Source organism: Cataglyphis hispanica, chromosome 23 (assembly GCF_021464435.1).
Source record: "Cataglyphis hispanica isolate Lineage 1 chromosome 23, ULB_Chis1_1.0, whole genome shotgun sequence".
In the NCBI taxonomy this organism is placed as follows: Eukaryota; Metazoa; Arthropoda; class Insecta; order Hymenoptera; family Formicidae; genus Cataglyphis; species Cataglyphis hispanica.
In genome coordinates, this window is record NC_065976.1 from 800,024 (window position 1) to 1,006,932 (window position 206,909).

Here is a 206,909-nt window from a genome sequence, read left to right on the forward strand (position 1 = left end):
ATATTGATAACAGATGGAATGTCGAATCGACAGAATTCCAAAGTGAATAAATGATCAATCCAATTATATTTTCGGAAAACAACAAAATTTTTCGTGCCACTTTCGTTACAAGAAATGTCAAGCACAATTGCATCAGATATTGCATCAATAGTTAGAGATTATAATTTGGCACAGAAAATGTTTTTTTTTTTTTTTGGCAAGTAGGTATGAACGCAAATCGCTTTTATCAATATAAATAAAAAGATTAAATGAAAGTAGAAAGATAAGAAATCTTTTGATTTTGTAAAAATATTGTATTGGTGTAAAAAATTATACTTTCATTATATATATAAATTAATTATTTGTCATTCAGTCTAATTATATGGTTTCTCTAATACATGTATGTTATTGCGAGCACTGCGTTATAAACTGTTTCTTGTGTCGTTAATTTTTTTTTTATTTGGTATTTATATAGAAAATCAACAACGTATTGCCAAATTGTATAAATATATGTTACATAACATTGACTTTATATAGAAAACTAAATATCTCGAATGCTATTATTAGTTCGAAGAGATAAATGAATAAAACTCGCGTTCTCAAATTTTTATCGATATCGAGCACGATCTTATCTTACATTGCGCGTTGTTTCTGAATGTAAAACTTATCCAACGCGCGCGAAATAAACATTAAAGATTTGTATTTCAACATTAAAATAAAAATTTGTACAAATGCATGCACACACATCTGTCGAAACTTTATCACTTTGTTAAATCTAGAAAAGGAGGGGGACAGAATATTTCACTTGGATCTCGAAGCATTGTATCGCGCGCACGTTCGAAGAGAGCGTCCGGCAAGATTCCAACGCAAGATGATCATCGCGTCTCTCCTCTTACGCGCATAGGGTGATCCGCCTCTCTGCAGGTGTTAGATTCCGCGAAAGGTTGAGATCAATATACGCTCATTGATTGCACCGTGGCTGCGTCAACCTCGTCCTCCTCCTCGATGCTAATCTGTGGTGAACGCGTTGGCCCGTATTCTCGGTTTGACATTGAAAGAACCGATCCAACTGATAACTCTCTTTCTTTTTCTCGCTACTGGCTAAATGTGATTTTCCATTTCTAGGTCGTAGTAATATCTACGTAACAGGCTGATTGTAATACTGAAAGTGATAGACAGTTCAATTAATTATGACGAGCTTGTGACATTGATAAAATTGGCCCTAAGGTTCAACGTGTAATACTTGAATCTCTCAACAAAGTAATTGTTTATCGGCGACTGAACAAACTAGAGATTGCGAAACAGGATTATAATTTTTGACAAAATTACAACACGTCGCATTTTCCATTGTAACAACTATAGGATGCGCGAATTGTTTATGATGAAATTTATATACATAATTTCAAATTAAATTTCTCTATCAATTCTAATCGACATATTTTTTATAGAAAAATGTTTGTTTTTATGAAAAATGTTCTTTATAAAATGTAACAATTTATCCAGTCAGATCTGAATCAGTTTTGCATAACAAGATGTTGTTGACCAAAATCCCGGTTAACGAGCTCGATTATTACGTGATATTACGAGCTTGAATAGTTTACTAGTTCTAGAAGCTGTTATTTATATACCGAAACGAGAGGAACTTACCGTACAATGTGCTTAGGCGTGAGGAAAAAAATTAAAATCACGTGCAATCTTTCTTTTTCTCTCTGACATGATAAAAAATTCATTTAAATTAGTCAAACCTGCCGTGATTTAACAATCTCTGTTGATTAATTTGATATAATTGTATGCTATAGAGAAAATTTTTGTGTAAATTTTACATTTATATTCTACACAAATACGTTATATTATATAAATATTATATATACGTGTAAGATTGAGATAATTTTTCATACTTTTGTTTTTTGATATTTCATTTCGTGAGGAAAAATTATATTCTTTATAGTAATATACACAAAGCATTAATAATTTACTAGCCACGTTTTGAGATAAATATGGATCATGTACGTGGGTCAGAGTTCGTATGTAATATTTGTGTTCATTTATGAAATCAACTTCCTTCATATACATACATGTGCGCGTGAAAGAGATATCGAGTCTAATCATTCTTCTGGTTGACTTATGAAACAAGCAAATACATGTACATACTAATAAAGATTGCTGGCTAGTTGCGTATAGATTCGTCGTATTCGTGCGGCCAATGAAATTACGCAGCTATAAATAGAAACACTGCTATGTTTCTTTCTTTAATCTCTATCTTCCTGCGCAGTGTCAAGACCATGTGTATATCGCGTAGTTGCATACATCGCTATGCATATGTTTTCCTTTCAATTTCACCTACATTTAGAAGCATAAGATTATATAACATTAGACTAAAAAGTATAATGTGCGGGGGGATATATTTAATATTGAAGCTTTTATATTGTAAACAAATAATTAAGTATTTTTCAGATACATCAATGATAACGCCACGAAAATTGCAAATTCCATCAAAAACATTTATTGTGTAAAAAATATATACATACATACATATATATATATATATATATATATATGTATGTATGTATGTATGTATGTATGTATGTATGTATGTATGTATGTATGTATGTATGTATGTATGTATGTATGTATGTATGTATGTATGTATGTATGTATATACACATATTCATGTTATATTTTCAATACTTGATTGTTATTACGATAAAACAATCCCTTTACATTGAGCAGTGACTGCTTAATTCTAAGAATACTGTAGCTAAGTGTACAAAAGTCGAGAAATAGATGTACGATTCTAAATTACATCAGATAAATTTCTTTTCCAAGTACATTTAACATTAAAAATGCGCAATTTTACAATTCAGCTTTTTAAACACATATAGCTTTGTTCCAATGTATATAGCACATTCTCCTTATATTGAGTTAGTTGCCTATATATTGTTTATTTTAAGTTAAAAGATGCCTTTCAAAAGAAAAGAACAAAAATGAAATACTATCGATATACTAAAACAATAAATGATTATTGCTACAATATTCTGCTATATAAATTACTTTCTATCCACTATGTTAAATTCATGTTAAATTATTTGCTAAGAGATAACTCACAAGGTTTTCTCGAAATCTTATTGCTGTTAGAGAGTTAAAGATTATATTATATAAGAGAGAAAGTTCTTAGAAAATTGTTTTTAGTATAAAACTCAAAAAAATGTGTAACTAAAGAACAAAAATTTATAAAAGCAAATTATCGTTATTTTTTCATCGATGTGATAGTTTTCAAAATATGAGAAATATGCTAAATTTGGTTAAAAATGATATACTAAATATATACTAAATTAAGATAAAACAATCATATACAATTCATTTTTGAAACTATTATGAATGTAGAAGAAAGAAAAGAGGACAGTATTTATTTTAAACTTTGTGAAAAGTATAACAAGAATATTATCGCTTCTATTATTCTATGCAATTGCAAATAATTACTTAAAATTTAATTATAATTAAATTAAGATTATCAAAAATATGAAATTACGTACATACAATATATAAACAACTTATGAAATACAATTCTTTTACAATTATAATATACATAGTCGATCGCATAAATCGCGATAGAAAATTTATTTGTGCATAAACGTACGTAAAAATATTTCTATTTACATTTGTTGATTTATATATGAGATTATTTCTCTTATTGTACAAATTGCGATATATATGATATTAAAATGTTACAAGTGGATTCTATAATGGACTCTAAATATGGCGAGGGAAATAAATATTATCAATCTTAAGTTCTCGCACTCACAATTAAACTTAAAATAATAAACTCGATAGATTTATCTCAATTTCTCTGCTGCCTTATTTTTGAGAATGTTTAACATCATACACAAAATATGACGTATTTAAATTCTGACATATTTTATTATGAATAAATTTTTAACCCAAATCACACCTACTACTTACATTTATTACTATTACTACTTACCATTCGTCACGTTAGTCGCCGGCAGACTTGTGATCGAATCCGGAAGGAAACGTCTACGATTTTTTACGCACTGCGACGATGCTGTTCGTATCTCTATGTGATATACAGTGTTTGGGCTCTCGTTATTGTTATTGCCATTTTGTTTTTTCGATGGTACTATAGCTTCCAAAGGTGCGCAGTTTTTTCGCTTCTGGCTATTAGCTGCATCTTGCTTTAACGGAGCAACTGATGAACGTGTTTTGCGCGGTTGATAATCCGGCATCGCTTGCATTTTCTCCAGGGCGGTTCGCAGAGGTAGCAAGCCAACGGCAAAGGGAATCTCGGTATTGGATGGATACGCATGCAAATCTATTTCGCTTTCCCAACAGTCTAACATGTCGGACATATCGCCCCATAAGGCGCGATTTATGCATTCGCATGTATTGGATTTTATAGACGAAACAATGGAGTGTTGATCCGACGTCGTTAATTTCTCTGTATCGGCTTTAAATTTGTTATTAGTCTTCGATTTTCCTTCTTCCTTCGATCTCGATTCTTCTTTCTCCTTACTACTGGCCATTGTACATACAGGCTTGTTATTTTTTTTCACTATCAACTTCGAATTACTTTTCCTGCTGTTCTTCTTGTGAGATTGTACTGAGCTTGCAATCGTGTTGTGATCTGGCACTTTACGATCTTCCTTCCCTTTGCGTTTCGTTTTCGCACATGATTCCGTTCTATTAGGAGAATTCCCTTTTTTAAACAATTTTTCTGTTCCCGCAAAGGTTCTCAACGAGAAGTCATTGTTCATAGTTTCATCGCTCTCTTGTTGATTCAGTCGTGTGCTCCGTCTTAGAACTGGCTTTCTATAATTTGTATCACTCATTAGATTATTCAATCGCTTATCGACATCTTCCTCCGCATTTATTTCTTTAGATCCGATCACTGTATGTTGATCGCTTATAGTACCACCTACTATCGATTGTATACTCTCTGTGCTTAAGCTCAAGATATATTCGGCACTCTCCATATCTAAAGATGTTAATAGAGTAACTGGTAAATCGTTAGCGGACGGCTCATCTAGTAAATCTATGGAATCTGTAGAATGCGGTGGGGTTGGCACTAAATTGCATTGCGTATATACAAGCTTATTGCGGACCTCGTCAATGGACTTGCGTCGCTTGGGTGTATAAACCTTGACGCACTTCCCTACTATGCTAGGAACATCTGTGCTACTCCCGGAACAGTGTTCCACATCATTTTCGATTTGTGGAAGGCAAGATTGCGATAATGTAGAAATAGAAGTTTGATCACGTTCGTTTACACAGGAAAAATCACAGCATTGCTCATATAAGATAGGTTTTAAATCGTGACTATTACAGTACGTTTCGTCTCTATTGCTGCTGCTCGTGCACCTTGTTTGTACTTCGTTTACCTTACTTAATTGCATAGATACAGTGTTAATAGTATCGCTATGCATACTTATATCTACATCAGAGGTTAAGAATGAAGTATCCACATCTTCTTTACTGGCATTGATCACATCTGATTCTTCGTATAAAGTGTGGTCTACATCATGCTCAGTGATCTCAGTCATGTCGTTCTCAAAGGATTGATTCTTGGTTGAGCTTACGTCGTTATTATTATTACCAGTACAGATATTCTTATCCATATTTATTAGTTTATCACATTTAACACAGACGTAATCATTTTCCATAAGCAAACCATTTGCAACTTTTAAACTACAATCTTCTCTCTGTTGCATTAGACAATTTCCAAAACCGTTCAAAATCTTTTTTGAATCAACAATAGTATCAATCACAGATACCAATTTTTTAACCTGGAAAAAAATAGAAAGTATAAATTAGTTTTATATAATATGAAATAATATTATATGCATTATTATTAGATATATAACACCATTACCTTAAAAATTTGTGCTGCAGTATGCAAAGATGACAAATGCTGATGAGATATTGTAGTTTCTCCACAATACATGAATTCGACCATGGCCTTCAAAATTTCAAAGTCCAAGTCATGCAAAAGTATAATTGGTTCTTGCCCCAAGTCTTGTTGCAATATTTCCTATAGCATGAAACAGAATACAACATTTTAAAGAATGTTGAAATGTGAGAATTGACACAGTTGAAGAATGTATAGAAGATAGAAAAATATCTTTATATATTTTTAGATATTTCAATATTTGCTTTTATTATGCTTAAAATGCAAATTATTGAAATCGTTGAATATTATATTTTGTGTAACAATGACTTATTAAGTTGCATTCAGAAAGATAATGATATCATGCAAGCAAGATGTTGTCTATCTACCTTGTAATATTAATATGAAAATAATAACTGCACTTTTTCAAAAGACAAAGTAAAAACACCTGAATGTATACACTTTACTACCCTTAAATCATATGAATTAGTTATTTAATACCTTTCTAAGGATTGTTCTTCGAAAGTCGCATGAAAAGTATGCCCCGCAAACTTGGTTTCTTCAAATGTTAAGAACTACTGAAATTCCGATATACAAGGCTTTCTTTAGTTTATATATTTTTTATATTATCCCTGCAAAATTTTTCTGCTATAAGTACACTATATCTCCCATAATTCTGAGGTAAAAATAAAAAATAATTTTTTTCTATTGGTTTATATTATACCGAACAAAAAGATTTAGAATCTTATTTTATAAATATAGAAAGAACGATAAAAAAAATGTTTACACGTTCAGTAAAAAACGGATTAATGAGAGTTTTTGAGCTTGAAATTATTAAAAACTTCTTAAGTAGCACATAATGTACAATTGTGTAATGTATATATATATATATATATATATATATATATATATATATATATATATATATACACACACACATATTTAAATAAATTTAAATAATTAACTTAAATATTATATAAATATAATTTTTTTACATTGATATAAATAAAAAAATTTTATTTGTATTTTTTCAAGATAAGAAATAAGAAAGAAATATTTTTAAATAAGTCTAAAAAAATCTTTCATTATTTATTATTTTGAAAGAATATAAGTATAAAGAAATAATTTCAAACTAACCATTACCTTGCTTCATTGAGCAAATAAAGTGTCCTCTTTTTATTAATAAATAAATTTAGATAAATAATATTAAATAATTTGAAAAGAAGATAGGACATTCTTAAAGTTTATTTAAAAAGTTTATTTAATAAAATTTTAATAATACTGCTCAGTCATCAGTAGATCTGTAAGGAAAAGAGATGCAAATCGAAGCATTAATCAATAATATATTTTCTAATAAACTTAATATAAAATAATTTTCTGTAATGAGTGTCAGTAAATAAATTATTGTCATTGTGTTTGTCAAATATATAAAAAAAATTTCCTCTCAAACTGTCTTTACAATTATATAGCTGTTATATAGCTATATTTTTATTAACATTATATCTCTTTATCTTGTAAATATTTTTATTTAATGATAGAAGATACTTTGGTGATTCTTAAATGTGATAATATATTTAATGATGGGAAAATGATAAAAGCAGGTTAAAATACATCATTTGTAACCACACACACATACACACACACATTTGCAATTATCAAGCAAATATAAATCACAAAGTCTATAATTCCAATCTTTAATCTAGAGAGATATTAAGGGAAATATCCCGTTTTTATACAATTTTATCTAATTTAAAATATAAAATATTTAGAACGTATGAATGCTGATGTACAGTAAAACATTATTTATATTTGACAAATATAAAAAAATATGCATTATTACTAACTAGGACAGCAAATAGTAACACTTGAACACACAAATAATTGAATCAACATAAAATAGGTTTTTAGAACATATATATGACATATGTTATTAAATCAAAATAGATTAACAAAATGTTAAAGAATACTTTTAAAATGTACTTTTTATTACAATACTTTTTATGTATTTTATGTTTTCATATATTTGTGCATACATACCTCAAAGTATATACTATTCGAAGCTAAAACCAGCTTGTGAACACGTAGCTTTTGTTCATCGCAGATCAATGTGACATCGACTAGAGCCTGACGTGCCAATAAACCGCTGAATCTCTCTGTAATATATCCCGCGTGACCAGCCCACTGCAGAACACAATCCTTTGGTATCTCAACCATGGCTACTATAAATGAAATATATAACATTTATATTGTACAAAGATGAATATATATATATATATATATATATATATATATATATATATATATATATATATATTAAATTTCAATGATTTTATCTGTCAAATAGAAAAGCTGTATTTTAAAAAGTACTTTAAAAACTATTAATAATATATCATTATATATATGAGAAAAGAAAAATGAATACTAAATTTACTAAACAATATATATGCCTAAAATTAACTTTGATATAGAGGTAGACATCTTGTGTATGAGAAAGACTGGAATAAGTGGCAAACTCTGGTTTTGATGAATTCAAATATTAACGAATATTAAAATAATATATATAAAAAAATTAGGATATTTTTTTTATAAATTACTTGGAGTTTTTGAAATTCAAAATACTTTAATTTTGAAGATATTTGTTAAATTTGTGTTAATTGTAAATTATCAAAACTTTTTTTTCTTAGTTTATTCTATCTCAAATTATATTCACGAATTTTTTGATTGAATCGAGGATATAACACTTTTAAGCAAAAATAATAAGAAATATTCTAATAATAAAGATAATCGTAATTTCGATGCGAGATTCCAGATTTTCGCCAGACACGACAGTGCGCTCGTTTATATTTGACAATAGGAAGTATACGAATTATCGGCATAAAAAGTACCTTTCTCTCTCTCTGTAGCCGTTAGAATTAAATTTGTCGGTCGCGATTCCGATCTCGCGAATGTCTCGTACTCACCGGTAGCGACGTGATCGTCGTCGACGTGCGCATCTGCGATCGGGAAGCAGCAGCAGCAGCGTCCTTCCCGCGATCAGGCATAGATCGTAGAGATGGGACGCGTTCGTTGTTGTAACGTCGTTGATGCGGACGCATACGGTCGCTCGTCGTTAATCGCCGGCAGTAATGTCGCGTATTCGCACGTATCCTGTCAAGGCTCATGAAACGCCGGCGAGATCGTTGGTCAGCAAAACCGCCGGCCTTATACGACATTGGCTTCGCGATTTGACTTGTACCCCGATGATCGCGTCTGCCAAGAAAGCGCAGAATAATGAGAACGTAGACGGCCAAGTTCGCGCTTGCGCGGAATTTGGAGCGCGCATGCGCCAACCGTCGATAATGCGAACGGTGACTCCTCGATCTTGACTGTTGGTAATTCAGTAATGAAATATCAATAATTTTTGAAGACAATGTCAATGCATTCCATGCTGTTTTTCGTCAACTCACGAGAGGTCGCCTTTTGTTTCAAAACCAAATTTTCTCTTCTGCTGCATAATTGTGTAAACGAAATATGAATTTTGTGTTGTACCTTGATTTCTCTCTCTTCTGGAATACGTACACAGGAACGCGATTATAGCCTTCTAATATATATAAGGTAATCATTTATACATTCAATAAATTAATAACTAATACAATATGTATTATATATATATATATATATATATATATATATATATATATATATATATATATATATGTTAAAAAGATCTAACGTTATATTATATGAATTGTTTTATTTATCGAAATAATTTTACACACATTAAATCCTAACTAAATTACTTTTATGCGAGTGATGTTTTCCTATCATTTTTTTACCTGAGAAAAACACTTTGATCATCTGTGTCGATGAAATAAATACATCACACGATATCGAATTTCTTTAGTTTTACAAAAATAAAAATTTAATATTTATAAAATGTAATACAATATTATTTTCAAAATTTTGATATTTCTAATTTACTATATATCTATAGGGAAATCTCTGATGTTAACGCTCGCCGCGTTTTAATTACGCCACCGTGTCAGTCCTTCTCGCTCAGAAACACAATTTCCATATCATGTTTGAGTTGCATAACTCACCATCAATTCGAATAAACATTAAATATAAGAGAACAAAGTTATTGCGATATGCTATTATCTATTTATCAAGCAAACTAAAAAGGTACCGTTATAATTATTACGTTTAAAAAAAAGGAGTAAGAAACAAGTTTCAGAACAGTTGAAAAGATGTAGATTACACGGATTATTAATATCAAAATTCCGAATTTTCAAGTTCATTCATTCATCCATGCTTCGCAGGTTTCATCGCATCCAGCTGTTTAATCTGTCGTTGTCGGTACGGTGGTCGTGGAGATAGACGTCGCAGCCGCGATCGCCTCCAAGTCTTCCTTGGAGAGATTCTCCTTGAGCCAAGCATCGATCACCGGCACGTTTTCCTCGTTCCACTTAATAGACTCCTGCTTAATGATCCTGAGCGCCTTCCTGATGATGGCGTCCGCCGATTCGAATTCATTCTGATGGTTTATATAGAGCTGGCTCACCATGTCGTAGCCCTCATGCGTGTTGAACGAAGACGTGGCGGAGTTGACTATGCCGTCCCAGAGATAGGTCTTGTTCTGGAATCGATCCTTCACGGTATACCAGTGCTCCTGTAGGAAGTTAAATAGGGTCTTGTAACCGGTCGCGCTGCCGGTCAACATACTGAAGATCAGTTGGACGTCCGCGTCCGTGAAGTTCTCGTTCTGATCCAGCACGGCCACTTGAAGCAGCCTGAGATGGGATCGATCGGCATCGATATCACAGTAGATATGGAAACAAAGTGATATTTTTTTATTTATTATTATAATATATTTATTCATTTACGCGAGATGTGATAAAACTACCGTTCTTTCTTTCTTGAAAAATATTACATCTTCAAGCTGCCTTTTTAATTTTTCATTTAGAGAATCAAATTTTGTAATTATAAAACGCTTTATCTTTAAATAATTTAAGTTTGTCGGAAACGACAGAACAAAGGAGGAATAGGATATTCGAAAATTGCATTTAATTATCTTTCACGCTATTGTGAGAAATAAAGGGAGAAACGAGAGTCAAAATGGTACGTGTAATTCGTATACCGACCTTTCGATCTTATTCGCATCCTTTGGACACCCGGCAAGAGTCTTCAGCAAGTAGGTGCGCTCATTCTGTTTTCTCGCTAAGCTGGTCTTCGGGAAATTTATGACGCGTTGCAGTCCGAACTCCCATTCTTCGTTAGTGCCCCATTTAAACACCGGGCACAGAAATTTATTTGCGACCCTGTAAAATATATAACTCTCGCACAAATGTTGTTATACATCTAATGACAAAATTTAATACAAAACGTTTGATTCTAGTTATCAAAAATAAAAGTATTAAATAAATTAAAGCCGTTTAGTACACGCAATAAATTTTTTCAATAAATTAATTAAGTTCATGTTATATGATATACTAACGGATTCCCTTTGTCCGGTTCTTCATCGATCAACCATTTCTTGAACTGATCTCTTGCTTCTTTAATACAAGGTTCATATCCAGTCCGGCAAAGGAAATTCTTCATAAGACCACGCATGTGAGTTTTCCAAGAGGGCTCGTCAGGTAGCGGATTCTCACCAAGTTCTAAATAGAGAGGTTTCAGCAAGCTTCGGATGTAAGCCTGGTTAAGTATATTTTATTTAATTATTTACTTAATAAAATAAAAAAATTTAATTTATTTATTTTGAAAACATTACATATTTTACGGATAATGGATTTAATGGATAATTTTAAATCAAGATGACAAAAGAAAAGAAAGAGTAAATAAAAACGCGAAAAAAATAGTCAACATTAATAATTTACTTTTTACGTATATTTGATAATTAATATTTAATAAATTTATTATAAAATCTCAAAGTCTGGCCAGAACATTTGAGCCCATCCTTGAACCCATAAACGTTAATATATAAAATATATGACATTTAATTGGACCGGGTAATCGATATTTAATATTGACGACAAATCAAACTGCCAATATTTAATATTAATTATGTCTATCACAAATTTTGTTATTTAATGCTAATATTTGATTTTAATTAGGTCTATTTGATATTGCTATTTAATAGAATTTAATATAGATTAAACCCATCGGGTGTTTTACTCGGTTAAAGCTTACGTGCCTCGAATTTGAAATATACATCTAATCCTTCGATCCGCCGACCGACATGATGAATCATCGTGAATACCGGTTCCCAAACCACGTGGCTCTTTTCCTGTTTTAGGAAGAGAGTCATGTTCATGGCAATGCCAAAGCACAATTCGCCGGCATACGCCAAGTTCCATGCATCGTGCAGCAGTTTCGCTCTCGTTAACGGAGGTATTCTCTCGCGATTTGGTCCTTGCAGATATTGCGACAACATCTTCCAATTGCAGGAATCATAATTTACCGGAAACATTCCTGCAAGATCATTTTGTACACATTCTTACGTAGTATATGCGGTATTCGCGAGTATTAGATTTAATCTGTAATTAATTTCTTTCAAATGTGTAGCAATCTTTATATTAAATTCTGATATTTGAATAATAATTGCAAAGATTTAATAGCACATTTTGCTAAAACGCCTACAGAAATTGACTAGTTTCACATAATCACATAAAATTAGAATAAAAAAAAAATGTTTATGAAAAATTAAGAACTGAAAATTGATTTATTAAAAATAAATTTTTTTCTGAAAATAAATTTGCCTACCTATCTCTTCAGGATTAACAATGATAAAATTATCTTTGCTAGTGATATCCGTGATAGTTAAGTTCTTTGGTTCCGTCTCCTTTCTCAACCACACGGTCGGGTTAGTATTCTGGAAATTTAGATTATCCTGAGCCTGCATCACAATCGGGATGTCCCATTGATACGATACTTTCGCTGTCGATTGTGGCGGTATGTCTCTCAGATAGACTTTCTGAAAACGTCAATCAATTATATTTTATTTCATAAAAAATTTAAATTTAGAGAGTTTCACGTATTGTTATATTTTTGTTTATATATTATATACATTATTTATGTAAATGACTATTAAGATAAAAAAAAGTTTATTAGAGATAAGATAGAAATTTAGAAATGTGCAATATATCAAGAATATTTAAATTGTTAGATTTAAAGATTCTAGTATCCACAAGATAATGAAAACCTAGTATTATATATTTCATTGAATGAAACTCGTGCATATAAATTATACGCAAAATTTCTTGTAATCATCTTATTTCCATAAGAGCGAGAGACGTGCAAGTATTGCGTAACACGTGCGTGCACTAAACAGATCATCTTTGATTTTACTATTTTTTTCTTTAAAACTATATGGCTGTAATGTATGCTATTTTGGAGATTAGAAGTATTTGTTAATAGAATCAAATGAAGCGTACTATAAATAATTCTTAATGAATAAATCAATGGTTGTGTTTCTTTGTACGCGAAGAACAATATGTTTGTTTTAGGAAAAATTACGCGTTTATTAATTGATTTAATAACTGCAGTATATATATGTTTTTTTTTATTTCTAGTATAGTCTTTATACATTTTAAATTTCTTACGTGAGAGAATGTAATATATATATATATATATATATATATATATATATATATATATATATATATATATATATATTATAAAAGGTATGTGTGTGTGTATGCGCGTGTCTGACATGTCACTTTCACTTAATTTCTTAAGTAGGAGCATTTAGCGTAATATGTATTTTAAAATTAACGTTATTATTTTTTAGTTAATTTTGCGCGTTTGTATTTGCTAATTTGCGCTACCAAAGTACGTACACGTAACTTCCGCTGTCAAGAAATACCTTAATCGTAAGTAAATAGCGCACACGTGGTCATCTCCGTCATTTTATCCATGAGAAAATCATATTCGCCTTCTCTCGCACGTCGCATGTCCTTGCGGAAAATAACGCTTTTGTCTAACTTACCTGACTGAGATTAATTTTTCTAGTTTCGTAATCACGAATGACCGTGACCAACGGCACTCGGTCCCGGTTGATCCATGATGCGGCGATGCCGTTGATGGTCAGACCTGGCGGCAAACTATTCGTTTCATTCGCCAAGTCGTTCAGGTAAGTGAAGATGTCGTTAGCGAAGAAGGTTCGACGGTTCCTTAACACAAAAATGCGATTTTGCGATATGTAAAGTCTGCGATTATTATAATTATCGATAAAGCCGAGAAGCAGTGCGTATATAGATAGTTGTTATTTAAATTCTAATTGTTTGTGGCAATTTTTACTGCAATTTACAAATTTTATTTACGTAAAAATTTACTTTATTCCTGAATGTGCATGCAAGTATATTAATGACTCGCCTTTCTAATAATCGTAAAAAAAAGTATGTAAAAAAAGTTAAAGAGAGTTAAAGAATCTGCTTCCCGACTAATTAACGAAGGCAATTACTACTCTTTCGACTGTTGATGGAAGAAATTTCTCACGCTCTTCTGGAACAGTTCGTGACCAAAGGTGTAATTAAACATTCGGAAAACCAACTCGGCTGCAAAATCCGAAAGAATGAATAATTAATATCAAAGACTTATAAATTATGAACGTTCAAATTTTTAATTATACTTGAACCATTATTGAATAACGGTACGCTTGAAATTATTTGAAATTATTATACTTTTCTTTTACGCTGTTTATGCAACATTTAAAAGATTTCTTTGAGTATTAATCTTTTATAAGTAATATTAATTATAATGTATTTTATTGGCTATTTAGTATGTTATATAAAAATTCTAAATTACAGCTATTTATCGTGATTACCTTTAGTCCATGTTGCTTCGTGTCTAATCCCGGCTACTCTAGAGAAAGGTGCCGTCTGTGCAAATTCATAATACAGGGAATACAACACTGTCATTGGCCATTTTCCTTCCATTTCATCCGGATGGAGCTGTCAAGTGTGTTTAAAATATATTTTATTTTTGGAAATTCTCTAATAATCAAAATTTCATTATAAAAAATAAATGATAAATTTAATGCAATTATTCGCTAACATTCTATCTTATTTATATAATATAACAACATTTTTCTAGTAATGTTTAAATATTTCTTTAATATTTTTAATTATAACAGATTCTGTCAGGATCAAAAATAAAATGGAAGAGAAATAAATAACACAAACTCACATCAATTGTCGCCATAGATGCTAAATACGAATTAAGAGCTTTGTTAACCGGTGCATCATTCCGACGATACGGAGTGACGGATTGACCTATCCATTGATAGAGAAGTTCGTAGGCAGTGGTCCACACTAGAGGACTGCTGAGTTCACTTTCCCTGAAGGTAAATATTTATTTTATACATGCTTGTCAGAAATGTGAGAGATTCTCACTTACTTGAAGAACATGAGACCCCAATAGTCAGAAGCTTTAGAAGCACTATACATGGGAATCGCCATCAAATCCAATTTGGGTAAACCGAGAGAGCTGTTAAAATAATTTTGCAAATAATTAACGATCTTAACGACTTTGTCGGGAACCTTGGTCAGCGACTCCAGGAATTCCTTGCGGCCCCAAACCTGCACTTGCAATCTCTGTCCGTCCATCTCGTTTACTTCTTCTCTAGGGAAAATGGTTTCCAAGTCTGATATTATAAGAGCCAATTGGTTTGTCGACATTCTTGGTGTTTCTTTAAATTCTTCCTCGATGTATTTGTCGATCGTGCGTTGGGAGCTTTAGAGAAAAAAAGACATATTAAAATGCATGGTACGTGTGACTTAATGTAAAACTTAAAATTAATAATTTATCAGAATCCGATAAACATCATTAGATATCTAGAAATAATCGATTAATATAATATTCCCAATATTTAATTTTAACGTTTTTATTGTACGTACATCGATGGTGTATTTGTACGCGCCTTGAAACCTTTGGGATACGACACTTTTAATTTGAAAGTCGCTTTGTAGGGCGGTTCATTCATGCAGGGAAACATCTTCTGCGCATTATCTAATTGTAAGTAAGTGGCGACGAAGGGGCTGAAATAAAAAAAGAACGATAAATTTTATTACTATTTTGTGTGCCATTATTCTTTCTCAATTCTATAATAACTTTTTTTTTTACATCAAAATTTTAATAAATCTCTTAGTATCACACAAAGCATCTCAAAATTTTTTTAAACTTTTGTAAAATTAAAAAAAATCTGTACTAAAATATATACTGTTTCTTAGAGAAGAATTTATAGCAAATCATTATTTATTGAAAATGGTTAATTATAAAGTCTTGCTTTAAAATATAATATAGGCATTGTGTGCGATATGCTTACTGTTTTTGGCCCGTGGTATCCATATATGCGCTTTTGTAGAGGCCAATAGTCTCATTTGTCGTGAGATTTCCAGAGTATGTGATGGCCACTTCGCATGCACTTCCATTCTTCAGCATTTGCTCTAAATGAATGATGTACCAGGATTTCGTTTTTTGTCGTTCTGTCCTTGCGATGTAAACATCCATCGGTGCACCCTTCTCCCTTTATCGCAAACGACAAGACGATAAAGATTTTATTATAATTTTGAAACTTATAAGATGATAAATGATTTTGATTATAATGATTTACAGCTAGTAAAAATTATATTTATATATAATATTTTATTATATAATATTTATTAATATATTTATACTGTGAAAGATTGATTTAGTAAAAAAAAAAGTAAAGGTTTCAGTTTTATTAAGTGTTTTACTCGCTTACGCTTCATCGGGCGGTAGTTGGATCATCCTGATGCTGACCAACGAAATATCAAGATTTTGATGAACGTTTAGAGTTATTCTATCACTAGTATCTGACCAGGTGAGGTTGATCTTGATTTGACCGTTGAATTCATTTTTCTCGGTGAAGGGTATTTTCATATCCAAGTGATAACTGGTCGCTGTAACTTCGTTTGGTAATCTGTATTGACGCATTTTCGAGTAGTAGACATCGTTTAGGTCGATACTGCGCTTCGATCGGCCCTATGATAGAATGATAAATTTTTTAATATTTTGGCGATTGTATTATTGTGATTATACGATAGTTTTTAATTTGTCGATATTATACTTCAACATCGTAGACGCTTCGTGGAAGACCGGGCGGTATCGCCGATAGTAAAATGAGTCCTGTGATCAACGTTGTCCACATCATGGTAAATTACGGAATAACCTGGAGTCATAATTGATATTTAATGAAAAGTTATTAAAATATATTTTTATTAACAACAAATACGGGTATTGTATTTTAAAGTAAATTTGATATGGAATCAATTAAAAATTTTACACGCATACATAATGGAACAATAATCTAACTTGAAGTTGAAGATTTCGATAAAGTTAATCTTATATATATATATATATATATATATATATATATATATATATATATATATTGTTCAGAATATAAATTAGATTAAACTATAATAGCATTGATATATATTTGAAATAAATTGAGAATAACTAGAGAATGAATCAATTAAAAGCAACAATAGCTAAATATGAATATATTTGTTTTAGAAATTCGAGAAAATTAATCTCAAAGTTTCAAATTAATTTAAGAATTTCAGTTAACTTTAATTTTAATTAAAAAAAAAAAGAGATAGCTATCACATTTTTCACTGACAAGTAAATCTGTAATAATGTTAATAAAGTTTTAAACTGTTGATCTCACAAGTTTATTGATTCTCTATAAGAAAGCTTATTGTTTGAATCAGTCTCGAATGCTTACGATGTTATCCTCGTGACAGGCGCCTGAGGGACGTAGAGGACGATCTGCGGCGCGCGACTGCGGTTCTTGACGAACCGACTCGGATATTACCACGTCGCAGCGATATCGGTTGACCTTGATACCCTCTTCAAGAAGAGACGGTTTACCCTAGGGAGGAGGATATTCCGATACAACCGTATGATAGCGTAGCCGCGTGCAAACTGCGTCTGGCCGCGTGAGCGCTTCCTCGTAATCCAACGGTCGTCAAAAAGCGACGGAAAGATGCGGAAAAACGTATGACGTGACCACGCATCAAAGAGTCGGATTCACTTAGGGCAAATCGGCGGATCGTCATCCAATTATTCAATCTGGCGATCGCGGCCATCGTCGCTCTGAAGGGGAAACTTAATCGCGACGAGTCAATCCGGACGCGGCCAAGAGATGACGACGTCAACGGCCAATCTACGATCGACCGTTGGTGTCGATCAATGGGGGAATAAAATGCGTGTCTCATACACCCGCTTGCTCAAAGACCCCAAGGACCTTGGCGCCATTGTGCTCCCCTTTAGACTCTCCGTGCCATTGCGTCGCTATTGCCGGGAACACGTGCCGTCCATTTGCGTGCCCGGTGCTCCTGGTACCGATCCCGGACCAAGCCCAATATGCACTTGGACCATACCACCCCATATCGTTTCAATTGGATTTGATGAGGTGTTTTGTTCGCGAGTTTCTCTCGCGCAATAACTAAATCATGTCTAAGCTGCTCCGGGCAATCGAGAACGCGACTGTTATGATTTCGAAATAACGTTATCCCCCCGATATTTTATATATTTCGTAGAGAAATAAACAGAAAAATTCGAAGAACATTTAAATATCGCAAATTGAAAATCCGATAATTTAATTCCGTCATATTTATATACATTGTATATTTATATACATTTTTACAATAAAATTAATATGTTTTCTGATTTTGATTTCTTCAATCTCTCTTTCTCTCTATAACTATGATTTTAATTCGTTTTTTTTTTTATTATGATTTTAATTCGATTTTAATTCGTCAAAATTAAGGAGGAAAAATTTGTCGTATCGCTTTTGTTCTAAACGCAATGTTATTACGTGAGACTTCGTTCCACGTGTCACGACGAGGGAAAGAAAAGGCAATAAGGCGCGCAAAAAAATTCCGATAGCAGGTCTAATCACGAATTATGGCAGAAGCGCATAAGGATAAGGAGCGGAACGAACGGTCGGTCGAGAACGACACGCGGTGCTGACGAACCAACATCATAGTGGGGGTATCCACGAGTGTTTCTCGGCCAACATCCGCACCGCGAGGTAGAATAGCTAATTGCAGTTGTACCTGCGTCACCTGTATGCTGCCGCGAATTCGTTTCCGCGTCGAAAACGTGCTCGCTTTCCAAGCCGCCGTCGCTTCATCGACGTGATTTTCCTATTTCAAGAATAATTTCGCGTTACTTCTTCAAGTTTGAAAGATGCGACGGGGATCCGTCAGTAGTTGGCAGTCCTATGGACAGCGAAATTGTAAGTGATGAACAACTGTTTTTACCAGTCTGCGTTAATAACCTACGGTTATTGCGTTGAATAAAATAAAATTTAAAACATGTTCTTTTTAAATTAAAAATAAGAATGTTTTAATTCTTTACTCACATTAAAAACCTTGAACCTAAACAATATAATAATATTTTTTTTAAAAAAGAAAGAACGTCATTTTCAAAATAATTTTTAAAAAATATATAAATTAATATCCTCTTGTTTAATTGTTCTTATTGAGTACGCATGACATATTAATAGTTTCCGGCAATTATTATCATTCTACATCGTTAGTAAATACATCATTGTAGCTACAATCATTTTATCATTGCAAAATTGTTTATGTTAATCAGTTAGATATTATATATATTTAATAAAAGTATGTTTCTTGCTTTTTATCAAAGCAGATATCTTTGTTTTAGATTCGTATTCGAGAATCGCTCTTGAAAAAAACATAATTTAAATAAGCCTGCTTGAATTTCGTTTTACCGTCAATTTGTAATTGCTTATATCGACGAATGCTTATATCTACGACGAATGATTTATCAATTAATTTAAATCGCTTAAATCGTCGAGTTAGTCAATCGCCAATTACTTACAGTAGTTATAATTGTCATTCGGGAGAGGTATCCTGCCTTTTGTGCGAGAATTTAAAAGAATCCGGCTTGCGATCATCCGTTATATGAAACTTGCAAAAATTTAATTGTTTTTTGTTTATTTAGCACACTTTTATATTTTCAATTAAAATCTCTTATGGATTGAGAACCCCAGAACTGATAAATATTAACCACAGCTTTTTTTATACCACTTAAAAAGAACTTAATTTTTGTAATTTAAGCTTAGTTGTTCAATCAAATAAAAATTTTTTAATTTGGATTTATATCGTGAATTTTATATTATTTTATATTATCTTGAATTTTATATACAACAGTAAGTTATTGCCAAACAATTTAACATTAATCATACTCAGACATATACTTATAGATGCTTTGTGACTGCAAAAAAGCTATCTCAGAATAATTTTTTTTTAAATATGCGTGTGCATGTGGAAACGGTGTCACATTAATTTTGAATATGTTGGAATTCCTCCGACTAAATTATGTTGTTATTGATGTTATCTGCTTACCGAGTTACATACGCATTTGCAACTTTGAAATTACCTTAGAACATTTGTGATATTCTCGTTAATACAGATTATGTGGATTTTTGTCAATAGCTTTGCACAAAAAAAAAATTAATTACATTAAAGTTTAATTTTTTTGCATGTGTAGAGTGAAGTAACATGACAATCTAAATCTGAATGGACGATATAAATATAAAAGATGTATGTGTTATTTGATTTATTCTCATTTAATTCATTTAGTCAATCTTACATTAACGATAAATAATTAATCAAAATTTTATCAAAGAAACAACAATGGAAATTAATTTTTAAATATATGGTATATATCTAAGTTTCTCACTCTTTTAATATTATAATATTATTTTTCTTCATATATCTTTCTTTTTCAAACAAGATATTGACATCTGTTTATGTGACAGTCACGTTCGCATGGTATAACAAGAAGCATGATTTCACATGGTTATGAAAACTGTTACGACGAGGAATAGAATTACCGAGCAAACTAACCAGAATAAGAATATTATCAGATGTAATAAATCTGCGAAGAATTACAATTTTTAATGTCAGCTAGTTAAAAAAAAAAAAGCTTAACATTTTGGCATCTTCCGGCGCATTTGATTCGTTTTAAATAAAACGCAATATTTCGGGAATAAAATCTTTCCTACATTTTCAGTCTTATCTATAAATGTTATCTCAAATCAATCACATAGAAATAATGTTCATCATGATCTTTAAATTTTTTTTGTGAATTTATTTAATTCTTACTATTGCAATTTTATAACATTTGATGATTTGATATATGTAGCATTTTTTAATAATATTTTATTATTCTCGTTATAAAAATATATAAAAATATTTCTCGTTAAGCCGCTAAAATCAACGTAAAGTATCGCGACTAATGCCGATACGAGCGTTATCGGCAAGGCGACGATTATGCGAATGCTGGAGTTGATATATAGTCAGCGAATAATGCATAAGGTAGGACCTTGAAGCCGTCTCTTGCCGCATTTACGAGCGTGCTCCGCGCGGGGCTATCGCGGATTCCTGCATCACGGGGAACCAATTTTGTTGACGTCATCTGCGCGCATTCCACGCATCTAAAGCGTTGCACTACTAATGCGAAATTTGTCGCAATACGATGACAATAAATGAATTTGTGGACGATGACAATTTCTTTCAAAACCTCGTTGAATCTCATTCGAGATTTGCCGATCGTTATTTACAAACCTTCCTATAATGCTCATCTCCATAATCTTTTTTAAGATTCTATCTAATCAATTAATCATACATACAAATTACGAATATCGATTACAACAGTTTGTCAGAATTTTAATAGATGTCTATTGAAATTAAAAGGTGCTGAAAGGAATTTAATATGCAAAAAAAAATAATTTTTCACTCCTTCAAGCCAAACATTAATATTATAAATTTTCTTTTACGTACTTTTATAAATATTTTTTTATTTTTTTCTATTTCTTCAAAATTTTTTGTATCATCTTATCGCGCATCTTTTTTTTTCTATTAAATTATTTTAAAATCGTAATTTTTTTTTTTTCATGAACCAGTATAAAATTATAATTTTTTTAAACGTTTAAATTTTTTAATTTTTGATATCAAAAATTTCTTAAATAAAAGAAAATTTATATTTTTAATATTATTTAAAGAATTTTTAACATCTATTTCTTTCCTATATTCCTACACAGAAAAATAATACTGAACTGAAGTTCAATTGATTTTCTTGTAATCTTTTTAATTTGACAGTCAAAGAAAAAAAGAGAAAAAGAATCTTTATATGACAAAAAGTTTTATTATTTGGAATCTTATTATTATATGTATTGACAGCTGATATTTAGAATGTGTTAAGTGACCCGATGCATTATCGAGAATATTGACGATTAAAGTGTTTTATGATCAATAGAAAAAGAACAATTGACAATATTGAATGCGGCGATTTTTTCCAGATTGTGCATTTAATATTTTCAGCTGATTGTATGATGGAAACATATTCCGGTAATACCGCGTTGGCTTCACCTACCGAGGAAATTATCCACCAACGGAAGGGCGGTTGGTTTTTAACGTACAAGAAGCTTATCTCCTTTGTTGTCCTAATTGTAATTGTTATTATCGTCGCGGGTTTGATCGGATGGAATATCGGCACCATGCCTAAAACGAGAGTAAGTGTGATCCATTGTACTAAATAACGTAAATTATTTGTAACTATTGACAATTTAATACACAATTCACATTTGATTAAAATCTTTTATTGTATTATTTTTAAATTAAAAATTTCTCTGTGGAAAATTAATCAAAAACGTAAAATGTGCAAAACAACGCAAATTTTCTGATATTATATGACTTAAAATTAATTTCTTATTCAGCACTATAAATGAAAGAGATCATTGAATATAAGAAACTCTTATCTGTATGTACAAAAATGATAGTGTCAATAGAATCAGGTCGATGAAAATAATTTTATTATAGCGCGTTCTGTGTTAATTAGACATACGATCCATTAGCCCTTCTCGAGAATGAGACGGAGGAAGAAGGCGACGTCATTGTCGTCTCGATATCGCCTTTTGTTCATCCCTTGAGATATGACCTCGAACTGACGCCACCGAGCGACGTCAACGCGACGTCGAATCTGAAAGGACGAGTCATTATCAAATTCCGCGTCGATGGTACACCATCCTTAAGCAAATTGTCTCTCAATGCAAGGAACATCACGGCAACGCGTTATAAGCTGTCGCTCATAGAAGAGAACAATACGCGAGCGAAAAGAAGACGTAGAAGACGCGCCCAGGATGACAATAAAGGCAATGAAACCATGGAATTGAAACCGATGAACGCTGGTATTTATTTCAGAGACACGTCTTCCATTTTATTAATATCTTTTATTAAAGTCAGCTTTTTATTTCTTTGCATTATATAATAGAAATAATTATCTCTCGTATATTTTGACTAATATGTGAGAGAGAGATAAGTGATATGCTTATTAATTAATAAAAAAACGGTTGTGTTAAAAATATTTAATTAATTTTTTGATTAATATTATATTAAATGTTAGTCTTTTTCTTGTAATTTTTTTGAAAAATTTTAAGTGCATATGCAAAATTTAATTTTCGCCAAATGTCACACGTTTGTAGATCTTAATTCATGTCATATATGTGACTCGCATCTTCTTTCTTTCTGTGTCATAATCTGCACTATGAATATTATTAAGAAGTAACGGGTTAATCTACATTAATAAAGCGACAGATTTCTGATAGCGAAATATGTGCTGTGAGACGATAATTAGCTTGCAGCTGTGCCAATATCATAACATAATAGCGTGCGGATGATCAATTACATAACGTTTGTGATAAATTTTGAAATGAAAAAGGAAAAATAAATTTACATTTTTATCGTTTTAAATATTATGTAATTGATCTGGTTAAATTTAGTTTCGTCACAATTCGTAAAAAAAAAATTGTATAAAAAATTATAATACTACGTGATCTCGATTTAGATAAAAATTCGTGCGTAGACTTTTTATATTTTCCGTAAGAAAAAATTACACGCGATTGATTATCTAATCGGGCAATGATCTATTAATGTAGTCAATGTTACCACGATGACTCCTCTCGTCAATGTGACAGCTGTTCGATTGGAAAATCAGGAAACAACGCGCGGCGATGTTACTGACTATCCTTCAAGAAACGTGACCTCCTCCAACGATGACTCTTCTTTCAAGAATAAGAGCACATCCGTGACCGATGAACAATCTAGCGAATCCGCAAACATAACAACGTTTGAATCGACGACATCTCGATCAGCGACGTCATCTACGTCCACGGTAACTTCTAGTAAAGGAAGCGTAACCGAGGTGGTGATCCAGCGATATGAGGAGGATGCTAATAACGGATTACATATAATACATCCGGCCGTTGCCATAAATCCGGGAACGTACAGCTTGGAGATCGATTATGAGATTATTATGCTTGACGATAAGGCGATTTACTCGGCAAGCTTCGGCGAATCCGGTGAAGAAAGGTAAGTTTTTCCCATGATGATCATATTAGTCAATAATAGCAAAGAATCAATTAGTTTATAGTCGCCAATTGCATTAAAATATTTTAAAAAAGATATGTATAAATATTTTCTTCAATTATTATCAAACGTAATGTGTGTGTTTTTATTTTACATATATTTTTCTTTTTAAAAGCTTAAAGAAGTGTCTCCGTTCTCTTGACAAATGGAACAAGAATATATCTGTAAAATTTTAAATAATTTTATCTATACATATTTTTTAATAGATCGTTAATCGGGACGCGATTGAAACCTTTGGGAGCATCGCGTCTTTTGCCGGTTTTCGATGACGTGAATCTCAAGGCTGTTTTCTCACTGTCCGTGGCACGTCCGCACAAAGCGAGGGTCCTTTCGAACACGCCTCTCAATATCTCAAGAAACACGTGCGTAATTCATGCTGATTACAGCTGTGTCAATGTTTGTGTATTTAGAAGGCTATATCAGTTTGAAATAGTAAAATTGCTCAGTTTTTTCAATTGTGTTTTGCAAATAAAAATGTAGAATAAAAAATTTATATAAAATAAAAATTAGAGGAGTCCGCAATTATACGGTAACTTTAAAACGTGTTGCCAAATTTTTTTATAATAGTATTTCTCATTATGTATTGTTATTATTTTTTTTTGTTTTTATAAAAATGAAATGAAATGATCAATCTGCGACTTGTTCCTTTCAAGATCGGACAATCAGATGATTGACACTTTCAACGATACCCCTTTGCTGTCACCTTACAATCTGGCCTTCGCAATGGGCGAGTTTGAATCGTTGAGCGAAACAAAAGCGGGGCCTGATAATAAAACGACGGTGACTTTCTGGGGCGACCCAAAGAGACGATTACGAGGGATATACCTTTACGACAAACTTGACCAAGTCGTTACATATTTTAATGATATGTTCTCGATGCCTTATCCGCTACCGAAATTAGATATCATTGCGTTACCACCGCGGATCATTGATAACACTGGAAGTTTGGGTTTAATATCGATGAAGTAAGCGAGATTGCAATACTATTTTTTTATACAAAAATAATTAGATTATACAAAATTAATTTATCGAAAAATTAAGGTATTTTGATACAAATCAGCTCCAGAAAGATTATAAAATTTTATTTCTTGAATTAATTTTTGCATTAATTTTAAATTAAGAGATTTTTGATATCACAGAGATATTTTCAAGTTACAAAAAAATCTGATGATAAAATAAAATTTTATCTTTTTGTTTCAAAATTTGGCAGAAAATACCATTAAGATAATTTTTCTCAAGGCTAAACAATTTAACAATTTCATATTTAAAAAAATTTGATTTACATTGCAATCGATAATTATATTGTTGGATTAATTCATATTCATATTCATAAAATTGTTCTATATTTGATATCGTGCTATACATCGAACTAAATTGTTTTCAAGGCAATCGCTCTTCTACGCCGCGGATCGATCTCCCATGGTCACGAAGACAGACGCGTTAAGCGCTCTGATAAGCTTGATAGGAGAACAATGGCTGGGCGGTGTCGTGAACGTGAAGAACTGGTCGGACATTTGGCTTCTAGAAGGCTCCACGATCCATTTGCGACATGCGATGATTGAGAAGGCACATAATTGGAATAATATTTGTGACATTTATTAACTTTAAATGTACACACACCGAAATGAAATATTTGAATGTTGATTCTCATTTAAATTAATAATTTTACTATTTCACAGATTTTTTATTCTGAGATATTAAAACATCGCACATTTTTATTTTTTCTTATATGGAAAACAAACTAAACTAATTATGTGTATTTTATTCTATTGAGTTGTGTGTATTGTTAAAGTTAATGTACTAAATTTTAAATTAATTATTTATTAAAAAAAAAAAAAAATAAATAAATAAGAGATCAAACAGAAAAATAATTTACATGCTCATAAAATTGCAAAATTTTATGAAATGCAAAATTTACATATTTATAAAATGAAATCCTGGGTCTTTTTATAGAAATAATTTAACTTAAACTTTACTCGACATTTAAATGTGATCATTATTTTATATTAATTTTATGTTAATTTATTTATATTGACATTTTTATTGTATATTCAGTTTCTTATCTTTTCGAAATCATCGACTCACATCTGATTAGATGTCTAGATAAAAACATCTTTCCTTATCGGACAAAAGAAAGAGATTCTCATGAGATTCTATTTTCAGATAGACTTGTCACTGGACTCCAATCATGCCTTCCTTGCCGACATTCAATGGGATGCCATGGAAGAAGATAGTTATAGCGTTTCAAGATCATTGCAATCGAACGTCAATCCCGCTCATCTGGACTTCTCGGACGACAATGCTCGACATAAGAAAGGTAAAAATATCTATCAAATCGATCGTTTCTTCCTTGACAATGCTCATAAAACTTCCTAAATATTTTTTTGATATTGTTGTAAATATTATTAATATTAATACTTCTTTTTTAATATCATTAATTAAATTTGATTAAAGATATGCAAATACGTAAAACAGCTTGTTGAACAGTCTCATCTTTTATTTGTAAAGCAGTATTGAATATACGTTCTCGTCGACCGTTTTATAACATGATTCTGCATTCTGACTGCTTTTTATAGGTGCATGCTTGATTCGCATGTTGCATGGTGTGATAAACGATACCGCCTTTAGGAACGGCTACCGGAAATTCGTAGCGAGGTGGTGGGTATATATCACATTATCTCGTCGATTTTATCTTTTGAACGACTGTCGTCGCCCGTTCATCAATCGCGAGCGATCCGTGCATTTAAATCACTCCAACGTCCTCGTGATTTAATCGTCGAAACGATAATCGGCGCGTTTTACAGCAAATTATCCCGTTGCCTTTATGGTAATATCAGCCAGTGAATGTCACGAGCTGTCGATCATTATTTCTTATGCTTCTTTATCGAGCTCGTTACATAAGTAGATCCATCATCGATATATTTATTGGCATAAAATTGCAAAATATATAATATTGATATGCGTAATGTAATGTGTAGAGATGCATCAGATGTTTCATTTTTCACCGTAAATGCGTTATATAAACGCTTAAGACATTGAAGTTTTTATAAATTAATATTCTCTTTAGGAACTATTCGACAGCAAATGTGGATGATTTTTGGGAAGCCATGGCGGAAGAAACTATCGGTTTACCTGCAGAAATTACTTTGTCCAAAATGATGAATTCTTGGATATTGAATCATGGATATCCGATCGTTAGCGTAACGAGAGATTACGAAAAGGGCACAGCTGTTGTTAAACAGGTGCGATTTAAATAATGCATATTAAATCGTATACATTTGTCGTTTTATGTGTCTCTCGGGATAAAATATTTTTATTATCATCAACTATTGTTGCGCAGCAAAGATTTACGTACGATCAATCGTCATTCGACACTCAACCGACGTGGTACATAGCGCTTGACTATATTAACAAAACGAGGAATGATTGGTCATCTCCGATAAAGACGTGGTTACATTCCGAAGCGGAAACGGTGATGCATGATGTTGGTGCTCAAAATTCTTGGGTTGTGTTCAATGTGAATAAAACAGGTTGGTTGCATAAATATTTTCTTTTTTATAAAAGAAAATCTATAAAAAATTATAGTATGTATATCAAAATATCGTTTTATTAGAATTAATATTTGTCTTTTTCTGTTAATTACATACAAAATTTTATATTAAACTTTTTTGTAGATAACAATTTATTTAAAAAAAGATAGAATATTAATTGTAATTATAAATTTTCCCTTTTTAAATGAATTTTCTAGTAATAAGAGATAAATAAAATTAATTAATTAAACGAGTAATTTATAGACTTGCATTCTTTAATTTTGATATGCTTTAATTTATCTTTGGCACAGTTTTTTTTTTATTTGTATTCTTCTTCGATTGTTCTATATATTAAAACAGAATTTCTTTATTTTGTACATGTAAATAATTCTTTTCGCTGCCACTCATATGGAAAATAATATATTTGAGACGAATTATGTATTAACTTCAATATTATCTAAATTAATGAGAAATTGCATAACGGGACATGAGTGTCCATTCTATTGCTATTAACGTTAACTGTTTTCAAGGTTATTACCGTGTACATTATGATGAGGAAAATTGGAAACTCCTGGCGCAAGCCCTCGAGGAGGATCACGAGGTCCTTCCGCCAGAAACCAGAGCATCGCTCGTCGACGATGTGCTCGGGCTCGCTGCGGTCGGCTTGACGAAATACGCGACTGCTTTTAGCTTTATTAAATATATGCAAATGAAGGAACGACATTACGCTCCTTGGAGTGTTCTGATGCGTCATCTGTTGAAATTGAACGGTCTTCTTTATGAAACGTCAGGCTTCAGCGACTTTCAGGTAATCTAGTGTGTCCTTATGTAGTGATAGGAAAATATTCTAGAAGAATATATTTACAGTTAGTCGTTAACAAACTATTCATGATTAATAACTAAAGCTGTCAGGTTTGCAAAATATTCTATGAACATTTTGTTAAAAATATATTGCTCCACGTATATAAGGACAAAGGTACAATAAGATAATCAAAAAACTTATGATGAAATATATCCTATAAATATGATATTCGATATGACTATCATAATTTATAATGCACTTATGAAAACGTTTAAATAAAATAATACTCTATTATTATTTTCTCAAAGCGACAAAGCGATAAACATAATAATAAGTGTTTGAAATTTAAATAATTTAAGATTTATATAAAGTTCTTTTTTTTTATGAATATTAATAAGTTTGATTAAAAAAAACATTAGTGGATAGTAATATGATAACGGAATGGATTATTTGCAGGAATTTACATTAAGATTCACATCGAAATTATATTCAGACGTGGGATGGAAGACTGATGAGGGATCGGGGCTAACTTTGATCGCCTTAAAAATAGCGTGCATGTTCGAGAACGCCGAGTGTCTCGGATGGTCCAAAATTCATTTTGAAAAACTAAAGGATCATTCCGACGCGGACGAAGTGTAAGTTCGATAAAACATTTAATGTTTTGTTCAAAATCTGTTCTTCGTGCAACCGTATGGTATATCTTTCAAGCGACAGACGATAATATGTGTAATTTAATTTATAACAAATTTTATACATTTTTTTTTGTAATGTTAGGATGTTTTTTGTAATGTTAAGACAAAATAGAATTTTGATCGATACATTGCGATTGTACGCATTCTCAAACCTGACCTTCTATAACCGGATGCTGCATTTCTATTGACGTCCATGTCAAAATTGTTTCTATATGTAGTCTCGAATCAAATAAATGATTAGTTGTTTTTTTCTTTCATACAGCAGTTAAAAGTCTAAAAATAATAATTAAATTATTTATATGATCAACAATACTAAAACCGCGAATTATTATTAACAAAGTAACGATAAAAGAAAATATAAGAATCAAATGTTTATGATGACATTTTCGGAATAATTTCTATCTCTAAAGATATTGGCTAGACTTTGTGGCTTATTTTGAAGATAAAACTTTAATTGTTTCAGGGTACCGGCATACGCACGCGAAGTGTTGTATTGTACGATCGCGAGATATGGCACGCGAAACGAGTGGAATTATTTTGTTGAAAGGGCAAACTCTACAGCAGATCGAGAAGAGAAGAATCGCCTTTTATCAGCGCTTGCGTGCTTCCAGACGCCATGGATCCTATCGTAAGTGTGAATTAAAAATTAATACACAGTTAACAATATAATAATAAAATTAAGAGTAATATATAAACTCGTAAAATCAAAGTGTTTTTTTTTTTAAATAAGTTTTACGAGAAATAAATAATTTTTCTAAATTTTATATTCTTTCTTTATTTAATTTAAAGAGAAGATTTATTTTTACAGAATTGTAATGTTTATATTTAATGTTAAATTAAAAAAGACTTAAAAATAAAAAAAAATGGAATCTTCGCTAAGAAAGAATCAAAATCTCAAATTCATCAGAGAATAGGTTGAAAAAATATCTACATTTTCAAATATCCAAGAGAAATATATACAATATTTTCTAGTAAAGAATATTTGTCCCTTATCTTTATCAATTAAAAAAATTATTTTGCAACTTTGGATTACGTAACATTATTTAATTATAGAAAAACTCGAGATTGATCCCTCGAATACAACGTCTGTTTGAAAATTTATAATGCGTGTTAATGTTATTTGTTAAGGCTTCTTAGCGAGCTTCTTGAAGGGAAGATCTACAACGAGGACGAGACGCAAAGGATCTTGAGAAGTTTCCCGCAAAATCCAGTTGCCGCGCAACTCGCCTACAAGTTTGTGCGAAATAATTGGCAGACTATCGTCACAAGGTTTGCAACTTTCTTATCTCTCTCTGTCGAACTCATAAGCAGATTATATTTTGCTCTCGTATCTGTTTAGATTCTCAAAATCTCGCCCGATCTTGAAAGCTTTCGCGTTAGCGATGATGAACGGCTTGACCAGCAAAGAAGATCTGGATGACGTAAGTGTCATCTAATAGTCAAAAAGCTTTTCGAGCATTACAAATTTTGATTTTTTAGTTTCAGACTTTCAGCGAGGATAATCTCGAAAGTATAAAGACCGTAGGATACACTATGGCGATGGTCGAAGCGCACGCTAATTTCGCGATAAAGTGGTTGAAGGAATCCTTGTCGGAAGTGCAGGAGTGGTTAACGGCGAACAATGCCACTGAGATACCGACATGAATATTCTAGGTATATCCTTCCAAGGGTTGCAACAGAATGAAGGAGACTCTGTGTACGATTGTCGATTCACACTTTCGTACACGTGTGTTCGCGAAAAAAGAACCGCGGGAATTTTTCTACGACAACAAGTTTTATTTTTCCGTATGCTTTTGTCAAGCATGATTACAAAACCAAGCAACAAGAATCTCGTCCTTATATCGTTTAGCCTTAGAATGACGGTCGTTAGTATAATTAGTGTTTAGGTACATATTTAACAAACGATATAGATATATATATATATATAATAATCGTATCTCTAACGATGTGGTAATTATTATTCCAATGTTTATCGTAAACTCTTCACTCGCGCGCGTTCTCGCTCATTAATGGCGCACTATTGCTACACGGTACGCTCGTTTTATAACACGCTATGTTATCGTTACAATAATCTATCCGTACTGTTGTCTTCACTTCTCATTTAGTCTAACTCGTTAAATGCGTTAAGTACGGTATATATTCGCAAGCTATCAAACACGCACGGTTTAAGGGTGGAAGCGATGATTTATCATCGGATGGGGCTCGGGCCGTCAGAGATTAATGCGGCCGATGTTTAATCGAGATCTTAAGCGCACGCAAGGCGCGTTATGTCGGTTTTCGCTTACATCAAAATCCTTCGAGATCTCAAAATCGCGTAATTGTATAACGACGATTTTATATATACTATGGCGATGCATCCAGCCCGCATCTCACTACGCTATTTAGCGCTAAATGCGATCCTTTTCTTATTCCATATCTATCGATACGGTATATGCGACTTTACATAAATTACGTATATTTATCGCTAAATACGACCGTCTATTTTCATTCCTATTCTTTATATTAAATATTAACTTTCACGCTTAGTGATGTTTCAAAAGTAAAGTTAAACATTAGATAGTCGTGTTTAACGTTAAATACCATTGGAATGTTTTTATTTCACATTTATATTAAACAAAAGAATCTCACATTAAATGAATAAATCTCAGCGCATTTGGCGCTAAATCCGCATTCATCCGTCTGGAAATAAAAGTTTCTCGATATACACGAGAATTGTCCCAAAGCACGTTTTTATCCTGAGACAACGCGCGAAAATATGTTATTCTCCAATCTCTTATTGAAGGGGTTATTTTTTTTTTAAATGAGGCACATCTATATATCTCTAACAAAATGTGAATTGATCGCGCATGAATATTTTCTCACACTATTAATACGTCAACTATGATTCATTAAAAGCGTTCTGTATTTTTTCTTCAAAATGGATTTCCGGCACAACTCCCTTACAATAGTTTATTAGTTATCTGAAATATTTCACTTGTTATATTAATGCACATAAAGGCTATTTTCTTTATTCGATTCAAGGCATATGTTGTCTTATTTTATGAATAACCCCTTCAACCAGTTGCTTGAAAAAGTTTTCGATCGTTTATTGTCTTCATACAATTCACTCAATTTTATCAGACGCATTATTATATCAGTGTGGTATGTGAGCGCATTGTCGACATTCTAAAACGATCGTATATATACATCGACACGATGAAATATAGATTGTTAGGATATTGTGCGCGACGAACAAACGCGATTTCATCAAATTCTGCATTTTTAAAATTTCGTATTCGTTTCAAACGAGTCACGTCAAATAGATCCGTTTCTGTTCGTTATGTTTGGTCATGCTATCCTGCGTAGTGTTATTTTTTTTTTTTCGAATGCTAGTTCTACTCGATGCATTTAATGCCGATATTGTGCAGTACTTCGTACTTCGGTATCGAGACTTCGATTCCACGCTCTTCTCGTCTCGTGATCAAACGTTAATTAATGGAGGTGTTCAACATTTCGATAATCCTTTGTCGAGAGCACCAATTGTGAAAGTTGTTATCGGAAACGAGATGACTGAAAGAGATCGCGCGAAAACGTATGCTCCAAGAGCTATGCCGCTTGCAATTTTAAGCCTAAATAAAACTGTTTTTGACGAAATATTGTTGTAAAATAGTTGCCATGTTATGGCGAGAGATTAACATAAAATTGCTCTCACGTGATAAAAATTATAGAAAATAAAAATTATACCTTTGTCTGCCACACCTTTCTTCATAATTCTATCGTCAAAGAGCATCGTTTTATATTATTGGTTGTTTTTTTCGTAATGAGTTACTCTGATAAATTGCGTGAGCTTTACGTAAATAAATTGTATATGAATTATCTACAGTATATCCAAAAAACTTCTACATTTTTGTGAAAATTTTGAATTATGGTATTTACTTTGTCATTATTTTTTGATAAAAAGCAAGCTTCTCTGACAACGTTTTTATCGAATAAAAGTTAAATATAATTTTAGGATAATAATATTAATAAATATATTAATATAAAAAAAATTAAAATTTTTAAAGTGATACGCGTAATTGTTACCAAGGTATTACGATATTAAAGAGCCCCATAAAATTTTTTAAAAGAATATCTAATCATTTGAAAATTGTAAAAAAAGGCTCAACCATTATAGCCTTTACTTACTGTTACGCTTCGTTATTTACATGGTATATTTACATCTTAAAATATGCTGTTAATTGTTTATTATTTAAATCTACCACATTCGCTCTATCTTTCTTTCATTTCTTCTTGACTTGTAATCTAAAATCATTCTAACAATCGAATTTTTCGATCATATCGACGTGATTTTCGCAGTCGACGATGAATATTTTTAATAATAGTACAGCTTTATTGTATTTGTCCAAATACAAAGTTAATTTTATAGAAATTGTGATAATAAAAAAATTGCAAAAATGCTAAAAAATTTTTGCTAATAAGAATAATTTAAAAAAAAATAATTGAAATTTATTATGCAAAATTAAATTTGTTTTTAAATTTTTTAAACATACACAAACTACGCATGTATAAATTATTTAACACTTAAATATCTTACTAACATATTTTAAATTTAATTTTTTCTATATAATATATAATATATCTTTACTTTGTCAGAAAAACTGTGTAATTGTTGTCCCGACTTTTTATTATCTCAACATTTAACTATTATTATAGTTAAACTTAAGTAACGTGATTTGACATATTTTTTTAAAATTAAAAAGATTATTAAAAGTATAAAATTAAGATTATTGGAAAATTATTGAAGAAATTAAAAAAACTAAATCGAACTAAAAATGATTTTTCCATTTTTTCTGTTTATTAAAAACTAAAACACCAAAATGATTTTCATATATTCTGGTTTGCCGTAATTAGACTCATGTCGTCTTTGCAATAAAATCGCCGTCGATTCGAAAATCACCGTTCGCTGCGTTATTTCAAGTAACAAGTAAATTCATAGCTCTATTATAGAAAACGTGTGCGTTGTTTTCCTAACGACCTAGTGCGGAATAGATTTGTTTCGCTTTCTCGCTAAGAGAATCCCTCGAACCTACTATTCTAAATGTACGTCTTTTTATTTCCTTCGAATCTAATGCGTTCGCTGGACGATTTTCAATCAGGTAGCGACCACGTGTATTCTCACCCTTGCTTGATAATATCCGGCATAAATCAATCGGAGCATCGTTCAAGAAGAAACAATTATCCGAATCTAAACAAGAAATAATTATACTCTGGTTGATTTGCCCAATCGATCGGCAATCATACAAGGAACGATCGTATGCCGGAAATTGATCGACAGCGATCCAAGTAACAGCTCCTAAAAACGCTAAAGTATCGGTCTTGCGTTTTAATGGCAGTAGTAATGGGGAATCGTTATTCCTCGCCATAATTATATATATAACGTATATATATATTTACAGTTCCAAGTACTACGGCATTGTACTTAGAATGCGCAAAATTACTCTTTAATTACAACTAACAATAAGAGTTCTAAGAACGTCGGAGAATCGGAAATGCAAATTTCGATCGTTGATCGAAGGAGCAATTCGACTCCTTCATGCTTTATCTACGTATGTAAATGTCGGCATAAAATAGTCATCGATTTTTTTGTTTTAATCTATAATAACTGATTATTTTCCTTTCGATTAATCTAATGGAAACTTCAACATAATTCTACATAAATTAGTGATATGTATTTAATGTCTTTATCAATTTTAAAGTAAATTAGAAATTACAAAAAATTTTATTCAACTTTCTCGAATATACGAAAGATTGTAATTGCGATTTAGACAAGAAGATTCCAAAATTCTCCGATGTTGAATTACACTCTCGCGAGCAAAAGTCCGCACGATGCGATTCGCGATTAATGATCGTTTAACCACAATGAGTATCATACATGACGCGTAACTATAAAGGAAAATGGAATAAAAGGCAAAATTATGAATGACAATTCACAATGACAACGACCACAAACTACCGGTATTGAACAACGGCGTCAACGGTCGTTCAATTCCCTACAACTATCAGCTTTAGAATTCGTATGCTTTACTTGTTCTTACCATACTATCAGTTACTCTTTATTGTAGTATTCTCGCGTGTTTCACCTTTCTCATTACAAAATACAATATATTCTTATTCTCGGGACGAGGTAACGCGAGATGCGTCGGCGACGCGAGTCCACCCGATCAGTGCCTCCTCCACTTTTGGAGAAGAACCGCGGAGAAGTTGCAGGAAACAATGACAAATAATTGCACGCGCCTGAATAAATATATTTACATCGCTTATATAGATAGAGGGAAAAGATCGAGAACACTGGACGAAAGAATCAAGTATGTTTGGGGATACGAAGCGTAGAGACATTATTTATGGAAGTATAGTAATTGATAATATTAGAAGAGAGATTATATCATATATAGTTGATTAAATATAATATTTAGGATATTGAGAACCTCTCACGAATATATAGTTGAGGGAAAATATAATTGCTCCGCGCTACCGACGCGCCATCGGTTCGTCCATCGCTCTTAAATATATCTATATATATATAATGTGCTCGTATAAATACGGGTACGTTTTTAAAATTACTTACTGGTTATATACTTCAAGTAAGATTACACTCTAAATCTGTGTACGACTAGCTATGCGGTGATTACCTAATTAACTCGGGTAATGCGAGCGGTTTACGATCCGCATTACAATACAAAACATATGCTTGCGAAACGCGGCGTTTGCTCGAGCGAAGAATCGTTCGCGCATGTACGGATCAAATATACCGCGTACGCAGTGCGTACACTATTGCAGTTTCTTATTCCCGCTGCATGTGTCGCGAAACTCTTGCAACTCTCAAGTGTCAATAAATGTACCGCATCGCGCGGTAACAAAGTACGGAATTATTTGGAGGATATCGCGTTTGGTATAAAAAATGTTCTACGTTTAAAAAAGAGAAATGCTCGCTATATATATGTATATCGGTACTACTTCTTTGCGTAAACAGTGTGCGTAAAATGCTGCTACGACAGCCGCGACATGATCGACGTTGCGATACAATGTTACCTTAAAAGCCGGTCGTATAATTCGAGTTGAGTCCAGTTTTCAATATTGGCTGCGTCTCGCATACTAGATAATAAATCTATAACGTATAGATTAAAAAAAAAAGATATTACTCACGTTTTAATTCACGTTCGGTTCCGAGCCCTACTCGAACGATACTTGACACTTGCTCGCGCGCGTTTAGGCGAAGATTCGGTTCTCGCTCTTTTGTTCTCGAGACGTTAAAATTACTTACATCATAAAGTTCGTCTGATGTGTGTTAGGTTTACCCGATTAATTAGTGGCAGCTTTGTATTACGATTTACTTGAGCAGACTATGTAGGTGTATGTAAGTCATCTGTGTGTATGTGTGTGTGTGTGTGTGTGTGTGTGTGTGTGTTTGTGTTTATGTGACGAATCTCGCGCTCGTCAACGCCTTTATTTGGGAAATGCAGTTTTCTTAATAGATGTGAGTGCAGTTTTGTTCAAGCGACGATTCGTCATCTCGAGTCCTCCCGTTTCAAGGCTTCAATGTATATCGCCTTCCTTTTCAAGGAGCAATGATTCTCGGCCTTCTATTCACGAGACCATCTTTATAAATCGATGACTTTTTTATCTCATTCTTTCAGTTTTTTTCTTCTCTCAGAGGAACATAGAGTCCCATTCATCGTCAAACCGGTCATATACTTCCGGTTCATTCTTTGTAAGATCGGAGCCCTTTTGCCGTAATTTCATCGTTGAGGATAAGGAGCTGGAGCTTGCGGACTCTCCTAAAACTAGGACGGGGGAGGGGTCCGTGCTTCTGATCCTTAATCTTTCTCTACGGTGCAGGGCTCAGGCATGGACTACTGGGGCGGACACTTGACCACCGTCGTGGTCGCGAATTCACTAAACTTCTTGTCGATGGGCACTCGATCGTCGTACAGAGTAGGCGCCTGCAAGATGATGCCTGCGGTTCCTACCAAGACCGCGAGGGTAAAAATCCAAAGAAACAATCGATCCAGAACCATTGCTACGTACTTCCAGTCCTCTTTCACCTGCAAGGAGTATCGATCGTGCCGATTCAATCTATTGTTGTTGTCTATCAACGATAGTGAATTAGAATATTTTGAGATCATAGGCTTAATCTAGGTAATCCAAATACAATATATGTCTCTCTTTCTATTCATATGCAAATATAGATTTTATAAATTATTAAGAGAAACAAATAAATAAAAAAAAATATTAATAAATTGTTTTTATTAAAAAAGCCGATTCTTTATATCTTTTGTATTTACTTCTTTTTATTTGTTTATTTACGTTTTATTTATTTTAATGTATTTATACCTTAGTCGAATCTTCGAGCATTTTGGTGTGCTCGGCGATGAAACGCACGCAGATGCAGGATCTGTGCACTTCCGGCGGACAGCGAGAGTGCGAGAAAGCGGGCGGACTTCGGAGCACGGGACTTTTGACTTCCTCTATGCCTCCGTCTCCGGAAACCGAGAGATCCTCGCACTCGGTGTGCAACGGTAAAGGAGGACCGTGAATTAAGCAGCTACCTCCAAACCTCGCACCGTCTGTAAGACTAAAGCGAATAAAGGGCGAATAATATTGTTAATATTATTCGCGCCCATTAATGCTCATATTTCTCCAAGTATTGTGCAGTATTTTTATTCAACATATTATAAGAACCAAAATAACTTATAATTTAATCTTAGATTAAATTTATGATTAAAAAAATAATTTATAGAAAAAGTTATATTAAAACAATTCCTAAATTTAATATAATTACATAATTTTTAATTATATAATTTATTGTAATTATCTTCTCTTTTTAAATTTGCAATTATAATTCTTTACCAAAATATGTCAATGTTAATCTGGAAAGAATTTGTAGAACAATATCAAGATCAAGGGTAATTACAAAGAGATAATTACAAAGCGTTTCATATTATTATAAATACCTGGAAGGCGAGAGGTCTTCCTTTGATGGAGGACGGCTGTGGAATCTCTTGGGTGTGAGGTGCTCCTCACTGTCTTCCTGAGTCGATGGATGGTAAGGATAATAGCAGGTCTTCTCTTTTCCCCTGACGGTCCTCATTAACACTCTACCGGAAGTGTACCTGTAAACGCAGACAATCGGACGCGCAGAATTTTAATTTAACGCGCGGGTGTCGCATGTGTTCTAAAAGCGGCATGATGAATGACTGACTGATGATCATTGTCGAGACTAAAACACAAGGCACACTCGCGCACCAAATATATATAACATGTAATTTTTATGTAACAAAACTCTTGTCTATTGATTTCTGTCGCTCGTGCAAATTTAGACGCTTTAAAAGCACTGCTCCGACTTTTTTGTTCGCGTACTTTTTAATCAGGTTAAAATCGATTTATTCTTTGTAAAAATATGATATTTATTTAGATATTTGTAATTTTTAATATTAAATCTATTGATAAATAATTCTAAAATTAAAATTTTTTCGAATAACTAAGATGAACACAAAAAAAATATTTTTAATAATTTTCAATTTTAAATTCCTTAAAATAAATGAAAAGAGAAGAATACATATAAAATAATAAATTTGTTTATATCTTTAAATAATAAATATGTATTCTCTGATTATATTTGTATATGTGCGATACCTGTTCGCTTCAAATTTATATTGAGGTCTTCTCATGACTAGAAGACGCGGAAGAATGTGTATAAAAACCCTCTTCACCCAGGGTGCCATTTTGTGCGTCTGTGGCGAACGGAAGTGAACGTTGAGAACGACTACTGTAACACAAATACTGAAAAAAAAATAAAGAGAGAGATCATTCAGTTGTGTTATAATCGTATAAAAAGTGTGTTATTATATAATGTACTTTGTACATTTGAAACTGGTTATCTCAAAACCTATGGAACGTATCACAATCATTTTCATCTCACTTGAAGATAATTTAATTCTCCACAACTTTTATTTCGGTAAAAAATATTTTTTTTTGTTAAAAAACGTGTACTTTCCCTGATATTTGTAGATTTTAGGAAAACATTTTTCGACCCACGTTTATACGAAATTTTTTGTTCAGAATTAAATTTATAAAATCTCAAAGTCTGACCGCAACGTTTCGGCTCACTCTGTATATATAAAGCAATATTTTAAATAGTAGATGAAAATTATTGATTGCGTAGAGTTTTTTCTTTTTACTAACAAAACAAATTTATTGCATATATCATAATGTGAATATTACTATAATTCCAAACTCAAAATTAACATATCTTGTATCCATTTTACATAGCAACGTAATCAGAAACGGATTGCAATCTACGAATTTTAATAGACACTCTAATTAAATTTTTAATAAGCACCGCTTTATTATGATAGAGATTTTAATCCAGCAGAAAAGAAATCTTCCTACGCATGTATACAGAGTCGTATATATGGTAGATTCGTATCACTGCAATTATAATCAAATATGCTCTTTATACTCGATGGTTTTATTATATTAATAGGGAATGCTAATTTCTACTAAAAAAAATATCATAAAAACATTTTTGATGAGTAACGTATTAATTTGCATTTTATATGATGAGCTGTCATAAAAGTCCGGTATGTTTTCACTTTTAATAGACTAGATTTTTCCAAGATGTCAAAACTTGGAAAAAAATGTTCGATTCATCTGCGAGCTCATCTTGTCGAAGGAAGGCAAATTGCCATAACGTAGAATCGGCACCAGAGAGGCAGAACGAAATGTAAATCTCACGAGATCATTCATAACGCAGATCTGTTCGACGATGGGGGGAAATCTGGCTGACCGGTTGGATAAAGGACAGACCGCGATTTAAATTGGATCCATTTCCTTTGACACGACTTGGAACCATTTATAGATTCGGACTACGCTGCCGCAGCGACGTGGGTCCTCGATCTTCTCGTTCGCTTTTTATCATTCCTGGCGAGCTCGCGCATTAGTCATTCCCGGGCAAAATGCGTCATAATGTTCGCGCATTAGACGTCCTCGAAGTCATCTTCGATCTAAATGTGTAATCCCGGACGATAGATAACGTGACAAGAAATATATTTCCGGTAAAATATCAAGATAAACTTTAACATTTTAATATAAATTATTATTTGAATGCTATAATAAATATTTCTTTTATATAAAAATTATTTTTATGTAAAATATTAATTTGATTATATATTTATGTATACTCAGATTAAAATATTCTATCAATTTCAGCGCATTATATATTAAACAAATAAGAAGAAGATGAAATAATGAAATTTTTTATTGTAATGAAAAAGAGAGTTCTGCAAAGATAAATATGTAATTGTAAAAATGATGAATGCTACTCGTGGAATTTGTCGCAGTCTAGTCAGCGGAAATTTATAATGATGTCGAATCAAAGAACAAAACAATCCCTTTGAAATTTTGATAAAGAGAAGGTTTTATAACAGAATGTGGCAGAGATTGTACCTTATCGAAAAGATAAATTTTTTTTTTGTGAATTTTGGAATTCAATTTGTTTTAGAAATTTGATTAAACGTCTCTCCTTTTTTTTTTGTAATTTTTACATTTTTCATGTTATGCATTGTGATGACAAAATGAGGATTCTAAGATTCTCTGCTGTTCCAAATTGAATAATTAAAAAATATTAATTTGTTATTTATTTTCTATTCGCGCAAATTTCCTCGCGTTGGTATTATGTCGCGATATTCTTTAAGTTTTCAATCAAATCAGTAGCTTAAGACAGCTATTAGTATCTCGATATTTTTTTTTTTTTTAATTTATATTTTTCAATCCGCAAGTCCGGAATCAGGAGAGGAGCGCAACATCCGAGCGAGACGCTGTATGTTTCAAGATTCGGCTCCACGGGTGGTTGGTGCCCACCCTTGGCGAACACTGCTACTGATTAATGTGTCACACCTACTGCATCCTTGCAACGTTCAAAACTATTAGGAGGTTTCCTCACACACGTACGCCCAGATTTATACGTATACGAGAGGGCACGTGGCTTCCACTCAAACAACAACCCGCATGCTGTCGGCCGCAATTCGCCAATTTGCTGACTCCTTCGTCTTCAAGGAGACTCATCGCTTCTCTCTTCGTTGCGCAAGTAGATCATCGATTTGCTGCGTCTTAAAGCATGAGGCTACATGCTCCAGAAACATGTTCAACATCCTCTACGTCGATAAATACTCGAGACTTCCTTTCAAATTCCAAATTAATGGATTTCAAATGGTTTCGATCTTATCCTCGCTTTTCTCGTCGCGCTTTTTTTTTATGTTTATTTTTTCATATGCGTGTAAAATTTTTCATTAAAAAAGATATTTAAAACATAAGAGAATTAATTCTATAAAGTATATATAAAATAATATTAAAATATATTCTTTATTCTCTAGGATTTTGAATTCTCAGTATTTTTAATTAAGAAAAATGTTTATAATTCGTGCAAGAAAAAGTTCCATCATTGAAAAAGACTTCACCTTTATCAATGCATTTATATTGTAAAATCGGAATCTTTCTTAAAGAGAAGATCGAATATCAAATATTTTCTTGAAAATAACGGTCGTTGCGCACATTGTTACGCTTAATCGATTTTTTGTTCCTTTTCTTTCTTTGATTCTTCTTTCTCTTTCGAAGACTAAATCCGCCTCAGAGATAAGTAATCTTCATCTCGCGCTCATCGCGGCTCGACTTGGCCGCGTAATCTAGAGAAATATTGCAAATTTGAGAGCTATCGGGAAGTAAAAAGCCTTTCGCTGTTCCAAGGCACTCACGGACGTAGAATGAATCGTGAAATCACAGGACGATCCTTTACTTCCCTACCGATTTTCCAAGAAAAAGACCATTAGATCTCGGATGCGCGTAGTCTATTGCTCGCATTTGCCAGTGTATATCTAACAATAAGAAGAACAAGAAGAAATATGCTTCTCTATTCTGGTGTAACATGCGCTGAGCTTACACGCTTTTTTTTTTTTTACAAATGACATGGTTTAAAGCCAGTTATTTACATTTCGCATTTCGTTCAAAATATCCCTCTTGAGTTAAAATGAAATGTATATTGAAAAATTCTGACAATAAAGGAGCATATCTTAAAGAAGACGTACTCAACTTTTTGCTACATTACCTTTAAAAATTTAAATGGTCACCTGCTTTATGCATAAAGCTCTCCTAGCAAGAAAAATAATGACGCGTGATTTTTTGACGAAACGCAAGCACGTCGAAGAAAACGCTTTCGATTCTCGCTCTGAATTGGCTGCGTCACGCCCGAGAAACGACGTCGTACAAATTTGCTTCATCATCGTCGGCCATCAGTCACGAAGAGAAGAATGTTACGCGAGATGGTAGCGAGGGTCCGGAAAAGCTTTATAAAAAATGTAGAGAGAGGGGTGGGGATAAAGGGGGATGCGCGAGAAATGCGATGGTTTAGGAAAATGGATGCGACGGAAAAAAACGCGGGGCGGTTCAGAGCAGCAAGAGCGACGACAATAATTGCGACACATCAAAATTATTCTATCGTTATTTATAACTACCGCGTTATATGTTCCCAACAATCTGACAGGATAAAATAAAAAGCGGGCAAGTAAGAGAAATTATTCTTTCTCCGAAAAAAAAACTGCATGTTCTCAGGGAAACAACGAACGAGAATTGGTAACTGCGAAGCTATAATAGGCTCCAAAGCCAGGTCGAGCTAAACAGGATGTAACCTACATCCGGATGATGTATTATCTTGGTACATTTTCTTCGTCGCTCTCTCCTTCTCTCTTGAACTGTTCGCTCTTTCGAATCGAAATATTTCTTCCCGGACCGTCCTCGTGGGCTTGACCTACTTCGCGTATTCTACGTACCATTTTGCGACCCCGTTCATCTTCGGAGATGGCGACCGCATGAATCCTAATCACGTTCGAAAAAGTCGTTCACGTATCTCGAGCACGTAGATCGGCGAATGACCGGAAGAGAGGAACTCTATGGCGTCTCGCCTGATCGAACAGCAACCGTGAGTTTCCATTGCTCGTAATCGTGAGATGACTCTCAAGAAAGTTTCCGGAAAAAGGAAAGAAGTAGAAGAAGATAGATAAGTTGTCGCGTATACCTTGTTTTTTCCCACTCGTTAACTTTGTTATATCCCGCCAGAAGATGCGAAAGAGCGATTAAAGTTATCGCTATCGAGAGCGAGCACCTTGAGACTTGTAGTGCACTTTGTAAACTACAATATATTATTCGTTGTGTTTTAATGCAAGAAAAAGATGATCTCTTGAAACTTCTTGGAGAGCGCGAGAATTGCGGTGATAATACAGTAGAATAAATAGAATATATGTATATAATATTATAATATACATATAAAATAATTCGTATGTTTCTGAAAATAATTTCAGAGACTCAGAAAGGAACAGTAGCATTTAAGAAGCAAAATATTAATTAATGTTTAAATGACAAATATTTTTCAATTTTTATGTACGCATTAATTAATTAATATCTTTTAATTTTTTTTTTTCAATTTACAGATTTAATATTTAAAAGAAAAGAGCAATCCTTGAGACAGTAAGCTTTGTGGATATCTTGAAGATGTATATATTAGCAGTATATTTATTACATTTCTATTGTGTTTATGTTAATCCATCCAAGAGGAATTAACTTTCTAACACATGGCTGTAGCAGTTTCATTTAAATTGTACGTTTAACGTTTAAATTAAAGTAAAGTTACTAAGTGCGACTTCCCTCTCTCTCTTATTAGTGGTATAAGCGTGGTCTATACAAAAAGTTTAATTAAAGTTCCGAAACATGCACAAGAGAGAACTGTCCGTTTTTGAATCGAATGATTATTACATCGCGAACAGTGAACCGAATTCTATTTCTGAATAGAATCTCAACCAGCGATGTAAGGAGTGGCCGTGTTTGCTGATGCTCGCGTATCCGCTGTTATCCGCTGGCAAATATTGAATTCGCAAATGAAACGTAAACGTATTAATTCGGGTTAATGCATTCCGGTTGGTGTGGTCTCGAGGTCTTTAGCGGAATTATTTATCGATCGCCGCAACATCGTTGGAAATTGCAACGTGCCTTACGGAATTCGTTATATCACATATGTACAATTGAACATGCGAAAGAGAATGTAAATTTCTAGTTTCCAAGAATATTCCTCAATATTATCTAATCATACATTGATTATGAAAAATTTGTGCTATTTTATTATATATTTATTATGCACGTGTGCACACGTAATTTTTTAACGCGACGATAATTATTTTATTAAATCGTATTAAAGAATATTTTTTTTTTTTTCAATATATTTTAGACATATTTTAGAATACAATAATCTGAATATCTTAAAATAAAATATATGATTTTGAGGACTTGTTCTATTAAAAGGCAGGAAGTGGAAACCTGGACAGTGAGAATTTTCGCTGCATGTAACAAGATCGCGCGGAAGATTCGCGTTTCAAGGATCGCAAAAGTTGGGATGGTATTTCCCTCCCGCCGATTTAATGCGTCGATCGGCATCGTAATGGGCCCCGCGACCAGAGTCCGAGTTCCGAACTTGTTTAAAGTCCGCGGATACAGCCCTATCAGTAATGCGAGCACGTACAAACTTTCTCGCCCGCTTTCTTTTTGTCTCCTTTTTCCGCGTTGTCTGGCCGGGGAGACAATGTATCGGCTTCCCTTTCATCCCTTTCGCGTATGTACGGCGTTTCTTCTACCATTTTTCACATCGACGATTCGAACTGAGTCCCGAACTTGTTCGAAATATTTTTCTATGGCCGGACTCTGGATGGTCATATTGGACGCCCCGCCGGGCAATAACGTTTTTCAAGCCGGTCTCTAGCGCGGTAATAAATCCCACATATGATCATCCATTGAATATTTAATAACGTGTTCAAGCGCGTTATCGTAATATCGATAAAGATCGCATAATTCCATTTAATGACATGCAGGGTTCTCATATAAAAATATTGATGTACCATTCGATCGCAAAATTTTATACGGTATAATACAGTGTAAAAGTTAAAGGCAGAATATATCCCGATCGTGAGCAAAAAAAAAAATTATAATTTATTAATTGTTTATAGTTAATAAAAAATTCGAAAAAAATCTGTATCAATGAAAAAATACATCTGTTAACGTTAAAATATATCTTTCTTGTAAATGTGAGATTGCTAGAACTAGAGGGAAACATTGATCATAAAAATTCAGTTGCAAAGAATACAGTTTGTTAATGAACAGAGTGCTGCGCACTATAAGACCTGTATATATATATTGTTATTCATGCACATTTATCATAAATCTTCTTGTCACGAACCAGTATCGAGAAAAGTGCTTCGTCGTTTTATTCACTCAATCACTGTAGCTGGCATCTAAGAAGAACGATGGCTATTTGAAAAAGAGAGAAAGAGAAAGAGAGAGAGAGAGAGAGAGAGAGAGAGAGAGAAAGAGCATATCATCTTTTATTCTTCATCTATTTGCTCTATCAATCCGCATTCGAATTTAACTTTCTGTATCGGTTGTCTGTTAGATTGCAAAAAAATTTCCCATAAATATATGCGTTCTTCCAATTTTCATCGGCAGATATTTTTAGAATTTTTCGGTAAGAATTTTTCACGTCAAGCAGCGCTATTATTTTTTAGCATATTATGAATACTTTAATTTATCAGTTCTTCTAATGTTGATAAATATTCTCACAAATTTTTGATACATATCGATATCGTAATTGTATTTCGATATCACTATTTAATTTGGAATAAAATTTCCAAAACCAAATGTTCGGATAGTTTATATACATTTTTTTTTCATCGTCTTTAAATCATAATTACTATATATAATTGTAATACATTTTTTCGTCTTTTTTTTTTTTTTAAGACAAGACACAGACTCTTTTTATGCTTGAACGTTTTTGTCAGCGAGTGTCGCTTTTAAGATTCTCGAAAGTGAATCGACATTTGCGCCTCTTCGCCTTTCCGTATTTTGACATAAGGATGCTGTCGCACGGACGAAACTTTTAATAGAGAAGCTGACATCGCTGCCGTTTACAAGCGTGACAAGTCGAAGAGAAGAGCGGCACTCAAGGCGATGAAATTTACTTAGCAAGAGTAACGACATCACTGTCCACTCGGAAAAGGTACTCGGCGAATAGAGATGCAAGATTCAAAGCGGTGAACTGGAGCGAATCAGGTATTAGAGAATAGAACGAAGAGACGAGAGAGAGAGAGAGAGAGAGAAATTAAGATGTGCAGATCTAAACTTAAGATGTGCATTCGATTCCAATTCATAACAATTAATATTTACAAATTTTTATTCAAAATAATTAATAAAACAAAATATTTGAGATAAGTTGTAAATAATTTAGCTTAAATTTTGAAAAATGCTCGTATTTTATTGTGTAAACAAATTTAAGACTGTAAATAAATATATAATAAAAGAGAAATTCATGCGTTTTATTTTGCTCTCGTTATTTTACATTCGTTATTTGTTCAGGCAATCGAGTCGACTATTTTATGATTTTAATATCATTATATTCTACTCACTGAGTTCTAAAAGATGGATAAATATATACTTTGCATCCGTTGATATATTAAACAATAATATATCACATTATAAAATTAAGGATACTAACATACATCGTATTATAAAGTTCGTCTTCGATCCCTCTTCTAACATATATGCTTTTACCATGCGAAGGATTCATAAAATAACGACATATAATATTTATATATGAAAAGAGGGAATACTTTACAAAAGAATCCCAGAGGAAAGCTAAAATTTGCGTGTAAAAAAATTCATCAAATATGCATTTACGAGAGTTGATGGTCCGTCCTCGCTAAAGTGAGCGAGCTGTTTAACAAATTTATTACGTAAAATAAATTTTGTCAATAAATCTCACTGTTTGCTTTAATCGCGCATAAAGTTTAGAATGACGTTAATATCCTCATGCTCATAAATTTTCGTGCATATTTTAGCACTCGTTATCGCGCGCGTTAGCGAAAACAAGAAAATTTGCGCCTTCTACTTTCAGAGTATCATTAAAGCCGATTTTCAAATCAATTCGCATTAAAGTATTAAGATCGCACATGGATTCGTCAGGCGATGCTCTGTCATAATAGCGCGAACAGAAATGCAACGCTGGTGTATCGCAACGATGGGATGCATTTTCCATCATGGCTGTAAACTCCGACAAGTTACGCGATTTTATCTCGGGGCTTCCATTTACAAACGTCCATTTGCATCTCACACACGTCTATGAAGAGCGCAAGCACGTATCACATTGCCATCAATTAGGAAGTTTTATCAATGCTTTAGCATAGTATTTCGCAAGCAATATTTTGCAAATTACCCCGCGAATAAAATCGTCAAGTTAAAATATAGTTGTGTTAATCCTTTCAAAATAATTTCTTTTTATTATTCTAAATTTATAAAAGGATTACCTTTTTTGCAGAAATTAAAAGTATTAATTGTAATTTTACAATTCATGTTTTCCTCTCTCTTGATTTCATTTGTTATAAAAAATTGATAACATTTTTTTTTTCACTCCGCTTAATGTGCTTGCTGGATTGAAATTAATGCTTTGTAAATTGCGTTCAAAATGAATTTTTGTTGACAAAGAAGATAAGTCTAGCTATTCTACATAAGTGTTAATGTTTCTTAGTAAAATAAATCAAGTAGAAGAGAAGAGCGCGAGGTGACAGAATTTAATTGGCTTGCCAGATTAATGCCATTATTACCCACTTGGGCGAGTAGAAAAGCCCCACGTAAGGAGAGACAAGTGACAACTCACGCGAGTGTCATCGACCCTAAGGCGAGTCTTCGCGATATTAATATTTGCGCGAATGTCTTGACATGATGAATTAGCAAGATCCTGTCAAGCTATGCTTAGATGACACGTATGTGCACTCTGACTATTTTTAGTGTTATAATTAATTATTCTTGCATGATAATGTTATATTACGAGTATCTTAAAAAATATATGTATATTTTTTTCTATATGTTTCAATATCAATGTCTATAGTAATATTTATTATAATTTCTTATAATTTTATATAATGCATACATATATATACTCTTAACATTATTGAAAATTATGTAGAGTGCTTCAAAGTTTCAATTGTAGCAAAGTTGTCAATAATTTCATCAAAATCAATAAATTTTTATATTAGGAAATTTTTATAAGGAATTACCATAAGTCATTTTTATATTATCTTAATTTTTGCATTCAGCAAATGCCACATTTTTGCTTCAAATTGATTTATTATTAACAATATATTTAACACGTCATATGTCAAATAAAATTTGTAGAGTGTTTTACATGAATTTTATAAAATATAATTTTGCAAAATAATTATTTATTAAATGTTTAGATATCAACAAATATCTAAAGAATTATTTATTAGAATTATACATTGCGTTAGTAAATAATTTATTTTGCCCAATGAGAGATATTTACAATATTTATGTATTTATATTTTTGTATATACCATATGAAGAGGAGATTATAACAAGATAAAACAAAGTACTGAAATATTAATTAGTTTTATATTTCGAAGATCTGCTAAAAACTTTACGCATCCAGAAAGGAATGCGACGGTGAGCATTTATTTCGAGCAAACTTTCTTAAGTAATAAAATGCTTCTTCAGTTCCTTTGCGACGAAGCACTCACATAATTTTCGTCGAGTTCCGTATTAAGAAGCAGGAGAAAATTTAATGGCTCGGTGATTCAAAGGGCTTCTGCAGCTCGGGGCAAGACATTCTCTTAACTTTTGTTTATACAGTTGCAACGTTGATTTCCACTATATTAAATGCACATCATAAGTGCCCCCGATGAATAAATGCAACAAACATTTATTTCGTTTCTCATATAATTTAAAAAATCGTCTTATAAAAACATTCTTTATTGCGGAATTATATATCGCTCTCTTTTTCAGTTTTTCAGATACTTTAATCTTTTCAGCAACAGTTTGATTATTTCATTTAGATTTTTTACACAAAACTCATCAAAGATAATGTACAATTTAAATATTCTCCATCACTACGTGTACGTATTTTCGAATTTGGTATTAAAAATATGACCATCTACTTTAAAATATAATTTCCTTTTAACGCGCTCGCGTAAAGAAATTAACATTTGTACAACTTCCGCAATAAACAATTCAAATATTAAGTTTTGTTTTATATTTCTACATTTTGGTAGCGAGTCGGAGCACGTATATTGCGGAAGTACAATATCATGTACAGAGCGCATTTCGGAAAACTCGTATCTCACGTACTAACACACGCTGACGCTTCTCCAGACGCGGCAGGATGGGATCATCCCTTACGAGTTTCGCTTATCGCGAAAAGGATTGCCGTGTCCCCTTGTGCGCCACGATGAGACGCGAAGGGGTGGTACCAGTCAACCGCAATCCGAGATAAACCTCGATAGCGGGGTGCACGTAAGGATTTGTAACCACCTATATATAGCTGCACTCCGCACGGATTTTCGGCGCTATCACTCGCTTCGAGCACTAAAGAACTTACTCGATAGCGGGACGAATTGCCGGAAAGTTTCTCCGAAAAACAAATTCCGGCAGAGATCCAAGAGCTTTACTATTGTTACACGCTATGAGTAATTGAACTTTCACGATTAAGTAAAACTATATGATGATTGCGCGATAATAAAATTGAGTGATTGTTAAGTATCGGATTTAGATACAAGTTAATTATATTTTAATATTTTTTAATGATTATTGAAAAGATTACTTTATAATTAATATATAATTAATTATAATTAATATAAGAAATATTAGCTGGACATTATTGTGAGAAAAATCACAGTACATTTTTCTATATTAAATTATTTAAATTGTATAGTATAAACATACGTAATACATATATGCTACACAAAAGAATGTACAGAACATTATATTTTAGTTAGCATAAAATATATTCCCGAATATAATATATCTTCTCTTCATTTTTATTCTCTTCAATCCGTGAAATCGGCAAATATCTGCCTTATTTGGAACAGCGAGCATGAATTGAAGTAGGACATTATTTCTATGGATATGTAATAATTTCAAAAATTGCACGCGAATGAAAAGCGCTTTAAATCATAAATCTGTTATACGTTGAAAAAAAAGCATTTCCGCCACTCGTTTTTATTTTCCAACTTTTCCGCACTAAAAATTGTTCGCATGGATAGCAATTTAGATTGAAAGTAACTCGTGCTAATAACTTTTTCATACCTGACGAGGAAATAAAAATAATGTTCAGAGAGTTCAGTTTAAATTTTTTCACTAAATATGTACTTCTTGATACTTGTGATATTTCTCATCCATTCGGGCATAAAATAAATTTTTTTAAGGATATAGAATGTTTTAAAATAAAGATGTTTAAAAAGCAATCTATCTCTAGATTATATCAAATAATTCTTTTAAAGAAGATTAAAAATGTAAATAGCTATTATATTTACAGTTATTTGACATTTCTCGATATTAAATACTTTTATGCTTTAAATTATACAATAATACCATTATTTTGTAAAATCTATTTAAGAATGCAAATTTGTGATCATTGATAGCTTTTTAGGTTTTATTTTCAACATTATTTTCTCACAATTTCTTTAATATTAAGAATATTTTTAAATAAAGCATATTTAAAGTACGATAATAAAATAAGATCTCATTAATTGATAAATATTTTTAATTCTTATTTTAAACGTAAGAATAATTTGACATCTTGAGAAAAGATCGACCAAACCACTGCCATTTTCCATTTAAAGCGTTTATCATTGGTTTCGATATCTTTCGTTTTACTTTTGTATGCAAAGGTTGCAGAGCCTTCGAATTCGACACGCCGATGCAACTCGCATGCATTAAGATGGTGCACAGAATTTTGATGGATATCCGGAAGAGCAAGTAGGGCGCTTTTGGCATCGTTGCGTGTCACCAGGGATTTATGTCAATCTTTCATGGATCCGGCATTATCTTGACGTTAACGGAATATATCCGGTGCTATTAGCATCAAATCTTCTGCGCGTCTCATAATAAACTCTTTCGCATTGTAAGAAATACATTTTCCAGATTGCATCCGAATATCATATTACGCAGAATGTTGCATGTACATTATATTCTGCTCAAATATATATAGATTCGGGAAAAATGTTTAAAATATTCATTGGAAGAAGAAACTTATATCTAAATTTCAGGAGAACAGCGTTATAAGCCCACTTTCCAACACAATTCTGCGCAATCTCGCATACATCGCGACTTGAGCCATTATGTCAATTTTAGTTTCCGCTTCGTTCCTACGACTGTAGAAAATATGACAATCCGCGCACTCGTGAAATCCTCTTTGTCGATTGACGCGAATAAAAGGTAATGCTCGCTCGAGTGAATGCAAAAGGCAACGTCATCTGCCAATTCTGCTATAAGAAATAATGGTGGGATGCATAATGAAACGCGGAATATAGAAAAGTTTTCGCGCGCGTACTTGACACGTCCGGAGGAGATTGTAAAGCTCAATTTTACGAGCTTTAAAGCCCGATCGGGTGTAATTATGGCCTCAATACGGGTTCGTAGTTATTTTTCGACCGTAACGCGGCTTCAGCGCTGTTCTCATTTTTTTTCAAGCTCTTTCTCTCTCTCTCTCTCCACCATTTTCCAAGCAAATTAAATTCGATTATTATTCGGTGCCTCCGCGAGGAATTCTCCCGTATATCATTTCCGTGCGCGAAAAATGGCACTGTAGGATAGATAATACACGAAGACAGATAATACAGGAGAGAGAAATTTCTTATTCGCCAAGTTATTTAATGATAAAATTGCCTTTCGCTTTTAAATGAGGATGAGAAACGCGCGATTGGGCGTCAATTAAAAACGTTTGATTAATCTTATAATAAAATTTACGATATTATAAAAAAGTAAGTAAAATTAATGCTTATGCCTGGAATTTTTCTTCATAATAATCTTGCCTCTTTTTTTATTTCTAAATTTCATTCTGTTTATCACCGTATCTAGAAGCCCAGTTTTTAATCTAAGTATTTAATCTGCACATTTGCAATCATAATTAAACATACGTGTTTTAAAAGATTTTTACTTATAATAAAAATTAGGTAAACATCTAATGTGTAATAAGGTGAGGAAAAAGCTTCAAAAAAATTCGTGCCTGAATGGAGAAAACAATTTTGAATTAGCTCATTTTTCATCATTTGAATAATAATTATTTTAATGGATATAGTCCGACAATTTTTAAAAATGTCTTTTTATTTATATATCTCCGAGAGACTTGGGCAATCTGATTAGAAAATTCCAGGTATAAGAAGTAGCTCGGGTACCTCGAGTTCGCTATGCTCGTACTCACTACTGTGAGTCCCTGAGGGATAATCTTTCTTGTCATAGAATAATATTTATATGCAGCCGTCTTGGAACTTATATCTTACTTGATAAATGTTACTTAACTTTTTATTAATGTTATAATTATGGATAAGCGTATAATGTTTTACTCACTCTTCCTTTTTTTCTCTTCAAAAGGGTTTTGGTTTTCGGAATAACCAACGTATTTCTTTTGAAATATATAAATATATAAATATATAAAAATAGATATATAATAGGAAGGATATGATAATGATACTTTTCCCAAGACATATTTTATCAAGCGTATCTCCTTCCCGATTTTGAGCGCGGATGCGTGACGCGATCGACGCACTTAGGCGAACCGGTGTCTCGATTCAGGAATCGTGCTACGTTCAAATTGGATTCTGTTCCCGTAGGAGCAGCCGAGGTTCGCGGTCGGCGAACGGAAATCTCCTAGCGCTCTACCTCCACCTTGCGCGACTACCGGCTGGAATTTCCAATTTAGCTGTCCGGAATAAGCAAACCATATTTAGAGCGGATCTTGCATTAAATCGGGAACATCTTGCGCGCTCCTTCTAGGCGGAACGGAACGGCATCGATTTTCGGCTTTGGAGAACATCGCGCATTTAACGTTATTATCGCTTTAAATTTTTCCAACCAAAGAATTCCGAGGGACAAAAAGTTCCTTATATTTCATACAAATTTCTTGAAGAAATGTCAAAAACAATCGTCCATTAATATCCGCTGTTATAACGCGCAGAATTCACACTCGTGACATATCAAATAATATTTCATATTTTTGCAAAAATTTAATTCCGGAGATAGATTCCGGACATGTTCAATTTATGACAGAAGTATTTCTCTGCAACTGCTTCCGATAATTCCGGCTATGAGGGCTTAACTTCACAATGACGAATGTATCGCAGCTGGCGGATATCCACAGAGCTATGTCAGATTCGTAGGAGAATCGTGAGAATTCTTTCTACCCTTCCATCAAAACTTCACGCTTTATGACTAGCGAAACGAGCTTTTCTCGGAAGTGCTGATATTGCGGGCGTCCTTTATATGAGACACAATCGCCGCAGACAATAGCGAAGTCTCGGTTCTGTTCTTTACTTGAGCTGAGATACTTCTTCTTCTTCTTCTTCTTCTTTTGCTTTCTTCCCCTCTTCTTTTGCTCGATCGGCTTTCGCACCCCCGATTCCCGTTTACAGGGATCAATGAGAAATTTTTCAAGATCGGCGAAATGATGGACGAAAGTCAATCGAGACAATTTCGTAAAGTTTTCTTTTGACTCCAAAATATTCAGAACTTCTCGACGCAATTTTTATAAAAGCACGTACGGTGAGTATAAATAAAATTCTCTACGAGAAGCAAATTTCGAATATATTCCGTTTCCGTCTCGTAAGTCCACGATTTATACGGGGCTGATTTTCTGGAGCGTGTTACGTAACTTTGCGGGACGGAAAGCGTCTGGTGCCGATTAATCTCAAGTATTTGTCGACGTAATGTCCGTCATATTTTTTTCCGAATACGTTCTACGTCGAATAAAAAATCGCGACGCTCGGTCTCGGTAAATTTGTTAATAACAAGCGAGCGAATATCAAGGCGACGAAATAAATTATACTTTCGTTTACGGCAACTTGCTGTCAGCTCTAAAATCTTGAGTCGAGATATAGGAACGGCGGGCCACTTGGGTTTGGATCGGGTCCAGGACGACTAGAACGATCGCAGTTGCCGCTGTCACCTTCTCTTTCCGCGCCATAAAGCGTATATCGCGCTTTGCCGCTTTTCTCTAAACCGTGGTGCTCACACAAGGGACCGCTAGATCTTCCATTACCACCGTTCCGTGATTTCCTGTCTTTTCCAAAATCGTTCTTTTCCGTTCGCACGAATGCCTCGGTGGATAACAGCGCGAAAATTTCCAGATGATTTTTAGCGAAAATTTGATTAATTTAGAGAAGTAGAAAGAGAGAGAGAGAGAGAGAGAGAGAGAGAATACAATCTTTTGAAAAATTTTTAGGTATTTAACAGCGTAATATTTAAGTTAAAATTTTTAGTTCTCCTAGATTTTTTAAATATTTTAACTTTGATTATTGATATCTTTTAAATGAACCAATGCAATATTCTATGAGGGCAATATTTTCTCGAAAAATGACATATATTGTCATTTTAGGAGCATATGTGAGTCTAATGAAGGCGTATAATAATCGCATGATTCTTTAATGCATGAAGGAAAAAAAGCGGAAATGTCGTACTGACTTATCGCCGCGTAGCGCAGGTATAGTCCGTTTTTCATCATTTTGCTCTTTAATCCTGTCTCTTTAGCTTGGCTGGTTCGAAAAAGCAGAGCTGAGAACATATCACGCCGTGGTGGCACGTAAAAATGGCGAGGTAGATAGACCGGCTCGTTTGTTAAATGTCGCCGCTACGAAGCCGGCAAATGCCGTCATTAATATTGAAACGAGGTCCCTTTGAAAAGAGGTTGCATGAGCGTGCGCGCGCGCGTGCTCCAAGCACTTTCAAAAGGGTGTGAATGCACATATTCTTGAAATTGATGCGCCGAAATGTCGACGACCGATTGACCGATATATACGAGAGGTGTACAAAAATAACACGAAAGTAGTATAGAAAAATAAGATTTCCTTCACTACTTGTATTAAATTATATAAAAACTTTTGATTTTTAATTTGTAAATGACACAATAATAAATTGTAGATATTCTCTAAAAAATTCTCAAAAAAATTGAGAAAGACAATTAAAAAAGTGTATCGCGTATACGCAAAATAGAATTTGCAAAAGAGTTGAAGATTAAAATATTTTAAACATATTGTATGTATATATACAAATACATATGTTAAACCTTTGACATAAAATTCTATTTTCATATAATACAAAACATATACACAATGATGTAATGATCAAAAAATGGAAAACGTGTAAAGACTCCGATCATTTTCATAATCACGAGCGCTTTTGTGAAAATATCAAGATTGCCAGCAGTAAACGTTGATCTGTACTCCTTTCTGACATTTTACGAAATTCGATTAATAACTCTGCGAATTTAATTATCGTTAGTATCATTGCCAGTGGATTATCAAAGACAAACATTACTTCGACTTATTGGTCGGCGACAAGCTCGATGATTAGTTTTATGCTTACTTAATCTGCGAGCGGTTATGAAATGGCTTCATAAATAAGAATGTCGCATTTAAAGTCATGTATGCTTTGCTTACTATACATACATATATAAAAGCACAAAATCTCCCTGCTTAAATTCAGAATTTTAAGAGAATTGTAAAATTAATTCGTTCCGTGACATGTTCCATACATGTTTCATAACGATAAGAAAAGTTTTTAAATCTTGGGGGGTTAATTTAAAATTATTAAATCAATTTTTTCATCACGCAAAACATCATGTTGAATTTTGCTGGACCCAATATTAAAATTCTTTGCTTATTGTATGCGATTCGTATATAAATATAATTGTGATATATCAATTAAAAATATAAATCTATTTTTTTTATTTGAAAATTTATTGCACGTTAATTAGAATATATCAATTCATAAATTAATATTTATTGTATATTATGGTTTAGAAACAATCGTCTTTATGATAAGTCAATTCACTTAAATATTTGTACGACGCAATGAGATAGCGCGTATGTATCATTTCTGCGATAACCTAGATACGAAAACAAAAAGCTTCTGCACAGTATCGTGATGTCGGATCTTCATCATCCAACGGATTTCGGGCACTCATTTCTGGTTAAAGCTGGTTAAAACAGGAAATGAAGGAACATACGAGAAAATTATTTTATACAATGAAAAATGTAAGATAAAAAATGTAAAAAAAAATCTCGTTAAAAATATATATCTTTAAATTTTACCATAATTAATTTACTATTCATTAATATGTTATGTTGTTTTAAAATATGAATTTTACATATATTATAATGTTTTATCGATTATTTATATATATTATATTAAATGATAAATTAATAATTTTATCAAAAAAGAGACCATCTCTCTCATTACATTAAATTGCATTAAAATATTTACCTTCAACAAAATCTTGTATTTTAAACAATATCTGATGCTGTTAATAGTACACATTTGTTTTTTCAATTTTATTTCCTTATCATTAACACACATAATAAATAGATAAATAAATATTTGTACAGAATGCTTCTTGTGTAAAGGTAGAGAAGATAGAGAAGAAAATAGATAGATAGATAGAGAGAAAGAGAGAGAGAGAGAAAAAAAAGGAAGTCTAGCATATCATATTCATCATCATTGACAAACAGATGTTGTCATGCAGCATATGCAGTTCAATTAACTTACTTGATATTAATTAATTATCTCGTTAAGTAATAGTTATTATTATCAATATAAAATGCGAATCGATATTGTAAATAAATTGAACGAGCAGACGTAATATTCATTTTTAAATATTTAATACTCCAATCGAATTTTGCTGCTTAAATTTTATCAGACATTAACGCATTAATATACATAACTGAATAATATTAATTCGATTAATTTTTCTCAAAAAGATACATACATATGCCATCGCATATTATTTAACTATTTAACATAAATTATTTAAAATTACAAAACTGCAAATTATGGTATGTCTCCATAATCGAGATTATCGATTGTCAACAAAATGAAGCGGATTGTGTATAAAGATAATCAGTATTATATTTTTCCCTTTTCTTTTATATAAATATTTGTAAACGGTTATTCGTCTCTTTACAAATTGGAAATTTATCGCTCCAATTTATTATTCTTCAAAATGCAATTTGTCCGTGTAAGACGACCATTTAATTTGCTAAACTTTTTTAGCCGTAGTGAGATTTCAATCTTTATAAAATACAAAACTTTCCCTTTTTCAGGAGAAAAGAACGGATTAAAGTTTAGATTAGTTAAGAGAGTACCGAGGCGGATTATTAGCAGCAGATTGTGGCACAAAGTGTCGTCAGCGAAAATGAGCCTTTGTCAGAATGAAAGCGTACACGAGCGAATTAACTCACGATGATTTTATATTTAGCTACAAATATCACTTCATACCATGATGCAATTCAACTTCTTTCACGTGGCATAAATTTAATTTAATTTAATTTTATTCTTTTCTCAAAGTTAATATAATATATACATGACTTTCTGGTTTGTCTTTATCCTAATGTACTCAAATTTAGGATACTTACCAATCAGCGAAAACATGTGTGACAAAATATATAATATATTTTTTTATAAAATATTTCTTTTCTATCTGTTTTACTTTTTAATGGCATAATTTAAAGTTATTAAAAAAATCTTTCATAAATAAAAAAAAAATATTAAGAATAAAATCTTGAACATTTTTACGTTTTTATTTCAAAATTTTTCTTCTCGCGTTATCAGAAAAATCTTACTTTTGCGCCGATATTTCTCGATGAAATCATATTAATAAGAAACACGTCATGAGGAATGTATGTGTATGAGATAAGTTTTGGGGTCAAAAAGTAAATCGAGGGGCTTGCTATTTATTACTTGCCTCATCGCACCTATTTCCGGATAATTCGAGATCCCGAGATACGCCCATTAAACACGCACAGATGCGTGGATGGATCAAATAAAAATAAGGCAAAATGAAAGAATTATGTTAGGAAGAATTAATAATTTGTATAAATAAACTTGTATAAATAAAATTAAAAAATGCTTTATTAAAAATTATCACGGACATATGTTCGGATAAAAAAAAAAAAAATCTGCAAAAATTTCACAAATTAAATAAAACGCATCAAATTTTTAATGCACTTTCTATAAAGTACAATTATTTCTTTTACATCTCATACGTTTGTTATAACATCAAAACAAAGCATTTATGTGAACCCATATTTTTATATTATTTTTTTTACTTATAAAATATATATCATCAAAATTTGGATAAAAAAAATAAAACTAAACAATTTAATTTAAAAAACGTTATATATTTTTAATCGCATTTTTGCGCTATTAAACAATATCTCTCTCTCTCTTTCTAATCGTAATTCGTATCTTTAGAGATCGTAACCAACACGCTCTATCATAGGTAAAGATCTGAGAATTGCACGGCTTAACGTTAAATGTTTCACGTTGGGGAGAAATGGAACGAACGCATTATGGAGAGCAAACAGCTGCGGAGGATGCTTCTACGAGTTGTTACGAGAATTAGCGTCCATTTCTAGAAAGCGGACACGAGAAAACGCGATTCCAACCCTCATCGTCATTTTTCCGTTTTTTGTCTTCCATTCGTAAATGCGAATGTCGTCGTATCGTCTTTTTACGACCTTCCGCACGGGAGCTATATTAATTGCTAGGAAAGCGTCGCTGTCGTGAACACGAACTGCTAAATCGTCGCCGAAACGTTAATCGATAACGTTGATAGCGTAATAACACGACAAGTAAGAAAATGCGAGCGAGGTAAGACAACAAAAAGTGTTTTTTCTACGATCGAAAATTGTTTCTCCACTGTGTTTATTTTATCACAATAACGAACGCAATTTCTTGCCTTAATTGCGCTGGATAATGCGCTAAATTTCGCGAACGTGTTGCATTATACGAGGCTAATCTTTTGTTGAAGTCCTTCGTCTTTTCCATCTTGCCATCATGTATCGGAACACTTACCTTATCGAGACGAGTATCATGGCGAATATCAGGTACTTTCCCAGCAACGGTACAACCAAGGATGTAGGCGGAATGATCTCAACGACCAACAGGAAAAACACGTGGAGACTGATGAGAATCGAAATGGAGAGCGTTACCTGGAATTGCAAAGTGTTCATTGAAAATTTTTATAAAAAAATATAGTAAAAATATTAGAAATAATCGGATTTATTTTTTATATTAGCGATAGGAAAAAAAAAAAAATTACAAAGTCTTCAATTATTTGTATCTTCTTCACACAATTCCCCTTCATAATATGTATATAAATATTTAAAAAGCTTTTTAGAATTTTTATAAATTTGCGTAGAATTTATGTGTTATAGATTACAAATAAGTAATTTTGTGTAATATAATAAAATGTAATAAAATATATAATACAATATTAATGATTTTATCTTTTAGTCCATATCGTGTTCGTCACGTAGAGAAAAAATTTATCTCGATCATGTTATGCTAAAAGAAGAAAATAAGAAGTAGGGAGTCCGAAGACACATGTTACTTTTCCTTCAGAATGTGTCCCTTGACAGGCGACAAATTCTAGGCCTATTTGAAAAAGGCAGGTAAAAGGTTGCGAAATAGTCAAGCAGAAAATTCGTATTTATGATTCGCGTAAAGAATGTACGAAGGAGCGAGAGTCGGAAGGATAAACGGGGGCTAGCCCCGTGAGATGAAACTTGAGCTCGTTGAGCAACAAAATTTATATGTATCCGTGATCCATTCATTCTAATAAAACTTGTAAACGAAAAACATCAAGTGTAGCATGTCTTATCGCATATTGATAATAAAAATAAACGGGAGTCTTATTGTATATTGATAATAAAAACAAACAAGTACGGGACGATGAGAAAAGTAAAAATACAACACGATTTTCTTGTTAGTAAATGAATAAATCAATATTATAATAACTTTCTAATTTATTTTGACATTATAAAACTATATAAACTATCTCAGTGTTATTGTCGAGTAATTAACGGGTACTAAAGTTTTCGCGCAAGGTAACTATTCGAAATAATGTACTTCGTTGCGTTTTTCTCAGAAAACGAACGTAGCATCTAGCATTGAAGGATACAATAGATACTGAGAAATGATACACGCGAAATGTCTACTTCAACTATTAGCTCATGCTGTTCTGTAAAAAGAAATCTGTCTAGATCGCAAAAAGAACTTATTCGATAGACGGTAGAAATACAGGCTTAACAAATAGTAAAAGAGAACACAATAGCATCGAGCAAAGGCAAGGTGCCTTGACAGCAAATTTGATAAAAAACAACTTGGCAAACTTCTTGTCAAAAGCCTGATATCTATTTCATCATTGATAAATTTAAAATTCCACTTGCTTTTTAAATTGAGGCTTTATTAGATCAATCGGATATATAAACAATAACATTTGTTTATATATAAACAATAACTTTGATATATGACAACAAACATTAATAAGATAACAATTAAGTTATCTTAAACGGAGAGTCTCTTTTATTTTCCTTTAATAATTTTCGTTTCAAAAATTCAAAGAAGAATAAGGAGATAAAATTTTATAAAATTTTTTCGTAAAACTCAATTATTTGCAAAACGGTATTATGAACATGCAAATATCAGACTGGATTAAATCTATTGTATATAATACACATTAAACATTTTTTCTGAGGGATTCATTGTATGTATGTGTGCGCATATTGTGGAAGTGAAAGGTAACCAGGTTAATGATTGCCTAAAGACTTCTTCCGTATAACAATTCCCCTGTGTCCGAAAGTCTTTATGTATTTATTTATATTGGATTCAAGTAGAATTTGAAAAGTCAAACACTTACTTTTCCAACTTTTGTAGTAATTTTTCCGACGTTAAATAAAATTTTAAGCAAAGTATAGTAATAAAAGAAAGATTTTCTAATAAGAGAATTTTTTTTCTTCAAAAGTAATAAATGTCCAACACGTAACACAATACAGATTTATATCATAAATATTATATTTTATTATATTTTTCGGGACAGAACAATGAAAGTTGGTTGAATAAAATTCCCATGAGATTTGAAAACGCGACGAAAAGCGGCAAATGAAAGAGTGCTTCGACTCTATTATACGATCAATTTTCTCTTTTCCACGCAATACTCGATATTTTTGTATACATTAAATTTAAAAAATAAATCTATTAATAACATAAATCAAGATATAAAAATTATATCTGAACTAGATTCAGTGATGAGTTTAATTAAAAGTTTTTGTCTGTGTAACATTGATATCCTTTGCAAAGATAAAAATTGTAAAACAAAATCGATTTCATATCACATAAGTTCTTTGATTCTGCAAACTTTCACAAGTCGGAGATCGTTTATCTGTCAATAATATCTGTTACAGAATTGTGGCATGTAAGCTTCAGTGAAATATAATTTCCAATAAAATCCCCGCCGCAAAGTATTTGCGGACATATAAACACATATAATTATTGATCTCAGTTTTCTTTTTTAATTGAATGCAACTGTATCGTAGATAAAGGCAACGTGGCTTTCCAATAATGCTTTGCGGCGTTTCAGGATTAATTTACAGCAGTGGTTAATCGTTACATAAAACCATTGACGTTGCGTCACGTCAGTCAAGCAGATAGTGTTTATGTCTCTCGTTTGAAAATTTTACTGCCTGATGTATAATATTTCTTTCAAATAATATAGCTATTTTCGCTGTGTAATGTATATTAATGAGTTTTATTCAAGTTTTCAATTTGTAACCAAATTTTGAACACATACAATTTATTTTATGATTCTTGATTCTATGATACTTGATGTTAAGTATATATTTTTTTTTTTTTTAATATACGTTTGCCATTTGACAAATTTTGTATGATAAAAAGATTTGTATATTTTTTTTATTTTTGATCATAAATATCTAGATAATGTTTTTTCAATAAAATGTAATAGATTGGTATAATCAAATACAGTGTTTCAATAATATTTATAATTGTTAATCTCTTTTATGGTAATCCCGCTTATGGCTTGAATATAAAAGGCATCGTTTATTTATTGCGCATTTTGCGCCGATTACGTGGAAATTTGCCGCATTCGCCGAGTAATAAAAAGCAGTTTATATTTTTTTTTCTAACCATCACGAATGTAGCACGATCATCGACGATGGCTCTTATCGAGAATCGAGTGGGCTCTTATTGCGAATTGAACGCAACGCGAGCGAACGCTCGCTTCATTTTTACTGCCGTTTCACCATTTGCAATAGCGTCTCGTAGCGATTAATTTAAAGGATCGAATACTGGTGCGCGATAGCGTCTATCGGCCTGCTAACCGTGTCGTCAGCTCCAGCGGCTTTCATCGATGCATTCGGATCGATAGTGCACCCGGTTACTCTTTCCGACCGCGCCTTTAATTATTGTCGACCACTCTTCACCTGGCATTTGCACGCTATCTTGTTGTTGTTTCTATGCAAAATGTTTGAGCAAACATTTCTCAATCGATTCTATATGATACTATAATTATTGTGCATATCAGGGAATATATATAGACCATCGGTTTTCCTAAAATAATTCTCCGTTTTATAAAATATCTCATCCAATCTGTAGTTACTTTTATATAGCGTTTTTTTTTTTTTTTTAAGATTGCTATTACATTTATCACCTTAATTATTCGTTCACGAAATTTCAGACTCTACCAAATTCTAAATATAATCTAAATTGTAAAAAAGCAAAATCACAAATTTGTCAGGAAAATCCACTTTTGGAAGGAGCATTTGATGAAACTCTGCTGCGGTTCGATAAAGGGATAATTTAGTTATTCCATGAGCTATTTAGTCGTTTATAGCGGCGTGTGTGATGAACAATATGGTGTGAACCAATATTCAGAAGCTAGTGTCTTATCATAGCATGGTCTGCTCGCTGCAGTAAATCCGAGCGAGAGCCGTGTATGCAAGTACGTTGACGTACTTGTATTGACGTGATACGCTGTCATGTACGCTTGATCGTATAGTACCTACATTGTGCACACGTGATACCGGAAGTGTCGGGAACTCCGCGTTTGCGTACGTTCGGCGAAATTTACGATAAAGGAAATTATGATATTATTCATTTTGGTATGTAAAATAAAATTTCGAGCAAATTCCCCGTATAAAACGAGTGATAAAATGTTTTAATGACATTAAACTGAATTGATGACGGTTACTGCAACCGTTTTACAAATTAAGAGATTATTATTGTTATTATCATTATTATTATTCATTGTACATTCGAATATTTTCAGTAATAAATATATAATCACATTCAACGCGCGCTATGTATAATATTTCGAATTCATCCCATATCCATATTTTCCGTTTAATTTAAAGTAATTGTTTTAATTACCGTGAGTGTTGTTAATATTAGAAAATTATCATTTTTTCCGCGTTGAAGAATATTTACAATATTAAAAATAATAAAATCAAAAATCAATTATATATCACAAGAAAGTCCGAGTTTAATATACAAAGAAATCTCGCGAAATCTCGGGCATTCAGCGATTATTAGACATCGAAGAAGTGTCGCCCGAACATCTGCGATTATTCGCATGGCTCGATTCATTTAATTACGGCGATTAGTTTAATCGATCGAATGGCAATTAGGAATTCTCCCGAGACTGGGACGTAGATACTTCGAAAATCGCTGGTCCCAACGGCGAGATGTCAAAAGACATTTAACTTCCCGATTCAGTAATGCCGCACCCTCGGATTTAGCGTGCTTTCCACAAAGCTGCTGTCATTCAGCGGAAATTATCGCGATCACGAAAATAACTAAATCAGTATCATTTTAGCCAACCATATCGTAGCCAACTAGTATCGCTTCCGACATAATTTCGAGTATCTTTTGATAGAAATAATTTTTTTACAAATAATTTAATTCTCTAATAAATTAGTCATTTTATAAAAAAGATTATTTCAGATCCTTTATTAAAAAAAATATATATATATATATATATATATATATATATATATGTATATATAAGAGAAATTATATAATATAAAAATATATCATTTCATTTTATCACTTATATCAATTATTTAAATAAAATTCTTTATATATATATAAATATGTGTTTGTATAAAAGAAAACATTACCAACAATTAACGAGGAAATCAATTTTCGATAATTTTTCATTAAGCTTTTTCTAAAATGAGCAAGTCCATTACGTAAAGTAATTAATTGACTATCCTGATCTATTATATAGATTCTACTTTATAAGTTAATGTGTTTAAGCGAAAATTAGCGAAGTAAAAATTTTATTTGGAAAAAAATATGTCCCGCATAATTTCTCTCGCACAATTCAAGAAAGAAAGTCACCGATTTATTTTCGGCTGATAAAGACGATCAATTTTCTTAAAGGCGCTCAATATTTGTTTAACGTGACTAAATTTTGTCAGATCGCAATGAAATTGGCTCGCCTATACGCGCACTGTCGAATTTACTCTTGAACATATGAGACGACACGATAGAATGGCATAAGGCAAATATGGTTATATTGTTCGCCAGACCAGGTTCGCTTCATCTCTCTCCCTCTGCTTATATGACATAATAATATCCTGGGGTCATCAATTTTCCCTACGCGTTATACTCGATTTTCCTCACATCAGTCAAATAATAATAACCTTTCAATAATATCTTCATGAGACACTTCAGATTGCGTCCATCGATCCGAATGAAAATCAACTTCTTAATAACTTTGTATCTACAGTGATAATCGAAATCACCACAAAATAATCATAACGAGCAAAAATGAGTAACAGAGATATCTTTTATATAGTAATTTTCATGAACTTAGATAATTAATACACTCAAATACAATAAATTTTTAATTAAATGTTAATTACAAAACATCTTTATATAATTTTCAACACAATTCTTGCTTTGATTCAGCAATATATATAATTTTATTTTAATTTTGTAGATTAATTTTTTTTTTTTGTAGTATCGGTTTGATTATTTTGCCAGGACATAAAGTTTTAAATTTTTTATGCTCTTTAAAATAAAAAAATGCTAAAATAAAAGGCTGGATTTTTTTATTAAAATAATTTCGCAAATACTCAAAGTGCTCAAACCATTAATTATAAATCTTTAATAAATAATGATAGTAAAAAATAGAATTGTGTGAAATGAAACGATCCGATGCATAGAGTTATGAGGCACGTTATAAAAGGTAATGCCGGCAATGCACGTGGTATGTGCAATTTCGGTAGACGCAGTCGCTGCGGGTCAATCACCGAACCGCGATATTGCTTATCGATTCTCTCTGCTTGATTGACGTGCTTAGAAGCTGCGATAGACGCGCGCTTACAGCTTTATATATTTTTTCTTTTTTTTGGGAGGATGGGGGAAAAACTTTGCAAACTTTATTTTTCTTCTCCTCTACTGCTTTTTAAAAGCTGCTATATTATTATTTTTATAACATTTTTTTTCTGTTTTTGTACACAAAATATTTGGAGTTTTCGCTCTTCAAATCACATTTTTATCTCTTTATAAATTTTATAAAATGATGCATTTTTTTCTCTTTCTCTCTTATTGGCTGCGAGACTTTAGCTAAGTGGCGCGTCAGTTGTGCTTGTCCGCGAATATTTCAATGTTATCTAACAAGAAGAACAAACTATTATTAAAGACAACATGACGCTCGCAAACTCAGAAGAAAATGTCCAAGTATAAAGGTGGCTTATAACTTTGAGCTTGGGCTTGCGGTGCTTTCAAGGCATGTGTAACCATCGCAATGAGGATCGTCCTTATATAATAAATTGCAAGAGATCTTTACACATATGGTTTGTTTTACGATGCGCTAACCCATTTCCAGATGATTATATACCTTTCATTTAAAGTCGATTTCCATGAATATAACATGTGAGACATAATCACTTGTCACATTTCTAATGATTTTTATATTTAATATCAGGCAATATTAATGTTCAAAATCAATTTCCAGCAAGGTAGCTTAAATTACTGATTAAAATTGTTCCAATTTTTATTTAAAATTAAATTTAAAAAAGTTTTCTTATCTATTTATGCTTTTGGAATTCGGTAAAATGTTTTAATTTTTAAATTTTTGATAGAGATAACTGTGTCATGATATATTAAAAAGTACTGCATTTTTTAGTGTCCGAGTGTCTACTATATTCCCTTGTGACACTCGCGACTGTTTTGACACGGTCTGCACAACTTTCTTGCATTTTTCCGGCATGAACCGTGACGGAAGATCCGTATTCCAGAGCGAATGGCGATAGCAGCCATCTCCACTCGACAGCCATTCAAACGAGAGACGCTTCCGTGAAAAGTCGCTCGCAAAATTTTTCGTGCCACTTTCTCGTTGGACACTCGTATTCGTAGCATGTCTTCTTAAAGTACGCTATCTTTAAAGATATCGCTAAAAATTGCACGCTTGACAGACTTTAAAAACAAGAATCATGTGACAAAGTTTTCGAATATATGTGTTATAGCGTGTCTCCCAAAATTATATGAATTCAATTCGCCGAAATCTCATCCTCTTAGCGTGGTGCGAGAAATTTGTTTAAATAATAAAACGTAATACAGTAATATTATATATATATATATATGTTACATAATATTTTCCGCAAATTTTATCGTAAACATATGAGTGTACACGTGCGAAACGTATGACGTAGTTATATTTTTGCTTGAAAATGGTGGATGCAGGGATGTATATATATATATATATATATATATATATATATATATATATAATATATATAATGGATTCGTGTTTCCTTCTTGCGCTGGTTGCTTCTCGAAAACAAGATCAATAAACCGTTAAAGATAGAATGAACGATTGAGTCTGTGCTTTCCTGTCGAATCACACCCACGGCGTTTCAGAGAAGCGTCGAATATATCGAATAAAGGGCTTGTATTTTTCCCCATTTCGAGCAGAACAATCGGAATTGATGCAACGTAAACGGATGCTGCAACTGAATATTTTATACAAATGAATATCCGTATATAAATATTTTGAATACGATTACAAAGAGTAAAATGATTTATTTGTCAAATAAATATTGGAAAAGCCGTAGAATTTGAAATATATCACGTGTGTTATACGCGAAAGATTCTTCCGATTATTCCGGTGATAATTAGTAGTTCGTAAAATCTGGCTTACGCCGAAATTTTGGGAAAATTTTTAGCATGCTCATGATAACCACGTTCGACAAATTGCTATTTTCTCTCAGTCAACGGGAGACGTTGAGGAGATTAATGAGAGTCGGCAAATACGCTGTGTCGTGTGCGCAAACATTCCTATTACCTTTTTCCCGCGGTACTTCGAGGAACGTAATCGACTGCCGCTCGTTTCTTGATAATGACGAATGCTAATTGTATGCGCGGTCGATAGTTCTTCAACTGTTCGCGAGCACGACTAATAGCCATGCTGTTTTAGCAAAAAAAAAAATAGAAAGAGAGAGAGAGAGAGAGAGAGAGAGGGAATAGAAGAAAGAAGAGAGACTCGAGTGCGAGCTCAGGCCAACAATAAAACAAAGAAGACGACTGAAAAGAAAAAACATTTTACAATGCTAGTTCGCATCGTAACGAGTAACCTTTGTGGCAAGTCGTGCCGGGGACATTAACGGGAAAAAAGCACGTGGGGAAAGCTTTTATGCAACGCTACGTCGATAACTCCGCGCGAAGAAGACTGCTTCGGGAAGAACGTCAGCTGCGAGCGTCGTTCTCTGGCGGCATAAAGTCTTTTCAAAAATAACCATTCGCCGGAGGAAGAAAATGCGTAAGATTTTACGTAAGGATATGTAAAGAAATAGAGAAATGTCAAAGAGAGAATATTTTCCAAGAATATTCACATGGATATTTAATAATATTCAGCAATAGTTGGAAAATAATTAATAAGCTCTTACAAATATTTAAGAATATATTTAACATAGTCAGAAATGATGAAAAAATATCGAAAAAATTTAGAGACGTTTAATAATATCATTAAACTGTCCACAGAATATCCGAGAAGAATATGAAGTAATGTTATAATTTAAAAGTATGAAGTAATGTTGAAAAAGAGATATATACATGCGCAAGAATATTTTAAGATATCTAAAAAATATATTTAATGTATCCGAATATTAAATACCAAATGCGGATATGGAAGACCTTTATCTTCTCGGTGTTGCGTGTTACAATATTGACAGCGTGCAAAAAGGATCTTTCCTTAGGCGAGCGAGAACTGTGGGAGTCGCGGTAACGGAAAGTCGACCTCGAAGAGAAGCCGGGGTGGAAATGAAAAATCGCCGGCGCCGTCGAGCCAAAAGTAACCAACCACCTACTAGCTCTCGCCTACAGATAAGAGAAAATAACGAGGCCGACAGACACGCGGAAGAGAACTAATTCGCCGCATATTTCACGCACGTCCGCCCCGTGGTCGCTTCCGAGAATAAAAGGATTAATCCGTGACTTTCTTTCCTTCTTTCTCCGAGACGTATTTATTTGTGCTTCATATATTTCTGGATGGATTAGATACAAAGATAGAAAGTAATTGACCTAAACATTTGCCATTTTCTTTTTTGCAATTCTTGAAAATATTTATATTTAAAATTTGATTAAAATTAAAAACTATAAAAAAAATTTTCTCGATGATATTTTTAATGGAAATAATTTAAGAAATATTGCGAAAAATATGAAATAAAAAAGGACAGTTATGTGAACTGCTGATGAAAAAATTATGCATCCGATAAATTAATCATATAAGACTAATATAGTAGTCAAAAATCTCGTAAAAAGATATCAGTTATTTAGAAAAATGTGAGAACAAATGTTAATATTTAATGTACTTACCTTTTCACCGCTGTCGCTAGGCAGATAAAACGTAAGAACCGTAAGGAACGATATTCCCATACAGGGAATGATAATGTTCACTGTGTAAAAGAGGGTCTTCCTCCTCATCGTGATGTTGAACGTGATGTCCAAGTAGGGCTCGTCGCAGCAGGTGTAAAACTTCTCGTTCCTACAAAGAGAATAGAATCGCGGTTAATCGCCAGATCGATCAGCAAGTGGGAAAAAAGTGAGGGAGGGACTTACGGCAATATAAAGTAAAAAAAGAAAAATAAAAAAATGCCGGCAGAATATAAAATTTCCGCCATTGGGCGGCCAAGTGTTTGTACCCAACAATAAGTACGTTTTAAGTAAGTGAGGTTGCCTATGTGAGCGAGACTTATGGGTAAAGTTTCGCAGGGTCGTATAAATTGCCGAGAAGAGATCCCTATAAGTCGGTAACTTGGATCGACTCCTCTCCCGCTTTCCCCGCGCTCTTTTCCTATCACCCATTTTTGCGCCGATAGTCTCAAAGCGGAATCGGTAACGTCTTGTCTCGTGAATAAATTTCAAGTATATTTTTTATTTTTAAAACGACAAAACAAAATTAAAGAAAGATATATAAAAGTTGAACGATTTCTTGAATACTAATTCAAGCTTTATCACTTTTTACATAATAATCGATCGGAAATATGCCATTAATAATATTCCTCGCTTTCGAGTGTCAAAATGTCAAAATTGCGATTAGATTTATATAATCGATCGATCAGAATTTCTCACGAAGATTTCACGCTCGGGAGCATGACACAAATAGGGCCGTTTAAATTGAATAGAGAGTATTGATATTTTGGGTCATATTAAAGATATAATATCGATGCGAAAAGATATTCAAACGATAAAATATCGATATTTCGAAATATCACTAACATCTCTATGAGAAAGTCGCTTCAAGCTGCTGCGAAAACATCCACTCTGCCGTTACGACAGCTTCCGGAAGCTGAACCCCGTTCTCGTCTGCATCACAGTACACTGAATATCGGGGATCGAAACGTGCCCGGAAGCAGCCCACTCGCTTATACTGAGATGAGCATATTGAATGCGAAGAAGCATTTCATAAGAGAGAGAGACAAGCCTCTTTCCTAGGAGAAGATACCGAAGCTTGAGAATCTCGAAGATTAGATCGAGATTTTTATTCGAACAAATAGATAAATTTATGGCAAATCCCGTATTATTATTTAAATATATTATTTTGAAATTCAAATATATTATTATGATATTTTCGCAATGTGATAAATCACGTCGTTATTACGCGCACGTATGTTAGAAAAATATTCTTTTTTCAAATATATCTTTATGGCGTATAAACATAGAGGTATCGGACAAAGTATAGTAGTTATCTAACAAAGAAAAAAAGAGAAAAAAAGTTATTGTATATACATTTAAGAAAAAAAAAAAAAAAGAGTAAAAAGTTATATATATTATAAGATATTAATATTGCACAAATTTTATCTTAATATTTTGTAACATATTTCGCGTATTAGAAATGACACACTTACCGCACTGCAGGCACTTCTAGAATATCCCATTCTACCGACATGTAGAATTCGGACAGGTCAACCCCCACGTCCACCACGTTGCTCCCGGATTTTTCATCCATGTGTCTTAGATCAACCTAAGCGACAGAAAAAACGGCTGAGATTAAGCTCGCGTGTATTTGCTCGACGTCATTGTAACGTTCGAACGCCATGCCCACGTAATTCATCTCTGACATACGAGCGTGCAGTCGCGGAGCACTTATGTAAAAACGTTTAGATAAAAAAAAAAAAAAAATGATAATTTATCAAAATATATATTTTCTGAATTCTTTTTAGAAAAATTTAGCAAGTACATCGGTATACGTCAGTTATAGCGACGTCGCGGTATCTACAACTGCACGCTCGCGATTAACTGCTTAATTACGAACAATAATAATTCAGAAATGAACTTTTAGTGCATGTCTTGAGATGCACTTGGTGTTCGCAGAAGCGTAGAAGGAGCACAAGAGATCTAAAACTGTCAAGGAACGGATCAAAAAACGGAGCGTCGACTGTGGTGGTCCGCAACAACAGGACACTCTAGAGCAGCAACTAGATCAGCAAAATATGTATATATATATATATCGCCTTCAAATACATATATATGTATATATATATATCGATATCTATGTATAGATGTGCACCACGTTGCAGAGTAAAAAGAGCACGCACAGTCACAAAGAAAGAAATCAGACTAGAGCACTCGATTCGGGTTCACTCCGTGGTGAATCCGCGGCTAACAGCAGCTATGCGCCTAACGCTAACCAGGTGTATCCGTTCAACCGCAATTTCTCGTTGGTGTAAACATTTCTTAAAATCATTGATAGCTATCTATAGACTGCCGGGAGCTTTGTATGTGCGGAGGTAGATTGGAAAATGGGTCGATGAAATTCCTGTCTCGATCTAGAACAGAAATTGGCTCTCGAAACTTTGACTATCTCCCCCTCCCCCCCTCCTTTCACTATTTTGTTAAAGTCACTATTGTTTGTGACGCTATGTTTTGATATACAAGATTTAGTTACTTCTGAGTTAAAAAAACTACTGAAGGTTGTTTTGACTTCGCGAAACTTATAATTGAATTTTTCATTTATATATATACATAATTTTTTTTTTTTTTTGTGGAAACTAATGTATAACAATTGTATTTCTGCTATATTTTCTTTTACAGTTTAACTTTTATATATCTATGCACACAGCTTGCAATTATAAAGTTTACTGTACATTATACTATCAATCAAACCTAATGCCCGATACGGAAGTAGTTTGCCTCGCAGGAAATAATTCCGGTACGCTATTAGTTGCCACATTGTCTTCCCCGTGCAAGGCTATACGAGCGACTTGCAGCAAGATTAAAGCCAGCGGCGGCTTTAATGTAACGTAAGTGTCTAACCATCGGCCCGGGCGATCGCTCGCTGCAGTGGTATTACCGTGAAATACGTCCGACAGACGCATCCCCGGTGTGATTCGAGTAACGGTGCACTTTGCGGACGATACTTTGTCACTGCGGGGCGAGATTAAAGCCGGCAAACAATTTCGATGCAACGGTAGTCGCGGCTTCCGAAGAACGCTATCGTCCTAAATTGCCTCGAAAAATCTGACGAGCCGTTCGGCTCTTGCGACAATAAATCTCTCCATGTCATACTATTATAAATCACGTACAGATATTTTTACAGAAAATGTGTGTGTGTGCACGGCGTCGTTAAAAAAATATTTTAGGGAGCCATTTATCTTTCAAAATAAAATTGTTATACGTAGTTAATAATGATGATTGAAAAACGTAATAGAAACTAGCACACATACACATACGCACAGCAAGCCCATTTATTTCCCCTTCCTGTCTTCTATCGATCTGCAAAATTGCACAGCTACAAAAGCTCGAGTAATGTAATTTACTACGACCCACTTTTCTCACTTGAATCTAATAATTGTTTCTTCCGAGAAGAAGAGTTTGGATCCCGAGATTAAATTCAATCGCCGTAAAATCAGTATAGAATAAAATACGTCATACGTTAGATGGTGTGTGTATTTCGCGCGCTACTTGAAAATCGAAAATCAGCAACGTGTCTCAAAAACGATTTCATCTACTGTGTCAAGTCTCCGTTTGCCAAGATTTCACCCAATTAAATGCTACTAAAAGTACATCATTAAATTTCTAAAACAATCGTTTAACTATATTTTCGGGAAACTTCGCGGATACTTCGCACCTGTTAGAAAATAACATTTCAATTAGGTTCGCACGGAGAAGCTGCGGATAGAATTAATTAAAGGCGGCGTGTACGAGATACCGCACCCATCCGATCTTGGCGAACTTTGCTAAAGATCCTTTGAGATGTAGACAGGTTGTTACATTAATCTCTCGCGGGGGAACGCTCCCAGACGAAGATGGAATTAAAAAAAAAAAAAATCTACGTTGAAGCACGTCTACAAGTCGAAGCACGTCGCGCAATTTTTTTTCTCGAAAAATTACATTACCTTGCACGCCGCGTAATCATTACGTGTGATTTGCCCGTCTCGCATTTTTCTCGCCAATTTACTCTTGCGTTTCGCGAAGAGAATTAATGACATTTCTACTATATCATTTTATGACAATTATTATTTAATATTAAGTTCATTTAAAGTCTAATAAAATTTTCTCTCGTTCGTTTAATTACCGTCATTTCTTTATATAAAATATATCGTATTAAATACAAAAATAAATAAGTACAAACAAATTACTTTTAGCGTATTACTTTTTTTATGATAGATATATAATTATTAATATTATATTAAAGAGACTTGAAAGAAAAATATAACAGTTTCAAGAAACGAAAATTATTTTATACGCTCTATTTATTGTCTTTATAATTACATACCACATATCCGAATATTCTCGCCGAAAAATTGATGATTTCGTGGAACTTTTCCAGATTATGTTCACGTTTGTTTCAAACTGACTGACGTACAAAAAAGGATGAAAGCTCGATAAAAGTCCGAACGTTTGTGAACATTTCCTCGCGAGTTGGAAAAAAGAACAGACAGGAACATAAGTAACAAAGAGGGAAACTTTTTTAAGCAGTGAAAGTTGTCGGAAAATCCCTCAAAGCTTGGAAACGTATTGACTGGTACAAATGATTGGAGCGATCTAAGATGGCTGACTGTGGCATAGTTGACGTTTCTTAGCCCTCTTTGTACTTACACGTTGAGATTAGATGCTTAAAATTCCTATGCCCGTTCTGACAATGTATATACTCCCCGCGGATATAAGAAAATCGAAGTGCTCATAATTCTCGCCGAGAAACTGACGCGAACGTTAAAGAATACCCATAGGAATAACGATGCGCCGTAGTTGCTTCTTTATTGACTTTGACGGAGAAGGAAATGACGCTGTCGCGCGAATCCTTATCCTGTATGCAAGTGAGAGCTAGCTCGATGATCGCATATCGGAAATTGCTTTACTAAAAGATACAGCGCTATGATATTTTTACGCGTTTCTACTTACATCGTCATTACTGTTTTTGTTATATAGGTAAATTAATCGCGAAAACAATTTTAGATTTATCTGCATTCGTAAAAAAAAAAATATCGTGTTTCCATCGCACTCTTGAGAAAAGCAAAAGAAAAGAATTATTATTCTCGAGTCGTGTAATCCATTCAGAGAGAGATAGTTATATGTGTAAATAATCTTTCTCTTTCTAATATATTATTACAGTCTTTGTTTCAAGTATGGTTAAATTTCGCAATTTTGAATTCATTAATTTGCGAAAATCGATTTCTCGTACGAAGCGAGAAGGGGAAATTTGATCGAAAAATCAATGTTGATCTTTTGGCGCGATAAGGGCGGGTGATGGAGAGAGGGGTGAAAGGAGCAGTTTGATGAGATAGGTTTCAGGTAACCGAGCTTAAGGTGTCTAGCCACATACGATGAAGAGAGATACACGGGGGATGACGGGGAAAAGTGGGCTGTATTCGCAATAAAGGATGTGCAATGAAGGGTTTCGCACCATGAACGGTTAAATTGCACTTTGTGGTACAAGCGAGAGTGCACGGCTACTTAACATTCTAAAATACTTGCCGTTCCACCCGCTCGTATCGCAATGCATTTTAATTGCGCTTACTTTCACGATCGAGAACAGAGGAATTTAGAATTACGAATACGGGTGGGTGTAACACAAATGGATGAATCGTTCAGACCGAGACTTATAAAAGAATATAAAAGAATTTGTCGTTTTAAAATTCTTTCCCCTCTTCTTTATAGAAGTTTTATCAATAGCGTTTTATAAAAAAGACAAATGTTGTCATTTTAGAATATCCTCATATTTCTTTCATCTTCTTCTCTACGATCGACGATATAGAGAAGAATAAGAGTAAATATTTGAAACGCAAGAGAGAAAACGGTGATATTCTTAAAATATTTTTTCTCTGATAAAAGTTTTACGTAACAGGGTTAATAAAATTGTGAGGAGGTCGCCCTTTCTTACATTCTCGTATTTCTCGTTTTTTCTCTTTCTTTTATTTTCCGCGTCGCCGGATCTGAATGACAGAAATGCGGACGAGGCAATTTTGATGCGTTCGCGTCGCGTCGACTAATTGCGTTTCTTTGGATCCGTAACTTTTTGCCGGCCAACTCTTGATATTGACGAAGAAGTTGCGATGGGTGAACGAATCGATTTCCGCGGGACAGTGATTTTTTGTCATTAAGTATCGGTATGGCGTTCGCAGTACGGCGTATGATGAATTGCGACCGACGGATGATGGATGCGGCGATTGTCGTTTTTTTTTTTTCGCGTTGCCACTGGCTCCTTTCCTTTCTTTCTCGTGTCTACTTCATCAAGAGATTCGGTCAAGGGAGATCTTTAATTATCTCCCAAACGAATAGATTGAGGGAAAGGACGGAGGGAAGCGAGAGAGCCGCTACGTAAGATGAATAATCGCGAGATTTGCAAAGTGAAACGCGAGATTTTGCGAAATTCTCATTTTGCGGGAAAAGTAATTTTCTCTAGGATGAGCATTTTTCATTTTATTAAATTTCAAATTTAATTTCACTTTTTGTCTACATTATCTAGTTATCAAAGTGAATTGCTTCTCTCTTCAAGTGAAAATATAAACGAAATAAATTTATTAAAAAAAAAAAAAAAAATAATATATCTAAATTTTTTAAACTCACGCACATTGATTGATTTGTTTAATCTCAAAATAATTAAACCCACATTATACAAGTAATTAAATGATCTACGGGGTCTATTATAGATATATCCATATATTCCAATATTCAAATATACAAGCATTGTAAAAATATTAATTTATTTTACAGCCTTAATGCTGATATTCTTTTATAATGCTGCAATTATTTCTCAAAAATATGCCGTACTTTATATACTCGTACTTTCACTATCTCACTTCTCTTGTAAAAGTTACTGGTGCATATCGCTGGTGAAGGGCGCAGCATACAAGAGTTAACGGCATTCTGAAAAATCTAACAGCTGTGCGCAACTCTGGCGAATAGTCGCTCGGGAGTCTCTTGAGTGGACGATGCACGGGCTGTGCAAAGTGGTTTGCATGATATTAGCCGGCGCATAAATTCCACGTGTTTGCAACCGAATGAAAATCGTAGTTTGCATAATACCATCCGCCCCCGTTTCTGCAAAGCGCGAGCCCCGGAGCTTTTATAACTGCGTTTTGCGCTTTCGTTTGACTGCACAGGCGTCCGAAAATGCGAACCTTTTACAACTCTGATTTAATCCGGGCGTGAAGTGCGGAAAATGAATGGCCATTTCTAGAAATTTGTGAAATAGTGGAACCAAATTTTATCCACCCTTTGTGCCATACGTATTCAATTTTTCTTTTTTTTTTTTTATTATATAAAATCATTTTCTCTTTTTATATAGAAGTGCAGTTTTTGTAGCAGACAGAAATGAAACATTCTTTGCTGTGAATCAATTCAACAAAAGATCTCTCGTCGTTGCAATCTCGCCATTCGTTTATCTTGCGATAGTTGACACGAATAAAACAAATATCAATTATTTATCGAATAACAAAAAAAAAAAAAAAAATATTTTTATATGATATCGAGCGAAGCCTGTCGATATCAATCTTCAAGTTTCGATAAACTCAACAAAGTTTTGCGTTTGAGGCAAAATCGAGTGTTCGAAGATTAAGATCGTTGAAGTATCGAGAACATCTATATTACGCTGAAATTCCATTTTCTAACTTGCATCATTTATAAGAAATCTCACGCCTCTCCCTTTTGTTACGGGATCAATAAGACGATGATTGACGATTGATGTGTCATTAATCTACTCATTCATCACAAGCCACGAAAGCAATAAGTGTTTTCTCGTGTTTGCTAAGTTTTAATAACAATACTAAAAAAATTCGTTATTAATAAAATATTTGCATTTAAGAAGAAAATGATATATTTTCCATCATATATTTATATTTTAAAACGCGTGAGAAAAATGAAATAATAAAAAGTGAGTAAGATTATTTCAGAAAAATCATCTTCAAATAATTTGTCAAAATAAAGATGTTTAAAAAAAAATTGATTGTAAGGATGATACGAAACATATAATGATGGGCAAGAAATAAAATAAGCTGATTACACGGACAAGCAATGCGTTCAAAGGCGCCGTTCATCGCGTGTTCATCTGCAGTTTCGTTGTGTAATGCAATTTCACGCACGTAAAAACATTTCGCACCATCGAGGCCGATGATAATGGCGACCATTTCGCGCAAAGAAAATATAAAAGAGAGAAATAAGAATATCTGAATGATTAAGATTTCAGGATTTTGTGAAATAAATTATTATTATATCAAAAGTCCGATCGTGTACCGAAAGCCTGGATTAAATGAGCCTTAGTGTAACGATTCTTTTCTGGATTATAGGGCAACGTTTATACAATAATACAAACGGAGGAAGAAAATTTAATTAACTAGAATTAGTTGTAAATCCTGTTGATGCAACTGGTTTTAAAGATTTAATTATCTGCAACTCTTCTTGAGCTTCAATTTTGTTTCTTTGTCACGCGCATCGACGAAAAGCCCATGACCTTTCGCTCATGCAATCGGGAATGTTGCTCGTGTATCATCGCGCAAGGGGGAAGTGGTCTTACCGGAAATAGCATCCCGGAGAAGCAGTGGATCGAGATAAATCGGGCTAATGAATTCCACGTTGAAATAGCATCGCCCGATCGGTGGCAATTATCGAGCGACCCACATTTTACGTTGCGGAAAATTCTCGCGGATGCTAAACGCTCGTCATCGGTCTTCGTGGGATAGAAAATAACATCTCGATCCAAATAACAAGCGCCATGTTTTTTCCGATAAAAGCAGCATCACCACGCATCGATTACATACGAAGATATATATATATATATATATATATATATATATATATATATATACGTGCATCGCGTTCTTCGAACAGCTACTATCGAAAGTTCGACAGTGATACTAAAAGCGATCGCGGTATTCTTGGATTTTGCTTTGCCAACTAAAAGTGATTGCACCTTAACTTTCTTCAAAGTGATTCGGATATTTTTCTTCCACTTTATTTAGTCAAATTATAAATACTTAAGATATTTCGAGCTTTGACGTGATCGAATAAAAATAGTAATTTCAGTTTGCATTTTTTTCGATTGTAAATTGACACTTCGAGGGATTTGCATTTATTAAAATTCAAAGTGTTAACAATATTTTGAGAGGTTTTCTCTTAAAATTGGTTGAAATATTTTTGAATTTGATTTGCTGAGCTAAAAAAACAATTAAAGTATTTTTTATCGAATACAAATTTGTCACTTCAATATTTATATTACAAAGATTTTCAAATTTTAAAACTTTTGTCTTATATTTTACATTTGGCGTCCCGCAAGCAACTGTCTCTATTTAAACATGCTTTTACGCATACGATTCGTGCACAAATCTGTTTAAGCATCTTGCGGTTACTTGCGGATCACCTTATAAAATACTGAACGAGACTTCGAGAGTCTAGTCGTTGCAATGCAAATTGACCGAATGGATTAGCTTTGGTCCCGGATTGGATTAACTCTCTGAAACTGATTGCGCAGACGCTTGATTGCAAATAACATTATTATTCGTTATTTCTGCGCGAGCAAGTCAGTCCGCAAAGTTACGCCGATAGTGCGCAACATGCTTATTCTGATTGGATCCATGTTGAATTTTCATGTTGTTCGTGCGGTCTCCATAATTATTGGAGACAATTTCTCAATTCTCAGTATTTGCGCGGAGATGCTTTGTCTCAATCGTGGATTAATCGAGAACAGCGAAGCGAGCATGTTTGGCGAGATACAATGTTAAAATTGAATTTTTGATTTATTTAAGCCAAAATAAAAGTTTTGTTTTCCCAATTTTTCATACATATGCATACTGATTGATCAACAACAAAAAATATTTTTAACGAGAATGTTTATTTAAGCTAAAATGTTTGAATTTCCACGATACAACGGTTATTTAATTTAAGCTTTATAAAAATTAATAGAAAAATAAGGCATTAAGTATACGCGCTAATTGTCAGTCTAAAATATTACTCTTAAATTAAAATAAATTAAAAATAAATTTCATTAATTTATTCCGAGCACCACTTAATCGAAGAGATAACGAATGGCGAGATGGATCATCGACCGCGGTACATTGTCGAGGGTGGTTTTATCGAGGATAACTTCGACAGATGCGCGTTTCTATAGTTCTTTGTCCGATTGTGTCGAGTGGGTCGGTGACCCGAGCATGAATCAGATTAGATCGTAAAGCACCTGGTGCGGCCCCAAGATTGCGGCAAGTTGGAGCGAAACGAGCTCGTGGGACAAGCTCGCCTCAAGCTGTTATGTATAATATGTTTGCGTAATGCTAGCCAAATTGTTCCATTTTCCGGAACAATATCGATCATTTTTCTCGCTTTTCAAGCGCGCACAGCAGGTTTATTGTTATTCTCGTCGTATCGTTTAAACAATCTGTTTCTGAGTAATCTCGTCGCTCTTCTTATACGAAAGAAATGACGCGCAAGTTAAGAAGACAAGAACGTACTACGGAAATTGCGCGAATATGCCCATTCCCAAGAGAATCCTCGAAAAAGGCGATTTTTTTAATCAACGGTCGGCAAACAATATGTTCAGGAATACGGTGCTTCTAAGAAAAGAATAAGATGACTTGAAGAGCAAAAACGAGCTCTTCGTTTCGAAAAGAACTAAACTATTCCACAGATTAAGACTTTTTTCCCGTCATCAGCAAAGTCGCTAATGAGTTAGCTGATTTCGTAGCTCAAAACTTTCTTCACCAAACAAAGCCATGTACACAATTATTTTCAGGTTTTCATAATATTCAATCTGTTAACTCGCTGCAAAGAAAAATGAGATTTTTTTTTTCATTCAACGAGCAAGACTTGTCTTTATTTTAGATCTCGAGTTTTATATCTAGATGTAACATTTACAAAATAAAATCGCGTTTCTGTAACTCAAAATTAAAATGTATGTGTGACATATGATTGTGTAAAAAATCCAGTAATCTAAAAATTTTTAATGTCAGAAAAAAAAAAAAAAAAAACCGTAATATTATATAAAACCCAAATATCCTGCGTAATATTATCTAAAATCTAAACATCGTGTTTTTTTCGGAATTATCAAATTATCGACATGACATAAACTAAACAGACTTAACGTTATATGATTATTTCGTTGTGATTCTAGATCCTAAGATTCTAAATCCAACTTTCAATAGAGGCAATAATTTCTCATTATTATTTATCTTCCTTGAAATGTAATAAAATATTTGATCGTTTTACGAATAATAACTGTGAAAAATAAAACACAAAGTACTACCTCGTCGTATGATTATTTAGCTAAACTGTCATCAAACAGGCAATAGTATCACTTTGTTACGAAAGGTACATATAAAAAAATTTAATAAAATTTCCGGAAATTTAAATTCTTTTACAGACAATTTGAACATAAAGTGCAAAAAACGGAGACACAAATGCAATACGTCATTTGAAAAAAATCTTAAAAAAGCATACGCGGAAGCAATACTTGAATAAATCCCACAAATATCCGAATTATATCCGTAACACGCTTTAAAGAATGAGCACGGAAAACGTCAGATGCGTTTAAATCATAACGCGAGGAGTGCAAGGCGCGGCGTTCGCCGCTTAACCGAGTTTGACACGATGCGACCTATTTTCGCGAGAAAAAGAAAAATTGCTAGTCCAATTTAGAAAAAGTGGGGTCGGCGGACGCGGAAGTAGAGCTGAAAATCCTGGCAATTTTTCACAGCCCACCGCATTCTACTCGTTGACAGACCATTTCCAACGCGCATGGAACGTTAACATAAAATGCACAATTATCGAAATGTCCCTTATTCTCGTCCTACGCATTTGAATGATGAGCGTTTTATCATATATTTTTTTCTCTTCTTTGCATCGATAACAAATAGCATAATAGAAAAATAATATCTAATCCGAGAGTAAATGTTGTGATATAAAATAGATATAAAAAAAATACTTACATAATGATACATTAAATTTTAATAATTTTTCACATGTATTGTTTTTTTTTCTTATAATAATCATTTCTAATAATTAAAAAAAGCATCAATCATCGTTGCTACGTTTACTAGAGTTCCATATTATATAAATAATAATACTTTTATAAAACATTATTCCTATCCGCTCAAGAAAGTTATTTAAAAGAGACATATCCCGAGGGACAAATTGAACCGACTTTTTGATAGACGTACTAGATAGAAGTACGATTGTGAGTAACTTGTTACTTTGGTCCCTGTGTTCGATAAGAGAAACTATGAACTACACAGAGAACTTTTACGAAACTCCGTCCCCCTTTGATCGTGACGATTTACCCGTAAAATCGAGGCGTTCCTTTGGAACGACAGAAAACAGAAGCCCCCTTTTCGATTCAAACGTTTTTCCCTAACGATATTGTTGAAGCTCAAATTGGTACGCTCTCCTCGAGTATACATATTCACACCGCGTCTTTAAAAACTCGCTCTACTTGATTCTGAATTTTAATATTTCTTTCGTACCTTGTTAAATCGTTGCATATAATGTATTGTTTTTCAACCAATATTTAGCACTCGTCTATTTTACTTTGTTATTCTTCGCACGAAAAATATTATTTCAAACATAATACACAGAAAGTTCTCTATATTTTCAATATTTTCCATAATTGAAAACAGCTATTTTTAATTAAAAATTAAAGAAAAATGATATTGGACCAAGATAATTTCGTACGAATTACATCTAAAAATTAAAAATTTAATATCTTTTATTTTTAGTCAATAAAAAAAAAATAATTGATTTTAATGGAAACATAAGGGCATGCTTTACATAATGATCAATATAACCGATTATATAATCGATTATAGTAGTAACTTTCTTGGGATTAAAAATTCGGGGGCTAAATTGCATGTTTGGCGATAAATAAAAATTGGCAATTGACGTTTCTTTACATCGCGCTGATAAATCTAGGCTATTAACATGGTTAACGCCATTAACAGCGCGCGATACACCACTTGAGGGGATGGCGTAAAGGACGCTTCCTTCACACCTGCCGTGTCCCTAGCGACACGTTTACCGTCCCCCTTGTTGCGTTACATTCACACTTGCAGCCCTTCTAGAGACAGAAAGCTTTCCTAGCGCGCAAGCACATTAACGCTTTGCTACGCGCAACAACACATCGAGCTTGCGGTACTTGGCTTTTACTATCGCATAACGTACACTTACATACACCCAACAATGATAAACATACATAATTGTGTTTGGGAAAGTGTAAATGGATCGTGGTTGAGTAAACTGCGTGTCTACGGGGTGGTCCGAAACTCACGCGCGAATGGAAACTTCTAAGGAGAGAAATTATGAGTGAGTAATCTCTAAATAGTGCAACCTTCTCTAATAAACAGATCTAGCGATTTTACATTAAACTCTTTACTTCTAATAGGTCTTCGTCGTACCGAGCGATCCGTTTCAATGCATGACGGATCTCTTTCGCGAGCGATATTCCGAATGTCTATCGTGTTCTGCAATTCGCGTATGAAAATCTGCTGAAATTCCTTTTCGAGAACGACGTGGAGAGATGGGTGTGGCTTTAAGGTGCCTGGCAGTTTCGGAACAGCCTGTACGTGTGTACACTGACTTTGTATAAGTGTGATTTTGTATATATCTTATAAAATATATGTATATTACGTGCGAACGTGTGCATGTGTGAGCATAAACTGCGTGTAGAACGCGGTTGGTTGCAATCGCGGCGCGATGCATCCTTTTTTCATCCTCTCGCCGTGTCGCCGTTATCCACAAAGAAGTATTGCAAAGCTTGCTGTAGATTAAGTTCTAAGCTTCAAATAAAAACTCTTTCCCAAGTAAAGATTTTTTTCCATTCTTTTCCGTCGTATAAATTTAACGAGAGCAATATAGAATGTGTTTAAATTAAGTTGTCGTGCTTGACTAGCGTATTCCTTGATAAATGTGAATTTTCTCTTAACAAAAGTTTAATTAAATGTCGGTTTTAAAATCGTTTAATTTTCTTAATTTTCCAAATTTATTAAAGAATGTAATGGCAAAATTTAATTTAAGGATAAATTTCAAATCACTTTATACATAGACTGATAATATTCTTTATGTAATCAAATAGCTTGGGAAAATAAAAAAGATAATAGCAACATAACTCAGCCACAATTGTCAGAGAAATAAAATAATATCATTTTTGTACATGCACTTGCGCTCAGTTATCTTGATACAAAGTCAAGTCTCTTCTGATTGCATCGCGGAGAATGCATTTTCAATGTGACGCGTAATGTATCTATATGTACATGTATGTGTACATATGTGATGAGTGTCATGCGCGTGTATATACGTATATGTGTGTATTATATTTTTGTACGAAGTGAAAGCGGAACGTACAAAGGCGCCGACGCCTCTATGGAAAATCGAGCCCCCATGGAAAAGGTATAAAATTCGTGCGCACTATTCGAAGAAATAACGGCGTCAATCGCCGCTTTCAATATAAATGTCTTAATTTTTTGCTCTCCTCTCTCTCTCTCTCTCTCTCTCTCTCTCTTTCTTTCTTTCTTCCTCTCGTTTATATTTCACATTGTCCATAACACACAGTCCGTTATATGATCGGATTGAGAGAATTCCGTCCAGGAGGCGTAAAGGCCATTTCTTACAAAGACCATTTCTTGCAATCGTCTTTTTATAGACGTTTATCGGTAGGAACGATAAATGATTACTCTCCTAGTTTCGATTTTTCCGTAAAAAAAATTCGCTTGACGCGAACGCGATTACAGTAATGTAAAAGCTCTTTCTTCTTTTTACCTGATAATCTTCGCTTAGATTAGAGCAACCCTCCCACTCCCCTGAAATAGTCTCTGATTCACCTGTATTTAATGATAATTGTATTGGAATTGTATTGAACGCGCTATCGATGATTACAGTTTGAACTCCACTAAATATTTTATCTCCCGTTCTTAGATGATAAAATATTGATAAAATAATAGACATTAAATCGAAGCATATATTAGTTAGCATATATCCTCAGATCTTGCAAAGATACTAAATAAATTTAATACTTTTTTTTTGGTTCAAAAATAAAAATTAATTTTTTAATAAAAATTATTTAACATGCGCTATTTTTTTCAATATACTTATCACCAAAAATATAATACAAGTAAGTAATAATGCAAGTTGCATTTTTTAATATAAATAAAATATTTAATTTGTAACTGTTGCCCTTAAACTTTACTCTGCTCTCCTTCTTTTCTCTGAATATAAAATAATTCTTGTGAGAAAAAAAAATTATGTATTCTAATTAAATAAAACTGAAAATGCAGATTTTACTAGAGAGACAAAAAATTTTTTCAAAAAATAATATATCCATAGAAACTAAAAAAAGAACTTTTATATATATAATTATGAGCTTTCTCTGAAATCATGAAAGAGCCTTGCAATGTTTTAAATTAACAACACAATACATTAAATTTTTTAAAAATGTTCTAACTAATAAACTCTCCAAGTTTGACATTATACAAAAGAAAGTTTTGTAATCAGCAAAACATAATATTGAAGTTCTCTCTCTTCTCTGTATTATTTCGTTATTACCAAACCAGTTCATAAGTTGAGAAATTTAGAAGCTAAATAAAATACACATATAACTTATTATTTAATTAATAATATAAATTTTTTTGTCAATAATTATTTGCCGAGAATTTTATTTAATTTGTATCACAAAGAACATTTATATAATAAATATATATGTATGTATAATATAAATTCTTATGTACCAACTGATCTGCAATATTTCTCAAAATATCGAATATATTTTTAAGCAAATGATTTAGCGTCACAACAGAAATCAGTTTCTACTTTGAGAAGAAAATCAGACTTTTTCAAAGAAATGTCCCTGTATATTTAATCCAGAGTCCCTATTCTATATTGTCAAATGGACGCAAGTGTTCATCCGACATACAGTTTAATCATACATTCTAATGCGCTTATAGGATTTCACGGTAAACGCGTGTGATCGACGTATCGCGAGCCTGATGGCGTGTAAGGTCGATAGGATGGATAGTCGATGGTGCGTCGCGTCGCGTCCGTCTCATTGGATCCGGTAAATATCTGGAAAGCACCCTCTGACCCGGTCACGTTGACACGAACCACTCAACAAGTCAACGGACTCACCGCCCTCGCCGCGCTGCTAAGTTAAAGCCGCGCGAAAGCACTATACTTTCCCCTAAGGGCCCCTTAAAGGGGATGCGACCTTTCCGCGTGTTCGCCCTGATAGCTCCCCCTCCCCCCCCCCTTCTATCCGCGGTTTCCCGCGATGAATGCCCTGTCGCTCGTGAAAGCCTATTCGAATGGAACAACTTTTGATGGCGGTACAAGTTAGCGCGATCAATCGCTGATACTGTTTCATTTCGAATCGGAGTGAAGTTGTAAAAGTGTTCGTAAAAAATATCAAACGAAAAAGCCAAATGATATAATAAACGTCACATTTCTCGATCTTTATAAAAATGGATGAAAAGTATTGCGCAAAATGCAGTTTACGATATTGACCGGGGTTTATTGCTGCGAAAAGTGATTCTTTTCCTTGAATTGGTTAAGATTAAAAATTTCTTGTGAATTTTCTCTACGATATTGAGAAATGTCAAGTCTAATGTGATTTACTGTGATATAAATTTAATTTAGTTTAATGTTTAACAGTTATCCTCGATTTGATTGCCGTTTTCGCAAGTATTATCTATCGTCGAAACTTCTGCTATAATTCTTTACGTTTTAATTTTAATACGTGATATAATCTCTCATCACTTTAATAATATGAAAAATGTTTAAAAACAATTTTTTGTAAGTGATTGCACTTGGATACTGAAATAATAAAACCGTACAATCGATGTGCAAAGTGTATAAAAAAGGAGAAAAAAATATTTATATAAAGCGAGCGTAATAAATGTGCGCAAACATATATGCATAAATATGCATATTGAAAGCAATATTTTTGGCGGTGTACTCTGGAAAAACATTGTCTTTTGCAAGCAAATTTTATATTCAATTTTATGCAGAAAATCGTTACACTATGTAATTCATTTATTTAAAATCTTGTGCATGGGTCTTCGATAAATACTGATATAATTCTGATACTTCGACATAATTCTGATATAACGTTATTTATTTAACGAGATATTTAAAACGATTATTAAATTGTTTTATAAAAAATCGAGTATTATAATTCATTAAAAATTATTATATAATTCTTTAAAAAAATCCGTGACTAGAAAAATATTCTTTGCTTTGCCAGAATATTTTTTTGTTTCTTCATTGCAAATATAATAGAAGACTTCCCGTCTAATCAGATTCGGATCAAATGTCTTGTCGCGTATTGGAAAATAAATTAGTGCGAAAAGTCTTAATCAACGATATGAACGTACCCGGCTTCACTTATCAATTTGATGTTGACATCGGTTATCCCGACATTGTTATCACGTTATGCTGCTAGAAATATAATTTTTCGATGCACACAAAGCGAGTTATCACAGTCCGTTGATTGCAAATTTACAACGAATACGTTGAATTGGATTGACAAATCAGATGGTGTTGATTTCGCATCGCTTAAATCCTTTATATCGATAACCGATGGATGTGAATAAAAAAATCAACAAATAATGAATTAACAAAAATAAATGCTTTTTCCTAATTATGTCTTTTTCTAATAATATTTATCAACCACATCTATGTAAATGATTTTTGTCTATCATCTTTTCTCATAATTTTTCTATGTATTATAAATTTAAAAATATTTCTCAACTGCATTAGCGCGATTGCTAATCAATTTGTATAACAATCTTTAATGTAGAGTAATGCGTTTAGAGAGTTGAATTCATTATTAAATTATCATTAAAAAAAAAGCAAAATAATCTTGCGAAAGCTGAGGATATAACCCATTTCTTTTTTATTTTAATGCGATTAACATTTATATTTCTCTCTTATTTATTGTTGTTTATTATATATTATGTATATATAATAGTATATTATATATAATATAATATATATCACTCTTATTATCATGATTTTAAAATGGCCGTTATAAAATGATTCCATTTATCTCGTAGAGGGATGCGTTTATTTCTGATCCGTACGATCTCGCTTCGATTGAGAGAACGAGCGGAAACTGAACGCCATTTGCGGGACTCGAAGGAATCCAGGAAATTGAATTATTATCGTCTGTCCGTTCCGAAGCTCGCGTGTGTCCGATTCGGATGACTGATCCGGCAATAACTCGTGCAAGAGTTGTGCGTTTCCACGGACAATCGACATCGTAGTAGAGCGGATAAATATCGGAACCGCCGAGAATCACTCGGCCGCGATATCCGACCGGTTGAGCAAAACGGTTCATTGACATGTTATTTTTTTTCTGCCAACGCGCAAAACCAACGTAACGTACGCGGGTTGACTGACATAATCGAGTTGCGATGTGATTATTGGTAGCGCTAATAAAGTTATACAGGATGTTTCGTTCGCAATTCCTTCCATCTGCGATTTTTTTCTATTCTCTGAACAAATTACATACGCCACACCGATTGCCTCGTGCTCTAAATATTTTGATAACGACAATTAACAATTAAAATAAAACTTGCATGTAACAGAGAAACGTCGTCATATATTCTAATCATTATCGACCCAACCCGACATCCTACGCTATTAATGGCATCGTTATAGAACGAGAGCCCAAATTATTCGCTCACAGGTCACACGGGTGAAGTAGCGCGCTGACCTCGCATCCACGATTTTATTTATGCAACGCGCAAATTGTTCGATACTATGCAACTGCTAATTAGCCGGGTCTCTAATTTATCGGACAAAGACGACGAATAAAATTACTGCGCGTAGAGCGAGGAATATATTATGTCAGTCGAGAAAGAGAGTTTCCCGGAAAGTGTTACGATAACAAAGTATCGTTGGGATCAGAACATTGGAGATCATGATTTATCAGCGCATCAGATCGCGACCGCGGAACAAGCATCCGATATTCATTCCACGGCTTGAGCTTTATATTATGTATCATCTCTCTGATAACCGTAGATGAGACCGAAAGCCGGCTCAGTTGGCGTAGATATAGACAGGAATGAACGCACAGAAGCCGCCATGTACGTATAACGGAATATCGATCCGTCCTTTATCGTCGCAATAAAACACGCCGACAGGAAGAATGGTAGGAGAGACGGAAGGTCAAATTATCTCGCGACTGGATTCGCCGGACTGATAGAACGCAAATGGAGCTGTATTCTGTATATACAGAATAAATATTTTTAACAAACTGTTTCTCTCCTGCGATCTTTATGCAATATACAAGGTGGACCCAAACGTTTCGACCAGACGTTGAGATTTTATAGGAAATTTAATCCTGAAGAAAAAGTTTCTTTAAACATGGATCGAAAAATACTTCCTTAAAAAGTTAGCGATCGAAAACTTCTGAAATCACAATTATTTTATACATTTTTATAAATATCGGAGAAAGTATGCGTTTTTTGACAAAAAGTACCGAAACAAAAGTTGTAGAGAATTAAATTACCTTTCAAATGAGATCAAAATGATTGCAGTTCGTTCCATTAGGTTTTGAGATAATCAGCTTTTTAAAAAGCTTTACCGTCAATAGCCGACAAAACACTTGTTTGTACATTTGAATTATATCTGATTATCTCAAAACCTAGAACGAACTATAATCATTTTGATCTCATTTAAAAGATAATTTAATTCTCTACAACTTTTCTGGGGGTTAATTTTTTAAGGAAGCATTTTTCGACCCGTATTTAGGGAAACTTCTTGCTCAGAATTAAACTTTCTATAAAATTTCAGAATTTAGCCGGAAATCTAATTTATTTGAGCCCATCCAGAATTGATTTTTCGACAATATCCAGATAATCGAAAATTTATAGTTTGAACGTCAGAGAAATATTGATAGAAAATCATAGAAAGACGTACATTATGGTTTTCCGGAAGCCAAAATTAATTGAGCGCCATTATCGAGAGATAAAAATTTGCATGCATTACACGCGGTTCTACCGGTCCTATGAGAGAAATCCGTAGCGATTTGTCCTACACTTTCCTGTTTAATTCTATTGACAAAACTAACAAGCGACGCACCGCTGCAAAAACGCAAAAATTTCGCGACGAAGTTTTAACGATGTACCGTGGGAAAGCGCGTACGAATTTATGGATAAACCCGCAAATATTTTGATGAAACATACGTACCAAATATTAATTATTATATTGGTTGCATTACGTATCAGCAAGCGTACAATGTGATATCAATATATAATGCAGTCTTTTTGAAAGAGATTTAACTTGTAAGTATATAATAAAGTCGCAAGGGATGCATTGTGATATAAAATAATCTCACATGTGTATTGATCGACTTTGTGTAGAACGACTAGAAGAACGATAAGAAAAATTCATACATATTGTAGATGAAGATATGTGTTTCTTGTGCATATTAAGGAGCATTACTGAAACCGCTGTTTGAAATAAGAAACATGAGACGAAATTTTTTTTTAGATGAAGAAAATTCAACGTGTCAATCTGGACTGAAAAAGGAACTTTGACGCTTGCGTTTCAGTTGGCTAAAAGGTACCGAGTCTGCTTTGTTGCTAAGTGGCTTTTAATATTACAGCTCTCGTGGAATGCAATAAAAATTACCTTTTTAAGGGAGGGACACTTTACGTCAGGTCGTATTCTTTTCGCTGGGAAACGAGAGTTTTAATTGCGAACGAGAAATTCGAAAAGCATCGCGTTGCGCGACTGACGGCTCTTTTATATCGATCGCGTCTCGATCGTCCTACTTTTCTCGCATGTCCCCTGATCCGGTCTAGACAGATAAATTGCGTTGTCGACATGCGTTTAATTGCACGCTCATCGGATCAGCGTTGGTCAAATTTAGAATCGAATCTATGCGATGCGATTGATAAAATAACAGATTGCTTTTGGAATGTCTGTTTAATAGAATGTAAAACTAAATAGCGGATATTGGAGAGAAATCCATTATATATTTCGATTTAGGAAATATTATAACCTGTAGTATTTTTCGTATACTTCGTATTCATCTCTCAATTACGTTCCTTCGCGAAAATGTTGATTTCCCTCACGGATTTAACTATGTTTTATTATTATAAATGTTTAATTATTATAAATTAATAGAGGTAAATAAAAGGCTGGCGAGAATGCATCATAAAGTAAGTTGCATTCCTGGAAATATAAAACAACGAAACCTCAATATATAACAATTAGTTTAAAATGAACAATGTATCATCGTTGAAAGATAAATTACTATCTCTATGACTATCACAGTCATAGAGGAAACAGAGTGTCTCTGTAGTGGCACACGGGTGCATGTAGCTAACATGTCTCTCGTTTCGTGTGTCATGGTGTTTCGAGATACTTGTCGCGACATTTTATACCTTTCCCACGTGTATCGAGTAGTGTCTTGTAAATAGAACAGGCTAGAGAAACAAACAATTATAGAATCCACGGCCGGCGTTACCGATCAATTTCGCGTGATCGCGTCTTTAACAGTCTCTAAAAATCCGGCTGCTTAATAAATATGAATGAATGAAAGGAAATGACTAACCGGAAGCGAATATTTCGCTCTCTTCGGCGTGAATCGTGACATCCTTCGACGTATCGCTCTTCTGCTTACTTGTCGAAGCGAGGATCGAAGAGATTATTATATCTCTTTTATGTCGCGCAACGCAATTCTTACAATATTTTATTAGCAAAGCCCGATAAATTACTCGCGGATTTTTATGCTGCACGAATATTTTGTTATGTATTTATGAAATTGATATATATATGATGCACATGGATTCGCAATTTTTTTTTTTTTTTGTCGAAACATAAGCAAAGAGAATCGCGAAAGAAATGAAAATTTGAATGAAAGCGATTCGTCTAAAAATATCGTCGGGGAATAAAAATTAAACAATAGGCGATATTTGCTGTCACCGGAAACACGATCGGCTATTTTCATGCCATTTCCTACTGTTGTCGCCGTCTTCTTCCAATCACCGAAATTAATCCGCAGTGCAACAGGATATACCACCGCTTAACAAACATCGACGCGACGATTCCATCCGACATGCAACGGTAAATCTCTCGAATCGTTCGTACGCGTACTCCATTACAGTCTGACATCGTGGACACCGGATAAGCTCGTCGATCCTCGCCTAGACAGCAAACACGAGCCGCATTGACGGATGCGTTTAGGTAGCTCGCGAGCTCGCCCGATTTCTCGGACGCATCGTAGAACGATATGAGAACGAGCCGACCGTATCACGTCGTATCACGATGGAGAATGGTGGTCAATAAAATAACACTGCAGTCCACACCACGTAACAATATCCAAATATACGTATGTATATTTATAGGGTGCCCCGTATATTCTTCTTTTATTTATGAATTTCTCGATCAATTTAAAGTTGATCTTCTCAAACATATAAATCGAAACATCGTTAATGAATTTTTAGTTATCAAAAACGTACGAATTATCATGCATCGTGCAAACAAGTAACAAAAGCATTTATTCTTCGTTCAATCTCAAGAGTTTCAATTTAAAATTTAAAAGTTAAACAATTAAAAATAATTAAAAAGAAAAGAAAAGAACAGATCGACTTGAAAAATTGATAAAGAAATCCAATGATCTGGAAGTGCGGAGTATCCGGCGCACCCTATATACATGCGTAGAGATAAACGGATGAATATATAATATAAATATATGTAAATATATGTATCACGTGACGTCCAAGACTAGCGCATCGCAGGAACGATTACGGGTGTCGAGGAAGGCATTCTTTGACAATGAGAACACAAAATGGAAAAAACGAGCTAAAGGATAACGTTAGAGTAGACCGATGATGAGCAAATATTCTCGAGACTAAATGCTGCGTTTCTCGTGCTCGTTGCGTTGTGGTAGTGCGGCACCTTAAAGCCGTCATAGGTCCAGGAGCCTAACTTCAAAACACAGGTCTGTACGTCGTATGGAAAGAACTCAACGTCGATGGAGCAGGAAGATTTATATACGGCCGGCGGTTGCCACACGACCAATCCCGAATGGTAGACCGTGGCCTTGGTCATCAGCGTCACCTCGTAGTTCCCATCGGCGCTGGAATCACCGAAGAAACGAGCCGAGCGTGATCACGATGGGCTCGTAGAGAAGGTCTCCGGATGCTGCCGCCTCTCTCTCTCTCTCTCTCTCTCTCTGTCTCTCTTTATCTCTATCTCATTCTCCTTCATTTGAGCGGTTTCATGTATCGACGGATGCATTCACACGATTATCATGATACATTCGCCGTTTCGCAAAACGACTTTTTGATCGGAGATTTTGAAACGGAAAATCGATACCTCGATCAACTCGCGAAGGGCCGATAGTTTCAAAAATTTATATAAATTTTTTCATCTTTTAATAAAACTGAGAATTATGATGTTTCTTTTGAATCAAGATTTTAATCAGAATAATGATTATTTGTAATAACTTGTATTTATTACATCTAAATTTATATTTATAATTGATCTCTATTGTTTTCGAAAAATACTCGATTTTATACATATATATAAAATCGACTTTTCTTCTCGATCTACGATTCATCTCGTATAATTGTCCGCGCGACAGCATTACGTCGGCGACTATGTGACAGCATCCGTCTTCCGGGCTGATTCCCGGCAATTTTTCCCTCTCGATCGATCGGAGACCTACGCGGCGAGCCGATCGTTTGTCATCTAATCTACGCTTAAAATCTATCAGCTGATCGCCATCCCGGAGACGCATCCCGCACGTGGTCGTAACGGATCCGCGTCTCGGGCATTTGGGGGCTCGATAGATTGTTCGGGGCACGAGGTGGTAAAGATGGGTAGGGTGGTGGATTAGGTCTTATGGGGGTCGCGACTTAACGGCTACCATGCGAATTTACCTTGAAGCCGTCATAGGTCCACGAACCAAACTTGAGGACGCAGGTCTGCTCGTCGAATGGGAAGTACTCCACGTCGATCTCGCACGATGATTTATATATGGCAGGCGGCTTCCACTCGACCAATCCTTGATGGTAGATCGTGGCCTTCGTGGCCAAGGTCACCTCGAAGTTGCCGTCCGCGCTGCGAGCGAGCACATTAGTGGTTCTGGGCGCTGCGGCGGTCGAGCTTACTTTGTACTTCCGATTCGATATCAAGCCCTCTTTTTTCTTTTTTTTTAATTTATACTGTGTCGTGTATACGTGTGTGTATGCGTTTTGCGAGTGCGATTACGGTATCGTAAATAGATAGAGATCTCGGACTGTAGCAAACCTGATAGTTTCTCTAAAAACTGCCTGATCAACAATCGAGAAGAAAATAAATGCGCCTAAAAAAAAAGTGATATTTTTGCGGTATCGAGGCATAAATGAAAATGATCTTTCCGCTATTTTAATCAGGATACAAGAATAATCTGACTCGCGGGGCACTCGCTAAATCGGATCAGATTATCGCACCATTACGCGGCAGGCTCTTATTTCGATCCACTAAGCCCAAAGGCTGAGACATATCGGTAATCTGATTTTAATTCGCTAACAGATTCTCGCTGTTTCTTTTTTGATTATCATCCTATTTATAATTTAGATAAAAAATTTACTATCTAAATATTTGTGTATCTGTGCTTTTTTAATTTATATTTTGTATCTCGTATAATTTCGATTAATGTGACATTATAAAAAGATAATATTCTTTTTCTGATTTATACTGACTTATGCAATTTACAAAGAAATAGCTTTGTAAAAAAACAATTTTAATGAAAAATATCAATAACAATACTAAGGGATTATGTCTATTATTTAACTATATAAACATTTCACATAACGGTCGCCAATTCTATATTGAAATGGGATAACCTAACGACGTTTCTAAGCTGGAGAAACCTACCAGCGAATATTAGATCGTTATAGCGCAGATATAGATATCTGTAGTCGATAGAGTTCCGTCGAGGGTCGAGGTATCGGCCACGTGGGGCTGCAAAGTGAACTAAGCGCAATGGTCGAGTTTCTCAAAGTCGGCGAGAGAAACCAGAGGTACTAAGTCATCGTAGATGATTGCGGTGTGTCGAGATTATTTTGTTATCGACTCCCTTTCCTCCCTCCTAAACTATCTTCCGACCCGAAAGTTACGATCAAGACAGGAAATATAGTTTATCCGCTTAGAGAGTTGCCGCGAATTATTGAGAAAGTGCAATTTTACGCTGACTTAATTGAGAAAAAATGTTGGCCGCGTCAGTTGTTTTATTCAATTATGCGCATTGGGCAATTGTTATCTTTATTTAATGTTTGCTTATAGTTCGTTGAAAATGGCGTGATGAGTTTATCTAAGTAGACGTGTCTTAAATAAAATTTTTTATAATGTAATATATATTTAATTCCTTTATACATATGCGATGACTTCCATTAAAAATAAATATAACAAAAGAAATTGTTGTGCAATGTAAAATATTAATGTATTTTATAAATCTAAATATAATAAAATATATGATACATCATAAATAAATTATCGTTTTTTTTTAAGTTTGCGATGTGTTTTTATAAAAAATCTCATTTTTATAAAAACACATCGCAAACTAAAAAAAAAAACAATGGTATTTTATTTGTGACGTATCATGATATATCAGATTTATAAAAATCTCATTTTTACAAATAACATTTTAAATTTTATTGCATTTTACCATTTTTATAGATACGAGCAATGATAAATTGTTTCGTTTTTATATAGCTCAACTTTTTAGTGATACGACTCCGCGTAAAGACAGCCTCTCGATTGCATTGACCGATCGACGAGATATTTCTCCGTCCTGAGTGTGTCGCCAAGTTTTCCACCGTATAACGCTTCGAAGAAACAAACTGCATTAATAATAATTCAACCTGCCTTGTCAAACAGTTTATTCTGCCGACTTATTCAGTGCGCGTATGCAGCTTGCTGAGTATTTGACGTAAATAAATAAAAAAGCCGTAGTCATTCGTATAAAATAAATAAATATATACGAATTGCGTTCTCCGCTTTACGTTTATTTAGATGGTCCGAACATTGCAATCTTTTTTACGAATACATCGAAAAATTTACTCGATTACGAGATGAAAATTTCAGTGCGCGATAAGTTGAAAGTTTCACGAGCGATAAATCGTTTTTCGCGTAGATTTTATTAATTATAAAATACTTGTTATTAATACTTTTTATCCTTAGATTAAATTACATTCATATGTAATTTAAATTTAAATTTAGTTTAGTATTTTGCAAAAGATTAGTTGCCGTTGTAATAACAGCATGAGATATTTTAAATTGTTTTCCTACGAGAAATATACGTATTGTCTGTGCGCGAGAATATATTTTCCTTCTCTCATCCTTCTCGTAGGTAGCATCGCAGATCCATGTGTAAATGCACAGATGCTTTCCTGTCTTACGTGCCTCGAATTTCGGTTGGAAAACGCAGCCGGACTATACGACACTTTATATGACACGTGACAGAATGGCGAGAAAAAGATCGAAAGACTCGTAAAGATTCCTAATCGAAACAATTCCTAATCGGGACAACCCATCTTTCATGTAATCGCATTACGATTATCGAGACGAACATTGATTCTCGCGTGAGCATAAGTCCTTGAGCGATAAAGGGCCAATCATCAGACACGATCTAGCGAGATTACATTATTTCGCAGTATATCGAAGTATGATACGGGGTGCGGTGTGTAGCCTTTGTTGGGCGAACCCTTCGCTTGTCGAAATCAATTTATAGCTTGATAGAGAGATCTCTCTCTCTCTCTCTCTCTCACACACATACACAGAGCTATCGATTAGTCTGACAGCAAGTCTGAGATACGTTAAAATGACATCATTGAGATCGATTGCCAGATACTGCTCGTCCTTTCTCATGATGTCAACTGTGAGAACATTTCGTACATTGCTTGATTTTTTATCGATTTTAGTATCAAGCATAATTTAAAGAAAATTAAGCCAAAATTATGAGACAAATATTTTAAATAATATAAAAGAGTTTCAAGAAACAATAGCAATAATTATAATACATCTTTAATGTAAACATAAATCATTGAACATTTTATATTTTAATTTTTCCGTTTAAAGCCATGGTCACATACAATCATATGTAATCATATGTCAATTGATTCGAGATTAAGAATGATAAATTTTGATTCTCTTGTAAATTCGGATCAAGTGCCGCTGCGCAATTTGATTTCGAGTCTGTATAGCTCCATCCCGCCAATATCACAATTGCAAAATATACTCGTACCTGTCCTCGTCTATCTCCAGGTACAAACGCAAAATCGCAATTTCCTGCAGTGAGAGCTTCCAATGATTCTCGATGAAGATTTACCGCAAAATGTGTGATGAAAGCTTTTTTGGATGTGCATTCGCGTGAAAATGAAGGTTCTCGTGTTACCTATCAGCCGCCAAATGATACGATACGTTATGTGTGTAATATATTCTATACCGAGTGTCCTAGATTCTTTTTCTTTTAAATGACAAATGCTTACGGCTGAGATAAAAAGGATGAAAGATTGACGGTTTAGTATAAAGCTGTTTCCAGTTTACACTTTTAGCTGTAAGATTAATATAAATAAAATTGCATATATTTCAGTAATCATAAAGTGATCATTATTTTAACTAAAATTGAATAAATTTAATAAATGTGATAATTTATAAAAAATGTAACTTTTAGTTTGTGCTTTAATTACTACAATATTTAATAATAGAAAAATTACAAAATTAAAAAAAAAATGATTTCATCAAACTTCACAAAAAAAAAAAAGGGATAATAATAACAACTTTGCATTTGCCGAAGAACATGTCGCTCAAAGAGGCAATTAAAATTGCAATTATTGTAGGTGATTAAAAGTACTGCGCGAATAAACTTGTTCATCTCCGTTTTGGTATTAAGGGATATTCACTGTGAATTGGCTGTGAAAATCGCTTGGATTAAAACACTTTCGTGGTGAGTCACCGTCATTTTCCGACGCACCAGATATATGCGGCAAAAAAACTCGCATATTGAACGCGGAAAATAATTGACGAATCGAAATGTATCGGGATAAAGAGAGATAATATAACAGAGGGAAGGGGATGTCGAGAGAGCAAAATGAAAAATCGCTTTTACTGGATAGTCTGTCGAAGTGTCCATTATCAGAAAAGGTGCAGGGACCGATATTTCACGGAATTAACCGACGACGACGAGATATAGCGGCTCTGACGTCGCTGAAAAATAGTCTTGCCTTTACCATTTCCGGCGGAAACGGTACCACTACCAAGAGAGGTCTATCAAGAACTGTCGAATGGAATTCCGCTATTGTGTAATGTTAGATAAACCCGGAGATTAATCGTGACTCTTTCACGCGCTCTCGTATCTGATCGTAGAAAGTACGTCCTTTTTCCTTATATTTTTCCGCAAAATGTCGATTACATACGATATTCCAGCTAAATGAGACATAACAAAACCTTCCATCATGATCATGCATAACGTTGGCCATATAACGTAGAGTCGTTATACTCGAGAAAAGATGATCTGGGTTCCTGGGAGCACATGTCAGAGTACGCTGCCAGAACCAAATCCTACCCCGTGATATTTATCATCCCTCGTTTTCCTTGCCGATACATCAACTGGCAGTTTCTGGCCGACCTTGTCGGTTCTCTCCCGAATATTTTATTCGCTGTATCCTTACTTCGCTGAGATTTTTTCGCAAAACGCGAGCGGAAAAGCGCGCGCCAGCGATCATAAATCATTTCGCTCTCAATAGAAAAGAACCATCGCACGCGATTCTCGTCCTGCCGCCTCCCGACCGTCGGTCGCGGCAATTTATTTAACGGGATATTTCCTGTAACAGGGGTGGCATCGCGAGAGGATTTAACCGCACACGTTCATTTGTTCGAAGTAATGGCAACGAAACGATTCTCCAGATCGCTGCTGTCAATTTCCTGTTCTTTCCTCTCTCTCTCTCTCTCTCTCACAGAAATTAAAAGGAAACGAAACTATTGCCCAAAGAGCACGACTGACCGGCTGACTGTCTGCTCGTATTTCGCAAGCTCAGTTTTCATCAACGATCCAGACTTCAATTTCACTTAACCCCTGACCCTCTTCAGCCCGTCCTTCACACACACACACACACTCCACTGGTTACCGTCAACTCTCGGTGGAGTTGCTTCTGACTGGTCCCCGTTATTATTTCCGCACTGTCGACAGCGAATATCTTTCTGCTTCGTGTCTATTCATTCCTTCGTTCATATTCCTTTTCTGCGCGAATTGCAGTGATTACTTGGAACGATTGAATTTTGTGCTTTGTCTAGTATGGAATTTAAATTATAAAATTGATAGATTAAAGGAATTTTATATGTAAGATCACAAATTTAATTTATAGTGATAAGAAATTATTAAAAATTATCTTCCATAATTTTAATTCATTATTTTATTATTTGGATTTAATTTCAATCGCATTTATGTATTGCAAATTCAGTCAAATTAAAATAATGCTAATATTGCAATAATGTAGCATTTAATGGAGACACTAATTATCAAGAAATTAATCGTTACACAGCATTACTCAATGGAACTCATTAATCTCGATCTATTGCAGACTAAAAGCTTCCCAGCGTTATACGAACCTCGTATATAATGATATAAATTGCTGCTAAATTTTAATTACAGTTTACAGTTAGTGAAAATGGATAGCATCTATTAGCCGTTTAAAGGAAAAATGTGGTATTAAATTTTTATATAAAACGAGACTTTTCCTATTAATTTTTTTTTCTTTTTTTTTTGATAATATAATATGTAAATTTTTCTCATAAAATTGCGCTACCGCACATCCGTTTTTTTTTTTTCAGAGTGAACTATGAACAATTCATCTCGGGTTCGTTTCTTCTTTCGCGCAATTTCAAGAACAATTTGGACTAGCGACGTAAAACAGAGTTTGAATCATATCTTTCGTCGGGATGTACAACGGTCGGTTATCTCCGATATACGGAGAATTCGATTTGCTGCAAACGCGACGCGGGTGTCTCTCGATCGGGCGAGATTGCCGGCGCACCGAGAGTATTCCTCGGGGAAATACTCGCATCGTTATCTTGAAATTCGAGATTGCAAGTTTCGTTCACGCGTGGACGGATCGCGTAAAAGTGCCGCTTGTCGATCGCGCGACATGAAGATCGAAACTGTATCGAACAAATTTCTAGTCGAATAGAATTAAAAAAAAAAAAAAAATCAAGGTTACTTCAACGACATATCAGTAATCTTTAAATTAAGAAACCGAAGAATTTTTTCGATGATTAAAATATAAACTTTTTTAAATATACGAATATTATAGAAGGCAATTTCTCATAAAAGTGCGCGTATAAATTTAAAAACAAGCATTTTTCTAACGAGCGCGGTGTTTTAAAATACAACTTTTAATTTGCCAAGTTTTATTTAACCCGATTTATGGGGCGAATAATTTCAAAGTATATATTACGTAAAGTTGTTTAGTGTAAAAGTAATAACTTCCAGATTATGCTCATTATAATATTCATCTTTTATATTACACTCTGTTTGATTTGCTTTTATTATTTGTTTCTATTCAAAAAAATGTTTCTACGCGCAACGCGCTTTAATATGAAGTTTACACTTTTAATGTGCAACATATACGTTTGATGCGTCATGTGAGAGAGAAGTAGACATAATTGAAAATATTTAATTTTTTAATAAATTGCGACAAACATATTGCTTTATTCGAGACAAAAAAGAAAAGAGGAAAGAAGAGAAAGAGAGAGTGCAACACGAGATTGAATGAAAAAGTTCTCTAAATCACATTGTAATTAAGAGCTCTTGTAATCGGAATCGCTGCTTATACTAATGACCGGACGTGGTCGGGGAGTAGAACGAGAATGGAGGGGCAGAATAGAGGAAGGAAAATACGAACAGAGAAATTCAATTATACTCCGGTAATATCGCCGCAGAGTCGGAAGTTTAATCGGGATTGCATCTCCGTCCTAAAAAATCCTTTTCTTTTTTTCAACTTCCTGAGTTTAAGTAGGCAATTAACCGGCCATGCCCGGGCCGACTCGTCATGTGAAAAATTACTCTTCATTTTTTTAGCAATATATTATCTTAGTCACATATGTTCCTTTTGCTAGAAAAAATACGATGTCATTGAATATGCAATATCTATCTCTCTGTTTATCCTTTGAAAATATATATGTATTGAAAATTTATTTTTAGAAATTAATAATTTCTTCTACTATACTCTATACGTCAAAGAAAAACTTGATTATAGAAAGTATTCTACTATAAATAATTCTAGATTTCTTTATCTAAATTAAAACATCAAATCTGAAACAATAAGTTTGTCTATATAAATTGTGGAAGTTTTTTGAAACGTGTATCTTCTTGAATGAAAATATTGAGAAAAATCAGGTAGATATATTTGGATTCAGATATCACACAACAATAAAACCATATGAATTCGTATGAATGATACAGCTTTCGAAAAATATGGCAAACGTGAGAATAAGCCAATATCAACTGGCTAAGTTCAACTAAGTCACATACATCTTCTTTTATTTTTCCGCAGCTAAATATTTTTTACTTATTTGTGCCATCATTTTTCTAATAAAAGAACTCATAAGAGACGGATATAACAGAAGGTTAATGAAAGATCTCTTGGTTGTATGATTCTTTATATACCTCAGGTTACTTCGCGTGCTACCCAAGAAAACCAGTGCTAAATGTTACGCGCGAGAGAAATGAATCGTCGTGGCGGTATCATTTATCTGGTCGTCGTTGAGCGATGTTGGTGTATCTCTCTCTCTTTCTCTCTCTCTCTCTCTCTCTCTCTCTGTCTTTCTCTTTCTCTCGCCGAGAGAAACTTGGGAAAGAACCCGGAAAAAGTAGCAAATCACCTCCATCTTTAGCTGCATCGTGAACGATTTACTTATCGATTTTTCTGAGGCGTCGCGTGTAAAAATATTGCAAGTACAATTTCTGTTATTTTCATTCACACATTCGCGAATTTAACAGCGAATAAATATATAGTCATTATTTTATAATTATAAAATTGCAAAATGGATAGCGTAGTCTACATTATGTACAAAATAAACAATAAATTTTTATGTAAAATAAATTATACTTTTTTGTACAACTAAAATTTAATTAATGATAATTGATGTATATATTATATTTTACGCATATAATATATTTTAATTTAAGAAAACTCACTAAGTTTCACGGAAAAGTTTAAAAAAGATGAATATTATATTAAGCCAGTTCTTTCTTTTAAAAATTCTAGATATATTAAGCAGCTATTTTGATTCTAAAGATTCTCCAGCTATATATTTTGTAAATTTATTAAAAAAAAAAATATAAGTATCGAACGTAATGCATAATTTATTTATAAACGTATAATTCATAGCTCACTATTAATAGTGTTTCTACGATTAATTTTTTTATGTGGAGTTTCATGTATCACAAGTAAAAATCTTTAAGAAAAGAACTCGAGCAGAAAAGTAAGTCGGACAGAAAAAGGTACGGAATTATATGACGGATGTTCGTCTGCGAGTCACGACAAGTTTTCCGCGCTTTCGAAAACGAGAACTTGCTGAAACGTACAAAATCCGGCTCTTAAGGTTGAAACCGAAGAAATCGGACCGGGTGTAAAGAACAGAGGGCAGCTGAGGGTGAAAAAAAAAAGAAGGACAAGAGGAGCTCTTTGGGTATCTCGTTACCTCGATTCAGCTTCCGTTTCAACCAAAGTTATGCATCGGAGGGTCGTTCGAGGGGTCGAAAAAAAAAAAAGAAAAAATATTCACGAAAGAACGACTATCAATTTATAAGAGATTGCATCTGGAAAGCAGCTAAATTGATTGATACCATCGTTCCAAATTCACTTACGTAAACGTTTTAACACTGCTCATGCAGAAAACGCCGATGCTTTCGATAAGAGAGCCAAGCGCTCTTAGCTCAGTAGATGTGGTCAAGCATTGTCGGACAATGTGGCGCCGCTGTTAAACCGTTACTACTTGACGATTAGTTTAGATCCTTTTCTAACAGCAGTTTCAAATCAATGCAAATTGCAACATCGATGCTAAGCCATATTATTTGATGGCAGATATAATAAATATGACAAATATATTAATGTATTATAATAATTAAATTATAAAAAGAAATTTTATCTTCCAAAAACCTTCCACTTTTCAACATAATTATATAATGTTTATAATCTTAAGGAATACATATATATTATTTCGGTTATTAAATCTAGTCGGAGCGATCTAAATTGATATTATCTAACTTTGAATTTACTCTCGGAATACTAGGTTAACTATACAGTGCACATTGGCTTGCACTTGCTTGCTGTCGATGTTCACTGCACTATTACACTCCTGCGGTCAAACTTAACTGGCACAACGCTGACAGGTCAGTACTGGCATGATTGGCACGAAGATATTCGCATAGTATGTTTGTAAATTTCTGAATATTCGAGCAACGCTTGTTGAAGGAGATGTATATTATATTTGAAAATTACGATCGGGGGTTTGGATCCGCTAATCCAGTTACGCATGTCGCAGGCTCTTCGTTTTAAATTTAATCTTTTCACAAACAATTTTTTATGAATGTTTGATCTACAAAGATTTGGCGTTTCATAAAAATGTTGATATTCTAAGAAATTTGCAACATATATATCGTGCTGAATATTTTGCAGAGTTTTTATTTTAAAACTCGTCGCTGAGCAGACTATCTGTAGATTTCATTCTTTCGCACAAGATCGAATAAAACGAGTACACGCGACTGTAATTGAGTTGCATTTAATTACGCGCTTCGACATACCGAAAAAAGTTTCATTTCCCTGCAAACGTTCTTGCGACATATCCGCGCTTAATCAGAAATTACGATCGTCTCTGAATCGTTGCCACTTCCGCGACATTCCGAATGTCCAATCAGAATTAATCCTACGCGAATTCATATTCAAGGAATTCGATGACATCTCGGCAATCATCTCTCGTCTGGAGATCATAGAATCAAAAATAAAACGTTTAAAAAAATTAGTATATAAAATATACCAAGAATCGCACGTTCACTCTGCCGATCATAAATATTGAAGATTATTTTAATATAATGGCTAAAAAATATTGGAAATTGAAAGTTAAAACGTTCTGAAAGAAGAGACGAGGTAAAAAGGTAAAAACAAATATTTGCTAAAAAAATATCAACTACACGTTTGTCGAGAAGAACCGCCATGTGGCTTTTCAGTATTCGGTGCTTTTATGAACTCTTTTATGAACTCCCCCACGGTATATATAGGATACATCTGTCTGAGAATGCTAGGATATAAGAGGAAAGGTTCACGAGCGTTGAAAGTCAATGCGAGCTTTCAGAGAATATTTCTTCCTCTTTTCTCCTTCTCTTGCTTCGAACAAAAAGGAAGGATATTGACAAAAGTAGAATCTTCAAGAATCCGAGAAAAAGAATATGTATGTAAAACTATAAGAACAATATCGATATTTGCGATAACTTATCAGTGCGCGATGACGTTCTAAACATAAAGACAATAACTGTTATTGAATATATAATTTATATAATTTTTAATTTAATTTAATTTTTTTAATAATTTCTTGACAGTGAAAAAGTTTTTCTGCGCAGAGAAGGAAATCTTTTTACCTTTTTTTTATTCAAATAAAATAATAAATAATAGTAATTTTCCTATTTCATGAAAAATATAAATTAAAGAATCGAATCTTTGATTTTATTTTCTTTTCATAAGTTGTTTAATAAAATAAAGATATCAAGGATCGAGATGAAGGTATTTCTCTAAGAAAGTTATCAATAGGCGATAACGAAGCAAGATTCGAACAAAGTGAGGATCAAGCTAGAATTCCACAAATCACGTCGTCGATTATTTCCTTCGGTTCCACAGCTACTGTTCCCTCGGGTGCTATAAATTTTCGCCAGACGCTCGCTCGACTAGGCGTGCTGATATAAAATTTGTCAAGAAAGATCCCCGCTGTTCGAAACTCCTCTTTTGCCAAAGTCGCGCGAGGACTTTCGAAAGTGCATGTGACATAAAGATGGCTTCGTGAAACTTCCGGGAGAAGCCCAGAGCGCTGGATGCGTGAAAATGGCAATCCGCGATGTTAGAAAATTTTATCTAATTTTTATTAAAATAGATTGCACGTGTATATGCAAAAATAGATGATTACGATGATTATATTTTATAATTATTCGAAAGTAATCATATAAAGAGGATGATTTAATAAATAATTTCAATATCCGCAATTATGTCATAAAAATATGGACTTTGAAATAAATTAATCAATATTTTTATATATAAATTCGTCTTTTCATAAATGTAATAAAATGTGAATTAAGATGTAAAATTAAATTTTACGATTTATACTGAGAAAATTATTATGGAAGAAATTTATTGAAAAGCGTCGAACAGTTTGATAAATAAGATTTTGACATGATTTTTTTTACACCCTTCGTGTATTAAAATATTTTTCAGGGAAATGGATAAAATCACTTATTTAGATTTTATTGCTTCCCTACATACCTTATATATAATTCTATATACAACCTTTCGAAAGTGGACGCTTTAGATTTATCCTATATATTCCCAATATTTCCTTTCGAATCTCATTGTAATACGATAGCGCGCGCTTTTATTCGCTTCGCAAAATTTTTTATGCAGATGTTCGAATGAAAAATTCATTACCAAACATTTTGTATAAAGACCAAATAAATGTATTTAAGCGTCTTAAGATGATGTAATAGAAAATTGACACATCAATATAGTATTGATATAAAATGAAATAAATATAATTTTATATAGTAGTCAACTGAGAAAGAAAATATAATAATTTACTTTTCACGTTAGACATAACTCATATCGATACAATTAAGACATTTTGTGTAAAACTACTATAAATTTTATTCTTATTTGAAAAAATATAGCGAAGAAGAGAGAAAGAAATCGCGATAAAAAGAAAAGAAAAAGAAAGAAAAAAAAAACTGAAAAATTGGATAAATAAATCGCTATTAAACGAAAAAGTAAGAATCATAAATTTTTCTAGTATACGGAAAAATCTGGAACGTGTCATTAGATTCGGAAGAGGAAAGACATTTGTCGCAGCTGAAAGTAATCTTTTCGTCTGCTACAAAACGTACTCAGTCGAAAGGACAATTGGTGCTTCGAGCTCTGGGATATCAACTTCCCGTAGGTGATAAGAAACCATCCTGCTTATATTCTTTACGACCAGTTTCTTTTTTTTCTCTCTCTCTCTCCCTCTTTCTGTCCCTGTATTTTCCTTTCTCCGCAAGGTAATCCTACATTCTGCACGTTTGCCCAGAATAAGTCCGGCGGTAGTCCGGTCAAGTTGAGTCGCGTCGCCACGAAGGCCTGCGGGGACCTCATGAATCTAAATCCGACTGTGTTCAGGATGGGTAAGTACTCCGACTGGAGTTCGTGAGTTTTATGTGCATAAAAGTTGAGCATCTCCCGACCCTATCGTTTGAAAAGACGCCGATTCAATTCCTGCCACGGTTTGTCCGCCAAGCTTTAATGTATTGCTGTTTTGCTTGTTTTAATCGCTCTCTCTCAACTGTTCCATACGAACGGATTCTGATTAAAGACTAGATAAAATAACGATAAAATTTAATCGTAAATATTTCCTTAAATTTTATTATTTCTTTGCGTCTCAAAATTTAGCTTCTTTCGTTTTTATTTATAACTTAAATGTTATCAATCCTTCGACGTTTTCATAAGAAAGGAGTTGACTTTTTCCTACATTAGGGTCTCTCTCCCTCTCTTTCTCTTTCTCAAGTATACTTTAGTATATTAATTTAATTAGATATCTTCTTAATTATGGATTATTTGAGAGTATTTTTTACTACAACAATAGAATCTAAGTAAAAAAGAAATATAAATGAAAATAATTTGTTAAAATATAAGATTTTTACAGGAAATTACAGGAAAATATGAGTATTGTCATCTCTATATTTTGATATTCCACACATCGGAGTGTTTTTCTTACTTCTCTTCGAGAACCCCGCACAATAATGCGTCCTTCGGAACTACGTACAAATGTTGAATACTCGATAAGAAAATGGTATTTACATGCGCAAGTTACTTCAAAAGGTTTTCTTCTAGACCGTTTGTGCATTTTAAGTTTTAAGAACTAAAACCAAGAATAGCTCTTAATGAGGTGGAAGAAAATGCGAGGCAAAAGCAACGGCCTCGACTTTTTATCGCAACTTAAACGCACTGCACTCAGGTCTTTTTCATTAAGTCGTTAAGAGAAGTCGCTTATAATTAAGCTATTAGCTACCAGTCTTGTATTTATATGGTGAACAGGATTTACTCGCGCAGGCAGTGTAATTGTAATTTACGACATTATGAGGAACTTTAATTAAATATCATGAATAATGAAGATGCATTACCACGCATTATCACGCTTATTTCGACTTTAAGAAAGTGTCTCTGTATGTATTAATATAGTAACATCGTAATTCAAAAACTTAAGAAAATAATATAGTATATGTGAGTTTACAGTGTTTCAGAAAATTCTAAAAAATTATTTTTAGCATTAAAAAAATTTTAAACATCTCATGAGAGACACGTTCTAAGTACGTCATATTTTTGAAGTATTATGTTCCAACGTAAGAAAACGCTCTCCTCTCTCATTTGAGAATAATGGCACATAACATTACGTTATAATAACAATTATTTTTGTATTTTTATATACAAATGACATAATTATATTATACTATTAATTATTATTATACTTTTAATCATAATTATCAAACGTCGCATCTCACTTTCATGGTGAAATTTATTAATTTTGCGTAGCCATGCTTTTCAACCTGATTTGTCATCGCGTAATGCGTGACATTGATGCTACTTAAATTGATTGTTAATATTCTGAATCTCATTAGCGCGCACGTGAGAGAGACGAGAGTGAGTGAGAGATACTGGTTATAATTCGCAGCAGGAAATAACGCCGGTCAATTATACAGCGCGCCGGCATTATTTCGAAGTTCTGGCGCGAATCCGTGCCATACTGGCAATTGAAAATCCATTGATCCCCTTCATTACGTTCCTGACACGTTCGTCGAGTGGTCGATAATTGCATCGTGTAACGGCAGTTTCTATGAGGCATTATTGCTATGGGGCAATATTGATTTCCATTACAAGTATACACTATGTTTGAGGTGTAATCCATGGGGAAAACGCCTAAGGAGAGAAAGGGAGACAGTGTTTCGATAGCAAAAAAGATGTAATCGCATGGCAATTTGCTATCGTGCCCTTTCATTATTTCTCATCGTTATTAGCAACCTCTTCATATGCATTTGATGTATAAAAGTAATACATGGAGGGACACCGCTCTCTTATCATTCCTTAAATAAATTTTTCCGTAAATGTTAATCTGCGTAATAGATGCTAATCTTTGATGTATCATTATTATAATTATACACAAACGAAGCTTGTCAGCAGATGTTAATATAATTGCACATTCGTTGGGATAACATCGTTGAAAAAGTGATGTAAAAATTTGCTTCATTACTTCATACATTACCTTTATTTAATTATCTTTTACTGCAACGTAAATACGAGAGCAATATACTTTCAAACGTGGAAGCTGTTCGCGTTGCACTAAAAAAAATTTTTATCGCGACGTAATGTAAGTAACGTGTTGAACCAGGTGCGTTTTTCGCACAAAAAATCATTCAGTTAAATTCTGCGGGTTGGAAAACAAAATAAAATACGCGTAGAAATGTTTCAATTTAATGTTATTGAAATAAAGTATTAATCGGATAATACATGCAAGAGTAACTACTTTTTTGCCCCAACAGCCGACATGATTAAATTTAAAAGATTATTGATATTTTATCTTAAGTTCTTAAAAAAAAATGCAACTAATCAGATTTGAATTATCCTTTGCAGTAGTAAAACAAAAAAAATATTTATTCTCTTTTTTTTTACTCATAATAAGAAATTTAAGATAATAATAAAATTTTTTAAAGAGAAATTTGTAAAATATTTTTCAATGCATTTTAATTTATAATTAAAGAAAGCAAAGCATATAAATTTAGAATCTCGACAAATCAAGTGTTAGCCATTATAATACTTCTCGTGAATCAAATATTGAATTCTAAATTCTTTGTTATTTCCAAATCAAATATTCTATTCCACATTATGCGATAAACGCTACGGATAAATGGAAATTTGCGATAATTGATTGATGCTTGCTGTACAAAGTATTTAATCATCCGCGATATTATTGTAATGAACAAATGGATATTCTGTTCGTCTATTCATTGCAGTGTGAAAGCAGTTTCTATAGCATAGCTTCAGATTAAACACGATGAATGTATTAGTCTCTAAATCGAAATGCTCCCATGATGCTACCTCATCATTATGCTCACAATCGGTTAAAATTGAAAAAACGAGGAAGAAAAGGAGAGAAAGAAAATGAAAAAGACAAATAATTCCCTGATAGATTAATCGATAAAAATTAAATTATTATTATGATTTAGATTATTAATTTCTCACTTCTTTTTTTGTAAGAAAATAGCTTTTAAAATTAGAATCTAATAAAAATAAAAGCTTAATCACCTAACTACCCAAATTTATTCTTTTTAATTATTCTAATTAAAAATATTAACTTGCAAAAAAAATTAAGTATTAATAAAGAAGAAACTGTATACTTATAAATATTAAAATTTTCTAATAATAATGTAACAAATAGAGAACGATGTTATTGAAGCAACATGTTAAGTCCACTATCGCTGTGTTGACTGACGAGATTAATTCTCGAAGAGGTATGTGTTCGTATTGATCGCTTAAGAACTTAATAGTTTAAGATGGTCGTTGTCAACACGACTCAAGCGCTACCTAAAGATTATCACACTCATTTAATTAAAATTTGAATGGTATATATAAATTCTTATTTCAAAAAATTCTGTGTAGCCTAAAAAAGAAGTTATTTTTATATATATATATATGTATATATCTCTCTTTTTATCTCTGTTATATTTTACGTTTGAAGTTATACCTTTCCTAGAACATTTTTCCAGCGAAAAGTTTTCAACGGATACCATAAATTTTAAAAGAGAAAAAGAGAGAGAGAGAGAGAAAGAGAGATGTTACTCTTCTAAATACTATTTTGTAATATCATTTTTTTTTTTAAGAAAAAGTATTAGTTTCTTGATTGTCTTTAACGAAATCTTATTATCATTATTCACATTCGTTTATCTTATAATATTTATATCTATAAATTTTTTATAAATTGTCTTAAAAAAGTAATGCATTTTCTTATACAGTTTCATGAAAAAAAATTTAAGAAATTTACGGTTTTTAACATAATTTCAATATAAAATAAAGATAAGATATGATACGAAGAGTTATGATAAAAAAATAAGATAAGAAAAGAAAAAAATATGATAATAAAGATTTAATTGGACTCGAAAGCTTTTCGCAAAAAAATTTTTAATGTAAAATTATTTTTAATAGATAAAATTTAGATAATGTTATTACGATGTCTTTATAAATTTATTTTAAAATATTCAGAGAATTCGTAAGATAAATTTTACAGATGCTTTGCGGAATACCGTGTATTTTATAATTATGTACTGTTTGCCATATTCTCGTAAGATTTTGCGTGCAATATAATTGAATCTCGGTACACGTTCTACGCATCTTGCATTTCGGTTAGTTCAAAGTTGCACGGACAAACAGCAGATTAAGTTAAAGTTAAGCATCTGAGCGAGAGCTCTCACGAGAGATCCACGGCTTTCTTCGAAGTAGCTGGTAAGTTTTCGAAATAAAATAAACCTCGCGGGGGAAACCAATGTTGTTTTCGGTCAATTCACCGCATCCGCTTTCGAAAAGAAAGAAAAAAGAAACTTCAAGCCAGAGGCTTTTAATTAAGCGATGTTTCCTCTTTACCCTTCTCCCTCCGTTCTGTTTGTCGTCTAATCGTCAAGTGTACAGGGGTGGCAAGATAAATAATAGAAAAGTAAAATAAACGCAAAATGTACGTTTTACCCCAAAGTTCTGCAATTAAAATAAAGATTCATGTTTTCTATAAATATTATTTTATTTCCAAAATTCTTATTGGAAATTGCTTTTCAAGAAATTCAAAAAGTATTTCTTTCGCGTTTATGATGGAAATTCTTTATGAGCATTGCTTACAAAATAGAATAAAAACACATTTGAAATGCGGTTGATTGATATTTCATGCTCGACCTCTTAACTCGCAATCGAATCGTCTGAGAAACGTTCCGACATTTCTCAGAGCAAGAACTGACATAAAAGATAATACAAATATTTTCCAATAAAAATAATACCTACTTAATATGCAAGCATCAATTGACATAAGAAAACTTGAAATTGTTAATAATGGAGAAAAATATAAACGGAAGGAAAAACGTTATTCTTTGATAACGATGTTGAGTCTTTTCTTTTTCTTTCTTGATGCATTTCTATCTCGCATTGCCAAGTCAAAAGGAAGAGGATTGTTATTGCTATGCGTATCGAACAACTGTAAAGCGAGCTCCAGGTGTTTCTATAATCTTTTAGATTCGCGCTGTTCGCTTAATCCTTTTACTTTCCAGCTCGAGAATTCACATTGAAATTATTGCCCGACTTTGTATCTCACCGTTTGCATATTGAAACTTTCTACGACATTTTTATTCTTGCAATTGTCATGCAAATTTATATTACTTTTGTTTTAATTAAGTCTCTCAGAAGACTGGTCAACTCCACATTTTTTAAATTTCTTACTTTTAGTACCACAGAATATATAATTTAGTAATATTCCAATCTATTTTTCAACAATCCCTGATCTATTTTTGAAAAAAAAAAAAAAAAGATATTTGAAAACTATTTATACATTTAAAAAATTATCTTTGCTTTCTTCATTAATACTTAACAATTAACATAGAATATTTAGTAATCAATTATTTGAAATACAAATATTTTCTTTTTTAAAACAAATTATTGATTGATTAAAGATGATAGATTGATATTTCCTATACATGACATATCAAAAAGACATTAAAAAATATTTTATTTCCTATATACGACATAAAATATTTTTTATGTCTTTTTATTAATTTCTTTTATATGCAGAGTAATATGATTTATTAGTATTTTAATTTAAGAATAAAATTTATTGTTAATAAAAAAGTCTAAAAGCAACAACAATTTTCTTTGTAAAAACACGATTATCGCATTATTCAGTTTCTCTGAAAGTTAAAGCAACGAAAGCACGTATATTAAGGACATTTGGAAACTTGACACCCTATGTAAATGCCAGGGATGCGTTGTTTACGTATGCAACTGAGGACGCGTAGGTGTGTTATCTCGCGTTTCGTGCGTCTGGCAGCACGTACCGTCAATCTCGTTGCCGCAGATCCTCGGAACGTTCGCAAGCCCGGCTCTTTCACACAGATCTCTGAATGTAATAGCGCTGTCTCGGACCTACGACACCCCCGCGATCACGCTGACAATGACGGCGATTCGTGTCACCTAATTCATGCCCCTGTCGAGACCACGCTTCATCGTCTCACTCTCGCGAGTGTTGCTTAAATATATAGTTACAGATACAGGTATATCTTAACGTGATATTTCGGCGATGCGGTCGAGAAACTCCTCTTGACATTTGCACGACATCAAGAAATGTCAAAGAATTTATTTTACGAGATTAAATATTATATGCAAAGTATTTTCTTTTTTTAATTAATAATATAACGCGAAAAATGCAAACACGATTTTTAATGAAAAACGATATAATTGGACATTTTAATAATTTTGTTATCTCCCCAATTTTGTGTATAAAATTAAATTTTATTACCGATTACTGAAGAAGAAGCGTCAATCAATCACTCCGGAGACGATTACCCAAGAGTATGTTCTGACGTAAACACGACATTTATCCGATATGAAATGCTTCATTAATGCGAATCTGTTAATATAATGATGTTACACCGACTGCCAGCAAAAACGTGATCATATTGCCAACGCGGGAATTCACGAGGGACGCGTGTAAATTCATCGTTTTCGTGTAAAGCATATTAATCGTTGTTTATCGCTATCTCATTATACAACTATGATCCGTTAGTCTAGTATGATGTAACAACTCGGCAACTTCATGATCGAGTTCATGTCGGTTAACACGCGATAATTGGAAACGAATGATCGCTGTGAGAGATGGCGTCGGAGGAGCCGTTAATGAGACACCGGGGCGGATATTGATTAGAGATTCGGTACTGAGATATTACACGCCGAATATTGAAAAAGTTGTGAGGAACGGAGTTTCCGATTCGATAAATTTGTCGACATTTCACGCCGAAAAGTTTTTGAAGAATTACATCAGCTGCACTTTCAAAAAGTTCTTCTTAAATAATCAATCATTTCATTAACTCTAGCTAACCATGTCTGTTGCGTACAAATTAAATCTAATCGGCGTAATTAATGAATATTTTATTTTAACGCATTTGTTATACCAACACGATGTGTTTAGCGTTTCAAATGACCACATTCAATTTTTCAACTTCTTCCATTAATTTTTATTACCACGATTAACTTTATTTCTAAATCCATTTCTTGAATAGGATATGCTTGCGTATATGCCGCATATGTGAAATTTGCATATCGCGTGAAATAATACGCCGCTCCTTTTACCACTCCCTTTACCACTGAAATGATGTCTTCGTGTAATCGAAAAGTTTTATTAACGCTATAGAATAATGTTTCATACTCGATAACCGGGCACACGAAAATTCATAATTCATCGCGTTAAAATCGAGTGAACACTCGCTAAATCGATTTTATAACTCGTTCTTTACGCGAACCTCATCGCATTGTGTGTATATACGTGTGTGTTACGATTTTTTCTTAAAAATAAAATATTGGGAAATTTACGCGCGTAAAACCCGTATGCTCCCGATATTATTGCGATATTAAACGCGTCGAGAAAATATAAATGCACCTAACAATAAATAATAAAAATCAAAAATTGTCATTTATTTCGTATACATATATAGTTGTTATATTGCGACACATTTAATTTTATTCTTATTTCAAACCTTTAATTACTATATTATTGCTTTATCATTCTAATTAAAATCAAGGTTTTTTTTTAAAACATCTCTCATAAAGATTTTTGATATTACTTTATTATTATTTTTTTTTCATATTAATTAACTCTTTGATATTAATTACATTAATGCGTATATACAAATGAAATTGTTAATTATGTTACTGAATAATGATAAAGTTAATTATATTCTTAATTTGGACGGAGATATAGAATGTAATATATATAAATTCGGGAAGATGTAATCACACACGTAATGCTTTCACGAAGATTCACGGTATTGCATTTCTGGGCTGAGGCTCTTTGTTGGCAGAGTTTACCGTACGCCCAATGAGAATATTTGAACGTGGTGAACGAAAACCTTTAGAGCCTGCGGCTCACAACGTATGCAAATATGTGCAAAACTCAACTTTATTTCGCGACGAGGTTTAATGTAGCTTTGTGACCCTCCCCGCATTGGGATCTCGCAAAAATCAAATAACGAATAAATTAAATAACTTTTCAATAAATTCCGTTTAACTTAAATAGAAAATATATTTAACCGATGATCCTTTATTCTCTTATCGCATCCCTCGTATATATAATCGAACACTCGGCGTAAAAAAAAAAGAGTTCAAAGTCTTGAGAAAAGCCGTTTGTACTCAAATAATGTTTTATTTAAATAAAAATGAAAAAAAAAAGATACGATACACATCGATCTCTATAAAACTCATAAATATTCTGATAACTAATATCCATAGGATTTTGAAGTGCTATTAAAACTGTCGCAAAGAAACTTTTAAAAAGACAATGAAAAATAATTTTTCGAAAGCATGATATTTTTATACGTTCTGCTTTATGTCAAGTCATCAATTTATCGCGTATCTACGCATTTCAATTTTCGAAAACGTTTCTCGCCGAGAGCGTGGACACAAGAGATAGCGCGAGTTTCGTTTAAATTTCAACGTGCAAAAATTTCAATTTCTGCAGCAGATGATATAAATATATATATGCGCTGATACTGTATCCAGTTCACTCGTAAACCATCGCGCCGCTTAGAGAGTTCACGAGAAGCGTGACGTTTTCCGAAAAAAACTGCATGGCACTTTGCCTCATTCATTTTTTAAGTCGATATCTATCCGGCACCCTCTTTCTGACAGTGTCTCCGATAAATCGCGGCCGAGGTTGAGCGGTTGTTGCGAGATTCAGCGGGAAATTCACGGACCGAGCAATATTCATTTTCTCTTCTCAAAGTAGCAAAAAATATATGAATAAAGTCATGTCCTGAAAAAAATGATTGTTTGCGAAAATTAGCGGCCGCTTTCATATATAAACGTCAAGTTCACTTCACAATTTATACGTTGATGTAATTTCTGCTATTATATTTATATCAATCATGATAACCGAATTAAAATATTTATTGTGCGCACACACGTTACTTCTATAATTTATTTAAAATCGATTTTATATTTTATTTGAATGTTTTTAATGTAATTCTTTATATTATATAAATAATCTCAAAATTGTATCGTTAAATATTTAACGAGATACATAAATTATAATTTCTGCTGAGCTGTTTTTTTTTTATCTGTCAGTTTCTATTTTTTTTTTTCTTCTATTCTTTATCGTTTATTTTATCGAGCTCGCGACGATGCAAAGATATCATGACGAAAAAAATAAGAAGTGAACTAATGGAATTCATAAGAAAACCTATGAGAAAGAAATATATTCTTGAATTATTATTGATTGTTGAATGTTTATCGATCTTTTACTGAGAAAAAAAAATATTTTATATCTCAATATATATATATAATGAGCGTCTCTATTATTAGACTATCGTTAAAATTGCAATCATCACTAATAACTACTTTGAGAAGAACTCTTATTTTCAGACATATTTAGAAAACGTATATATCAGAGGTTAAATGCATCATAAATTATAAAAAATTTAACTGCCAATATTTTCTATGCGAATTGCAAATACAGCTCATTTAATGTTACGCTCGACGGTGCGTATTTTATTTTTTTTTTTTTTTATACGCAGCTATATACATATATTGAAAATGGATGCGCGTTTCTATGTTATTACGTTGTCTGCGATATCTGAAATATTCCGTCAGCGAGTGGCTACGGACAATGTTTGCTTTTCGCTGCATATTCAGGCGTAGTGAATTCGTGATTTATATATATATTTAAGCGGTGTATGTGTGTCTATATATATATATACAATATATATAGGATATGTAAATTTGATATTATTAATGTATTTGTCTTGAATGCAGAGAAAGGCGAGCTTCTGTGCGAATTATTGTTTTACAATCTATGTGGAATATGAGTGAATTATTTAATCAATTACAATATTCTCTCGCCGTAAAAAAAATTTTATTCGCTTACAGTTTTTGTCGCTATAATAGCTGAAAAATGGGGAGAAATGCCGTTATCTATTTTAAAAGCAGATATATTGATTAAATATTGCTTTATGAAAAGTTAACTGTGTATTTATTCGTTTTCTATCTCGTTAAATCTCGTTAAATATATCGCCACGACAGTTTAACTTTCGATTAATATTAAATTTTATCATCATTATCATCCTGCTTTAGATCGAAATTAGAGCCTGATATTTCAATTTTTTAAAATCTTAATCAGAAAATTAATAAAAATATATACGATCTGTTCTAATAAAACTGACTTATATAAACTATAGATATTCTTCGTTTGAAGAAAGTAGATTATTACTATTATTGTTATTATCATTATCTCATCACATTTTTTAAAGAAAGATAAGTAAGAAGAAAATATAGGACACGTCGCGCAAAAAAATACGTATGTAAAATAAAGTAGGTTACGATGCAATGAATTTTTATGTGTGAATATAAATAAAGTTTGCACGATAAATTTATAACCATTCCTGAATTTTGCAAAATCTTGTCACGTAAAATACGTAACCGTAAAAAGTCATCAATATGAAATAATAATGTCTAAATACGAACATATTAACACTAGATTTCTCCATCAATTAAATAAACTTGATATGAGATATTAATCCGAATCATCGTCTGCATCTTCAGGCTTTGACAAACAAATAAAAATTTTTGTGTAACAAATTTCTTCGAAATCGAGAATTGTTCGAAACGTTGCTGTTGACAGTGATTGCCTGCATTCGCGCATTTTCTCAATCTATCGTATACTCAATACATTCGCATACGGTGATAAATGTTTCATCGATGGGAATCAAGGCTGTTCAGACTCGCACAGCCATTTCGTCGCGATTCCCTGAGATCATGATGCCCCGATTTATCGGGGCTCCTTCGCGCCAACGTTTCGCCGCAGCGCCCATGTTTCATGCGATATGAATAATAATCTATGAGATGACTACATCGCTCGCATGCCTCACGCAAGCGTGAGCCAACATAGGATTTGTAATTTGTAATTAAGCAACGTAAATATTTGATGATATATCGACGATTAAACATCACGTATAAATATTATATAATAATAAAAACTTTACTATTTTTTTTTGAAAAATAATATTATGATACAAAGCTATGAATAAATATAGATTTTTGTTTATTTATGACAAAGTTTTATTTCAATTTTTATACGTAATTTAATTTTATCTAAATATCGATAATAAATCGTCCCTTTATAATCTTCGATATTCGCGACGAAGATAATGGCTCGTGTTAAGCGCGAAATAATATATAATATAGGTCCAATTAAAAATTTCATGGCAAATTGGCGAAAAAGCTCGAGGAAAGTTGGCTCTCGCTCGTTAGGCAACGAGCGCAACAAAAGTTACGCAAATATGTGCAGATAATGTGGGGAAGGGATGTCAAGAACCGGGATATAATTACAAGCGATAGTGCGGCACTTTGCGGCTCTAAAACTCTTTGCAGTTCTGAGGCCAATACTGCGTGCCAAACGTTCCGCTCGTGAAAGCGCCGGAAGCGTCTCAATTATCGCGCGATATAAAAATATTTTTTTGTGATTTATCGCGCAATAAATAACATATTATAGCGCGTATGTACTAGCAGAACGTTCGGTGCATGTTTTATTCAACGGCCACTCTCTCACGTCGATAGTCGGCAAAGGATCGGAGGAAGCACGTGAACGTATCAAAATCTTCAAGATATAAAAAACCTTTTTTATGTATTTCGTCACATTATTATATTATCGCGCATTTTTATCGTTTCGCCCTCGTATTTATTGCATATGTATGGAAACATTTATAACAACGTCACAAAAATATTTTGCATGTATAATACATACGGGGAGAATAAGATTACCGACGTAACTGCTGGAATATAACATTTTAGCATATTGTTTGCATTTTATTTATGTATTTTTTATTTATTTATGGTGAATATTTTTGAAAATGGTTATGGCATCCTATAAACATTATCACGTTTCTACTTCATATACTTTTCGAGATATATTTAACGTTATTTAAAAATTTCTACCAGAATATCTTTACACGTATATTATATTTTAATGCTAAACTTTTTCTTTAAAATGTCAGAGTTCTTGCGTGATTGATAAATGACAGAGAAAAAGCTGTTGTTGCAAATAATAATTATTCGATCAAAAGTTTTGTTCAAAGAACTGCCTCGAATTTTAAGATTCACGAGCTTCCTCAAAATCGCCGATCAAACTCTTTCACATTTTTCCGTAACTTTTGGAACGATGCAACAGTGCGAGATGTACCGTTCACATCGCGAATATACCGTCCTACTTTGAAATGCAATATGCACGACGATGGTACCTCTCCTGTCGAGGTCGAGTGGACACTCGTTTCTCATTTAGTTTCATTATTCATCGCAAACGATTATATCGGTACAAGCATGACTTGTAATATATCGAGAGTTATTCCCCGTTCAAATTAAATTAATTTATATTTAATAGTAAAATAATATGTTAATTTGCAATAATTCAAAAATACAGAAATATGTATGCGCTATCGAAAGCCAATTGTAATTTCAACCCGATTAAAAAAAAAAAAAAATAAATAAATAAATCGATTAAAAAAAATGAATGATTACAAGCGACTATGAATCGTGAATTATTTCCGTTTATCCTGAATATGAGCTAAAGCAAACGTACGGAGAACTAAATTAAAATCATCGTGTATCAATATCGCGGGATATCATATCGTGCGCGATGAAAAAGAAATACGTGCGCAATATTTCGATGCTGATTGCAATTTGCATCGGCACGCAAAACCACCATGTTAAACGTGTGCTCGCTCGACACCCGGTATGCCTCTCTCTCTCTTTCTCTCGGCAACATGCTGTGCCGCTACAATATGTATATATCAGATCAATGTGTATCCATAATAATCAAAATTCGAAACAAGGCGCAGCTGATAAACTCACTTGTTGTAGAGCACTATGTCGGGCCGCCATATGTGATCAGACGGCACGTGCAACATCTGAACTCCTCCATACTCCTTCGGCTCCCATCGCAATTTGTAGTCGTACCATGACTTGAAACAGCCAATACAACAAATATAAACACATTATTGACACGCTTCTGCGTGTTATTGCATCAGGTTTTTATTATAATTATTAGAATTGTCATATATTTTCTTATTGTAACGCGACAAATATATCGTAGAATTATAGATATAAATAAAATAATACATTCATTTATAAAAATTCTAATATGTCATGTTTTTTGCAACTATCATGTTCAACATTAATACTTAATACAAAGTTTTTTGATTAATTAGCATTATTAATCAATAATCTTGCATAATTAATAATAAAAAGTAATTAATCTTTAGCGGATAAAATATTTTGGATACAAATAAATAATGAAATCTTATTTTTACTTAATTTCAAATATTCAAAATATAATTTTATTTACAAGTTGATTACAAGGATATTTGACATTGAAAATCGAAGTCATAATAAATGATAATTTCTACCAAAATTTTTTTTCGTCAAAGATAAATTACTTTGAATTAATCAAAAGATATTTATTAAGTATTGATATAATATTTGATTGAACATTTCTCATGTATTATACAGAGTGAGCTCAAACGTTCCGGCCAGACTTTGAGATTTTATAGAAAATTTAATTCTGAAATTTTTGATAAACAATCGTAAAAATAACTGCGATTTCCGAGGTTTTGGGGCGCTCACTTTTTAAGGGAGTATTTTTCGACTCATATTTATTGGAAATTTTTTGTTCAAAATTAAATTTCCTAATATAAAATTTCAAAGTCTGGCCGGAACGTTTGGGCTCAGTGTATAATTACATATTTATTTATATTTTCCTATGTAATATTTTTGTAAGAATTTAAAAATTTTTTATAATAAAAATATATTAAAGAAGTGTTTATATATTTGTTAACGAATCGACTTCATATTTAAAAACTGTTTTATTTGAAGATATTAATATGCGATAAACTATGCGTAATATAATCTAATTTCGATATCTTCGATCTATATCTCATGTTGTTTTTCTTACTTTTCCAGCCCGTTGTTATCCCAAAGCTCAGACGCAACTTCTTATGATTTCTGTTGTTCTGTGAGACAGTAAAAGCCGCGTTCCCCAATAGTTATCGTCGCGCACTTTTCCCAGCAAATATTTCCAGCCGATATTTTTCTTAAAAAACTCTTTGTCTACGATTCGACAAATTTATTCTGTACAGCTATCAAATACCTAAACAAGCTGCTCTTACACATGTTTGCTATATTCTTTGGATATATGATTTTAAGATGTAAGATCTCAATAAATGTAAAATGTTAAATCTCTTCTAAATCTCTAGTAACGGAGTCCTTTTCATTATAAATTACAATTAATGTTGTCGTAAATATAAAGTTTAAAATTAATAATTTTTACATATCCAAATATGAAGAGAAAAAAATGAGAGGGAGAGAGAGAGAAAGAGAGAGAGAGAGAGAGAGAGAGAGAGAGAAGGGGAGAGAGAGGAAGAAAGAGAGAGAGAGAGAAAGAATTTATTTAATATTAGTTAAATATATATGTATTTATGCATCTAATTATTTTATCACTTCCTTCTTTTACTATTAATTTCGTACACAAAAATATTTATCGTTGTATTTTTAATAAACATTATATAATTTGTTAAAAAATATATAAAATCTTTACAGTTAAAGATTTTCTTATTAATTTCTAGAGAAAAATTATATAAAAAATAAAAAAATAATTTATATAACTCACCGGCACGAAGCGCAACAGCGGAGTTGTGGTATATAACGTTGATTCTGTAAAATACAAATATATCCAAATTATAAAGCAGTGTCCAAAATATTTTTAATTAAATGTTTTTAAAAATAATAATTTGCGCACATTAAGTATTTTATTTAGGAGAAAGATTTAATTAAAAAATGTTAAAAATAATTATTTATATGTAAATATAAATAAAGTTTTATATAAAATCTAAATAAAAATTTAACTTTTATATAAATAATTTAAGTTATATATATTATAAATCTAAAATAAAATGTTTGAATATTTTATATATATATATTTCTTTCTAGACATATATAAGTATTAATTATGATAATATTTTATGATAAATACTTTAATATCACTTTAATATTTAAAAACAAAAGCTGGATTATTTTATTTGCATTTTATTACACAATATGATGTAAAATAAATAATAATCGTAGAAGACAATAGGCAATTAATTTTACAAAAATAATTAATTTTACAAAAAATTAAATAACGTAAATCGTCACTTACATCAGGGTTGTTCTGCCGTTGCCCGATGCCTCCCCGGGCCTTCTCTTCTCCTCTTCTCTTATCACTCTCGATTGCTTTTTCATGACACTCGCACAATATTCACTCGCGAAAACACGATTAATTACAATTGCGGGCACTAATCAACAAATTCGATGATCGCGTGGCACTTACGCGGTATTTTCGATGTTTATCGCACGCGGCTATAATCTATTCGATGTTTAAAATTCACTCGCCACGATAATTCAGTTGCGACATTTGTTGCCAATAAATACTGGTTAGAATGAAATGTAAATATCCGTAGAATATAATATCTGTAGGTAATGTTATCGTTTCTTGCCGATACGTCATAGATTTTGATTGAATAAATTACATAAAACACGCGTTTTAACAAATTCTCAACAAATGTCAAACGCCGATTTATTGAACGAAAATATTGAAATCTATCATTAAACACGTCATTATATTAAGCATGTCATTAAATACGTCTATAATTAAAAAACTTATAACAGCGTTCGATCTCGAAATCAATACGTTTTGTGTTCAAAAAGTTTTACGAATCACATCTAATCACAATTAGTGCATATCGAGTTAACTAAGATGCGATAAATTAATTAATAAAAATCAATAAAAATATAAAATAAAAATTTACCCGCTATATTATTTAAAATAAGTCTCGCGCAAAATGTTCTTGTTTCTTTTTCATAACCGTTACTCATGAATCGTATGTTAACCGCGTTATGTTAACCGCTGATTACGATAATTACAAGGAACGATCGCGTTTGACATCTTCTAATACTTGTCGCGATAGTAATTAGTGAATAGTTCACGAAATAATACAATGTATCAAGAGAACGACTCGCGTTATATTCCAATCCTGCTCTACCACCTTCTTTATTCCAGTCTCGTCACGCGAATGCCAAGGCAGACAATAATATGTCAATGTTTACAGTTGGCGGCCTTGCCGTAGACGCGTGACGCGGCGAGCTTCGGGTGGGATAAAGGAGAGGGGAGAAAACATGGAATGTTACGCGCGAGTCGTTCGTCGTTCTGCTGATGACGCATTACTATTACGAACTACCGTTGCGACAAGTACTAGACGTCAAACGCGATTGTTCCTTGTTCGCAATTAACATTTATTTCGCACGCTTTATTCATAAACGCTAACTATTTATCAAAATAATCATTATGCGAAACTATTTCTTTAAATAAAAATAATATTCTGAGGTATTTTAGAATAGAAATAATATAGGCGAGATAAATTTTAATTATACATTTTCGGATTTTATCGCATCTTAATTATTAAATTCTCTCGCGTAATATTAATTGTTAATATCGCGCGTTAATAATATTAATTGCTGATTTTGTTCACAAAACATCCAAATGTGAAACGTATTGACTTGGAAATTGATCGGCATTATTAAATCGCATTTAATTAAATAAACATAGTCGTATCTAATTATATATTTTAATATTCATCAATTATCTAATTAATATTCGACGTTTGTTTCGATGATTTGTTAAAACGCTTCATGAATTATTGAATTTTTCGAGCATTAATGAAAAGCAGTAAATACAGAACGAATCGATTCAAAATCGAGCGTGAATAAAACGCGTTTGATTAATAAAAATAATCTTATTTAAATCGTGTATTTCAATCATTATTGATCGCGATAACAAAAATTCCGGCGCTCTTGCTTTGCCGCGTATTACCGCGGTCAGTGACCTTGTCAATTTGTTATTGTTCGCGCGGCGATATTTAAGAAGGTAATAGTTCCTGCGTCATATATATCTCGCGAAATATCATCGCGTACAATTACTAGAAGAACGTCAAACGAAATCATTTCTTATAATTAACATTTTATGGCTCATAAGTCTATTTATCGAAACAGTATTTTGTGCGATTTATTCCTTTAAAATAAGCAATATAATTAATAACTTGTATTTTTTTCGCAACAAATGTCACAATCGTAGCGAGTGAGAGATTTTCAAACTATTATTCGCCGAGCGAATATCTATCGCGTCGTATAATTAACATCGGGAGTGCCGTATAAAGTGCCGTGCGATCATCGAATTATCTTATGATTAGCGGGCGCGACTGCAATTAATCGTCTTTTCGCGAGTGAACATTGTGTGAGTATCATGAAGAAGCAATTGAAAATGACGAGAGAGGAGGAGAAGGAGGCCCGGGGAGGCATCGGGCAACGGCGGAGCAACCCTGAGGTGAGCAAAATTGATAAATTATTTAATTTTCTATTTGTGAAATTAATTGCTCGTTTAACTCCGTGGTAATTTTACATCAAATCGTGTATAAAATATCCTTTTTATTTTTAAATGCTTAAAGTATTTATCACAAAATATAAATAATAATATTAATATTTTTTTTGTAGCAATACAAATAGAAAATATTTCACAATTTTATTTCAGATTATTAATTATTTAATTTATTAATAGAAAAATTTTATACAAGAATAATTTTATTTATAATATTATTCTAAAGTCTTTGTAAAAATAATGTCTTTTTGACATTTTCTATATTAAATATTTAAAAGATGTAACTGAAAAATTTAATTGCGCGCAGAAATTATTTTTTTAAATATCTATTATATTTTGGACACTGCTATATAATTTCAATATATTTGTGTTTGACAGATCAAAACATTTTATGCTACAACTCCGCTGTTGCGCATCATGTGCCGGTGAGTCATAAATTATTTTTATATAATTTCAATATAATGTGAAAGAAGATTATAAAAAATAATTCTAGTTATGAATAAATTATATGTAAATGTTGCATAATGTTGTTTGATGAGATAAGTATAATGTATCATATAGATTCACATTATCTTGAAAGACAATATTTATTCTAGAATATATAAAATCTCTTTCGTCGATTTTTTTATTGCGCATGCAAGAGTGCATACACATCGTAAGATGGACCACATTATTTCCGATACATCATTAGTCGATTTAATCATCTGTTGGCAAAATTCAATGCCTTATTATAAATATGAATTATAACTTAATAATTATAATAACTTAAAAATTCTTTAAAACTTAGATAAAATTTAAATTTATAAACATAAAATAATAAAATTGAAATGTTTTACAATTGAAATATTCTCAGTAAAAAGTAATAATGTTCATATTTATTGAATCTCATTTCAAGAAATGAGATTAATAAATATTTTATTTCAGATAACAAAAGCAAAAAAATTTATATTATTTCGTGGAAACAATTTTTATATATAAGTATATGCATAATAAATTGATATTTTTCATATAACTTTTGTCAAAAATATTTCGCAAAAGAAAGAATTTCTATTCGACAATGTCTCAAATTGTTTCAAATTTTCTGATACAAAAAAAATCGTACAAAACATACAGTTTGTATACGAATCACGTATGTTTTTCTACATGGTACGGACAGCTTTGCTCGACATGCTGGATTGGTTTAGAGAACGTGCGTTTGATTTTAAAAGGAATTTGTATTTATCCCGCAAAGGTGTTAAAAATAAAAATCCAATAGTCTCAGCCTTTGCTCGTTTCTCTGATTGTTCATATATTATCGCGAATTTTTATATCACGCATATTAATATAAACACGTGATTTACAATGTTCGGTTAGATAATATAATCGTGCCTGAATATTTTCAGTATGCAAATGAATACGTAAATTTTAATTTAATGCAAATAGCAGGTCAAATTTTTAGTACAAAAAAATTAGATACAAAAATTCTCGTTTTCGAAATAATTAGTTTATAAAAATTTTGTCATAATATGAAATACATTCTTTGCTTCGCGTAAGGCAGAAATTAGCTGAGGTTGCGGCTATTTACATGTCTATTAGTCACGACATATTGAGGTACATATACGTATGACAAGCCATCCTAATTACGCGAAACATTCATCTAGGTTAGCTAAACACTCAACATACGGTTCCACATTATGCGTGCATATACACCCACGGCTTCACGATTTCGTGCTATCGCTAATATAAACCGTAGTTCAAGCACTATACCTTGTAATTAGGTGCTCACCTATAGATGGATCAATTATTTCGATAGACTTCCATTACTCAATCATTGATGCCGCAGATTTTGAAATCTCGCGAAAACTCGTTGGTTAAAATATTTGGAATTATTCGCACAAGCGTATTTCAATATAACTTTCATAATAAAATTAATTAACAATGACAAGCAATTAAGAAACAAATAAATAAGTAATTCTACTACTATCTAAGGAACTTAATAACATCTTGTTATAAAGTTCGAAAAAAATTCGATAACATAACAAATAAGATCTTAAAAAATATATATATAATAGCTCTAAATAATTAAAAATTAATAATTTATGAAATTATTGTAACAATGATGTCCTAAATAATAAAATATTAAATAAAAAGTTTTTCACATATTTCATATTTATGTCTACCGCGTATTATGCCATGCGTCTTTACTGTCAAAACTTTGGCACATGTTTCAATTTGACATTCCAGATATAATAAATTATTCTTATTCTTGTGATAATACCATTATTAATATATTTAATGCATGGTACGGTGCAACGCCTCGTTATAAGGCTTGTGCATTTGGAAAGCCGGTATAGATTATGAAGTATACATTGATTTATGGACCAGCATCTAGTTTCATTAAGTAAATATTCATATTTCGCACATATTGCGTTACACCCCGTTAAGCATTTATGCCTGTATGATCGATTGAGTAACGTTTACGTTGCATTTTATTAATTAAATAGCGCGAGAAAAATTCGTGATAATGTCCTTTATTAATCTGTTACAATATGAAACACGAAGAAGAGTGTCGCATTATCTTTTTTTTTTCATTTTTGATGATTAAAAAGCTTCTATCATCGCGTAATAAATTCATAAATCGAATTTTCGTCGCAAATGACACGAGTCATCTAAAACAAAGGCATAAGCATATTTTCTAAATTATTCAGTTGACAAAAAGTATCGATCATATAAAAAAGCTGACGGGGCATACATTTCGCCGAGCAAGGATCATCGACCCCATTGAGTCTACAATTTTCCCTCACTCATTCGTTCACTTCCTCGCGTTTCTCCACTTGCTCGATTGCGCTTGGACACGCTCGCACATATATATGTACACAGTTGCACATGGGAATATTCCATGTACTTTGAAGAAGTAACCGGAGAAAATATTATATATGTACTCTGTATGCCGGAAAATATCGAAGCAGAAAATTGTGCATTGGGATTGCGCGGGATTTTATTTCGTTCGAGAGTGGCCTTTGAGAGAAGATAGCTCGCAGATCGAGAGGACAAGAGGACAGCGAAAGGATGAGCACGGGTTTACTGACATAGTCCTTTCTCGATAGCAAGAAGTGAGAGCGATTTCGAAATCTTCACAGCGAATATATACGAATATGTTTTTACACACACTGATATATAATTCGAAAATCTCTTAAGAGAGAGTTCATATAAAGCTTCTCACGTATATTATTTACTTCTCTTACTTGTTAATAGCTTATGTGAAAAAATTATAGTATTAACTTGAAAAAAAAAAAATCTTATGCAATCTTTAGTATGTAAAAACGCTATTCTGTTGATTACTGACAAATTTAGAATGCAATTATTACTGCTCTTATTACTTTTATATTAATAAATAATAATAATGATAAATATAATTCTTCTATCCAAATATAAATATTAATAAAATAAGAATCATAAATCAATAGGAAGAAACATTAAACTGCTTACTTAAAATTTTACTTGCTTCTATTGCAAAATTCTCAGAGTTAATTTAATTCTAACTGAAAAATCTACGGCGATATCGTGGCCAGTATATTCGCGTATTAACGCTATAAACTAAATCCTTGCGTGTTTCACTATTATGCCCCTGCGCTGCCCTAAACCAGCCGTAAATTAAGCGTTTAGAAAGAGTCATACAAAAAATAGCAGCTAATTTTACGGTAGCCGCGTGTACAAACATTAGTATTTGGAGCGAGAAAATAGGCGAAACTCGGCAGACTGCGTTGGACACTTTCGAAGCTAAATACTCTGTCTAAAATTCCACGGCCAGAATTGCTATTCACGTCGAAAAACATAAAAATCGCGGAAAAAATATTTGTATGATGCTGCACTTTGAAAAATATGATTATAAATTATATTATTATTTATTTATTTAATACGTTTATAATTAATTTCTTAAAAGACTAAATTATATATATATAAAAAAAAATGAAACAATAAAATAAGCGTCATTACAAGCCAAAAATTTGTGAATATTTCTAATTTATATAATCAAGTTTTTCAAAATTTATGGAGACTTCTAAGAGACAAAACAATGTGAATACAATAAATTTTTATATCAAGATTATTAAAAGTTATCCCATTTGTACACGCTTGTAAAATGTTTATTTAATTCTTTGTTTTTATAAAATAAATATAAATATTTTGACGCGGGTAAACATTGCCGCTGGACACTGAAACAATCGAGATACGATTCGGGTTTTTTTTTCGCGGAACACGATGGGAATAATATCGTTTGAGAGGTGCTCGTGAATTTCCTCTTGCGAAAGATGAAACTTGGTGAAAATTCGATTGCCCTGCGGTCATTAATTAACGCCCAATTATAGCAACGAGAGTCTGCAGATGGTGCGGGATTCGATGGGAATTTCTTCTAGACAGGATTCAATCGGGATATAGTAAGAGGTCTGAAGAGAGTTCCAAGTTTTTTAGAAAATTGCTTGTGAACCGAGAGCGATTGGTGACGGTAAAGTGGATAATTCAGTAGTGATTAGAACGATTGTTTATATCAACTTTCAATCGCTTATCTTGGAAGCTAAAATACAGAACCGTATCAATTCCTGTGCGCTTAATTGAGTCTTTAAATTTAATCAGGATGAGAGCGTATTTGTATCTTTGACAAGATGATATTAAAAAGAATTTTCAAATGATCAAATAAAATTTCTAATCAAATTAAACCTTATTAAAATATAAAACGCTAAATATATATTTAAAGATTTAAATTAGAACATTAGTCAAAATAAAATTTAAAAATCTATCTTTCTATAATTATGAAAAATATTTATAAATTATTATACATATCCATTTTATAAATATCTCTCAACATCAACAACTTGTTTCGATTTTCTCATTACTCGCCTTCCACAAAAAGTTGTATAAATTCGAGAATTGTTTTAGCCGGCAATTATGCATCGGTGCAAACAATAGAAATAAATTCAACGACGAACAAAATGCTTATGCACGAGCTGAATTTTTATGTCGGCGGCGGCGGCGAACGTAAATGAAGTTTAGATTTATGTGTTTTTCGGTATGCTTCACCACGATAGTAGGAAAGGGAAGAGGGATTGCAGCGGAAGGTCGGAGTTGTTTTCGGGAGCGGAGTCGATAGCACCTCTCTCGATGCAGCTTCTCCCTCTGCGACGATGCAGCTTCTCCCCTCCTCTCAAACCGGCATCCGTGGGGTAGAAAAATGCATTCGCTTGAAAAGTTGCCATCCGGGATTGAAAGCAATCCCTCGTTTCGAGAAAGAGGCTCTGTCAAGAATTTCGAGCAACGCCATGGCAATTAATGTCCGCGAATTGAATCGGCGATCTCGAGAGAGGAACGAGAATCGACGAGATTGTATAAAGCTTACGCTTGAGAAGTTAAAAAGCGATCGTGATAAGCGATGGCGTTCTCGATGATTACGTTCGCCTTGATTAAGGGTGAAACGAGTCTAATGAGATTTGGTTTAACACGGGTAAATTGACACGCTGCTAATAATTCGCGATGTTTTTACGAAGAAATCGGTCGCGTCGCCGCCGAGTCAAAAATAAAAGTCTTTTTCGAGACGATCGAACAATTTTGCTTCCATTTAAGTTTTTCGAAACTTCCCTAGCTCTTTAATTAATGGCTCGAGAGATACGGAAAAAGTTATATTTTATTACGCATCCCGAAAAAAAAACTTGTAGCTATACAAAGTTTAAACAGAAAGAACACGATCAATAGATTAGCATTTCCATGCGATTCGACGAGTGCTATTTTATTTACACTTCAACTGACGATGTGCTAAAAGTTGATTTTCTGCGCCGAAAATGGAAGCAGACATGCTGTCGTAAAAGTCGACATCGCAGAGAGTAACGATAACCATTTTGGCTCATATGCTGAAACGGTGATCGGATACGAAACGCTTTCGGTTGCGAAGGCGAAAAATACAGAAATAAGCTATGACATTTCCTGTGTATTTGACGTTTCCAAAACTCGTGTACCGAAGACCGCAAGCTATTCGCAAGTTTACATGCTATCGTCAAGATTCGTCGCGATACCGAATCGTATGATCCGATAATTCATCCAAACGAGGAAAAAAAAAATTTCACTCGTGATTAAAATATTCTTTCCGCAAATATTTAAATCGTACAATGGAAAATGAACAAATTACGTTGTAAAAAAATAGCAGAATCGTGTATACGCATTGAAAAAAAAATTTGCAAGACGGTCTTTATTCCCGTACCATCGTGGAAAATTTTATTTGAGGCGAAAATCGCGTAATACCGCTTGATAAATTTGAGTTACTGTAATCAGTTGGTGTGTATATTTTCGCGCGCGCTCTAAACGTTGTATATTTTCGGTGAACGCGAGTTTTTGCGTAATAGAGAAACGAAAAGCAAATTCTCGCGCGGAAATCCGATTTATTTAGATAACGACGTGAAGTTGAAAAATAAATATAAAGGATTATCAGTCATTTGGAGCAGATTATGCATGCTAATTTTGTTATTTAAGACAAATTAAATGCTAGACTGATGAGGGCGAGCGAGCAAAAAAAAGGAAAAAGGAAAAAGAAAGACAGCGCAGATGGGAGCGAGAAAATAATGGAGCGGAAAAAGAGATACGGAGAGGGAAAAAGGAGATCTGATGACGCTACGAGCGGTGAATGAAAAAAAGAAGAAAGAAAATTGAGGTGGCAGTAAAAGAAAATATAATAGACAAAGACTACTGGAAGTGAAACAATAAAGAAGCATAAAGACTAGAAAATAGTGTAAAAGAGGAAACTTAAAATGGATTTAAAATAATAAAAGACAAAGAAAGATAAATGTCGGATAATAAATTAGGAGATATTAATAAAAACAAAAGGTAAGCAAAGATTACAAGAGTAAAAGAATTTAAATTGAATTTAAAATCTGGTTGCGAACAAGAAGGTAGAAATAAGGAGCGGAAAATTAGAACTCATTAAAGATAATAGAAAGAAAATACAGAAATGGATGTACTAGACTCTCTGAAAAAGAAAAATGGAAAATAACGAGGGAAAATCGAAGAATAAAACAGATGGCAGGTGTTTGATAAGCATGTAAGTGATACGCAAGTGTCAAGAGAAAAAAAGTAGGAGTCAGGGTAAAAGTGGGAACAAGATGTTTGCAGATAACAGGGTCGTCGACAGGATTGGTGCCGTTGCTATCAATTTATTCTCGATGTATTGACTTCTGTTTGCTCGACTCGCTCACTGTAAACTCTTGTCCTGAAATTTCATTTTCTATCGATTGCAAATGTCGAGGAAGAGAAATCCAAATATGCCATTTTTTTTTTTAAATAATTCACGAAACGTAAGAGAGAGAAAAAAATGGATAAAATAATTATCTCAAGTCAAGTATTATTAAAACGTAACTAAAGAAACAGGAAAGAGCAAAATTGCTTAAAAATTAACAATGTCTATTTTTATCTTTCTCTTTCCTTTTCACACACATAAACGCGGCAATATGTATTTTTGCAACAAATAATTTTTCCATTAAGAGATTATTTAGTTTTCGTATTTTGTTGCTTCGTCAAGTACGTACAATATATTTACGAATTTTTTATTTCGTAATATCCTCTTTTTCTTTTTTCTTTTTTTTTTTTAAGCAATTGCACTGCCTGCACAATTAATCAAGTTCGTAGACTAACTGGCGACGTACTTTGCCGCACAGTTTAATTCGTTTTCGTGCTCGAGCAAGGAGAAATAATTTCACTTGCGGATTCGTCGATATGTACGGGGTCGATTTTGCGGTATAATTAAATTCGTGCAACTCGACACATACGGGAGAAGCTTTCGCAGGTACTTTGCTATTTCATCGGAGAGCAAATCGCGCAAGTATCGCGCCATATGCGCTCCCGAATAAGAATTGCGTTTCATATCGGAGGGATGTTACGTGCCAAGATCTCATATCTTGAGACATAATCAATATTGTTACTCCTCCCGCTATTGTTACTTTTCCGAAGTAATATACGAGAATATATCGCGGGGAATATGTAAATTTTATTTTAAAAACATAAATAAAAATTATTATTCTTTTTATAAATATCACATTTATATGCATTCATTTTTCTCACACTCGTATGATGAAAATGCTATGAAGAAGGAACATAGAAAATTTCTATGTTCCTTGCGACCATTCTCTTATACACTTTATATAGCGAATTTATCACATACGATATATTATCTTCGCGTATGTAGACGGTGAAGCGAATGTGAAAATGAACTGCAAGTAGGAAAATAGTAAAGATGAAAACAAACTTTTTATTACGAGCTTCTATAAACAAACGGCCGTAAAAAAACTAAAAAAATATGCACGGCGATGACCGTATATTTTCGCATGCATTTAAAGATTACGATTTAAGTTATAGTCAGAAGATCTATAGTTCGTGTAAATTGCGTCTAAACATAAAAACGTTTTCGCTTCACTTGTATTAGTATCAATTTATTTATGTCTGTCCATTTTTCAAACAGAAATGACAATCGGAAAATCTGTAAATGAATGCAATATGGCGATATTTTTGAGTAAATTGTACTCGGATAATTTATTGCCGATATATATTTTATATACAATGGTAGACAGTTTTTCTTCTGACATAATTATGAACTTATTCATTCACCAATCGATTTAACCGACAATTTGATCGATAAATCACTCGTAATTTTCAATCCTATTATTCGTGCACAATTCGAGCTTAATAAAAGCTTTTCATCTTCTCTCTCTCTCTTTCTCTCTTTATTTATATTTTTTTAAAAGTGGGTTTATTTTTATGTAGAAAATGTTTAAAATTCCGAAAAGAGATAACATTGGATTACGAGACGTTAAAGGGAAATTTACGATGAAAGTTTTGACATTTTAAAAAAAAGTTACTTTTTGTATGTGTTACACGAAAGCGCACGTAGGAAAACCTGGATTTCGTTATCACTGCGTGTCGCATATGTAGCACATTGCACCAAGAGCAAATCGGTTAGCTACATGTTAGTTATACATCTATGTCAAAGCACCATGAGATCAGGGACGACTCTAACTAACAAAATTAGTATCGTAATTTTGAAGTTGATCGAATTTCTTATCAATATTAAAAGATTATTTTTATATATAAATATATTTTTATATAATAATGTGACAGGGTTATATGTACATACATTTTATATAAATGTATTTTTCATTTATCATTATTTCATTAAATTTTTTTTTTTTTTTAATTTATCAGTTTTATGTATAATATCTATATATTAAAATGCAATTTGTATAATAATAAAATAAAATTATTAACAATAATTTTAAATAATTTTAATAGAATTAAATCTGACCTAAAATGTCACTTAAATATCTGTCCAAATAACATTTGCTAATTCTCACTCTCATTAAGTATGCATAAAAAAACCTTTCTGATTATATGCCGCGTGACAAGATTTGTCATCTAAAGAATTGAAAACGGGAAGCGATATAACACGTGGGACTCATGTGGAGACGGTCCTGAACGAGACAAGAGTGCGCACCGACACTAACAACCGGGGGGGTCGTCCCCCGAGAGTAGAGGGTGGTTTCGACATTGAGGGATGGCGCGTCGCTCCGCGAGACGCGTCGGGAATACTTCGCCATATACACGTACAACACACGTGCAGACAGAAATGCAACTCGCGCAACGGGCTGCAACTCGACCAGACGACAGTCCGCGAACCGTATGGCTCGGGATATGAATCGTGATATGAATCGACGAATAGCGCTCGACATATGATCTATTTCGCGATTTTATACGTTATGAAAAGCGTCAAAGCGCTGCGTTTTGTTGCAAAACGTCCTGTGTAAATTTGGTAATAATTGAGAAAAGAGGCATTGTCAGAATATATTGACATATCTTTCTAAAGATAAATTATTTATTAATATAATTAATTAAATTTCAAAAATAATTTTAAAACAGCAAAAATAAGGAAAAGGTTTTTCATGTCCATCTAAATATTGCACAGAAAATTAAAATATGCATTGCCCTAAATATAATCTTTTAATTGTAATTAAATTTACTCTCATCATGATTTTATATAAACTTTTTTTTCTTAGACTTGCTCTTGAAAATTTGCTGGCGTGGTTTACTTACGCATTTTAATATTAATGTAATATTTCGTAATATCAAAATAAATGCTTGTCTTGCAAAAGCAACGAACGCTTTTCTAGAAGCCGTACTACGGTTTCAATATTACCAAGATACTTTAATGACGATGTTTCTCGAGAAGTCGTTTCATCGAAGAAACACGTCATAATCGCTACATTAATCAGTACCTTAATTACTGTCCAATTAAATCACTCGATTACAGTATTCGTTATTAATTTCTTTTATTGCATCTTATTCTGTCCAATAAAACCTTATAACAACACGCAGATGTGATATAATAAAGCGTAACATAAGTAATTTGCAGTTATTGCGTTCAAGTAACGCGAAGTAGCAGAACGCCCATTGTTTCTTTCTCGGTTGCACTGTTACATATTTTCTTTTTCTAACATTTGTAATGGTTCAATTACGAGCAGCAACATAAGTTGTTTCTCGTACTTTTTTTCTATTAAACTTTTTGCGTGTCGCGTTGCAGCTTGGGAAAAACGAGCGATCTTTTGCGATATATTTTACAATGTATTACTTGAATTATTCAACTTGGTTAAAGTTGTTGGATAATATTAAAAGTTCAAGCATCTTATATCGTGTTAAATTCTGAAAGATTATGAGGAAGATGATTTGGCAGAGATAAAACATTCACGGGAATTGAAAACGTTGCAAAATTGTTCATTTATCGCTTACCTGTTCCACCCACAGATTAGTCGTCATGATCTGGTTCTTCAAGTTCTGTAACAGAAATCGTTGCCACATTAAAAATGAGAACTATACATTCATTATAAGCAGTCAATTGCAGTGAATCAACAATTATATAATTTATTTATAATTTTTTGGATGTTTAATAATTTATTATAATTATTTTCAAATTAATTACATATATTTATCGGAAAATTTTTGCGATTTATTCTACATTACATCTCGCTCTAATCTTTTATTATTTACTTGAATCTTTCGATCGAATGACGTATTTAACTCTCGATAATGGTTCCTACGACGCCATTTGGCAAGCGTTTGGTAATGGGACGCATTCTATAGAAAGCGTACGACCTCCCTCACGTCTCTCCTTTTTGTGCCTGTCACCGGCAGCGCGTTGTAATTTCCGGATTCAACGTCGGCCCGCGACTAATTGGACCAACTAACTGGTTGAGCGTATGGAACTTGCAGTGGTAATTCCAGTTATGGACTGCTGGTATGCGATTTTGGACCTTCCGCTATTTCATAAATCTTCGACATTCACAATTCAAATTATATCGCACGTGGAATCTATACATGCGATCGTTTATGTTTGCATGCACGCGCAAATTTAATTCTGACTGAATGCAAATAATGTGTGTGTCAAAGGTAGGATTATCCTCAAACATTCATATCATATTGATATATTTGTCATCCCCTTTCCCACATTTAACACTTTGAATTATTAATTATGCACTGATTAATTAGTAATAAAACTATATCATTGAAGAAGGAAGAGAGAGAAAGAGAGAGAGAGAGAGATAGTGTGTGTGTTGTGTGTGTATGTATATATATATATTAAATTTTAACGATACTCTTATTAATTTTTATTCCATATAGACAACACACATATGTATATATATATACACATATGTGTGTTGTCTATATGGAATAAAAATTAATAAGAGTATCGTTAAAATTTAAAATTAAAAATAATAAAATTAAAAAATAAATAATATGAAGATTAAAGTCCATATGGACAGAAAATAATATAAGCTGATCTATAGGGCGACTCAATTTTAAATGAGCAAAACAAAACACAAGGAGAAAGAACTGAGTGAAAACACAAGAGATATTACTAAAAATCAACAAACCAAGTAAAAAGCAAAGAAAAACAGGAATAAGAATAAATAACATAGAAAGAATCAGGAAAAATAAGTTAAGAACACTTATTAATAATTGTAAAGTAAGAGTGATCCAAAAATCTCGTGTGATGTTGTAAATTTTTGTATTTTTATATAATATTATAATTCCCATCGCCTTAATTTTTCTGATTTCTATCTCAACGCGCGATGAAAATTTGTCTATGGTTCATGAATATTGTCACGTGTCAAAATAATAAATATGTACACTCATTATGTTGACACTTCTGCCGCGACATCGATGAGAACATGTCCGACAAGATAATCGCACCGAGTGCCGGTATTGAATGGATATTCACTGTAGGGTGAATTATTCTCTCACGATAGGAACGCGAATTGCATTCACATGCAAATGTAATAATACCGATATAGCTTCGGTCTGTACGTTTCGCTACATCGTGAATGTAAATGTAACAGAGGATTGATGCACTACCGTGGTGCTGTCAAGAAACGCCATCGTCAACATTACTTCATGCAAAGAGTGCCATTTGAGTTATTATTTATATAATCATAATCATATCAATGTCATATCGTATAGGAATAATATTAAAAAAATTAATCTAAGAGAATTGATGAATGCAAGATAACAGATTTAGAAAATATAATAAAACAGAAAGTACAATAAAACGTATTTCTTGTGGACGATCAAAATTATTCTCAACAATTGTTCAGAATAATTTATCACGTTTTATCATGTTTTTCTAATGTAATTCAGAATTCATCTTGATTTTTCATTTTATCGGAAATGATGTGTCTCACTCAAAAAAAAAAAAACGTTATCTTGTTACGGGAGGAAAACAATATTTGACTTTGCCGAATACATTGAATTTTCCGCGAGATTATAAAACTCGACGGCGCATTATAGAAGCCATTAATTAATTCGTGCTCATTCGATATACATGCCCGTTTATTTGCCGATTCGTTTGAAATTAATGTCATAACGATTGTAGCTGCGGAAAACTCACATGTCGGTTTGTACGGTTGAATTTCCGCGCTGATGCGACTGCATTCGTCGATGCGAATAATCAATCTTGATGCGGGGCGATATCGACTGCCTCGCGTAAAACGGTAGCGATAATAATAATAATAATAATAATCTCACATGTTATCTAACGGTATACCAATAATTTACTAATAGGATTAATGACAATACTAATATAAAAATATAGTATTTCTCCAATTTATGTACATTGAAATCATCGTTATTATATGATACTAATCATTGATAACACTAATAATAACTTTGTTATTCGGCTTATAACATTATCGTAAATTAATTACCAATAGCAATAATACTGAGAGAGAGAGAGACTATTTTATTATTATTAATAGCAGTTTCTTTTTTTCTTTTTCTTCTTCTTATTATTATTGCAATTAATCATTGCGCTAATCGATCACGAATATAAATGGTCTAAATGTAGAAAGACAATAACTGTCCAAACTATCGATTCGCGACGAATTGCGAGTGTAGAATGAACGTAATTAGCAAATTACTATACATATAATTAAACTCTGATTGCGAAGCACAGGGCACAGGGGCGCGAGTGTACCTATCTACCTGTCACCCCTTCGACCATTAGCGCGAACGCGCAATATGTTAATTGATTCGAGCATACGCGACGGCTTCCTGTTACACAGGTGCGTATTAGTCTCTCTATGTATGTGTGGTGTCCGTGCGGCTCGTAAATGGAAAATTCCTGTCGAGTTTCGCTCGTAGATGCAAGAGTATTCGGGCAGCAACCCGTTCCTAATTAATTTCCGCGTTACACCGCATGTGTCGCATTGCGCTGGTTGCCTTCGGGAAAGGATGGACTCTGCTTGCTTTAGTAATGATAATGAAGGTGATAATTATTGCGCAGGATAACATATCCGATCGTTATTTTCCGACGGAAACACATCTAATGAGAGGTGAAAAACGAAAGCATACATCATCATGGTATAGATAATAATTGGTTATTATCATTCAATAGTGTTTGATTAATTATCATTTAATTAGATCCATTAATATCAATATCAATTAAATGTACTATTTTGACATGATCAAATATAATCTTCTAATATTTAATACACTGTATAATAATATATATATATATACAATAAGCTCAGAAAATCATATCACAATACGACAAAATGATACTTGATTGATATTGATCGATTTAATTGAATAAAATTAATCAAACAACATTAAAATTAATGTTAAATGATAAATTAAATTATATTATATAATATATCAGATATATAAAAATATATAACTTATATAATATAAAAATAAATAACTTATATAAAAATATCTTTATAATTTCTTATCCTTTATGTATTATACAATTTATATTATTAATAAATAATATAGTAAAATTTTACTTTAATAAATCCGATTTGATTCTCTTTCGTTCTTTTAAGAATTCACTCAAGTAAAATGTGCATGCTTATATTTCTACAGTCATCTCTCGTAGCAACTATAATGTTGCTGAACGTGAGGCAGCTACGCGATTGTAAGGAAAGTGAGTGGCAAGTTAGGGCAGATCTAATTTGTATTGCTTTTCAAGAGTGTAACGTCGATTTAACATAATTTATAGACAGCGATAAATAAGATTTGCATCTACGAGCTTCCTATAAGACGATGCTGAAGAAAATAAGAAAGTCAGAACGCGAGGTGTATAATATCAACTTTTAAAAAGTAAATAAGTTTTTTTTTTATGTAAAAATATAATGGCATAATTTGAATTTTAAATAAAAAATTTTGCCACAAAAAAAAAAGATAGATGTTTCAGGCAATATTTTTGCAAAGAGAAATTTTGTAATAATAATTTCACATGAATTCAATCAGATTAAAGCTTTAAATGTAAATTTAGTTGATTGAAAGAAAGAGGGAGAGGAGAATATTTTATATGTAAAATTTGCACATATATTCAAAGAACTAAAAATTATATTTATTTTTTAAAGATTTTTTCTGTTTTTTTTTTTTTCAAAAAATTATACTTTTTTTTCCAAAGATTTCTATTTTGCTAGATGTGAAATATTAAGAAAGCTAATTGAATTTAGCAGATTTATATACTTTAGCAGAAAATCGAGTTCCAACATTGCGATATGATATTCGGGTTAAATCGAGTGTAAGTCGTACAAGCAGAAAATATTATGAAGTTGACAACATGACGGTAGCAATGCTCATGCTCTCGAGAATAATTTCTTCATTTCTGACATCGTAAATCAAGATGACCGATTGGAGTGGGATTAAAATGGCAAAAATAGATGTATGCTCAGGACGGCTGGCACCGTAGAGATGAATAATGTTCTGTTTTCCGGCGTTGAATATTTAAGATTGTTGAATATTCACGAAACGCGTGAAACGTTTTGACGTGACAACACAAATTTACGTGAAGCGTAATTTTTTGCTCATAACGGAATATTTTGGACAAGTACCGATCGTAAATGATTTAGAAAAATTTTTTATTCTAACATATAAGATCTCGTAATCTAATTTAGCACGTAAATATTACGTGCCCGCGTGCGTTAAATATATATATATATATATATATATATATATATTTCAATTAAACTTATCTTTAATTAAAATTTTTATAAATGTCTTTCTTCTTATATCACATTTACATTTATTAATAAATAATAGATAGCTTCCTGATGTCTATTTTGGGACATTTATCTTAATTCTTTTACGTCACTTGGAAAATACGATATTATTTCTAAATTTATTATTTTATTTATTTTATCAAAAAAATCTCAGTTTCGCACATAAATATATTGCGTTAATACATATCGAATATTTTGCACTTCTGCGACTGACATGAATTTAACATGCGCTATTCAAATGCACCGCGAGCAATGTAATTCTTTAAATGCATTAAACTACAATAATTAAGAAGTATTTTGACAATTACTGAAACGCTGATAAAGAAGCTATACTTGTTATTACCGATCAATATGTTTCCACAAACCAATTTCTTTTCAGTTGTGCATCAGCTGTTGGAAATGAGTAACGAGATTTTCTAAGCCATTCCCACGCAATCGATAAAATATTTTGCATCTGTGGAAAAAGAATATTACATTATCTATAAAATAATTTTCATTAAAAGAATTATATGTAAAACACTAAGTATAACAGTGCTACTTCAATTAGTTTTTCGAGAGACTTTTAATATTATTTTCTTTTTTATCATGGATACTTAGATTTGCTTAGCGTTTATAAGATTTTTAGGGATTATCTCTCCTCCTCTCTGGAGAGAACATTATTTAAATTCAAGTTAACATAACTGCGTGGTGAGGTCAGCTAAAAAGGATTATTTCATTAGAAACGGAGCACTTTTAAAAGGAACTTTTGGGTCGAAGAAGGAAGCACGTTTATTTAAAAGTTTCTGGTAGAAATAGCGTAGAAAATCCGCTCGTGTGAAAAGAAACGCTTGGTGCTCTTAGACCTGTCGGAGCTTTTCCGCGGTTCTGAAACTGCTTCCAGTTTCTACACGATACTCGCGCGGCGAGTAGAGTACGTCAAATTTTACACCGCAAATTTTAAACGCGCAATTCTAAACCACTTTACTGGGTAGGCATGTACAGAGAAGTCCTGCGAGCCTCTCGGAATGCATTTAAAATACGTAGATTGGGCATAAGTTCGCTTTTTTATAGAACCTCTGATGCGTATACTTTACTTATAAAAATGTTAATAAATATATCATGTTATGAGTGGAAATAAAACCGAAATTTTTAAGTTTAAAACTACATTTTCAAATACAATGCAATTTCTAAAAATTTTTTTAAATTTATGAACATATTTTATATTATTATTCCATTTCAGTCGAGTTTGCCAAAGTTCCTTCTTTATAACTTATCGCGACTAAAAAATTTATTCTTTCTCTGAGAGATATTATATCTATTTACTGAGATGTATATGAAAGTGATTGGGTGCAGACGCATTTTGTATTTGACACATTAGGACAAGAACTTAAGAAGAGAGCAATGTTATTATGGAATAATAACGCACAACGTAAAAGCCCGTGCGCCTGACGCATAATGAGATGATCCTTATTTTATACTTGCCATATATATACGACGCCTCTGCATCCGTGATTCGTTGCGTATGAATAATGCAATCGCGCAAAAGGCATTCGTGATGAGATGATTTCTGCCATTTTACACAATTGTCAGTGTGAAATTATTCTTTACACTGTTGCATCAGAGAGAGAATTAGAATTGATTATTCTTATGATTATTATAGTAAGCGATTAATAAATAATTTGATCATAATCAAAGTAATCACTAAATATAATCAATAAAATTTTAAATTTCATCAATAAAAAATCAATAAAATTGAAATTAATTTTATAAACATATTTGTAATTATTAATCAATAATTACAAATATTTTTATTGCAATTACTAAAGTAATCTTAAAGAATAATTTTTACAATATTAATACGTTAATATATTGAAATCAACTTCAATCATATCATGATTAATTTTTTTAATTCTTTCTTTCGATTAGAAAATATAATTTCACGTTTGATTTACATTTAATATTTTCATAAATTATATGATTAATCATATAGTATGTAACTATATATTATTAAAATTATTTGCTTAATAATATTGAATGGCAGAATCTAGATATTAAATTAATAAACAACATCAAGAAGCAAATTAAAAAGCCTATATAATAAATGTAAATGATAATGTCAAACTTTTCGTCGCAAATCGCAGTTATATTCGCAGTTATATTTCCCAGCACAAATCGCCGTATGCCAATCGTAATTGAATATCCATTCGTATCGGCAGCTTTCTGGCCACATTTTTACCCCGCCGTCCTCGCGCACAAGCCGAGAAAATTTACATATTTATGAGCAAATCCCCTGATCTTTGTAGAAAGCTTACGGTGAGCGTAAGCTGTTTGTATGTGTATGTACATATGAGTATTCTGAACTAAGTGCTTGTCTGGGAAAGGTACGACCGAATAAGCTTGATATTACGCAAGACTTCCCGTCAGTTTCAAGGCATATGTACTTACGCATGTTTATCCGCATAAAATTGGACCAAAATTTCTCTAAACGAAAATTCGTTTCTATTTAAAAATGCAGGGTTCAATATTAAATTTGATGACATGATAAATTTTAATTTAAAATCTTTCAATTGAATTAATTAGTCGTTTTAATGTATGTTAATTTTTCAAATGTTTTTTTAATATTCTTATCTAAAGAATAAATCTATTAATTAAAATTATAAATATTTGTACGTACAATGAGGCTCATCCATGGTTGTCATTATCGTGATAATAATCCAATTGACATTTGTGCATCGGTATCAGAGAAAATTGTGACGCTGAAGAGTACAGTTCATGGCATGGAGATAGAGAGAGAGAGAGAGAGAAGGGAGGAAAAGGAATGCTTATCGCGAAGGAATTCCGGTATCAGAAGTGGGGAAAACCAGATAGTGTTTGATCAATGAGGGAAAGGGGAAGCGGATGATGCGCGAAGGGAAGAGAAAATGGAAAGGCGAGAGCGCCCTATGTTAAACAAAGAGACGTCGGTTACTTTAAGAATGTTACACGAAAAGCTACTCAACTGACTTTATGCGTCGATCGTTATATTCAGGATAATTAGAAGGCCCTTAATAGGCGTGTCAAAAGAGTGCGAAGCTATATCCCATGAGAAGAAAGAAATGATTTGCAGGGGAAATCCTAAAGACGTTAACAAAATTAATAATTTTAACAAACAGTTAACAGTTTTACGGAGATTGTGTCAATTGACTCCAGACTAGATAGATAATGTCGGTAGCAAACAAGGAAATTGCGCTCGGAAGAACTTCAGATATTCAAGATCGATCAAGAGTGGAAGATTAATGAAGATCGAAGTCACTGATATGTATTAGCGAGCGTGCTAGACAGGTTCTTGCCGTAATTTCACATTCCTGAGTGACGGAGGCGAAACGACGAGATTCATTATAATTTCCATCATATGTCGTCTGACTATCGTCTTCGTCTCTTAGACAGCTCGATTAAGCCCAGCACGGTAATGTCAATCTCGTTGACTCGTTTCTAATTATGTTACGTTTCCTACAATTACAAGTTCTCCTACGTAATTATTCTCTTCCATCGGTATGAATTCGTGAGAAAGAGATGGAAAAAGAGAAAATTTATATCCAATGCCATTAATTTTTATTCATTAAATCCATGTCGGCGCATATATATTTTGACACTTTCATACTTAATGTTTTTTTTTTTTCTTTCTTTTATTCTAAATTTTATAATTTTTTGCATTTTATTTAAAAATTATTACCATACACATATATTTACATAATGCAAATATCCGTTACTGAACAGATAGAGACGATCATATATAATGAACAGAGATCTTCTCTTAATTAGATGAAATCTGAAATTTGAATTAGCTTGAAGATTAAGATGAGTTACGCTCATCGCTAGATATAGTTATTAGCTTGCGATGCTAATCCGATCTAACGGGATGCCCTGACGCATTAATGGCCCTATAGTGCATGATCCCGCATACGATCTACGTCTACGATATCGATTCCAATAAAGCCGATCGGCGGCTTTCTATCGCCACTCCGGATCGGTCTGCAACATTCATACGCGTAACTCTGGGAGTAAACAGTTGTTGGGTATTCATATCGAGAAACAGTATCTTCTCGATCACTTTCATAGATTAGTGGCCTCGTTTATCCGTTATGGGCAATGTTTAACGCAGCCGTCGCCGTGTATTTCACGCGAAATGATTCGCATTTACGTGGGCGGCTGATGTTTTGGAGCGAAGATTAGACAGATTGGGAATAATTCCCAGAAATGCCTTGCTACACACAAAGCTATGAATAGAAAAGGCACATCTAAAAATTTATATTATTTTAAGAGAAATCTATATAGCGTATATTTTTATATAAACTAATAAAATAAAAATAATTTTTGCACTTTCTATTTTGCTTAGCAATTAGTTTATTTTGTCTTTTTACGATAAATAAATTCTTGAACAATGAATTGTTATTGTGACAAATAAAGTTGATCAATAACACTGCAAGAATCTTTCTGATAAAATAATTATTTATATAAAGCGAACAAATAAAGCTGCCGTTGCATAGCAATGCGCGGTAAAATTAATAAATAATTTCTTAATGTGACGCAGCGTTTTATAATGCGTGGAGAAACAAGCGAGAACAGATTAACGTGATTTTGCAAATGAGGGACAGTGCGATTACGCGACTATCAAAACGTCAAAGATAAAGTAACTAAAATGAGATAAAAAATAGTGAGAAAATATAATATATTATTTATCAGAGAGAGACTGCACGAGCACTTGTATGAAATAAGTTCTTTTTAGAAATAGCAAAATAGTTTCTAAAAGCGCACTAAAAGCGCAGGTGGAAACTTTAGTTTATCAAAGTTGCTATTATCAATGTGCCAATTTTGCGAGTTTGCAATGTAATTTCCAACTTTCTATCTCGATTCTGCAATGTACGATACAAGAAGTTTCTTTTACACAATTATACCTGAATACGAACGATTTTAATGGCAAATTCTTCAATCAAGCTGGAAGCAAACTTATTTCGCGATTATTAATAAAATTCAAAATATTTCACAACTCTGATGTCGCTTTCGCAATGAGTGGCTTAATTAAAGATACCGACAAGTGTCGTTGACAGAGCAGAATACCGTAGTTAGTTTAATGATGACGTATGCACTCGAGAGGCATCTCACGAGCCGCAACGCCACAAAGCGAACCTCCGACCCAATAATTACGTAAATACCGATGTTGTCGTGGCACGTCGCATGGGGATGATGAAGGAGTCCGTTAGGGAACATCGAAATTTGCGTAACGGCTTTGCTGCTACACGTACGACGGTGCTTGGATTTTCACGATTAACGGATGCAGCTTGGTAATAATCGGCCGCCGATTTATTAACTCTCGAGCTTCTCCTTTATTCATTGCGGAGAATTAACGAGAATTGCATTATTCTCTGGGGAAATAATTTAAAAATGTTTGGTTAACAATCGGGAAATAATCCATGATCGGGCAAGCTTGTTGTAATCGACAATACATTTAATAATACGCGTAGGACAAAAAATTGATAAAAAGAAATTTCGTTAATTTATTTAGCTCATGTACCGGTCTGATATTTTCATCACGAAACAGCAATAAGATTCGGGCGCAAATGAATATCTCTTTCTAAAATTCGCCGAAACTTTCTGCTTCGTGTTTATGCGGCGGCACGATTTTAAGTTGCTGTTATGCAACGCAGGAAACGTTCGGGAAAGTTACACGAGTACATCGCGGACTATCATTAACTCCAGCAAGACACGATCTCGAGCCTAATTTGCGAGGTTCATGAATTTAAAATATCTTTCGTGTATCACGATCAAGTTAGCATCTAATTAAAACTTGTCAACCTTATTTCCAAGCATATTGAAGTTGAAAAGATTGGTATCTTTTTAACTTTTCATTTTTTTTTACATCAACAGTAATGTCACTAAAAGAGGCGTGCTTATCTAAAAAGACTTATCTAAATGAAATGTCATGGACATAAATTTGAAAAAAAAAAAGATTAAAAATACTGTAAAAATTATTACTTTTACAAATAAATTAAGATATATATTTATATTTTTTTTCGCTCTGTAAATATATATTTGTTTTAATTTAATAACATATTACATGATAATAAAATTATGTTGTTTGAAGAAGAAAGAAGATATTATTAAAACTTTTAAAATTAATGTTCTTAAAAAAAAAAAACTCTGAAAAAGAAATTTACTTTGCAATCTTAATTTAATTTTATAACTTTAATCACTCTATATGTGTTTCTATTGTTAACGTCACATCGTATATAATGAGCTATAATAATCATGCACCTACTCTCATTACTGTTCAATGTAAAATATGTTTACGACAGACATGTATTATAAGCACCACAATTACGAGTTATATATCGCGTCGGGGATGACAGAAATATTTCGAGGGAATTTAACGCAGAATCAGACGGGAAAGTTTCCTCGCGGAAGAGTCGCGGTCGCGAGTAGAACAGAGTCGAGAGGTGACGCCGCCATTATTGTGCAAATTAAGGAAGATGTAAATTCTTTATCATTTGCATCGCGCGTAACGCCGGGAAATATTCAACTACGAGACGCAGGATGAGAGAGAAAAAAAAAATCGTTGGACGATTTCTGCGCGAGAGGAAGGTAGTCGACATATTATGGGGGATTCTACCAAAGATTGCGAGATTTTCCGAGATTAACGCGACTTTGGCGATGACAATTTAGGACACTTTATATGAATAAGAAATTTTGTCCTAATTCAGAAGATGTTTCTTGAGATATATATATATATATGTAATTTATACGATATACAAGAAGAAATCAGAGTAGCGTCGTCTCGAAGGTACGTATAATCTCGATATGAGAAATTTTCTCGAAATATTTCAGGATGAAATAAATAATGTGAGGGAAAGAACTGCGATAAAATCGCAGAATCAATATCTCAAAATTATACGAAGTCCTTATTTCGAACAAGCTATATGTTGCATATTTTAAATAAATATTGCAAGCATTACGAGTAATTGCAAGTATACTTCTATTGCATTATTACAGTCAGAGTCGATTTTCGTGAGACGTTGTGTAGTCTTGTATATTTTAAAGAAACTTCGAACATTGCATTTTTGCCTCATACATACACATCATTCTGAGATTCTTTATTCTGGTATTTGCGTAATCATCTCGAAAGCTTCCGATCAATAAATAGCTTCGATCGTCATATTGCACAAGCGAGCTATTCCAATTCCTAGTCAAGCTCGTATCTGATTCGGGTTGACCTCCGGTTTAGGAATGCCAGGAATGCCAGGGGCTCGTGCACTATAGCGTGGGCACACGCCCATGGTTCATCGCCCACGAATTGCTACATGTATACATACAGATCGGTGGTTTGGCACGAATGAGGTTCGGTAGCCACAGCGAGGCCCACTCGTGTTATTAACGCATATCAATACTGATATATAATGCCGATTTGACTGAGATATCCGACATAGGTAGATGAGAGCGCTTTATTCTATCAAAGAAATTACGCTGTTAATCTAATCTCGATCGGAGATACAATTCGATGCAATTAAACTGATCTCTAATTTAAGCGACTTTCAATCGAGCAAACATATCTGTGCATATTAAATGCGAACATATAACATTGCATTTTATTATTATTTCCCCAGCTGTTAAATTTGATTTTTAAATTTTTACCAATAAATATATAAAATATATTATATAATAAATACAGAAATGGGGACAATGCATTGCGACTACATGTTTGAATTCATCGCATATTACATCTTTGAAAGATTAAAAAATTTTGCAAATACTTTGTTTAAATAATTTCGAATTTATTTTGTCTTTAGCAAAACTTTAAGAGCTCTCGAGTTATAAATAATTATAAGTAAAATGAGAAATTCTTTTGTGCGAATTAACTTTTCTTTTATCATTCTTTAATATAAATATTCATATGCCCGAGTATTATACGTAGCACCGGGTCGCAGATGCACTGCTAAGAAATGAAAATTGTTAAAAAAGTCTGCAGGAAAATATTTAATACCTCCGTATATCGTACCCCGCACCTTTCGTATTCTTGCAACTTTTGTGAAAGTTTTTTCGCGATGGCCTTTCTGGATGGCTTCCCTTCGCGAAATATTAAAACACGAAGCGTATCCGATGTGTAGGAGAATTTAATTAAATTACGAGGACTTTGAAATATTATATAATACCATTTAGTCGTGAATAACGTCCGCGGTTTTAACGCTTGTTGAGTAAGGAGTGGTGACAAACAATTACAACTCGTCTATTACGCATTCATTTTTTTCAGACAGACCGCATTAAGCTTCTTGCTGTACTTTAATTAAATCCGCTCTGCAACGACGTTCTCGTTATTTCTCGACTGCATTTTGAAAAAAAAAAAGGGAGAGACAATAGCGAGATCGTTGCAGATATTGCGCCGCCAGTTGCGCGGTTCGCGTTTTGTGGCAAAAGTTTATCGTCGCAATAAATTAAAGCCTTACTTATTTGTAACATCTGAACATTTTATTAGATTCCAATCTGACGTGAGCATCATTGTTACTTTGCTGATATTGGATATTAAGCTTATCACATAGCTTTATGAATAAACGCATAAGAAATGTGATACCGTATTATATCCACGAAAGTAATTCATTTTAACGTTCATGAAATTTTTATAGGTTTCTAATTGACTGACTTTATTTGAAATAGTTAATTTTTTTTTTTTTTTGATTCCTTGGTGTATTAAAAAAATGTAGATTTAATTAAACAATAAATTAAAAATTTTTTATATTGTGTCATCGGCGCGCGTTTGACGATGACATGTAATAGGTTTTTTTTTTTTTTTTTATTCTCCACAATATTACGCTGTGATGCAAACAATCCCGACACAAAAAAGTGTCCATTTCCATAACAATGGGCTTCCGAATGTTATGTGAAGAACAATCTCGTGGTGGAAATTTGCAAATGCGTGAGAGTTGTGTAGCGGTTAATTATAAAATTATATTAAAAGACTTAATTAAAATATTAAATTTTTGCGAATTCAATTAGCGCCGTTTCCGCGGCGCGAATTTTTGACAAACTAGCAAGCAGTGATAGAAAAATTGCATGAGGGGAAGAGGAGGAAAACACGTAGCAATATATTTTACGGGCATCCATTACGTCGGAAAGAGCAGGTGACAGTCGTTTTTCAATATTTGCAATGGAACCAATATCTATAATGCAACTATCGCATCGCGGATTCCCGTTGGACGCATCGAGCAGGAAATGCATTTGCATCCGCGGTTTTCGCGCGTGCTGTGCGAAATTTTCAGGATTTTCCATTCTCGTTTATTAAACGGAAACTTTTAATATAAATCATTTTTGTAGATATAATTACAAATGTTTTAGAAATTTAGGAAATTTTAGTTAAAATCTGCCTAAATATGTCTGATATGGTTTCTATGATCTATGTAATCATATCTCTAAGGGACGATTCATCTTGAATATCGGGCGCGACAAATATTTACATATATGAGATACGTTAGAGAATGCATAATTACGTCATATGAACGAATACGTCATATATAACACTGATAATCTGCAATCTACATCATGAATTATTGCATCTAAGCGAAACGCACGATCGTAAACAGTTACTTTGGCGAATAAATCGTTGTCGCTCGATGTATGGCATGACATTTATTATCCTTCGCGTCAAGTTCGAAATAAAAATTTCCGATAAATAAATATTGCATTTCCAAACGCAATTGTTATTTTGCATGTATGTGCCCGTATGCATATGAGAAAAGCTCCACGTTGCTCGTGTATTTCCGTTTGGTGGATACTCCCCTTTTATGTAAGCGCGCGCACACAAAATTGCTTCTCTCTTTCAGTACGAACATTCTCATCTAAATAAGTGTTTCCAAAAGATTCTCTTCCTCGCGGCTCTTTTTTATTCCCCACGAGAAAATTCCCCGCGCGTATATACCCTTGTGTATGCCTTGAGTCAAATAGAAATTGCAATTTCTTTGACGACAAATTCATGCCTCGCCGCGGAAACGCTTATTTCCTGCGCGCTGCTAGTCGTGTCTCTTAACATAAAATTATAGAGAAATTCGTAGAATTGCGTGCACGTGCGAATTCAATTATGGGCGGGTGTCAAATGTTGCATAATCAACCGATCGAGAAATTCTATATTCCTCGTCTTGTTTTGTCGATACTATCGCCGAGCGAAAGGAGGATTCGAAATAAATCGCAAGAACGTGACGAAGCGGCGAAACGCGTGAGAATTTCTCCAGAACACCCGCTACGGTTGCATGCATCCCCTTCGTATTTTCCGCAAATATTACTAAGCGATATATCGCGCCTGCGGCATCGAATTTCTTCCTCGTTTGCCATGCCGCGGGGTCGCTAACACGGACGGCGTTCAGGCTTACAACCCCCGTCGTCTCGGTGCAAAGCGTCGTCCTATCCGCGTACAACACGCTCTTGAAACGTTATTAGCTCTCAGGATTTTATATTGCGCGGATCGCTCGTTGCTTTATTCCTAAAGACATTCTTCTAAAGTTATGTCACAGACATAATTTAAGCGTCTATTGTGAAAATAGTTTTTAATAATAATTAATAATTTAATAATTTGTGTCTTAACATAATAATTTAAATTCTTAAAATTCCTTTAAGGGTCCATTAAATACACTTTAACAATTTGAAATGGAATATGAAATGGAGAAAATAGAGGTTTTAGGTGTAATATTGAGCAAGCTGAATATAATTTGCAATGTAATTATAGTTTTCTTGTTTAAATTATATGCAAATTAAATTTAATTTGGTTGTGTAATATATTTAAAAATTCAATTAGGTTTCACATATGTTTTGCCATACCACAATTTCTGATTCCGAAACCATTTAGGCGCGTAAAAAATATATATATTAAATTAGAGACATTTAAAAAGTAAAGTTTCCAGATTAACGATACGGTTTAACTTTCAGACATAATACTAGAGTATATGATAAATTAACCGCTTACGAGTTTAATTAGCGTATCATCGTTTGTTACTTCGTCTGGTAGTCAGATGTATTGCTCCACCCTTTGCACGCAACGAGATCACAGGTCGGAATAAATAGAATGAAAATGTGAGAGAGAGAGAGAGAGAGAGAGAGAGAGAGACAAAGAGAGGGAAGATTGTGTTGGTGGACGACAATGGTGGTGTGTGAGCATTGGGGAAAATTACTATCCTAGTTGGAATCGCAAGGCAAGGTCCGTAAATGACCGGGGGCTAGGATACGTGAAAGGTACTCATGCGGTCCTTTACATATGTGCCCACAATAAGGCATCCCCGGATCGGTCTATATATTGCATTTCCGAAGTATATTTGTCACTCGCTATATTTTCACTACAAATTTTCGCTTTGCAAGATGGCTTATATCATTTAAATAGCCTGACAAAATAATATGTAATATTAAATCACTCTATAAACACGTAGAAGATGGAATTATCAAATTACTAATAAATTGTTGATAATTATAGAATGTTTATCACTGATTGAAAAATATAAAGTTTGTTTTTTATCTAGCTTCAAAATTAAGAAAAAAAAAAAAATAGACATGAGTAGATAAAAGATAAGTTGCTTGTGCATGCGCGAAGACTAAAAAGACGAAGAATTTACTGAACGATGCAAAATGTCGTTGCACGACGCGGTTGTTGCATGTACACTGTGACTCTTAGGAAGCGGGGTATAAGAATATAATGGTGAAACGTATTATGCAAATCCCTAGTCATTTCCAGACACATTTGGTGCGAAGGTAATGTTGCATGTGTTTTTAAAAATGCATCTTAGCAGGCAAGAGAATAACCTTAGCTTAAAGAAACACGTGGTGTTTGCATCTACCCTCGAGATTTTAAAGCTTAGGTAATTTTATTCTTGTTATCTTAGAGAAAGTGTTATAGATGTACATGTTAAATTTGCGTTAAAAGTTTAGAATTTAAAAATATATTTATCAAATAGATCTGTTTGTGTTGACAATATTGATACATATTATGAGACTTTTTCTTTAATACTCAATTACGTCAGTAATCCGAGAGAAACTGAAATCTTGTAGTAATTCCACAGCAATTAATTCGCGTAATAATAGTAATTTAATATTGATAATAATTATGAAAACAATATGAGTCTCATTACGTTAAATTAAGCACATATAAATGTTCTCTCAAGTTAATAATAATTGCATAATTATCAGAACCTGAATTATCGAGAAAATATAACAAAAAGCACTACTATGAGATTAAATAAAGATTTATAAAAATGTTAAATAGAAATTGGAAAAAATTTGAAATAAGTGAGGCGTTAATTAGGCCTGTAGTGTTATTGTAAATTTTTTCGTAATAATAGTTTCTATAAAGATATAATATACGAGCAAACATTTCATGCTTTATTTCTCTCGTTTTCTCATTCCACACATTACGATATTATGCTTGTAATCGGCATGTGGCCTCAGGCTACATATCCGGAGAAATTCTGACGCCGTGCACGCCGGTAATTTAGGTCGCACGTGACTCGCGATATGGAACTTTGTTGCTTTAAATAAAAAAAAAAAAAAAAATATATTCAGATACTAACATTCATCTCTATTACATATATCTATATCTGTCTCTTTCAAGCCGCGTAGAGTCCGAGAAATCAAGACACATCGATTTTTAAAAAGATTAATCTTTCCCCTCTCTTCTTTCCGATATTTAAAAAAAAATGGCATTTTCAGCTACAAGATTTGATCCTATATTATCTTCGAAAATAGTTATTAAATCTAAATAATAAATAAAACTGAAAAAATAATTTTGAACATAATTAAAATAATAATATATAGAGAAGGAGAGTGATTTTTAAAAATTATTTTATTGATAATACTGTGTGTGTGTATTTGAGAAAAAGACAATTTTTTTATCTTCATTGTTCTGTATACGCATTCATAAGACAACATTTGATCACGGCAATGCTCGTTTGCCAGAATTAAATTTAATTGCAGCAGCATCGCCATACAGTTCTTATCACGATCGGCATCCCGGCGTAAAAATGGTAGCTCGTTTAATCGTCCCTAACACGCGGAGTACACAACGGCGGATTAAGCGCGGGGGGATTAGAATATCCTCGTCTCGGCGAATTTCTCAGGTGAAAGCGACTTTCCCCGGATACTCCTCGTTCCTGACATTACCCGGGACTTCCGACGAAATTATTACGGGCTGAAGGGGAGTTTCGGTAGATATACCCGCGCTGAAAGTAATTAAATTTCGGTATGTGTGTATATGCGCTCAGAGACACACCGAATGACAGGAGAGAGAACGAGATGCGAGTCACAAGGATGGTATTTGTAGCTGTCGCCGAAAACAGGTACAGCGACAATGCAAAGCGGCGCGCCACGCTTGTTCTGTTATTACTGCCTTAAATAATTCCGGAATAGAACAGGGGCGGTCTCGAGTCGGCTTAATTAATTGGAAAGAAGGTATGTAACTTATTTTGGAGATTGTACCTATGCGTCCGATATTGCATGTTTATCGCGTATGCGCGATAAGTTTATCACTGAAAATTTCCGATGTTAGAGATGAACGAGTTCTTGTTTTCCTTTTTTTACATTTTTCATTTTCACTTTTCCTTCTTTTGTGTGACATTTTTATCTCTCTTTACAACAATATCGTCGTAAAACTTTTATAATCCTTTTTATCAAGAAGAAGCAAACGCAAAGTGAAAGAATTATCCATTCGCGTTTCTGGTGCGTTGTGTTGGCGTTAAACGACTAGGTGATAAAATGCGAAATGAATCATAGACGCTTGACGGCCGAAAAGAAGGTAACCGGGCATTTGCGCGATGGTTTTACGACGAAGCATCTCCGAAATGTAGGTCAGGACGAAAAGGCAGGAGAACTGACCCAGCGAAAATGCGAACTCGACGAGCGTGCCAGCGGTTTGTCGCGCAAAATGAAGGAGAGAAAGAAAACGAAAGTGCAGAAAAGAGAAAGAGTCTATTGAAGAGAAATTTTTGTTTTCACCTGTAACAAATAGAATTAAATAACGAATAGAAAAATAAAGGCTTGACATAGAGGAAAGCTGCCGATTTCAATAAAAGACAAACAGCGAATTAAAAAATATTTCGCGAGATACATCTTAGTTTCATGAGAAAATGAATGGTAGAGAGAGCGTTCTTACTAAAACTAAAATTTGGATATAAAACCGTCGAGGAGAAATGAGAAAAAGCATCAAATTACTGTCTGGAAAGAGAGGCGGGTTTTCATCTACGTTACACATGTTTCTGTTTTTCTTGAAACTCACTGTCATTATTTCACGATTCTTTTTAACATTTATTATAAAAGGAGTAAATTTGCAAAAAATAATTTAAATATTTTCATACATATTTTTAGAATACGTGCTTATTTTTATCCTTTTCTTCGTATGTCAATAGAAATTTTGTGTAACGACCCACCCTTGCTTTCTTTATGGGAGGGTCCTGATAAAAAAGTTTTTTATTATCAGAACTTGTATAAAAACCGACACAACATGCAAACTCGACATAATTCATTAATCGATTTTCTGCCGCACAGATTTTAATAATTTCGGAAGCTCGAGATTGGATCGGGCTTAACGCGAATATATGACTGCGGATAACGCGATGTTCATTGGCCACGTGTTACAGCCATAATTTCTGCCGGATCTTGCGCGCTTTAAACAGTACGTGTTGTATTCGGGATAATTTTCAATTGGGATGAATCAATAACCTCATTCGACGTATTGTAGCATCGCCCATAAAATCTTGGAGAGTAAATATCCCTCTCTCTCTCTCTCTCTCTCTCTCTCTTTGTATATATATATAATACGCACTATAGTAACAGATGTGAAACGGATGAGCGTTATTGCTATTGCAATTATCATGCCGTACACTACCGATTAGAGCGACTACATTCGCCGCAACATCACCTGGCCCTTAACTAATGGCGCAAACATCTGCGTATGTTTTATCGATTAATTTCTTGAAAAAGATGTTTGAATATAAATTTGTATACACGGAGAGGATGGAGAAAAAGGATAGTATTAAAAATAATAAAATTAATTTATTTTAAAACTTTAATTTAGCTTACATACGATTACACTGTTAGAAAAAGTTAATCCAGTACTTAAAGCTTTCAACGTAAATTTCATTTTAACATAGGTATAAGTTGAATATATGGCACTGGAGTCTTTTTTTTTTAATGAAACATTTTTTAATATAAGCAGCAGAGAAGATATTTAAGGGAGAAGCCACGATGCAAGTTCTGAACGTCTGAACGAAAGGGGAATTCCAGAATTGTTGAGAGGAATGGTGGGACGGTTGAATCCGCGGCGGACTGCATTTTCAAGCAGTCTGCATACTTGGAAGTAGATTATGTTAAATAAGTTGGGTAAACAAGTTTTGAAATGAATCGCTTTCGCACATTTCTTGCCAGACAAGCGTCGAAATTCACGCTTGACTGATCGCGCTCGAGATGGCCGATTCATATAGACATGAAACGCGGATAAACGCTGAACGATAAAAACATCCCGAATCGATCCCGAGCGTAATCGGCGAACCGATATCCGCCAGGTCATAATGATAAACCCGATTTGCATTCCGCGTTGCGCGACCGCTGTGATTTAAACCGCTCGACGTCGACGTCGACCACCGATTCGAACGTGTCCGTCCCGATCGGGTAAATAATGTCAGACCGGCAAATTGCGCGGATATCCCTCTGTTCCGATTTCGTGCAAACGATGCCGAATTCGGTATTTGCAACACGTATACCTACCTGAGCGTATCAAAGCTTTCATTAAGCACTACTTTAATGAAATATCACTCGATAAACATTGAATCAATCGAAGCAAAGTGCTCTTAAATAAGAGATAAAAAAGAAGGAATTTTTTTTAAGCTAAAAACATCAAGCATTCTGTTATATGTGGTATAAATAATTTCTTTACTAGATATTTACTTTGCATATTCAAGTTATTTGCATATAAACGTCGTCACTGCTAAAGCATTCATATATAAGCAAGTGTGCGCACGAAATTTTAATATACAATATAATTTGTATTGCTTATTCTGCATATTTTATTAATATTTTTCAATATTTTTACTTTGATAAATGCAATATCAAGATTTATTATTTAAAAATCAATAAAAGAATATATATTATTAACATGTAAAATGTCGCTGTGCATACGTTAATAAATACTTTATATGCTTACATGGAATGTTAAGTGCTGAATGTGCATGACAGACTACCATATATATATATATATATATATATATATATATATATATGTGTGTGTGTATACATGTGACGACGATACTATGTGTGCATATCGCGAATGGCGTGATGCATCGATGCATCGAGATACGTGGCTTGCCCCACGAACGGTATTGAGGCCAATCGAGTTGGCCGATTGCCAAACATGGAAATATATTAACATACGAATAAGTTCAGATATCCGTTGAGCGGCCGAATAATGTGCTTTATAGTTCACCGCGTTGCACATCGAGCGGACTTCCGGTCCAGACGCCGATCTGGACACGAGGAAGTCTGTGGAAAACTGTAAGACTTTTCTTTTGCAAGCGAGACATTGCTGCGTTGTCTGCAGATGACACGATCTCTGTGTTTACGAGGTAATCCAGTCGCGAGCGCTTCGATAGATTGGAAAATGTCGTTTCGAAAACTCGAGTAGTTTTTTGGGAAAAGCAATAGTGGAATACGATTGAACTTTGAATTTTCGTGAAATCGGAAAATGTGGAGAAGTTTCAATCTAAGATAAGAATATATAAATTTTCACAAAGTTGTTCATAAATTTAAGAATACATGAAAATATTTGTAGAAATTTTAAGCGAAAAAACTAGCAAATAAAAGCCACGATGCAAGTATTGGTGCGCGAACTTATTATTGTTATATTTTAGTAATAAGTGTGTATTTCAAAAATTTACCTTCAATATAATGATGAAATCATTATTATATTCATTCAGCATTAGGAATTTTAAATACACAAATATTGAGAAGATAAAAGAAAATTTATAAAAAAAGTTATAAAAACTATAAAATTAAATTAAACTTCAAAGTAAATATTTAGTTTTTCAATGCTGTTTGTATGATTTAACTTCGATTGTCTCAATTTAAACAAGTATCTTTTCTTTTTATAGTATATTCAACTGTTAAAGTATAATCTATAATTATCGAAGAAACCAAAGTTCAAACTTCAACTAATTATTGCAATTATACGCGAGTAAAAGTTTTATATAGTTTAACTTCGATCTTCGAGTCGTAGAATCGCTTTTCTCCGTATTGTCTTACTTTTAAATTATTCAAACATTCAAAATAGAAAATGACATACAGATCATTTTCAGATCAGATCTTCATATATCGTATTTAAGAAAAAGAAATTTAATGAAATATTTAATAAATATATATCATGATAGCTGTAATAAATTATTCATCAAATAAATACAATATAAGAGCATCCCAAGAGTTGATGAATGAAGCCACACACAGCGCTGTGTTAAACTTGTACTTAATCACTGACGACGTATATATGGAACAACAAGGTGCACGTTAATGATAGTTTCTTGCTCACATCGAAAGCGTAAACTTATGTTTCAAACTGTCGCGAGATTTGCGCACAAGAGTGTATATAACGTAAAGTTACATCATGACCGACCGGTGAAAACTTTCGGACGCTCGTCGTCTCGGAAAGCTCCGTAATAGGCTTGCGAGCTCTTATCGGCGAGCGGGGTCGTTACTGAAACGGGGAAAACTTACGATTTACGAGAACACGGTGAGTTTACCGAACGGCTTCGTCGAGATGGAACTCGCGATCGCCTCGTCGACGAGATAGGGTAATTTCCTGAAGAGACACGAGAAGCGATGTTGATTTTCCTACTGTTCTGTGTGTGTGCATGTGTGTGTATGTGTGTGTGTGTGTGTGTGTGTGTGTGTGTGAAACGCACGCATCATTTGTATTCTACATTTAACCCTAAATTTGGTAAAATAAACAAGCTTAATAATGTAAATTAAATAAGAAAGAAGAATATAAAAAAAAAATATAAAATTTAATAATAGAATCTATACATATTATGGCAGAAAGTTGACGATTTTCATATATTTTAATGCAATTTTTTCAAAGTAAATTGTACGCAATCTTCGTGTGGAATAAATAAATCTGACAATGAGTATCAAACATAATGTGAAGCACGAATTCAGGCAAATAACTCTAAAGCGCGCTTTTAAACGACCTTTATGTTGTATAGTCAATAAAATGACTAAAGCAGATAAGCTAAAATGCTTTCAATGTACAGATAAAGTAGCATAAATTCGCTTCTGATATCGAGGCTCTTTGATGTAAATGTGATTTAAATATGATTTACCGTATCTGTTCAGACATTATTAAATTATCATCAGTTTGGTGATTAACTTGGCAACGATTTTAATATTTCAAATTGAATTTAGGGGATTACTGTTTTGTTACGCAGTCTGGCAATTAGTTTAACAGCAGCTTTTGTAATACAATTCCGATACAAAAATTATTAGATTATTTTTCTTCTTTTCGCTATTTTTTCTTTCTCTCTTTCTTTTAAAATAGAATAAAAATAAAATTATTTTATTTTAAGTAACTAAATTGCAGAAATTTAGTACTAATAGTTCAAATATTATTTGATTTGCCGTTTAAATAAAATTAAATAATTAAAAAAAAAATTAGAATAATTTTTGAAATTTATTTATCAAATTATCTTGAACTATAAAAAGCGAGAAGGAAAAATGAGATATAATTGATTCTCACAGTATATACGTCAAAATAAATGTATTTTCCGACTTGATAACACTCGAGATCGATAAAGCGTGCTTGTGAAATATGCTGGACACTCCGGTTTTTGCTCGTTAATCGACAAATGACCGTATAATTTAATCCAATTGCGTTCTACGCTCACGACGAAAACGATTTATACGCTCATTTATTGAGTAACTCTTCAAATGGCAGTTTCCGGAAAATTTGCAAGAAGAACTTATTTATTTCGACATTATATAGCGTAAGAGAATAATTTCCATATTATTCTCGTTTCTCGGATTATTATACTTCAAGATGCCTACGATGAGAAATCAGGCATTTTAAATCCGAAATATTCAGGCCTCGCGTTGACGATCGGGAGATGTAAGTCATTCTCGAAATATACAATAATGAGGACTGCGCGATATCACAGATGATACATTATAGCTGTACCATTAGCTTTCCGATGTGTTCTCTTCTCTTGTCATGCTTTCACAATCTAAACACTACGCGTTCGATTTTAATCTGCAACCATCGATTATTTCTTCCTCGCGCGCGGTTTTCTCTAGGTAATACATGGGGTGTACAAAAGAAAACGCGATGCATCGTGTATCGGACGTTGAGTTAGCCATTCTTTCAGGATAATTCGCAGCAGTCTGCGCTAGTGAGCTACTCCCCGCATTGTTCGCGAACGCATCGCTGTATCCGCTGAAAGATAGCTTTTGGTTGTTACACGGAGTTGTACGTATTGTTCTGGGCAGCGACTATTACGTCGCATTGTCTTGTCGCGCCACAAAACGGAGCGGCTTTGTGACGTAGCTTCATTTTGTGTCCACGCAGGTGGACACAATTGTTCATTTGCAAACTGACCCTGAGGAAACTTGCGAACGACGTTGTGGCGTATCGATTTCTAATAAGTCGGAGTGTCTAACGGCCGCGGCGATAGGCGGTGAAATATCTCACGACGCATTTATAATCATTAATTCGAATAATTTCCCGTAAACTTCCGATTCGATAAGCTAATCCTTACAATTAAATATGCAATTTTGGACATCATTTTTTCTTTTTTTTTTTTTTTTGCCTTCTATATACGTACGAGAAAAACAAATATGATTTATTTTAATATCTAATAATTATTTCCTTTTACAATCAATGAATATTTTAATAAAACGAAGAATCATATTATATTAAAGATGTAATGGGATAAAGAAAATTGTCACTTACTTTTTTGACAGCAAGTGACAGATACTTATTTTATATTAAATTTTGCATACTTTTTCAATAAAAATACGTTGCAGAATAAACAGTATTGTTAAATCTAAATTTTAAAATAAAAAAACTTTTCTCCCAAATTTGAAGATATAATGTCTTATTATAAACTTTGAATAACGAACACTATCATCGATAAAACAAGTTAAATTTGTATTCTATCAAACCGATATAAATAAAACGTGAATTTTCCGAACAACTGCCTCGTTTGTCAATTAAGATATCGAGAATATTTACAAAAGAAGGAAAAAGAAGAAAGAAATATATTTCAAAGAGGTCTCCGGAATCCTCCTCCTGATCATAATAGATTGAAATTTTCTACGGAGACGTAACAGTGCGACAACAAGTAAACAATCGTTGCTTTCCTTGGCATTGTCGATTCGTCGATAGTTATAAATTGATGAGCAATGCGAGATTATTATTAATCGAATGCATTCGTAGTTGTAGGAATAAAGAAGTTGAAAATGCCTCGTAATCGGGTTCATGGACGGTATAACATAGCGTGGCCGCGATGCTGAATTCTGTCCGTGGAATTAATCGTTTGTTGGCCGAGACAGCGGCCGGAAACGCTCGTTCATCACGCCGATCGTCGGGTCGATTTCCTAGCCCAGCTCGCGATAAAGCGGATTCTAATGAAGAAAGTAAAAAAGATAAAAAAAATCTTGTTACATTATTTTGGATAAAAGATATCGTGCGTGGCCCCTATTTCGACACATTTTATGCTTTGTAAAATTGATTAAAATCAAAAGTAACAGCTTTAGAATTTTATAAGAATTTTGTATATTGGAAAACGCGAATTTCTCCCAGAAAGAAGGCCAATTTTGTCCGCAGCTAATTATAACTTAATCGATAAGAAGTGAGCGTTGACTTTGCATGAGTGTCGCTTTCATCGAGATTATAAAGCGGAAAATATTTTCAATCGCGAGTGCGATAAAAAAAATATGCTTGATTTTGCAAAAATAAAATTTTTATTTTAATTCTTTTCACGCTATATGGAATAAAAATATTATTTTATGGAAATCGTATTTTACATTACATTCAATATCGTCTTTAATATCAAAAATACGCTGCGAAAATGTTATATTGCGTTGTACTGAAAATTGAATGACCAGAGATCGATGTATCGAGAACTTGCGCATGATCATTGCGGCAAATCATTGCCGTTGCCTTTATTTCTAATCGAAATGGTCCGTGACCAGAATTTAGTGCCTTCCGAATCATTGCCCATGCAAGGCGAGCTTAAAGGCGGTTTGCGACCCTCGACCGGAAAGAGTAACTTACGGTGCTCGCGTTAAATCGTCCTATCCATCAAGGAGTCATTAAATCTCTCGAATAAATCGATACTAGACGAATTTTCGAATCAGCATTCGTCCTTATTAATAAATGCATTTTCTTATTTCGATTCATTGTCAGATACTCAGATTTATTATTAATACTATATTATTATATGCTGTAAAATTCACAAAAATTCTTTACGTAAAGTTTTACATGATGTTTGATTTTTATATTATTATATATAACGTTATAAGATATATGTGTATATTGTACACGAGTTTTATACACGGAATAATCGATATATATATATATGTATATATCACAGACTTTTCAGTCCAAGCTTTAAAATAAACCGTCGGTCAAAAATTCAGAGCTTTATAAAAAGATTGACGTTTTATACAAAAGGGATATGTAATATATCCATAATAATTCTCTGCCAATGGCAAGATGAAATGTCATTCGACGAGCCGAAAAAGCGAGAGAATATTTCTGTTCGCTTTGAGATGGTCAGGCGATTCGGGTCAAACCGCAGGATCAGTCGGATATTGAGGAACAACACGAGAGCGTGAGTGAGGGAAAGCGAAGAAGCGAGAACGACGAATGTGCTCGGAAAAGATTTCGATACCGAAAGAACCGTTTGTTTGGGGGAAATGGATATCGAGACTTCTCCGATGCGCGCATCGCGTGGAAATTTCTGATATTGATTCTCAGTTAGGTCGGATTCCCAACGTAGTTTCCGCGCCCCCGTATCTCACCCTCGCCTCTTAACCCTTACCTTCCCATCCTCCGACCATTCTCTTCTTTCTTCTTCCCTCTTTTGCCATCCGTTCGCGGGTTCGAACCCGCTTTCTTCTTCTGTTCACCGATATCTCGGCCGAAAGGGTTTTCTTGCATAACGGCGCCCTTATCTTTCGCGTCTCCGCCTCCTCCTTCCTGTTCTTTTCCATCTCCACATCGTGGAGATGTCTTTCCATTTCTCAGCTAGCGAAGAGTCGAAAACCGCTTCGAAACTCGCACAATAAAGTCTTTCTCCATGAGTGTCAAATAAACGAATCTCCTCCCGGTAAATTTCAATTTCCGACGTTTGGAGTCGCATCTCGTATTTTGGTTACACTCACAATGACAGTTCAAGTCGTTCGCCAGCTGATGCGAAAGTTACGGTTCACCTTCCGCGAGCGCATCATGAGAACGAATCATCCGTGGCAAAGGCGTATTGTACAATCACAAAGCTCACTTATTATTAGAAAACAATTAAAATAAAATTACTCTGTATAAAATATTGGTCTTTAATAAAACGTTTTCAATATAATAAAAAAAGAAAAGTACAATGATTTTAAATAATATGAAATGTCTTGATAAAGGAAAATCATGAATGCGTATTGTACTGCGAGTATCTTGGTACTCAGAATTTGATAAAGGATAGTTTACGGTTATTTTCAAGCCGTAGATTGCCGAACCTTCGACATAAGTTCGAGTGGTTCCCTAAAGTAGTGATAGCACTCAGCGGCAATTCTCTCGGATAAGGACTCTCAATCGTCGTAAATATGGAAATATTATATGACGACGACGAACGTTCGATGGGATGCAATCAATATCAATATCAATATCAAATGCATCAAATCGACTGGTTGTCTGAGGCACTTTAGAACAAGGCGCTCGGGGCCCGACTAACAAATTCCACCTCAACCATTTCCTCGCGCATCTCGCATAGAGAAACGCGTTCGCTTCTGGGTGTTATCTCTCGCCGTTCGATGCACCGCGAACGCCTTGGGCGTGTATATCGTTTGGCAAGCGTGTATATTGTTGGACTAAAAGTCGTTCCGCCAACCGCCGTCGTGGTTTCACTCGCATCGATGCGGTCACGAAAATATCTTTTCACGTTGAAACGACGCCAGAAGCTGAGATTGTAAAATACGAAACAAAGCGTCTGTCGATATTTCAGTGTAATACCAAATGGAAAATTAATTGAGCTGTTCGTAAAGGCGACGGAAAAAAATCCACCGAGAGATTGTCGAATCATTGATACTGTTACTTCTCTTTGTACGGTATCTCTGCTTAACAGGATTTCGGGATCTCTCTCACTTTGCCAGCGTCTTCTCAATTCTCTTCGGCTCTTCTTTGCGCTTCTCGATAACGCGCCAGTGTTGTCACGAGGGACCCGTCGTGAGTGGCGGCGACACCCGTATTAAATTGGATTTCGAGAGGTAGCTCGAATATCGAGGGCACGAGCTCGTTTCTGTCTCTGTCCCGAGGCACTGTTTAACTTAAGATAGTGCTGAAAATACGTCGAATCTCAAGAAATTACCTTTGTCATCGCGTATCAAGTGAGATAAGCTGTCGATTATAAAAAAAAAAGAATCGCTGGTGAAGTGATAAATTTCAGATTTATTTTGAAGCTTTAATTTAAATATTTCTCTACGTAAATGGGTGAATTTCAATGCATATTGCACCAATAAATCCAAAATACATAATATATTTCTTTTGTATTTAAATTAAATTGATCGTTTAATCAAATATTTTACTTTAATCTTCTTTTGAAAACAGTAAATACGCAATGCTTGTAAATGTCAAAGCAAGAACATGGATTATTATTCGCGTTCCGTATTACTCATCATCCGTTTATTCATCAAAGTTTTACAGCAGAATATGGTTAATACAACGCGCATATCCTCCAGCAATATAATACTGTCAAGCAAATATAAACCGAAACAGAATGGTTGATACAAGTTAATTAGCAAAATGCAATTAATGTTTTGTATACAAATAATAAAGCTTGTACAAAAAAAAAAAAATAGTGAGATTCATTATCCGAATTGCACAAGAAATGCTTGACGTTGCAGTTTGTAAAGGACAAATAAAAAAAATATAAATAAAATAATTTAATGTAAATAATAAAACATATACATGACACGATAAATTTTGCGTGAAAAATAAAGTTGACTTCGTATATGTGATATGACATCAATAGATAGATAGCAGATAGATAGTAGATTAAAATTATATCATAATTAAGATAAGATTCAGTGGAAATTATGAGAAAACATGGTTTATTATTTTTCAATCTCCAGCGTTTTCTTCGTCAAGAGAATAGGTCATCTCTCTTTACACTTATTTATATTTTAATCTCTCTGTCTCTTAAACGCTTATAAAAAGAAAGCGAAAAATTGCAAATGGAAGGCTACTAAAACAAAATATCGAGATTAGGATGCAGTAATCCAGATTATATCATTTATTTTAAATCAATTAGTTGTAGCTATATCTTCAAGATAATTAATTAATTAATGAGCTTATCCGGCCAACCGAGAGCCGTTCCTAATAAAACAGAAAATAATTTTATAAAGTCATCATTTCGCTCTTATCCAAGTTTACGTTACGCAACTCCAATTACTGACATGACCTTAATCACACTTAACACGCGTCTCTTTCTACCTCAATGGAGCTTTGTTTTTTTTAAAGCGGAAACAATGTCATTTTTTCTCTCATCACGCTATAAAGAAAGAGATAATTGCTAGAAGACCTTCCTATCTCGTATTCTTAAGACGACTGAAACAGCCTGATGGGACATCCGACTATTTTCTTGGCTCATAACATTTCGGGGGCAATTTCATCCCAATGGGCTGTGTACTCGTTTCTCTTTTTTATTCCCTCAAGTCACATGAAGCGTCTTTAGAAAAACTGTCTGGTGATATTTTTAAAATAACGAATATTTAACTTCTTTCATAAATTCTATCGGGTATTCGATTCTTGGCATTACGATTTATTCTTAATTTATTTTATTCTTAATTTATTCTTGATTTATTTTAATCGAAGTACGTAAACACATTAAATATGCTCCCTTAAAAGAGTCATCGATAATATCGGCAATATTTTCACATTTTTTTTTTTTTTTTTGTAAAAAATATAAAACGATAAAAAGAAGAAGAAGGCTTAGTAATGCTGCGAGTTAAGAAATCAATAATCAGTTTCATAAGCTCACAAGATTTAAACAATGACGTTACACAAATTAATTATACACAAGATAAAATTTTATATTGTCATATTATATCTTACGAATGCATTTGGCGGAAGAAAATGCAATGAGAATTTTAGTAGTTTAATCCTCGCGTAATTAGGAGACACGGTAATCAGCTTTGCAATCAAGTCTTTCTTCTCTCTGGGTGCGGGATCAATATTAATGCCATTAGACAATGCATACACTATGCAACGTAACATAATCTGAGCAAGATTGCGCGAAATACTCCGCAATTAATTATAACTCGAATGTCGTTTAAATAACGAAAATAAAATAAGATTTTATATTTACTTTGAGATGAAGTAACAACGAGTAAGTAGAAAGATTTTAATTTTAATCGGCTAAAAAAGCACATTTTTTATTTTACAATTAAAATGTCAATCATATGGTATGATTGTAACATGTGTCTGGACGTTCCCGCTACTTTATTTCGCGAGACTTTCATAGTATTAAAATATGTGCGTTAATTTAAAAGAGTAATTGTTTTCGAGCTTTTAATGTTTGCCGCAACGCACAATACGCATATACGTCTGAAACTTTTATCAAACGTTTTACTTACCTTTCTCACAACAAGCCAAAAAGCTCGTATTAAGTGCAGTTGATTTAGCAGTGAAATTCGGGTATCAACTTCGGGAAATGCCAAACAAATACTATGCTTCGAACAAAGTAAACGTGGCTTCGCGTATAAAGCGCAAACTAACCGACGTCGGTTGAGTTTTGTGGTTCCATCGCAATTTATTTGCCGATGCTTCTGTTAAAATTTTAGTTAGAAGTCTCCATTTATAATAACAATAAAATTACCATGCAATACTTAAAACATAAATTACCTGCTATTTAAAAATTAAATCATTCAATTCATATAAATCAAATAGTATTTGTCATATAAAATGCGTTAATGTTTGAAAAGAAAAGCTTTCATATAATGAATTGTAATAATAAATGAAAAATTAACGTTCGCGAATTAGAAAATACATTAAATATTTTAAAATACATTAAATATTTTAAAATATGAATAAATATAAAGATAATTTATATTTTCAATAGAAAAAGTATATTTTTTATCTTGGATAAAATTTTAATCTTCGCCGCGAGACACAACAAAATGCGTCTGATCGATAATCGACGGGGACAACAATTTTATCGCCTGACTATTGAACTATAATATTGGCAATGTCGATATTGTTGCGACGGAAAGCGCCAGTACGTCGATCGTATAATCTACAGCTTCCGCTCTCGTATTAAGTCGCGGGTCGCCGCTTAAGACTCAGCGAGTTTGGGAAAGTTTATTCATCGGATGGCAAACTTATCGAGCCAAGCTCGTATAAGCGTTTCGCGAGCGTACTTTATTCACAAAGATGTAATTTCAAAGATGTGTGTTTCAAGCCGATAAATACAGCGTGTTTTTCAAATATTTGAACAATGCAGACATATTCTCTCCGTAATCAATTTAGAATCTATTTTCTCGTTAAAAAAATATAAAAACTAATAGATGTGAAAAATCACAAGCGACTAAAAATAAAACATTTTTTGCAGCTTGAGTGCTTAAAGTATATAACACGATCTCTTATATTCTATGTTTAACTTTAAGCAGATTTTATGGTAACAGAATTTTTATTCAAACTTTCGACACAAAGTTTACACAAAGTAAACACAAAGAAAAGTCGATATTTAATCTATCGAAAGGAAAAAAATATGACAATGTTTCAAATATATTTCAAAGAAAAATAGGGAACTACGTCTATAAAATAATAAAATATAACATCGATAATCTTGAAATAATTTAATTTACTTGAATTCATTACTATTATGTCTTACTTTTTTTTATATTATAAATTTTTGTACGAGACGTTTATTCTCCCGTTAATTCCGCACGCCATCGAACGGAGATTTCAGGATTTTCGTAAATAGTCGTGGTACACAAGTACAGAGGTACGGCAGTGTACGTGGTTCATTTATCGCGGCGTTAATGACGACCGCTGGGAACGCTAAGAAAATCCCGCTGGATTTATCCTTTAATGATTTGCATCTAAATTAATTGAAAACCATCGAGACGTCTAGTCGCGCCCCAACGGCTGGCTTTTATATTCGCGGTATACAGGAACGAACCTGGGATCTCGACTTTCGTATCAATATCCTCGTCGTGTAACGCGAGAAAGAGGAGAGGGATCTTTGCGCGCGATTCGAACGTACTCGGATCCGATATTATTCGCTCCTGCGGGAATACGAATGCCGGAAGACTCTACGTATTTTCCAGTGAAAGATCGATCTCGGTCAATCGACCCCGTCCAAAATTACAGCTAAGATGATGTCGGTATATGAGCGTACTCGCATCTTTCTTAAATAAAAACGAAAAAAAATAAATCCAGGTTTATTAGGATTTACTCTCCTAAAAGTGACCTGATACAACATTTTCGGTTTCCTGATATTTATATCAGTTGAAATCTAAAAGCTTCGTTCTTAAACTTTACAAGTTATAGAATAAAGCAAATCTAATCAAACACATGGCATATAATATAAATATATATATATATATAAATATGGCATATAAATATATATAAAGAAATAAATAAATTCATCTAAAATGAGATTGAAAAATAAATTAATCAATCAAAAATTAATGTATGACAAAACAAATGTTATTCAATTAAAAAAAAAAAAAAAAAAACAGAACAGTAATATTCTACTTATTACAAAATTGCTCGATAATTAAGTAAAAGAGAAATGTTATTATTGTAATAATTTAAGACGAAAGAGACGAATGATTGATGATAGAAATTCGAATTCTCCGGAGGATATCTTTGTCGCCCTTTCGAAGAAAACGGCGAACCAAGAGGGCTTAGGGGACTTTTCGTGACAAATCGTTGGCGTTCCGGAAATGCACGGTCGCATTTGCGATATTCGTGAGGGCATGTACCGATGGAAAACTTTTGCAATAACCATTGCTCATTCGTGCGACGTATACTGAAAACCTTGCTTGTTTATATTTCCCCCGGACATTCTGCCTTCTTTTTCTATATAAACAGTCCTTTTCATCCGACCCTTCTTTCACGTCTGCTTTCCATCCCCTTTTTCTTTACTTTCCTCTCTTTAAGCATCGACTTTAATGGGATTGAAATTTTTTCGACGCTACATGGTAGCCTTGCAAACGTCACTTTCGCCGACAAATTTTCTATAATATAATAATATATAATTTTAATATAATAATAATATAATATAATATAATAATTTAATATAATATAATAATATATAATTTTCTCTTCTTTCTTTTTTCCTTGACAAACATTTGATTGATTGCCACTTTTTTCAAAACTTTTTAAATCAATTTTCTCTGCAACAAAAGTGCATTCAAAATGAAGTAAAATTTAAAATAAAAATTAAAATAAAAATGTTATGTGCTATCATAATTAAGATTTGATTTTTTAAGAAATAATCAAAATAAGTCACATGTTAAGCATGTGTTTTATAAATATGTTACCACATGATGAAAACATAAATTCGAGTCTGTATCGTTGTTATGTTTGCAACTTCGTTCAAAGTTTTGCGGGATTGTACCAAATATGAAAATGATTGCATCAGCGATATAACGAGACCTCCGACGTGTTGTTATGAATATCAAAGCAACGGACGCGGTGGCGTCGATGCTGATATGAAAGAGCTTGGACACTAGGTCAATAAAGATCGTTCTCCATAATGCAAAAAAACCGTACGACTGCCTAAATTATTCGCTTGTCGTTCTCGTCCCGCGGTCTGTCATCTCTTCGATTTAATGCAACAACAAATTTGTCGAGACAATCGATTGCTAGCTCATTGTTAAACCGGTGCATATAAATATTTAATTTCAAAATCTTCTCCTGTAAATATAAAATCTTCTACGTAATAAGTATTGAGTTGAAACAAAAATTAACATATTAATTAATAACACGTTGAATAATACATATTAATTTTCACGATGCATAACGAAATGTAAAATTTTATTAAGCACGCCGATAGACGCGGGTAATCTCAGAAACTCGCACGATATATTGTATGTGATTGAAGATCATTCCGACGAGAGGGCTATGCGAAATCGTTTGATAATTAATTCAAGCAGCTTGATGAACGCATCACGTGCGTTATTCCTGAATAGAACTTGCATGTGCGAGTAAGTTACAATATACGCGCTACGCAATTGTAATTCTTATTACATATACGATAGGCGGAAAAACAAAATTCAATTTTCAGAGTGCATAAAATGCGACGCGCGTGTATATATAAATTTTCTTGTTCACAATACAACCGGAAAGCGGTCAACCAGCCCGACTTGATTTACGTGATGGTATTAAAACGATGTACTCGTACACTCGTACGTACGCGCCTGGTATGCATTCTATTATGCAAATTTCTCCCGCGCATATCGGCAAGTGGCGTGTAATTTATAAATTTATACGCGCGACGCGCATAATCGAGTAGCCGAAGTATAACAGAACGCGGTAGCGATGAAATTATCTCGCCAATATCGCGCATCATTCGATATGCCCGTATGCGATAGACAATGCGTTTTTTTCCTTTCCAACACGTTACTGTGAATATTGTGACTGGCGCCTCTTTGATAACATTTTGATAATACTGATACACGTGAGCGCGAATAGAGAGATAGGATCCCTTTGTGCATCATCGCGTCGATTATTTCTCGTCGACGTGAAGTCATTATTCTTCGTATTGTGGATAATTACTTTTGGCTTCTCTCTCGAGCGTACTATTTATGAGGAAAGCGCGACAACACTATTCAAGAGTCATTATTTCAATTAATATTTACGCAATGCGATCATGCGGTACTTTTTTCTTCATGCAATCAATATTATCACCATAAAACGGAAGGAGGAATGTTTTTACCAAAGATCAAAGTGAATATATTTAATTGATCTTGGCTGAAATTTTGTCTCATTAATTCATTCAATTTAAGAGAGTGCTTAATTTCTCCGATGCGAAAAATTCAAAGTCGATACTCTTGATGAGAGACCGACGATTTTAACATTGAAATTTCCGAGATGATTATCTCGGCTTCGGCTTCTCGAAGTGGATGGATCGCCTTGCTCAGATGAGGGCCTTCGTAATAAGCTGTAATGAACTCTAATGGAATCCAATCGGCAATCCTCGAGAACTCCGCGTCGCGTTTACTCGTGCCGGTAATGCCTTCACTGTACATCGCGGCGTGCAAAGTGCACTGCTTATGATAGATCGTCTCGACAATGGAGGCAGAGCAGTATCTAAGCCGAGGTCGTAAATAGTAACGTACATGGGCGGTATCCTACCACTTCGTATATGCACGCGCGTATGCATCGCGCTCGCTACTATATGTGAAATCCGAAGATTTCATCTGCTACCCTCTATTCACGCGCTTCGCGGTTTCGCATTACTCTGACAGTTCGTGTTCTCGCGATATGAGCTGTCTCGAAAATTTATTGAAACTTACCAAGGAATTTAATTGAACGATTTAATATTAAAATGAAAGAGTGAATTTTTAAATGTATTTTAAATATAATGTAATGTCTAATATGGATTATAAATTTTTTCACTATATCTGATAATTAGATCCTTTAATTCATCGATAGGAATTTTCTCTTTAATTCTTTTCATTTAATTGAAGATAAAGCTTCATTGATTCTTATTGTAATACAAGCCTTTGTTATTCTTTTATTCTCTATAATTGGAAGATTAATTAAAGATATATAATTACAAAGAAAAAAAATGTACGTATATTATCGTAATAATAATTTCATGACAAGTTCTCTAGCATCAATAAAAGCTTCATTTTCAACATTATGCTTTAATGCATTTTAATTTATGTATTTAATATTAGATATAAAAATTAATAATAATTATTATTATACTTCAAATTTGCTTGACGTATTAAATTTTCATATAATTATAACTTTGAATTAAATTTACAGAGAAAGAGAGAGAACGCTAGGAGTCTAAATAAATTAGAAATATTTGGTTTAGTAAATTTGGAAAGAGCCTTTGTTACCATGTTCTAATATTAAAATATAAACGTTAGCAAAATTATGAATATTATTTTATATTCATGATATTTAATACTTTTCATAGTTTGTCCATTCATTTTCAATTTTTGTTTTAATTTTGAATATATTAAAATATTAAATATTTATAATATTAAAAATGTAATAAGGAGAAAATTAAGAAAAAAAAAAGAATAGAGAGAATAATGCTAAATTCTGTTCTAAATACGTTTCTTAAATTCTATTGCTTTATTTTCAATATACATATATCTTGTATAGATTATCAGATATTTTGTTTTCAAGGTATTCCATGCACAGTAGTTTTTAGAAAACGTTACAGCAAGATTCCCAGAATCCGCGCTAAAAATAATTTTTGACGTTTTTTTTTTTTTTTCGCTAATCTTAATATTTCGAATATAACTGAGCATTGATAAAATTCGCGAAAACTTATTAAAGAGAGATAACTTCAAAAGCATTTTTAATATCGAATGACAGGAATATCAGAATGGTATGCATGAGTAACCCTTCTGTCTTATTACATTCTACTGTAGTGACTTCAAAGACAAATATTGCACAAGCGAGAGACACGTCCCACAGATAACTGCCGCGCACAGCGTATTCATAAATAAAAAATTCTTATTTATGACTGCCTCGTTTATCTTCTTTAAGCATTTAAACGACGAACAAATGACAATTGTTTCAGAAAACTAAGAATATTCCGTCACAATTTGAAGAAATCATAAAAATTTGCTTCCTTTTTTTTATATATTATCCTATTCTGTCTTTATATGAATCTTTATTTTGAAGATAAAAAAATGATAAGTGAAATAATCTAAATTACAAATAGATTCTTTCTTTTTATACGGATTTATCTAGGATTAAAGTTCTATTCAAGTTCTCTTGTGACATAAATTTGTTATAAAACTATATAAACAGACAAAGAAGAAGAAATTATTCGCGAGAAAGGGAATAGGAATCTGTAGGAATGCGATGCATCTCTTTCACTCGCTCGCCGCTTCATTTGATACAAATGGAAGAATTCCTCCCCCGGTGAGAAGACGCGACTAACGCAGGATGAAACTTTCACGAGGCTCTATAAAAGCACGAGGAATTTTCAAGATGTTGGCCAGGAATGCTCGTGGATCTGGCAGTGTTGATGGATATACCTTTTAAGCCCGCTAAAATCAGATGCAATGACGTCCGCGCTTATTTTTCTTTTCTTTTTAACCGCCGTCCTTTTTCCATCTTTCGTTAACTTTCAACAGCCTTCCTCGCTAGCGATACTGCAGACCCGCAATCCCGGAGAAAATTGGCGGAGCGCCTTTGGCGCTCGTAAAGCTCGAGCTATCCCGGCAAAATGAGAACTCGCGTGATCGCGCTTTGATCACGCAAGAAACCGCGACGCTGATCGAATGTGGCGCGAAAGCATCCATCAGCGACTCGCGAGATATGGCCAAGTATCGATTTGATGCCGTACACGAAGTTGCCCTTACGATGGCCGCCCTTACGTTACTTGCCTTTCGGCGAGAAAGACGGCGAATTGAATTTCTTGAGAAAACAATATTCTCTTTATTATTAATGTATACTGATTATTCACATTGTCACAGATTAATGACAGATTGTTTAAATAAGAGACAAACTATCAACGTTCAATAATCTGTCACACATTTCTTGGAGCAACTACCAAGTCTTCGCATTAACTAGCATTCATTCTCAAGTAAACATTAATTTCTACTTTATAAAGTAGAAATTTTTTTCTTATAAAGAATAATAGTTATAGAAAAAAATATTTCGTGACGTGCAATCGTGCTCTGAAAAGGGCAGAGAGCTAGTGGTGCGCTCCAAGTTCAGGGGTCGCTTAAGCGATTTCCGATACTTGCGTCGGATATTGCAATTTACAAGTTATAATATGTATAATATGTTAATTATATGGAGTCGGTTAAATTCCAACGTGACGCGTGCGAAATTTCGTTAACGACGCGCCTTTCGCGCAACCCCTATAAAATTTAATCTCGCGAGAGAAGCCGCGCATCGGAGTTTTCGCGCCCAGCACGAAAGCCCCGCATTTTTTACAATGTTAGCGGTCACGTAAATTACTACGTAATTACGCACTGTGTGCGTATTGTCCGGGTGAGGAAATGTAGCTACGGCCGAATGATTCGCGTGGAAATTTCTGTGACGCGCGCGCATAATTACCGGATCTATTTGTCGTGCGGATAAGTCAGCCGAGAAGAGGTTGGCGCGTGGATTTATCGAGTTCCGGCATTAGGGTGAGAGATAACGAGGCTCTCCATACCTCAGATCGTAAAAGCGAGACGCGGCAATATTCCTTTCCGAGAATCACATTTGCGTATCGCTAAAATTGCACTTCCGGGAGGAGGGCGGGAAGAGTTACGCGAGGTCACGCAAATCGACCGTGGAGATTTAAGTAATTTGGATTTTACATCGGAATAAATTCCTGGCGAGATTTCTCGCCGAACGAGCGAGCCTCTTATCATCTGAAGCAAATTGTCTGCTCTTGCTATTTCGCTGATTGCTATGATTTTAATCAAGTTTCCATCAAGCTATAATTTCACTGTTTCTGTTAATAATATACAATAGTACGTAACAGAAATGTATATTATGTACTATGCATATCAAAATTAACGATGCAAAATTTAGAGATAAATTCATTATTTAATATTAGAAAAATCTTTCTTTCATATTTTCCAAAATTAATTGATCTATTTTCACCTATAATACATGCTATTAAATTACAACATGGACGCATGAAGTCTAAGTGGATAACAATTTTTTAACGGTCCAGATATTGTTGAAACCTTCATCGGTCAAATAATAATACTAAATGTCCGTCCAAAACGGTATGTATCCTGTATATAGTCACTCCCATGAGAATGTTAGTCGCGGACAGGAATTTCAAGGAATGACTGTGCCTCTTATACCACGTTCTCATGAAAGACCGAATCGCAGTATTATTCTCCACGGTCCGAAACGGTGCGTTGTTATGCCGGGTATATTACTAGTGAATCTCTATATTCATAAATTTTATCGCTGCTAGACTCGTCCACGAAAATTTCCAATTGTCCCGCGCGATGTTTTATCGTCCGACACTTGTCGGTCTGTGACTACTCATATGTCACGCAAAAAAAAAATCTCGCAATATCACACTTTATATCGAATTTCCACACGTCTAAATGACTGAATTGGAAAGAAGAGATTATTATATATATATATATATATATATATATATATATATATATATATATATACGTTTTACGTAGTTTTTTAGAGAGAAAGTGAGAGAAAAAAATGCCAGAAATTGTTAATAAAAATACTTGCTCTTTTTTATCCGTCAAACATAATATTTTTATCAAAAAGCGCATCGTGAAAAATCTGTTTAACTAAATTAAAATATCTGCACCTGTGAAATATAATTTTCCATCGGAAAAGATACGTCATTTTTTATGTAATAAATTTTAAATATAACTTAATAAGTAAAGAATGCAATTACTAAATACCAATGTTAGATCGATGAGTTTAAATGGGTTTCATCAAGAAGCGACTTGATGACTTTCTTCATTAATTTACACATAACTTGTCGGCCACAAGTGCTTTGTTATTAGACAGATGCAAGAATTAAACACACGAGCAGAGTTAATGAACAGAAAGATATTTCTCTATCCTCCGTTTATCGCGTGTACTTATCATCTTAATTAAAAATGTAAACGTATTAATCCAAAGTTACGCTGCATATTTGCTAATTTCACATGCTTTGTTATAATCCTTTAAGCCATCAAGCGTTACATTTCGTCTGCCTGCAGAAAGTCTTGAATATCACAAATATCTCTGTAGATTCATTAATACTACAAATTAATTATTATCACACGATAGTATCGCTTCTAATAGAATTAAGTGGCACTTTTAAGAACCTTTTCGAGAAAATTACGTATAATAAATAAAAAAGAGCGAATGTATTTTTAATAAATTTTTTTTTTTACGCTTTCATAATCCAACTTTAATAAGCCCAATCTTGACAATTATAACATTGATTAAAATTTTCGTCAAAGTTTGACCAAGTAATTATTCCAATTACTTAAGTTTTATGCCATTTTCCTTTGCGACAATTTCTACGGTAATTTTCAGAGGACTATCTTAACCTAAATCGCAAATTGGCTATATTAGAATGCCCGTAGACTTTACAAGCTATTGATTTTATAATAACCATAACGCGCCCTTTAATATATTATGCTTACGCAAGTTTAATCATCGTCTTAGATCGTTTGTAATATTAGCAAAGTTTAAAACATTTTCTACAAGTACTCTCTTGAGAACAGATAACTAATATTCAGTAATTCTCGATAAATGGAAAGAAGAAAATTTTACAAATAGATTACTTCATTTGCAATTAAAAGAATAATAAATTAACGAATCTGGCAAAAATTAAATAATTAAAAAAAAAAAAAAATTACGCCATACACGGCAAAAATAATTGAAAGAGTGAAAGTTTTGACAAAAAAAAAGGAAAAAAATTTATAGAAAAACTTTCAGACTTATGAATAATATTTTCATAATCAGTTCTTTACGAAGAATTATCTTCTCTCTCAAATTATATTATTATTTACGGCCAATTTTTATACGAAATATTCTACGTGCTAATATTAATATTAATAGCAATATTATTAATATTATATTATATTATTAATATTAAATTAATATTAATATTAATGAAAAGTTGAACTTTAAAATATTATAATAGCAATATATCGTGGTTGATTCGTTTCAAGCCATAGAAACATTTTAATTTGCGATAAATAGCTGCCAATTATGCGTTTGAACTCTCTCTATAATCATTTAGGATATATATATATATATATATATATATATATATATATATATATATATATATACTCCAGCAAACTGTCGATTATTGCAATATTGAATTCATATAATGTCTCATTGATGATTATTTAAATGTACTGATCAAATATCGGATTATCTTCTCCCATAGAGAGTAAATCGACGACACAAAAATGATCGAGGAATTTTGCAAAATTTTGCAAAATTTTCCAAATAAAGTTTTTTCACTTACCACATCGATGAGTTGCGAGAGCTTAAGCTTGATGCACACGCGCAGCACATCCGAGGTGTTCACCACGGGTCGTACGAGCTTGTTATAATTGGATAGCAGATCGTCGTAGAGGCGCTTCGCGTCCGGATTCCCGGCGACGGCTCCGTGAACGACCAGCGCCGAGAGGAACCATACGCGCAGCGTTTCCCCGATTATGGGGGACATCATGATCCCCCGAATCCTCCACTATAAAAGACGCGCCTGGCCCCTTTCTGCCTTTCCTCCGGCCGCACGAATCCACGTATCTAAGTAATAAGAAAATGGAAATTAGTTGCTGTTCATCTTTCTTCGCAAAGGAATACCGCTTGGGAACTTCTCTCTTATTTACTTTATTATTTAGCGACCGTGTTTCGCGTTAAGATAAAATACAGTTTAATTAATTTATACAATTCTATTACTAACTTTTAATCTTAAAGGTTAATTAAGGTCCGTAATAAAATTCCTGGATTCGTATTTTTAATTGGTTTGCTAATTAATTTCTGTATATTGAATTTCAATTAAAAAGAGAGATTATTTAGAAAAATTTGCACTCGAAATTTAATTAAAAAATTGAGAATAGATGACTTTTTTTTAAATTTTTGCTGAAACATATCTACATGATGGCTTCGAAATTAGTCAGAAGAGAATGCATAAATTTTAGTACGCCATGCATACGCGTGAACGAAACTCTATGTTGGGCTGTTGTATTACACCTTGCCAGACTACATTTCGTTACGGTATGTGCAATTCCCACCATATACCACACCATGGACTGGGAACTATACAACTTGGCCCGCAGGCGGATTTATGGATACGAGTAACGAGTTCACGATCCTCTCTCTTCTCCGCTTCTCTCCCTCGCGCAAAAAATTTCGCAGTGTTGAATACAAAAATAATATTGCTCAGTATAAAAAACGTTTTCTGCTATTTCTAAAAATTTTTAATTTCTTTGAGTCTCTTATTTTTTTTTTTAAACAAAAGCTGCAAAATGTTTCTCCGAGAGATTTTCTTTATCTCTCTCGTGATGAATATTAATATAATAATACAATAAAGCTTAATGCGTATAATATATAAACGGAAATGCAACCGTAATCATAATCCTAAGCGTATACTGTTGCGATACGAATAGTAAATCGGAAATAAATGAGGGCAAACGATCTCGCGATGCGTAACGATATTAAAGTGCTCACGTGGAATCGGGCCGATTAACGGCAAGCCGACACTTGGCATGGTCTGGGCGTTGATTTTCAACGCGCATTAAGCCGCTAATTCGCGGCCGCAAATCGTACCCCGTCACGAAACGGATTGATCGCATGTTTCGCAAATCGCGAGATGTTTGCGCAGTGGCATTCCAGCCAGAAATTTAACGAAGTCAAACCAATAGAATGGGTCTGATTGCGTTATAACGCGATCTATATCGCGACAATTATCATCGCGAATGCTATGATTAAACAAGCTAGCCGATTAATTTTATATGCGTAGAAAACGGCTTTTTGTTTCTTTTTTTGCTGCTACATAAACGAGGAGAGTGTTACATGAGAGAAAATTGCGACAATTACGAACCCAGCGGCACTTCACGACTTTTAAATTTTACGACCGCATCGCGTAGTAAATACGCGGTATTGCTGGATGGTATGATTGGATTTTCCATTTTAATGATACATATTGAATTGCGTACTGTCTACGTTTGAAAGTTTTGGAAATTTGAGAATAATTTTTTATCTTAATATTTCAATCGTAATACTTTGACTGACCTGAAGCAAATTATTCTCTTATATTCATTTATTTTTCTATAAATACATAAAATATATAATAATTAAATAAAAATATATAATAATTTAAATACATAAACAATAATATTTTATAGACTTTAAAATGATGTTAAATGCATTAAAATAAGGAAGAATTTTAATATGTTAAAAATCTCAGATTTTATACAAATACAGTTATATAAATAAGAGAATCTCAAATCATTTTTCATCTCAGCTGAGATTCAATTTTTGTTGACTTGTTTAAAAATTCTATTTTGAATGCACACACACTCCTGCGAGCTTCCCCCTCCCTTTCACTCGCGATCAGATATAAAACTCCCCTTCATGGCTAGATATAAATCCTAAACGATATACGACATCAATCTGATTCGATCGTCGTAGACGTCCAGTATGGGATTAGCGGATAAAACGTTGCATCGTTTCGACGATTAGGATTATCCGCCAGGATTTTGCCTCACCCTTCGTGGTACTGATAGCAGCGTTATATCGTCGATATTCGCACAAATGGGAAATTGATATTTGGACATTGCTGATTCGGTCAAGCAGGCTCGAGAGTGCCTGAGATTTCCGCATTGCGGAAAATGTAACTACAATATAAGCAAAGTGTAAGCTTTTTTTTTTCATCTATTAAATATCGCGAGATATTAATTTTAATATCGTTCTCAGATCAATCACTGTTGACGTTTCTACAATAACATGTTTTTAATATGATAAGCTTTGAGCTTACATATTTTTTAAAAATCCGAAACAGGTATTCCAAAAGGTCTGCAATTGTAGTACATGAATATAATATAATTTAATATATTAACGTGCAATATATAAATAAATAATTTGTTTACCGTGGTAATTTGCATGTGCTTCTTGCATTATCGCAAAATATAATCCAAATATAATGAATAATAATACATTTGTTACGGATGACAATTCAGATGGAAACATATTCGTGATTATTAATTTATTATAATATAAAAACCAGTAAAAAGGGGAAAGCAAAAAAAATTTTAATTACTATTTTTTTTTTTTATTTCTTTACGTCTCAAGGATATTTTAAAACTTTAATATATTCTGAGATAAAAAAATGTGTACCAATTTAAATGCGTCTACCTGATCCTACTATGCAACAAAGATGTTAGTCGAGAAAGTAGAACGCTAATGAAACAATACTTTAAAAGCTTTTGTACTTTTTACGAAATTTTTTCTATTTACAGAAGAGGCAACTTTTAAGTCAAGATATCATTTCTACATAATTAATATTTTGCAGTAGATGATCCAAATATAGCTTCTCTACAAAGAGCTTTTTGTTTTATTTTTAATGAAATATATATATATATATATATATATATATATATATATATATATATATGAGCATATAATTAAATTCGAATAAACAGTTTTATTGATCAAATGTATCTTATAATAATTATTATATAATAATGAAAAGATATAAAAAAAAATATATATCTTTAAAGACATTTGATAGCTAATATATATATTACATGCGAGATACGCAGATTATTTCCAACTAAAGAAGAAAATATATTTAAAAAGTGTAACTAGAAAAATTAAAAATATAAAAAAAAAAGTTACTCACGAATCTCCAAAGCCTGTTTATCACTGTTCCAAACTGTTATAATACTTTACCTATAAGATCAATAAATATAAGATTATATTATCAAATCATTATACCGAGATTTCACGCTATAATCGGATAGAATCTCTCCCCCTCAGATGAACGGTTCCGTATAATTTGCCATAATTTCGATGTACGCGGTTGATGTATCATAATAACGCGAATATGAACGGCGGGAATTTACGCGAGTACCTACATATTACCCCCGACGACGAAGGAAGGATCGATCAGAGCCCTGGTCCCACTTCGTCTGCCGCCGCGCGAATATCTAATTGCTGTTGCGTCCCGCTAACTGGGTCAACGGTATATTATTTCGGATTAGCATACCGAGGAGAACCGATCTCACGACGTTATCATCAACCTGAAATCTATCTTAGACCGAGACAAAGTTGGCATAAGCACCAAGAACGTTTATTCAATATTAAATTCGGTTCTGCTAACACACGTTGAAATTAACAATTTCAATTTAATAACTCCAATTGTTTTTATGGTATAACTTTAGTATTGCTTTCAATATTTGTGAAATTCTGATTTCTACATTTCCTATTTCTGGAATAAGAACACATTTGATTAAGACAATATATGAAAATGTTGTTTCGCAAATGTAATAATTATATGCAGAAAACAAGAGAAAATGAAGCTAATATAAACGCAGCTAATATTTTGGAATCAATAAATGTTGATTCTAAATAAGGCATTTTTGGCGCTGTATGTGTGAAAATATTTTTTTAATTTATTGTTTCATGATTATCAAAAGGATTCTACCCAGCAGAGACTCACAATGGTAAGTACGGGCTTAGTAAATCCGAGATACCCGAGTTACTTAACACCTGGATTTTTTAATTAAGCCATTAAGAGTCTTCGAGACAGAGACAAATAAAAAAATATATATCGAGCGATGCTTATACTTGAAATATTATACATCTGAAAAATAAATATTAATATCGAGTCTCGTCAAACAGTGTTTTAAGTTTTTGTTTTATCCATACTTTACATTAATTTTTAAAAACTTTTTATGACTACTGTATTTGGACATTTTATATATCTTACTTATACTCCAAATTATAAAATCGCAAAAATAAGTATATTATATGTATTTATTTACAATAAATACACATAAAAGACAAAACGTTTAAATACTACAAGACATTCGTGGGAAAAGATTTGTGAGAGAATCCGTCGTTGATTGACCCTAAAACGTGCGTAATTCGCGTATCGAGCGCAATTCAGTCGTACAATCCAAAAAGATTTAAAACATCTCTACGGCTCAACATACTTTAAAGTTCGCTTCGTCCTCGTTTCACACTACTTCCTTTCTATTTTTCTATCGGAAAACTAAATTACTTTAAAGCGCTCTTTGTGATCGCTCGAGTGCCTCCGAATAAGAATTGTTTTTAGTGCGCGAGCGAATTCGATGGAAATCGAAACAATGAACTCGGATGGCAATCCATATCAGGATACTGTAAGATTAACGATTCTATATCAGGCAATAGCTTTTCTCGCGCCTATTTGCATTTATAGTGCGAAACGTTTAAAATTTTTTTCATTGAAATTAAAACAACATGCTCGCACGATCGATGCGTGCGTTTAGTGCCTTTATGTATAAATACATATAATAATTAGTCTGATCAAAATTTTTAATTTTGTTATTAAGATTAGAGAGTTTATAGAACGTTTAAATTATGTTCTTAGCAATAATAGCTATCGATGTTTCGCGTGCACAGGCGCTTTGTTTTTCCTTTTTCTTTTATGTGTGTTTATGTGTTTTTCCTTTGTCTTTTATGTGTATTTATTGTAAATAAATACATATAATATACTTATTTTTGCGATTTTATAATTTGGATTATAAGATATATAAAATGTCCAAATACAGTAGTCATAAAAAAAGTTTTTAAAAATTAATGTAAAGTATGGATGAAACCAAAACTTAAAACACTGTTTGACGAGACTCGACATTCGATGATTATGATACGATGTCGATGATCGACAGCGATAACAGCGTAGTCCGCACGATGTGTGGATGCGATCGCGGATTAAAAGGTTATCGTGTGGAAATGACACGTTGTTTTCGGCGACGTCTATCTCCGAAACTATTTCAGTTTTGGCAGAGAGGACGAAACATGGTCCGCGTGTAATAGAATTGGAAACATTCGATTGTGTGTTCGTATCGAACGACCGAGGCAATGATCGCAAAGCCACGTGAAGGTTTCTATTCTTGACAATCCATTAGCTCTTTCGACCGAAAAGGATTTTACGATATCGCGCATCCGGCCATTTCGATTGGGACGCATAATTGAAAAGACACAGAATGTACTTTGCACCGACGATGAATATTTAAACGAGAATCTGTCGAACGTGGATCTGCTCGTTAAAGCTCTCGGGATTTTTGATAATCCATTATTCCAATCACCATTAAACGCAAAGTATATTTGCGAATCGAGATAATAAATAATACCTTCCTCTTTCCACGAGAGAGTATCTACAAAAAAATGACCGCGTTGATGAGAATTAATAAATGTCATAGCAAATATATTTAAAAAAAAATTCTTACAAATTATGTAATAAAGTTAAATAATATAATATATTTAAATTATTATAATTTATTGCTTCATTTTCAAATAATATAACTATATTGTAGTAAGAAAAGAGGCAGAACCATTTTATAAACTAAATTATTCATGTTCGGGATGAGAAGTGATAGCACGATCGAAAGAATCCCGCAGGGATATTGAAAATTCTTTGTGAATGATATTCAGAATAGGAGCGTTTATTAAACTTGGATAAAAATCGCCGCGCAATTCCAATTGAAATACCGGGCGAAAGTTTCAGGGAGCGCGGACACAATGGAAAGGATTTTGCACGGCTCAGGATATTGAATCCGGCGTTGCGAGAGAGATGCGGAATGATAAGGATAAAAAGGACACGCCGCGCGTCACATCGTGTTCGTGCATCCGAAGCATATCCGATAATTGATCGAATCTCGCGATTAGAGACGATCCCGCGGCGCATCCAGACTCGCACCGTCGCCGTCGTCCCCGTGAAAACGTCACGCGTAAGATCGCGAATCGCTCTCTCTCTCTCTCTCTCTCTCTCTCTCTCTCTCTCTCTCTCTCTCTCTCTCTCTCTCTACCCCGTCCGCTCTTGCTTTGCGCGATTAAAGTTTACGCGAATTGAGATTAGCGCGGCAGCTGCCGAGAGCGCGAACCGTTCCCGCAACTTTGCTCTAATTACTCGCGATTATATCTTACGCGCCTTTGAACCGTTATTCGCGTGGATCCGAGTACTTGTCTTTATTTGGGAACCCTGCTTTCCTACGATTATTACGTTTTTGCGCGATGAGTATTTAACTTTATCTCGCAGCATTCTTAAAACACGTACAACGAATAATCGTCCTTCGCCATTACGAAAATTTCAATTCGCGCGGCAAAAATTTACATTAGCGCATGTTAAAAATTAATAATTAAAAGTTTTATGTTTGCAATTATTACGACAAGTATTATAACAAATATTAGTAAAATATGCTTTACAAAATTAGATTAAAATCCAGAAAATCCAGATTTGCGCAACAGATTTGAGCAATTCAAAAAAACATTTACTTTTTACGCTTGATGTGAAGTTTGCGTATATATTGACGATTGACGCAAACAAATTTTCGAGAAAAGCACACAAACCTCCGCGTAAATTCGCGTCGTCCGTTTCTCCTCAAATGCGTGGCGAACGCGAGGAGATCCGCGGCAGATCCCTCGGAGAGATGTGCATCACGCCTACCGGGAACCGCGCTGAGTTCCAGAGGCGCCTGGAACAATCCCCTCTGTCCGGTGATCCCGAGGATGGTGAGCGGGAATCCCGAGCGATGCCCGCGACGTCGACGTCGACGACGACGTTAGTTTAACACTGGCCTTAACTTCGCGCGCACTCCAAGCCACGCCGGTCTCTCGCAGCAGCTCTCGGGACCGCTGCACACTCGCACGCACTGCACCCACGACTGAAGGCGGGCACCGTCGAGGTAGTTGTCGCAACGGGGTGCGACGCGCCGGGATATCTCGGTCGTTCGATGGCGCCACCGGGTGCGCGCCACTAGACGCGGCGAGAAGAGCCCGCGGGAGAAGGGAAGAGAGAGAGAGAGAGAGAGAGAGGAAGAAAGGGACAGGAGCATCCGGGAAAAGTGGTTCGCGCGTCGGGCGGGGTGGATTCTGCAGAAAGCTGGACCGATCTTGCGCGCGTGCGAATCGCCGATACGGTAACCGTAGTAAGACAACAGCTGGATAAAGCCGCGCAAGGAATGTGGCGGGAATCGAAAGAAATTGAATGGACCTGGGAGTTATCGATTGAGAAATTGATCATTCTACTACGCATGCTCGTCAGACGCCGCCATCGATGATCCGTCTCTCAAGAATGATTCCCGAAAATAATTTCAGATCGATATCATAGCTAAGATACTATTAAATAATATATATATATATCATATATAGAAATATTGAATAAGAAATTGTGTTTTATTTTTGTGTGCACATACAAAATCATTAAAAGTTAAAAATATTTAGATTTTACCTTGACTTTTAAAGAGATATAGAAATATTATTTGAAAAGAGCATTAAAGGAAACTTTATATTGCTTCCCATAAATATTATGTATTTCAAATTTTATTCACCAACTTAAACATCTCAATTTTTCTTGTTTCTGTATCTGAAACGTGGGGGAAAATTTTATTTAAAAATCGTTCAGCGCTCGTGAGTCGTTAATAAGATCAAATAATTGTTCAAAATTAATTGTTTCATTTTTTGAGATCACAGTGAAATCTCTCTGAATAGTAAATTCTATTATAAATATAATGCAAAATAATTATTCATATTATTGCTGCTCGGATTATCTCGTTGAAAAATTGGCTAATTTACGGCGATGTCGACAAACGTCTAAAATAAGAACAAATGCGAGTGTTAGATAGAGGTCATTAATTGTCGTAATCTATTTCTCCAATAAGAGAGCATTTCTTAGTGTTATATAGAAAAAATTCTTCGTGACGCTCTCATGATGTGATAGATATTTTACATAAATAATATTTGAACCGTAACTTTGTGTTTTCTGAATGTTATATAACGATTAAATAACGATTATCGGAAAACTTTGAGCTGCGAGAAGATATGTAAAGTAAAATTTGAAAAATATGCAATTTAATCCTCTTTCCTAAACATCTTATACATCAAATATATTGTAATGTAATATATTAGAATCTTTCGTTTTAAATATGGAAACTTAGCCTTTAAATATTTATTAAAATCTCATTAATTTTGATTTTAATTGTGTGTACTTCACGTAGAAATGTAACTTTTCTTTAATAAAAGTTTGATATTACAATGATATCGAAAATATGGCTAGTAGATAAGGATAGTACGGGGCAACCCTCACATGAATTTAATTTAATGTCGCTCATGAACCTAGACCCTCCATTTTATGGTATAGACTAAGCTAGCTGCGGTGAAAAGCACCGGGAGCGAGGCAATGGATGTTCCTTAGCTAAAACAATGGATCGGTGGCATTGTATGCGGCACATTAACCACCGTACCGCGATCCCTTTAAACCACCGGTACGAAATATCCGGCTTTCGATAGCGCGCGGACGTATTGATAAATTAAGGTTACGATAAGAAGAAAGAGAGGCAAAGAGACAGAGAGACGAGCTCGGTTCTAAACTCCGGATATCTAACAATAAGATATTCTGGACCGAGTAAAACAGGCGTAATAAAGTGGTTCGTTTCGATTCGGAGTAGCTCATTTATCATTTTGGACTTTGAATGCCAATCTTCCCTCGCGGCGTATAAGAAAAAAGGTTGTGATGGGTGGAAAGACGCCGGCGCCGGGAACGGGAGGAAAAAGGGACTCGGGAAAGTTGGGCGGGTTGTTTGTCAAGAATTAAATTCCTCTCTTAATCCATGAGACGGATCGTTATAGCGCGGGGCACTTTGAATGGACGTGCCCCAGAAATTGTCAGATCAATCCGTGCTGCTTCGTTCCCGACGCAGATTGAGATCTCTTTCTTCTCTTAGTTCTCTCGTCGTTAATCTTTATAGACGTTTTAAGGATCGGTAGCAACGGGATGATATACCGAAATACCGAAGAACCGTTTATCAAAGGAATATTAACTTCCGCTTGAAGCGTACAGCATGAATTATAATATTTTTTTACAGAAGAAAAACAACTTAAAGACGACAAAGAACAGAATGCGTGACAGTTTAATAAATTTTATATAAAACGTCATGTTCTGGAATTTAATTGCCATCGTGCGTTACACGCGTTGTCAAACCCCGACGTGCCGCTTTATCCCAAAAGATTCTGTTCGCACATCCCTTCACACAGGATATAAACTTAATTCCATCGCGAAAGCCCTTCAACGATAAAGGCGAGTATTCCTATCACCTGTGCTTTTTACCAAGCTGACATATTTTTCCTTTGCCCATTGTGTGAGTTATACATCGTGTGTCGAACGATCGGATAAACGTGAAAAGATGGAGGTGGGTGGTTGACATTGGGGCTCCCATATTGAAGGGGACTTGGCAAAATTCCAATAATCTCCTTGGATCACCATCATCGCCGTTATCCTACCTACGCCTCGCGATTTCGGTCTCAAACCGTGAATTCGCCCGACCGATTTACTGCTGTCCAACGTGTACGTGACAGGTATTCACATATGTGTGTGTGTGTGTGTGTGTGCGTATGTAAATGTATGTATATGTATGTGATTGAGTCGAGAACATCGAGGTGAAAAATGTCAGGTGGCGTTACTAGAATTAGAATCCGAGGAAATACAAGCCGGAAAAATACGCGATTGGGCCATCGATCTTGCATTCGAGACAGCTTATGGACATCCGCGGATGTCTTTCTTTGTGTATGCAAATATGATGTAAATATAATTTTATCTGCAACTTTGATAATTGTATGTATGACTTAAATAAAATGTAATCATCATTTTAGATTGAAGATGAGGAAGCAGATAGTCTCAGATAGTCAGAGAGTCAAACAGTCTTATAATTGCTTTTTTAATTGTGTACATGATGCTAATATAAAATTGCATTCAGCATAGAAGAAAAAAATCGTATAAATATTTAATAAAAAAAAATTAGATTTTCTTTGGAAAAGTGAAAAGTTCCTGATAATTGTAATTAAGCTGACATATCAAGCTAAAAGTTATTACTATGTAATTAATTATTAAATTTGATACAGAGATATATAGCGTCAATCGCTCATTAATAGGGATAAAAAAAACTACAAAATTTTGCATGAATATAAAAGACATGAAAGATGAAATAACGATCGGATACTTTTCAAGAAACGCTCAGTGACCTGGTAAAAGTTAGATACCTGAGATGGGGAAATTTAAAGCTAGCTCGCTCTTAGCGCAGAAACTTGATTGGAGTCAAAGTGTCCTGGATGGAAATTACCTTCGTATTACCGCCGAGATTTTGCTTCGTATATGTAGTCAAAGCAGATACGCTCGCGAGCACAGAAGTTACTATTAATTTCAAGTCCGACACAGTTCACGATGTTTCAACGGCAGGAGTTGACTCTCAGTTTAAATCGAGTTATCGCTATAGAATTTCCAAACTGTGATCCGGCTTTCTCCGCGACCACGGAGACGAGTATCCCTTTTATTACAGAAGCACCGAGATCATAATCCGTGATACACTGCTGAGCCTCTTCTTGAAGGAATGATAAAAAAGTTTGTCAATTATTTTAGAAAAAAAAAAAGATAGAGGAAGAAAAAAAAGGGAGAAAGATTAATGAATTAATAAGTAATCAATAGTAATTTGTCATTCAAATCAATTAAGAACTTAAGATGTTGTCGCAATAATATAATTAATGAACGTGTTAATATAGCTTTTTCAGTATACGCATGTTGAATATATTAATTAATTTATTCCTTAATATCTGTTTTGATTAATTAAAACTTTGAAGAATTGTCCTTATAAATTTCATAGTTACGACTGAAGTGCGTGGCGCGAGCGTGATAATAGATTGCTTTATTATGATTGTAGCGAAGGAAGTTGGCTTTATTTTGCAATGTCGGAATAGAATCTTCCCCGAAAGTTTCGAGCTTTGTTTGACAGACTCTTTCGGACGAATATCTGTCAGAATCAACAGCGGCTTTGCAAAATGCGAGCTGCTTCCGCGGAAAAGTGCACTGTATTTGTTGTGTTGATTCAGGTGTCTGCGCGCCTTCAAACTTCGGTAAAGATGAAAATATCTCCATCAATATGTGTCCCTACAAATATTTTACAGTATAGCGCAAACATATTTCTTCCACCATTGTGATGCCGATCAGTGACACTCAACTTTTCTCGTCCTTGATCCTTGCACATCGGAAATTTTAATTAATTCCGCTCTCGAAATCACGTTCTTTTCAGAGAACCGAAAATATTCTTTCAATAAATGTTGATTACGGTGCTCGTATTTTATTGCAAGAGAAATTAAACTTAAAAAGAGGGACAATTAAATACAATCAACAATCGGTTTAATTAAATTTATTTTGCATTCAGCGCGAAATCAAGAGAACGCTTGATTAAATTCATTTAAAAACTATTATGGGTCATTAATATTCAGCCGACGAGTTTGGAAATCTTTCTATTTTAGCTAAAGAACTTTCCATTCTGTCTTGATTAAATAACAATCTTTAATTAAAAAATAATATAGTTAATTAAAGATTTATTAGTGATATGTTAATCTACAGCATTTTCCGTCCAAGCATTTTACATAATGCAAATATATTAATTAATGATTTTATTAAATATGAAATAATGCATATTGTTATATATATAATAATATATAATATTATATATATTAATAATTGTAATATTCAAAATTTTATTTGGAAAATACATATAAAAAGTATATACAATAAAATATACATACAAATTGTGTGAGCGATAATTGTAAGTATGTGTTAAATGATAAGATAATTTTTCCAGAGGAATCACTGTAAGCATTATTTCGTCTGACAAGCAATTTTTAATAACAACTGCTTGACGTTTCTGATTATTCTTCATTTTGCTGATATTACTATCTAGAATTCTTCGCATATCCGTGGATCTGTACGATGCATTCTGTGTGAGCAAGTAATCTCTATGGGATGCGGCGAAGAACAGCTAAGGGAAACAAGGACTCTGCAGTGTGTGATTCGGCAATCCTGGAGAACTGCAGTCTGCTTGCATTCATATGCCAAGTGGGGGCGACCCAACAAATTGTGCCAGTAAGCTCGGACGCTTGCAAGAACCCCGTTGCAAATTTCAACAATTCGACGACTGTGCCAACCTGTCATCGAGGTAATTCTCACGTAGATTTTCCACCAGGATTCGAAACGTAGTTGATTTGATCGTTGCCAATTTTTATCTTTATTTTTGTGTGTGAGAGGCATTCGCAAATATCTGCAATTGCATCACTAATAGATACGCGAAAATTCTTTTACTATAAATGAATTTTTTAACTATTATTTTTAATTCTAATATACATACTTTGTTTTATTTTTTATAATTTAATACAATTAAAAAAAGTGATATTTAATTACAATTTTTAACTTAATTACGTTGTAATACAAAGAAATCAATTTATCATAATGTAATTATAATACAATGATAACAAAAACAAATTTAATTAATTATTTAGTTTATAACTAATGTTAAAATATAACTAATCAATCATATCATCAATATATACGTAACTAATAATTATTATACAATTATTTGTAATTAATTGATTCGTAGTTAATCGAAATGCAATGCTAATGCAAGTACACTTCGTATTTAAATCATACATTGATACTGATTCGACTTGTTTAAAATTGTATTAGATATCAACTCCCTTACCTTCGGCAGCGTATAAAAATTTAAATAAATTAACATGAAACTAGGATCCTATTAAAAACATCAATTTTTGCAATTTGCACAGTCTCATGGACATACGCGACTCTCATTAAGATTTATGAATTATAAATATTTCGTTTTCAAGGCGGCTAAAATATTTCATGCAATTCATTATCTCATCTCACATAAAATTATTTCATCTTTCTCAAATATAACATTTATAAACACAATATTTTCTTTAAAATATATATTAAAATAATATGTTTAACAAAAAATTAAAAAAAAAATGTTTTTTTAAAAAAATTATTCATTTGTTTTGTAAGAAGAACGTATATAATCCTTTATATCCTTTATATCCTACGTATTGATACTAAATCTGTGAACATAAAATTTTTCTGTAAAATTTTAAGTAGATTATAGACATATTTTGTCTTTTAATTAACTTTTTTAATTTTTATCAAAAACATTTTATAAACTTTTCTTTATAATATAATATTTATATTTATTTTAAGTAATATGATAGCTTAAAAAATTTTGGCTTAAACTTACAGAAAATCTATACAAAGCATCATTTATCTGCAACCAATAAATAGATTCGAATAATTACAAGACATTACACGATCTTACTAAATGAAGATAATATAGAAAACCCTACTACATTTTTATTTTAACACAAAAGTTGATTTATCAGAAGAAATGTAGATGTTTTACCAGCTAAGATACAATTATTAACAAATTACTTTATTTTCAAAAGAAGGTAAAAAGGAATTCAAATTCTAGTGTTTGTTAAAAAAATTATTCTAAACAGAATCATTTCTATACAAATTTTATTTTATTTGACTTTAAAGTCGAACAATCAGTATCGCGGAAAAGAAGTAACAATATTTGCAAGTATTACTGTGCCTTTTTAAGAGTGGATATCTCGATGAGAGCTGCTCAGATTATTAAAATATTACAAAATATATATGTGTTGTATAAAATATGAAATGCGTTATTTAGAAATGTTTTTATAAATGATAATAGGTAAAACTGATCAACAAATGGTGATATTTTTTGCGAAAACATTTACCTCCCCACAATATTTGAATATATTTTTATATAGCACATATAAAAAATTATGATTTCTAAAACGCGGAGATCTATTCTATTATAATTATTATATTATCCTATAGTTCCAGCCATGTTTTTTTAAACTCAAAGAAATTTTAATCATTAACGGCATTAATAAATTCTTTAATGTTCATATAATTGTCCGACGATAAATATACTATCAAGTTTTTGCAACATGCGAAACGAAAAACGGCGGTCTCTTTCAATATTGATTGGAGCTAATTGCAATATTTTTAAAGAGCTCAACCGTCGATAATTGAAAGAATACTTTTTTATATATTTGAAAATAGCTATCCTAAAACTTATGAAACTCACTACAATTTTGATTTTTATTTAAAAGATAATTTAATTCTCTACAACTTTTTTTCGATACTTTTCGTTAAAAAGAAGCATACTTTTCCTGATATTTATAAAAATGTATAGAATAATTGTGATTTTAGTGATTTTTGGGCGCTAACTTTTTGAGGAAACATTTTTCGACCTATGTTTATAGAAAGTTTTTTATTCAGAATTAAATTTCCTATAAAATTTTAAAGTCCGGAATATTTGGACCCTCTTGTATACGTCATAGTATGTAAAATATTTTTGGTTGCGAATTATCAATAACATGGTATTCGGCCTTGACAACGTAAACATTAGCGCGCTACTGTTAACGTGTTACGACGCCCTTATCATTCGCACAGCGACTCTCGAATAGTAATATAACAGTGCGAGACGCTCCGTCAAATTTCTTTTCTAAACGCGATCGCGTTAAATATCGGGAAATAAATTGATATAATAAATAATTTATTTATTATTTACACACCTTAAATAATACGTAATTATATTACAACGATAAATCTCAAGGCGCGTATCTCGCGTGATAAATATACATTTAATCAAATGTTGAAATGACAGAAATTTAAATTCTTGTTTTATTGCGATTTTTCTTTTTTTTATAAATAATAATTATTTTTTTTAATATTTAAAGTTTAATTATATTTTGCTCGATGCTTTATCGTTTGACTTTTCGACGATTTAAATATGATTCGGATTAAGAACGTACAATAAAATGGTCGAATCGCCAGTCCGAGTAATTAACATAACGATAAGCTTCGAGATTAATCGTTTAATAAATAATTGATCTATCATTTAAAATACTAATATTACTCAATATTTATATATTTTATAATACGTAAAATATTTCGATAGCGAATTAACAATACCTAACATAGCATTTGGCTTTGGCGGCGTAATTGGCGGCTATTGTTTACGTATAATGGCTTTATTATTATTCATATGGAGACACTTAAATAGAGCTGTAGTGGGACAAGATATTCAAATTATTTTCCTGCGTGTTATCATTCTCACAACAACACTCGAGCAGTAAAGTAATAAAGCGCGAGATACTCCGTAAAATTCCTTTTCTAAATGCGATCGCGACAAGTTTCGGGAAATAATTTGATAAATCATTAATTATGATAAATAATTATCTTTTACATATCTTAAATAATATTTCGCGTAATAATAAGTACACATTTAATCAAGAATCGAAGTGACAAGAATTAAAATTGTAAATTATTGGTTTGTCGCGATCTTTCTCTTTCTTTAAACAATAATTATTTTCTTAAAAATATTTCAAGTTTAATTATATTTTGTTTGATGCTTTATTGATTGACTTTTCGACGATTTATATATGATTCGGATCGGGAACGTATAATAAAATAATCGAATCGCAATTCCGAGTAATTAACATAACGATAAGTTCCGTGAAGTTAATTATTTAATAAATAATTGATTTATATATAATTTAAAAATACTTATATAATTTAATATTTCACATATATTTTGTAGCACGTAAAATATTTCGGTAGCGGTTAACATTCAACATAAGTAGTCGGCCTTGGCCGCGTAAACATTGGCGCGCTATTGTTTATGTATCAAGACTTTGTTATTTATACGGAGATACTCGAATAGAACTATAGTGGGGTGAGACGCTCAATGTCCTTTCCTACGTGTTATCATTCGCACAGCGACACTCAAGCAGTAAAGTAGTAGAGCGCGAGACAAATCTGTCAAATTTCTTTTCTAAATGTAATTGTGACAAGTATCGGAAAATAATTTAATATGATAAATACTAATTATCTTTTACATAATACTTTAAATAATATGTCATTATATCACAATGATAAATCTCGAGGCGCGGATTTCGCGTATGATATATACATATATATCAAGAATCAATGTGACATTAAAATTGCAAATTATTGGTTTATCGCGATTTTTCTCCTTCTTTATAAACAATAATTATTTCTTTAAAAATACTTAAAGTTTAATTATATTTTGCGCGGTGCTTTTCATTTTAAATATGATTCGGATTGAGAATGCATAATTAAATAGTCAAAGATCAAAATAATTAACATAAGTTTCGTGATATATTAATCGTTTAATAAATAATTAATTTATAATTTAAAATATTTGTATAATTTATTATTCCGCTTGTATATACGTCATAATATATTTTCGGTTACGTCAATAACATTCGACGGTATAAACATTAACGCGGTATTGTTAAAGTGTTACGACTTTGCAGTCTTGTTATCATTAATACATCGACCCTCGAGCAGCAAAGTAGTAGTGCTCCAAATTCCTTTTCTAAACGCGATTGCGATAGATATTAAAATATAATTTGTTATGATTATTATAATTAACAATTAATTAACTTTTAAAAATAAGAAATAAAAAATAATAATTCAGTAATAGAGATAGCATCAAATTTACGAGTGACGCATAATTTTGGCATCGTGTAAATATCACAAATTTTTTTCTTCGTGTTCTTTTTTACAATATAATAAAGCGTATGTTTCGTGTAATTGTTCCACGATCGCGAGTGCCAATGTAAAGTATGATTCGACTAATCGTAATTAACTGTGTTTTCGTGAGTGAATGTGAATGAAAATATATTTACATTGCATCTTTTTTAATCGAAAGAAAAAAGGGATATAGATAATCTCACGTTATACGTATATAATTTTACAAAATTATATACGTATAATACCCTCCCAGGGTGTAACCTTGGCGTGGTGGGAGGGCATAGTACCCGGATGGTACCTTAAGGGTCTTAAAGACCTCCTGAGGTTACTGAGAAGGGGAAACCAAGCACCCAACGCCGTCGTCGCTGTCATCGTGCCGCGGACGGCTCGTCGTATCGTTAGTGCTGTCATCGTGCCGCGGACGGCTTATCGCGGCGTCGGTTCCGTCAACGTGCCGCGGACGGTTTTCGCGTCGTCGCGTGTCCATACTGCATTGCCACGAGTCGTACAATGACTCATATGTGGCACGCACATCTGTGGAAGACTTTAGTGCGTTGCCTTGTTGTTCGTCATCGGAGCGTACGAGCAACGAGAGAGTCGCGTAACCGCATAACCGCGTTTTCGCGTCGTCGCGTCTTCGCGTCGGACTTCTATCCCGTTTTCACAATGCGAGGATCGTACTTCGTTGCCGACTAACTGGGATATCTCTCAGCGTTGCTATCGGTAATATATTAATACCCTATTAATATAATTAATTTTATATGATATTAGGTAACGTTAATACAATATTAATGTTATATATATTATATAAATATTTATGTATTAATAAATTTAATATATTAATGGAGACGCAACGTTAAAACGCCTCAGTATCGCGGCTGAGGTGAATGCCGGCCGCGTAGCAACGTATGATCGTGCATAATATAGATGCGATGATCGCGCGGTTAATCAAGAACTTCGGTTCGAGAATTGGCTGTTGGGGGCACGCTCTGCTTCGACGAACGGTTCGGCCTGAATCGGTTAGAATTCAATCGATTTTTGAATCGTCGTTCCCTCATCTTGTACCGTCTATCAGCTGTACTGTATCGCATTGAGGACAGTTGGCTGTGTTTTATTAGGTTCGATTTTCGCTCGCTAGAGAAGCTGATTTCTCATCTTCTAAGTGATCTAAATTGTGACACTTAGGACTTGGGTATCGTCATTCTCGACCCGTCTCTCAGCCTTATGATAAGCGTAAGTTTCAGTCTGTATGATAGAAACTTGGTGGTTCTCTGTGATCGTTCCTAATGAAGTTCGAGTCGGCCCTCGGTGAGAACAAGCGCGGACAAGAATTGAGCGTCGATTCCATCAATCGATTTCGTCTTCTTCCTTTGCTCGCTTAACCCTAGCTCGGAGTAATCGTGAATTCCCGACTTGTCGACTCGCAGTATGATTCTCGAGTGAAACGGGGTTCGATCGTGCCGAAATTCGAAAGTGCGGGAGTTTCGTTTAAAGTATCGCGCGTAAAAGTGCGGAAGTATTTTTTAATAAAAGTGCGGGTGTGCCGTTTAAAGAATCGCGCGTGTGAATCTACCTGAGAGGAGGAGGAGGCCTAGGAGAGGCATCGGGCATCGGTGAAACAGCCCTGTGGTAAGTAACTTGTTATTTATATATTCATTATTTATTAATTGTGTACAATTTAAATCAAGCAATTAATCACGTAATTTGACTTTTTATTTATATATTTTAAACAAAAGACAATTAGAAAACAAATTTTTATATAAAATCTATAATCTTGTAAAAGTTTCTACTTTTAGCTAATAGCTTTTGTATGAAATTATTACAGTTATTAGTAGATTTTTTCAAAATTTATAAAATCATTTTATTAATCTGCTTATTATTACATGCATCAAATATAAAATTCAATGCGTATAATAAATTTTTGGAAATATTAATTATTTTGAGCATTACTACAATTTGCATCTCCTATTTGTATGTTCAGATCAACGTAGCGACCCTGACATCCTGAGAGGAGGAGGAGGAGGCCTAGGAGAGGCATCCTGCACCGGCGGAGCAACCCAAGGGTGAGTATTATTATTTGTATATTAATTATTTATAAATCCCATACATGCATTAATTTGATTTGATCATTATTTTAATAGTTTAAACAAGAGAGAGACTCTTACTATAAAAGTTTTTAATTAAAAAGATAGTTTTCTTTTTTAGAGTTTATAAAAGTATTTCATATTTATATACCTTATTATACGCATATTTATATACCTTATTATTATACGCATCGGATATAAAATTCGGTGTATACAATAATAATTTTTTGAAATATTAATTATTTTAAGCGTTGCTATAATTTGGATTTTATATCTTTGTGTTGCAGACAACGTAGCCTCAAGACCAAATCTCCGCTGTTGCGCATCAGTGCCGGTGAGTGATAAACTTTATTTTACTTTGAGATAACGGATTTGTAGATGTTGTAGATGTAAATGTAAATTGTAGATAGATTCGTTGTCTCAAAATGGATGGGCTAGATTAAATTAAATCAAATAACTTTTAATAAATTTTTTAATATGTATTAAAATATATTACATAGATATAATTCAAAGTATAAATTTAAAAAAAATTGAAAAAATATAAAATATTTTGTTTAATTGATAAATTGTAATTTATATATTATGAAAAAGGCGCTAACAGCAATTTTATTAATTATAAAATAGTAATAACATATTTTTATATTGCGCCAATTTTATTCTAATTTTTCATAGCCCGTCCATCCATATTATTATATAAAAGCTTTATTTTAATTAATGTAAAGCCAAATTATCAATCTATTAAATTATATAAAACACATAAATGTATTATTAATTTCTTTTTAATATAAACTATTATTATTATTATAAATAATACTATTATTATAAATAATCTATATTACATATAATATTATTATAAATAATATTACATATTATAATAAGGTTATATATTATTATTTTAATCAATTAATTGTGATTGATAACTTGGCATTAGATTAATTAAAGTCATATTAAAATGCATGTGACAAACTGTCGTAATGTCTTACGATCATAAATGAGCATAAAATTACGCTCATGCACCGGCGATGATAGCCGACAACGGAAGGAGTTTTTCTCCTTTATTGATCTCTGATAGAGGTTGAAACTACATCTCTGGCTAAATGTAGCCAGACTCAATATGGCCAGGATCAACGAAAGGTAGGTCCAACTGGCCCAACGGAAGCAACGATGCATTCAATCAGGACACGCCAGTAGGACACGCGAGTAGGACACGCGAGTAGGACACGCGAGTAGGACACGCGATTAGGGCACTCCCTTCAAAATTTCGGTAATCTCTTTGGATTCCCGTTGACTTAGCTAGCAAAAATAGGATGTTTGAGCTATTAGGTTGTTAAAACTATTAAGACTATCTTAATTTAAAATAGTCATTTAATTTCTTAAGATTCTTAAGGAATTAAATGCTTATTAGGAATTAAAAGAATACTAAAATTATTAAAATTTTGGGAAAATAAACAAGAAAATAAAATATAAATAATATAAAACTTAAATTTATTTTTGAGCAAATTTTGAAAATTAAATTAAAACTATTTTTTAGATATAATAAAATAAAATTATTTTTAGGTAAAATAAAAAAAAAAATTAAAATTAAAAGAATAAAAATTATAAGTAATTTAAAATTTAAAATTATTAATTTTTTACAATCTAAATCAAAAATTAAATTATAAAAAATTAGAATTAATTATAAAAATTTTAAAAGTGACATACATACATACCCTTTTTTGACGAATCAAAAATTTCATATATGCAAATTCTACACCTTTTTTAACAAATAAAAAATTATATATTTATATATAATTATATTTATATATATTTATTATGTAAAAATAAAATGTAATATACATGTGTGTTGCATTTTATTTTATATATTTAAATATATAAATATATATATAATATATATTTTATATATTTAACATATTGTAATATATTTATTATATTGTTATATAAATTTAATATTATAATAAATAATATTTATATAAATTTATATAAATTAAAATAAAAATTAAAATAAAAATTTTATAATGTAAATTTATATAATGTATGAATTGATGCAACGTATAAATTTATATTGAATTGAAAATAAATACTATCAGTATCAATTATCTGTATTATTGAATATATCTATTTGACACTGATAGTATCATTAATTGTAAATTATACTCTAATTATAATTGTATAACAAATAATTGTAATTATAATTGTATTTTATTTATAATTTATACATTGTATAATTGTATTAATAATATTGTAAATTATATATAAAATTGTTGTTGTAAATTACACGAAAATTTACGAAAGAACATATATAATGGCAATTCTAAATTAATATACATATTTGTTGAATATTAATTTCTATATTATTTATTTTAAAATTATTTATAAATTTTAGAGCTTGTTTTTATATCAAAGAATCATTGATAAACTCAGGAAATTAACATCAAATTATATTTTGTTTTAAATTTTATATATTGTTATATATTTTGTATATTAAAATTATATCCTTTATTATGTCATTTATTGTGTAAAAATAAATAAAATCTAATCTAATCTGAGAAATAAAAAAAAGAGGAAACAGATTATCCTCACATATATTTTTCCTCCTCGAAAGTATCTCCGCCTTAACGAAGGCATTTGCCGGATTGAGGAGTTTTGAGTACTCTAATGAACCTAAGAGCTATGTTGGCGATAACGTAACAACATTTTCGAGTAAAGCACGTTCGATTATTCTGAAACCAATAAATGACATCATATACGTGATTATTAGGGGTACTTGAATTATTAAATTAATTAATGAAATTCTTCGAGTAAGCGTTTGATGTTTAATCAACTAATAGTTATCGGTAGGATCATCCATGCCGGACCGGTCAAAGGGGAAGAGTCAGACTAAGAGAGATAATTATTACACAGGATGGGCTCAAATTTTTCGGCTAGATGTTAAGATTTTATAGGAAATCTCTCTCCCATTCTATATATGTATATATAGATTTATTATATTAATATTTCGAAATAAAATGAAAACAAAAGAGATTGGAATTGAAAAAATAGAAAAAAAGGGCTCCAAAATATGTTCTTACTCCTCTTAAAATTTAAAAATATTTTGATATATGATACAATGTATAAAAAACTGATTTCTGAGAAACCGAAGTCTATTTTACCATAATTTTCTTATGATTTTGTAATCTTTTATTTTTTATAGAATCTTTTATTTTAATTATTAGCAGCATTAATTTATTCTTTTACATTCAAATGACCGCTCGATAATAGGTATATTGTCAGGTTTTTACAAAATATTATATAAAAAATCGAGATGTCTCTTGCAATATTGATTAGAACGTAAAAATTAAGAGTGAGGGTAAGAGTTAAGAGTTTAGAGTTTCTTTTACATTTCGCGACGTACTACACAGGACTCAAATTAAAAAACCGAAAATGTAAAATAATCTATTTATTCTAATACTTGGATGTGTGTTTATACGACATATGAAAAATTATGATTTCCGAAACGCGGAGATCTGTTCTATAATTATTATATTTTCTTACAGTTTTAATCGTGTTCTTTTGAATCCATAGAGTTTTAATCATTAACAGCATTAATTAATTTTTTTACATATACACACATACACACATATTTTTTTACTTATGCGGCTTGCATTCGAATTCTCTCGGGTTTGGTGAGTCGTTTCTTAGTGTATGCACTTGTCATTTACCGATTGCAATTTAGAATGGTAGTAACCAATGCGCAGATCAAAGATTTTAATGTAAAATTCAGATTTTTTAAATTTACATATTTTGTTATCAATGCTGAGAATGGACTAAAAACAATCCGAAACGTACATTTTTTATATGCATATTTGTCACTGAAATTTACAAAAGTTTGCACTTTCAATAATTGCTCTTTGACTTTTATTTCCCCACTTAATATTTCGTGATTGACATACGGTTTTGGCGGATCAATATACATTTGCATACCTGTTTATATTCGGTCTTATCTGACTTTATCGGTAGCTCCATAAATTCTTATAATCTTTAAATTTGCGATAAATTGCGTAAGTAAAAAAAAATGTAATCGCATCAATCAACGATTATTATAATGATATATAATATGTATAAATCATTTATTTTTCTTATTACATAATTTCTTCAAGGATATTATAAAAACTGATCTCTTGCTAACTGACTAAACTAGAGAACAATTTGATATATTTATTTAATTTATATATACAGGACATTTCATTAAAAGTGACCACTCGCATTTATCCTTTAAACTAAAAGAAATAGACCATAACAAATATATATCATATTAAATGGTTCAAATTGAACTCTATGTGAGCATAGAGTAGTTGCTTACAAAAGACATTTGTGTTAACGAACGGAGAAAGTTGTAGCTATTTGAAACAAATACAAATATGTATGATTTAATATAAATATACATATTATTTACAGTTTTATCGGCTTAAAATATCGCGGAATATTGTGAGAGAAATTTGCAAAAATTCACTTGGACGAATTCGTGATTGATTAATCGATGGTTTTCAATATGTGATTTTTAAATTAATTGAAGAAGAATGCTGTTTCCTGGAATTTTTGATATGACTCTATGTGGGGGTTGGCTATATCAGCTTGTTAAAAATGCACGGACAGATCAGTCGCATTGCGATTGTCGTTAAAGTTGCGTCTCAGTAAAATGACAGGCATATTACGCGTGAAAATGGACTTAGGTTACTTGCTGGTTACACTGACGTTATTATTCACAGGTAAAATATTTTGTTTTTTTAATAAAATAGAATAGGCTTTCTTCTTAGGTTTTGTAATTATATTCCATTGGTACATATAATTATATATTTAATAATGTATATTTTTATAACACACATAAATTTTTACTTTTTAAATTTAGACAAATTCTAAAATATAACAATTAAGGATGTTAACTATTCAAAAACATACTTCTAATCAAAGCTTTTAAGATACAAGCGTTTTTATTTTTCAGAATATTGTTTAAAATTAATATTTTAATGCAAGAATTATACACTTATTGAATTTATCGGCAAGGTTAATCCACATTTCACCATTTAATTTTGTTCTTAAAAAACGGTGGACATGTCATTATTACGTATTGTTCGTTACGTACATTCTTTTGCATAACAAAAATTTTTTCCTAAATTAATTACAGTTATTAAAAAATGGATATTTTTGAAGTACAAGGGAGTAAATAGTAGTAGTAGCATATTTCGTATTTTATTCTAGGTTTACAAGCAGCGGCAGCATCTGAATGGGAATATGAAGGCAAAAATGGTAATTACGATAATTAAAATAAATCTTTTACATTGATATAATTTATAATTTGCACGCTAACGTAGCTATGGTTTTGTATGTATTAAATAAATTTCTAAAAAAAAGAGAGAGATCAAGTTTTTTTCTCTCTGTTTTTATTTTAAATTAAAATAATATGAATTACGGCAACTAATTGTGCCATTCGAATCAAGAAAATAATAATTTGCAATTTATTTTTTATTTTGCAATAAAGAAAGTTTTTATTAGAAACATACGTTTACAATATTTATATAATTTATCTTTTGCGATATCTTGCAAGAATATACATATATATAAAAAAAAATACATACAAATACTGATTTATATATATTTTATTAATTGACATTTATACATTTACATATTAAATATATTATATTTTATATATAATATATTATATATATTTATATTAAAAATAATAAAATAACAAATGTGTTATAATATGTAAAAATAAATCACATTTTGTTATAATTAAAAATTCCTTTAATTTTATATAACACTTGCAACTTATTTTAAGTTATTATTGAAACTGTAAAAAATATTACAAAAATATAAAGCAAAAATTTTCAGAAGGAAAATCCCCAAATTGTGATTTTTTATATACATATATAACATATATAACATTTATACGCATGCAGTATTATTAAAGATATATATTTCTGTGTAATATATATGCTTTCTATTTCATTTTTGCTATAATTAAATTTACCATTTGCGGCTGGATTTGGGTGGTTGGATTTTTTAAATAATTTTGCAGGACCCTCAAACTGGCCAGGCATTTGCGCAACTGGAAAAAAACAATCGCCGATCGATATTGTGACTGAAAATGCTGTAAAAAGTGATTTTGCCGCTGTCAAGTTCAGTCGATATAATTTAGCGTATCCTGCTACGCTAGAAAACAATGGTCATTCTGGTAAATAAATATAGTTTGCAATATATTACATTAATAGTTTTAGATTTATTAATTATTAATTAATAATATAAGTCTAAAATTTTATTAACGTAACTTTATAAATGTAACTTAATTTTAGATAGATAATTTTCAGCTATTTTTTTTAAACTTTAATTTTACAATTAATTTAAATTTTAGCAATACATTTATTATTCGATGTGCATGTTTCATATTTAAAAATATTATTAGCAATACATTTTTAAAATATTAAATTCATATTAAATAAATTCTACTTATATTTTATATTATTTCTACCAATTTTATATATAGACAACTGTTCGGTATTATATGTGTATTTTCAAGCATTAAATAGATTTTTTTCTAATAATGGAAAAAAATTATGATTTATGTTTGAATAAAACATTACATATAAAAAAAATGTTTATTTAAAATTTAGGTGATGTAATTAAAATGTGATTAAAAATAATAAAAGAAATATTTTTATATTTCTATTATAATCACTTTGTTTTCAAATAACTCAATTTTTATCATAATAGATAATAAAGTTTGACTCATCAGTTTATTAATGCTCGCATCAACAATATGATTGTTCATTTTTAACAAATTTCTTCACAGTTCAAATTGTATTACATGGTATTCCGATTTATCTAAGTGGCGGAATTTTACAATCGGAATATGTTTTCGAGCAAATGCATTTTCACTGGGGTGCTGAACATACCATAAACGGTTTACGCGATGCTTTGGAGTTGCATTTAGTACATTATGATAAGCAGTACGCGAATATCAGCGTAGCCATGCAACACGAAAACGGACTTGCCGTTGTCGCGGTTCTATTTAAGGTAGATATAATATTCGTTAGGTTACTCTTTCATCTTTCTTCTCTAAGTATAGCGTTGATTGTAATATTTTGATACAGTTGGACAGATACGATAATCCGCAATTGAAGCCGATTGTGAAAGCAACTAAAAAGGTGTTATATAAAGTAGGAAAGAGCACAACGATAAAGGAGGAATTAGTACCTTTATCATTCTTACCAAAGGATCACTCGACATATTATCATTATCAGGGATCACTGACTACGCCGGGATGTGAAGAATCCGTAATGTGGGTGGTTCTGTCTGAAAAACTTACAGTGTCGCAATCACAGGTGATTTAGATATAAAAAATTGAGAACATAATTTGTTTTATAGACATTCAGATTTTTTTTTTCTTTTTTTAAACTGGTAACAAAATTAAATTTTTCGTAAATTTAAGTTATCTTACTAGAATAATATAATGATCGTTTTAATACTTAATGTATTCGCGCGCACACACACACAGGTGAACGTATTGAAACGACTTCGGGGCGAGCATGGCAAGCTGAGGTTCAATTACAGACCCGTGCAGGATCTTTATGACAGAAAAGTGTTCCACAATTTAGAATAGAATGCCGATGAAATGTCTCATTTTATAAATTTGATTTAATCTATTTAGATATGTTATACTCAATTGATTTTATTTGAAAAAAAGTATTAATAAAAACTTTCTGCATTGTTTTCTTTGAATTATACAGGTTTGATTTATGTTACACCCACTTGAGTACAGAAGAAATAAAACGTATAAATATAACGTTGTCAGTTTTTACCTAAAAAAACATAATTTTCTTGATTTGTCTTTTTAATTAATGTCTTTTTAAAAAAGCATTTCTTTTGTTCAATATTAATAATGAAAACTTTGTTTTCTCTGAACGTTATAATTATTGAAAGAGTTTTAGTAATATAAAAAAATAAAGTAGAATAAAATCATAATCGAAAAATCTGCAATATAATTCTAAAAAAAATATGTTCTATCGTTTTATATTACAATGCAGTTATAACAACACGACAACAGAATAATTTTTTTTCTCTTTATAATTTATTTTCTCAGTTGATTCCTATGCTACAAGATCATAAAATCTCTTTCAGTGACATAAGAGACAATTTAATTACTCTTGTCATTAATTATATATGTTAATTATATAAAATATATATAAATTATATATATGTTAAGATTTAGATATGACATAAAGAACATATCGAGAAATTATTTGATTGAACGTACTGTACATAATATAAATAAGTAGTTTCATTAACTTTTCCTCTCGCAGCAAAATGATTTGCAATGAAATGACTCATGAGAATCATGACAGTTTTGGGTTAGGTTATTTCTGTGATAGATTATTTTAAGGCAGATATATGTAGATATCTATAATATAAGAGAGAGAGAGAGAGAGAGAGAAAGCGTGCATCCAAATTGAACATTAAATGTGGGAAAATTAAATGGAAAATTAAATGGAAAATTAAATATGTTTTTAATTCTATTAAAGAATAGATATATACATATAAAAAGAGACAATGCCACGATAGCATATTAGTCACAGTATTAAAAAAATGCAATATTTGTGATTAATAAAATTATATTCTATTTAATATGCATATAGTTATAAAAATCAAAACATTTCAATAATGTATAGCCTTGGTTCTTTTGTCGACAAATAACTGTACTTTTATTTTTTGGATTGTTATTTTTGTGGAATGTATAAGAATGTTCATATATATAAAAATTTTTATTTACATTAGTGCATCTTAACGAAATATTATAGATTCAGCAAGATATTAGAAATTCATTAATTTAATTGGACATTATCACTAGATTATTAGCAGAATAAATTATATTCTTCGAAGAACAATTTTGATTATATAATCGCATGATTATTTTGTGATTGACATGTCTTGATGGATCAGTGTATATTTTCAAGATATATTCATGTCTATGTTCGTGCGACACTTTATCGGTAGCTTCATAAATTTCTGTCTTCTTCAATTTCGCGATAAGTAACATAAGAAAAAACACAAGCGATCACATTAATCAGCAATTATCATTTATCGACAGAGCGTATAATCTTTATAATTTAACCAAATTAGAGAATTAATTTCTTCAAGGATATTATATAAAAACTTATATCTTATAAACTTTCTTACATAAAACTTTGATAGAACGATAAAATTTGATTTACTTACTTAAATTACCTATTTATTTAATATATAAAATATATAAGAAAAAGTTATATTGTTTATAAGTATTAATTAATATTTTATGTGTGATAAAAATATTAAATAAAAATTAAATAAATAAAGATTTTGAAAATTATCAATATTTTTTTTTTATCTTCATGTTGACTAACTTACATTAACATGAACGTCATAAACGTGTTCTAGAATTTTAACATTTCTATTTATAGAGTAGTGATAATTTTCTAAAACTATTTATATATATAAGTTTACATTTCAACGACACGTTTCTCATATCAGAAATAATTTGTTGCAAAAAATCACGGAGTGATCAATATTTGATGATCGATGTAAGAGATATCTAATCAATTAATATAACCGATTACACATCATCATCTCAAACATACTATTCACGAACAAAGTCGATTCAATATGATATAGATTTTACTGATGATATCAAAACTATTACTGACACAGCTGCTAATATAAATCATGACTCGTATTTAACAAGCGAGCTATTTTGACACATTGTTATTTATACGTTTTATCCGAAACTTAATCTCTAATCGATTAAATTTAAAAATACTAACAATTTTATTGTAGCAATCTGATTCTAATAATTATATTAACATTACACAACATATATAATATAACAAAAATTATATTAATTTCAATATTTACATGTACTTTATAGTACTTTTACTTCATAATTTCTATTTGTTTTTATCAATTATTTGATAATCGCCAAACAATGGAAAACTTACTTTTTATTTAGACAAGAAACGATCTCTTTTCTAGTATATCAAAACTAGATTTCTAATTTTAGCGTTCTAGGTATAATAACATTGATGGTAATAAGAAACGCATGAACTACGAATCGAAATACAGATATGTGTAATTATTAGTAAATAACATTTATATAATAATAGTTACATTTATCTACGGCGCGTTTCAACTTCTAATACAATATTATTTTTTTTTATGTTTATACAGCTTTTTACAATATTTTCCGCTGCTTACAAAAAATTTTGTCTATAACAAAACTTCAACAAATAGTTCTTATTTTATTAGCGCCCTTTTACACATTCTTACATACATACATTTTGTTTGCGTTATTTACAGCTTCAATAACGCACCTCGCGATCTTTTTTTTTGATTTTTCAATCCACAGATTCCGATTTACAACACATCACCATCTTATAATGAGCAGCGTCCATCGCTTGATTAAGTTGTTCCTTGAGCTCTCGAGCTTTCACATATACATCCTCCTTCATCAAATTGTAACACATGGCTATCAAGCCCATGCCTAGCAATAAGTAGACAAAATTGATGATGAGTTTCGTCTGGTTATCCTGCGTGATCTGGTTGCCCTGGCTCCAGCCTGGCACTAAATCGCCCATACCGATCTTACAGAGCGACGTGACGCAGAAGTAAGCGCTGTCTAGATAGTCCCATTGTTCCCACTCGGCGAACATAATGGAGCCGGCAAGAATGTAGCCAAATATTACCCAGAGACAGGCAGTGGAGGGTACGGTGATTCTCTGTCCAGGTTTCCGTTGGCCGGTGCATTCGTGCAATCGCGTGTAGAGCCACTTAAAAGTCTGCGCGAGCACGCTGCCCATGTTTAGGAAATAGAGCACGTAGAGCGGGATGCCGAGGACCGCGTATATCACGGTAGCGCCCTTGCCCCATGGTGTCTTGGGCACCAGACTGCCGTAACCGATCATAGTGAACACTGACAGGCAGAACATCAACGCTGCGGGAAATGTCCAGATATTGACGGGTTCGAGGTCGCTGCAATTCTCCTTTTGTCGCACGCTATTGGTAATGTTTTCCTGGTAGCGGCGCAGAATATTGTTAGACACCACGTAAAAAGCAGTGCGATTGAACACGTTCACCGATTGATTACTGGCAGTGCTGAACCATAATTCGTCGGCGTATTCCATGCGAATGGTGTCCCGCTCGCACCCTTTCTCCGGCTGTTCGATTAAAGTTGTCTCGATCGTTACAAAGCCGAATGCGCCTACTATAGCGTAGCCTACTACTAATCCGCCTACGCCCACTTGGGTGCACATAAAAGCCACGAGCTTTCGGCAACAATCCTTGACGCGCTCTCGAGGATCGATCCCGGTCGATGTCGAGGACGAATCTCGGCTTCTCAGAGAGGATCTCATTGGTACCGCGCCGCGTGACATGCTCGAACACAAACTACCTAAGATCCGGATCGATTCGACGAAGAGACTCGCGTGGAATGCTACCTTGGCGCTGACACTCGACTGACTCCCCTCGTGCCGCTTTTCTATTTCTGGTCGCAACGCCCTGCCGCTCGTTTCTCGTTTCTTCTTCGAGCTTTTGCTGCCTTTTTTTCTCTTCCTTTGTCGAGTCGTGTACCTATGTTGCTACGCGGATCGTTTCACTCTTGTGCATAACTTGCACGGGATTAGAATTGTCCCAGTTTGAGAGCGTTTTATTAATATGCAAAGATAATCCGTAGATTAAATTTTCTTACTGCAACGTAAATTGTTTAAGTTATTATAAGATTTAAAATAAATTTAATCTCTAAATTTTCAATAAGCTATAAATATAATTTGAATATAAAAGAGAGAGAGAGAGAGAGAGAAAGAACTATCCTTATTAATATATTGTATATACATTCTTATTAATATAATTAATATAATAAATTAAAAAATAATAGATTCTTTGAAAATCAGTTCTCTTAAAATTTTAAGATAAAACAAAACTTAATTTTTATTTTTTTAAGAAGTTTTATAGGTGGTAGATATGCTTTTCTTTCTTTCTCTCTTAAAATTTGATAAAAAATGTTAATTATAAAATATTAAAATATTTATAAATTATTTATTAAAATATTTGAAATTTATAAATATTTATATTATTCATAATAAATTTAATTTTTTAATTTAGGCGTGACAATTTATTTTAATATCTTCTAAAGTATAACTTTTTTTTTATAGCAATGTATTTAGAGAAAAAAATAGTTTCACTATTAAGCAATTTTATTCAAATTGATATAGTATTGAGTTTACTATTTTTATCAACACTTCCGCAAACGATCTCTATTAAATTTGCCGAAAGCGAGCGTGAGTAAATTTGAAATAGTTACATATAACTGCTGTCAAATAATATTTAATAAAACACACACAA

General features: G+C 32.9%; 6 protein-coding genes and 1 long non-coding RNA gene across 24 annotated transcripts; 3 read left to right on the forward strand and 4 right to left on the reverse strand.

Annotated features, from left to right (window-relative positions):
• Positions 1–272: 272 nt before the first annotated feature.
• LOC126857925 (uncharacterized) lies at positions 273–9,163 on the reverse strand. Of its 16 annotated transcripts, none has more exons than XR_007688566.1 (7): positions 8,842–9,163; positions 7,919–8,100; positions 5,867–6,025; positions 3,962–5,780; positions 2,131–2,319; positions 1,627–1,688; positions 273–1,141 (listed from the first exon to the last, which is right to left on the reverse strand). XR_007688566.1 is itself a non-coding variant. In XM_050607833.1 (6 exons), exons 4-6 carry the CDS (start codon positions 5,948–5,950, stop codon positions 2,291–2,293), a joined length of 1,932 nt encoding a protein of 643 aa, XP_050463790.1. In that variant the 5' UTR covers positions 5,951–6,025; positions 6,383–6,459; positions 7,025–7,182; positions 7,919–8,057; the 3' UTR covers positions 273–2,290. The 16 variants fall into 16 exon arrangements, 8 of the variants coding, with proteins under 8 accessions (XP_050463790.1, XP_050463788.1, XP_050463789.1 ...); XR_007688565.1 differs by having other exon boundaries at positions 2,055–2,319; XR_007688564.1 differs by lacking the exon at positions 1,627–1,688.
• Positions 9,164–9,594: 431 nt separating this feature from the next.
• LOC126857920 (aminopeptidase N) lies at positions 9,595–17,838 on the reverse strand. Its single transcript, XM_050607817.1, has 15 exons — positions 17,610–17,838; positions 16,950–17,051; positions 16,605–16,864; positions 16,185–16,385; positions 15,757–15,897; positions 15,257–15,592; positions 15,047–15,197; positions 14,685–14,811; positions 14,325–14,415; positions 13,848–14,031; positions 12,623–12,833; positions 12,054–12,331; positions 11,355–11,554; positions 11,002–11,178; positions 9,595–10,650 (listed from the first exon to the last, which is right to left on the reverse strand). Exons 2-15 carry the CDS (start codon positions 17,031–17,033, stop codon positions 10,200–10,202), a joined length of 2,892 nt encoding a protein of 963 aa, XP_050463774.1. The 5' UTR covers positions 17,034–17,051; positions 17,610–17,838; the 3' UTR covers positions 9,595–10,199.
• Positions 17,839–18,870: 1,032 nt separating this feature from the next.
• On the forward strand, positions 18,871–33,104 carry LOC126857917 (aminopeptidase N-like). Of its 2 annotated transcripts, none has more exons than XM_050607809.1 (17): positions 18,871–19,127; positions 22,243–22,433; positions 22,760–23,108; positions 23,856–24,288; positions 24,552–24,707; positions 24,999–25,310; positions 25,731–25,911; positions 26,509–26,662; positions 26,922–27,003; positions 27,413–27,587; positions 27,686–27,875; positions 28,406–28,683; positions 29,134–29,312; positions 29,833–29,997; positions 30,498–30,638; positions 30,709–30,790; positions 30,849–33,104. In XM_050607809.1, exons 1-17 carry the CDS (start codon positions 19,079–19,081, stop codon positions 31,011–31,013), a joined length of 3,282 nt encoding a protein of 1,093 aa, XP_050463766.1. In that variant the 5' UTR covers positions 18,871–19,078; the 3' UTR covers positions 31,014–33,104. The 2 variants fall into 2 exon arrangements, with proteins under 2 accessions (XP_050463766.1, XP_050463767.1); XM_050607810.1 differs by having other exon boundaries at positions 23,895–24,288.
• On the reverse strand, positions 31,125–182,563 carry LOC126857932 (acetylcholine receptor subunit alpha-like). 2 transcript variants are annotated; one of them, XM_050607844.1, is made up of 12 exons: positions 182,343–182,563; positions 175,252–175,535; positions 134,097–134,141; positions 118,694–118,803; positions 93,167–93,347; positions 70,709–70,824; positions 69,177–69,345; positions 59,352–59,488; positions 39,042–39,188; positions 38,360–38,518; positions 37,740–37,980; positions 31,125–37,450 (listed from the first exon to the last, which is right to left on the reverse strand). In XM_050607844.1, exons 2-12 carry the CDS (start codon positions 175,456–175,458, stop codon positions 37,259–37,261), a joined length of 1,704 nt encoding a protein of 567 aa, XP_050463801.1. In that variant the 5' UTR covers positions 175,459–175,535; positions 182,343–182,563; the 3' UTR covers positions 31,125–37,258. The 2 variants fall into 2 exon arrangements, with proteins under 2 accessions (XP_050463801.1, XP_050463802.1); XM_050607845.1 differs by lacking the exons at positions 134,097–134,141; positions 175,252–175,535; positions 182,343–182,563 and adding exons at positions 120,507–120,550; positions 121,035–121,928.
• A 10,790-nt stretch (positions 182,564–193,353) lies between these two features.
• Positions 193,354–194,934, forward strand: LOC126857972 (uncharacterized). The gene is made up of 3 exons (XR_007688575.1): positions 193,354–194,052; positions 194,405–194,486; positions 194,795–194,934. It is a non-coding gene; the product is annotated as an uncharacterized LOC126857972 (long non-coding RNA).
• Positions 194,935–198,727: 3,793 nt separating this feature from the next.
• On the forward strand, positions 198,728–202,257 carry LOC126857962 (carbonic anhydrase 6-like). Its single transcript, XM_050607909.1, has 6 exons — positions 198,728–199,252; positions 199,743–199,790; positions 200,563–200,718; positions 201,334–201,557; positions 201,635–201,865; positions 202,039–202,257. The coding sequence occupies exons 1-6, from the start codon at positions 199,183–199,185 to the stop codon at positions 202,141–202,143; spliced, it is 834 nt and encodes a 277-aa protein (XP_050463866.1). The 5' UTR covers positions 198,728–199,182; the 3' UTR covers positions 202,144–202,257.
• A 1,030-nt stretch (positions 202,258–203,287) lies between these two features.
• LOC126857956 (TWiK family of potassium channels protein 18) lies at positions 203,288–206,028 on the reverse strand. The gene has a single exon (XM_050607899.1). It carries the CDS (start codon positions 205,940–205,942, stop codon positions 204,908–204,910), a length of 1,035 nt encoding a protein of 344 aa, XP_050463856.1. The 5' UTR covers positions 205,943–206,028; the 3' UTR covers positions 203,288–204,907.
• Between the last annotated feature and the right edge of the window lie 881 nt (positions 206,029–206,909).

Excerpts from the sequence above, each read along its gene's own strand:
- LOC126857925 (XM_050607827.1), bottom strand. The coding sequence starts at position 8,095 with ATGGTTGAGATACCAAAGGATTGTGTTCTGCAGTGGGCTGGTCACGCG. Across the intron at positions 6,026-7,918 it reads CGAATAGTATATACTTTGAG|GAAATATTGCAACAAGACTT; the intron begins GTATGTATGCAC and ends TTCATGCTATAG. Across the intron at positions 5,781-5,866 it reads CTGCAGCACAAATTTTTAAG|GTTAAAAAATTGGTATCTGT; the intron begins GTAATGGTGTTA and ends ATTTTTTTCCAG.
- LOC126857920 (XM_050607817.1), bottom strand. The coding sequence starts at position 17,033 with ATGATGTGGACAACGTTGATCACAGGACTCATTTTACTATCGGCGATA. Across the intron at positions 14,812-15,046 it reads CATCTATGGCGACAATTGAT|CTCCATCCGGATGAAATGGA; the intron begins GTGAGTTTGTGT and ends CACACTTGACAG. Across the intron at positions 12,834-13,847 it reads GAAAAATTAATCTCAGTCAG|AAAGTCTATCTGAGAGACAT; the intron begins GTAAGTTAGACA and ends TGACGTTTTCAG.
- LOC126857917 (XM_050607809.1), top strand. The coding sequence starts at position 19,079 with ATGCGACGGGGATCCGTCAGTAGTTGGCAGTCCTATGGACAGCGAAAT. Across the intron at positions 25,912-26,508 it reads GACATGCGATGATTGAGAAG|ATAGACTTGTCACTGGACTC; the intron begins GCACATAATTGG and ends TTCTATTTTCAG. Across the intron at positions 27,588-27,685 it reads GCACAGCTGTTGTTAAACAG|CAAAGATTTACGTACGATCA; the intron begins GTGCGATTTAAA and ends ATTGTTGCGCAG.
- LOC126857932 (XM_050607844.1), bottom strand. The coding sequence starts at position 175,458 with ATGATGTCCCCCATAATCGGGGAAACGCTGCGCGTATGGTTCCTCTCG. Across the intron at positions 93,348-118,693 it reads GACATAGTGCTCTACAACAA|CGCGGACGGCAACTTCGAGG; the intron begins GTGAGTTTATCA and ends GCTCGCTCGCAG. Across the intron at positions 69,346-70,708 it reads CTAGAAGTGCCTGCAGTGCG|GAACGAGAAGTTTTACACCT; the intron begins GTAAGTGTGTCA and ends TTCTCTTTGTAG.
- LOC126857962 (XM_050607909.1), top strand. The coding sequence starts at position 199,183 with ATGACAGGCATATTACGCGTGAAAATGGACTTAGGTTACTTGCTGGTT. Across the intron at positions 199,791-200,562 it reads GGAATATGAAGGCAAAAATG|GACCCTCAAACTGGCCAGGC; the intron begins GTAATTACGATA and ends ATAATTTTGCAG. Across the intron at positions 201,558-201,634 it reads TTGTCGCGGTTCTATTTAAG|TTGGACAGATACGATAATCC; the intron begins GTAGATATAATA and ends ATTTTGATACAG.
- LOC126857956 (XM_050607899.1), bottom strand. The coding sequence starts at position 205,942 with ATGTCACGCGGCGCGGTACCAATGAGATCCTCTCTGAGAAGCCGAGAT.